General features: G+C 39.1%; 11 protein-coding genes, 1 long non-coding RNA gene and 1 pseudogene across 13 annotated transcripts in view; 9 read left to right on the top strand and 4 right to left on the bottom strand.

Moving 5' to 3' along the window:
* LOC139708621 (laminin subunit alpha-like) overlaps nucleotides 1-57,068 on the bottom strand; it is a 129,059-nt gene extending 71,991 nt beyond the window's left edge. The window contains 23 exon segments of the mRNA XM_071620562.1: nucleotides 449-534; nucleotides 2,375-2,486; nucleotides 3,384-3,544; nucleotides 4,198-4,366; nucleotides 4,622-4,716; nucleotides 5,305-5,456; nucleotides 6,646-6,778; nucleotides 7,355-7,511; nucleotides 8,106-8,205; nucleotides 8,868-8,973; nucleotides 20,441-20,461; nucleotides 22,148-22,300; nucleotides 23,044-23,255; nucleotides 23,725-23,859; nucleotides 24,989-25,126; nucleotides 26,055-26,192; nucleotides 27,082-27,219; nucleotides 27,932-28,066; nucleotides 28,670-28,879; nucleotides 31,690-31,897; nucleotides 32,837-32,998; nucleotides 34,340-34,573; nucleotides 56,589-57,068. Coding sequence (XP_071476663.1) covers nucleotides 449-534; nucleotides 2,375-2,486; nucleotides 3,384-3,544; nucleotides 4,198-4,366; nucleotides 4,622-4,716; nucleotides 5,305-5,456; nucleotides 6,646-6,778; nucleotides 7,355-7,511; nucleotides 8,106-8,205; nucleotides 8,868-8,973; nucleotides 20,441-20,461; nucleotides 22,148-22,300; nucleotides 23,044-23,255; nucleotides 23,725-23,859; nucleotides 24,989-25,126; nucleotides 26,055-26,192; nucleotides 27,082-27,219; nucleotides 27,932-28,066; nucleotides 28,670-28,879; nucleotides 31,690-31,897; nucleotides 32,837-32,998; nucleotides 34,340-34,573; nucleotides 56,589-56,987 — 3,554 coding nt within the window. The 5' untranslated portion in view covers nucleotides 56,988-57,068.
* Nucleotides 43,884-47,247, top strand: LOC139708622 (uncharacterized). Its single transcript, XM_071620563.1, has 3 exons — nucleotides 43,884-43,941; nucleotides 45,466-46,033; nucleotides 46,736-47,247. Exons 2-3 carry the CDS (start codon nucleotides 45,514-45,516, stop codon nucleotides 47,245-47,247), a joined length of 1,032 nt encoding a protein of 343 aa, XP_071476664.1. The 5' UTR covers nucleotides 43,884-43,941; nucleotides 45,466-45,513.
* A 6,173-nt stretch (nucleotides 57,069-63,241) lies between the features above and the next one.
* LOC139708618 (uncharacterized) lies at nucleotides 63,242-68,510 on the top strand. The gene is made up of 2 exons (XM_071620560.1): nucleotides 63,242-63,571; nucleotides 67,939-68,510. Exons 1-2 carry the CDS (start codon nucleotides 63,392-63,394, stop codon nucleotides 68,170-68,172), a joined length of 414 nt encoding a protein of 137 aa, XP_071476661.1. The 5' UTR covers nucleotides 63,242-63,391; the 3' UTR covers nucleotides 68,173-68,510.
* A 9,963-nt stretch (nucleotides 68,511-78,473) lies between these two features.
* Nucleotides 78,474-85,922, top strand: LOC139708620 (uncharacterized). 2 transcript variants are annotated; one of them, XR_011709375.1, is made up of 4 exons: nucleotides 78,474-79,103; nucleotides 80,614-81,001; nucleotides 83,736-83,873; nucleotides 84,460-85,922. It is a non-coding gene; the product is annotated as an uncharacterized lncRNA (long non-coding RNA). The 2 variants fall into 2 exon arrangements; XR_011709376.1 differs by having other exon boundaries at nucleotides 78,474-79,152.
* Nucleotides 85,923-88,368: 2,446 nt separating this feature from the next.
* On the top strand, nucleotides 88,369-103,924 carry LOC139708628 (BBSome complex member BBS1-like). The gene is made up of 13 exons (XM_071620568.1): nucleotides 88,369-88,372; nucleotides 90,037-90,161; nucleotides 91,537-91,625; nucleotides 92,013-92,088; nucleotides 92,772-92,903; nucleotides 93,890-93,996; nucleotides 94,468-94,588; nucleotides 95,648-95,806; nucleotides 96,455-96,683; nucleotides 97,408-97,541; nucleotides 98,666-98,800; nucleotides 102,326-102,412; nucleotides 103,082-103,924. Exons 1-13 carry the CDS (start codon nucleotides 88,369-88,371, stop codon nucleotides 103,166-103,168), a joined length of 1,485 nt encoding a protein of 494 aa, XP_071476669.1. The 3' UTR covers nucleotides 103,169-103,924.
* A 12,423-nt stretch (nucleotides 103,925-116,347) lies between these two features.
* LOC139708617 (uncharacterized) lies at nucleotides 116,348-126,958 on the top strand. Its single transcript, XM_071620559.1, has 4 exons — nucleotides 116,348-116,656; nucleotides 122,050-122,474; nucleotides 124,136-124,194; nucleotides 124,583-126,958. The coding sequence occupies exons 2-4, from the start codon at nucleotides 122,066-122,068 to the stop codon at nucleotides 125,684-125,686; spliced, it is 1,572 nt and encodes a 523-aa protein (XP_071476660.1). The 5' UTR covers nucleotides 116,348-116,656; nucleotides 122,050-122,065; the 3' UTR covers nucleotides 125,687-126,958.
* Nucleotides 126,959-139,969: 13,011 nt separating this feature from the next.
* LOC139708627 (probable methyltransferase TARBP1) lies at nucleotides 139,970-173,770 on the top strand (annotated as a pseudogene).
* A 4,399-nt stretch (nucleotides 173,771-178,169) lies between these two features.
* LOC139708616 (ubiquinone biosynthesis monooxygenase COQ6, mitochondrial-like) lies at nucleotides 178,170-186,913 on the bottom strand. The gene is made up of 9 exons (XM_071620558.1): nucleotides 186,705-186,913; nucleotides 185,851-185,988; nucleotides 184,824-185,040; nucleotides 183,310-183,520; nucleotides 182,680-182,742; nucleotides 181,729-181,836; nucleotides 180,916-181,118; nucleotides 179,614-179,729; nucleotides 178,170-178,667 (listed from the first exon to the last, which is right to left on the bottom strand). Exons 1-9 carry the CDS (start codon nucleotides 186,832-186,834, stop codon nucleotides 178,471-178,473), a joined length of 1,383 nt encoding a protein of 460 aa, XP_071476659.1. The 5' UTR covers nucleotides 186,835-186,913; the 3' UTR covers nucleotides 178,170-178,470.
* A 344-nt stretch (nucleotides 186,914-187,257) lies between these two features.
* Nucleotides 187,258-211,810, top strand: LOC139708626 (histone acetyltransferase KAT5-like). The gene is made up of 11 exons (XM_071620566.1): nucleotides 187,258-187,290; nucleotides 187,382-187,442; nucleotides 201,617-201,685; nucleotides 202,861-203,078; nucleotides 203,723-203,797; nucleotides 205,117-205,359; nucleotides 205,811-205,900; nucleotides 207,559-207,699; nucleotides 208,555-208,648; nucleotides 209,697-209,859; nucleotides 211,462-211,810. Exons 1-11 carry the CDS (start codon nucleotides 187,258-187,260, stop codon nucleotides 211,676-211,678), a joined length of 1,404 nt encoding a protein of 467 aa, XP_071476667.1. The 3' UTR covers nucleotides 211,679-211,810.
* On the bottom strand, nucleotides 190,471-195,918 carry LOC139708619 (uncharacterized). The gene has a single exon (XM_071620561.1). The coding sequence runs from the start codon at nucleotides 195,823-195,825 to the stop codon at nucleotides 190,471-190,473; it is 5,355 nt and encodes a 1,784-aa protein (XP_071476662.1). The 5' UTR covers nucleotides 195,826-195,918.
* Nucleotides 211,811-223,108: 11,298 nt separating the features above from the next.
* LOC139708615 (arginine kinase-like) lies at nucleotides 223,109-240,088 on the top strand. The gene is made up of 9 exons (XM_071620556.1): nucleotides 223,109-223,185; nucleotides 231,048-231,309; nucleotides 232,191-232,295; nucleotides 233,372-233,539; nucleotides 234,732-234,903; nucleotides 235,725-235,848; nucleotides 236,763-236,952; nucleotides 238,163-238,331; nucleotides 239,266-240,088. Exons 2-9 carry the CDS (start codon nucleotides 231,132-231,134, stop codon nucleotides 239,414-239,416), a joined length of 1,257 nt encoding a protein of 418 aa, XP_071476657.1. The 5' UTR covers nucleotides 223,109-223,185; nucleotides 231,048-231,131; the 3' UTR covers nucleotides 239,417-240,088.
* Nucleotides 240,089-248,968: 8,880 nt separating this feature from the next.
* On the bottom strand, nucleotides 248,969-253,817 carry LOC139708625 (sterile alpha motif domain-containing protein 9-like). The gene is made up of 2 exons (XM_071620565.1): nucleotides 249,642-253,817; nucleotides 248,969-249,130 (listed from the first exon to the last, which is right to left on the bottom strand). The coding sequence occupies exons 1-2, from the start codon at nucleotides 253,815-253,817 to the stop codon at nucleotides 248,969-248,971; spliced, it is 4,338 nt and encodes a 1,445-aa protein (XP_071476666.1).
* Nucleotides 253,818-270,767: 16,950 nt separating this feature from the next.
* LOC139708624 (sphingosine-1-phosphate phosphatase 2-like) lies at nucleotides 270,768-275,017 on the top strand. Its single transcript, XM_071620564.1, has 4 exons — nucleotides 270,768-271,262; nucleotides 272,841-272,987; nucleotides 273,382-273,471; nucleotides 274,247-275,017. Exons 1-4 carry the CDS (start codon nucleotides 270,768-270,770, stop codon nucleotides 274,784-274,786), a joined length of 1,272 nt encoding a protein of 423 aa, XP_071476665.1. The 3' UTR covers nucleotides 274,787-275,017.
* Nucleotides 275,018-288,358: the final 13,341 nt, after the last annotated feature.

Raw genomic sequence — 288,358 nt, 5'->3', positions numbered from 1 at the left:
ATCAATTCCTTCTTCTCTCTGTCTAAATACTTTTTTCTTGAGCTGTGGGAGGATTTCTCACTGCAATTTGACCATCTTACTTTGGTGGAGCTGATGCACTCCTAACGTCATACACCATCATCCCATCAGACTTGATATTTCTACGAAAAGTAAATGGACGACATTTCCAGAGCTGCCAACTTTTATAAAAGCCTTTTAGTACTTTGATGGCTGAAAATCAGTAATTTGCACCTATTTTTGAGTGAAAATCAGTAATCCTTAACAGTGTAATAGAATATATCACAGACAATGATTTCTAAAATCAGTCATTTGCTTGCAACCTTCAGTATTCTTCTCCAATTTCAGTAGAAATTACTGAAAATCAGTACTGTAGTTGGCAGCTCTGCATTACGTGTACAAGGGTATGGAATACAATGTCAGCATGCCTCAGTACACAGGGATCACTTACTTTCCATCTGCCGAGCGCACGCACTGCAGGGTCGGTGTCACAAAGTCGTAAGAGAATGAGCCCACTGGGATAGCAATGACCTTGCTCTGGAGAGACCAAGAGCAGTATAAAGAGAGAGAGAGAGGGGAGAAAACACAAAATAGATATATGACTGTTAGCTTTTAACAGCAGGTCACGACAACCAAAGACAGTGGAACTGAAGATTGGGAAAGCAAGATATATGGTTGTACGTACACTGTATGTCAAATTCTTGGCAAAGTGTCTACACGTACCAGCAAAGTTCCTTTTCACAAGTATCTTGTGTGTCGATACATTCCAGGTGGTTGAAATGGGCAGGCCACTGCTTTGGACAGGTGAATGTTAGCAGGCTTGACTGTTTTGTTTTGTTTTTTCTTTTTCCTGCATAATGAAGGGACACTTGACTTACTGCCTTCAGAAGGCAAGGGGGATAATATTACCCATAACATATGTCAGAAACAAGTTGAGAAAATGTGTGCTCTTCAATGAAAAAAAAAAATTCTCTCAAAATTTTCTTTGCTTTTAATTATCCTCCTCATCCAATAATGATGGCACATGGATTGAAACAAAACTTTAAAGGGATCGTATAGTTTCGGTTGAGACCTCATTTCAGGTTTCTAACAGTTTTTTGGTGAGATAATGAGAAACCTCTTATGAAATATGAAAGAGCATGTAATTCCATGAGGAATTCAACGTTTATTTGATGAAAATTGGTTTTGAAATGGCTGAGATATCCAAAACAGAGCAATTCTAATAAAGTGTGGGACCCACCTTTTATTACGATCGCTTTGTTTTACTTTGTTTTTGGATGTTTCAGTCATTCCAAACCCGATTTTCATCAAATGAACTTTGAATTCCTCTTAAAATGATATGCTCTGTACTATTTCATAAGTGTTTTCTTGGTATCTGGCAAAAAGTTAAAAGCCCAATTCTCATCTCCACCAATACTGTACCGTCCCTATTTTCCCAACTTTTGAATGAACTATCTGATTTCTTCAAACTCCACTGTTATCTTCTGATACGTCTGAAATCCCTTAACCCTAACTTATCTGGGCTATTTAGCAAGCTTGAATTCCGGGGGGGGTGGGGGGGTGGGGCATTATGGCCTCCCCTTCAGATCCCGGCCGTTGATCGCGCGATCACCGCAAAATTTTGCATAAACATAAAGCCGGATGTAATCTACAAGACTGTTAAGTTAAATTTTCAAAAAAATTTGCATATTCTATTTTAAATTAATTAATTATGCAAATATATGCAAAAAACCTCATTTTTGTCTGTAATTGGCTTATAAAAGCTTATGGAATGCTAATTTTTGGTGTAAATATTCCTAGTGACATTCTGAACATTTGTGCATAAAAAATAATTCAGTATCAAAATTAATTTCTTATGTTTTTATTGTTTTATCATTTTTTTTTAACGTATTTCTTTGTTTTTTCGAACTGTTGTTTTTGTTGTTTTTTTCAACAGAATTTGTCATACACATCTTTAAAAGCATAATTACACTATAATAAATTTATTTCAGCCATTAAAATTAAAAATATGAATCTTTATATGAATTAATTGAATAAACACAATTTGTATTGACTTTGTACACAAATTCACGTTTTTGAGCAATTTTGGGGTTGACGAAAATTTTTTGAAGGGGCGTGGCTTCAGAACGGTATGCCCAGGCGCGACAAATTTGGTCTCAAAAGCTGCGCGAGACTTGAAAGTAATAAATCAGCGAGTGGCGCGGTAAAAAAAATTTGCACAACAGAAAGGTCGCAGAATTCTTCGAGGGGGGGACCATTATGCCCCCCAAGGTAAGTTAGGGTTAATCCAGGTAGTACTGTATGTTTTGCATAAAAGTATCTTCTTAAAAGAAATCAGTCAAACCGAGTTTTGGTAAGAGAAAAGGGGCATACATACGATGGCTAGCATGTATTGTCCATCGAGTTTGGTCAGCTGTGCATACGGGAGGACCTCCTGGATGTTGAAGACCTTCACGCGACCATTGTCATCGAGGGCAACGGATCGGCACCTGGAAAGAAGGCATACCAACACACGTTACTGGAACCCCGATAGACCCTTGAAAAGATATATGAAAAAGAGCTGAGGTGAATGACTAAACTATACATAAGAACAAAAACAGGAGAGGGGAAGAAAGTGAGCTGGAAAGAAAGACAGAAAGACATATAAACAGACCCAAGAGAAGGTGAGGGTGATGGTGGCAAGTTGAGAGACTTGTTAATAGACAGCCATATCGTATTCATGCTTTCCCAGACATTCCTTATAGACCCTGACAACCAATACACCTTGACTGACTAGGGGGCAGATACGTCATTGATTGCCCATGATGTGTCTCTGCATTCAATTTAATTTGTCACTTTCTTTATCTGATGTACATCTCGTACAGTGGAAGGGAGGAATGTTACGGTGGAACCCTTTGGAAAATATGTGTGTCATGATTTTTTTTTACCCATTCTTTTTTTTTCAATTCTTTTTTCACATATTTTTATTAAGACTTGAAAAAAAGGAGTTCCATGGCCCCTGCTGCTTGCTGACTACTTTAAATCACGTGGGCAAAGGGGTTAGCACTATTCATTCCTTTCTCCGGTGTGGCGTGGACCATTCCACTGGGTTTTATACCCTAATCTTTCGGAGAAGGTGCAAAGTTCAAATTTTCATATGCATGAGTTGTGACTGTCCCTCTCAGCACACGGGACCTCCACTTTCTGTGCTACTAGGAGGACAATTTTTTTTTTCTTCTGACTGCCCGGGACTGCATGTTTACACACATAACACTGCTCAGCTAAAATCACTGGGTCTTGGATCTAAGCCATTCTTTTGCAAGACAAACGGCGCTATGGACAAAGCAGCCCCACTGAACTTTAGAGCATATAGTGGAGAATTACAATGACCGGATTTCTGAACTGACATGTATGAGCAGTCGTTCCAGGTGAGATAGCCTCGCTGGGTGTCCTGAGCTCCGAAGATGTCGAGGAGAGCCGACTGCTGGCCAGGTCCACCACCGTAGTACTCAAAGATGACAATGTAGCGACCCGCCTCCGTGATGGGCAGATAAATGCCGTAGACGTTCTGTGTGTAAGTATGCGTGTAAGAATGCAAAGGTCATTATTCTGGACATAGTGTAACCAATTGTAATAATTGTATGCACAAATATTTGCGAAATTCCGTATCCATCTTCCCTGGAAGTTCACCAGGCACTCCAGTATTCAGCGAAGTCTAATAATAAGAACATATTGTAAACCAAAAGAAGTGCACATCACAGAAAAATGCTAGAAACCAATTTGTAGGGGTAGATCACAAATGTTCCTTTATCACATAATTCATACGATGTGTTTTTAAATATGATATGGAACTTTACATGGATTACATATTTAGTCTAGCATGAGCAAAAGTTCAGTCCCCCAAATCAAGTGTACTTTTGGAACAATAAGCAGACCAATTGTTTGATGGATGAACACTCCGAGGAGCATTACATCATATGATACACTTGATAAACTCAGGAGTAGGACCATGGATTCACACCATGGAAGACCTTTGCAATATCGTGCATTAAAAAACATAAGAAAAACCAGTATTGAGACTTCAGTAATGCACAAATATTTGCAGAAATACTACAGCAACTTTTGAAATACTTGCTGACATTTGCTACATTCCAGTTAGTCTGTATGTTCCTCAAGGCAATAAAAAAGCCATCTAAGCAACTAAACTTGATTTTTACTCACATCACCCTGATCAACGAGTGCCATGCTGTCTACGTCGAGTTCGTCCATGATGAATTCATCGCCAAACCGCTGGACTGGGTAGCGCGCACCGTTGGCGTCGATGACTTCGCCGTCCACCCCTGGAGCAACAAAGAACTGGTCGACGTTGGGGAAGACGTAGTAGTTACACCTGTGGAGGTATACAAAGCAGAGACATATCATAACTTTTTATGGAAATCATTGGGGCTAAATGGCCATGAGAGGGGGCAATTGCTGTTAAAAGCACTGATTAGGGTCGCTGGGGTTTATAGCTTCTGAAAAGGATTGTCGGAGGCTTTTCTTGGCACGAACTACTGTTGTTGGGGTTTATAGCTCTGACATTTTTATCATTCGGTGAAGGGCAGGTCCCCAATGGAGTTTTAAAGCAACTGGTTTGACCTCTCACCTTTCCTGGGGGATACCCACGATGCACGGCTCGGAGATGTCCTCCTGGAGGATGGTAGCCTCGTAGAAGTCTGATGGGAGAAGGACGATGTAATCCTGGGGGAGGGAGGAAGGGTGCATAAGATGGCTCTCAACATACTGACATCAAAGTTTTATATCACAGATACCAACATTTCCACTTCAACATCAAAGGGGGGGGGGGTTCATCAAGCGTTCTGTCAGATTTTTTTTTTCCTCACAAACTGTTTTAAGCTACTGAAACTCTTGCATCTGATTGGCTAAAGGGAAATTTGTCAGAAAAAAAAAATGCCTGAAAAAAAGCTTGATGAAATGCCTCCCTGGAGATTTCAAAGAGGTGGGGGGGGGGGGGGTTATTGAGTGTTACATGCATATCAGCAGGGGGGAAAATGATTCCCAATTTGGAGAGACTATTCTCTTGCTAGGACACAACAAGATATTTAAACGTTTTAGAAAGTTTCCTGTAGAATAAGGGAGATTATTTGGCGGCTGTGATAAATGATTGTTGCTCTTATCCAATCGTTATTTTACAAGATTTCAATCTCATCAATGTCGGGGATATTCCAAATGCAGAATCAAGGAGGCCTAGCAGCCATGCTAATACAATCAATGTCTAAATTGGCAAAAGAAAAACTTTCAAGAGAACAATGAGCAGCTGAAACTTACAATCAGGATGCCCTCTGGGGCTTCAATGGTGACAACGTAGGGGCCCGGGTTGAGAACGAAGGGCTTGATGACACCGCTGCCCTCTACTGTCACATACTGGGGAGTGTTGCTGTTGATGAAGATAATCCCGCTGCTCTGCTCAGAAACGGAGCCTGCGTGAAGTGTGAATTGGGAGAACAAATTTGAAGTTACATAATAGTGCATTTTTATAGAATGCCAGAGTTTCATTTTTTCACTTAATAATTTTGCTCAAGAGCAAGAACTATCAAGCAAGAAATATTCATAGCGTGAAATTTTCGTGAATAGGAGCAGACGGCCTTTTACGGGGCATGAAATATTCGCAAATTGCAACTGGCATCTAATGCATCATGGTGTAGACAAGAACGAACTTTCGTGTGCAGTATAATATGACGGCTGACATGGTCATGGCTTTAAACATCAATACATTAAAGTCGGGGGGGGGGGGGGGAGGTTTCCTATGAAATTTAACCTGTTCTTTACGGGAACCTGGTATACCTAATTCCCGTGGGAGCAACTTATATACGGGAACCTGGTATACTAGGTTCCCAAGATGAAGACAAAAGTGCCTGCTTTCGTGGCCTAAATTCATGTTTCTTTTTGTTAAAACGCCCAGAAAAATGGGTTTGATAAAAAGATAAGAGATTATTCTATCAGCATTTGTTCTCTTTCTGTTGAAAAATGCATATATCACAGTATCACTTACTACTTTTCCGATTTAGTGTGCACTTGTTCTGCTATAAAACTCATATGAACATAAACATAGTGATCAAAGATGAGCTCAGTAGATTTCTGTGTTCGCTGACCCCAGTCATCCCATTCAAGCGCATGGCTTTTGTAGAACAAAAGAGTCTGTGAGCCCATGAGCACACGCTCTATTCATACCTCGCACCCGATCAATATTTTCACTGTTTGATGGCACATGCAGTTGACCATGGAAAGGGAATACATGTACCGCTTGACTGCTTTCGCACAGGTGGATTACCAACTTGTCCGTTCTCTGTCCACTGGCAAAAAGAATCTTGTTTGGGGGCATTAAAGGCACTCAGAGAATTGCTGAAGGAACAGGTTAAGTGCAACCTTCTCTGCACTTATTGCACACCTTCTTTTAATACAAAAAGCTTTTCCACATTTTGTGTATCTTCCCCGCAGCATAAGGACTCACAAATAGTCCTGCCTGACATGTAAATGATATCTATGACCTAAATGATTTCTAGAGCAGTCATTTCTGTCTTTTTTTCAGGTGAGTTTTCAGACAAGTGCAGTGTATTCAGGCAGACGTCCTTTTGCAACAGACAGTAGCGTGGAGGAATGCACACTCACCCTGCTGGCTGGTGTCTGATGGACTGATGGTCAGTCTCCCACGGGTGGGGCCTGTCCCAGTGGGGTAGAAGTAGCGCAGGATGATGCGATAGATGCTGGGCGTCTCCACGGTGACAGGGATAAGGATTACAGGCTACAGGATAAAGTGCATAGAGACTTCTTTCACAATGTGATACGGGCTACACAGAATGGTATAACAGTAGAATATACAGTATGAATAGCTCTGAATCATTAATGATGACAATAAACTGTGATAGAAATTTTGAAAGAATTATATTTTCTGTATTTTTCCCCTACATTCACTGTAATTGACAATATAATGTCATCATTTCTTCATAATGCAGAGAAACAAACTTTACAAACAAAATTCGAAAAGTCATAAAAACAAAATCACTAGTGAAACTAAATCATTCTACCAATTTCAAGTTCTTTTGGAATGTTTCTCTGTATGACATTTATATTTAGCTATGTCATAATTTAAAAATATTCCATTTTCAGATGCATCTCTCTACTTGCTTCTACTTGAAATATGACATCAAGAACAAGAAGTGGAATGATCTTCTTTATTCTTTTTTTTAGATCAAACGCATCTTGAGCACCAGTAGATATCACAGGAAACTGACCGTGAATACCGTCACCAGCCTAAGACTGTCACAAGCCTAAAACAGTGGAGTACACAGAGAAAATCACGACACAAACGTATTCGTACCTGAATGGTGGACATGGTGGCATAACCCAGGTAGGAGAAACCGGGGAAGACATTCGGGTCGTAGCCGAAGCGGGCTCGACGGCCGTTGGGGGAGTAGCCATCCTCGGCCTCGAACTTCATCATGTGCAGGTCGGGCACAAAGTGGTTCGCCTCGGGCCTGAGAGGGCGGTATTGAGGGTTTTGTTTTGTGCATGTGTTTTCAAATACAGTCATAAATGTGCATGGACGTCAAACTTTGGAGGAAAAATGAATACGCCTCTACCACACACGACTCTATTGAACATTAGGAGGGTAAACATTCATTTTTGGTGCTGCTATTTTGCTTTGAATAATATACATGGACCTTCTAAAGCTATTTTCAATGTGCACACTGGGTAGATAAAGTCCCTAAATGCTGCACTGTTTTCACTCAGATTGTTAAACATTAAACAAGTATACTGGTATTCCAGCAAGAAAGTAATGACTGCAATATGGCACACATCACATGCATTGGTTTTAAAAATCTGACGTTTAACTTCATGTTTAACTCACTAACCAGTACGTAAACTCCAAAATCTTCTGCAACAGCTTTAAACATTGCCAAAATACAACAACAACACAGTGGATTGCAAAATTTGAAATACGCGATTACTACTTCTGATCTCAAGATTAGTATGCTAACTCTTCCATCCGTTCCAACAAGAGCTGTTCTGGAATGGACGCATGTTGTACTCTGCTTGTCTTGATACGGCGGGTCAAGGGTCTAACTCACATGTTGCAGGTGATACCGGTCACTCTTGGCCGGCACACACACTGACCGGTCACCTTGTTGCAGGCAGCGTGGACGGAGCCTCCGACATCACAACCACAGTCTGCAAGAAAAAGTGGAATGAAAAGTAATGATTCACAAGAACTTTGGTGCACTTAAATAACTTCTGTCAAAAATGGAAACACTTGTTCCCTGCCCACAAACTAGACTTCTAATGCTACATATGTACTTGTATCAAAGGTAACTTGATTTTGCACAATAAACAATACATTTTCTGTGTAAGATGGACATCACATCATTTAGAAATGAACTCCTTACTAAAAACAATGTGTGTGTGTCATCAAGTAGCATTAGTGAGTGAACAATCTTAGCGATCATTTCATGTTTGTGTGTATATGTTTCTTTGTGAATATGCCATTGAACACATTTTGAATAAGAATACTCAAAGGGGGTGTGTGTGTGTGTGTGTGTGTGTGTGTGTGTGTGTGTGTGTGTCATATGATGCAAAATTTTAAGTTGTCCAGGAATACTTATTTAGACTACTGTCCCAATATTATAGGAATGGAAATGAATATTTGCATACCTGCTTCACTTGCTTACACAAATAACTATTGTTACTTTCTAATAATTTTGTATTCTTTTAGATATGGAAAATTTGAAATGAAATGAATAATATACACCAGTGGGAAAAATGTTTTGCACATGAGTGTGGGTGATTCTATCTTTTATTCTTCTTTATTCATTTTGAATCATTTTGGCTGTTACCTTGGCAACCAAGCGGATTGCTGGCATCCAGCTGGTAAGTCCCATCTCGGCATTCGTCGCAGGTCCTCCCCGTCACTTGGCCCTTGCAGAAACACTGGCCGCTTTTCTGCAAATGCACAGCACATTCACAGCATTACCAACAATTACCAACATAAATGCGCATGTCTAACACATTCAGATATACACAATGGTGTGAGTAGATCGTTATGACTCTGGATATGAAGACATGCCATGACCTATTCAATGAAGGATGCTGGCCAAATAACACGATGCATTTGTGCACAGAAGAGGAGGGTCAATTATGTCTTTAATAAATAAATGCTTTGTATTCTTGACAATCTGCTCCAAAATAGATAGCAGAGCAAGAAGAACGAAAAAAAGTGACATAATTACATGTATGCAAATATTATCTCATGCTGCAACGTTCACAAAATTTGGCAGTAAATTAACAGGCCAAATGCTATATATATATATATACATCATTCTATATGCAATATGTTTCACAGTCATATTTCCCCAAATGGGACTTGTAAGACAGTTTTGTGCATGGTTGACTTAGTGACTAAAAACCACATTAACAGAATTAAAAAAAAAGTGTTATTACTTTTGGAGACAAATATTAATGATTTTCCACCTCAGCAACAATGTACAAATTTGTACCACGCACTTAGGTAACGGAAGGTTCTTGTAATCCTTTTAGCTACAACACATAGTTTCTACTTTTCAAAGTATATTAAAGTCACCTCACAAAATTTACAAAACAAAAACACTGCATAATATTCTGTGTCACTGTTTGCTACTATTATTCTTACACCCATTTAATCAAACTAATTTTCAATCTTTTTATGATGTCTTAGAGTGTTATGACCACAGTAAACTTATCTCAGCAGCAGCATTGCCCAAATACTTCACAATATTTCATTTCTTGGTCTTTAAGTTGGCTTCCTTTTTTATTTTGACCTATCAAAAAAGAGTAATTATAAATTCTGGTTGCACCACAGAGTACTTTTACCTAGTGTGATATGGACAAAATTTTGTTCAAATCTGATCTTACCTCCAACGAATTGACCTTATACAGTTCAATCAAAATCTACATCACATTTATTTCACTACGAATATATACATATCCAACTACTAGGAATTAGGGATTGAGTTAGGAAAATTTCAGTTTGAAAATTTCATGTCATTCCATCAGTAGAAATTCTTAGGTAGAATTCAGCTCGCAATAGAATGCTGTATCTATTCTATTAATGCTACGTTATTAGAAATTAACAAGACAGCTTAGAAAAATTTAGTCGGATTTTTAATACGGCTTCTGAATTCTATACTTGGAGGTTGTTACAACTCATCTCAAATCTACGAATATCAACATGAGTCAATCAAAATTATTGGAACTACTCGTGAAATTATGTAACAGTTAATAGCATGCTGCTACTGACTTGGGTTACAATGAAGTTCAATCAATCACGCTATTAAACTTCAGGGATAGAAACTAGCATGTTGAAAGGTAGAAATATTTATTAGTGACTTGGTTACCTGGGGGAGAAATCTTACAATATTGTACACCATTTTCTTCTTGGTGTATTTGAAAAATTTTGTAATACATGTATGTATTAAAAAAAAACAAGCAAAAATAAAAACAAGAGCAGTGCTGAACTAGAAATTGTGCATCTCTTTGATATCTTCATCAGAAAAAAAAAATTCTGATGATCAAAAAATGATACCACTTTTGATATTTGACTGCAAATAATAAAGAAGGTAAATGATACTTCTTGAAGACAGAACCTTTGTAATGTGTACCCTGGTATACACAATTTTGTCAGTTCTATCAACTAATGTAAATACTGGTTGCTTTACATCAGTAAGTGGATTGAGAAGTAAGAAAAGTGACATCTATAGAGTATTAGAACCAGAATTACTACTTATACAGATCCATATTAAGACTGTAAATTTCAAAATACTCTATTCCATAGTACATTTGAGAGAGGAGTTCTGTATAAAAGAAATTATATGACAGGAGTTATGATCTGTCAGAAGGTGCAGAAGAGTACATATTCTGTGTCATTGTCATAATTACTAGTATAATTCAGTTTAAAAAGATTCATACTTTGTTATTAAAGATGTTAACAACATTCTCTATAAGAAAGAAAAAGCAGTGTCATTCTCAGGGAGAAATGGTACGATCTAATTCTGACTCTCACGACCCATTTCACACTTGAATTATATGGCCCATCTCAGCGGGGTTATCCATTATTGGTGCTTAATTAAAGTTGAGTGTGAAGTATACATCTGTAGTATAACGTTCCCATGGATGGAGTGTGACCGAATGGGCTACGTAGGGCTTTCTATGTAGATGTGCCACAGTGGTAACCTTTTGTGGACGTGATCAAGATAGGGAATGCACCATGTGCAGACACAGCACCACTCGCGCTGTCTCTGGGATTTGTGCAAGATTATCTCACCTCCCACTTTGCACAAGTGTGAACAGGGTTTTATTTTACCTCTCAAAAGAGAATATTCTCACAAAATGTTGCAAGAAATTATGATTTTTTGGGGCAATGTCATCCATTCTAAAATATCTCATTCCAACCGTGCAATGAAGTACTAAGTTTAATGGTACCGTGGGGTTTGTGTGGTAAAATGTTATAATCTCTTAAGGCTGTATGTTGCTCTCAGATCAGGAAAACAACATTTTTTACAGGTAAAAAAAAACCACAAATAATAATAATTGTATGATATACATTTGGGGGATAATAACTTCACAGCCATGAATATAAAAGATGATTATGCCCTTCATGTACCTGAAGTAACAATTATAAACATGACATACATACATGTATGCATATACATTAATAACACTCCTCCAATTATGATACAGAGGAGTGATAAATAAAACAACCCATCACCAATGTTGCAGTAATGCATGAATAGCATGCCATGGGCACTGCTTAATGCTGCATGTCTGTGCAAATCATATGACCAATACACATGTACTTATGAGCAAAACGAAACCAAAAAGGTACCTATTTCAGTCTTTAAATGCAATGGTATTAATATGTAGCTGAATGCTTTATATTCATGCTTAACATACAATCCCACACCATGTACAAGTTGCCCATAATAAAATGGCTGAAACAACAAGAACAAAACAGTAGAGGTTTCGTCATCATTGGCCATAGAATGAGCACGAACACTAACCCATTTTTTCTTCTGGTCCGACCTGTCTGTTGGACCAGTCGGTACCCAGTTTTTCCAATTATTACTGGTTCATTCCTGAAAAAGCTACTGGTCCAATGGTGACATTTACTGGACCGCCAGACCAGTGCCAGTGTGTAGCATTGGAATAGGGAAAGTGTGGAGTTTCATGTTTGAACAAAACATTGTTACTACTGTAGGAGTAACCACAATTATATGCACACTGTTGGGGGGGGGGGGGGGGGCGATGTCATCACCTTACAATATCTCCAATTGATTTGACAAAAAATATACCATTTTAATTAAACACCCAGTAGTGTGGGAACGGAAGGTTGGTTCGACTGAATCAATGCTTATTCGCTGCCCACCAGGGTACATTCGAAAACCACTATTAAATAGTGCAGGCCTAGCTGGTAGAACAGAATTGCCCGTTGGTGAATGTTGTATGTGCTATGCTATATTATGCTTGTCAGAAACCTTCGACTCCCGTCAAAATTCTACTGCGGTGTGTGTGCTCATGTACAGGTCAACAATAAAGCCACATACACACGACTCATTACAGGGATTCACAAATACGGTCAGGCCAGCGGTTCCAATTACATGGCACAACCCCACACTGCTGGGTCTTTAAAAAACATAGCAATTGATATATGTAATAGCAACTGTACAATCCCAGTCCTCCCCCCCCCCCCCCATCCTTTTAAAGTTGTTGCAAGACTAACAATAATTCAAATCTGACGGATATAAATGTACTGTATAAGCTGTTATTTTCGTGAGGGTTTTATTTTCGTGAATTTCGCGAATCTCAGTTGGACCGCGAATCTAACAACAAGCAAAAATGACACCATACGCTAAGGTAGTAGTGTGGTTATGTAGGCCTCTATGTCAATTCACGAAAACAACATCTTGCGAAAATGTCTGCGACCTCCTCACTTGCGAAAATATCTGTACGCGAAAATAACAGCGTATACAGTAACTTGTTCTTATTGATTTCAAAATGAAACCTCTGTCATTTCCCAAAATTCATCAATTCCTCAATTTCATACGAGCCACTTTCAGCATGGTGTGAAATTGTGCTTCAATTTAAATACACTGTATACCATTTATGACAGATGACTATGCCAAAATTGCCACATAGCCAAGTTGTCACGACAGTTTGCAAATTTGCCCATAAAATTGTGATTCAAGGGAAAAGGGTACAATCACAAGACAGCAAAGCTTATCAGACTACATGTATGTGAAAAGACGACAGAAATGCATTGTTTGCTTGTCAGATTTCTTGGTAAAAGCCCAGGGGCTTGGGCACTAAACTGAAGATATCTACTCAACATGAAAGTACATGGGTTTTGCAGCAACAATTTCATGAACACAGAGCTTTTTTGGTATTCAACCTTCCCTGCTTTTGGAAGGTTAAATATCTTGGGGTGGGTGTGCTTTTGTGGGTTGTTGTTTTTTTTCTACCACTTGTCACAACTTTGCTCAAACTACTGCCTCTAAACTAAGAGAATTTCACACAATATGCTTATTTTGTCTCTGAAGCCAGTCACATCTGGTTTTAGACCAGCTTGATCCGATACCACCTGATAGTTCCGAACATGGGCTCAGCAGAGAAGAAATAGTCACATCACTACAATTTTGCCTCATTTCATTTCCATAGCTCAAATCATCTTCCTGTCCAATTCGGACCAAGAAAAAAAAAATCAAATCTATATAGGAAATCCCAAATGCTGCAGTTTTCAAGTACACATACTTGAATATTGAGATATGTTTTCTTCAAAAGTTGCCACTTCAGGCTACAGTGAGCCACAAAAATTTTCATAGACCCAGACAATAATATGCAAGCAAATTTAAGTCCATATAACCAATCACACTGATTATTTACATACAAGAGTACCAATGCCCCAAAATGATCAGAAATCAGCATTTTGCAACAAAATAATGCAATATGAAAACATATATGTCTGGATGACAATATTTTTGTCATTTCGGGCAAAGGAGTATGCAGGGCTTATGCACAGATGCACAGAAGGGTTGTGGCAGCTGCCCAAAATGAACAAATAAACAAAAAAAAAGCAAAAAAAAAAAGAAGAATGAGTGACTTCATTCACAGAGAGCGAGTGGGGAAAAACTGAATGCTCTGATTACTGGCCATGAATGTACAACAAAATTCCAATCAAGAAATTATACATGGCATCCAAAAGTAGCCTTCAGCAGAGGAATGTTACCTGCAAATCAAATATGCAAGGTGACAATTATTTGGGATGATTGAGAGGTCTGACTCATGCTGAAACAATTGACTGGGCTGGTTCAATTTTTGTTTTCATATTTTGAACAACTATGTCACGTTTCAATTTACATTTAGATTTGCTAAAGCACTTAACCTCAAAAATGTGTTTGCTTTTTAACAGAGTATTTATTTCATGCAAATATCTAGTACTTGATCAACTGAATGCAAAACTAGACAGTTCACTCATACGTACTCAAATTAAGCTTTTATCAAACACCTATTTTTTTTTTTTTAATCTTTGATTTCAACAGGAAAACATTGCATAGACTGACAGCCCATAATCATTAAAATGAAACAAAACTAAAACACAATTTGCAAACCATTTTGGTCGATTCTTACAGGTCTGTCACATGGGAAACTCATTCTTGCAGAGAAGTAAGGGGTAGAGAGAGTGGTAAAGGGTACACCAGAAATATCAACCATCTTTTCAAACATATTTGTGGGGCGGGGTCACGTACAATGCAAAGACAGCGACAACCACGGTACAGAACATATGACAGGTACGCGATAGCCATCTAGAAGAAAACCAAATCATTTTCATATTTTTTTAAAGGGGTCTTGGGGAGAGCTATCGTCTTTTTAATTTGTGTTTTTGCTGCTTGTGTGTGCAGGTGTTTGTGCTGTGCTGACGTGTCACAAACATGCCAAGAGGAGAAAATGCGCACACTCCCATCTTCTACGAGGGGTTTTGCAGAGGAGATTCTTGTGCACTTCACTGAATTAAGATTTTGCAAGACAAGAAGTGATACATATACAGGACAGGATACAAGCCTTGAGCAGGCATTCGTTGCAAGGTGCATTTGCTGGAAAAAGGAAAGGAACCCTAGTGCATAGGTATGGTTTTCAGGTTCTTTTATTTATTTATTTTTTTTTTTTTTTGTGGGAAGGTTTTCTTAAGTCTTCAAAATACATCATACCTCTAATAATTTGTTTTTGTATTACACTGTCATCAGGCAGAATGAAATCTCTCAATGCCATCCAAACAGAGATGGTATTGCAGAGGGGGCACTTCTAAACCTAAAATTGAGGACATTGCATCAAAATTCCCTGATTTTGTCACTATGGCTTTTCTCATTGAAACTCCTTGGATCTCAGTGGCTGATGTGCTGCAGACTAGGACCAATAAAATTTATCCCGTGTGTGGGTTTATGCTAATTTGCTTCACCATTCCACAGTCAACTCACTGGCTTGCAATAACTCATCTTATCCCTAAAATAATGTTTCTGGAAGAAGATTCTGTATCTTTTTATTGCATTTTCTTTTGTGTGTGTGTGTGAAATAATGAGAAAACCTCTTATGAAATACAAAAGAGTTATACAATTCTAAACGGAATTCAAAGTTAATTTCAAAAAATTGGTTTTGAAATGGCTGACATACCTGAAAACAAAGTGGTCTTAATTAAAGGTGGGAGCAACCTTTTTTAGGACCACATTTTGCCCTTTTTATATATCTTCAGCCATTTCAAAATTAATTCACATCAAATAAATTTTGCACTATTCTTGTATGCTCATTAATATTTCGTAAATGATTTATAATTATGTCACAAAAAAAGTAAAATCTAAATCCCTCATCTCAACCAAGAATATACCATCCCTCTAATGGCACAAGATTTTGTACTCCAATCAAATGTGTCCCTCCCTGACCCTCCATCAACACAGGGTTACCACACAATGGTAATCCCATTATAAAGTACACAAGCAGTAGCAAGCTCCTTTCATATTTGGTCTGACCGTGTACCAGTGAAGCAAATCTGGCACTGTTACACCACCTCCCTCGGTTGGGTGCATGCTGTTTGCTTGCAGAGTAAAGGCATGAATTGCTTTACCACAAGAAATAGAAGGGACATTTGTAAATTCATAAAAAGCTTCATGAATTAATGTCAGTTGGGTCCATTCCCACAATGCACTGCAGCTGATTGCCAGAATATTTATCATTATAAAACAGCCATGTCCAACTTAAATAAACTTCAAAATTACAAAATGTAATTGCAACATTAGGCATTTTCACATCAGCGCGATGTTTCGAAATAGCATGCTATTTTCTGACTTGGGAAATTAACCCAATCACGAAATAGCATGCTATTTGATAATGTGAATACAAATTAGCACAATGATTTTATCGCTCTGATCAAGAAAATTTCTTGAGTCCAACTCGGGAAATTTCCGAAAAAGCGGGATAATTTGCGAACTAGCGGGCTATTTGATAATGTGAAATCGCCTCAAGAAATTAGCGCAATGCATCCCATCATGCCTAGCGTGTTTTTTTGAAAGCACGCTCTCTACTGGTATACCCGACACTGCTTGCGTACGCTCAGCTGTCGAATTAGCTCAAAAAAATTTCGGGCTAATTCTCTTCGGGCTGATGTGAATAGGAAATGAAATAGCGCGCTAATTTGCGATCGCGAAAAAATATCTCGAGCTTGGATTTTTATCGGGCTGATGTGAAAGCGCCTGTTTTCAGCAACTATACAGGGTCCCGAAAGATAATCATTGCAAACACTCATAGGAACGAATCATAAAAGATTAAACTTGAGATGAACGCAACTTCTTTTTCTCTCTTTTTTTTTTCAGTTGGGGGGGGGGGAGAGAAAGAGTGGTGCAATGATAGTGTGGTAGTAAGGAGGAGTAAAAGACACAGCAAACTTGCAACAATCATTTTTTTTTTTCATCTCTTTGAAGGATGCTTGAGATATCATAATTTCTTAGCACTCACTATTATGCCACCTAAGTTTACAGTTAGCCCAGCTAGCCCATTTTGATATATACATGTATATACACCAGTGCTATGCTATTTTTCTTTTTTGTTTGTTTCTGTGAAACTGCAATTGATATAGAGTAAAATTGACAACCACATAGTGGTCAGTATATTGATAAAACTGACTAAACAAACAAACAAACAAACAAACAAACAAACAAACATAATACCATTTTCCAATATGTCTACATTCAAGACTGCATGATGTGCACCTGCTTGTGCCAAGATATTAGTTTAATATCAAATTTGACTTTACATTAATGTCGCCATGAAGTTTGTATATAAATCTGTGAATATTTCATTTTAGCAGCAAAAGTCACAAAGACCCAGCACAGCACCAATCACACAAACTATACCTATAAATGTATGAATAACTAGTTGGCCCAGGATAATTATTACAGTGATCTTATCAAGTACAGGTATACCATCTTGAGAATACATTGCGTATCAATGCTTGTACACATTAATTTCATATATACAGGTAATTTGGGGAATATATATTTATGTCAATCATATACGTGTAGTAGGGGGATGTGTTTCCATATTTAATATCCATATTCAATGCTTTTATTATATGGAATACATATTTTCCATGATATGTGTTTATACTGTGAGGAGATTAAATGTTACTTTTGTACTTTTCAACAATTTGAAGGGGGGGGGGGGTTAAACATCAACAATCAAAACTTTAATATCACACCAACATGGGTGAATATTTACACCAGTAGATGTGTGATTGGGAATTGAATACTGAGGGTAAAGTTTAAATTGGTTTTGAATACATAATACAAATTGATGGGGAAAATGATCAACAGATTAAATATGTTCCATAGTGTTTGCTCTAATCAGGATAAAATACCATAAAAGGGTTAGGTACATAACTCTCCACAACCCGTCAGTCTTTCTGGAAAAACTTTTCACTGCAAATTAGGATAAATACTGGAAGGTTTCTGCACTCGCTTAAAAGAGGGTTCACGCTCAGTTCTATGACGGGTCCGAAAGGGGATGATTGAGGGGGTGGGGATAACTTGGTTGGGAAGGATGGGGGGGATGGGGGGGGGGGGAACTGTGGTGAGGGTGGAATAAGGATGATGGGTGAGGGGGCTGCTGGGAAGAGATTTGGAGAGCAGGGTTTAATGAGAATGGGGTGGAGCTGAGATATCAATCAATTTTTTAGTGGGAGTTGAAATACGATACAAAAAAAAAGGGACAATGGCTGGCTATTTCAGGTTTGAGTAATTACTCATAATGTAAGATTTTGCATCACTTTTACTCAGTGTACATCCAGCATAATTTTGTGTTAGAGTTGAATGTACATGTCAATTTACATGTATGCATTAACCTGTGTCTCATAAATACTCATTATTATAATCATTATTATCATCTATTTATTTTTTTGGTGCTGCAGAGGTATTCATAATTGTTAAAGAAATAATTGTAGCAGTTTGTTTGATCTTTGTTTGATTGATATTTAATATTCTGCGGTACCAATGTGGTTTGGAGGAATAAAACTATGTTTGAAAAGGAAAGAATGGAAAGGGGAGGGTTGCAAGGAAGAGGTGGGGCACACATCAACTCTTCAGATAGAAGGTACTGGCTTTTATTTTACAGGAGATACAGGAAATGGAACACAAGTCTGTCACCAAATTTGGGAAAAAGAGGAGGGACTAAGTACTGCAAATTGTAATTCATGTGATAATTCATTGGTGTTTTGCTCTTAAATGAATACTTTCTTTAGCATGTTGTGAAGACTGGGAAAAAAATGACCACAATTAATTAAACAAATAGTGAATTAAGTTTACCAGTCTACATCAATATTACCACTTGTGGAGTATTATCACAGTATTAAACTCATGTGACATCCCAGGCTATAGTGATCTCCTGCTCACCAATGTGTGATCTTACATCAATGATTACATTTTGTACTGAGAGGTTGATACCATTGTGATTTGTCAAACAGCAAACAGCAAGACATTGACAGTGTTGGACTAACCATTTCCCCCCTGGTATTTCTAAGGCTGCTCTCTACTACTTCTTCATGAGTTAAGATAATCTAAAACAACTTTTCAATAACAGAGGAGCTATTGATGAATGAAGTGATTTGAGTATTACACCTCACTCATTTTCTCTTTTGCCCAGTGACCAAAATTATGAGGGTTATTTTTCCCCCAGATGTTCCAATTTATTATACAAACTGTACTTTAAATGCAAATAAGTTGAAAGATGTGCTTAAAGTTATCCCAATTGACAAATACAAGATGTGACTCCAAGGACGTTATTTATCTCTTAAACCAGTGTGATGAACAAGTCACAAAAAAACTGACAGAATAAGGCATTCTCTGGCTTTGATCATTTGCTCCACCATGTGAATGACAAATGTATTGCCTTTTAGTGAAAAAAAAATGGAGAACATTTGCTAAACAGTTGAAAGTTAAAACAGTTTAACTTACCCATAGTTTCATTGTGTTGTGTAAGCAAAAGATAATGTGGCCACATTTCTGTACACCATCGATACCAACACACTTAGGAGGAAAAAAAACAGTCACTGATTTTTTTTTCAGAAAGTAAACTGGATTTTCGCAGGGGGGGGGGGGGGAGCACTGTTTCACTGCTTTGAGTTGAAATGAGTGTGGAACTTAATTACAAGACTTGCACTGCCTAATACAAAATGTTGTATCTAGGATCCATTTTAGTATTATTTTAATAGAAACTACCAAAGTTTCATTAGATATTCCCTTTTACAGGTGTAAATATCATGATATGAAATATTCAATGTACAAGGTGTATCACCATAAAGAACAAAATCTTTTGTTTTGGATTAACATACTGTAAGAACACTGTATCTATAAACATTTTATGTAACAGTTATTAAAACAGTCCTGAATTTTTGCCACTTTCATTACCATCAGATAGTCATTAATAAATCTGTTTCTGGCCCAGTTCTTATTTCTGACCTCTTTTTCACAACACGAAACATAATGCATGGGGACACAGCGTGTTAATACTGTGGTGCAAAGTGAAGACAATGTGAATTGTGTACACGCAGCGCTGCGTACACACACAGCGTCACGGAGCATGTAACTGCTAAACAGAGCTTGCACAAGGAGAGTGAAAGATTAAAGGTGTAGCAATTGTGGGTTGTATGCCACTTGGGGGGGGGGGGGGAACCGCCTAGGAGAATGACACCACTTGAAGATAAAAACTGGGGTTACGATACAAGATACAAGAACGCTATAAGAGTGTGGAGAGAGAGGTAGGTATATATCAAAGAGGTCGTGGGGGTCAGAGGTCGAGATTCAGGGGGGGGGCAAAGTTCAAGGTTCAACGTTTGCATTACCTTGTGCCACGGAGCGTGGGCCTGAAATCGTGAGACAAAGTTGGTTAGCAGAGAACGACCGACAGTTAGTGACACCATAAAGGAAAAAAAAATGTATGTAACATATATACATGTAATACAAAGTCAGTAAAAAAAAAAAAGTAAAGACATAGAGAGGTGGCACATAATTGAACATGGATAACGAAAATGTGACGTTGAGAACGGGAAACCATAGGACCGACAAGCTGTTGCCAGTCAAATCCAAACTTCAGTGAACTTGACTGTACACAGTGATCAAACAAGGGGAGATACTGTCATGGCCTATATGTGCTAGGGGAAAATAAAAGAAGGCAGAATGATATGATATATGACAAGATTCACCAGTAGACTTAATACTTTCATATTCTGTCACCAGAGGAAACATAGGCATATCAAAAATGATAAGGAAAAGGAGAGATGTCTGACATAGTATCAGTTTCATATTGACTTGATAATAATAGAAAACATCAAAAAAGTACCGAAAAAAATAATTCCATATCAATATATTTTGACAACTCAAAATGCGGCAGCCTATTTTCAGATGATTTAATCAAATTAATCTATATTAAGATTTAACTACTGGGTGTCTTCAATAAACAGGTAGGAATGAAGTACATACACGTTGCATATAAGATACCTACAATAGGTAACTAGAAACAACAGTGTGCTTTATATATGTAAATACATGCATCTATATCATTTCCATCCAAAAACTTGCATACATTTTTTTTGACAATGGGAGGGAAAAGTTTATGAGGGGAAATTTGCAATTAGTTTTAAAGTAATCTATTCTGCAAAACTGATAGCACTGGAAAAGATATTTTAGTGTGTATGCAACACCAAGGCAAACTGAATCTGGATCTATCGGATGTGGAACCACTTACAGAATGACATAGAAAACTATAAACAATAGCTTTCAGAGGGTTATGTGCATAGAATCGGCATTCCCTATATATGCGATACAGTAAAGCACCCAAGAAACAAGAAAGTAGACACATAATAATGTATTCAGATAAAATACATCCAGTGTGGAGCAAAGAAGTTTACAAATACCTTAAAAACATACAGTTTGTGAAATATATATCTTCCTGAACAGGGAGAAAAACCAAGAAAGTGCAACCTTTAGACATACACTGTAATACATTTTCACCACATGCACTTCAGATTAAAGGGAAAGGTCAGCAAATAAACATTTGACAGAAATAAGGAGAGATTTCATATATTCTTTAATACTATAGTACATTAACATGAGTCTTTCAATACAGACCCCCAATAATCAGATAGGATAAAATCTGTTCTGATGCAAGAACAAAGGTAAAGTTTTGCTTGGTTAGCTCTCTTTTATTAGCTATTTTCTCTAGAGTTTTAATTACCTCCGCAAATTTGGTGCTACAAGACAAATATGCTGAACCCTGTAAAATCTTTATTTCCAGCTTTCCAAACTGGTCGCATGGTTTGGAGGAGATGAAATTTAGTTGTCCGAAGTGAACGATTCAGTGAGAGGGCTATATCAGAAATATTAAACGTGCCCATTTAACCAACCACTTCATTTATTTGGAGGCTTTCTGCTAACCAGTAAGCTCGTCTTCACCTTTGTCTGATAAGAGTGTGATCAAACAGCTGACAATTGAATAGAATGGTCCACCGAGATCTATGTGAAGGGCCGACGCCCCTCCTCCCCTCACTTACCGTGTCGCAGATCGCCATGCCGCCGACAGTTCCCGCGACGTTGCAGCCGCACTCCTCACAGCCGTACGGGTTGCTGATCTCCAGGTTCCAGTAGAGCGGTTTGCAGGTGTCGCAGGTGCGCCCCATCACGTTGTCCTTACACAGGCAGGCACCCTGGGGAGGGGAGACGGTATGGGATGGGGGGGTAGAAAACATTTGAAGTTAGCTGCATGAATGATCTGGGATGTGTAGTCACGTTTTCTTAGATTTTACAGTGAATAACAACAGTATTTTATGCCGCAATTCGTACTGTGAATGCAAATACATCATGAGACACATCGTGAAATACTGTGGTATTTCATGCCATGAAAATAGCTTCCTTCACAATACATAGTTTGTTGGAACTTTAACCCATCACTTCTTCAGGAAACCACTGAATTTACTCTCAATCTTTAACAATGTGTAATAGCAGGGATGTCAAGCTTTGTAAACAACGTTGCATACATGTAATTCTGAGGGCTGAAAAGGCATTATTTTGCAGAGAGAAAAAAAAATGTAACCTTTACATTTCTAATGATCGACGAGTATACATTGTAGTAATACAATTTTGGGAGAAAATTACTCTCCATAAAACCTGCAGTGCTTTTGGCAGCAAAAAAACAAAAACAAAAAACAAAAACAAAACGGCAAAAAGTAGAAGAAAAAAAAAACAGTGCAAAGAACTACAAACAAACACAAAAAAAGAGTTACAGTTGGCCTCTCTGTAATGGGTTTCTGTCAATTGCAGTCCTCTGTATTTTGTTAACTTAAAGTTACTTTTCCACAGATAACAGAAATGATTCCATTGTGCACATAAGGTTGTAATAAGGCTGCAATAATATGTTCTCCACTTGCACATAAAAGAGAAAAATGCTTACTCCAGTTGCCGAACCACACCCCCCAAGGGGTTCTCCCGGGACGTCAATGACACCGGCGGGATCACAGTTGCACTCCTCGCAATTCGGGTAGTTGTAGAAGCCACTGCCGCACTGCTCGCACATCCGCCCCTCGAAGTTGGGGCGGCAGCTGCACTGGCCGCTGAGCTGGTCACACAGGATGTTGTAGGAGCCGTAGCGGTCACAGCCACAGGCTGGAAGCACATGATGTGGGGGGGGGGGGGGTAGGGAAGTAAGGGATTAGAACAATCGACAGTAGTCACTGGGCAAGCGCTTCGATGTAACAAACTGAAAAGTGCTATTTAACTTACTGCTGTTAGATGGAGTACGAATCTTCATATTATTTCAAGTGACAACTAGTCCATTCAAAGAGCTTGCACAGCAGAAGTCACATCAGCTGGTTTCTATAGTCACTTCTCGTACCCTTAAAACTTTGCATACAATCTACTCTTCTCATAGATGATAAATGCATGACTATTCTTTCATTTTTCTTCTTCCCTCTATCTCTTTTCCATCCTTCTCTCTCTCTCTCTCACAAACACAACTGATGCAAAATTCCTCACAATCAGATGCCAATGGACTTGCCTGTGGAAGAAAAAAAAAATGATGACTGTACATTTGAGCAATGAAATTGATAGCACACATTCTGTGAGTGTGTGTTACCTTCACAGGTTGGATATCTGTAGAAACCGGCAGCGCACTGGTCACACCTGAGTCCGGCAAAGTTGGGGAGGCATGGACACTGACCGTCATCACCACACTGCGGGTCTGCGGAGCCTGCACTGTCACAGTCGCAGACTGCAAAGGGGAAGAGGTCAGGGGTCAAATGAAAAGTGTGTCAGTGAGAGTCACATGATCAACATGTGTGAATATGAGTCAGCAAGTAATGTGTCGTTTGGGTACAAATAAGAACATGCTCTGTCATTCCAGTACATGGGGATATAACTTCTTGCAGTGAGCGTGGTGAAGCGTCTGAAAGGCCGGTTAACAATGGTAAAATATCTATCTTCTACATTCCACAGCTTTTCAATGCTTAACAGCAGGGCCAGGTTTGAAAGAAACAATTGCCAATGATGGCTCGATGGTAACAAAGACAGATTTCTTGGTGTTGGGATGAACAGCTTTTTTCTCTTCTCACTGAAATACTACAGGGATCACTTACCATGGTCTACTGAGCAAAACAAAAAACTCTTCACATAATTAGCATTACTATCAAAACCGTAATCAACATGATCATTTACGTTATAACAACAATTATAATCATAACCACTACAATCTTAATATCCATCATCACCATCATCACCACAATCATCATCATCACCAACATCATAACCACCACCATCATCATGATCACAATCATCGTTTTCATCATCACCATCAACATCATCATCATCATCACCATCATTATCATCACCCTTCAGCATCACCATCACTATAATCATCATCATCACCAACATCTTCATCGCCACTATCATCACCCCAACCACTGCATCACCATCATCATTTAACCATAATTGTCATCACCAAAATATTAACAAGCATCAATATGTACTATCACCACCATCACCCATCATCATCATCTTCCTCAATGTCACCCTCACCAAAGTCTTCACTAGCATCATCATCATTATCACCATCACCACCACCACCACCACCACCATCATCATCATCATCATCAACATCATCATCATTACCATCACCATCACCATCACCATCACCATCACCATCACCATCACCATCACCATCACCATCACCATCACCATCACCATCACCATCACCATCACCATCACCATCACCATCACCATCACCATCACCATCACCATCACCATCACCATCATCATCATCATCACCATCACCTTCATCTTGATCATCATCATCCTCAAAGTCGTCATCAACAACAACAATAATTTTTGTTTTTATTTCTCACATGAGCATGTTGGGTAGTTGTAGTATCCTGGCGCACATCGGTCGCAACGCTCCCCGGAAAAGTTCTCCCGACAGAGACATTCTCCGGAGGTCTTGTTGCATCTCTCTTCCACGGTGCCAAGGATGCTACAACTGCAGTCTGGTGGAGGAATGAGATGGATGTGATGAGGAAAGGATGGTACAACATGGGGTGAAAACTAGATGGTGATTTTGATAATTGGAACCTTAAATAATTTATCACTAGGATCAGTCTTGAAGAGAATTTCACACACACACACACACACACACACACACACACACAATCTGATCTTACTTGTGCACTTCAGTAAGAGTATAAAATCAAGTCAAGGATTGGCAGGAGAGAGCCTGTAACAAAGAAGTACCAATAAGGCAACCACTTCTTTAAACTCTTTTGTGTGAGTATGTATTGGCACAGATAACCTTATGGCATTTTATGTACTGTTTAAAAGAGTTAAGGGTTAAAAGGCATGCGAAAACAGGTCCATGTTTATGGAAGTCGCAAGTGGTTATGGTGTAAGCACATGTGATATGAAAATCCACGGTATCAAAAATATCCAATTCATGGATATATCTAACATGTGATTCATTTATTTGTATGTCGTTTAGTTTTTTTAATTATCAACGTTCATACACTGTTATTATATGTAAAGCACTTCAAAACATTTTGTAAAAGGTGGTATATAAATTTTTCTCATAATCATCATCCTTATCAATTTCTTGTGTCTGTTATAACATCCATTAAGCTCAGCATATCAAGGTGGGTGACAAATCTATGAAGTAGGCAGGTTAACACTTGTAGAAGATTTACAAGGACATGCACAAGTGTTTGTGGATGTAGTATTTTCTACACGATCTACCGTGGATGAGCAATCACCAAGACATCATGTAGATAAAAATTGTCAAGTTTTATCTACGTCACAAACAAATCTGCCAGGCCGGTTAACATCAATCCATCAAACATCCTGATGTAACAATCAACCCCGGAGGTACGGCGATTCATGTTTCCACGGTGACTAGAGTTTTTTTTCTATTCTCAACTGACTTACCCCTGCATGTTGGGAAGTCGTAGAAGCCATCCGCACACTCGTCGCACGAGCGGCCGTTGTAGACATCGCGGCAGGAGCACTGTCCGCTTTCGGAGTCGCAAACAATGTCGTAGGATCCGATGTAGTTACAGTCGCACTCTGTAGATGAAGAAGAGAGTTTGTTCAGTGGTGGCCGTCCTTGTCATTACATCTACACTGCACCATACATAGCTTACATTTTTTTTAAGCATTGCACGGAGACACTAGTTTGATTTCATTTAAGAAATGAGATCAATACCCAAATTTCGAGTCTCATCGTCTGGACTGAAAAGTGAAGACTCTTTCATTAATTTCACCATTTATATGGATAACTTTTCACACTGCCTGTAAAAATTTGCGCAATTAAACTTTTGATTGCTATCGATACCACTCATCCATTACAAGGAAACATTTGACGAGAAATCAAATCTACACCTTACATATACCTTCAATTATTAGATACACAAGATTTGTATCTTTAATTCTTCTCCAATAAATAATATATTAATATAATGTAATATATCAATTCATAAAGCGCAGAACTTATGTGAATATGCTGTTCTTCGCTACATAATTCAGATGCAGGCCCAGATAGGTAGAAGTGCTGCAACAAGTGCAGTAACACTTCCTAGCTGTGGAAATATTTGAGCTTTATACCTGAACTCTGCATATGCCAGTACAAAACATATCTTTAGCACTTCTGAGAGAAAGGGAAAACTTCGTGGCACAGTCATATCATCGCTGGGGCGACAAGACCTCGTATCTACAAAATGTCAAATGTTCAGGAGAGCCAAAAAACATGGCGGCCAAAGCACTATAACAAATGGAATAGCCTTTCCTTTGACATGCCGCGGTGGCTTCATTTTTGGAGTTAGACAGTTAGGATTTGGACAGGATATCACTGAACCCATTATTTGACTATTAATCCAAAAGAGTTATTTTCACCAAAATTGCAGATACAAGGTCTTGTCACCCCAGCGACGATATGCGGATCGTAACGTTCACTCACGTTTGCACTCTGGGAAGCCGTAGAAGCTGCTGGCGCAGAGATTGCAGTTGCGCCCAATGAAATTCGGCTTGCAAGGGCACTGACCTCCGTTGACCTGGCACACTTTGTTCTCCGTGCCGTTGACGTTGCAGTCACAGGCTAAGAAGAAGAGAGGAGGCAGATATAAATTACATGGTCCCCTGTGAAAACACACATTCATCAGGGAAATGGAGACGGGTAGATTTCAAACCAACATTACATATTATGTATAAAGTGTTTTGATTTGTCTTATGTGGTTGCTAAAGAAGCAATGAATATTTGTATGCAAGCAGTCATGTGACCCATAGGTTTATTTCATTGGAAATCATAACCTAGAATCTTTTTTTATGAGCCATATACAATGTATAATGGGAAATATCATAATTATCATCATTAATTGCCCTTACAAAGTCCAGGCAAATGAGGATAAAGTACCTAAGGGCACAACCACCACACCCAGGGGACTTGAACCACAGACCTAATATTGAAAATCACACAACAGCTCCTAACAATGTAAGGCAAGGGGATGAAAAGAGATCATGTCACACAGCCTTCAAGGAGAATACATCTAAAATCAGAAGAGATTATCCTAGGTACAACTGTAAATACGACCATATCATTGTCATAATCGTCATTGCTGTTATTCAGTGTGTATACTGTTTTTATTAAAACGGCAGAAACTTCTAAAGCATTGGGTTTGTTTGTTTGTTTGTTTGTTTGTTTTTCTCTTTTTTTTTGGTCAATCTGTTAAGCCACTGCAAATACGCTCTTTACATCACTTTACATTATTTGACAAGAATGTTCAAGAGAAAATGTAGGATTTGGTACTTACGGATGCAGTTGGGGTAACCGTAGTAGCCCTCGTTGCACTCGGTGCAGTCCGGCCCCGCATACTCTGGCCTACACTCACACTGGCCGGTGTACGGGGCGCAGTTCCCAGTGGACAGGACGGGGTCACAGTTGCAGGCTGCAACAGGAAAAACATCACAAGAAACAAGAAATGATTAACTGTTGTTGTTCGTAATCTTAGTAATTTCCCAAAAGTCTTGTACTATGTGGAAGAAATGATAATATCAACAATAAACACATTAACAAAACTAATGACAATGATGATGAAAACAACTACACTAGTGACAACAGTACCAACAATAACAATCTAAAAAAATATTATGATAGACAAAATGGTAATATTAATGAAATCATGACATTTGCATTCTACATGACTTTGCATATACAGTAATCCACTGCAACAATATCAGGACAATAATAAGCATCAAAAAACAGGAAGATTTAAAAAAAATTGTGCTTTTTTCGACGGGCAAAACTAATTCCCAATCAGAGAGGATGGTCTCTTCTCAAGACATGAAGAGACAACTAACATCTTCGCGAGCCTTTCCGCACAGCTCTGGCTGTGATTGACAAGTTCCATACTGAAACCAAACTTGATAAAACGAATACTTCGGGTTCTCGGTTTCTTCTGCCTGAGATCTGTTAAAAAAAGATGTGACATCATAATCAAGACGCAATGAGAGCGAGGGGGGGGGGGGGGGAGGGAGTGAGACGAACTTACGCTGGCAGATGGCGAAATCAGACAATTCCCTGCCCTCCTGTCGGTAGTAGCCGGGCCGGCAGAGGTGGCAGTTGACCCCCATGGTGTTGTGCTGGCAGTTCTGGCAGACTCCGCCGCCTTCCATGTTGCCGCTGACGTCCATGGACTCCATGCGCTCGGCGACGCCGGCATCGTACACGCACTCGTTGGAGTGGCCGAAGCAGTTACAAGCTGTTGGGGGCGAAGTGCAATGAATTGTATTTAGGTTGAACAAACATCATCTAAATGTGCATGTTTTACTACTTGCTGAACTTAAGCCCATCTTCCTTACTGAGGCAAGACATGTATGCAATCTATGTGTCTTCACCAGCTGGCTAAGCCCTGGCAGCACATGAGTCAAGTGATAACCGGCCTAATTGAGTCGTTTCATACACATTACAAACTGTGAGACCATCATATTCAAGCATCACACAGATAAAAGAGATGATCGATTGCACTACAAATATCATTCCAGAAAGAGAACATGTCAGAATGTTCAGCCCACAGGAAAACATAACAACTGGGCCCCGTTTTATCAAAAGATATAAACAATTATAAATTTCCTTACCACACAGGCTGCCATAGACTTATGATAGAAATCAACTATATATAATCAATTATAACTCTTTCATTAAACAGGGCCCTGGTCAGCACTAATAAATTACAATACTCTGTTTCTGGCATTCATCTCTGTCACCTTTTAAGAGTGGCCCCTGCACTCCACTTAGCACTCATGTTCATTTCAAGTCCACCAATACCACTGTCCCATATCTAGGGATACTTTGTACATGTGTAGTTTGTCTATATATATAATTATGCATTTCATCGGAATCCTTAAAAGGGTTAAGTATCAAAATTGTAATCTGTACAATTTCACATATTTTCAGTATTTGAATCCTCAACAGAAAATCTAATTGTAGTGCACCAAAGAAGCCTACAAATTTTGGACAAAAGAAAAAAAAGTGACAAGAATTACCAGTTGCAGTATGATTAAGAGGGCAAGCGGTCAAACCAGTGCCCTGCTTGACCACTTGGGTCAGGCCAAGCACCTTTCAAGGATGCATTCTTTTGTTTCACCTCCATTGTTATCACTGATAAGCCCTCATTTCAAGGCCTGCTTGACCAGTTGACCAGGGAGTCATTAAAAAGAATTGTAAAGACCTGCAGTGAGGTGAATCTGCTCCCACAATGGGTATTTATCAGTCTGTTGGAGACATATGGGGGCAAAAACTCAGGAGTTGACTAGTACAAGACATAGGACCTTATCTAGCAAATTGTTTAATCTCCTCTTTATGTTGAGGCAAGAGGGTGTCTTGAAAGGGAAAGAAGAAAAGACAGGGGTTACATCACACTAATCCCAATGAAAATGGCATGAAGAAAGCTTTTACACGTGTATGCAGCTTTGACTCTGAGAGCTTCTTATAAGAGAGTCCACAAATCCAACACATTTCCACTCTGATCACAAATACAGAGGCCTCCTTTAGACCTAATTAATCCCTTCATTGAATTTGTGCAGTGTGGCTTTAAGGCCCAACTCTGCAAGTTTTGCTGGGTTTTTTTTCCTTGCTGTAGACAAAAAGGACTGAAGTCTGAGGACTAACCAACCATTTCATTCTGATTGATTCGAGCCTTCAGTGCAGAAAAGTCATACTTTTAACCCGTTGAGAACGGACCAATTTTGTTACAACACGCATTTCCCATAGACACCTGCCCGAGTATACTCGGGACTCGTCCTCAATGGGTTAATACCTAAACTGCAGATATTGTGAAATTTAGACAGACACATCAAATCCTTGTGTAAGAGCCTCTCTCATTAGTTTGTTCCAACATTTCCATAGCTAGCACAGCACAATGGCAGATTCATTTGCAAGTGTCAAAAAGAATCTTAACTAAGACTACCAACTAAGAGAAATTCACACTCCTTTATATAGATTTGTACAACTAGGTACACACAAGGTAATTTAACAAGACTTCGGCAAAAAGATCGGCATGTGCCAGTGTGACTGCTCTTAACAGTATTTGGTCATTCATTACAGAGGATGGGGACACAGGGTTTTGACTTTGAAGTAGCAGTACGATCTAAATCTGAATTTTTGGAACAAACGTATAGTTCTACAAGTTGTCTGGGAGGAGAAAGAAGAAGAAGAGGAAAAGTAAGAGATGGGAGAGGAAGGCAAAAGGGGGATAAGGAAGAAAAGAAATATGATGGTGACAATATGAGGAGGGAAATGAGAATGAGAAGAGAAAAGGAGGACAAATGGAAGAAAGGAAAAGGAGGGAGAGGAGAAAAGGAAAGAAAGATGAAAAAGAGAATGTAAAAACGCAAAAGGAAGTAGAAGCAAAGGAGGAGGAGTAAAACAGGAAAGGTAGAAGAGGAAGACATGGAAGCAGTAAGAGGAGAGGGGGAGGAAGGGGAGGAAAGGAAAAAAGGATGTTGATGGCAAGGAAGAGGCAGAAGAGATGGAAAGAAGAGTAACAGGAGGAAGAAAAAGTGGAGGAGGAAAAAGAGGAGGTAGAAATGAAATAGAAGAAAAATACAAAGGAAGAAGAGAATGACACTCCAGGGGAAGGAAGAGGAGAAAAGGATGAAGAAGAAGAAGAAGAAGAAGAAGAAGAAGAAGAAGAAGACGAAGAAGAAGATGATGAAGAAAAAGAAGGAGAAGAAAAGTATGAGGAGGAAGAAAAAAAGAAAAGAAAAGAAGAAAAAGAAGGTAAACATGAAGAAAATGAAGGATTAAGAGAAGAACAAACAGAAGAAAAGGAAGAAGAAGAAAGAAAACAGATGAAGGTAAGGAAAAGAAGCAGGAAAACAGCAAATGAGGAGGAATATGTGGACGATCTGGAGAAGAACAAGGTAAAGGAAGAAAAGCAGACAGCAAAGATAAACCAAAGACAGAGGAAGAGGAGGAGGAAACAGAAGAGAGAGCAATTGAGGATGAAGTGAAGGATGAAGAGGAGGAGGAGGAAGAGGAAAGAGGGAATGTAGAGGCTCGGAGACTCACGTTCACACTCAAAAGGGTTGCTGTAGGTTGATGGTCGCCACGCCTTCTGCACGAACCCGGGACAGCACTCGTTGCACTCCGCCCCACAGGTGTTGTGCAGGCAGCGGCACACCAGTTTTTCTTCGACGTCCGGCAGGTCGCACAGGGTGGCGTGGCCGTTACACGCACAGCGCCCTCCTATGGTGATGTCCTTGATGCTGTAGAAGTACTGCAGGTGGGAAACACATGTTTGGAGTTGGGAAAAAAATTTCCGTCAGCTTGAAAAAATTGAGCTTTTTGTTCCTTTTTTTATTCCTGCAAGCATGCCCACATGCAGAGAGCTTGCCAACAGGGTCTACAACTGTCTACAATCATGCTGTTCAGTTTGTGTATTGCTACTGCTAATGCTATCAACACACACACACACTCACTTCTGACTACATAGCGAGCTAACGCGAATTTGGTGCCAAGTGAAAATTAAGACCAGGTTGACATGTGAACAGAGCCACAAAAAGAAAACATACAAATTTGTTGTGTCCTATACTAACAATGAACTGTTGATGAGTTTGATCAGACTGACAATGCATGAAAGAAATAACTTTTACCTAAAGCTGGATTTGAATGAAATTCTTTTAAGGAGTTCATGAACAAATTATGTATGTCATTTATCTCTATAATAACTAAAAAAGGTACTAGAGATAATAGATTGCATGACTGCAAAGTTTAAAATATAGTTTATGATACTAATCTACAAAGTTACACTAGTATCAAATTTCACAACCTCTGATTACATAAGAGGTTTTGTTTGCATGGAGTGTGTCTGCTGCCATCTTGTGACTAAAATCTCTACTGTTCGCAATGCCTTTCTGATTATTTCAATTGTGTTATCATTCAGGTCTTTTGGTTTTGAAATTGGGTACTAAGTTCTGCCTTTAATACACCATGCTCTTTATCGACACTTAATGCTCCAATATTTTGCTGATGTCTACCATTTTATTTTTTTTTTTTGGGGGGGGGGTCGTGTCATTTTCAAAGATAGGCCTTCAGAATTCTAGTCAGAGATTTCAAACTCAATATTGAAACCACCTGACTTGTCAAATAAGTGTTTTGTTTTGTTTTGTTTTTTGCTTTTTTTTGGAGGGGGGGGGGAAGGGGGGTCTTCACGTACCCTTCGGGTGATGGTGGGGTCCTGACGGGCCACAGCCATGAGATGCCCCAGCAGGGTGTTGGTCTGTTGGAGGCGGATGCGGATGTTGGTAGCCTTGATCCAGTCCTGGAGTGTAGAGGAGTGCGGGGCACCTGGTCGGTTGTTCACCAGGGACACCACAATCTAACGGCAGAATTCGACAAAAAAAAAATTTGATCAAGTCAGAAGTACAAATGTACATGCCTTTGTGTTCGAGATAATGCTGAAACCTCATTGCAGTTTTTCTCCACTACAAACATAAAAGAGAAATATATTGCACTTTAAAAATCTCTCAGCACTCGACATCAAATAGATTCATTTTATTTCATTGAAACAGAAACAACCACCACACATCTAACTAATCAATGAAGTAAGAAATTTACATTTGGGTCTTAAAAAGTAAAGCTTACCATAAACTGAATTTCAGTATTTTTTACAAGGAAAAAAAAAAGAGATTCCCAGTACATCGATTTTATCAACACAACCACCTGACATCTAATAGACCACAATAATGTAAGAAACATTCATGTCAAATGTCACCATCTTATTTCAAGTGTTGAATGAATTTTATAGGCCAATCTACCAACTTTGACAAGAGTAGGAATTTCACTGCAGTGCAAGGTGTTAAATGGTCTCCTGAATGGCATATCCAATTCAAAATAATAAAAAAAACAGAAGTATTTGTGAAATTTGCATAATATGCCAATTGGTACCTCTCACAATTCAAAATTCTATCTAAATTGAGCATCCAACTACTCAATTTGAGATACTTAGTATATGATTAATCTGAACTAAACAGTTTGAACAATCTACAAAAATGTAAAAGCTCAAAATCATATTTTCTAGATCATTAAACACAATGGACGCATATTCAAGTTGGTCACATGGACACAATTTGCATAAATGCAAATATGTTGTTAGCACACTAAAAAAGAGACAATGATTCCACTTAAATATGCTTTTTTTTCTTGATTTCCAATGTAAGCATGCAAGGATTCCAGATTCAAAGTAGTCAATCATATTGCTTTCTAAATGCTAAAGTTGACTGCCTTAGTAATATTGATGGCATAACTTATTATGAGCTTCCCAGAAAATATGACTGCGCACAAAGTCTGAATGTTGCCGTATGCATTTGACTGGTCTCATACAAGTACTGTACGAGCTGAAATTTTCGTGTACAGATATTTTCGCGAATTCCTACATAGAGGACATTTTCGTGTGTTGTTAATTTCGCGGTTGCGAGGGTCTAACTGAACTTAGCTATTCGCGCGTTGTAATTTTCACGTGTTGTTATTTTCGCGGTTCAAAGGCGATTCGCGAAATTCGCGAAAATAAAACCACCGCGAAAATTTAAGCTCGTACAGTATATCCCACAGTTGCATATCCGTACGTGGTATGAATATATGACAATTTGATGTGTCTAATAGTACCCATGTTGTTTTGGTCCGGGTAAAAAAACAAACAAAACAAAACAAAACACCTCACCTCGCCATCTTCAAGAGGAACAATATCGGAATATTCGGTCGTGCAGATGACGTCGTCATCATGGGTGATGTCCTCCGTCAGCTCCGTGCCGAACTTCCTGCAGTCCGCCGGCGTCTCGGCAAAGTACTGCCAGGGTTCATAGGTCTTGCCGTAGTCACGTGACCGCTCCAGGATCCACATGCCGGGGCGCGGCGAGTTGGCAAACTTGATGAGGATGTAGGCGACTTGGTAAAGCTGCAGAGGAGAAATGACATTGGAAATATTCAATGAAACATTTCAAGAATATGATCATTTATGTGAACATGTACTGGAAAGTCCTCCTGAATTGTATTTGGGAAGAGTGATAACACTCATCAGCTTCAACAAAGACATTTTATGGTTTATTTTCATTCTTTTGTGTCTGTTAAAATTCTCTCTTTTTTGGGCGGGGGGGGGGGGGGGCGGGGGGGGGGGGGGGGGGGGGGGTGTCAAGAAGCACCACGATACCTTTTCTCAGTGAAAATCTAGCAATATGTTTGCCACATACATTTCCTGTTGAACAAGATTTTGATGTCCCTAGATGTGAATTTTTCATATATTAGGCCTACTCATCACCTCTAAAAGGGCAATTCTGGGCCAGTCAGAAGCAACAGCATGAAAAGAAAAAGTAACATTCTGTAAGCAAAAGAGAGATCCTTTACAATCAAACTTGCATTAAAATCAGGGTAGGTATGAAATGGTGAAGTTTTACTAATTGTTGTCAAACAGTTTTCCAAATGAGTGACATGGTGATGATATCATCTCATAATATTTGATTAAAGGGGATTGTCACAAATGTATCACTAGTAGTTATGTACATGTATGATGTACTGCATGCATGGTTGTTTTAATGTGTATGTACACAGGTTGACCAGATTAATGGAGAACATTCTATGTGGTATAGATATAGTACATACAGGATGACCAGATCAGAGGAGAATTTTCTAGGTGGTATACAATGTAGCTATACAGTACATGCATGTAACAGGAAATACATTATAGCTCACTCAATCTAGAATGATTTCACCCATTCCAGAAAGTTCTGGGAAGTGCTTACATGTTTGGCTGAGTGAGGCACTGTCCCTGTAGCCCAATGTGATTGGTAGTTATTCTTGGCAGTGATGTTTTGTACATAGTTAGGCAGTGAGTCATCCAGGTTTCCTGGAACTTAGACTGGCTAGTAGGTTGGAGAGAGTTATAGAATGTGCTAGAAGGGGGTGAATGGATAGTATATAAGCCAGAGAAATTCTGCAGTAGGCAGAGTACCCAACACCTCTGCTCTGAGAGTTACGTCACTTCTGGCTCTGAAGTGACTTGTTATAGTCAGTCCTGTGTTACCTGCTGACCTGTTATGTTTGTGGAGATAAGGCCTGGGAGACATTTTGCCTGCGGAGAATTTCTTCATTGGAGATAGACTCCATGTTTTTATGTCAATGGACATTGCTACAGCAAAGCTGTGACGGGCTGGATTCCTAGCTGGACAATATAAAGTGAATCATCCTTCAACGCATCGACTGGACGTGGTCGTTGGATTCTGCACATTTCGCTGTGAACATTATACCGTGGACCTATCACATGGACATATACCTGGATTAAGACCAAGGATTATCGCAACCTGCGTTTGGATTTACGTCGAAGGAATCATTCATCGGTGCATCGCGGATTATTCATTTGTGCATCGAACATCGTATTTGGACATTTCCAGGGATATTGCGTGTAATGCCTATGTAAGTAATTCCATTACTGACTTATATTTGTTTCTCGTGATCATTATTGTACTGATGTGACGCCGATTACCAGTCTGTACCCACAATATCACTGTTAATAAACCGCCTGAACATCAGTTGATTGTTTCTTTTGTGCGATCATTCTCAGAGTGATTTTGGTCGTAACAAAATTGGGGGCTTGTGTTCGGGAAGTGAATTTAAGCCAAAACTTAGAATTTGGAATGTTCCGGAAGCCAGAATATTGGTACAGACATAATACCAGTTGAGTTGGTCGTTAATTGTATATGTGTGTATTACATTGTGACAATGTCAATCAGTACAATGGATGTTCAGGCATTTGTTCAGAGGACAGATTTGTCCGTCAAAGATTTGCAAAGGTTGCGCAAATGTGATTTGACTGCTATCGCACAGCATGTAAATGTAGATGTTCCTCAAGGTGCAAGAAAGGCAGTCCTTGCTAATGAGCCTGTTTTGGCAGCTCCTGACTTCGCAAAGCCATTCAAGGTGGCAATAGATGCTAGCGATGTAGGAGTGGGAGCGGTTTTGCTCCAAGAAGATGAAGAAGGCACTGAACGACCAGTTAGCTACTTCTCAAAAAAATTGAACGCATACCAGAAGAAGTACTCCACAATTGAGAAGGAGGCTCTCAGTCTCATCCTTGCCCTCCAGCAATACGAAGTGTACTTGACAAATAGCAAAGGGGAGATCACAGTCTATACTGACCACAACCCCTTGGTCTTTTTAGACCGGTTCAAAATGAAGAACAACAGGTTGTTCAGATGGAGCATGATGACGCAGCCATATGCACTCAAAATCAAACATGTGGCAGGCAAAAACAATGTAATTGCCGACGCTCTGTCAAGAGTGTAACATGAAGGGAGTATCAAAGGTGAAAAGTTTTCACCGCATATCATTTTCAGTGTATGTGTTTAGCATATTCATTAATGTGTGCAAAACAGTTCGATATGATTGTATAAGCTCTGAGAATCCAAGCAATATCATTGTAAATGGTATCCATGAAAAGAGATTATGGAATGAATACAGCTATCCAAAAGACATGTGATAGTATGTGATTATTGTAGCTTGACTTGGATTTTACCTCACATTCACTATAAATAATAATGAGAAATTGTGAAGGTAAAAGAAACCCTTGCTACGGCAAGGCTTTCTTTTTCCCATGGGGGATGGTGTCACAAATGTATCACTAGTAGTTATGTACATGTATGATGTACTGCATGCATGGTTGTTTTAATGTGTATGTACACAGGTTGACCAGATTAATGGAGAACATTCTATGTGGTATAGATATAGTACATACAGGATGACCAGATCAGAGGAGAATTTTCTAGGTGGTATACAATGTAGCTATACAGTACATGCATGTAACAGGAAATACATTATAGCTCACTCAATCTAGAATGATTTCACCCATTCCAGAAAGTTCTGGGAAGTGCTTACATGTTTGGCTGAGTGAGGCACTGTCCCTGTAGCCCAATGTGATTGGTAGTTATTCTTGGCAGTGATGTTTTGTACATAGTTAGGCAGTGAGTCATCCAGGTTTCCTGGAACTTAGACTGGCTAGTAGGTTGGAGAGAGTTATAGAATGTGCTAGAAGGGGGTGAATGGATAGTATATAAGCCAGAGAAATTCTGCAGTAGGCAGAGTACCCAACACCTCTGCTCTGAGAGTTACGTCACTTCTGGCTCTGAAGTGACTTGTTATAGTCAGTCCTGTGTTACCTGCTGACCTGTTATGTTTGTGGAGATAAGGCCTGGGAGACATTTTGCCTGCGGAGAATTTCTTCATTGGAGATAGACTCCATGTTTTTATGTCAATGGACATTGCTACAGCAAAGCTGTGACGGGCTGGATTCCTAGCTGGACAATATAAAGTGAATCATCCTTCAACGCATCGACTGGACGTGGTCGTTGGATTCTGCACATTTCGCTGTGAACATTATACCGTGGACCTATCACATGGACATATACCTGGATTAAGACCAAGGATTATCGCAACCTGCGTTTGGATTTACGTCGAAGGAATCATTCATCGGTGCATCGCGGATTATTCATTTGTGCATCGAACATCGTATTTGGACATTTCCAGGGATATTGCGTGTAATGCCTATGTAAGTAATTCCATTACTGACTTATATTTGTTTCTCGTGATCATTATTGTACTGATGTGACGCCGATTACCAGTCTGTACCCACAATATCACTGTTAATAAACCGCCTGAACATCAGTTGATTGTTTCTTTTGTGCGATCATTCTCAGAGTGATTTTGGTCGTAACAGGATGGCTAGTAACCGATCAGTGGGAATCAGTGGGAATGCTGAGGGATGATTGCTCCAATCCTTGTCGGATTCATTTAAGAGTACATTATATATCTACTGTTGTGTGAAAATTATTTGCTTCAGAACGGTCTCATATTCAAGTAATGTGCAGTTTAATGCCCCGTCACTGACCAGGCACGCTAACCTGGAAACATTAAACTGCACATTACTTGAATATGAGACCATTCTGAAGCAAATAATTTTCACACAACAATTGATATATAATGTACTCTTAAATGAATCCCACAAGGATTAGAACAATCATCCTCCAGCATTCCCACTGATTCCCACTGATCAGTTACTAGCCTTCCCCTTTAAAGGGATCGTACAGTTCTGGTTGAGACCTAATTTCTGGTTTCTAACATTTTTAGGTGAGATAATGAGAAATCTCATATGAAATATGAAAGAGCATGGAATTTTATGAGGAATTCAACGTTTATTTGATAAAAATTGGTTTTGAAATGGCTGAGATATCCAAAAAAGAACGATTCTAGTAAAGTGTGGGACCCACACTTTGTAACGATCGCTATGTTTTACTTTGTTTTTGGATGTTTCAGTTATTCCAAACCTGATTTTCATCAAATAAACTTTGAATTCCTCTTAAAATGGCAGGCTCTGTACAATATCATAAGTTTTTTCTTGGTATCTTGCAAAATTTTAAAAGCCTAATTCTCTGCTTGACCAAAACAGTACTATCCCTTTAACTGTGTAAAAAAAACCCCAAAAAAACCTGATGAAAATTAATTTTTCCTGCCATAAAAATGTAAAATATAGGCCTAATGTAATTTCTGGATGAATACCTGCAAAATAATGATCCCTCAGATACATTAGGATCTGGCCTAGAATGGCCCCTTTTATACAAACTTCATTTGCACCTGCACTTAAAAAAGTACAATTGACAAATCCTGGTCAAAAGTATAGAAACCAGGTTGAAAAGCCAAGTTCTCACACACACACACCCTCGTTTCTCTCCACACACCCTTGGTTCTCACCTCCCTGTTCTCACCATGGACCTTAGGTCCATGTTCTCACCAACCTTTTTTCAAATACCCAACTCAAAGTGACCCCGGCTGACCTCCAAGTTGGTATGCTGGGGCAGGAATGGTATTGTATCAGAGCTGAGGAATGTTGGGGCCAGACAAGGGAGGCATTCATAGTCTGCCTTTCCCAGGCACAATGCAACCTCAGTCTGAAGACCGGAGTTCTGATAGGTTTGCTGGAATGGATAAATCCAGCTCATTAGCTAGGAGATATCTTGCTCGTTCATATAATATATTACCAGTCAAGCTTCCAAACTGGATTTCACCTTATAAAAGTGTGTTCTTACACATTCATTGAATTACAAAACAGTCAAGTTCAGGTCAAAGGGTATAAGATCTACAAGACTATTCAACAATCTTGCTCTGCAAGTGCAAGAGGCTGCCCTACTGCACTGGTATGATTCTGACAGCTACCCCAACAAACTGCAGTTTCTATAACTCTGGCCATATGCCATCCATATGAAGTTACCCCTAATGGCAACTATTCTTGACAACATGTTTGGTAATAGTTTCTGCTGAGGTGGGGATTCAGGTTTTAAAGGGACTGTACAGTGCTGGTTGAGGTAGGGATTCATGTTTTGAACATTCCTAAGTGAGATAATCAAAAGCCTCTAATGAAATATGAAAGAGCATGTAATTTTAAGAAGGATTCAATGTTTATTTGATGAAAATTGGTTTTCAAATGGCTGAGATATCAAAAAAAGTGCTAATAATAAAAGGCGACATGCCACAACTTTATTAGGATCTCTTTGTTTCACCTTGTTTTTGGAAATCTCGGCCATTTCAAAACCGTCATAGAGTAGTTTCTGAATATCTTGCAAAATGTTAAAAAGCTAAATCTACACCTCGACCAGAACTGTACACACCCTTTAACTCTTTGCAAAATAATTGGAAATCACTTTATGTGAAAGAGCATACAATTCTAAGAGGAATTCAAAGTTTATTTGATGAAATTGTGGTCCAAATAAAAGGTGGACCCACAAAAGAAATCATTGGATTGCAACAGAAATCATTGTAACAGCAAAGAAACACTCTAAATCACAAATGACTGGAATTTAAACATCAGTTCCTCAGAGATGCCAAGTTCAAAAAACTCTTATGAGTGAGATTTTTATGACTCGGCATCTCAGCGCTCGCGCGCATGCGCACGCGAACGAGGAGGGTGTCCCCCTCCCATGGTAGGGAGCTTTTTTAAATTATTAGCTCTTAATGAAGCGATCTGATGCATACTTAAGTGACTATCTTTTACTAATTTTGAAAGGCAAAAGGGAAATATACCTTCAATTGCAACTATCACTTTAATCCTTTGAGCTATGCTCCTTATTTTTGGCCCAAATTGCAGACTTTACCAGATGCGTGAGAAAAATGGGTGACATGCGTGAGATCGTGAGACAGACCCTAAATGCTTGAGTCTCACGCAGAATGCGTGAGACTTAGTAGCTCTGGTTCCTTTACATTAGTGCCCGTGGTGGCCCAAGATCGCTAAAAATAGATGGTGGGCCAGCAAATTTCCAAAATGGTCCTCTTTTGGTAGCCCAATCACAGAGGTAAGATTCAAATGGATTGCTATATTTCCTTTTTAATTTGGGCCTATTCAACCTTTTTCGGGGGTCACAAAAATTCAAAAATTTAAAGATCTATTCAAAGATCAGAGAAAAAAGTTTGTGTCAATTCCCAACAATGACAACAGCAAGGTTTGTATAGACTGCGACACAAAGACACTTAAAGGGAATGTACAGTACTGGTTGAGGTGGAGATTCATGTTTTGAACACTCCTCCTAAGTGAGATAATGAGAAACCTCTTATGAAATATGAAAGAGCATGTATTTTAAGAAGGATTCAACGTTTATTTGATGAAAATTGGTTTTCAAATGGCCGAGATATCCAAAAAGGTGATAATAATAAAAGGCGACAGGCCACGCCTTTTATTAGGATCTCTTTATTTCACCTTGTTTTTGGATATCTCAGCCATTTCAAAACCGATTTTCATCAAATAAACTTTTGATACCCCTTAGAATTGCATGCTCTTTGACATCTCACAGAGTGGTTTCTGAATTTCTTGCAAAACGTTAAAAGCTAAATCCTCACCTCGACAAGAACTGTAAACACCCTTTAAGACATTGCTAATTAATGTAGGCCAAAAATGGTGTTCTGCACATAGGGGAGACAGTCATTTCCAGTTTCCACTGTCAAACCGGGGGGGGGGGGGGGGGGGGGGGGGGGGGGGGGGGGGGGGCTACATTGACTTAGCGTTTGCATCTCACTAGTATATTTCTGACAGTTCCCTTCAAACACATTCATACACATACAATATGTAATATTATCAAGGCAAGCCATGCTACAAACTAGAGTCAGGACTGCCAAGAATTTTCTTGTTTTTCTAAAGATGAAATATACGCCAACATATCATCCCTACAGGCTACATAGTCCATGGGCCAAGACCCGAAAAATGGGTTGTTAGTACCATCTGAGGTGGCACAACCTTTTTGGTGTCATTTTGTTTGTCGGGCATAGATATGCTTATCAAGCTATGATAGCATTTCCAAATGAGTAGCTTAGTCATAATAAATGAATTTTTAACCAATTTGGTCTCGTATTTATATCCCTATACTTCTGAATCGAAACTAAACCGCTATACAAAGAAGAGCACTGCCTTCTGTATGTCCACAGGTGTTCTGTTGTAAACGCGGTGCGCTTAGTCTTTATTCAAGGCAGCGAAGGGAATATCCAAAGAGTTATGATGTCCACAGCTGTCACGCGGTGCGCTTAGTTCTTTATCTAGACCAATGTACCGTTATCATATCTAAAGTTCCTCATAAAAGGGATTATCTATACTGTTTTTATACTACCCTATCAACAAATACATCCGTTTTAAACAAAAATCACTCTGTTCATTTACAATATCATTCATTATAATGTATCGGAGTGTACTGGTACATTGTTTTTGCATTATCTTATATTGTTGGAGGGAAATAACGCGACATTGGCGTGGTATCAGCGTTTTCACCGTAGTGTTTTCACCGGAAAATGATAAATGATTTAAAAATACGGTAAAATTCACTAGGAATTGCTTTTGTTGTTGTTGTTGTTTTTAGATAAAAGGATATACACTGTATCATACGCTTTGGATATTCCCTTCGCTGTCTAGAATAAAGACTAAGCGCTGTGGACATCATAACCTTTGGATATTCCCTTCGCTGCCTTGAATAAAGAATAAGCGCACCGCGTTTACAACAGAACACCTGTGAACATACCATAGAGCTGCATTTTACAGCTCTGTGGAACATACAGAAGGCAGTGCTCTTCTTTGTATGGCGGTTAGTTTCGATTCAGAAGTATAGGGATATAACAACGAGACCAAATTGGTTAAAAATTCATTTACTATGACTAAGCTACTCATTTGGGAATGCTATCATAGCTTGATAAGCATATCTATGCCCGACAAACAAACTGACACCAAAAAGGTTTTGCCACCTCAGATGGTACCAATATCTGGCCTGGCCCATGGACTAACAAGCTTTTAATAAGGAAGCCCCACTGCAGGTAAGAAAGTGGTCTTGTGAGCGTGTGTTTGCATCAAGTACAGAGTATTTTAAAAAGAAATTCATAAACACAAATATTCACACTCAAACCACTAAAACTGTTGCCATGAGTATCATAATATGTGGGTCTGTGAGTGCAAACACATTGTGAAGAGAGAGTGAGAGAGAGAGAGAGAGAGAGAGAGGGGCAGGTGACAATGTATTTCATGTACCAAATGACAATCTTGATTTCTATGGAGTGCCAACATTTAAAAGAGTGGAAAGTCTTAACTCCATAGGCCTATAGCAAAAAAATAAATAAATAAATGAAAAAAAAAAATCTCGCTACATCAAATGAGTTGTGCGATATGCCCGTAAAAAAAAATAAGAAGGAAAATCAAGGAAAACAATGCAATGTTTTCACAAAATTGAAAACTTGTTTTATGGGTGTTTGTTCAACAAGGGCTTCTCTTTTTCAAAGCATAACAAAGACAATTTTACATACTTCAGTAGTAGGTTTGTACTTTTTTCATGACTTGGCAATATTTCTTCAGTGTTCATAATTACCTACAGTAAACTATGAAAATATGAAAGTCTTGAAGAATGAATGCATCACGCACACTAGTATTTGCAGCATACATTGTAGCTCTGTGATTTCCATTTCGCCACCCACATACTGGCAATGCTAACCTACAGTACACTGTATGTGTACACACACATACACACAACAGGCACAAAGGGGATCTACCCAACAAGCTCACACACAACACACACACACAACACACAATGGATACACAACACACACACACACACACAGAGTGCAGTTTGTCGCTCATTCATATCACAAGTGTTTAGGATGATCCTACGTGTGCTGCACACTTTGTATGCAGCACTTAGGACTGATTCAGTTGCATCCTACACCACTCTCCCAGACTAGAGCGCAAATCTGACCCAAACATAGGTAAGTTTTTCTCCCAAAATACACATTATCCTGTCATTTCTATATACTGGTCTCTTCAGTACTGTGTTTAAGAAAATCTTCTAAGCTTTGTAGTCTTGTTCATTGAGGATTTAACCCAATATATTGGGTGATAAAATAGGCTGACTTGCAGCAAGATACGGCAAAATATAGTACAGAGCACAAGTAGTTAGGACAACCTATAGATCTTGTGCACACTGCGTGCAGTGTTTGTTAGCATGGTCGATCTCAATGTGTGCACAGGTGATGTACATGGGTGCCTGTGTGTGTGTGTGTGTATAAAGGTTCATTCATTTAATGCACACACTGCAGACTTGCAGAGTGGACCATACGAGATTGCCATTTGTATTTGAAGCTAGAAGGAAATCATTTATCCTTACTTGAAATGTGCTTGATTTAATTGCCTGCACTAGGCCTACAATTAAATATTTCTCCCTTGCATGTCTTGACTGTTACAATGTAAGCATAACAACACAATTATATACAAGTACAAAATGATGACACAATTATGTCATCTTATTTGCATATCATGTGACTGACCAACATCAATGTATAAAAACAAGTGAAAATATAAACTTTGTTGTTAACTTTCTTTTATATCTCTACAAATGATTATAAAACTTTCAGATTTGATATTAATGTTTATTGTATTAAATAGAATTATGTTTCCCCAAACATGTATGTTTGGATTCAGCAATGGCATAGAGTTCAAAGACAAAAAATGATAAAAGCAAATTTTCATGTCATCACCTCACAATTTTCCTCTAATCATACAAAAATAAAAATTCAAAAATGATGAAAATTGAATTCTTCTGCTCTGAAAAATGTATTTAAAATATACTGTTATTCCCACCTGAGTAACTTCAAATAACTTTGAAATAATGATCAATCAGAGATATTAGGATTTGAAAAACCAAAACACTAGAAACATCAAGATTTTATGAACAAACTAGGCTATCGATGGCATTTGTAAGGCTATGACAGCATTACCCCACTACAGGGGGCTACAACAGACATCAATGCTTAGAAAGCAACAAAATTTTGTTATTAAAAAAGTAAACAATTTGGTTCCTAAAATTATTACATGTACATGTATACTTTATTTGATCATTCTGATGAAATATTAATACAATGAAAGTACAATTGTACTATATAAGTAAACTTCAAGTCCCACAGACTTTGTTATAATGAGAGTCATCTCTATCGGCATTATGGCTGTTCAAGAAATCTTTTGTGACAGAGAGAGAACTTCAACATTTCACAGCTTTTCATAATTTTTATCACTTTGGATCAAATTTCCAGTGTTATACTTGTAAAATTTTACACTTTCTTTTCAGACTAACTACCAACTGATCTGGCATAATCTGAAATAAACTAACTGACTACACTAAATGTTAGAAACTTTTCAAAAAAAATTCCCACTTGAGCAACATATTTATGATTTTGCAATAAATATCACTGAGTGTTCAACTCTTCTTTGTGCATTCACTAAATTCTACTCCACAGCTCCATCCCAGAGACTTCTACACAAAGTTTGTACCAGTACTTCAAACTATGGGAAAGAAGGGGGTGAAGGCAATGCAAAGGAGGAAGCCAAATTATTCCCTGGAAGAGATGAAATTCCTCATTGGCAAGTACAAGGAGCACCGGCGCGAGCTCGACAGCTCCAAACACCTCACGCAGACCAACAGGGAGGAGATCTGGCGCGACATCTACGATGGGTACCGAGAGGCCCTGCCCGAGCGCAGCAAAACCCGCACCTTTCTCGACGTCAAGCGGAAGATGATCAAGCTGCGCAGCGAGGCGCAGGTGATGTTCAAGCGCGAGAGGATGCGGGCGCGGGGCCAGGACATCAGCAGGTTGTCGATGCGGGCGAAACGCATGGTGATGTCCAGAGCTCACAAGATGATGCTGAAGGTCGTCAAGGGCTACGCTATACAGCCCTTCGACGAGGAGGAGGACGACATTAAGAAAGAGGAATACAATCCCCCCTACATCGAATATGACGACGACGGGTTTGTGCCGTGTGATGATGCCGATGACAACAGTTACCAGGAGGCGGATGATGAAGAAGGTATCAAAATGAGAAACCTACTTGCAGTATACCTTCCTAAAGTCACTATTTGATATTTCTTACCATTCCCCAGGCACACCTTTTTAACAGTTAATGCACCCAAATATCAATAAATGTACATCAAATTATAGTCCAGTGTTCATATGGCTCTTGGAGACAAAAGTACAACTTAAACTCCCATAATGTTTGTATAATAAAACATTGTACAGTCTCCACATGAGAACAAGGAAAGTACAATGTGACTCTGAGTCTGTATCTTGTGTCTCACCACTTGATGATACTACACTTCTTGCATGAACGTCACCAGCACAAATATTTGATTATTGTTCAAAACTCCAGCAACAATGCAACAATGCAAATCATGGATTCTATCATCAAATTTTGGCTGAGTAAGCCACTATAAATGTGTTACAATTTGTAGCTCTATCAAATTTGAATTGATGCACTATGCTTCATCTCTCTTCTGATGAGGCTACCTAGAAAGATTAAGCGTTTTGTCATTAGTTCCGACATTGTTCTGTTTTACATATATTCAGGAAAGTACCACTTGCCAATCACATTGACTTGCATGCTTCTTACTTGTGCTCCACTTCCCTCTTTCGGACATGTAAAAAACAAAGATTGATTCAATAACCTAAAAGCTTCTTTGCAGTTATCACCACCTGACGTTTTATTATGGTGCCATTTTCATTCTTACTGCAGATGAAGACATTGATGGTGAAAACGATGATGATGACAATGATGATGATGATGATGATGAAGACGAGGAGCACGCTGAGAGGATAATGAGGCGACTTCTCTTCCCGAATGATGTCCTGGACAGTGACAACCACATCTTTGGAAGAAAAGCAAGCACTGCTGTGGATACCAGGGAAAGGTCGACCACACCCAAGCGGAGGAAGGGGAACGAGGAGCGATCTGCAACGATACAGAGCATCCTGGATCTCCAGAGGGAAAAGATGATGATTGAGCGGGACAACCTCCTCTTGGTCCAGCGCAAGCTTGCCCTGGAGGTCAAACTGTTGGAGAAACGCCTCCTAGATGCCGGTGGTAGGCTCGATTCATCTGGAAGCGGACTCGGAGGATGCATAAACACTGGTGGTATCAACAGCCATGGAATTCCACACATGGATGGCCTTCCATCAGACAATATTTTATATTCACATACACCCGATATTAAGGTGTCAATCAAAGACCTGCATGCTACGAATTAACAGACAATTGCCACAAAGACATTTGAACTGTGATAAAACACCAAAACATCGAAAGAGTTGAAAGACTAAGAGCAAACATTCTTTTTAACAAACTACATTGTAATGTTGTCTATTTGTATGACTTTAACAAACTAATGTTGTCTGTTTGTATGATCAAGTTTTGTTAATAGACAGTCCAGAAGCATTTCATGTAATATTTAAAGATGTTTTAACTGTAGATGATTTAGGCCTACAATGATAAACTGCAGATGTGCTTCTTTTCTCTCTCTCTCTCTCTCTCTCAAAAAACAACAACAAAATGAAGGAACTCATGCACTGTACATCGAGGGAGGTATAATACTAAACCTGAAATTTATCTCAGAATTGGCTCATTAATACACAAAGAACATCCAAATTTTGTTTTATTTTGTAATGTACTTCAAGTTTTTATGTAAACAGTGTATTGGCTATTTATAGACAAGGTGTGACAAATGATGTCATCACCCACCCCAAAATTTTTCCTCAATTCAATCTCATAGAAGAGTTGGGACAGCAGTTAACCCATTGTAAACTACAATGTACATAACATTGTACTATCAGTAGTCTTGGGTGTACTCGGGTGCCCAGGTGTCTACCCAACAATATGGGAAATGATATGATATAGCAAAATCAGCGTAATCCTCAACGAGTTAACAGCAAGAAACTGTGGCATTGGTGAATTATAGCAACCAAAAACCAGTTCCTCTTTTATGTTACAAATGCACTTGGTAAGCCAATATTAGAAAATTGTGAGGTGGCAACATTGTTGCCTGATCCTACTTGTATTTGCCTATAAATGTGGGTGCAATCATGGTTGCAACAGACTATCTGGGTACATGTTGGCAAAATAAACAAGGTCTTCTGTATGTAGACAAATAGTAAAAAGTCATTGTACGATAGTTTTGATAAACTACCTGATATTAACAAACACCATTTTGTCAAATTGAACTGTAGTTTGTTTGTTTTTTTCAATTACTGTATACGCTATATATTTCGCGGGGGTTTTATTTTCGCGAATTTCGCAGGTCGGGAGCTATTCGCGAAATTAACAACACGCGAAAATATTACCTTCCAAAATGAATCCCTTGCCTTGATGATACGAACATTTCAGTACTAGTATACCATGTCACGGCTTACCGAACAGACCATACTGGCTAAGCTTGTTTACGCACATCCACGTCTACTTACGAATACTGTAGAGAGCCAATCCATTATCGCAAGGGGACCACTCGTCAGAAATCTAGGGATACCACTCGTCAGAAATCTAGCGCGATGGACTTAACCACTTCAAAAATGTTGAATTCTAACTTACTAGTTCGCAGAGTTTGACAAGTCTTTTTCATGCAGTGTATAACTAGTATCATTCTTATTTGCTAGTAAGTTGAAAATTCACACTTTCTTTGCCTTTTCATATTTTCTCTGGTCCCCCAATCGCGAATTTAACCACTCGCGAAAATGTGTGACAGCGGCAATTCGCGAAAATTTATGTACACGAAAATTATAGCGTATACAGTATGTTTCTGTTAATTTTGGCTACTGATGCAAGAAAATATCTGATATCATAAAAACAATTTCAAAAATCCAAAGATGTTTTTGGTTCCTAGACTATCTCATTCTCACATCATAGGTTTTTAAATCAAACAAATCTATTAAACAAATTTCCCTACTACTATGATGGCCCAGACTAGCCACAAACAGGTTACCCTTGAGTACACAGGAAGTCTGTCCGCCAATACGGGACCCATACAGACCCTGACTCTCTGTACATTGTACGAGATGTATGACATGATTACCTGCTGTCATAAAAACCTGCACTTTTTGTATGACGAGTTCAAAATCTGTTTCAGTGAGGCTAACCACAGGCTTAACATTAGTCTATCAGATACAGACCCTTAATGAGTGACACCTACATGTAGGACACCTGACCTATACCCTGTAGTCTGAATGCCAAGTTTTTCACGCTGTGGTTCATTGCATAAAAGAAAGTACTAGTACAAAGCAGTTTCTGGTAGGCCTAACTGGTTAAACTACTGTATGAATTATCAGTGCCAAGAGACTTTCTGAACTTGCTTGAATTGTATCTTGAAAGCTGTCTTTATTGATGACTAAGTAGTCACAATTTTACGTTCAACAAACTCACAATCAACCCATTTCACACCATCACAAATGACACTACTACACCTTTCCTATCTTCCTAGCTCTACAAAAAATAAAATTAAACAAAACAAAAGAATACACAGAAGTATAAGCTGACGACAGCACATAGCTAGTACAGTGTGGTCAATGAGCCCAACTGCCCAACTCCCCAACCCCCACTCCCCCCCCCCAAAAAAAAAAAATGTATTTGATAAGCATAAAATGATAATTCTATCCATGACTGTATAATGAATGCACAATGCACTTTTGACTGTTCAAATCTCCAGAGGCATGACACACACAAACACACACACACACACACACACACACACACAAGCACATCAAATCTCACTTTCTGCAGGAGGGGTACTAAGCCCACTTCCTGCCTTTCCCCCAGAGAAGAGAAAACATAGCCTGGATTCAAAGACTAGCGGTCTTTTTGTTGGCGTGACAAAGGGTTTGTTACCAAAGATGAATCATTGGATATAACCTGCTTCTCTTGGGTTTGAGCTCACAGAGCAGGTGTTACAAAAGTTTCAATCTCAGTACACAATACAATGACAAAGGTGGGTGAGGGAGCATTATGGATGCTCTCTTTAGGTGGAAGCAATGTCTGTACAGACTACAGGTCAAAAGGCAGGAAACTGTTGTACACAAGCAAGGAGTGAGGCTACTTTGTATCCTCTGTTTATGTTGAAGTGTGCTACTGTGTAGGCCTATGTCACTTCTTGTTCAAGCTGAAATGAAATTAAGGGCAAAGTCGCACAGCCAGAAAAGTTCATGCTTCATCAGAACTGGGTGATAATTAAGAAAATCTTAAAAATCTTATTTTTATCAAACAATAATAAAGAAACAGGTACAAAAAATATAATTGATCTCCTGCAAAACTAAATAGATTAGATGATATCAGTGCCGCCCTTCTCTCAAATAAATTTATACGGAAAATGTAAAAATCATGTTGTTGATCAAAGATTTTGTGACTGATGCACCCCCACATAACACACACACAAAAAAAACCCACACAAACAACCTTCTTTTTGAAAGCTATTATAATGCAACAATTTTATGTGAAAGATACAAAGTCTATTCTTTTCATTTAATTTCAACATATAGAAAATACAGTTAAGATTTGTATGCAGGTAATGTGTAAGGCGATGACATCTCTCATTAGCCTCATCTTATTTGCAATCATGTATGGTTGTATTTTATCAATGTTCTGTGAAAACTTCAAATCTAAACCTTTCATTCGATCTGCCTGATTTTGACAAAACTTCTTCTCTTCTGTTTGATTTTTACTAAAGTTATGAAAGTAAGTTGAAAATACAGTGCAGGTACTAGAAAAAATATAGGCTTATAGATTTTGTGGCTTCATGTCAACATTGTTATAAAATGCCAGGGAGGTGGTACATCCTACCTCCCTGGTTATGAATAGAGGCCTACACTACATTTTCAGTTTTCAGTGCCTTATGTTTCTTTAATTCTTTTTCTTGAAATTAAAATCTTTGTTGATATTCATATGTTTGTATTTGTCATGAACTTTTCAAAACACAGCCAAGACAAAGAGAACTTGATCAGTGGAAAACCTGTCAAGCTGACACAAGTCAAAAAATTGGCTAAGTCTAAAATAAAAGTCTACCCTGGATGGTAAAAATGAGTTAGTTCTCTCTTGTGCAAGTTGAAATTCACATCAGGGCCTCCGTGTCCATGTATAATCCATAGTACGTCAAATGATTTCCTCCATCCCTTATGATTCAACATTGGCAAGCTGACTGTGTAGTATTGCCCACCTAATCATTTTTTTTTTCTCTCTCTCTACCAAATTGTACAATTTTGCTGCTGTTTGCTCTGTCCTAGTACAGTCAGTCCGCAGCGCGAGCGAAAACGCACGTATTTATTCAAGTCGTATGCACGGCTGAGGGGTGCTTGCATACGTAATGAGCAGATACATGGTCATGAATAAATCCGTGTAGAACGAATATTTCTTGTCAGTTTTCGACACTTTTAATATCGATTGAAAGAGAAAACATTAGCAAATATGCTCATGATCAAAGTAAAACGGAAAAGAAGAATATAGAATATCAAAATCTCTCTCGAATTCGGTATTGTATTCAAAAATATTCCTTCACGTTTGACGCCAAAAAAATACCCTGAAATCTTTCATGCCCCTCTAAAATATGGTGAAGACTATGTTCGCTAAAGTATATAGTATCACAATAAGGGCAAGTTTTTTCATCTTCATTTCAATACGGGTCAGGAACTAGCAAAATTCAGAGACATGTCTAGCGTCGAGTTTAAAAAGAGTATCCTCGCGTTCGCACCGGAATTCCGGGTCTGTGATTGGTCGAAATCTGCCGCAAGACGCGGCGTGTCGCATTGCGTAGTATCCATTGGCTGCTGACTCAATGCTGTGAGTTCAAAAACTATGTATCAGATAAAAGTGTCATTGATATGAGTAATAGCTGAATAGTGTACAATTAAGTTGGAGGTGATTTTAAAATGAAAGCCTATATTAGTTTCATGAAATCCATGTTTTTTTTAAATGTTAGGTTCCAGATTGTGATCGAATTTTCACTCTCTGTACAAAACTTGAACTTTACACAGAAACCAATGATGTGTATGTGAGTGTGCACTTACAATGACCCTGAACAATGGACCTGGCTACCACCTGTCCCGAGCTCTGCTGCAAGGCACATGAATGCTTTATCAATTATTCATGTGGATTGCCCTGAGCACTGCTAGTCTGAATTCTTGACACAGGGTGAAATGCATGCACATGAAAGAAGTAAGCACATGTTTCCATGTGCTTGCACACACCACATTTCAGAATGAACAAAGACTAGCTGCGATAGTGGAATTCCTCATGAAGCATTCCAATCCTGGTCATGTCCACGACCATTGTCTGGGTATCAACAACACACTCCACGCGTGTTCATTCACTACCCCACTTCTGGTAAGAAAACATAATTTGCCTTGTTTTCAACAGGAAAATTCACAACCTTAAAAATGGTGCCCCTCTTCGTTTTTTAATTGATCATACTCGCTCAAGTTTCACGATTGTGAAATCGAAGAAATTACGGAGATCTATTTTCAATACCAGTCAGGAACTAGCAAAACATCAAACTATGATCTAAAAGCTTCTTGAACACTTGCAAAATAATCGTTTACTTTGATGCTAAAATTGACTACTATATTGAGATCAAAAATAGGGTAATTAGGTATTAGATTAATGAGCATAATCAGCTCTATAACCTACCCAACCATCCTGGGTCAAACAATGCACTGCGAAAGCTACGAAAGCTGTTTTTGCGACCTCTGCAAAAACTCTCCCAAAGTATCGCGAAATCTCGTCAGTCTCAAGGGCACAAACTGCGCAAACGTGATTCTGAATAAAATTGTCGTTCGTGCCTCATTATCGCACGCGCTGCGGACTGACTGAGTACATTTGGCATTTCCTCTTGTTTTGGATGATTGTCTCATTCCCTCAGCCCTTTCTCTCATATTCATTTCCTTTTTTATCTTAATTTCAGTAGCAAGTCTGACTTCGCTGTCATTGAACAAACCACAGGAAAAACAAAACATATTGTGAACACTGTTGGGGGAGTCAAAGCACTATCAAAATAAAAGCCAACCGCTATTGCCAGGTATCGGTGAAAGAATTTGGTTTCTATTGTTTTGGTCTGGCCTTCTTCCTTCCTTGCCGACGCGACAAGTGTAGTGTCTGTCTGTCATTCGCGTTGGTACGTGGGACTGAGATTCCACAGGAAACCAACGATGAGAAATCTGGCCATTAGTCTCTTCTGTACTGCAAAACCCCTTCCTATTTGTGAATATCCAAATTACCTTTAGTGTTGTTATGTCACAGACAACAATACTAACACCCTTTATAGGGAAAAGTGCAGACTATAAAAACAACATCTCAATATTCAACAAAAAATAAATTGTACATTGTAGTCCTATTGGTTCCAAAGTTATAACATTTCTTTGTGTATTTCACTCTTTTTGCCATTCTGATGTATCAAAATAAAATCCTGATGTATGTGCATAACAAAGCAATTTCTTTGCCTGAAGGATTTCAAGAGTTTGTCAAAACAAGAATCTCTTTGGCATAACTGACAGAGTTTAACAACAGTTTTAAACTCTATTCCAAACATCTAGATGTTGTTTTCTGTCATGTAGGAAAGACAATACTTACGTGTAGTTATTAACGATAATGTGGTATAAAATGAGTCATTTTCTCTATTTGCTATCTACTGAAGGAAACCCAACAACTTTGAGCCATTCATTTTTCTTTGTTTTTTTCTTTCTTCATCGGAGTTTCCACACATGGGGGGGGGGGGGGGGGGGGTGTTCCCAAACTATATGAGTTTACCCCACAACCCTGTTTTGTAAGAGGAATCTGGCCTCTTTATTGACCACTCACTCTGTCTATCTCCACTGGGTAGGATTAAAAGGGGGTCTCCTCTTTACAAACCCACCAGGGGGAGAAATCCCAAGACAATGAAAATGCATTGGAGCCTATATCCAACTTGTTTTGCTTGGAATGCTGTGAACAAAGGGTCAGGGCAGTGGGAGATCCACTTCCAGAGGTTCTGTAAAAGAGGATTTTTTTTTTTTTTTTCTGGCAAATTTACATGTGAAGTGGACGGATGGTCACTGATGTAAGGTGAAAATGGGGCAGTCCTGACAAGAATAGTGGAATCCAACAATTCTGCTGTGCTGCAGCCTGCATGGTAATAACCCAAAGCTGCCAACACTCATGCGGTACCAGAAGAAGGAAGATTCCAAGAATAATAGGGGGATACCATTTTACTTGTGTGTGACATACAACTGTATGCATACAGCTATCTCAATACTTCCAAATTCAGGTAGACATACATGTACATGTAAATTTGTATTCTCTTGTCAGAACATGAAGAAATCTTTTTCTTCTTTTTTTTTCCCAGGAAGCCTCCCATAGAACCAGGAAGACTTGTCTGCTTTGCTCTGGTTAAGAAAGCATAAATATTTATACAATGTTGTTTGTTTGTTTGTTTGTTTGTTTGTTTGTGTTTTTTTTTGGGGGGGGGGGAGGCTAATGATGGGGATTACTTGGTGGTATTACAAAGTGGAACACATTTATAAGCAGCTCAATATGGCATTCCAAGATGATTGGAAACTTTTATTTCATTTACATTCAGTTGCCAATGAGGCAGTTTACAACATGTACAAACTACACTGTCTCTCGCAGGTGATGTTCATTATTCTGAAGATTTGTTACCATTTATAAAATGCTGTTTGTTATTCCAAAGGTTCGTTAAATATTCCAAAACACACTAATTCCCAATACCTAGAGGTTGGCAAATCTGAATATGAAAAAGGGTTTGCTATTTAAAATCCAAGCATTGTGGCATTAGTCTGAAATGTTTGTTATTCCAAAGTTTCATAATTCCAAGAATGTAATAAGGATTTATCCCCAAGGTTCAGAACCTTCAGAATATCAAATGAACCATATTTCATTTCAAGATTAACAAACCTTAGGAATAACAAACCTGACACACTTTTTAGATTAACAGACCTTTGGAATATTAAACGAACCTTCAGAATAATGAACCATTGGAATACTGACCTGTAACCATATCTCTCACACCCAGCATACCACTCATTGTTTTGTTTTCGAGAGAATGAAGTGTTTGTCTCACATCATATTCATATCATTACACTGTACTCCATGGCCATCCGCATGCTGTCACCATCATCGTCATCATCGTCATTTTATCACCTCCACGTCCACATCATCAACTACTGACATTTATAAAAGGTTGAAATAAATAGTACTTCAAATTCTTCTCCATCAAGTAATACAGCATCAGCAAGGCACATTAATATCCCCCACAACTGTACCTCCCTGCCTGCCCCCCCCCCCCCCATTTGTGTGAGGGTATGTTTCGTTCAAGCGGCCTCATTTTTTCTCTCTTTATTTTTTTTGTGTTCAAGAATGCCTGTCCTTTGGCTCTGAAGCCAGTCCGGGAAACCCGCTCATGAGCAAAATAATCACTTTGTAGGTAGGCCTATGACGAGTTCACTTTCTTCGTCAATTCCGCCCACGATTCCGCCGTTTGGGCGCTTTTTCTGGAATCATCCCGCGACGCGACGTACGTCGCATCACATCACGCATCCAGCACATACCAGACTGGTATGTGCTGGATGCGTGGTGTGATGCGACGTACGTCGCGTCGCGGGATGATTCCAGAGAAAGCGCCCAAACGGTAAGCGGGCGGCGGAATCGTGGGCGGAATTGACGAAGAAAGTGAACTCGTCATACCTACAAAGTGATTATTTTGCTAACAAACTGGAGTATGTCATCTACCCACCTACTCTATCAGTGTGGAATAGTAATTTGGAATATATGGACAAGATCAGGTTAGTACTGATTTAATTTTTCTCGTTACGAATTTGTGTAAAAAGATGTCAGACTTCAGCTTCACGAGGCTGATTCGTGCGCGGAGAGGTGAGAGCCGCAGAAAAAAGCATCAAAAATATTTAGTCGGATCAGGCCGCTAGGTGCGGCAGTCTTGCATTGTGCGAACGCGCTGGCGCCCGTGTTTTGATGGGCGCTCTGCATCGGTTGATTAAAACTCGATTTTTGAAAAAAAAAAACAGACAGGATTTTTTCTTCTTTTCATCATGGATAGTGGACATGTGTGTGTAACAAAAAATCACCGTGCAAAGTTGCGACAATTTATACGTCAGATGTGAGATGAATAAGAAGTGAATGGGGGGCCTCATGAGGCGTTCCCCGGGGGGCCTCATGAGGCGGGGGGAGGTCCTCATGAGGAGGGACCATCCTCGTACGCGGGGGCGGTCCTCATGAGCGGGTTTCCCGGACTGAAGCTATTGAAAGTAATTTACCGGTACAGTGATGTTGTCATGGTCGATGTTTTCTGTCTTACATCATCAACAAAGTTCCTATATTAAGTATTTATACACCATAATTTCCCTCGAATCGTGGTTGAAAGGATGCGAAAATAAATTGAGACTATTTCAAGACACAAGTAAACTTTTAAGATTGAAATGGACTGGAATGCAAATGCTCGAATTAAAATAGTTAGCTTCCACGCCCTAGTACTCGGGGTCTTCTCTTGGTACTCAATCTGTGTCATGTACTAATGAGGGTAATTTTGCCTCGCTTCTTGTAATCTCAGCCTCACCTGGCCCAAATTGATGGTGACATTGACTTCGTTGAAGTTCATGCCGCGGGACAGTGGAGGACTCTGCCACCATTTTTCCGTTCCGTCGATAGCGTACTCGATAGGGTGTGCCTTCGCCGGATCGTTGGGGTCACAGTTGTCACAGTACTGGCCCTGAATGATGACAGCTTCTCCAGGTCGGTAGATGTCGGCCGTGTTACCAGTCAGTTTGCAGTAGAGTTCGCCTTGCTCTCCGGGGGTTGAAAAGCCCTCGCCGCAAGTAGCCGTCGATTCGATTTTTCGACCACGGGCAATGTTAAAGTATGGAGGATTCAATACAAATGTCTCGTTTTCATGGCCTGTCGCGGAAACGCAGCATAAAGCCGCGAAAAGGAGCGTCAAAGACAGCTCCAGCGCCATTTTCGCGTCCTCCTCCTCACGTCAGTCGTAACTTTTATGATGCTAGCCTAGCCGCGCAAAAGCGGATCGTATCGGGGAACGAACGGGGGCGGCTCAGCTAGCAGCTATCTAGGGCCGGTGTGTGTACGTGTGTGCAGTGTTCAGTCACTTCGGTAAACTTTCGAATAAAATACAAGGAAACAACAACAACAAAGCAAAACAAAGTCGGCTTCGCGATTGGCTGTAGTCACACGCTGGGCAGGGCAGTGTGTGCCCACATCTACCCACACACACACACACACACACTATAACACACAAATTGTGACACACACAACGGTCCAGTGTACTAGCTACTACGGTACTAGGTGTTCACTGCAGAGATTTGTTTAGTACACCTGTACCTCAACACACACCCACACGCCCATCCGTGCCCTTGGCAAAACCAGGGCAGTGATGCCTCACCTCCCTGGCAAAAAATGCATGAAAAGTAAACTCTATACAGTACAAAACACACAATATACACCATGGAGCTACTATGCTAACTAGCCTCATGCTACCATGGAGCAATAGCTCCAAGCTAGTACAATGTACTCCGTATACCAAAAGGATTCCTTCAGGAACTGTTATCTATGAATATTATGTAATCAAATGCATTATATAATATCATACCTGTATTTAATACATAGATGATTGTGCTGTAGGTTATATTTTTCTATGTCTGGCTTCATAATCTTCAACCCCTTAAAGTGCACGACGGTCTACTGACTGCTAATAGGTCCTATAATCTAATACAAGTATGGGAGAAATGCAAATGAAAATAGAAACTAACGCTAAAATTCAAGAGGTGACAAATCTATCTTAAGTTACACTAAAATAGATTTATCTAAGCTGCAGGATGCATAATTATTATGGTCATACTTTTCAACATTTTTTTTCATTCTATATATGAAAAAAATAATTCTTTATGTTTGTGAGAAAAATGCAGTGAATTATATTGCTGGATAATCAGCCAAAAAAAAAACCAATGCAGAAATGAAATTAAACTTAAAATCAAGTAATGATTAAACAAATCAATATACATAAATATACAAATTAGCCGATAGATAACACATGTCTTGATAACTCTATAATGAATTAATCAATAGAAACATGAATAAATGAAAAAAAAACAAAATTAGAGATATCTCATTCATTTTAGAAAAGAAAATAGAATCTGAAGTTTTCATGTTTGTAGGAAAGAACGCGGAAATAAAACCATGAGCCTCGAAAAATACATGAATAATTCAACAAATCAATGAATAGCAAATAGATGAATGGATGAAAGATTAAGTAACTTGAATAAAAATAAATAAAATTATAAGAAGGTAGATAAATTCAGAAATAAAATGAGAGAAGTCTTATTTCTTTTTCTTTTTTAAAAAATAAGAAAACAAGGAGAAATATTGAAAGTTCTCTGCTGGAAATTTTGCAAAAACGTGAGACTTATAGATCTTGCTTGTACTGAGATAGAGGTGTGCAATCAGACTTGTGCTATGGATAGCCGGAGAAATTTCTAACATTGGGCTTTGAAATCAAGGTAAATGTAATCAGAGCATCAGATAGTCATATAGATGCATGTATACTTTTCACAATGCGAAGTGTATGTTTGAATATTAAGAAAAAAAAATCTTCGATATGATAATTATTACAGTGAATTTCTGCTTTCTGATTGAAAGTTTTCAGACTTATCAAGTCTCACAATCATGCGGATTGAGACTTCAAGCCTCAGGGATATTTCACACCCTCACACGCCTGACTTTCACGCCTTAAAAAGCAGACGAAAAACGAAAGCAAAAATCAATGCAATCAAAGAAAAAAAAACACAAAAAACATGGGTTCCCAAACATCAAAAAAAGGTCACATTTTGAGTCAATAATAAAATGGCCAAACCATTATATTTTTCGCATGCACGAGATGATTACACATAAATATTATGAATGAAAAAGCTCCTCGTTTATCGTGACATGGGGGAACCCCTCCCCCTCCCTCAACAAAAACAAAAACAAAAACAAAATGCTTTAAAGTGTTATTGATAAAGGAAGTGATTATCACGTCACCACCTTTCAAAAATCATTTGAGTCTGAAGACGAGAATGATAAAAATAGAAGTTTACACCAGGTAATATGATAATATTCAACAAAATGTTTTTCATTGCTAGGTTTATTTCAGCACAATAGTACATCGTTGATGTGAAAGATATAAAATGATATAAATTCCTCGTGATTTATGTGAAAGCATGGATCTTCCTAGTTTGCTTTTTTTTTCTTTTTTTTTTTTTTACTTTGACGGCTTCTGATACAGTAAAAATGTCAAACTTATCTTATATCCGGTATCACTACAGTTTCGAAAATACGTTTTGCTTGATTTTACGCGAAAGGTGGCCCTTCTCCGGGCGTGGGCCTTCCCGATTTTACTCTTTCATGGAGCGGAAGCATGAATAATATTCGCACAATTTTATGAAAGAGGATCGTGAAGATATTGTAGAAGTTGTGCTGTATACAACTACTGAGGGCGCCCTAACTAATTTGTGCGCGCAGCAGCTGCAGCAATGCGTTGCTTCCTTCAGATTCGTAATCTGGAATAGGGGACGGTGATATATAGTATTGGTCCGAAAGAATAATCGTTATTCCCATGCACCTCGTCCGACAAAGGGTTTGGGTATGAGAACAGATACTGGTCTCCAATTCGGCAGAAAAAACCTGCGAAAATCCCGGCAAAGGGAGCTCAGAAGTCTTGGCAATTTTGAAGGAGCATGCCGAGGAGGAGGATGAGGAGGAGCAGGAGGAGGAGGAGGAGGAAGAGGAGAAGGAAAAGGAGGAGGCCAGGAGAAGGAGAAGGAGAAGGATGAAGAGGAGAAGAAGGAGGAAGAGGAGGAGATGAAGATGGAAAAGGACGAAGAAGAGGAAGAGGAGGAGGACTCCTGAGGAGGAGGAGGAGGAGGAGGAGGAGGAGGAGGAGGAGGAGGAGGAGGAGGATCGAGGAGGAGGTATAGGGGGAGGAGGTATAATAGGGGGAGGAGGATCGAGAACAAGGAGGAGACTGACTGGGAGGAAACGGAGAGAAAATGAGCTTACCAAGGAGAATGATAAGGATGAGAAAGAGCTTGGAGGAGGGGTGGAAGGAGAAAGCAGGAGTGTTATGTCAGTAGGAGAGGGGGGTGAGGAGGAGGACGAGAATTATTGAGGAGAGAACAACGATCTCGCAGAAGAGGTAATAATATTATAGGAAGGTCCAACATTCTACAATATAATTTATCTACAGCGGCACTTCTTTATGACGAGCTCGGTTGTAACACAAGTCTTGTTAAAATAAAATGAGGTAAAAATTCTTGTCCCCCAAATAATTACCTTTATGTTCAATCTGGTATACATAACTGTTCAGACGACATAGCAAAAATTTGTACTGAAACAATGAAATAAAGCTATTGGTCCCTGGCCAGGACTTGACGAGAGTTGCCTATATAATACATTGATCCATAAGAACTGGCGCCATTCCATAAGCATGTGTAGAGTTTGTTTGCAAAAACCGATAAGTCCATATTTGCCAAATGGAGATATTTGCGATTAAAGGTCAAGAAAAATAAAAAGAATAATAAGAAAATGTTTGCTTCTCGTGACCATAACTTCAAAAATGTACCTTTATATGTAGTGACCAATATATAATTTAAAAGGTATTATTTTGTACTTTATGACAGAGACCGTACTTCAAAATCTTCAAAAATGGACTTATCGTTTTTTTTTTTTTGCGAACAAACTCTTCATGTTTTTACGTATGGCAGTTAAATTTTAACACAATTATGTTTGTCCATGAACACTTTCATGTCTGTTTGTTGAAATTCCTCTTTTTGTTTTCTTGCTTATATTGGGTCAGTCAGCGGAGATATAACGATGATTACGAAATAACAGACAGCTAGAGTGTCGATATAGGGAAAAGAACACAATTGGATCAGCAACCATGATCTTCTTATAATACTCAACTGATTGTTAGACTTCATAATACCAGTCAGAGTGCTAGTAGAATTTATTAATTGATACATTTTTAATTTAACGAAAAGATTACTCTGTGTACATATTATAGTGGGGAAAAAAATCTTTTCTCTTTGGCTGCGTTAAGTAGAAAAATCCAATATGATATCAGAAACGTACATGCAGCCCTTTTTTTCCTGCCAACATACCAGTGAGTACTGATATGGTCAAATACCAAATTAATGTATATGCTATGTGGCAGAACATTACTATAAGCATACAATAATTGGAAGAGTCACGTTTCGTGCCAAAACATTTTTTTTCAATGATATACAAGATTATTGTTTGTCTGATTGTTTCAGTTCCTCGTGTCTTGGGGTAACACTTGTGACAAACGAAGCACGAGCGTGTCTGTTGTAATGTGTAAAGAAAAACAAAGCAACCAAACACCCTGGGAAAAAGGCTGAACCACTGTTCAAACACAGAGATTTGTTTCGTTTTCCAGGAGGTGACTTCACTTCCACTGGTTTCATGGACTGCTGCACGCAATGATGATGATGATGATGATGATGATCATCATCATCATCATCATCATCATCATTATTATCATGATTATTATTATTACTATTTGTGTCACAGCAGCGTTCAATAGAGAGTTTCAATTTATCATTATTTTCAAAGCAGAAGGGTCTCATGCTCATTTTATCGTATAACTGTAGTATTTAGGGGTGGATCCAGGAATTCCATAAAGGGGAGGCACCTCGAAAGGGGGGCGCACCCCCCCTTTATTCTTTTTATTTCTTTTGTTTTAAAAAAATACAGAGGGAGCACGCGCCCGGTGCGCCCCCTCTGGATTCCGCCACTGGTATTAAATTTCTAACCAATCAATCAATGATAAAATTATCACGAGATCACAGTTCTGCCCTACTTTGGCAAAAGGGAGCAAGTGACATTTTTATGGATACTGACTTTTTTATTGATTTGGAATATTTGAGGCATGCTCTATTTAACTGAAAAATCCAAAAGTTACAATTTTGGCCCATTTCAGGTGGCAAAAGGAAGCAAGTGCACAAAATTGCCTGAAAAAAATTGGGAAAAGGAAGCAAGTTACAACCTCATGATATGATTGTCACTTGCTTCCCTTTGCCAAATCATTTATATTTACACACAATCTAAAATACTTTGGCAAAAGGGAGCAAGTAACATCCTTATGATATGATTGTCACTTGCTTCCTTTTGTCTGTTTTTTTTTGTTTGCTACAAATCTATAATACTTTGGCAAAAGGAAGCTAGTAACATTCTCATGAAGATTGTCACTTGCTTCCTTTTGCCAGATTTTTCATGTTTGCTAAAAATCTGAAATACTTTGGCAAAAGGAAGCAAGTTACAACCTCATATATGATTGTCACTTGCTTCCTTTTGCTAAATTACCTATATTTGCACACAATCTAAAATACTTCGGCAAAAGGAAGCAAGTGACATCCTTATGATATCGGATTGTCACTTGCTTCCTTTTGCCAATTTTGATATGCTTGCTACAAATCTATAATACTTTGGCAAAAGGAAGCAAGTAACGTACTCATGATATGATTGTGACATGCTTCCTTTTGCCAGATTTTTCATGTTTGCTACAAATCTATAATATTTTGGCAAAAGGAAGCAAGTTACATAATAATGAGTTTCTATGGGAATATCAAAATTCTTCGAATTGTCATAAATGCATCACCATATGACTTGCACCAATACCGACATTATTTCTCATCACAAATTTCCATGTTGAAGGGCCTACCCAAAAACATATTTTCTTCATTTGTAGCATTTGTACTCGATGTCACTTGCTTCCTTTTTGCCAAAGTAGCAGAGTTGTGTCTGGAGTGTGTTTCAAGTTTATGAGGGAGACTAGTTTTGAGACTACAGGTATCCGGTAGCTGAGGAAGACAACAGCGCTGGCTCGAAAGTAGTCTATCCAAAGGATGCGGATATTATTGGTGTGTTTACATTGATATTTACCTATCATACAAAAAATTTAATAATGTCTTCATGTCAACATAATGCATTGATTCGACAATATGAATATCAATACACTTATGATAGGAATGAAAATAACAGCACTATACATATGCAATGAATCAACCCGGGAATACTAATGTAAGAATTACATAAAACGACTGACGTGATTCTAACTTGTGCGTCATTTCATACGTATACGTGTGCAGTAGATCGGCCATTCATGTTTTGCTGAAATAGACGATCTGGAAACAACATGTTCCGACAATAGCTAGCTGACACTGGACAGCTCGACAGCCACATACTCAACTGGCAGATATTGTTTAGTTAAACAGCCGGTGTCCTTGAAAAGTCTTAAAAACTCCTAAATGACAACAACATTCTGCATTTCCAGGTGACGTCTGACCAATAGACATGGATGTCCAGAACATGGTACCACCACACATCACCATTCCGGTTTTAGCTGTGATTGTTCTCGTCTGTCTTGTGTTCATGTTTGGTTTTCGTATGACGAGTCCTCAGCCACCGAGCTTTGATTTCGACGATGATCCCAGCGATAAAAAATCCAGGCGCAGCAGAAAACGCGTGAACACGGTATGGATTCAACTTTGATGTCACTGGGGCATAGAGACGTAGGGTCCTAATTAATTAGAATGTCTCCTTGTGTAGTGTAATAAATCGTAAAAGATTTAAGAGGAGAGCTCACAAGTCTAGTTCAGTAGCTAACGCTTTAAAAGGTAAATTAGGTCACAGACACAGTCACACACAGGTGCCTAGCACGTTAGTCTATAAACGTTATTGTCTGACAGTGCTTTTACACAGGCTACGTTCTACGCTAAAAAAGGAATTTTATTTCTTAAATAAACTTACAAATTACGGTGTAAATTCCTTCCGAGTCTGCTAAGCTAGGACTAGGAGGGGGCAATCGACAATCTACATGGCGTAGGCTAGGTAGCTAGTAGGTACGGAGTTTGGAAGCCATAATTTATGGATAAGATCACAAGTTTGGCTGATTGGGACCTCAGCGGGCAAAATGACTCTAGAATCTGATTGATAGTTTGGGTAACACAGAATTATATTCTCACATTTTTTCACTGTCAGCTTCTCTCTGATCGATGTCAATTACAAATCTCTACGATGCAACTGTGATGTGGGGATGTGGCCACGAATAATACTAGTATTGCAGTAGGCGTAAGTGTTGCAGAGACGGAGTGCATAGTGCATGCAGTCGTAACGAATACTTAGGTCTATTGTAGTAGAATTAGAAAGCGTCTAGTGTCTAGAGGGATCTAGAGTCTGCCAGTTTGAGATTTGCTTGCTACTCATCACATGTGTACACGTGTGCGTTTACTGAAAACGGCAAATATTTCGCGAGGTTTTTATTTTCGTGAATTTCGCGAGTCGGGTGCTATTAGCAAAATTAATTTAAAGACACGCGAAAATATTGACTCTGATCATGCTATGAATGTGACACACGCGTATACAAAACTGTACATTTCTCCGTTAGGTACAGAACTCCAAGATCGCGAATTTAACCACTTGCGAAATCGTTGGGAAGTTCTGATTCGTGAAAATTTAGACTCGCTAAATATATGGCGTACACAGTACCTGGCGGAGGCATACGTTCTGCTATAGTTAGCCAGCAAATGTGGCGAACTGGCAGGGTATGCTGGCTTCTGCTACTGTAACACTTCTGTGGTTCTGTTTAGTGTTATGAATATGACTTATGGGCCCTGGTGCTAGAAACTTGACATGAGATCAAACGCAACTTCACATTAAACGCAAGTGTCGGCAGCTTCCGGCAGCAACTTAGTATTCGATCAAAATCAAATGCAAAGCTGCATTTGATATTTGTGTATGAAATCAAATGCAATTCCTTTCTGCAGCAGATTTGCATTTAAATGCAAAGTTGTGTACGATTTAGAGGACTTGCATCTGGTTTTTGAAGTTCTCGCAACCGGACCCAAAAGCGTCACACGCCAGCTTTCCATCAGAGTAGCTGGCTACAACGTGTATTTTCAGCAGATGATGTGCGTATGCTAGGCGTACGGGCATTCATTTCGGGGAGTAGCGAGTAGCGAATTGGTAACTAACAGTGTGATTTCTGTTGGCATCTGGCAATATTTATGGCAATAATTTCATTATTGATGGCCAAACCTTTTTTTTTTTTTCGTAGTGGCATCATCGAGAAGCAGAAACATGTCAGAATACATTTCTGTAACCTGAAATATCAAATAAGGTCAACACAGTGCATAGCTCCTCAACCCGTGGATTGCCAAGTCTAGACAAGATCTACGTATGTACAGTAGATCCAGGGAGGTGGTAGATCTAGAAATCTGTCATTTACTAGACTTTTCATTACACAGCACATAGACAGATAAATCTGCCTCTTGTTCGGTCACCACTTCAAAACTATAATCATGGTGATGTCATACCCTCACAATTTGTGATGTATTTTAGTTATGACATTTGGGGGAGAATGTTATTTTTAGCTAATACAAGTAAAAGCACGTTCCCATACCAATCAGAGTTAACATTTCTTCTGTTTTATTTTGGGTGGTTTTATATTTTTACATGGCAGAAATATGAGATTTTTGTCATTACTGTGTACAAAATGAAAAAGAAATTGTGAGCATGATGTCGTCAACTTGCTGATTTGAAATTCATAAGCACTGGTCAAGAAATATTTTCCCAAAAAAATTGAAATTTCAAAATGTCCTGTCTTCTTATTTCTCATGTGATTTTTGTCATTTTTGTATAGTTCTGTTGGGAATATTTTTTACTTTCTTTTGAAGTTTATTTATTTTTGAGATGGATTTCCTGTATAATTAAGGGTAAAGAGGTAGCAACTGCCAATCATTGACCAAAGATATGATTTTGATAATTAATACAAAGTTCATCTACGAACCTACAAGTATGAGAGAGCTGTGAAGAAATGACATATTTGTCACCTCCATCTAGCGTTCAGTCAGTGAACATATCTGAAACTTTAAAATACCATTACTTTCTTAGTCTGTGGTGTGATCATGATAAAACATCTGCCATTCTGGGTGCATTTGATATTTGCTCGAAATTTTTAGAAAGAAGAAGTCATTTTGACCATGATGTGGAATTGCACTTTGCCTGGCCACTGGCAGTTACAAATGTAGTTGTCAGGGCAGGTAGCGAGACAAACTTTCCTCCTGAATTTAAAGGGCTTTCATTGAAGCAGCTCCATATAATCGAGGCATTGAACTGTGTCGATCAAAAATTGAAACCAGTGCATATATGGTAGATGATACACACATTTGTGAAATGAACTGAAATGTAGCAGGGAACATTTTTTTTTGTCTTTTAAAAATTTTTTTTTTTACTCTAAGAGAGATATGTGCATGATGAGAAACTCAGAATTCATGAATTCACATCCTCAAGAGACCTCAGTACCAAATACATGGAAGCAGGCAAAATCCACTTTATGTATTTTAAATTATCGAAACTAGCTTCAGCTTCAATTTCAATTGTATTCAACGTAATTATGAATGCACGCCTAGTTCTGCAGTTCATGAGTAACACGTACTTCTCCCCACTTAATTTGGTCCCAATGCACATATTATGTACTTGTAATCTGTTACTGTTCAGACATGCTGGTATTGAGATCAAGAGATGCCTGCATGGCCCAGACAGGACTTTCACCTCTCGGCTGTGGAATATACTATACCAAGTGTACATTACAATTTTAGTAGTTGGAAATTTGCATTTGTGTGTGTGTGTGTTGTTGTTTTTTAATACAAGAAAAACATTTTGGATAGTAGCTGTAATACATGTAGGTGAATTATGAATGTGCCCAGATAATTTGAGTTGGTACTAAAATGAGTTTCATCCCACTTACTGTATAGTGAAGTCATGTGCTGTCTTTCCTTAGTGATGTCTATAGTCTCAAATATGCAACATTCAAATGTTGTATAATAATGATAAATACTGATAATAATGAATACAGCATTTTTGTAATGTGCCATTTATCTGTTGACCTACGTTGTATTCTGAGGTGCAGAGGGACTAACATTACAGCGAGTTTGGTATACAGTTCTTCATTTCAAAGTGAAGAGGAGTTCTAAGGAAAACATAGAAATATTGCACATTTAACAAATATTTAGCCAACACAAGATGCAAAGGTGTGATTATTGCAGGGCCGCAAATTGTTTTTAAACCCAGTCTTTCTACTGGTCCAGCCTGTCCCTGTTGGACCAGTACTTTTTGCGACAATAGATACCCAGTTTTTCCATTTTATTTTACTGGTCCAAGCCTGAAAATTTCTTTGTAACAATTTTTTTTTCCCTTACTGGTTATGTCAAAGTAGTAAACTTGGCAATTCCTGAAAAGTTACTAGTCTGACAGTGATTTTTACTGGTCTGGAATCTTAGGACTGGTGGCAGTGTTAAGCGTTGATTATATTAAAATTTCTATGGATATTGACCGATTCGGGTTCGTTGAGGGCAGCAGACATTTCATGGCACTGGGCGCAGCCATAGTGGGTGTCTCAGCTGACCCCCCCCCCTGCTCTCCCCCACCCCGGGCAACATGTTTATCACGCACTTGTAACAAAGGTTCGCGCACTAAGCAAGCATTCGCGCACTCAGTACGAGACGCCCATTGGCTAAAGCAGTTTTTCATTCTGCGCGCGTGCTAATGTAGGGAGAGGGGTGGGGAGTGGGAAGGGTGGGTCGGCTGAGACACCCACTATGGCTGCGCTCAGTGCCAAAAATACACATAGCGCGTCACAGAATCGGTAGCTCTAGACATTAATTCTGTGCATGCATTGTTCAATACAGTAGGTAATCTACGTTTAGTTGTTCCTTGGTAAAAGATGAACATTGTATTCACAATCTGTTTAAAGATTGAGGTACAATGTGTTTGTAGTTCAAAAGTGAAGGTACAAATCTTCAAATGCAGAGATCTCTTCAATCACTTGTTGCTGTCCTCAGAAACCGGAGAAGACCAGCACCAACGGTACGGTGCCCACGCCCAAGGAGACTCGAGATAAAAGTGCACCATCCACAAAGCATGCACCCAGCACCGGCAATGCGAATACCTCACCCAGGAAAGCCAAGCCCGCTGCACCGAAGAGCGCGCCAAGTGCCCCTGCCAAGCCCAAGAAAGTCGTTGATGCTGGAAACAAGGAGAATGAGGACCCAGAGGGTGGTAAGATCCACAGTTAGCACTTGAGACCTTTTACCTCTCAATACAGAGAGAGCTCTAGAAAAAAGGGGGAAAGGAAACACATGCATTTTATAGGGCATGCAGCAAAAAGAGGAACTCATCAGTGAAAGTTTGATGGAAATCAGACAACCCATTCAAAAGAACAATGCATTTTTAAAGTTTTGGTGCAGCCATCACTGGATGAGAAGACTAACTACCGTTCTTATGTCATAACAATATAAAGAAAATTATGTAAAGAGGACTCCGCAAATTTTGATTTTTGTTTTGAAAAGTATACATTCCTTTGACTTGTTACTGACATGTTATGGGCAATATTATTCCATCTGCTTTCTGAAAAGATAAGTCACATGCTCTTTCATTAAATGCTAGAAAAGTTGAAATGTGTTTAATTTTCTCAATATTTTCTTTCATGTCAGTATCCATACTCGATGCCACAATATATTCATACAATCTTTTCATCCAGCGATTACGGCACAAAAAAACAAAAAACAAAAAACACCTTTTGAATGGATTGTCAATTTTCCTCAAACTTTCATTGATGTGATCTACTAATTTTAGTGCATTCACACAATCCACATAGGATTCTGAGTTTCATTCTTTAAAGACATATGAACCCTTTAAAGATCACGAAGGATTTAAGACCTGCTTTGTGTATCAAATTTTCATGAGTACCCAGCAAGTGTTTTTCGTCATTATATCTTTTTTATAAAAGCAAGAAAGAAAACAGGTAAAGTATTGGACAAGTGTTTTAGTCTACATTTTTGCTGACATGTCTCTCAGTAGCACATCTTGAAAAAGAAAAATGTAATCCATAATACTCATTTTGAGATGTCCTTCTGTGTTCAAGCAAAATGGTCTTGCAATGACAAAAATGTCTTTTCTTTGGATGGGATACATGTAATTTGGAATGCAATGATATAATATGTGAATTAGACCATGGAAATCCCCATCAGAACTATATGCCAAATGCAGTTTTATATCAGACTGATTGATGTACACATAACTTTGCATCAAGTTCTTGCAGGTGTGCCTTTGTCTCGCCTCATTTGATTTGGAAGAGGAAATGTGGAAAGATTGGAATTGTTGCTTCACAAATGGATGAAGTCACAAAATTTGATTTCAGGTAGTTACTGTTAACTGAAGCTAGTGAACTTGTTGTGGTGTTCAGTGGGTTAAAGAACTTGGTAATTCTTTCAAAGAGTTTGCACATTGCAAGTCAATGTAGTATTCAAGCCCCACAATAGTTCCTTTTAAGACTTTTCCAACAGAGCATGGTATGTTTGTGGGGGTGGGGAGGGGGTAGCTTGAGTGGCTTTTGCCAGTATAGGCGATTGCATTGCCTCGATGCTACAGTGTGAGAGGAGTCTAAAGGAATTAAACATCACTTGCTTTCCTGCATACGGCTCATTAGACCTGAAGCCAAGCTATTATTGGTTTCCAGAGAGAAAATCATTCCGCCTTCCCTCGTCGTTTCCCTGATCATCCAGGGTCTAGTTATGTGCCAAGCCTTCCATTTCCATGAATCCGACCTTCACTGTGAGGTAAAGACTGTCAAAGCAGACACATGAAGCACAAAGACATTAATTGATCGTCTTCATCCTTAGAAGCCGGCAACAGGTTCTCTTGCCGATAGAAACGGAAGATGCTGATGCAATGGCGCTAATTCACGACGCGAGATTGGGACAATAGAAGAGTTACTTTTAAAGAAATCTCATACTCCATCTTTCTTTGTCTATTGGCCTGGGAACTGATGAAGGTTACCATGGTAATAAAAAAAAGGATGAGAAAGAAAGGGGGTGGATCAACAGCTTTGAGACCAGCCAAGAGCAATTTTGTCTTTCTATCAGCATTGGTTTGTCTCCCTGTGGCTGAACAGATCCTTAAATGAGTCTGCTGCTCGTTGCTATGGCTACAAAGGGAAATATAAAGAGACAAGAAGAGAAAAGAAATATGACGGAAATGTAGTTTATGGTGGTGGGGGGGGGGGTAGGGAAGAAACGGTAAAGATTCTTCATAAAATGAGGATGAGGATGAGATGGAAAGTCTTGAAAGTTTTTATTGATCGAGAGAGGTAGTCATTCGTGGGAAGATGCATTGATTCTGTTTCTGGCACAGAAATGGGCTTGGCCGAGCCTGGCATGCTTGGTCGGGTGATTGATACAACTGTGCATCACAACATAAATTGTAATTCTTGGAAACAAACAAACGAGAGCACTTTGCTGATTAACAGGAAATCCAATGTTCTCATTTGTAGGAAGTGGAGAGACATTTACTATAGAAAGAAACTAAAATAGAATCAATAGACAACTTTCTATCTCATGCCGTTGACAAAATGGGTTGTTAAAGCCTTTGTATGAGATTGGCTGTTATAAAACCAAAGGATATGTGTTGTACAGACCTGTACATTTCACATTGTGGCATTGGGCCCAGTGATAAAACAAAAGGAGTGCTTGTTTAGATACCATAGATATGATCATTCATTTGTTACACTAATGCAGTTAAATATAACGTTGCTGATGTGGCAAGACCTCTTACAATCTCAATTATTTCTTAGTGTCAAAGATACCAATTCAGTTTCAAGGCAGAACAATTATTAATGTCATACACTTATATGTTGGAACAATGTTTCTGCATTATTTGTCATCAACATTGATGTTATGCTACAAAACTTCTTTTGCTTTTTTTCTGACCTGAAAATGTATGAGGTCCCACCACCCCAGGAACAGTTGAGAGGCCTGGATGGTCCTTATGAACAAGTTTTATTGTATCGCAGTTAAAATGGACAAGCAAATTTTATATTTTTGTACAGCGACGTATCGGTGCAACAACAACTTAATGCATGCCAGTAAAGAGGAGAAAAATAAGAGCAAAAGCAAGAAAGAGGAATGTTCAAATGCCATCAATTGTGATACGCACACAATAAAAGCCAGGGTAAAGTGCTGTCTTGTGAGAATTGCCTTTAAAGTGTACACAGTAGAAAACTCAGGGGACGATGTTGCAGAAGGAAGTTCTGTGCATGTAAATGTCAGCAGGTTGTATGTGCATTACCGCAGGTTTGGGGTCACTGTTAAAGTCAGGTGTCAACTTTCAAAGTCACCGTCTAGATCAATCCATTCAAATAAGAAACAACTGTATGCACTGCTAAGGATGGGGATCATGATTTTTTTTTTCACTCACTGTAAACTCACAAAAGCTAGCCCAAGATGTATAATTCACTTTGATTTCTCAAGTCATCTTTCCTTCTTATGTGCTTCAAGAATGATGCAAATTGTTCTTGGCTACCAGTGATACAATGTACACTCTGCTTTGTTTTGGATGCAATACGTGCACAGATATTTAATTGGGAGCATGCTCAGGGTTTAGAATTAGTGCATGTCCTTTAGCATGACTTTCAATTGAACACATAAATCCTACGGTCATGACAATACATTTATCATTAATACACACTTTGGTCATGCCTTCATGAAATGTGAAAATCAGACCTTTCCTTCCAATCTTGAAGTATTATTACAAGAAGACTCCACGAGATGGTCATTCAAGGAAAACTGTATTTAATAGAAAGATTAATTTAGAACTGTGAGACATGTCAGAGCTTGTTACCTAATGTCATTCCGTGATATTCATATTGTCAATAAAAAGACCAGGAGGTAGCCAAAATATTGCCACCCCCCCCCCCCCCCCCCCCCCCCCCCCCCGTCTCTCTCTCGCTCATTGAAAGACCCCTCCAGATGATTTTCAGACTTTTGAATTTGTATACATCTATAATGAAAATGGTTGATATGCTGGTTGTAGAGTTTCATAAATTATAGTGATTGGGATGAGGAATGTTTGCCAATTCATAACAAATCACAGTGAACAAGGATGATAACATAATGGCTTCACGTAACTGCATTATTGGGTGCTCAAGGAAGCAGAACAAAAAAAGAAAGTATGCATAAATTCTATACAGGCAAAGTTGTTTAAAGCAAGAAGTAGCATTGTAATATGAAATTTTGTTGCAACTTTTAGCTACTGAAATATGAGCCTCTTTGTATGTCATCATCCTTGTTCAGTGTATTAAATGTTTTGGGTTCATCAGAGTATTGGTTTATCCGCTCAAGGACCACAGTAAATTCCACAAATCTATGCCTCAGCGATTTATGTACCGTACGTTACTACATTATACAAGTAATGTGAAATCATAAGAATTGATTTAACTGCCCTTTAATGCTACCGGTGTAGTGGTATTTTAAAAATATCAGGAAGATTTGCTATTCCTGCTCTTAGGAAAATAGACGATTACCAATCAGTGGGAGATTTAGAGTGAATAAGCTTTGAACGTTAGTGGGTGGAAAGCTATGATCTCTGAAGGATATCAATACAAATGTACCAAGACTTTAATAGCGACCGTTGAACTCCACATGTATGCCATGGTTGGGATGACTTCAGGAAAGGGAATGGATGAAGTCAGACAGGCAGAACATGAATTCTTATGAAAAATTTGACTAGAAATGTTTGGTGTTTCAAATACTTGAAAATATTCAAGTTTCTTGTGTTCTTTGTGGAAAGAGTGATTGACATTTGTCACCTCCAAAGGTGTCATCTTCTGACAACTTTGCCATTGGATTGATATAAAGTGTGCTTAAAAAGAGTAATTTAAGTACCACATTTGTCTTGTCACTGGTCAGTAATTAGTCACATTCAGTTTTCACTCGGAGTTCTAGTCATTAACTGATGATTACACCCACCAGAGCTGTAGTTTGATTTTGTGCATTGATGTAGATGTTAAACTGTTTTCTGTTTTCTTTTGGTAATTCCAGTTGATATAAAAAAAAAGTATCTGAGATTTTTGTGAGGGAAAAATGGGAATCGTGTCTGGGGATGATGTCGCTGCCTCATTTCATTTGCTTAAATGCAGATTGTGACCAATATTACCATTTCTAGAAAAGAAAAAATAGAATACAATTCACTTTTAAGGTCAGCTAAACTTTCATCATCTTGTACTGTCAGGCTTTGGTTTTATCTCCTGCAAGTCAAAAGAATTCAAAGAGGGTGTTATTGAGTAAATTGCAGTGTATGAGTGACAATAACAAATTGAATATTGCAAAAGTCAAATGCATATTGAGCATATGAGCACATGTTTACATTTTTATAAAATGCAATGGGTTTTAAATGCTCTGCAAGATTCCTCCTCCCCTCCCCCTTTCTGTACCCTCGAATGACTTGAGGATGTAAAGGATGCTGCCACCTTTGGAGTAGTCAGGCCGGGTAGCGTGGGATGAACGTCGTCGAAAGAGAAAGTGAAATGGAGATTGTGGATTAGAAAGGAGATAGAATAGCAGGAGGGAATGACTCACCTCCGCAAATATTTTGGACCCCCCCCCCCCCAAATCCTACGCCCAGTTCAGTTCATCCCGTACGAATGCATTCTGCAATGTAGCTTGGCATGATAACTCTTTGTCAGGCTGAAAGGATAGTTATGTTCAGGAGGCCTGTTTTAGTAATCATGATGTTTTCAAATTCATGGATACAGTGTACTCCTCCCCCTCTCCCATTATTCCCCCAGGAGGAACAAGTCACAAGCTATTCATGTGTTCATCTGTCCCTACTGTCAAAAGTTGATTTCAGTCCAGTTTGCATGCATTTAGATGTTGATATGTCAGGCAAAGTTTCAATCTTCATGCATCAGGTTCACTTCCTGGTTGAGTGGAACTGCCTCTGCTACAGTACAACTTGTACATTGGAGGTAGTGCATGAAATAGACCAGTTCTGTATTACATATGGGTATTCAGATTTTATGCATGCTTTGTTCTAAAAAGTTGCCCTTAACAACAGCAAAACTTGCCGAAGGTTTGCCCGACCTAGCAACAACTAAGCGAATTCTTCCCTTTAGAAGGAGCTTACTGGGAGGGAGCAGGTTTAATGAAATGCTTTGTGACTTGGCTGTTGGAAAAAAAAATCATACATTGTGATTGATACAGAAACAGTCTATTTTATAACTTGGTCTGTTTATGAAGAGAACATTTTGTAGTAAGGTTTGTTGTAAGCATTGTGTAGTACAGAAGCAGAATCCAGAGTAGATAAATGATAAGGCAGCCTTGTACATGTAGTTTGGGTGATAATGGGGTCTTTGATTGTTGGCTGTTTAATCTTTTGTATGGATTATATAGCAAGTCTTTTTAGAGACTCCAACTCTCCCGTTTTCGACAGGAGATCTCCCGCCGAAAACCCATTTTTGCAAAATCTCCCGTTCTCCCGCTTATGATTTAATTTCTCGCGCCTTGGCTCTGTGTCTCCCGTTGGAAAGGCTTTCTTACTTATTGCTATCGTATGTTGAAAAAAATAAGCCTTAAAAGCACCAGAGAGCATCTAGAACCCTGGGAATTTCACGCTTCGCACACATCAACTTGGAATCTCCCATTTGCTAGGGGTTTCAGGCGGGAGAATCTCCAGATCAGAAGGTGCTTTTGGTTGGAGTCTCTGTCTTTTTCGTTTTCTTGAAGTTTAAAGTTTTTCCCCTGCCCCCACTCCCCACATCTTTTACGAAGTATACCACTACAAAACTGTTCCTGGCATTGAATTCACCATGTGAACTTCACCATGTGAACTTCACCATGTGAACATGCTGTTGTTCTTCCTTTGAATCGTTGTACATAGTCTTTATTCAGGACTTGACATAAATGTCCAAGTGGACTAGGACCAAAAGTATTGATGTTGGGCCACCAAATTTCCAAAAAGGCTATCTTTTGGTGGCCCAATTTGGCAGCTGAAATTCAAAATAAACTTTTATATTTCCTCTTATTTTGGACCACTGCATTTCTTTTTCGGGCCGCCAGAATTTCTCATTCCAAAATTTTAGTGGCCTCCTCCAGAGAAAAAAGGTTAGTATTGTCCCTGTCTATTGCTTGCAGTGGACCACACTGTGTTCTATGGTAATTTCATATATCCATGTACAACTGCATATGTCACAGTGCCGCAGAATGCAGCCTCTATAGGCTAAGAGACTGCATGTATAAAAAAGAAAGAAAAAAGTAATGATTAACAGACTGCATGTATTAAAAAAAGAAAGAAATGATTTGATATCAGTTGCATATCTATGGGATGTTGAGATCTGTTCGTGATCATATGGCATCAGTGGTAGAACTACTTTTGGTTCTTATCACAGTTCTCGAAAGTCATGTTAATGGCATATGGCTTAAAGGGATGCCTCCCCAAAAAACATGAATTTAGGGAATGCATGAATATGAGCAAAAACCTCAGTGAAAGGGATTCATTCCATATGCCACGTGCTCTGATTGTGTAGTCAGATAGTAGGCCTATACTTCAATTTTATAATATGTGAAGTTAAAATCGATCAAGCTGTTGATTTCAGTTGTCAAACTTCTCTGAATCAACTTTCAAGGATCAAGAAGCAAAAAATAAATGAATAAATAAATGAATAGATAAATAGATAAATAAATAAATAAATAAATATATATGTGAGTACTTACGCCATACATGGCATTTCAGGGGTCGCACTTAGCTTTTTTTTTAACTAGCCAGGCGGACTACTTAGAATCAATTTTGACACTGAAGCAATATTTTGGCTAGCCAGACGGACTAGTAACTTCAGAATTTTATGATTTTTAGCTAGTCCGACATGATTTCAGGTGGCCAATGGCCAGCGGACCATCGCTAATTTCGAACCCTGCATTTAAATCTTTAGTTGCCTGGACACAAATGCCACTGAATCGAATAGGGTGCTCTAAACTTTAGACCTTATTTTTACTGCGACAAAAATGTTGAGCCTCCGTGAACCATTTCAAAAACCCTTTCAAAATCAGATCGCTTGTCTGTTTACACTGCTCTGACTGCCCACTCAGATTTTGCCCTAGCAGGCCTTAGATTAACTGGCTTAGTTCTCACAATAACCAGGTTCCCCTCTGATAAACGGTATGATTTTGCTACCATGTTTGCTCAAGTAACAGGTACCAAGTTATTTTAACAGACCTGGAAAATGTGATGAGCGCAGAAACGTGCACATTGTGCAATGTTTATCGGCTGTCATTTGTTTCCTCTAGAGGGTGATGACCTGCACTGATTACTGTATACGCCAAATATTTTGCGAGGTTTTTATTTTCGCGAATTTCACGAGTCAGGTGCTATTCGCCAAAATTAAAGACATGTGAAGATATTGACTCTGATCCCAATGTGAATGTGACGTACGCGTGTACTCTTCTCCGTTCAGTACAGGACTCCACGATCGCGAATTTAACCACTCGCGAGATCGTCGGGAATTCACGATTTGCGAAAATTTAGACTTGCGAAATATATGGCGTATACAGTATCTACTGGGTTACCTCCCCCCCCCCCCAAAGAAAAAGGAAAAATAATTAAAAAAACAAAAAACAAAAAACAGTCTCTTCTCGAAACATGTAACATGTACTGCAGCCAAGCCTGTACTGGGAACAGGAGTCTCTGAAACCACTCCTTGTACATTGAGGTTGGATTGGATATTTGCCTGTTGAAGACAAGTCCCGAGTACCGGGGTATACTTGGGCAGGTGTCTATAGGAAATGCGTGTTGTAGCAAAATCAGCCCATCTTCAACGGGATAAGATTGCCTTTGCCGTATTCTGTCTGTTTCTACTGCAAGCTATCAAAAGGCTACTTGAGCCGTAGCGAGGAGGCTACAGAAACCGACTTTTGCTTCTAAGAGTACAAATGGCGTATGTGAGAAGCAGATTAGGGATTGAACAGAGGACAGGGCACTCTGAACAGGAATTCAAACTTCTCATTTATCTGTCACCATTATACGAAGAATAGGAAATTTGCTTACACTGCAAAGGAGGGAGATAAATACTTTTTGGCATGGTAGAATGGTGGTATTCACATGTGACACCTCCTTGACAGGAAACATTGTATGGATCCTGTCATTGCAAGAGTCCATGAGAAGATCCCCCCCCCCCCCCAACCAGCGGATGGTTAAAAGGGATCGTATAGTTTTGGTTATTAGTTGGGGATTCAGGTTTGAACTTTTAGCGAGATAATTATAAACCACTTTAATATATGAAAAATTAAATAGCATACAATTCTGTGAGGAGTTCAAAGTTTATTTGATGAAAATTTGGTTTGAAATTGCTGAGATATCCAAAAACAAGCATTTATAACAAAGTGATCTTGATAAAAGGTTGGTCCCACGTTTTATTAGGACCATTTTGTTTTTGGATGTCCCAGCCATTTCATAACCGATTTTTATCAAATAAACTTTAATTCCTCTCAGAATGTTAATATTTCATCTATGCAACACTTTAGTGGGTTCTGATTATCTGGCAACAAGTTAAAATCTGAATCCCCATCTCAACCAAAACTATACCATCCCTTTAAAGTGCAAAGTTCTGTGTTCACTTTCAGGTTGACATTGGGAAGTGGAGTCGAATCAGTTATACAGGATTGCAGCAGTTGCAACAATATTGTACATAAAAAAAAGAGACATTTGTGGATTTATGAATGTATTCATAACCTTGTGTGTTCGTGTAAAGTGATGCCTTGCACAAATCTCATTCTGCGCAAAGTTGATGATGTGAGGACTTCAGGATTGCCTCACAAATTTCCCATAGATCTGTGCACAAATTTCCACTAGATTCGTGATTTAAAAATTGCCGTCTCATGAATAATAGACTTGGTAGGAGTACAGTGTATACTGTGAGCAATGATGGCTCTTTTTACCGTGTACATGGGGAGTTGCACAGTTTAATGGAGTAAACATACACTATAGTTTCACATCAGTGCAGGTGCTGGAGTCAAATAGTCAATTAGAGTAATTGGCTTGAGTTAATTGTTTCCTTGGTAAAAGTAAGTATACAGTTTGGTTTAGCATATGATACTTGTAGCCTAAAGGGGGAGGTGATTGTAGTTTCTGATTAATTCTTCAGTGGGTTGAGCTGTTCCTCATAACTCAGTGTAATCAGGATTTAACGACTTTGACTTAATCTAACAAGCTACCCCACCATCATTTCCACTTATCACATTGAGAACAAGATTTCTTTACCAGTAAATTGCACTTCGCGCATTCTGTGTTTTGTCATATGACCTGATGAAGATGATATTTATTTGAATAAAATAAATGTACACTGTAGATCACACTTGAGGTCAAAAGTCATTGGAGGTCACTTATGTTCAGACGACAAACCCTAACCTCGAGGTTAAAGCTCTTGCCCCCTAACTACGACGTGTGTCCACACAACAAATCTTAACCTCGAGGTTACGAAATCTCGAGATCAAATTCCTGCCCCTTTGAGTGCATTAATTTTTGTGTCCACACAGTGCTTAAAGGGACTGGGGATGAGTGTTGGAACCCAAAATGCAAAAGTGCTATTTCATGAAGTGAAACAGGCAAAAACAAGGACCAATGTCTATGAAAGGACTAAGCAATGAAAAAGAATCGATGAAAAATACGGCATTATGAAGATATCTATGATTTTTTGAAGAGCGTTACATGTAACGCTTGTCAAAATCACGGGGGGTCGGCTTAGAGGCTCTCCGTTCAAGTGTTGTTTTTGCCTCCCTCTTTTGTCCGATTTTGGCACAGCGTTAATGTATTGCCTTCTCCTCGGCGAAAAGCAAGCCCAAGATATCGCCCCTATTGCGAGGCGAAACCCGGGTGCCTGTTCACTGGCTAGCGAGCGTTATCGGTGCATTTCCCGGGATCCGCCCGGCAGCTTGTAGCTGGCACGGGTCCGCTTGAACTCTGATCTGCTGGCTGCGTATAAATACCATCCACACTATTCGAAACAATGGAGCCGCAGGTGGAGAGCGAGAGATCTGTCTCCAAGAAGAGGAAGACCATGAAAACCAGTGACAGAGTATGGAGATGGTGACAGAAAAATAAAATGTAGAGTCCCAATTCCCCTCAAGACACTAGAAGATAAGGGGCTGAACGACAGAGATGTCATTTCACTTCGGCTGGATCGGTAATAAATTTGTGAAACTCGGAAGACCTCATAGTCATACTAGTTCAGTGTGAGTAGGACCTATAACAACTGTTACAGTGTTTAGTGTTGTTAGTGTAACATTAATTGATAGAGATGTCACTTAGAGGATCTACACACACTATTGGCCTACTATTTAGTAATACTGATAGTAGGCCTAGATTAGTAATTTTGTTAGGTGTCCTATGCCACACCCTAACATTTTTCTATTAACCAGTTAAACTAAAAGATATACTTGTAGGCCTATCAGAGTTTGCCTGAGATTTTTAATACTCACATATGTGGAGAAAGGCTACATGCAGATTCACAAAAAGGTGTATTCAGAATGCGATTGAGGTATGGTAGGTATCTTAGACCTATGTATTTTGAGACCCATAATTTAATGACATGAAAGTAGAATAGGGCAACATAATCCAGTAGATATACGGTAAAATAGGAATTCGCGTATTATCTACATGCAAAACACTTTATTAGCGTGCCATTTCTTAATGTGAACAGCGATTTATGTGTAATTAATAGAGAAGCACATTTCAAAAAGGAGAAATGTTGAGCCAAATTTGGGATGTCATTCATAGGCAAAAAAATTTCCAGTTATGGTAACTACACTTGTATACACAGCCCAGTCGCTGTACGTACGTAGCGACAGGATTCGCACAGTGTACTTACAGCGTGTGGTCGGGCTACAGCTATAATGGCAGAGAAAAAAGGCCTCGGACTAGGAGTGGTAGACGCTGTAAGTACGGTACGCTGTGCGAATCCTGTCGCTATGTACCCGTACCTTGTACCTACGTACAGCAACTGGGCTGTGTATAGTTACCATAAGTTAACATGGAAATTTTTTTGCCTATGAATGACATCCCAAATTTGGCTCAACATTTCTCCTTTTTGAAATGTGCTTCTCTATTACACATAAATCGCTGTTCACAGTAAGAAATGGCACGCTATTTGTGTTTTGCATGTAAATACGCGAATTCCTATTTTACCGTATTCTGGATTATGTTGCCCTATTCTACCTTCATGTCAAATTATGGGTCTCAAAATGTCGAAATAAGAAAGTTACGACACTCATCAGAACTGACGTTTGTTACAAATTGGCGATAGGCGAGAAATCCAATTTTACGAAACGACACTGAATGAATGAAAGTGTCAGCGAATCTGGTAACTCTCGGTTTTTACAAAATACTTTGTGGAGACTCAACTGTGTACCGTATATGTTGTCATCACAGCTATGATCGGACCAAAAACGTGAATTCACATGTTTGGTAAGGTACCAGTACCTTGTTATTGTCTCCGGTACACATGGCATTGCAAAAATGTTGATTGAAGTGTATCTATTGTGCGTACATACATAAGTGGCTAATGGCGTATATGCATTGTAGCGCAGTTCACTCAGTCTCTATAGTGTAGTGGTTAATGGTGTATGCTTTGTAGCACAGTAGGTGCTAATTGTTGAGAAAGGTCTGTCAGATATTATTGTGGGTATCTTTTGTAGAGCAACAGCCAGCATCGCATTCAAGGACCATCCTGACTAGGCAGCTCAGTGAAGCCAGTGACAGCCCCTCTGGTCAGTTGAGACCAGCCCTCCCAGCTACCCAGCTTGATGAAGCCAGTGAAATTCCCTCTCGTCAGTTTTGACCAGCTACCCAGCTCGGTGAAGCCAGTGACATCCCCTCTCATCAATTGAGACCAGCCCTCCTAGCTAACCAGCTTGATGAAGCCAGTGACATTCCCTCTCGTCAGTTTCGACCAGCTAGCGTATACCCGGCTTGGTGAAGCCAGTGATGTCCCCCCTCATCAGTCAAGACCAGCCCTCCCAGCTTGATGAAGCCAGTGACATCCCCTCTTGCCCATTGAGACCAGCCCTTCCGTTGGTACAAAAGGTTTGTACAAACTAACTTTAATTACCTGGGTACCTGGTACTTTTTTAATACACCTAGATCCAACAACTGTTTTGAACCTGCAAATGAAAGTTAATGTTGATATTTAGTACACAAAACATCAATAAATTGAATAGATAACTCTGTGTTCTCAAACGATGCTGTTCTTATTCTTGCTGTAATTTAACTTATAACATTTTTTTTTAAACCCAAAGCTGTGGTAGTGGTTAATAAGATTATAGTTGTCTTGATCATTACTTTTAGGGTTACAAGTTACATAGTTTGTACATTGCAGCCACATATAGGCCTACTATATGATTGTATGTGGAATTATACAGACCCCCAAATCCCTTGCATGTGGCTGGATTGAAAGACATCATAGGCCCGATATGAGGTTGTATACACAACATATAAATAAATAGGGCCTACTTTGTAGATGGGTAATTCCATGAAGTTGGGGCAGTGTCCATGTATGTAGCATCGTGATATTGACAAAATACATGTCAGCATAACTCAATATCAATTATGCTATACATTTATTGTTTGTAGGCTTTACATTTGCATTGAGGCCACACATTTTCCTGGAAATTTTGTGCCATTCAGACTCAATTTTAATGAAGTTATTAAACAATATGTAACACTGTGTCCTGGAGCATCGTGACGTGTCCACGTAGCATCGTGATATTTTAAAATTTGGTCCAAAGAGACAAATTATGGCAATGAGCTTGACCAAAATTTGATGCAATATGCATATTTACAAGGTATGAATAAGATAGCTAAATATCTCAAATTTCCTGTACACAGTTTCAATTTTAAAAGAAAATTACAAAATGTATCACGATGCTATGCGGTGTCCTTTTTTGTGTAAAACTGTGGAAAGGAGAGTTAAGATATTTAGCTATCTGACTAATCTAGTAATTATGCATATTATATCAAATTTGGGTCAAGCTAATTTCCTTAATTTGTCTTTTAGGACCAAATGTTTACTATCACGATGCTACATGGACACGTCACGATGCTACAGGACACCATTACATATCGTTTTAATAATTTCATCAAAATTGAGTCGGAATGGCACAAAATTTCCAGGAAAATGTATGGTCTCAATACAACTGCAAAGCCTATAAACAATACATGTATAGCATAATTAGTATTGAGTTATGCTAAAATGTCACACTTCGTGCCCCAACTTCACAGAATTACCCAGATGCACAATGAGAGGCTGAGGTCATCCCGACGTCATGTGCAGTGTCAACTCATCAAAAATTTGGCTAGGGTCTCTGTAGGTCTTATTTTCCTTTTTATGCCTCCGCCACGAAGTGGTGCCGGAGGCATTATGTTTTCGGGTTGTCCGTCCGTCCGTCCGTCCTTCCGTCCGTCCGTCCGTCCTTCCGTCCTTCCGTCCGTCCGTCCGTCTTTCCGTCCGTCCGTAATGAATTTTGTGGACAAGGTAACTATCAAAACCTGTTGAGGTATCCTAATGAAACTTGGCATGTATGTGTATTAGGGGGTGAAGTTGTGCCTATCAACTTTTGGGTGCACGTGCTCAAGGTCAAAGGTCAAAAGGTCAAGGTCAAATACATAAAATTTCACTATTTCCACCATATCTATGCAATGCCAGAAGATATTTTCTTGAAACTTAGTGTATACATGTATTACCCAATTTAGATTCTCTGGTGAAAGTTTGGGTCATGAGGTCAAAGGTCAAAGGTCAAAAGGTCGAGTAAAAGTATTAAAACTTCTTTTTTTTCTCTCTGTAAATTGGAAAATTGTTCAAGGTATCTTCATGGAACATAGTATATACATGTACTGACTGGCAGTGATTATCTAGAGAATGTAGGGTTCATGGGGTCAAAGGTCAGGGGTCAAAGGTCAAGTGCAGCACATCAAAATTTTACTATTTCCCTCATGTTCATGCAATGCCAGCAGGATTATTATTTTTTTTTACACTTGGTGTATGCGTGTGTAACCTAATAGAAATTCTCTGGAGAGTTTTTTTTTTCTTTTTCTTTTTTTTTTTGCCTCAAAGGTCAAAATGTCAAAGATCAAGTGAAAGTGCTGAACTAACTTTTCCTCCATATCTCAGAAGTGGCTCAGTTTATTGTGAAACTTACTGCATATTTATGCATGTTCTACCTGAAAGTGATTACTAGTATCTTATGAATTTTAGGGTCAAAGGCCAGATGAACATGGTAACAATTTACTATCCAGTACAGAAATTGCACTTTTTCTCCATACCGGTACCATGAAAATTACTCAATGCATAAATGTATGAATGGGTCAAAGTCAAGTTAAAGTCCTTAAATCCCCAAATACATGCTCTCCTATTCATCCAATTAAACCAAGGTCAAGGAAGGTGAACATTCAACACATTTGTGACAAAGTTGTCATTTCAATATTTTGCCAGTTTTGTGAAAATGTAATCACAATTGTCCACATGTACTATCTAGACCTATTAGGAAAATCATGCATTATGGCGGAGGCATACCAGTCGCCATAGCGACATTTCTAGTTGCTATTTAAGTTCTACAGTAGACAGTCTATTTCTAACATATTTCATGGAGTTTTCTCTGTTGCATGTATGTGAGCACTACAAGATAAAGCTACCTGGTAGACTCTACACTGAAATACATGGGATAGCAAGTTCTGTGACTAAATTTACTGATTGGTGAAGAACTAACGGGACTATCCTAATTGTAAGTCCGTGTTAATGCCTTTCATTGTGTCTGATATACAGATGAACTCCAGTCCAGATGCCCCTGTGAAATGGAAAAAGGACAAGTTCATGAATGCCGTTGCCTTCTCCAATTAGTTGTGGAGGAAAATGCTACTCTGAGGAAAGGACTTGGGTCAAATTGAAGTGGATCAAAACCTGGTGAGAGTGCTGACAGATATTGATTTTATCAGAGCCTGGGCAGATGTAAGGAGATAACAGGTTACTGTAAAAGTGGATATTTTAGCGCGACTAATTTTTTGCGGTCGGCGGGGTAAGAAGAGCTTCGCATGTTTATAGTTCCGCGGAATCAAGACATCAACTACTTGAACAAATGGCGAGCAAAAATATTCGCATGCTTTTATTTTCGCGCTAGTTTCGGCTTACGCGAAATGCGTGAAAATTTCAACCAACACCGCAAGAAATTTCCACTTTTACAGTAGATGATGAAGACGTCCCTTTGGCATGCATATTAGGGAATTTTTATGTAAATATCATAAATAAAATGAGCTATTTTCATTGGACTTTCAGCATATAACATAATTGCTTTCATCAGTACTAAACTTGTCATTGCTTGAATGATAGTCTTTAAAGAGAATATTTACTATGTGTATTACTGAATAGTTAATTGAGTCTATATGAGTAGTAAAATAATTTTTCATTGTAAATGTGTAGTAGTTACTTTATTACCAACATTCAGTCATTAGATGAGAGATCAATAGAATGTGCTTGTTGGCCTCTATTGCAGTGGAACAGCTAGCATCACATCCAAGTGCCATCACAGATATCCAGGTTGTTGAAGCCAGTGACACCCCCTCTCGCCAAATAAGACTGCCTCTTCTAGGCTACGCAGCTCGGTGAGACCTGTGACATCCATCTCGCCAGTGGAAACCAGCCCTCTCTGCCACCAAGCTCAGTGAATCCAGTGACATCCCCTCTCATCAATCAGAACCAGCCCTCCCAACTACTTAGCTCCATGAAGCCAGTGACATCCCCTCTCATGTTCTTCTTTGTGGCTGGCAAATGTTTGAAAACTGAACTTGGATGACTTCAATATCATAATTATGTTGAGTGCATCCAAGTGATGGCAATGATAATAGCTCTGACACCAGTTCTTCCTGTAGGCCTACTGTCAATTTATGCCTTCATTGTGTATTATAGCAAAAGACATGTTAGTAATGAAAAAGCTGCACCTTTGTACCAGGATTGTTGGGGATTCTGATAAATGCGCATTGAACATGAATAACATCAATTCCAATCATAGACTACATTCATGTGATGGCAGTGATAACTGATATGACACTACATTTATATCTCTGAACTCTCTATTTCTGTCTTTCCTGTGAGGTAACAACAAACATGTTAGTACTCAAATGTGTGAATCAGAATGAAACAGTGAATTGATTGCCTGGAAAATTTGTTCTTGCCCCATGTAGCAAGTAGGGAAAATAAATCCTGTAAACTCCTAAACTGCATGTGCGTTAAACTGTTACTGGAAACTGAAAGGGCTGCAATATCCAGGCACAAAGTGTTTTGTCCTTTTTTAGCTCACCTGAGCCGAAGGCTCAAGTGAGCTATTGCGATCGCTCTTCGTCCGGCGTCCGTCGTGCGTCTTCCGTCGTCCGTCGTGCGTAAACTTTTTACATTTTCATCTTCTTCTCGAGAACCCCATGACCGATTTTCACCAAACTTGGCAGGTAGCATCCCTAGGGGGATAGGATCTCAATTTGTTCAAATGGGCACCATGGCCCACCTGGGGGGCCCCAGGGGGGCCCAAACACCCTAAAATTAAGGAATCTTTAAAAATCTTCTTCTCTAGAACCAGAAGTGATAGGGCTTAATTGATACTATGAGTAAGTACATTGATGACTGTAGTTTCAAGTTTGTTCATGGGGGAATCAGGGGTGCCCCCCTTGGGACCCAGGGGAGGGGGGTGGGGAGGAGTCCTAATGGGGCCTAAATTGTACATTTTCATCTTCACTTTGAGATCGCCATATCTGATTTTCACCAAACTTGGTAGGTAGCATCCCTAGGGGGATAGGATCTCAATTTGTTCAAATGGGCACCATTGCCCACCTGGGGGTCCCTAGGGGGCCAAACCCCCTAAAATTAAGGAACCTTTAAAAATCTTCTCTAGAACCAGAAATGATAGGGCTAAGATGATACTATGAGTTAGTACATTGATGACTGTAGTTTCAAGTTTTTTTCATGGGGTTGGCGGATTCATTCCCCCCCCCCCCCCCCCCCCCCACGCCCTTAGGACCCAGGAGAGGGCTGGGGAGAAGTCCAACACTTGTAATGGAGCCTGAATTGTACATGTTCATCTTCTTCTTGAAAACCTCAAGATGAATTTTGACCAAACTTAGCAGGTAGCATCCCTAGGGGGATAGAATCTCAATTCCTTCAAATGGGCACCATGTCCCTCTTGGGGGCCCCCTAGGGGGCCCACCCCCCCCCCCCCCCCCCCCCCCCCCCACATTGAGGAATATTTAAAATCTTCTGCTCTAGAACCAGAAATGATAAAGCAAAGTTAATACCATGAGTTTGAACATTGATGACTTTAGTTCCAAGTTTGTTAATTGCAGATTCAGATCCAGGACTGCCTGCCCCCTCCCCCCCGAGTTGAGGGGGGGGGGGAGGGATCCATATGCAGACCTAAAGTTTCCAATGTTCTCAGGTAAGAGTGTGCAAGAATGCATGGAAGGTGAAATTGCGATACTCAGGTGAGCGCGTGACCCGCGGGTCTCTTGTTTTTCATTTGGTCTTTTTTCCCCCTGTGTTTCCCAGGTGTTTCAGAGGTGAAAAACTACAATTACTCCGTTACGATAAAATATTGCATCAGTGTTTTAAAGTGAACTTAAGCAGGGCTGTCATGCACAACAGTGTACATCACTGAAGGGCCTTTCACACATTTCATTATTGCTCTAACTATTATTATTATTACTACTACTACTATTGTTGTTGTTGCTAATTTTTTATTACTATCATCATCTTCATAATGATTATTATCCTCATCATTTATGTGATCACTGATATCATGCCATGTGTTACATTCAAGTGGCACAGCAGGTCCTACACAGTAGCATTGTCCATCAGCATTTTGGAAGACACTTTTTCAGCACAAAATTTTGTGATAACTCTATCAAATCACATTATTATGAGGACAATATTTTTGTGGTAAATGGAGTTTGTGCCCTTGTAATATTCATTGCATCTATATTTTGTGGCCAAAAAAAAAAAAAGTATGAATTTTGATAAACAAATGTGTTGGAAGTGCTTCAAACAAGATGTTCAGTTTTCATTCACATAGATATAAAAATACATTGTAATATACATTTTGGTAGGTCCCTACATGATGTTCTGATATAATTGTATATGCTCAAACCCTAAACCAATTGTGGTTTGACAATGCAATATGTAGAAGGTCTCCACACTGAAATGGTATAGTGTTCTTTGTACTTGAAGTCATTAACCCTGTGACATTGATTCTTGGACTTTCACTTCAATATTTTTTCCCTGCAAATGTACAAGTTATTTGAAAGTGGTTGCATTTGTAAGGTTCTTTTAATTTACATGTTATAGTATTATTATCATAATTGTTCAATATGATAGGAGTATAATGTGTAGATGCCCAAATTGACTAATGACAGAATGCTGAGCAGTTTCTTTTTTCTTTTTTTTTCTGCAAATGATTACCTTACCTGTGTCAATTGGCAATCTTTGCTTTACAATTATTTCTATTATGACATTTTATATTTAAAAGATATAGGCCTACATGCAAGTAGCCAGCACACATTTGTTATCTCTACATTGTATATCACATCACATTACTGTGAGAGCAGTTTCTAAATACATGTAGCACATTTGCAATTAGAACCTGTGCTCATGATGCAACACCAAATGCAAATATACATGCAAAGATAAAAGAAAATGTAAGGTCAGTGTACCCTGGTACACACAACTTCTAATGTAGGTCCCATGTACACATGCAATTTATATGTGCACATGAAATTTGTATTTATGCATGGTAGTATAACGTAAGTGTAGGGATTTATTTTGAACCTTTTATTATAAGTATATCCCCCCTTCTTTTATTACAGGTACCACCCCTCTACACATAAATACGTCAACCCACACATACAGTAGTACCGGTATTCACATCCACATGCATCCACACACCCCACCTACAATTGTATCACAGACACACCACATATCACATGACATTTTCCACTCTTTCACTTCTCACCCATTGTTCCCTGTAATACTGAAATCATGCCTAAATCACCCAAGCCTGCACATCATTTACATATTATTATGAATATTTAGTTTTAACCTTTGTTTCTTTATTTGCATGTTTTGTTATGTTGATTTTGTGTATGCATATTTATGTAACAACCCACATTTACATGTAAACCCATGCCAAATTATGTGAAGAATAAACTGGCTACAAGTTAGTTAGCCAGGGGACTCCTTCCAAGTAACACATGTGTGCTGCCCTAGTTTGCTTTTAGTGTGATGAGTGCTAGAGAGCTAAGTGAACCCTAGCCCTACATAAGTAATGTGTTAGATTTAAATTCACTGAAATATCACAACAAGATATTACCTGTGTATACAGGCCTAGCTAATTGTTAAGCGTCAATTTACCAATGAGAAAAAAATGTGTTCTGATGATAAAAACCCAATCAGGGTTCTAGATAAAACTGAGTGAATGTTGTTGACCTATGTGGAAATAATTGACTTGAACAGATTATTCCTTGTGTCTTGATTTTCTCCTTGTATAGGTGAACAAGACATTGCATCATGCATGGTTGCATTGTACATACGATAAATAAGAAAATGTATAAGATAGCCTCAGAAATTGTTGGATTGGTTATTAGACTATTACAGGTGTCACATTATTCAGTCTAGAAGACTGAAAATGATCTGATTCCCAACATTTTTGTGTGTATCTGTGAAATAATTCCAATTAACCCTATTTATACAGAAAATAGGTAAGGCCTAAGCCATACCAATGACCAACTTTCTAACCTAGTATGTGCATGTGTCAATTGTGAAGAAAATCATCCACAATAAATGTTACAACTATTAAAGTCACATGAAATTACAAATACATGACAAGTTGTACCGGTAATAAAAATGAACTATTAGTTAGTTCCAATGCAAGTTTAGATATAACATTGTACCGGATACTTCGAATTCTCTGGCCTACTCGGTACTTGTGTTTCAAATCTTTGAAGAAAAAAAAAATGGGTTTGCCATGAAGATTGCATTGAATTGCATGTACATGTAATAACACAACCCGTTTGTGTTTCATGTAATAATTACATGAATTGTAAATTATTGTAAATTGAGATTTCGTTGATTTTTTTTTTTCTACGTAGCCCGACCAGACGCCGTGCGAAGCACGGCAGTTACTGCGTACATGGTACCGACCTAGCGCTGGGCCGGCTGTGTCCGTCCTTACCCGGAAAAGTTTCTATATGTACGTACACGCACAGCCCAGTCGCTGTACATATAGGCCCGCCCGGCGTCTGGTCGGGCTACGTATTACTTTACCGCATTCACCTATCCCGCTTTCGGTACTTCTCAACGAAGAATCTTGTAATAAATGGAGTTTGATGGCTTTTAGGATACGTAGCCTACCGAGTCTTCTGACGATAGAACTAGCTCTCATAATATCTTGGAAGAAGGACATGTGAATCTGAAAAGGAGGAGTCCTTTGATTTTAGGTTAGCGCTCTCATCAAATGAAAACACGCAAGATCGTACAGCAGCTCGAGCTTAGAAGCACTAGCACTGGACACTGTGTATGATGATGCGAGTTATGGCAAGTGAAGTGCGGCCAGCGCTCGCCGCGCCCATAGCACAGCCAGCCGTAGAGCTAGCCACAATTGCTCTACGTATAACTACTAGTAGTTCCGCAGCTCACTCGGCATGTTGGCTTGATTTCGCTGTAAGTTGGCTTGATGTTCGCAGTCAACAAGCAGTATTCCGCAATTCAAATACGTATCGCCATCGTATCGAAGGGTCTTTTTCCAGAAAAGTATGTTTTGTTTTTCGCTTTTTAAAACATTTGAGAAGATTCCGATTTCCAAGATATTTTCACACATGTTAAGTTACATATCTACCTTTCATTTTATACCCAAAGCACCTTCTCTTTCGCATGTTTTGCACAACCGAACACTCATCCCCAGTCCCTTTAATATGAAGCCACATGAAGCTGTTTTGATACTAGTAATTAATTGAGTTTGCCTATCTTCTCTCTTGCTCACTGCCCCCCCCCCCCCCCCTCTCTCTCTCTCTCCCTCCCAACCTTCACACCAAAGCTATTGGAGTTGCCTCTGGTCCTTACCTGTACGTCTACAAAAACCTGAGGCCTTACTTCAAATTCACACTGCCGCCTCTGGATGTTAACCCTGTGGAGCAGGATCTCTGGAACCAGGCAAGAGACGTAAGTGATGGATACGGCTCTAGTCCTTGATGAAATGAACTTACAGACTGACGTAATCATGGTGTGCATATATATTTGAAATCGAATGGTCAGAATTATGCCTTGTTGTATATGATAAGTGTGTGTGTGTGACAGTATGCTTTCACACCTTTATTTTGAATGTAGGACTGCACTGATTCTGGCCTGGGATTTTCTTTTTCTTTGGTGGATTGGTCCTTGTTGTTTACTTGTACCATATATCCATGTATTTCAATCCTACTACTAGTAAATCTAGTTAACAGCACGACTACTCAAACTCTCGTGATTATAAAAGTGTTAGGCATATCTCCTTGCTTTTTCATTGTGATGGAGGTTACTTCATGCGACTTTTTCCTCGAAAAAGAAGTTTATTCCATTGATCTCCAACCTTGCTACTTATACATTTTGTTGTTGTTGTTTGTTTGTTTGTTTTCTTGCTGTTTATACATCTTTTAAAAATTTAATTCAAGTCATTGCTGCATTGATATGTAATCAAACTGTGATAAAAAACATAATATCAGCAAAGGATAGTTGAATGTGACTGTGTGGCTATCAACTGTTTGTATGTTGCATCCAGCTTATTTCATGGGTCTTGAAATGGATCTTGCATGCACTACATCAATTTTTTACACAGAGAAATGTCAAATCAAATTCTGACTTTTGTTTGAAGTGGATGAAACATGTGAGTGAGCAATTAAAGGCATAATTTACCATTTGCAGATGAAACAAAAACCCATCATTACAATTGTAGTGCTTTAAAATAGTTCTAAAATGTGAGTTAGTGATAGAAACAACCACTGTAAAAATTTGATTCCGTATAATCAATGTTAAGTATTGCTAAATACACAAAATATGAACAATAGTTATAATAAGAATGCTTCTAGATTTAACCATCTACAGTTACGGTTTACTGAGAAAAATACTGATATCACCGTATATTTTAGGCTTTATTGCTAACATTTTATATAGTAGGATGTTTTGTGATACAACAGACCTACACATATGCATCAAATGTGATATCTTGAACATTTTTAAAATCACTGCTCCCAAAGGTAAACTGGCCCTTTAAGCACTGCGAATTCAGGAACCCGCAAGTTTGTTTTTGAGCCGCTCAGCCCCCAAAAATATCAATTTCTACAGTACCGGTACTCTGTATCTTGATACTTAAAGTACCTGTGTAGATTGCAGTGTTCAGGGCCAGAGATGAATGGGAAATGTTTTATAGCTTTCCCTGACATCATAATTGGTTTTGTATGCGTTGGCAGTAAAAGAGAAAGCTGTCCTTTAAAGAAAAATGGCTGGAACATGGACAGAACAGCCTCATTGCCCAAATATGCGACCTTCTGTTCATTTGCAGGACAAAATTGACGTCACTGTTCTCCGTGAGATGCTTGACAGCATACGAAGAGAAGGGAACGAGGGCGCTCTCACAGTTAGGTCACTTAGGTAAGTTGCATTCCTTATCTCTCTTCAAACAGTTTGACAAAGAGGATAGAGAGAATTGTCCAACTCTGCACAGGGTGATCAGCTTACAGATAATCTCAAAGCAATCCTCTGTTTTAAAAAAAAAAAAGAAGAAGAAAAGAAAAAAAAAATATGCATATACAATCCACAGGTTAAGTTAATCCATCTTGGATTATTCATGCTCTTCCATGAAGAAAAACGTTCTACAATTCTAACTTCTCCAGTTGTCCAAACCTTGTTTTTAAAAAAGAAAAGAAAAGAATAGTCATTATGTCTTCCTGATATGCAACACAAATGGTTTGAAATTATCTTAAGTATCTTGCAAACATCGAGAGGGTAGAACTAAATCTGTTTTGGGGTATTCTACAGGTTTCTCATGCTACAGGACAGAGAACAGATGGAGGCCTTTGCGAATTTACACAAAGTTGGTCAGCTGAAGAGACAGGTACGTAAATGGCGATGGTTAACCATAATTGTACAAATATGATAATTCCAAGTATTCACAAGAACAGTGTCAAAATATTTCAATGAAATTCAAAGAAGGACAGTTTCAATGAATTAGTAGTGGTTTTTTTTGTGTGTGTGTGTGTGTGTGATACACTTTCGATGTTTACCATCATTGTCACCACTAGATAAAGTGATGTTTTTAGTTTCTTTATATACATTCAGTCAAATTATTGGTCATCACTTCAAATATAGCCAACAGCCCACAATTTAGTGCATTACCTCAATAAAGAAACAAACCCCAATTCATCGTGTACGTATCATGCTAACGGATGTTTACACAATTTGGATTGTCATATAAATATGTATGCCCATACAAATGATAAGACTAGATCCCAGAAGGATATTCCCCCCTCACCCACGTACACACATAAATTACTGTTTGGCACCAGACATGAAATATGCCCACCAAAGAAGATATGTACGAATATGCACAATTCCACACACAAAATACACTAGTGATTTGTGAATGGCCCTTCAGCCCAGAAACAATGTTCACTGTCAATTAGCAACCTTACTGCAGACTTTATTGCCATTCAAATGCAGTCAATTCTCCTGTAAGTCATATGGGCATTTTGGATATTTGATGTAAATATTGAGATATCCCCTCTGCCCCACCCCCAGACTGTCATCACCTGCCTGGATACGTTGAAGAAGAGCACTGCCGATGATGATGCCATAAGCTGTCTGGTCGTTGGCACAGAGAGTCGGGAGATTTACATCTTGGACCCGGAAGCTTTTACAATCCTCTGCAAGGTCAGTGGAGTTATGGCTAGAAATTCCTCTAGCCTCCCTTTAGTTTCTCACTTGATGAATAAGTTCTATTGCCAAGCAATGACTTTACGTGTACAATGGTATGTTCTTATTCCAATTTCATGAGCATTGATTTGTTATGAATGAAGTGAGAATGGATGTTTATGAAATGAAATGATTTTCTTTTATCTTGACACGAATGTTGTAGTCACATTTACAACATGTATCTTTGGAAATTGATATGATGGTCTAGTCTTCTTGTCCGCCTTTCACCTTGTTAAATGTGCCTCATATGTGTCTGTACCTCATAATGTGTCTTGTACCTCATATGCATCTGTCTGTACTGCAACAAGGAATTTTTCTTTTTAAACAAAATACCTATAAGTCTGAGGCCTCTTCAAGCCCTCATCTAAGGTTGACTCTAGGGTTGATAAAGACCCAAAACTAGTCATTAAGCCTGTTAAGAACAAGTCCAGAGTATACTCGGGCAGATGTCTATGGGAAATGCATGTTATAGCAAAATCAGCCCGTCCCCAATGGGTAAAGCAGTCAGTGTGTATTCAATGCTTTGTATCTAAATCTTGTTTTGACATGCCTTTATAAGGTCTGCATTAGAATCCTTTTTTGCCCACATTGCTATCATTGACTTTAAAATGTATTACCAGGTACTTGAACAACATTTTGCAAATCTTTGTGTGCAAGTTGGTATTGTGAATGACAGAAATAAAAATTTTAGGCTAAAATTGCCCCTAATCATGGCTATCTGCCTTTACTCGCCATCACAAAGCTGAAAGCCTTTGTATCTTGGCATCATTGTAAGCAAATTTTGCTATAAATCTATTGTGTAGCTTTGTCGGCAATCAGTATGGGCCTCTGTTTGTGGAATGAGGTGGTGATTTACTAAGGCAAAATCTACATCCCTGCATGTTTTGAATGTTTTGAATTACCTTTAAAAGCATTTTTGTTTTCTCATACCATACCAATCTCAGATGAATGTTCCGAGTGTCCCGGTGTTTCTCAGCGTGTCTGGTCTGTATGACGTTGAGTTCCGGGTGGTCATGTCATGCAGAAACGGCAATGTGTATACCCTGAAGAGGTACCGTTACCCTTTAAATTTCTTCTTCATTGCACCACTAGGTAAAGACCTAAAATTAGGCATGAAATGTCAATCAAAATTTTAATTTGATGTTCTGTATGCTGTAGACTTCTGATATATATAAAGAAAGTGTAAATTGCTTATCATTTATACAAATTTACATCTGTTTCTTTTTTCTAATATGTCACAAAGTAATGTTGCTGTCATCTCTTTGAAATAAACAGTCGTAATGTCTTGTAAAGATATATTAGGACAATCAAAGCATCCCTCGCATGCAAAAATTATGTGTAACATTATTTCAGTTTGTAATACATTTGTATGCTGCTGTAAGGTTTGAATTGACTCTGTCTATGTGTTCTCAGCCTCATAAAAACATAGAATTGCCTTCTCCTGAGCAAGCTAAAAATGACTTTGCAAGGAAAATAGTAATTTGATCTCTCTGCCCACCTCCCCAAATCTGTTGTTTTGCAGGGGAATGAAGATGGCCAAATTTTGTTTCGAGCTCAACTCCCAGCCAGTGGGCCTGGAGCGGGTGGGCAAGAACGTCATTGTTGGTTGTATGGACCAGACCTTACAGTGCTACACCACCAAGGTAAATAGTAATGGCCACTCCCTGCCCCCCCCCCCCCCCCCCCCCCCCAAAAAAAAAAAAAAAAAAAAACCAAACAAACAAAAACGAACAAACAAACAAACAAAAAAAGCAACAACAACAAACAAACAATCCAAAAATAACCCCCCAACAAACGAACAATCAGACCAAAAACGGAAACAAACTCAAAGTGACATGGTTGCCTACTAAACACATAAAGCCGTGTTTCTTGCAAAATAACCAGTTCTAGTCAGCAACTCTTATGAGGTAATAGCCCAATGCCATAGATATCAGTGGCTGCACCTTCTGTGTCAGTGTTTTATGAATGCCAAGTTGCTAGTTGCAACAATCTACTTTACACTTATCCTCAACAACTTCATCATCACCCACAATGACAATTTTTTTTTCACAAAGTGAACTGAGGCAAGAAGTTACACTTTATCATAATCATCTATTTCACCAGAGAAAGTGAGAATGCAAACTGTGGTACAGAGAGGCAGAGTACAGAACAATCGCAAATAGAACAGGCATCTATAACAAAGAGCAGGGGTGACATGTTTGCAAGGATTCAAGTTTTGAGTGATTTAGCATAATGCATTGCAATGCAAACAGCTGCCTGCCCTCAGCACCGTCTCAGCAGTCAAACTAAGTGTAAGTTTTGAAAGTTCTCAGGACTTACAGTTGATGTGAAAAATGTTAAGACGCCTTTGATGCCTGACGGCACTATGCACAATCCCCACCAAGTGTTACACAAAGTATATAGTGATACCACATGTTGCCACGGGTTAGTCTATAATGATTTTGCGTTAGCAGGTGATGAGAGCCAGAAGTGCCCTGAATGCACATATACCATAAAATGATACTAACAGGAGTTTTGGTAGCCCCCCATGAAAGTACATATTATGTGCAGATTATACACATAGATTAAAAAGCTGTAGAACTTATAGTAAAAGGGAAGCAAAGCAAACACCTGGACCAAGGGGCTTGGATGGTTGTAATGTCCGAGATTCCTAGGTGTAAAGCCTTGCCTAATGTCCTACCACGTTTCCTGACCCCCAACAGGGCAAAAAGTTGTGGACAGTGTACCTGCCAGCGGCCATCACCACCATGGACCTGATGGATCACCGGCAGAAGGGCTTCAAGGCTGTCATGGTGGCCCTCAGGAACGGGGAGGTGCACATCTATCGGGACAAGTTCCTCATCAACTCCATCAAGACAGAGGTGAGGCCAGGGAGACTTTGAGAAGGACAAAGTATCCCCGCGGCTACTTAGTAGGAAGTTAAAAGTTAGCGTAGTTGTGCTCAGCATGTGTAAACCACTAAGTGGCAACCCGGCTACAGTATTCCTCAGGGATTTTAATGAGTGCAGATGAAGAGCAAGTTTGATTCCAGCAACTGGGATAAGATATGTTGCAAGGTGCTTTGAGCACCCCTGCACAAAAGATAGGTTTGTTTTTTTTTTTTAATGATGAAGACATTTCTTTGTGAAGCAAGTTGATTTGAGGTTTATTTTTCAACACTCTCTTCTTCCAATATCAAAATGAGAAATTTATTGCTCATGAGTGGGGAAAAAAAATCAATTCAATCAAATATCCAATGATAGCTGATTAGTCCATCGTGATGGATGTATTTGTAAAAGTAATTGATAGCAAAAGCTTTGATGCAGTAGGGACTTTGGACTGCTAGTTAATCTGCTACATAGAGACTCGGTGGTCTTTTTCGTAGATTTGGCAGACAGGCACCCAACTGTATGAGTCTCGCTTATAATGCAAATGTGCTTCCATCCGACATTCTGGTTGGTACAAATCTGACCATGTCATTTGACTTTGTGGCTCTGGCTCTGGCCTTCATGCCCCTCCGACTCCCACAGGACATCATCACCGGGCTGAAGTTTGGTCGCTTTGGCCGGGAGGACAGCACTCTTGTCATGAGCACCAAGCGAGGGGGGCTGATTATCAAGATCCTCAAGCGCAACGCCCTGTTCGAGGACAAGGACGTCCTGAGGGGACCGCCCGCGTCTCAGCAGCAGAAGCTGAACGTCCCTAAAAAGACGAAGGTGTTTGTGGATCAAACCATGAGGGAGAGGGAGCATGGCATTTGTGAGTCCATGAGTCAATCGCAGTACTGTAAAACCAGAAATTTTTGTGTACATGAAACTTTTGTGAATGTCACAAGGAGCCAAGATTCGTGAAAGGTTTTGTCTACACAATGCACTGAATGCCAGTGGCAGTTCACGAAAGTTTCATGCCACGAAAAAAGCCGTCTGCTCCATTTCACAAAAGTTTTGTGCTGAAATGTTTGTGGTTTTACTGTATCAAACCTTCATTCAAAACTCAAGCATGCTTCTATCGAGAGTGGTTGTGGTATTCTGTCTACTATTTTGTATGATTTGTTTGTGTTATGTTCAGTTTCTCTACACACCATGTCTTCTCCATGGACACCATAGTTGCATGGTGAAGGTTGGGGTGGCAGGGTGCTAGATTCAGTTAGAACTTGGTGTCAAGAACAAATTTGTTGCACTCATAGATGTTTGCAGGTAGATTTCTGCTGGGGATGGAGATACTCCACTGTTCCCTATGTTCCCAAGTACTTGATTTCATATTCCTTGTCTAAACTTTACCGACATTTTTCTTTTTATCATCTCAGACAAACTTTGTCACCTGTTTGTTTCTCTCTAAAATTGCATTTGGGTGTAGGACTATCCCCTGACTGCATATGATCATGGTTTTGTCTTTCAAAAGGGAAGTTATTTAGATAGTAATGCCTCAGGAGTCCCCATTGTATTAATTAGAAACACTTGTCAATCAAATTCTTCCCCATCAGCCATGCACCGCATGTTTCAGCATGATCTGTACCGGCTGCGGCTGACCACAGCGAGAGCCTTCGTGAAGGCCATGGATTCTAGCAGCACGCCGGTGTCCACCAACCCCAACGAACCCATCAAGCTGTCTGCACAGGTGATGCTCATTTTGTGACTTAAAAATGTCAAAGTTGATGTGTTTCACTACAGACATATTTGCTGGAGCAACATCAAGTGGGTCATTGGCCACAATATGGTTGAAATTTTGTGCTTGTGTGCTATTTCTTTCTTGTGCTCTGTTGTATCAGGAATATATTCTACTCTTAGTATAAACCCATATGAGTTACCTGCAGAAATGTGGAAGGAAATGCCATCGTACAAATTTCTTACATTTGTCCTGATCGTGTGGCCAAAACAACAACAACAACAACAACAAATGTTACAAGATGAAAACAACAGCATCAATATTCATGTTTGATGCTGTTATTGGTGTTGGCATTACCTCCCAATAACTGCATTAAAGGACAAGTCCACCTTCATATACATAAGGATTGAGAGAATGCAGCAATATTAGTAGAACACATCTGTGAAAGTTTGAGGAAAATCGGACAATCTATTCAAAAGTTATGAATTTTTGAAGTATCTGCCCAATCACTGCTGGATGAGAAGACTACTACGGTGTATGATGTCACATGCATACAACGATATAGGGAAAATAAAAAGAGAATTTCACAAAACTTTACTTTTTTAATAAAGTTCACATTCCTTCGACTTGTTACTGATGTATGTTAAGGGTAATATTATTCCCCCTGCCTTCTGAAAGAGAGAAGTCGAGTGCTCTTTTGTTATGCAAGAAAAAATGGAAATATGCTGAATTTCCTTTACTCTTTCTTTATATTGTTGTACACATGTGACATCACAAGCTATAGTGGTCTTTTCATTCAGCCATGACTGAGCAGAAACTTCAAAAATTCATAACTTTTGAACGGATTTTCTGGTTTTCCCCAAACTTTCGCTGATGTGTTCTACTAATATTCCTGCATTCACTCAACCCACATGTCTATGAAGGTGAACTTGTCCTTTAAATTGAGCTCCAATAGCAACAGCCAAATGAACACAGGTGATACTGATCATTGCTATCAATCTCAAACACCCGGTGTTATCTTAAATTACACCACCACATAGTCAAGTGACCGATATCTTTTTGTCCCTCGCTGACACAGCCCATTCAGCAACAATTTCTTTTTTGTTTTTATCTTTATAATCTCTCATGTTTTCCAGATTCAGGGCATTGGTCCCACTTTTAAGCTGACCGTCCAGCTGCAGAATACGTCCATCAACAAGCCATCCATGAAGCTCCTAATCAGCTTCTTGTATGACGAGAAACTCTACTCTCTGCAGAAGACCATGATTCCTGTAAGTGCTGCCATCATGACGATGAGTACTGTAAACTTCTTCAAACTCTGCTGAGATGTTCTCCAGTTGTATATGCTCCGAAGGATGGTCTGAAGATACTTCACCCTTTCTGTGCCCAGGGGTTTGTTCCATGAAAGTCCTATGAAAAGACTTATTGCTCATAAGACACACTTATTAGAGACTTCATGAAATAGATTTTTCTTCTCTTTGTAAGTCTCTCATAGCTACGTATGTAGCACACACACAAAAAAAAGCTGCCGAAAACTGCTTATCCAATGGTGGCGAGCCAATGGAGTAAAATGGAGTCGAAAGGGGCCTGAGCTTTTGATCCTAGCTGAATCTTCGTCACAGGCAAAATGACAAACAGGCAGGGAAAGCAATCACATATAAGGACTACACACAACATGAACAGTCATGGGAGGGCTTGGGACACAGAACAAAGAAAACAAAAGGGAAGGGTTGGAGGTCATGGGCAAGGAGCCCAACAGGTAAATGGATGGGGATTAAAGCAGGAGGGTGTACAGACAAAAAGGCAGAGGAGGGTCAGTGATAATCCCAAGGACCCATGGGGGCAACCTGCGAAGGATAAGGATGAATAGGAGGCAACATCAAACCTGTTTGGCTCCTTGGCCATGGCTTCCAACCCTTCCCTTTTGTTTTCTTTGTTCTGTGTCCCTAGCCCTCCCATGACTGTTCTTGTTGTGTGCAGTCCCCATATGTGATTGCCTTCCCTGCCTGTTTGTCATTTTGCCTCTGACAAAGATTCTGCTAAGATCGAAAGCTCAGGACCATTATGACTCCATAGCTACGTATGAGCGACTCTGGCCATTCTGAGATTTATGTAAAGACTTTTAAGTGATGACTTGAAGGAATGGACCCTGGGCTTCATAGGCATCCAGTATACAAATAATGACTGCTATGAGGGGCACAGTTAAAATTATGGGCCCAAGGTGATGTGAAAACAGTAACTATGCCTGAAGCGAAGCTGAGGGCATGGTTATGGTTTTCACATCACCGAGGGCCTGCATAATTTTAACTGTGCCCCGAATATCAAGCAGTCATTATTTGTTTTATATACCGAAAATATAGATTCTGAAATATAGATACCAAAAATATAGATTCTAGTCTCTTTAACAGCACTCGTAATCAATGCTGATCGACAGCGCGGCGGTCGTATCATTGGTGCGTACATATGAGTGATCATCTATGTGTACAGTGTATGGCGTTCCGACTTTCTCCAAACCTATTTACAGGGCACAGTGACCGCTAGTGTCTTTTATAAAATGGGTTCAAGAATGTAGCCAATTGGAAGCGCTGAAATGAGTCACGTGTGCGTGCATTATTTTCTTCAGGTAAGCACTAAGAAGAGTCTCTCTTCCACCTCCCTGGCCTGACGTACGTCACAATGTTTTACACTAGCAGTGCGCACTCAATCAGTTGTTACAAGTGCGTCACGCGCTACTATACGCGCTGTCAATCCTGTAAACAACTTCTAGTTCGGGCCGCGGGCTGCCACAACAGCCGGCGGCCTTTCTTGTGCATAACAGTACGTGGCGTACGTATACTCTTATACGTACGTACAGTACTTATAGTGTGCGGGATTTCCGAGTGCGACGTGCGTAAATGTTTGGGACGAACATCTTCGGACATCTTGACTTTTGAGCGAGTGCTACATGTAGCTGACTGGTATTGACCCACAAAGGTACGTGAATAATGCTGTTAGTTTTCGACCCATTTTATAAAACTAATGATGCACAGGATTATTTCGTGGCGTTAGTGAAGGTGCGGCTCACTCTCGAGTATTGACAACGGTTGCAAACATGCACTCGGCTGCGCCTCGTGCATGTCGCACCATTGTCAATACTCTCGAGCGCGCCGCACCTTCACTAACACACTCTATCCTGTGCATCATTAGTATATTACAGCACGCTGATCGAATGTGCGGCGGTCGTATCATTGGTGCATGCATATGAGCGATCTATGTGTAAGGGGTCGCGACTGTCTCCAAACCTCTTTACAGGGCACAGTTGATTTACTGTGCCCCGGTGCCGGGCACAGTAAATCAAAAATGGGGCACAGCTATTTTCATGACTCCGCTTTTAACAAATCAGATGAGAGGATTCCAGGCCTCGAATTAACCGACGGCCACCGACGGCCATGGCCGTCGGTGCCCCTCTCGTTGGCCGCAATGCCTTTTTTTCCTTGATCAAAGTTACAGCCAAAAAAAATGTGCCCTTTTTCTTGTGGCCGTGGTGCCCTTTTAGAATGAAAGTTATTATTTATGACGTATAATATGCCCTTTCTCAAAGTCTACACTTTAATAAGCTTGAACAACTTTCCTGATCTCAAATATCATACCTTCAGTTCACTCGCGTCCCAATATATCTGATTCAAACTCAAAGTATCTTTCCGAGATACGAGACGATGTGTACATACATGTACGCCGGACCGGCTTTTACCGTCCCGACTGCCTCCGCAGGGCAGCGGCCATAGAGTTACTAGCTAGGCAGCGGCGAGCCGGAGCAAGTGGTCGCAAGCCGTGCTAAAAAATGCCAGGCCTGTCGGACGCCTGCGAGCATTGCCATCTCTCTCGCGCGCTCTGCATTCATGCCCGCATGCTCAAAGCAAAATGGCGCTGGAAGTGCTCCAAAGCGAGCGCGGCGTATGCGTTGAGAACGTACTGTATTACAGAACCTACATCGTATTGCGTATGGCCTACTGCCTAACGTCGTCTGCTGCGGAGAGATCTGATGCGTGCGTGCGCTGCTGGAGTGTAGCAGCACGGTCGATAGCATACAGCTCTATGGGGCATTCACATCACGTATAAACACCCAACATGCCCTTTCAAATGTGGCCTTGGTGCCCCTCTGACTGACCTAAGTGCCCTTTAATGGCTAGGCTTTTGGAAAAAGTGCCCTTTTCTAAATGGCCTTGCCCCTCCAAAATCCTATTTCAAGGCCTGGGATTCTATATATGAGATGATCCATCCAAGCTGGACCTTGTTGTACAGTTACCAAGCCCACTGTCATGTAGCAAATGTGCCTCAGTCCAACAGGAAGGCCACAGGGACACAGCAGAGATTAGAGGGATTAGGCAATCTCTGTTCATTGACAATTAGTTTCTGGACATCTGTGCCAATCGGCAAAGAAACCACAGTAAGGGTATAGCAGCTCAAGCTGTGATCAAACTGGCAACTCTATGGAAAAGACTTACAGCAAAAGCAAACGTAATAGTGTTAAACTGCAAGTGCAAGTATATTGATTATACTGTGACGTATGTTTTCATATCATTTACAATTTACGTTTTCTCCTTATATTCGAGTACATGGATCAGTATATCTAAATAGTGAATATTTGTTGCTACTGGTCAGTGAGACATTTATAGCATTGATGAAATATATGCATATCATGACGGTTCATTTGAGAAGCAATGCGACATGCAGAGAGATGGATATCTGTACACTTGTGCCTCTCATGATTTTGTTTTTGTTTGATTGTGTTTGTTTCTTCATCTGGTTTTCTTCAGGTTCCGATGCTAGTCCCTGGGTTGAATTACTCTTTTGAGACACTAGTCGAGTGCCTGAGTGATAAAGGAATAGCAGATGTTATAAAGGTAAGGGAAGTCACTTATGAGACTTGGAATGAAGGGTAAAAAACCCTTACTCATCCCATTTCTCCCCCTCCCCCTTTCAGTCCTTCATCGAACTTTATGCATAGAATTCATGTGTCTATCATTAAATCTGATAATACCGCTGGCAACATCTTTGACCAAAATGCCATTGACATTTTGAGATATCAGTTCCGAGAGGGTTCACATGCATGTTGTTGTTGCTGGTGGTTTTTTTTTTATTGCCTCTGCACTGAGAGTACCAAAGGCATTCTGTTTTTGAATTACCTCTCCAAATGTTTTAAGTTGTTTACACAGTGACTGGAAACATGTGTATCACCTCCTAATCAAACTTGACGTGAAGATGTCAGAAGGAAAGTCTTGTGAGTGCTAGATTGTATCACTAATTACCATCAGTGTATACTGTAAAACATGATATATTCGCGGCATGAATTTTTCGCGAATTGGAGCCGACGACCTTTTTTGCGGCATGAAATTTTCGCGAACTGGAACTGGTATTCAATGCATATAGTGTAGAAAAGAACTTTCGCGTGCATTTTAATTTCGCGAATCTTCGCACTCGCGAAATTAAAATGCACGCGAACATTTCTCATTTTACAGTACTCAACATGACCATTGCCTGATGCTGTGCTATGCACATTTTGTATTTGATAGGTATTTGTGCTAAAGGAAGGTCGAAGCGTACCCGTCATCACAGCCGTCATCAACATGCCCGTCAGCGAAACTATGGTGGTCGTATGAGGCAAGCTTCTCCAACTCCTACTAACTGTATGTGAAGCATCACAGAGGGAGACAGGTTGAGAGTCTCTGTATGTGACGTCCACGAGTACTTGACCCGTTGATTTTTCTACAGGACGCATTCCCCATAGATGCCTGCCCAAGTATACTCGCGACTAGTCTTCAATGGGTGAACAGGGTCAATACATGTTACCTTCACCTGGTTAGATGTGGAATTTTGCATCATTTCCTCAGTTTCTGTGATGGATCATTTTTTTTTTTTAATCCATCCCCCATATATTTCTGCCCTAGAAATACTGTAAAATCTGTTATTTCTGCAAATTTCGCGAATCTCTCTTGGACCACGCATTTATCAACATGCGAAAATGTCGCTCATGTGCTGATGTGATAGTGCACTTATGACAGCTTCCATGTCAATTCACAAAAAACAACATCTCGCAAAAATGTCCATGACCCCCTCATTTGCAAAAATATCAGTACGCGAAGATAACTGCTGATAGAGTAATACCTTTTGACCAGTTACCCTTTTGCTCATTAATTTTTGAGAAATCCACAATTACTGCCAATCTCCAGTTTATTTTGGGGTATATTTGATGAGCATTGAAACATGGGGTTGTTACGAATTGAAAGCATTTTTGGATAGATATGATGGCTCTCTGGTCAAAGGTCATGCTCAGATTCTAATGTTGCATCACTATGTGCAATACCTTTAAAAAATGATGCAACATGATTTCATTAAATTTGCTCTGTTGATGTCATATCATGGGACTGCTGACTGATGGTATCTTCATGGCTAAATATGATAGTCACCTTGGCGGAGTTATATAATAGTAAGGACAATGTTGTACTGTTTATTAATACCTGTTGGTCAGCATAATCATTCCAAATGTTGAGACAAGTTTGCTGGTTAGCTTGTTGATTTAAAATAACTGGCTATCCTCCTTCACGGGATTATATAAGAGTACAGCCTGTCCCAATTTTATGTTTCTTTTAAAGCCCACAAGCCAGCAGTGAAGAAGCCTTTATTAGCAGCCCAAGCACAAAATGCAATTGTGTTCTGAAAGTGCCGACGGCGTTACATCTTTGGGTCGTCCGTCCCTTCATCCCACCCAGATCTTGTTATCGTGATTTGTGAAAACCCATTTTCTGGATTTCCTTGGTATCTGGCCCAGGTATGCTGGGTGAATTGTAGATGTGCTGATACGATTTTGGGTAAAATTGTTCAAAGACAAAGATATCTGCTATGTAAGTGCTTGAAGTAAATGTGAATATTCAGGATCACTTTCCAGCACTCCCTGGTTTACCCCTTCCAGTGTTCTGAGTAAACTGCAATTATCAAGTCTTTTAATCTTGTTTTGAAATTACATTCCCTCTCACTGTTAATGTTAAGGAATGTCCCAATAGCCGGTGGGATCCCCATATAGTCATGTCTGTAATGCTGTGTCATGAAAGTGGGTGGAGTTCCTATATGTCAAAACATGCAGTTCAAATTGTACTTCACCGTGCAGTGTTTGGTTGTTATTTTTTCATTAGTAGAAAAATTATATGAGTGCCATCAAACAAACGGTGGTAAATTGGTACTAGTGGTTTACACCAGAATAGACTGTCGACACTTGTTTGTTTTTCATTATTTTTACAGGATGCCATTTGATAATATGTAGATCATACAAGCAGCTTAGAAATGACACATAATGTCAATCTTCTTCATATTGTTGACACATGCCCAAATACAAATGAATGAAAGGCTTACAGATAACAGTAACATAAAGATAGACGGCTCACATTATGCTTCAACTAGATTGGTTTTGTGTGTATGGGAGCTAATGAAAAGAGGAAAGGAAAGAAAAGCAGATATCTTAATTTACAGTAATGTAGAATTTTATGTCCTATTTGATGATTTGAACGATATTGAAGGGAATCCCTAATCATATTTACCACAATCCTCACCCCAAAACTTTATCTCTAGATTGTTTTGTGAATGCAGTAGATGCAACTATTCAAGAAATGCTGATAACCAAAAATCAGTGTTTACCAACCGACGTTTTATTTCCTCATTCTATCTACACATCCTCTCTTTACAGGTAGAATATGCTAAGCTTAAAAAGAAAATAGAACAAAGAAAGAAAAAAAATTGTGGGACCAAGGATAAACATTAACATGGCCTTATAGTATTTCAGTGATGTTTTCATGCATGGTGTTACAGCCACAGGGAAAAAGCAATGAGAGAAAGTCAAAGACAGAAATACCTTTTTTTGCTAACTGCAAGCGCCAGATTTTGTTTTCGCATAATTTGATGGACATACCGGTAATCGTGACGCCACCAGCTGTGTCATATTTTCATACAGTTACGCAACAGAGATACTAGACATGAATGCTCTTGGAAAGTAATTGACCTTTACTCCCAAGTCTCCTCTCAAGTGGAGGGTTAATGTAGTCCCACCTCCTGCTCCCTGTGTATCCCTGTCTGGAGGGTGACTAACTGAAATCAAAGGTCAGTGCTGGAAATGAACTTTTGCGTGAGTGCTTTGTTTACAGCACTCATCGTTTGTCCTCTTTGTCTGGTACTCCATACGTCAGCTCTTTTAAGGTACGAGTTATTTGTGAATGATTAACATCATGCCAAGTGCGCTGCCTCCCATAATGCTGTACAAATGATAAGCACCAGTGATTGTGCATGGCAGGATTGCTACGCAAAGTGAGAGCCAAATACAGATCAACCGTGTGTAAATGCTCGATGAGCCTCCTTGTTCTTATGTTGATGTTCACGAGAGTAATTAATAGCATGGGCAACACACTGTCCAATTAGCAGAAATAAAGAAAGTGTCTACCTGATGCAAAGTAAACATTGGAACATGCATTATGTGATGATGACTGCCAATTCTGTGTCTGCAGAGTTGCATTTGACCAGATAAAGTAACTGGACTGGCAGATGGCAAGGATGCTAAAAATGTTGCAACATTTGGTGGCTAACTATTTAAACTGTAATCCAGGTCATTATATACCCGGTAGTCATTTTAGGGTTGCAGGGAGGGTAGCAGGGTGAGAGACAGTTTCATTTATAAAAAAAAAAAAAAATGAAGAGAATTCAACAGCCTTATATGAAGAGGTGTGTGCAAAATATTAGCAATGCACACCCCTCCCTCCCCCCAAAAGGACACCTACATACTGAAGTTATTACAATCAACAAAAATCAGACTGGTCTTTATGTCGTGCAGGTTTTGAGCTGCAGGAGTTGTAAACAACTTCATGGTGACTAGAAGATGTTTTGCAGAACACAGCCCAGTTTGTTCAAACTCAAATGCATGTTTAAACACATTTTCCACTTCACCGTGTTCTTGTATATTGCTAGCTTGGTAATTTATCGTCAAGCTCACTTTGATATCTTATTAGACAGTGTGATATCTCATCAGATGACACACATGTCTAATTTGTTATTGACTGACAAGGTGATGTCTGCAACTCGTTCAGCATCTCGTATGTTGCTTTCATTTGTCGTAATTTTTTTACAGCATACTGCATCATGCTGTAAATTTTCATACAAATGTATACCTGCATTTACAAATGTTAAAATGTCCTTTTTAACTTGTACATCGTACTGGCGGGCATGTAGTTGAAATCATCATTTCAAAACCATGTCTAGTGGTTACATGACATACCCAGGATACTTAAATTTTGCATTTATGATGGCCTGAAAAGCCAAGCAATTGTTTCACCTTGATTGTTTGTTATATCAAGCACTCTCTGAACTAACATCCATTTTTTTTTTTTTTTTTTTTTTTTTTTTTACTGATAGGTAACACAAAAATGTGACCAGTGTATTTAGGGGGGAAATATATATATACATGTATGACTTATCATTCGCTGTTATGTTTGCAGTGTTGCTGCTTAGGGCAGTGAGGCTGATACCACTGCATGTGCAGACTGACACATGAAGATGTCTGATTTCTGCAGAAATAATGATTTCCTTGGTTGCCGAAGGAGTTTTAAAAAGTGATTTCTTTAAAGGTCCTGTTTACCTTTGGGAACAGTGATTTCAAAAAAAATCAAGATATGACATTTAATGCATATGTGTAGGTCTGTTGTACGACAAAATATCCTATCATATAAAGTTTTCACTATAAAGCCTAACATATAAGGAGATATATGTATTTTTCTCATTAAACCGTAACTGTAGACGGTTTAGTCTGGAAACATTTTCATTATAACTATTGTTCACATTTCGTATATTCAACAATACTTAACATCGATTTTACAGATTCAGATTTTTACAGTGGTTGTTTCTATCCATAACTCAGATTTTAAAACTATTTTAAAGCACTAATGCTGGGTTTTTGTTTCATCTGCAAATGGTAAATTATGCCTTTAAGAATGGAAGGACATCCGAATGAATGTTGCACAATGCTGTTCAGCCGTATTGGTACACGTTGTATACAGAAATAAGAGCGCTCTTTATTGAAATAATGATGAATTGGCATATTTAGGATGTTTTCTTGCACAATACATGCAACTGAGCTGCCAGGCCTTATCAAATATTTGTTGCTGATGTACATACAAACTTGGGATTTGAGTAAATATAAGGTGTGAGATGAACACTTTTGTAAAGACATCATGAAGATGGATATATGATACATTGTATTAAGTGTTTTATGAATAGAATGATTATGTGTATATATGTGATCAATAAATTGACATGAAAAGCACTTGTGTTGACTTATGTATATGATTCCTTGGATCTTTGAGAGTGGCAAATGGACTTGTAACCTGTTTATACAGTGGGTGGGTGTCGAAAAAGCAGCCTCTTTCATGCTTATAGTGCTTGGCCTGGTATTGCGCCAGTAGGCCCCACTGCTTCTATGCCCATGGTCACCGAGTTCCCCTCCGATACACCCGCGGGCTTTTGAATTTTTTTACATAACTATAAAACATGATTGAGCACCAAAGTGTGCAATCCGTGGGACATTTATCACTTGGTCACAACGGTTGTGTAGGTTGGCTGGTGATTGATAACATCGGAATCTGCAAAAAAACGGCTTTTTAAAACCGGGTAGCATTAATTATACTGCAGTCGAGGCTCTTCGAGGCTGCTATTGCAGGCTCTGAAACCACCCCCTATAGGGGGTTTCAGAACCTGACCTGATCGGATCTCCTTTTCTGAATTCTGTTTGTTTATAATGAGCTGAAAGGCTGCTCGAGGCTGCTATAGGAGGCTTCAGAACCCCCCTTTTGCTAAGTATGAAAAGGGTAACAGGAGGAACATTCTCCGATAAAGTGTGCAAAACTGCGATTTTTCGTGTCGCCAGCATGTTTATACAGTTTAAATCAATATTTTGTCCCTCAGAAATTAATTTTTTTGCTTAAATTCATCTGAGAGGTCGGACCTGTAAAATGAATATCAATAAAGCTATTGGGATATCCGGGATAATATTAGAAATACGATCCGAAGTTTGATGTAACCCTAAAAACCCCATGTCGCCAGGACAGGAAGTATTCATATAACAAGTTCTTACTTGTTAACATATCATTCAGATCAAATCTTTTGCACCTCATTACATTGCCCCTCGAGTGCCTGAATGAAAAATAATATTACATAACAATATGATGTTTTGATATTTTTCTAAGAAATGATTTATATCGTGTCGCCAAATCACAGTCAGATACGTTACCTTTTTTTTTCAGACTCTTGAGAGAAGATCAAAGAAATGCCACATGGCAGTGTAATTTCATGTGTTAAACAAAGTCAACCTAACGCATATATGGAACCATGATTTATTCATTAAATCTCTTGTTACAAAAAATATACTGATCCGAAGCCGCGGAAGCCTCATGTTACGATAAGCTGACATCAGATACGTTACTTAAACTTTGCTTCATTCAGAAAAAAGTATGCTGTAAATAAAAACGAATCTCAGATACTTTTGAATACTTAAGGTAATGATTAATCACACAACAGAAATTGTTTGAGAAAATGAGTATTTTAGTAGATAACACTTGTAGTATGAGAACGGTAACGGCACGTCAGATACGTTACCATAAAAAATGTCAGATACGTTACCAATAAAATGTATCGTGCAGCAAGGTTATCCGCGCCACGCTTTTGCGCGCGGATTTAACCGGTTTACAACGGGCTCTCTTATTATGACTTGCTAAAAGGATAGTTCTAAGAGGAATTAGGAGTTTATTTGAAGAAAATCGGTTTTGAAGTGGCCGATATGTCCAATACTCAAGTAAAAGAATAAGTTTCTAACAAAATGTGGTGGCTCATCTCCTTTTATTTGGATATCTTTCTTGTACTTTATTTTGGACATCTCAGTCACTTCGGGGCCGTTTTCATGAAGTAAATACTTAATTCTTCATAGAGTTATATGCTGCAAAGTATTTCGTGTAAGTGGATTTCGATTATCTTGCAAAAGGTTAAAGGGATTGTATAGTTTTGGTTGAGACCAAATTTCAGGTTTCTAACATTTTTGGTGAGAAAATGAAAAACCTCTTATGAAATATGAAAGAGCATCTAATTCTATGAGGAATTCAACATTTATTTGATGAAAATTGGTTTTGAAATGGCTGAGATATCTAAAAAGGGTGATTCTAATAAAGTGTGGGACCCACACTTTATTACGATCGCTTTGTTTTACTTTGTTTTTGGATGTTTCAGTCATTCCAAACCCAATTTTCATTAAATAAACTTTGAATTGCTCTTAAAATGGTATGCTCTGTACTATTAGTGTTTTCTTGATATCTCGCAAAAAGTTAAAAGCCCAATTCTCATCTCCACCAATATTGTAACATCCCTTTAAAACCTATACTCATCTAAACCAGAAATGTACTATCACTTATTGTGGCATTTACAAAAAGTGCCGTCAGACATGTTACAAATTCATTTTCTTTCTGCTTTGTTGTGTTTGAGTGTGTGCCTGTGTGCGTGTTTTGTTCCACAATAAGATAGAAAGACTTTAGAGGCTGAGTTTTGGTACCCACCTTTTTTTCAACTTCACAGCAAACGCAACTACATGAACGGTCTACCTTTCGTTATTACCTTTCATTATAATGTTGCATCTTATTTACATAAAATGGGGTTAGTATTATGGTTAAAGTCAAGATCACTCCCTTCGTTGCAGGTTCATGTTCTGAAAATTTCGATAGGATTTGATGTTTAACAATTTCTAACGTTTTGCATCAGGTTTTTTAATTATATGTTTGAGTGATCGGGGTTTGATGTAAATTGGTAGTTTATTATGTCAATAAACATAAATACTTTGTCAGATACGTTACCATCGCTTATTGGTTCTTCAGACCTAATTTATTACAGACAGGAACAAAGGAAATTGAATTTATATTTATCACTTGCTTATATCTTTTCCAATTTCATTCTTACCGTCTTCCGTGTATCATAATAACAAAATTTCGGAACTACATCAGAAAAGAAGCATTGTGGAATTGTGCCTGCTTGACTCTCGTATTTCACGTACATCTCAAAGTTTTATTGCAGAATAATCTAATCTTCTATCGATGACGATAATATTTTTATGCCTCCGCCACGAAGTGGTGCCGGAGGCATTATGTTTTCGGGTTGTCCGTCCGTCCGTCCTTCCGTCCGTCCTTCCGTCCGTCCGTAATGAATTTTGTGGACAGGGTAACTATCAAAACCTTTTGAGGTATCCTAATGAAACTTGGCATGTATGTGTATTAGGGGGTGAAGTTGTGCCTATCAACTTTTGGGTACACATGCTCAAGGTCAAAGGTCAAAAGGTCAAGGTCAAATACATAAAATCTTACTATTTCCACCATATCAACGCAATGCCTGAAGATATTTTCTTGAAACTTAGTGTATACATGTATTATCCAATTAAGATTCTCTGGGGAAAGTTTGGGTCATAAGGTCAAAGGTCAAAGGTCAAAAGGTCAAGTGAAAATATTAAAACTTTACCTTTTTTCTCTGTACCTTGGAAATTGTTCAAGATATCTTCATGGAACATAGTATATATACATGTACTGACTGGCAGTGATTATCTAGAGAATTTAGGGTTCATGGGGTCAAAGGTCAGGGGTCAAAGGTCAATGGCAACACTTCAAAATTTTACTATTTCCCTCATGTTTACGCAATGCCAGCGGGATTATTTTTTTTACACTTGGTGTATGCATGTGTAACCTAATAGAGATTCTCTGGAAAGTTTTTTTTTTCTTTTGTTTTTGCCTCAAAGGTCAAAAGGTCAAAGACCAAGTGAAAGTGCTGAACTAATTTTTTCCTCCATATCTCGGAAGTGGCTCAAGTTCTCTTGAAACGTACTACATATCTATGCATGTTCTGCCTGACAGTGATTATCTTATGAATTTTAGGGTCAAAGGCCTGATGAAAATGGTAACAATCTACTATTCAATACAGAAATTGCACTTTTTCTCCATACCTTGAAAATTGCTCAATGCATAAACATATGAATGGGTCAAAGTCAAGTTAAAGTCCTTAAATCCCAAATACAGCATACATGCTCTCCTATTCATCCAATTAAACCTAGGTCAAGGAAGGTGAACATTCAACACATTTGTGACAAACTTGTCATATTAATATTTTGCCAATTTTGTGAAAATGTAATCACACATTGTCCACGTGTACTATCTAGACCTATTAGGAGAATCATGCATTGATGGCGGAGGCATACCAGTCGCCATAGCGACATTTCTAGTTTACGTTTAGAAGTGCGGTGTTTTAACGAAAATAATCATATTGTGATGTTCTTGCAAGTTAAAATGAATATATATTGGCATGATTGGTGTCGGGTTTAAAATTGTATAGTAACGGAACGTCTAATGCGTCAGATACATTACCACACACCGTTCTTCTTTCGATCCGAAATGTATTTAATCTGGCAGAGATGTTACCTGGCATTTGCTATTTATGAGAAGTATAATACTTGTTCATAAAGTTGCATACATAATCAATGATATTATTGTTGTAATTCAAATGCAGGTAAAAAGTTAGATTTATAGGGCAACATATTTCAAGCCGAAATATGTACATGTTCTTGATTTTTATTTAGCCTTCATTTTATAAATTACGATCATTCTTATTACAGATTAGATCAAAGCTGACTCTAAAATGTTTCCACGATGCTTGTAGATGTTTAAGCTTGTAGTTTTACATCATCATTGCCATTTTTAAGCACGAAATAAGCAGACAATCAACAGTTTTGTAAGAGGCTACCTCTGGTAACGTATCTGGTATTTGGTTTTAATATGCAAAAAAAGGACTCTACGTTTGGAAATGTTTCTAGGAAAAGTATGGGCTCTCAAAAATAACCCATTGATTGTTTTGTATTCCTAATGGATTGAAGTTTCTGAAATGATGAAAAATAAATGAAATCTCTGATGTTGAATTTTTGTCATTTCTACAACGGTAATTGCACGCTTTATCGGAGAATGGCCCAGGAGATGAAAGGCAGTGGAAGAGAGGTGTAAGTGTAAGGTGTAAATGTAAGTGTTGCATGTGTGTGTTTATTATGTGTGTTGAGGAAAACACAGGCTGTGTAATTATGTGTCTCTGGCATGTGCTTTGTTACTTGTCATAGAAACAGGTATTTGTGAATAGAAATTGAGTTGAGTGGGTCTGAATAAATGGTGTATCTAAAATTTTGGTGTAGGGATGAAGTACCAAATACCCTGGCGATCAGTTAAAGTTAAATCTTAGTTTCCAAACACCTGCAGAAACTGTCAACTTTTGCAAAAAGAAAACAACAACAACAAAGCTGGAAATGTCGCTACGGCGACTGGTATGCCTCCGCCATAATGCATGATTCTCCTAATAGGTCTGTAGTACATGTGGACAATGTGTGATTACATTTTCACAAAATTGGCAAAATATTGAAATGACATGTTTGTCACAAATGTGTTGAATGTTCACCTTCCTTGACCTATGTTTAATTGGATGAATGGGAGAGCATGTACATCATGTATTTGGGGATTTTAGGACTTTTACTTGACTTTGACCCTTTCATACGTTTATGAGTACTTTTCAAGGTATTATGAAGAAAAAGTGCCATTTCTGTATTGAATAGTAAATTGTTCCATTTTCTTCTGGCCTTTGACCCTTGCACTTTGACCCTAAAATTCAGAAGAGAATCACTGTCAGGCAGAACATGCGTAAACATGTATACAATGTACTAAGTTTCAAGATAACTTGAGCCACTTCGAGATATGGAGGAAGAAGTAAATTTCAGCACTTTCACTTGATCTTTGACCTTTTGACCTTTGACCTTTTGGCAAAAAAAAAAAAAACTTCCCAGAGAATGTCTATTGGGTTATACATGCATGCAACAAGTTGAAAAAATTAACCCTGCAGACAATTGCACATAATAAGGGGGATACTCTGTAAAACGAGGAATGTTCGCGTACATGTTAATTTCGCGAATTTCGCGAGCGGCAAGATTCGCGAAATTTAAATGCACGCAAAAGTTCATGTCTACACTATGTGCATTGAATGACAGTGGCAGTTCGCGAAAATTTCATGCCGCAAAAGAGGCCGTCGGCTCCAATTCGCGAAAAATTCATGCCGCGAATATATCATGTTTTACAGCAGTAAAATTCTGAGGTTTGCCCTTGACCTTTGACCACTGACCTTTGGCCCTATGAACCCAAAATTCCCTAGATAATCACTGCCACTCGGTACATGCATATACTATTTTCCATGGAGATACCTTGAACCATTTCCAAGATATGGAGAAAAAAGTGAAATTTTAACTTTACTTGACTTTTGACCTTTGACCTTTGACCTCATGACCCCAAACTTTCAACAGAGAATCTTAATTGGACCTATACATTGTATACACTACGTTTCAAGAAAATATCCTCAGGTATTGCGTAGATATGGGGGAAATAGTGAAATTTTGAGCATTTGACCTTGACCCTTTGACCTTGAGCATGTGCACCCAAACGTTGATAGGCACAACTTCACCCCCTAATACACGTACATGACAAGTTCCATTAGAATACCTCAAAAGGTTTTTTAGTTACGCTGTCCACAAAATTCATTTCGGGCGGACGGAAGGACGGACGGAGTTGGACGGACAACCCTAAAACATAATGCCTCCGGCACCTCTTCGTGGCGGAGGCATAAAAAACAAAATGGACAGATATGAAATACTAGTAAGGACTGCATGAAATAATGGTGTGATAACATAATTTCAGTTTGGTAACAATGAAAATATGAAATACTAGCCAAAAAGGTACACATGTAGGCCTACATGTCCAATCGCGGTTACTAGGTAATGTTAAAGATACTAGATTTCTATGAAAAGTACAATGTATCGACAAAAGCTATGTTGAAAGCTGTTTTCTTGTTCGATGCCGCACACTATACGTCGTCACAGTCTTGCCAATTTCCAGTCGTACGACTGGGTCTTAACGCCAGTCGTAGAGATTTGACATGTTGAATTTCTACGACCGGTCGTGGGCTTTCAGCCATTCACAATACAGCAAAAGTGCAAGCGCATGCAGTAAAATCTATCGCAGACAGAACAGTCGTAAGCTTCCTCGTAAGGTCAGGTCGGATAGTGTGCGTTGGCAGGTCGTACGACTGGCGGGAGTCGGGATCGAGTCGTGTAGTGTGCGGCGGGCTTAAACTTGAGCATGCGTTGCAGGTTTTCCTGAATGTACTCACAGATTTTTTTTTTTTTTAATACATACCCTGGTACATATAGACACTCGGGAAGTCATGCGTGTGTGCACATGCAGAGTAGGCACATGCTGCAAGGGTGGGCAGGAACAAGTGAAGAAACATGAGAAACATTTGTAACACTTCCTACTTCGGATCCTAGTATTCGCCACACTTCCTAGTATTCGCCACAGTGAGTTGACCAGACGAAGGCAGGATTATAGACCAACATGTCACATACAACTCAGTTTCTATAACACCTTTGCTACAGTACTATGGTGTTGCAATGTAATATAAGATTTTTTCCACATGTTGAAGGAAATTTTGGCACATCAAGGTGAATTGTCCTACCCCCTCTCAAATACTAGTAACCTAGAATGTATCACATCTTCGGAATTTAATTTCAATTTGCATTGTTGTTTTGGGTTTTACCTTGACAATGACAAAAAATCTACTGTATCTCAGATATCCCGTTGATCTTATTATAGATGGACTACCGCCCTTATGCAATCTAGACACAAGCACACACTAAATAGGTCGTGATTATACGGCATGCAGTGTCGTGCTATTTTTTCCCGAGGAGTCGATATCTCCACGCCCTCGTCGGAGAAATGGCACAACATGTTGAAGTGTACACGCTCCTTTTCATGCCGCACTACTCGCTGTCACGTTGATCAACATGTTGTTGCACTGGGGCCGGCGAAGACTGTTGTTTTCCTCGTAGTCGCCGAGGAAGACTGTTCAAACCAGTTGCTATAAAAACAATATTGAAACATTCGTCGTGACAAAGATGCTTCAAAAAGCAATTGAACTACGATACAAAACAGCTAAAGTCCAAAAACTGTTCAGGTTTCCTCCAGCTACAGCCGAATTGAACATGTGAGTGATGAGTGAGACTACTTATAAGAATTAACGCCGAGAAAATAGAATTCATTTCTCTTGGATACTGGCTGAAGACATAGACTAAACTCACGTGTATATAAACACGATCCACGTGCCAGCATATCGGGGCGCATTGTCATCGCCCTGCAAAATCGTGCTGTACGCTCAAAGAATGTGTCTCTGCACGAGGTCGGTAACTGGACGTACATGTAGGAACCTACACATCCTTATTCACACGCGTGCAGGGCTGCCCAAGGAAACCCAATACGAATGCATATGCATGATAAACGGTCATACTATGGTAGATTTAATTTTAAGCATACTCGTGTTTGGTGCCGCTTTTCGAGAGGACCTGTTTCGTAATTCATGCATTTGCCACATTGTTCAGGACGGATACGATTTCTGGTGAACTGTGTGTGAGCCATTGAAATTTATTGCCGTACTGCCGCTCGCTCTGCTGTGCTGTGGTGCTTGGTTGCCTTGGACAAGAGACAAGAGCCTCTCACGTTAGATCAGGAAAGCTCGTACGGAGAAGCAGGCCCCGTTTTTCATCACCTCCAGCATAATTTCTGCTGACTATAGAACGGTGCAGCAGTGATCTGATTTTTATGCTCAAAACCCTACGACTAGGACATAGAAAGTCTACAGATACAAGTCTACAACCACGACAACGGAATAACCAGTGCAGTGTGCAACCGTTTTTACTACCGACTGACACCCACTCGGTGACAGTGCAGTGATTGAGAGACGAAGTAGCCTACTTTGTCGCATGCGGCTCCTGGCTTTGCCTTTTGTGGTCGGCCGTGATGGGTTAATCAGCTGTTAATTGACTGCCTGGAAATCAGTAGTCTAAATACACTACATTTTGCCTGTTTAACAACCAACTTATGCAGCGACATTGACCATGGTGGATAGTCAGGATAAATAACGCATGTGGTCGTGGATCCTATTCCTGCAGGCGATGGCAGGTAAGACTAATGTTAGTCGGTATAAACTGTTACTAGTTCAAAAGTTAGAATCTACTAGAGTCTACTGTTGGTTCAAGTGTTCTAGTAGTAAATTTAAATTGAATTGTTTTACTTTCTAGTCTGCTTGTAGTAACGTTAACCAGTTGAGTTAGATCTTTTGTTAATGTTACTTCGATCTAGTAACCATACTGTCGACTTGGTTGTGACACTGAAAGTGAGAGATGTCTTGGTGCTTAAAGATCTTAGAAATATCCTGTATAGACTACTAGATTGGCCCAGTGATGTGTTCGGAGCATTCGGTCGTGTTTAGTGGCTTTTCTATCATTACGTACTGAGTAGCTATTCTAGACGTCTGATATATATAAATAAATTCAGTAAACCCTGGCCTGGCCTGGCCAATCGAGGAGCCTGGCTGGCCGCTTTTTATGCATGCAGTGCAGCTAGCTAGCCTAGCTGGCCAGTAGTCTGCAGCTGCTATACATGCTGCAAGTATGCCTAGCGCGTCCGATCATTGCAAGTCAGGCGACCTCGCACTCGCGGAATTGTCACGTTACGGTACACGAGACACGGCGCCTTGGCTCCACAGTCTCGTCGATTTCGCGGAGGTTCGCTGGCGCATTTCTGCTCGCGCGTGTGTCGTCGCGTGCTTTAAATTGTTTGTGGCTTCTCTCATTACCTCGACATACAATATAGATTACATCTGGAAGAAGGGAAGATAGATAATGTGTTTCTCATCCAGCGGAATCGACGTCACGCGCTTGTATCCCGTCTACTGCAGTAGAATGAATTTCTTTATAGAATACTGAAATGGTATACAATATTCGAATAATTTGTCTGCACCTTTTGGCTTTACCTCCAACATGATTGGTAAAGTGTACAACGAACACTGTATAGTTGTAGGTATAGAAACACATGGCACAGTGACAAAATTGATTGATCACCAGCATTTCCATCAGCTTTTAATCAGTTCCCATGGCAACCATGCACCATGTGGTGATTTAAATTTAGGCTTAAATTGATTTTACTGCCATTCAAATGTTTAGAAGTTTTCTGTTTTGTTTTGTTTTGTTTTGTTTTTAGCTCTTTCTACAAACCACTAGTTCAGTTCACTTGATGTACTTTGATACAAATTGTGAAATTTTTACTGGGACATTGGTTTGTTTCAATGTTTGTCTTTGTCATTGCTCTGCCAAAATCTGTCCTGCATCCAGGTACTACACTGCGTACAATTTTATGCCACATGAGGTTTAGATGGGATAACCTGTACAGATAGCTTTTTTTGAGAGAGAGAGGGAGCTTTGTCAGGGAATTACAGTGAAACTACAAATTAAAGGGATGGTACAGTTTTGGTTTACACTGTAGGTGGGGGCTTCAGGTTGTCAATGTTATATTCAATGATTATATTCTTTGAGGTACAGGTAATTAAAAACCTCATAAAACATGAAAGAGCATATAATTCTAAGAGCAATTCAAAGTTTATTTGATGAAATTTGGCTTTGAAGTGGCTGAAATATCCAAAAAGCAATCCTGACAAAAGATGAGACCAACCTTTTATGAGGACCACTTTGTTTTACTTTGTTTTGGATATCTCGGCCATTTCAAAACAGATTTTCATCAACTAAACTTTGAATTCCTCATAGAAGTGTATGCTCTTTAACATGACATTGAGTGGTTTCTAAGTATCTCGCAAAAAGTTAGAAGCTGAATCCTCGCCTCAACCATGAAAAATAAGAATCTTTCCTTGGTTTGTTTGGTTGTTGTTTTTATGATTCAACAAAAACAGACCTACATTGTACCATGTCTCGCACCTACAGCATGTATGGCGTGTGATTCTCACCCCCCCCCCCCCCCCCCTCCATATCAACCCATCTCACACTCGGTTGCCCAGTAATCATTTTCTCATGCCTCCTCCTCCCCCCCCCCCCCCCCCCCCAAAAAAAAAAAATAATAATAATAATAATAAAATGAAATAAAATAAAATAAAATAAAAAATATATAAAAATGAAGTAAATAAAAGTAAAAATAAAAATAAAATGAATAAATAAATAAATTGATTAATTAATTAATAAATAGATAAAAAAGAAGGAAAGAAATGCTGCAGTTACAGACAAACGTTGGCTGAGAAGCCTGCTGGGTGAGTTAGGTAAACTTACAATGTAGTCTTCTTCTTTTTGTTGACTAGAGTATACCAGGTACACATGACTGTGGCCTGTAGGGATTTGTTTTTTTATTTCATTTCTGAATAGATAATCCAAAGAGGTCTCTACAAGTCTACTAAGTCGTGTCAGTCATCTACATCTACTAAGTCATGTTAGTCAGTCATTCTAGACCCATTCACCATATAGACCAAGATTTGGGCAAAAAAAATGTTCAAATGATGTCTTGGAGGACCATCTTTCATAACAAATAGATGAGAATTACAGTATGCAAGTAATACACGAAAGTGTGCACCAAATTGTACAATTTCTATTTTCAAGATAAAAAAGCTCAATACAGTGGTGGGGGCATCCGCTCCACCCTGCCCCTTCATTCTTCTGCTTAAAATCACAATTTCTCACTCCCAGCCAGTTGAAAAACTTGGTATCTCTACAAAAATAAAATAAATGAATAAAAATATACAGGTGTAGCTCACCAAATACTAAGGAAGTACAATGTAACTTTATACTCTTAATATGAATTAATGTGACCTAAATGATACACTGCACTGTGCATACTTTGGTACCCGGTACCCACTATTGATTGGCTTACCTGTTTGTGTAGATCTACTTTTAAATTTAGTTTATAAACCAAAATGTTCACAGATATGAGCAGTGAATGTAACACCCAAGCCAGGTTGGCAAGAAGATACCATTGTACAGTACTTCCATACACCAACAGGGGTTTCGCTGGGTAGACAGCAGAGTAGACAATCCAAGATACATGTACAATATTTTGCACAATGACTTGTGTGCACTGAATTATCACAAATGATGCCTCCAAGATATGAAAGCTTTTTTTCTTTTTCCAAATCATGTGTTGCCAAACAAATTGATAAGATAATTGTGAAGTGTTGGTGCAGATATTCAACTTGTGAACAGACATGCCTTGATCCAAAACAAGAAAAACAACTTTGTGTCTGAGAGGGTCAAAGACCAATCCTTTGTCAGTCAAGTGGCCATGAGCGGTTTATGGCACATGATAGTACATGTGTAGTGATTGCATTGAAAAGAGGAAACCATTTCAGTTGACTCTGTGCAGCAGTTGATGTGCGGTACATGTAGGGGTTTTTTATTTCTTCTTTTTTGTCAGTTTGTTTTTTCTAGTTTCTTTGCTTCATATAGGATACTGGTGTTGCCTCATGGTACTGTAAAGGTTGATAGTTTCGTGCGTGTAATTTTTCACGCTCAGCTGGGTAAGATGAATTTCACTTGTTTTGAATTCTGTGGAATCAAGACATCAACTACAACTGGTTGTACTGGAACATATGGCAAGCAAAATCATTCATGTGCTTTTATTTTTCGCGCTGGTTTCTCGTTGCGCGAAATGCACGAAAATTTCAACACTGAAAAATTCCATTTTCACAGTATTTCTCTTTGCACATTGAAAATGGCTGATTTGAAATCTACAGATACAGTGTAGGCCTAAGTAACTAGTAATTTTCAAGTGACTTAGGCTCCTACAATTTTGTAATGCCAGTGGCTTGCTGAAATTACTGTATTGTATTTTGGAACTAGAAAGTGTAGTGTCACTGCCATCTCATTATCAGGTGCAGATCCAGGGGTGGTATTCTGAGGTCGTAATTAAGTCTGTAATTAACTTCGTGATTAAGTCGTGAAGTTAATAGGCCCTTAATCATGGGCAAAATCGGTATTCTGAGGACGTAATTAAAGTATGATTAAGTCCCCTGTAATTATCTTAGGTCCCTCCCATCTAATTGTTATTCCATCCAATCAGACGAGTTGTTAGAAGCCAAAATGATGATTACACGCGCAAATATGCCCTCAATGCGCGCTCCTGCACGCCCCTGTAATTACAGCCCAAGAGCTCCGTGCGCACACTCCGATATTTGATTACAACCCCTCACCTACGCACGCGAAGGTCTCAACCTCTTTGCTCAAATAAAATGACAAAATTCTTCGAAGATCGGCTAGTGGTATTTCTTTTTTTCTCTGAATTCTACGGATACCATGATAACAAGATTCAACTGCTCCTCGGTTACCGAAGACGGTAGGCATCGTTGTGGTAGAGAAAACACGATGTAACGCGTGATATCGGAGTAGTTAATGACACTCTTTGGTATCATTAAGTTTTCCATTAACTTTCATACTTAATCACACCCTCAGAATACCGATTCGTAATTAACTCTGTGATTAAGTCCTCTCAGAGGTGCACGCGCATTGATACGCGCAAACGCGTAGGTCCTTCCCGCCAAAACGCTTGTTGCTATGGTAGTTAATATACCCCCTACTTAATCATGCTCTCAGAATACCAATTCGGTAATTAAGTGCTAATCAGACACTTAATTAGCTCTCAGAATACGGCCCCTGGAATCCCATAAGGGGGGGGGGGGGGCACACGCACTCCCCCCTCCATTTTTTTTCCCATTTATTTCTTTTGTTTTAACAAAAAAATAAAGGGGGGCGCCCAGTGCGCTACCCCCTGGCTCCGCCACTGATTAGGATATTTGTATGGAAATTTTTTTTTTTAAGCAGATTGAATCTAAGTTTAAATTGGAGTGAGTGTCTATCAATTCTTTCATTTCTTTGTAAAAGCTGTAGACATACTTCATGTGAATTGATAAATCTTCTAATGTGATGAAAAACTTGAAAGTCCATGTATAGTGTACTGTAGAACCAGAATTTTTTACACACATTTTTATTTCGTGAATTTCGCAAGAGCCAAGATTCACAAAATTCAAATGAACCTGAAAGTTCTTGTCTACACTACATGTACAAGTTGTACAGTATGCTTCGGATGACAGTGTGACAATGTGAGGACTCAGGGTTTAATCTTATCTCAGATTTGTTTTACTCTGCCCGAAACCCACTTTTCAGACTTTTTGGCAATTCAAATTCAAATTCATTGAGATGTCCACAGTTTGAATGCACTTCGGACTTTTTTTTTTCGTATAATAGGTTTCAGGTATTTTCATATTGTGTTGTGTTTTTTTTTGCCAGTACTCTCACACCCCAGAGTATTGCTAACATACACACATTTGTGAAATTGAATTTATCCAAATAATTTATCAAATTTTTATCATATAAATCAAGTTTGCTTCTGCAATATGACTTTTTGAACACAAATTTTTGCTTCTGAACAAGGCTTACATGTTGTACGTTCCGTGGAATATAAACTTGGGACCATTTGGCACTTTACACTTCTAAAATGCCAATGTGCATTTTGTTTTCTCTCAGATGTGTAGATGATGAAATGGCATCTCGCACACCACAGCCATCATCAAGTCAACCACCACCTATTGAAGATTTTGAAGCCGTAAGCTGGGATGAACTGCCCCATGACAATTCAGACAAGATGCGAGAGAACGCAACACCAGACGCTGGGGAGAGGACTCTGATGGAGAGAGGGGGCCATCCTCGCACCCAGACCACGCCCAGATATGAGACAGAACCCTCCAGTACTCTTTTCGACCCTTTCCCTGGTGCCTTGTCAGAGCCGGAGGGTCAGGGTGAAGACCTGCTGTTGGCAGGACAATCCACCTCTGGGGCTAGCCCATCTGATATACTGATAGCAGAAGATGGGATGAATCCAATGCCAGCCGCGAGTCCCTCCTGTGATTCGTCACTCGGTGACTCTAGGTCACCTGATGTCCTCTGGAGAGGTGAGTTGATGTAGCAATAACAAAGGGTCTGTGGCACAGTTATTGTTTGGGTGAAAGAATGCCCTCGTATGTACATGTACAGTGGACTCCTGTTATAACGAAGACCTCGGGACCGGCAGTTTTCTTTCGTAATATCGAAATTTTGTTGCGACCGAATAAACAATAAGAATACAAAGAGTGGATAATGTTGCGGCCAGAATTTTTACTTCATTGTAACCGGAATTTTGTTATAACCGTGTTTGTTATAACGGGAGTGCACTGTAATCTAAATCGCCAAAAATCAAGATGAGCATAAAGCACCAAATAAAGTGAGCTGTGTTTCAGGCTGAAATTCTATCTGTTTTAACTTCACTGACACTCTTTCTGTTTACTTTAAGTTTCCCATGAATGCTCGCGATTGGTTTCAGCTATTCATGTTTAAAAACTAACCTGTTATTTTTGCGATCAAAATATGCAGTAGTTTGATATCTTAAGCTCAAAAGTCACTGCATTAAAGGTGTAGGCATGCGTAGTTCTTCTCTGATAGATTTTCCCAGTTTTGTTGGCAGTTTACATTTGTGTTCATCCTTGTGTTGCTATTTTCGAAATTGATACTGTGATCACCTTTCTATCCCATGCTAACAAAAGATATTTTCTTCTTTTTAGCAGAGCTGAGTGAAATGCAAGTAGATGAAGACCTTTTTGAAGACGGATGTGGCGCGCGGAAGAAAGAGCCAGCTCAATCAATGAATAACAACCCACTTTTTGTCTCCAAATAGGAGACTTGATCTTGCCTCAAGAAACATGTGGAGGCAACAATTGCACGGTGGAAGCACAGTGCAGATTTACTTAGGGGATAGCAGGGGTGACCAATGTAGTACAATTTTGGGTGCACAAGGGTGAATGCAGGAGAATATAAACTGTAGTGTGGTGTCAATAGTAGGCTGCCAGCTTTCTCCATAACAAAACTGGTCTGTTATTTAGTTTGTGGTTTTTTTAGTTGAATTATTGAATACACTATGTATGTGCAGAGAATGTGGCTCACACTATGCTCAGAAAGTACTAAGTCAGGCAGATTACTATCCTATACAGTTTTAAGTTGTAATGTTTAGATGGCAATTCCTTGCCCATTAGTTATATTGTTTATTGAGGGACCTTCACTATTTCTCTGTTCTTAATGTATGCTTGCATTAGTTCAAAGTCTAGAATTAAAGTAAATTGATTGGAGGATTTTTTATGTTTTCTGCTTAATCTGAAAAGGATATTGTGAAGAAAGGTGAGAGGTTGTAGCAAATCTCAAGAAAGCTTGCAAAGCTCTGTAGTAACCTGTATTTTACAAGAAAGAGACCTCCAAACAGACAGCAATGATGATTTTTTTTTTTTTTTTTTTTTTTTTTTTTGACTGGCAGCAATCCACATGTGTCATGCTGCAGCGTCTATATTGTATGATGTGACATTGTTTTGTCATCAATGTTGGCATACTTTGGCATACAATACTTTGCCTGCAAAAATCTCATGTGATGAGGAAATATTATGCTATTCTACAGATATTTGTGTGCTCCTTTTTCAGTATCTGCACATCAGTAGTTGCTTTCTTTGAACTATATGTACATTTACGACGCATATCATAGTGAGTCCCATCATGTTGATGATTAAATTTGTTTGTATTTCCAAATTTACAGATAGCTGCGTCTCAGATATGTCTGAAACATCCTCATCTGGTTCTGCTAATTGCTCTACAGTAAGTGAGAAAGAGATTTTAGGGTGGTCTGTTCAGAAGACCATTCATTCATACTTAACTGATTGTTGACTGGTGATAATTTCTAGTCACAGTATGAATAAGTGTGAATAAGTGCTTTCTTTTAAATAATGTGCCGTCTACTCACAATTGCTATAGTACAGTGGAATTCTTAAACTCGCTTTGTTCATCGAAGTCTTGCCACTAATTTCCAAATTCATTACCGTATTCAAGATGCGAATTATGCATTCCACAGAGCTTGAACTCTATACTCAAGTATTACAACCCTTAGTAGAATCTACGATAAATCTATTGCTGTGAATTTCTTCGCCATTTCAGATTACAAGGTACCCCATTTTCTTATCCAATTGCTTGTACTTTTCATTTCCAGACATCACCAAAGGATGAATCCAATGGAAGTGCGTTGACTGGGCATAGTTCCAGTGGGATGAACAGTGATCAGGAGAAGCAGAAAAAGATCACCCAGGCAACCTTTGACAAAGTGCTAGTGGATGCCAACCAGAGGAGACAAATACGAAACAAGGCCAGGAACACTGGCACTGACTCCGGCTCCGACTCAAGTTCTGGAAACATGGATATGAGAACGGTAATAAGCACTTCCGCCAATGCCATGAAGCTCGAGTCTACGTCGGATTCCTCCGGCATTGGGGCTAACTACCCATCTTCGGTCCAGTGCGACCTCGAGTTGCCGGGCCCATCGCGCCCCCAATTGCTGCAGAGTGGGGTGACCAACAGCAGTACTGGAGTCTCCACCATGTATAACAGCCAGGGGAACAAGGTGTCAGACGAGAGTAAACAGGAAAGCATGTCTAGCGGTAGCAGTGGGAACCGCAAGAGGCATATTCCTTGGTCAATAGCAAGACACTACTACCAGACCAAGCGAGCAGCCATGTCACCCGAAACCCAAAATGCAGCAGACGAAACCAACTCCGAATTCAGTTCAGTCGCACTGAAGCGCCCAGCACAAACAGATCGCAAGCGAAAGCGATTCCATCGCACTTTTACCGCCTTGCGTCAGTGTGGCCTGCTGGATCTTACGATGCAAACGGCCTCCCTCATGGAACAAAACACAAAGCTGCAGAAGCAGCTGAGTGACTTGCATCGCCAAGCACATGTAATGTACCATACTGTTACCCACTTCTCCAAAATCCAGCCCAATGCATTTGGCACTCCTGAGGCAAAGAAAGTTATGGACGGCCTTAAGGCAATGGTGGACAAGAATCCTGCAAATATGGTTGACATGTCATCCTTCGAGTCCACGTCAAGGACATCACCTGCCATTGACAGTGGCGCATTTACTCTCAGCAACTTGCCCCTGTCATTTGTGGAGGGTTCGACATCATCGACATTCATGAACCCTGGTCCTGTGGGATCCCAAGAGACCAGCACCCAAAGAACTAGTGCTGAGAATGCCATGCAGTCATCTGGAGTCTCAGTCTCTGCAAATTCCAGCACATCAAGTCCCAAGCAGTGACTCTGCTTCCAGTGTTCCCATTTTTAGTCCTGAATGTCATTTTCCCATAGGTACCTCCAGCCTAAAGCTATCTAGTATTGGGGTGAGTTAGTTGCTCACATTTGTCTATTACTAGTGCTGTGGTCCAACTGTTATCATCCAAGAATTGCTGTTGCCTTATCCTTGTGTATGTTTTAGCCTGTTTTGCAGTAGCGTATTTCAAAGGCCCTCGCACCTGTGTTAGTGCTGACAATTACAAGCGAAGTGAGCAGGAGCCAAATGCCTCATGCAAAAGCCTTCTGAGATCGGCAAATGTGATTATTATTCATGAGATGGCAGGAAGCTTAATTTGCACACAACACCTACTGAACAATTTAATCATTGAATACTGCAGTTCTGCAATTCAGCTAATGGAATTGTTAGATTTTCCAATTGGTTGTCATAAGCTTCTTGGAATAGAGCTTCACTGATTGGTTGTGGTCTTTACTACTGAATGCTGGTAGCAAACTAAAATATTCAAAGGCATAAGTTCAGAAATGCTGATGGTTCTCAAAACGTCCTTTCACTGATGGCGTGATGCTGTCTTACATGAGACCTACTGCTCACTTCTCTTGCAGATACTACGGTGAAAGTGCCTTTGACAAAGGCTAGTGTTGCGCAGGACAAAGAGTATGCCAAGGAACACTCTGTTTTGAAGTTTTTGTGTCAGTGTGGAATTGTGATGTGTCATATTTATCTTTCTCATGTGTGTACATTCATTGACGATAACCCTATTCCAGGAGATGACAGCAGTGACAAACCTGAAATATGCCAAGATGGCCAATGCTAAGAAGGCACAAAAGTGTTTGTGCAATAGGAATCTGACCCACGTATGTATAACATCTTGTTTCTACAAGATGCTACCTTTTTTTTTTTTAATCCTGAGGCAGTCAGTCAAATCAAAAGTTGCTTGTTCTCGTGTCAAGATATTAATGTAAGATGGTTCTAGCATCAGTACAGCAAATGTGACGTACTAAATTGTATTCAGTGTGATAACTGTTTGTTGTTGTGTGTTATTATCATTTTTTTATTAATTTCCAGGATTCATTTAGAATGTGCACTTAAATCAAAAGAGGAATTGAACGAAGACAAATACCAAAATCAGTGATCTTCTGATCTTTGTCGGAGGTTCTTCAGAACGAGTAATCGAAGATGAAATTTATTTATTGTTTCTTTCAAGCTTGAGAAAGAAAGTAATACTGGAAAAAAAAGGTATGTAGAACATAAATCTTCTCCCACTGACAATAATGTAAATTGCGGACTGTACTCCTTTGAAAAGATATTTCTTCCTGCTGTACTAAATGTAGGCGTCACGATGTTTTGAATGGTAGTACAAACCATTTTTGTATGGAATAAAAGTATTCAGCATGCTATTGTGCTATTAAAAAGATGTAAGGAATCCCGATGCAACAAAATTCCCCCCTGAAAGTGCTTGCTATTCATATTGAATGTCATTTTTTAATGTGAAGTATAAGTCTGCTTTCATGGGTTCCTCTGTAATGCAGTACAAATACTTTTCCCATTTGGCCTTGTAATTCAGTGGCACAGGTTGAAAGAATGTTATATTGACAGAATTGCCACATTTGTTCATATCTTATACTTTGACTCGGGAAAAAGATGTGTGAAGGTGATTTTTCTTTCCTTCAGAATTCGACACTGAGTAATAACTTGAATGCATTGACTAATGAGGTACCACTCCTCATACATTGCACCAAAACATTATATGGTGTATGCTTCTGTACATTTTCTATCATCATAGGATAACCTGATATGTGGGCAGGTGCTGTTCAACAATATTTCATTGAGAACATGAAATTCAAACATACATCGTACATGTACCTCTCAAATTTTTGAAAGTGTCAGAACCTGTTGACATGAAAAGAATTTCATTCGGGAAGAAAAAGTGAATTGGCTTCTTGTAGTGTCATTATTTCGAGTTGCAAATGGTACTGACATATATTTTTGCTGTGGATCAGAAATAATCGTGTGAAACAACCATATTCTTTCAGTCAACTGCAGATGATATCTCTCCCGCCCCCTTGAATATTTCCAGAACTGTTAAATTGTATATGTATTATGTTTTACAGAGTTGGCAATTCTTTACATCTACTTCATCACAGAAAAAGAAAAAGAAAAAGATGCTGCAATCAGGACTCGTTTAGATTATAAAGTTTAATGGATGATTTTGGACATGTAATATGAAATTGTACCAGCACCTGTAATGTGATGAGGTTTATCTTTGCATTATGTATCCATACCCTCACTGTAGTCAAGTAGCAAATATGGATATTCCTACAAGATCAAGACAAAATCATAGGTTTAAAAGAGTGCAAATGTGTGATGTCTATTCAGAATGAGTGACAAATTTACTGGTTATCATTTCTTTTCTGCAAAGGAAATATTACTTCAGAATGACAAGGTTTTACTGGTTTGTGCTTCCAGTGTCTATCAAGGTTTTGTGCACTAAACAGATTGTCATACCAATTCTTTTTTCACATGATGGTGTTGTGTTTTGTTTGAAGGTTATGTGTTATCGTGTCAATGTCATAATGTTTACATTATGTTTCAGGGGAGGTGAGTGCACTTCCGTTGAGCACGACCAATGTACACCATGGACGAAGAAAGACGTGTTTACTGTGTTTCCTGTAAGATATTTTCTTTTACATTCATTCAATCCATTGATTGCTGTTGTTTTCATTGCCAGTGTGATGAGTTGTACCACTTTTACTTTCCACCTTCATGCGTCTACTCAACACGCACAAAACATGCACATACTGTGCTGGTATGTGAAAAGAGATAAGAGCAAAGTTAATGAATAGAGCTGTTATTTGCAAACCAGCATTTGCACACTCTCTATCCATTTCCTAATGGTTATTGTCATCTGAAAAGCAGCTGTTAAGTTTGCAAGTCAAACTGCCTTCAAGTCCTTGAAATGGGAAACTTTGTGACCCATGTCCCCATGTCTTGTAAAGCCAAAGGAAATACAAAAATTGGTATCCCAAAGGGACGAATTGATGTGAGTATTGCATAGCATTACATAACAATTTGTACTTGTCAGAGCCCTTGTTTGCCAATGATAAATTAAGCTATTCCAGCAATCTTATGCACTTCCAAGTTTGCCAGTAGCCCAAAATGACGGTTTTCAAGAAGATGTGTTAATTTCAAAGCCACACAGAGCATAATTTACTGTTCAAGGGTACCCATGATGCTTTGCAGTCAAGTGATCTGCTACATGTACCCACATGTATACATTTACAATTGTTGTGTATTTGTGTAAGAAGACAGTTCTTTTTCCCATCTGTGTTTTCCTTTTTCATTGACAAATGTACTTTTTTTTGGTACAGTTTTCTATGCATCGATGTACATTTGGCTGGCAGTTGTCGTACTGTGGCACTGTGAAGTGTGTTTGAACGGAATGTGCCCTTTTTAACGAAAGTTATCATCAGATCAAAGAGAACAACATCACTTCAGATAACTCTTATCAGTGTTAGTCATGTGTATAGATTTCAATAGCTCCTAGAAATGATTGGCAGGTCATCGCTATTGTTATCAAAGAAATGATTGAGGAAGAGCAAGAAATGACAATATTTTCAAATACTGTATGATTCGAATGTGTTTTTGTTTGTTAACCTTAAGTATTGTGTAGGCAGTTAAAAACACGTCTCACAGTATAAATAGAAGTATTTGATGTACAATTGTTGTTACCTGCTTGAAAACTGATGCCAGATAGCTGGTTAATGTTAAAGCCACAATTGTGCACTTGTAAATAATTAAAGTAAATATCTAAATTAAAACATTTCCTATGAAAATGCAAAATCCTTGTGTGAATACCTCATTTGTTTTTGCGAGCTCATCCTGAAATCTGTCAACAAAGGAGATACTGCATGAAGATGTTTGATGTGGATCATATGGGAAAATAATTCATGCATATCATATGTGAACATGAGTTGACATGTCAATACATTACATGTACTTACCATATATATATATGAGTATACATATACAATGTATATATATTTATATATGTACAACAGTATGTATGTATATATACATATATATATATATATATATATAATGTATTGCAGAGCGCAAGACAGATGGTATAGATATATTTATGTATATATATATATATATATATATATGTACATATATATATATATAATACACTGTACATATATATACAAGTATATATATATATATATATATGTATATATACATATATATTGTACATTGAGTGTGTGCGAATGAATAAACAAAAAGATCTACGATTTGTAGTTTCAACTAATGTCTTCAGGTCACATTCAAAGCTATTGCAATACACACAAATTTGTCGAACAAGGATTTTATAAGTTCTATTTTTCCAAAGAGTGTGAAATTTCTCCCTTTCCATAAAATCTCAGAATTGTATTCTATGCACTTTTATGTCCAATTTAAGTATTTTGTATCTTTTTGTTTGTTGTTATCGTAAATGCCAAGATATTTCACCGGGTCTGTTGACCACGTCGAATCATTTAAATTTTTAGTTTGGTAAGGTATTGATATTGCATTAGCTTTACATACAAATTATCATATATATATATATATATATATATACAATGTATATTTATTATATATATATTTTTCTAAATATATATGCTGTATATATATACAGGGCGTATCAAAAAAAAGTTACACTTTTGAAAAAATTGTTTAAATTACATTTCAAAATATTTGGAAGATTTTTCCATATTTATGGATACCCAGTAGTCTCATCTATCAAGTGCAATCAACAAAACAAATTTTTTTTCACGCTTGGCTGAACACTGATGCTCTTTGTCCAGAGTGTGAAAAATGGCTTGTGCCAAATTGAAAGAAGATGGAAAATTCAGCCAGCAGTCCAAATAAGTGTTGTCATTCAAACAAATTGCTCTTTTGCTCACAGTTTTGATTATGTTATGATAGTTTAGGAATTTTCTGGAGATTTTCTGTCACGTTTGAAATGATTCCATTGTATTGTGGAAGGTTGATTAAAAACATCAAGATCTTTTAAGCACAGTTATCACAAATCACGCACACACATATCGAACCCACATGACAGTCACTCAGTCAAGAAGAAAAGTACAAAATTAATGCATCCTCAGATCAGTTTCAATCAATACAATCAATCCAATCAATCAATCCAATCAATCAATCAATCAATCATTCAATCAATCAATTAATCATTCATTTAATCAATCAATCAGTCAGCCAGTCACAATTGTATGCATGTTTAAAGTGACAGATCGACATAGGGAAATTATGCATCCTCAGATCATTCAATCAATACAATCAATCAATCAATCAATCAATCAATCAATCAATAATTCATTCAATCAATTATTCAATCAATCAATCAATCAATCAATCAGTCAGTCACAATTGTATATGCATGTTTAAAGTGACAGATCGATATAGGGAATAATTAATTATCACACCCCCCCCCCCCCCCCCGGTGGCTTAAAGGCTCGGTTTTCTGTTTTGTTCAGGTTTAGGGTACTGTATTTTGTTCATTCCAAAATGGCCACTGCTCACTGCTCTCTTCCCTTGTTGTTTGGTACTGATGTGTCCGTGTATTGTGAAAACTGTGCTTTGAAGTAATTACATACTCCAATTCTCACCAATTAATTTACAAATGAAATCATTTAGATTACGATAAAGCTGACCAAAAAAAAAATCTAAGACTATCATTATGTAATCAAAGCTTTAAGCAAAATAGCAATTTGTTTGAATGAGAACTCTTTCAATTTGGCGCAAGTCATTTTTCACACTCTGGACAAAGAGCGTCAGTGTTCAGCCAAGCGTGAACAAAAATTAGTTTTGTTGATTGCACTTGATAGATGAGACTATTGGGCATCCATAAATATGAAGAAATCTTCCAAATATTTTGAAATGTAATTTAGACAATTTTTTCAAAAGTGTAACGTGGTTTGTTTGTTTTTTTTTTATACGCCCTGTATATATACATACATACATCATACATATTATAATTCAATGAATTCCGGGCCTGCCATACAAAGTGCAACCAAACTTCCTTACAGCGTCAAGAGCAATGTTATAAGATTCAACAATATTAACAAAACGATATGACATCGACATCTGGGGCCACACAATTGGGATACATGTATCTTAATTTTAAGATTTTCCGAATTTTCATCAACAGTGTTCGGTAGTTTGACACCATATATGTTTGTTTTGTTTTACCTTACTTGTCGAAACATCTGCTACACCGTGTACTAATTGAGATGATAAGGCCGATAGAGGGCAGCTTTGTATCACACCTTTTTATACAATTGTTTGATTTTTAAGTCTTTGGTAACCCAACCATGATTTATCGTATACTGCCTGTCGCATTACCATACAGCAGTTAATTCCATTTTATGAAAGATTAACTTACAATGGAGCCACGAAAATATATGATTTTACATTGTCAAGCTCTTTCTCGAAATCTTATAGAAGGCCCTTTTCTCCCTTATAAATAAAATCTGTACACATTGTTTCTGGGTCACTGAAAGTTCATTTTGACAAAAGCTTCCTTTAGGACTATCGATCAAAATATGTCGAATATCATCTTAAAACATTTGTGAAATTTAACTTATAAACCATAACTTCCTGTGTTTTTATTGTTTGACATAGATAGTAATGCAGTATTCTTCTATCTTTCATGTAAATTTGCGTCATCTTCAGACAATATCGAAGTCAACGTTTTGTATGAGTGTATCTCACATAATGATGTATTTCTTTTGAGTGAATGTCATTCCGAATAGTATTCGTTTTGATTTGCTGACATTTAATAATCCTCCCAGATGTTTAAGATGATCCGATTGTAGATTGCTTGTTGTTCCAAAAACGAAGAAATCATGGGGGGATCCGTCATTTGCACATGCTGGACCTTATACCTGTGGAATCAGTTGCCTCAAGCTATCCGTTACATTTCGAATGATGACTCCTTTAAAGTTGCCCTTAAGACTAAATTGTTCGTAACCGTTTTCCAGTCGAATTGTATAATACGATTTTTTTTTCATCATCCTTATTGTGTCATTCATTTTCATGTGCATGTTTGTGTAATGATTTTTGTACTACTTTGCCTCTGCGCCTTGAGCACGTTAGTTATGTGGAATTGGCGCATTATAAGTGCCCTGTATTATTATTATCATTATTAAGTAAAGAATCGTTAAATTAACAAATGTCTTTTCTTCGTAGAGTTTCAGAGCATGTAAGTTTAAACGAAGTGCATTTTTGGTCACACGTCAAAATTGGTCATAATGACAGTCAAATAAACATAATGAACATACCTTTTTCAGCATTAGCCAATAATACAATCGACAGTAATAACCAGAGATGTTTGTCTCCGAGTTAACTGCTTAGTATTCGGGTATTTTTCTTCGTTGTTATTTTTGTTTTGTTTTGCTGTATATAATTTCAGTTTTCGAACCAAACATTAAAATCTACATGATTATGGCGCAGTTTATAGGTAACGATTATCGGATATAGGCATAATAAACGCAACAGAAACCTGCTTTAGTAAATAAAGACCCCATCTTCTTCTTTGTGTTTTTTTTTTCAACCAAGTGAATATCACTGACGAAATGCTATTTTTCATAAACTTGATGTAGTTGGTGCATGCATATTGACTACAAAAAAAAAAAAAAAAACTAATTTCACAATATAACATACGAATACTAGTGACACTCCACCTTCATTGGCACGAGACATTATTTTACTTCAGTGTATTTAGGTTTAACCGCAGTTAGGACTTCTTTTGAACGATTCGTAAACCATGTTTAAATAAAATCAGTTTAGGTGTCGCGCTTCCCGTAAGGGAATTTCTATTCATTAATTTATTTCGTGTCATACTTCTGAAACTTTAACCACTAACAAAATTGGTCACAATTAATCACATATTCCACTCACATTCATTGATATATAAAAATGGAGGAAAGTATACGTGCTACGCATGTTGATCGATTCGTTTTGTCAGGAGCGGTCACGTATAAACAATATCTATTATTTCTTTTCACTTTTTAGGATCCGTATGTTTCCTTTCCGCTTTCGTTTCGGTGGATATTTTGTGTTTTTGTCTTTGCTTTTGTTTATTTGTCTATAATGGGTGGTGCTGGTGCTTCTTATGGAAGAAAGGTAGCTGAAGATCATCCTTGCGTCACTCTCGGCAAAGACTGATTTGTCTGTGCACTCTCCCTCTGCAGGATCGATTTATAGAGTTGTTTTGATCCTTATTATTTGCGAGCGTGTGTGTCCGCAGATATTGGGTCATTTGTGCTTGTTTGCGCGGCAATTGAAGTGCTCGTGGTGAATGATAAATTCCCATCAGCTGGGCCATCATTATCTTTTCTATTATCAATATCATTATTGTTGTCATTATTTTCATTTCTATTATTATTATCGTTATTATTATTATTATTATTATTATTATTATCATTATTATCATTATCATCATTACATATGCTTTGATACGTCTGATACGTCTGATAACATTTGGTTGACTCTCACTTTCACTTTGTTGTCTCCTCTTGGTATACACCTTAGTAGGGCTTGCTGCTTCTCAGCCCCCCCCCCCCCCCCATGCTGTTGCTATTTCACTCTTTTCCTTTCTTTATCCCTCTCTTGTTCCCTATCTTGTTTGATGTTGCCTCCCTATTCATCCTTAAATCCTTCACAGGTTGCCCCCGTGGTCCTCGGGATCATTACTGACCCTCCTCTGCCTTTTGTTTGTCCACCCTCCCGCTCTAATCCCCCTCCCTTTACCTGTTGGGCTACTTGCCCATGACCCCCTACCCTCCCCTTTTGTTTTCTTTGTTCTGTGTCCTTAGCCAGTCCCTACTGTTCTTGTTGTGTGAAGTCCTTATATTATGTGATTGCCTTCTCTGCCTGTCTGGCATTTTGTCTCTGATGAAGATTCTGTTCGGATCGAAAGCTCAGGCCCCTTTTGACTCCATTCTATTCAAGACTCGTAATATTGCTGAGTTTGATGCATATTAACTTTGAACGTGATGGCTTCACAACGTTTGCTTCTCTCATTGGGACTTCTGGAAAGTAAATGATTTTTGTGTCATTCCAAGATGTCAATGGCTATTGTGAATGATTATCACCGTTAAGAAACGAGGTTTTTGAGAACGTCAACACAGCAACAACGACAACAAAGGGGGAGAGAATTTGCGAGAGAAAGAATAATGCGAGGATCTCTTTTTTTTTTCAGATGTATATTAGTGGGGCAGATATGTGAAAAAGATGCTCACAACCGGCGGAAAGTATGAAATTTTACATATAGGGGTATTTTGAGGCGCTGATTTAAAAAATTGCCGGATTCAAGAGATCTGGCCACGGGGTCGGCCGCCATTTTGAATTCCATTATGGCCGCCGTCAAAGATCCCTATCTTCAGTTCTGAATGACATTAGCCATTGGAATTTGATACATAAAAGCATGGTGATATGATGACTTCAATAACGGACTTATTTGATATGTCTGACAAGCTGCACGGCAGCCAATTTGAATTTTACATTGTGACGTAAGTGAAAGGTGCATTATGCTTCCTTTTTGCTGCACTTTTTGACATGCCCGTGAATGTTAGTAGTGATGTTTGTCTTTGTAGCCACATTGGAATTCAAAATAGCAGGCATTGCGTTTGTCAGACATATCACATCAGTTAATATTTTAACTCAGTATGTTTAAATACTTGTTTACACCTAATTTCAGCGTCACTCACCACTTAGAAATCGAGATAGGGATTTTGAATATTTCGTCGAGGCGGCCATATTGGAATTCAAAATGGCGGCCATTCGATGTTTGTCAGACACTCCAAATCAATCTGTCATCAAAGTCAATGTGTCAAAACGCTCATGTGTACCAGATTTTGGTGCAACAGGTCATTCAGAACTGAAGATAGGAATCTTTGAATTTGTCTTGTGATGGCGGCCATATTGGAATTCAAAATGGCGGCCGACCCCGTGGTCAGATCTCTTGGATCCGGCAATATTTGAAATCAGCGCCCCAAAATATCCCTATATGCAAAATTTCAACTTTCCGCCGGATGTGAGCATTTCGAGCAATTTTTGCTTCGGGCTGATATTGTGGCCAGAAAATGGACATACATGTATTTTGGCCATGCTACCAGACATCACTGCCTTCAAAAAACAATCACCCAGGGAATGGTTGAGGGAAAACGTAAAAGAGGAAGACCTGCAGCAAGCTGGCTTGATGACATCAAACAGGTGACTGATGGAGCAAGCATTACAGGGCTCACACCTGTAAATAAAATGGAATGTCCCAGACCCCTTCACAAATTCGTACCTAAGCTACCAAAATAAATGAAGAAAAATTAATTAAAAATCAATGATGCAGTTTGGCAAAAAAACTGAATAGCTGATGAGTATGAATTCCTCTACAAACTGCACTTTGGTTGGAAGATGAAAGCTTTTCTGATGGAATCTGAGGGGACTATATTTCATTGGCTGCATGTATAGAAAAAAAAAGGTGATTTTTTGAGTGAAAAGAACTCGTAGTCTGGCTTTGCGGACCCTTGGACAGAATTTGAGCCGAAGAACCCACCCTGGAAATTTGATGGATGAAAAGGTATATCTCACTTATCCAGGTTAGTGAAGATGAAACACTTCATTTCTCCCAGCTATTTTACAGAATTTTTTGAAATTTGAATTTTAACATACGTCTCTATGGGGAATTATTTACCCATGTGAGCCCTGCAGAGGCTACTAGAGCTGCCGCTGACCGCAGACGATGGCGTTCTCTCATCCGAGCCACACCTGCATAAAAATTTGTATGCTCCGTGATTAGAGAGAGAGAGAGAGAGAGAGAAACCACCGTTGACAGATTTGTGTCAATACACTCGCACTTCCCCGGGGAAGTCGGCGCTTGTAGCGCATGTAACAACACGTGCACGCACCTACATTATACAGATGTATGGAATAGATAAGGGGGAAAATACATGTAAATTTGAGTTGTTTTTACCTGACGAAAGTGTGGCATAAACAACAGATCAGTGGTTTAGCGATGTGAGTCTAAAAATAGGAAAGGCATAACAGTCACATATTCAGACACGTTTAATGATTTAAAAAAGAAAGAGACAAAACATTTGCATTTTTCATATCTCTAAGCCATATATAGGCCTCATTGTGCTTTTTGTTTTGTTTTTGTTTTTGTTTTTGTTTTTGAAAAAATACCGAAAATCAAAACAGTCACACGAAATAAGGAACAGAAGTACCAAATTAGGCACAATTACAATTATTTCAATTTTCATAAAACAAAAAGTAGTGGGACAAAATAAAGAAACCACTAGACCTATATTATAGGCCTATATGATAAGTTATGGTCCAAAAATCGTGCTGAGAGAAGGGAAGGAGACAGGGAGAGAGAAAGGAGGAAATGTGCGAACAAAATCTGCAGAATCATGACATTAATAGAGAGAAAGTCATTACAAAGAGTATGGATACATTGGTGCTGTTGATTGTAAATTTTCAGCGATGGGACATGAACAGGGACCTTTTCAACAACAAAAAAATGCAGCAAAATGCATAGCCATCTTGCAGAATGCTGAAATCGATCCTGTGGCTATTTGACGTAACTGTATACTACTCGGGACTCCATCAAAAGTATACGCTCTAGTTGAAGACTATGATATTGATATAAATATGTAGGTCGGTCGTAATTTCTGCAATAATGATTAAGATTCACAAATCAAGTGGATTGGCAAGGGTTCAATCGTTATTTGTTGCCGTATCCTCGTGTACACGCAGCTGATGCGCGTCATTTTATTTTCTGTCCGAATGCACCAAATTAGCTGACATATTTTATTATATATATATTGAACATTGATCGAGCTCATTATACAAGCCCGTGTTTTCCGCAAAATATCGCCGGAGGCATACTTTGCTCAAATTTATAAAAAAAAGAAGAAGCTAGGTACATTGAACTTGACGCATTTCTTTTGTGTGTGGGTGTGTATGTTCAATTTCAACCAAAAACAAAAAACAAAAAACAAAAACCCAACAACAACACGAAAGCAGTTGATGGATCAAACGAAAACTGATTCCGCAGTTAGTGTACACAGACGGTTCGAGATGAAAATTATGTTTAAAATCGTTTTATTTGATTGTGATCAAGTTTTATCAGAAAAAAAAATGGTAAGGAATCAATCCATGATTTTCCGTTGTGCAGTTATATGAATATTATGTAGGCATGCATGTATATATATATATATATATATATATATATATATATATATATATATATATATATATATATATATTAATCCAACTTTGGAGACTTAGATTTCTACTAGGACTTATATTTTGTCGTTTTTTACAAAGTTTGTACGTAATGGTAGTGAGGAAAGGAGAATTCTTCTTTCCATTGGTAGGCCTACTTAATCGTGTTGACAAAAGTTGTCATGCATGACTGCCATGAGCACATTAACTTTAACGTGCCAGTTGCATTTTATCGAAGTTGGATTGTTATTACGAAGGAACACTGAATGTCTTACTGAATTGGATGAGATCTGTCGATGAGAGTGATCAACTTAACAAACCAGCCTGCATGACTGCAGGCATGCATGTGTTTAGGGTTTCCTTTTACCTTTTATGGTTCATAACCTTCGCTATGACCTCCTGTCTGATATCATGGACCTACACGTCATGCTAACACAAAAGGCCAACCCACACAGGCATCTTTCTCTCTGTTCATGATTCAAGACACTGTCCCTGCGAGTTATGTCTTGAATATGAACAAAAAAAATTGGACTATGTGAAGAAGAAGAGTTCTCCTTCCCTCACATCAGGGAGGTGAGAGGTCTCACCTCCCTGCTCACATCCAACAAAAGCCTATACTTGCATCGTATGTCACAACTCCCTCCACTTTTTTTTTCTTCTCTTCCTTCCTCACCTCCTTTTTTTTCTCATCTCAGCCCATCATTTTGCAATACACTGTACAGTATATCATTTTCACTCATCTGCATTTTTTTTTTTTTTTTGGGGGGGGGGGGGGGGGGGGGCTTGTTTAACAAGCTCTGCTTTTCAAGGTCCCACCAGGCCAGGGAGGTGATCTGGTAATATCAAGGAGGTTCGAGAAATGGAGTCACATGATCCCATGCTCGAAGCCGCCGCTCAAAAACATTTGAAGCATGTGTAAACTGGATCTGCCGCTCAGATGCGAAGACAACTGACTCGTGTCTCATTGCATAATCACCAGCCACTTTCCAATGAAGATATATGTCTTTGTGATGGTAATTACTTTTCGCTATCCCTACTTATAGAAATTGCTCAATATATTGCTGAAATAGATAACTCGACTGTACGTGTCTGACATACTAATTTATAAAGAACTATTGGCCTACTTGAAGATGATACCATATTAGTTTCATTTGGCGGAAATAATTAGAAAATTGATAAAACCGGCTTTCCATGAGGGCAAAATTTCAAACACTTTCACAAAATACAGCTCAGATTTACACTTTTGCACATATTTTCGAACGGAATTGACTTTTGCTTTATATGCTTTATCATTAGGTGAAATTTCATTGCATTTGTATAAACGAGCAGCATATACCCGATATTATGTTATTAGCATTAAAAATGAATCTTCAGATTGCTCAGAAAGATGGCGGCTTCAAGCATCGATCATCAAAGGCACAAATGCACCTGTGGAATTCTTTTGTCCATCCATAGAAAACTGGCAGCTGATTGAATAATTGCAGTCAGTTGTAACTCCATCTCTCGAACCTCCTTGGTAATACCATGGAGCTACCATTTGGTAGCTCCATGGTAATACCACCTCCTGGTACCACATAACATGTCCCCATGAGGGGTTTGTGTTTATTCATGAAAATACATTGACAATTATGAAATATAAGTAGGGTTCCTATTCATACACGTAGTAGCCCCCTAGAGTTGGATTACATTTTGTTTTGTTTTGTTTTTGTTTTTGTTTTTGTTTTGTTTTGTTTTTTTGCTCCCCCCCCCCCCCCCCCCCCTTGCTTGTTTGTTTGGTCCCCCACCGGGTTCGCCCACCCTCCTGATTACGGTACACGTGTTTTGTGCAGTGGTTCCGTTCCAGTGGTGTGTTCTGGTGTCGATCTGAGCCGGCGGGCGAATGCAGAACGCGAAGAATCAAGACACGCAGAATGCAGTCGACCAATCCAGCAAGTAAAGCGGTAATACAGTCCACGCGTTCAACGTGTGTGAAAGTGGATGGATTTGGGCCGCTGACTGGGGACCCCAGGTGCTATCATTCATTTGATGCTGTGAAGGTGAAAGTATTCTCATAAGACACAGTTCGTTACATACTCGAAAGAATATCTAGATCTATGATTTATCCAAACCACGTGTTTCTAGTGATGTAACTGCTTTGTCAATCCCAAACTTTTAAGGCAGTCATTAGTGTAGTCCCATAAGTTGAAAAATATGTTTGTAATGATGTGATGTAGAACTTTCATACTAGAAAGGGGGTATGGAGAGAAAATTTGCGCAGTCACTAGGGTCATTGTAGGTAATGTGGGTATAGACATCGGCCCTAGACATCTACTGTGAATTTCCGATGAATTTAAGCGGGTAGACTTCAGGCTGGGGAAAGAGTTCCATATGCACCCCCATACTGCATGCACCTGGGGCGCGGGGTCCGCAAATAATTTACTCTAGTCTAGCAGTGCAGTAGCATACACAGAGTCGCAGATCAATGACGTTGTCATTACCCTACCCTAACCCTCAAGCAAGGCTTAACCCTAACCCTGGGGTGCTCCTTCACATAGTTATACTGTGGTAAAGATGTGCCATGGCTTTTCTCCAGACAAGGCTTAGAAAAATGAGATGCACTAGAGTAACTGCGTCAGTAAGCGGCCGTGCAGCCGTTCGCGGCAGGTACAACATACACAGTAATATACAGCTAAACACAGCATTGCACTGTTACATGCACACTACACATATACTAACAATCAACAAAAACCAACCGATAAAATGGGCACGATCTCTGACGAAAGTGAAAATTTCTCACCTAAATGACAACATATCGCATCCAAAATGAAATTTTCGGTACTTCTTAACATAACAATTAAGAAATAATGGTCCAAGAAACTTGATTTTTTGTCGTTTTCCCGATGCTCATGGATTTTGAAAACATATCCTCACATAAAATAGAACTTTCGCGAGCCGACGTGGGCCGCCATTTGTTCGGAAAGTGGATGTTGCCATCGAAAAAATTCAGAAAAACACGAGAAAGACATCAACAACACCGCCATAATTGTGATCTTGTTTGCGGCTAATGCATGTGCGCCTGCTATTTTCACGTGCTTTCGCAATGGGAATTTGCGCTTACGCAATGTTCGCGAGACATGTGAAGGCGTTCAGCTAAAGATCGCGGAGCACGCGCGTTTTGCATAGGGATTGTACATCGTGCCGCAAGCAGAAATACTATGTCGCATTATCGCCCTTATCGGCGAAAATTGTGCCGGGTTTTGCCCAGGTAAATCATGAAAACTGCGTTGGTCTATGATAAATTTCTTTCATGAAAACAATTGCGTTAATGAATAATCTTGTCTATGATATATGAAATGGTTGAAAATAATTTGCCTGATTTGTTTACAAGTTGGAAAAACCCTTAACAATGCTTAAACTGCCGCAAACGGGATATTTTACTCTAGACCTAGTCTAGCTTGCTTGGCACTGATCAGTGGTGCCAGATGGCGAGATGCATGGTACAGTTTGGAGGCTGGGCTAGCAGTCCGGAAGTCTTGGGTTCGAATCCCGATGGAATCCCATGTTCTTTGCTCATTTTTCCACTAATAAATTATAATCATCATGGTCAGTTTGCCTCTGTTTGCATTTATTACAATATATATGTAGCAGTAAGAAATATATATACCAATGTGGGAGAACAGATATCCTGTGATCAGTGTGGACACACTGTATAGTGATAGGAGAGCTACCTGTACCAGGCAGCTTGGGCACTTATCAAGCGTTGTCAGCTAGCTTCATCACCTCCATCTCTAAAGTTCATGTTGGTCTCAGTATTTACATTTATGGTCATGTCTGTGAGATTTTGAATTATGTAATTCAGTGGTTTAGCTTTTATTTAGTCTGAAACCCTTATTTGTCCTTACTTTGGCAAACAGTAATTCATGGCCTAGGGTCTGCTCATAGTCATAGTCATATCATTTGTTACGACGACTTCGAAAACAAGACCGATTTTTGATCTCGCAGTTTTTAAATGCAGGCAAATATTTGACTCAGTTGCAGGCAACAAAACTGTGAAACCTCATTGATCAAATTGGCAATTACCAGTGAAGGAGACGACTGAGGATAAGAAATGTACACTGTTAAATTAAGAAAATTGGATGGTAGATAAGTGCTGATGTGAAATAAGCAAGCACCAAGATTCTCTTTTGATAAATCAGTTTTTACATCTGAGTGACAACCAATCAAGAGCCATCATTCAGTTGTCTGTATGAAATGGAAAGTATGGGAACTATGTCACAATTCTTTAAGTAATGGAACGAAGCAGTTTGTGTCATATGTGAACATGATTTATTGTTTGTATGCGTGCTAAACCCTTTTTTATTTCATCAGATATGTCTGGTACAATTAGATATTTGACAATAAGCTTCTCTTCTCTCTCTTCAATAAACCAGGCCTGCAGCAGTATGGCAGCCAATTTCTTTGATCTGTTGGGGATGCCCCCCGATGCCCAACTTGGGGTGATCGTCAGGGGTGCTGTTGCCAAGGCTACCCACATTGTCCAGTCTGGGTCTCACCAGGATGCAGCTGAGCTGATCGGCTTCTGCTCTCACATGTTCCAAAGGAATCCAGAGCTCGTCGAGACAGGGGAGGTTCTAGACTTTGTCAAGCTCTTGTGTTTTCCAGTGACTCGAGCCTGGGTGAGGGACAGTGGCCGTGGCAATAAGGATGCTGGTGAAGGGCATGTTTTCCAAGCAGTTTGTGAGTTTTTAGCTATGTGTGTGGCTTCTCCATTTAGACTACATCAGCCGGAAGTAGGTGACGTTGTGATGACAAAGTGCAGAGAGAGTCTCTTGCACTATAGGTATGTAATTTTCTTCTCTGTTTCATTCGATACATGTATGTCCTTGCAAGTCAAATATTCATAGATATTTGGGGGAAATTCTTAGAGTGTAGGGAACATTCTTGGAGGACAGAGATATATGCTTTCAAGTCTTCAACAAGTAACTTTGACATAAAGCATGTAGATTAATACTATTAGAATGGACATTTTTGTGCTAATGATATTAAGCATGGGACCAATCTTGTTGATTTTTTTTAAAGTAACATAAAAGTAAAATTTGTTATTGGCTTTTGTGGACAAGATGTTGGCACATATTTCATGCTAAAGTATTACACATAATTAGTGTATGAATTTTACAAAAGCTTAATGCTAAATTCATTATATAATTTGGCTATTGAACATCTGTATGTCTCTGTTGATAGTGGGGTAGTGACTGATTTTCACACTTGTGCAATGTTATAACACAGTGGTCACTAGTAGGGTTGTACGTGTTACGCGTGCCCCGTGCAATGACATATTGGGATCCTTTCATTTCAGGGGAGAGCATCATGGTGGGAGTCACTCAAACCACGAGGAAGAGGATACTGGGCATAACATTTGTGATATGAGCATATCATCGACCCTGACTGTCCTCAGCAGGGTTGCAGAGCAGTTTGAGGGGGACAAAGGTCGAATGTGCGACAAGGACGCAGATTCGTGGAGGGACCTTTCAGACCTAATGCTGGACATGCTGGATGTAGCTGAACCATCTATGTGTGTGCAGCTGGCCCAGCTCGCAAACTCGTCCCTCAGCACGAGAGCAGGGAAAAGAACCAAAGAGGAAATGCGAGACTTAACGTGGAAGCAAGTTTTGAAGATGCATTTGCGAGCCAGAGATTACTCTGAGGAAATGAATGAAAACGTTTTCCTCCTCCTGTGCGCCCTGTCCGATGAATTTCTGCCATGCGCCAAGAATGGAAAACATGGCAAAAGCAGTGATTCGGATGCTGACAAGAACGTGCACACGTCAGACGCAAGACTCCTGAGGGACGCGACGTTTTGGGAACTGGTCCAAGTTGGGCTGGTCCACTCCAATCCCCTAACTCGCAAGCGTGCTGCGTACCTCTTGAAGCGAACTGTTGATGTGGCAGCGACTTGGAAAGCCCTCATTCCCACGGAGTGTGAGTCTGAACCCTCCCACCAACCCCTCTTTAGCTGGAATCCTTCCTCCAAAGACAAGCTCCTGAGACTCTGGCTGGAGTTTTTTCTGATATATGAAACACTTGATGAAGTGCAGGTATGGAACTTCACTCAACTTGGAAATTATACGCAGTTATTTTTTACCTAAATCATATTTTGATTGTTGCATACATATGTTTGATAAGATGTATTGTGTCATATTGCAGTTATCTCATGTTTTATGTGACCTGCCTGAGAAACAAATTGAATATGAATTCTCACAATTATTTCAATGAAGAAGAAAAGTTATGTTACCTCTTGTTGATAAAGATGTGATGGGAGATGTCCTTCTTCATGATAAACATCTCATTATATAGCCAAAGAAAAAAACGGAAGTGTTCATACAGTCGAGCCACTCATCTATTTTTTATGCTATGTACATGACACTTGCAAAGTGATCTGATTGCGTACAAAATAATCAGCACTCTATTCACATTTCATGTATGCTGATATGGATTATAAAATCTGTAAATCTTCAATTGAAATTCCTGTCATTACAATGCATCCCGTGGTACATGATTGTGTGTGCTTTGTGTGTGCGCACTCATAAAAACTTCTTCAAATGGGTATCAATGTCAGTATGTTGAATGAATTAAGTGAGCCTCTATATACAATGGCTGGTGCATCCTATTATTTTACAGGCCCTTAGCCAGGCCATCAAAGATTGTGGCAATATTAGACAAACATACCCTATGATTGTTGCCATAATTTTCGTAGATCCATGTTGTGACGCCGGTACTACCACGGATTGCCAACATAGCCAGAGCCACTTATGTCTCAAACATCAAAGGTATTGTGTCTGCAAATTCATCGTCCCCTTTGGAATATTTCTGATTCACTCAAAATACAAGAAATAATGATATACAAGTAGTATCTATTGAAATTTGTTGGTCTTCACAAAGTTAAGACGCTGATGATGGGATTTCTTTATGTGGCCATCAGATACTTCTAATGTAAGGCTGGTCAATCTGCATATTTTTTTCTCATGTCATAATTTACAAAGGTTGGCTGTACCATAGGTTAAAGTGTTGCTGTAAAGCCAGTTCTTTTCTTGGGCATTTTAATTTTGCGAATGCCACAAGAACCAATATTGCCAAAATTAAAATGCACAGGGAAGTTCTTGTCTACACTATAGTGCATTTGATGCCGATGGCAATTTGCAAAAATTTTGTACCATGAAAAAGGCCATGGGCTCCAATTTGTAAAAAATCTATGCCATGAACATTTCTTGCTTTCCAGTATTCCATGCTGTGTTCATGTTGCCAGTTTCTGAATCATCAAACCAAAACTAAATTTATATGGGTATTCCCAAAGTAAACCGGTACATTTCAGGGATGTTGGGTTATTTTCCGTTTCCACTGTTCATTACAAATACAATATGATCTTTCAAAACACTTTCATGAGATATAACTTTGCCCCAAAATTACTTCAAACTAGCAATCTATTAGACGTTTGTTAATATGAAATTTTGGGGCAAACGTCTGTAAAGCTGGACTGAAGTCTATGTTTTAACATGCAATAAGAAGGTCAAATAATAAAAGTTCATTGAAAATTTGTCGTTTTCAACTGAATGGCCTGATATTGACTAGAAAGGATAATAGCAGCCCTTAAGCTCTTTTTACACTATGTTTTATACCATTTCTAGACTTAGTGGTCAACATATGTTACTTGAACTGACCAAACTGTCACATTTTTGTCAGTTCCGACATCCCTTGAAAAGTACCCTTTTACTGTGGAAATACTGATATGTATTTTCATGTTTTCTTTTACTCAGAACACAATGCTGGGTGTACATTGCACTCCAGCTGGTTGTGCATTCTCTACCAGCGTTGCTTTGTCCATCAGAGCAAAACGGTGACAAGGCTTGGTGTTGCCAACTTCCTGGGCCTGGACCTTGAGCAAAGTTCCCTGCTTCGTCAAGATGGGGTCAAGGTAAAACTGATACCTCATCTGTAGTCTGACTAACTTTGGTACAGATTTTGATGCTGTTTGGTCGCATGTTTAGAGGGAAAGAAAAAAATATTTTCCATATACCTGCAGAAACTATAAATATTTGCTCTGAAATGGTCAGACATGCATAAGTAATGTGTGAAATGATACTGTAATAACACAATTTGAATTGGGTGATGACAAAAATGTGAAATATTAGTGAAAAAGGTGTGCAATAATGCAATCTCAGAGCATATCTGATCGTGGTTGGTGCTTAGTGTTTCATGATCAATTACTTATCAAACCATAGCAGTATCCATCAATTTTCTGTGCGAGAGTGAATTGCATGCAGCTTGTTGGGAAATACAATTGTATGGGCCCAATTGATCATCATGTGAACGTTCTACCTACCCACTACTGGGGGGTGTTTCATCAACGTTTGTCAGCGCTGACAACTGTCAGCACCGACAATTTCAGCAAAATCCTTGGTTTTGATTGGATGAGATGCTCTGGTCACTGATTGTTACTATGGTGATTGTCAGCGATGACAACTTTTAGTGCAGACAAACGTTGATGAAACACCTCCCTGAAGGGGGAGAGTGCTTCAGGAATACAAATCTTGTACACTGAATGAAACTGTTGTACCACTTTTGATGTCAAAATATTCCAGAACAGCTCATTATCCTGGCAAACCGTGTTAGCTAGGCAAGTTTCTCATGGTAGACCCTTTCGATGTATTGCAAGTAAATTCCAAGTGATGTAAGATTAATTTTGAGCCCTCCTAAGAACTATGTTTTACCTCTAATGCCAAATGAGCATTGTTGGTTTATCCCTGAGTGAACGACTTCTAATAAGAATGAGGAAAAGTACACGACTAATGGCATTTTTTAAAGGTTGACTTTTTTTAATGTCGACAGTGAAGTGTAAGATGCACAGGGTAGATTTTTAAGAATGTCAGATGGGGACTTTGAGAGAGTCTCCTTACTCTTGAGATTTTGTGTGGGAGGATGAAGGATGGTAAGTTGACTGAAGCAAAGGCTGCATTGATATCTGGCCGTGTCAAGGGAGTGTGTGTAGGAATAGTGTCTTAATAGTGTCATTGTCGGTGTTACAGTGTTGAGGTGTATGTTGATGTAGAAGAACTCGGTGTTCACAGATGTCTAACTCCATGTCCTGTGGTGTTACTCATATTATGTCTGTTAGCTTTCTCAGTGTGCCTTGAATGTTTGGTAATGTCTCAATTCTCTCTTTTTCTCTAATCATTAACCCATTGAAGATGAGTCCCGAATATTCTTGGGCAGGTGTCTATGGGAAATTTGTGTGCAGCAAAATCAACCTGTCCTCAATGGGACAATTTTTAAATTTTTTTGTTGAAATATTACTCTTCCTGTCTCAATAAGCATATCAAAGTGACTCTCACCTGAGTTTATAAAAGTACACGTTGCAAACTGCAGTAAAAAAAAAAAAATTATCAATCAGGACATGGCTGCGGTTTGCTGTAAACACCATCTTGACACTAGTTTGTGGTTCTTGTTCCTCCCCTCCTGGTAGTTCATTCTGGGCCCCCTGCTGAATGCCCTACACGAGGAGTACCTCTACACCAAGGCCCCGGAGGACACCCAAGGAGAACATCCTCCCATTGGCTTGGCCCTGACCAAGTTCATGTCGGCCTGCGTCTCCCAGCTGCCATTGGAGACCCATACAGGTGAGCCAAATCAAGGCCCAAGAGGCCAGCTTTGTGAGAAAATTATTGCAGTGTTTTTAATTGGCAATAACTGCTGTTGCCATGGCAACGACTTGGACACTCTTCACAACCAAGTGTTTGTTTCCCGGCTTCTGTTGATATTCTTTCAACAGCAGTTATTGGAACTTGTAGTTATGCCACTTATAACGAAACGGACCCAACTTCCATAATTTGAAAAAGAAAACTGTATGTTGACATGTGTCTTGCAGTAATCATGTGTATCATAAACTTTGTGCTATTTAATATGCTTCTGTGCCATTGGTCTCAAGTATTCAGTTTTGTGTTTATGTATCACTCAGTAATAGGTTGTTATTATTATGTTTAATTATTTTTTTTTTCAACTCTGAGTACTTGCTGCTTATGTATCTCACAAGGTGACTAAAAAGTCTTGTTATCATTATTGCTCTGGTAAGTTGTATGTAGATTTGAAAGTCGTTCCAGACAAATTTGTAAGAGTAGCAGAAAGTGCATTGCCATGGTAACAGTGCACCTTGCAGATATCCTTTCTTTTCTGGTTTTTTAAACAATTCAGAAAAAAAAAAAAATCGCACACACACTGACTGTGGTGTAAAGCTGCGCAAGACATGTTTTTCAAGAGTAACGGATGGTATGTTTCCATGGTAAGGGTAATGGCATTTTATTTTATTGTTTATCATTTTTGCCACTGTACCAGTTCAGAAGTTGTCACATGGGGGTACTAATTACCTTCTGTGATAGTCTAGTTTGAGGCTTACTGTCATCATGTAAGGCTGGACAATCCACAAACACACCCACGCAAATAATTGCCAGAAACAGACAAAAGAAAAGTGCAAGAAAGGGTTATTTTTGTTTAAACATGTTTACACCCTCATTGATGGTACCATAAGTGTCTTTAGCGACACCAAGGACGTTCAAGGGATTGGAATCACAACTGTCCTTATTCCACTTGAACCCATGGTCATTGCCGTCACTCAAAATATTTGAAGTATGTTCCAAACTGGATCTGCCTCATAAATAGGAAAATAATTGACTCGTGTCTCATTACATAATGACCAGACATTCTCTAAGGAAGATATGTCTTTCCGATGGTGATTACTTTTTCCCATCCGGACTCATGGAAGATGAGCAATGCATACATAACCGTAAAGACACAGGGGTGTGAAAATAGGAATTGCGCAAAGATTGACGATATAAAAATCAACACTACTTGACTAGGCATGTCCGGGCCCTAATCAGACGTATTGATTTTTAAAGAACTATGCCCGAAAATTATACCATAAAGTGCCAATTGTCAGAATTAAGCAGAAAAGTGATAACATGAACCTTAATGGAGGTTACAGATTCAAGCACTTTCACAACATTTAGGTCTGATCTACGACACTTTTGTAAATATTTCTGGATGGGATTGACTTTTGTTTTATATATTTTATCATAAGGAGAAATTTCCTTTCATATAATGTATAAACAAGCAAAATATACCTGATATCATATGAGAGTTCAAGATGAATCTTCCGATTGCTCAGAAAGATGGTGGCTTGAAACATCGAACACCAAAAACCACATGTGCCCCTGTGGAAATCTTTTATTCATCCATAGCACACTTACAGACTCTGTTTGAATAATTATAGCCTCTTGGAGCTCCAGCTCTTCAACCTCCCTGGTGACACTATTGAGTACGGATGGATCAACAATATGAGCTTACTGTATGCATGTTGCAACTGATGTAGAATACATGTATGAAATGAACGCAAGACAAGGAGCAGACTAGTACAGATTATGAAACAGTATTCCTTCACTGAAGGTGTGACTTCTAATTGCTTCTTTCGTCTTTTAGTTTGTGCCAAGATATCTTACTCTATTGTGTACTAGTATTTCTTTTCTATTGCTGCTATGATAAAACTTGTTTGAAAATAAAGCCTTCAGAAGGCAAGGGTTGTTTAAAGAGGAGGCAAGTTGATAAAAGCACAATGGTGATGGGTGATTAAAAAAATAGTAATTTTTATTTAGATATGATAATTCTTTTTTTCAAGGGTGGAGCACTTTCATTTGGAATTTGTGACTGAATAACTAATTGAACGAGTATTCAAATGCCTGGGTGTTTCCATTTCATTGTGACCACACCTGTTCAAGATATATGTATCTCACTCTATTGTGCCTTTCTTTTCTATTTCTCTTATAAAACCTGTTTGAAAATAAAGTCTTCAGAACACAAAGTTTCTTGAAAGAGGAGGAAAGTTAAAAAAAGAACAGTGGTGATAGTTGATTTAAAAAAACAGTAATGCATTATTTTATGATTATTCTTTTTTTCAAGGGTGGAGCACATTGATGTGGAATTCGAGACTGAATAACAAATTGAACAAGTATTCAAATGCCAGGGTGTTTCCATTTTATGGCGACCACATCTTTCCAAGAATTCTTCTCTCTCATGCTGATTTACCATCTGAACAAACTGATGATGTCTTCTTGATGAAAAAGGAAAAAAAATGCCTCCAAGCAAAAGCGAGGGTAGTGCTGTGACTAGATAAAGTCAAAATACAAAACAGGAGGAGGAAATGAGAATTGAGAGTTACGAAATAAGTGAGCTGAATAAAAGGTGTTTGTCTGCTGATGTGAAAAAAATACGAGTTCACCGCAGTTTGGCTCAGCCCTCTCCCCATACACTCACATGTCATGCCATGTGCTCGACGGATAGTAGGCTGAACACGTTGCACCACCCCTTGGAGAGCGTGGAGATGTGTGTACACAGTCTCTGGTCATGTGACCAGAGGGAAAGGAGTTGGGGATGACTGCTGACGGGATTTGTTTGTTTCCCGAGCACCACTCCATAACCAAGCACCACCCCACCCCCTTACCCTGCTTTCCCTGCTCTCCTATCATACTATAAATGAAAGCCATGCATATTATGCTGTGTATAAAGGACTCCTCGCAGACAATGTCATACTTCTTGAATGCTTGGTGGCCTTGTCATCTGTAGTAAATGAAAGATCAATTGATTTATGAGAATCAAAGTACCTAAACACTGCAAAGGCACAAAGTATAGATACCCACAGACTAATCTGGAAGTGAAAAATATTCAGTTGCTTTTTTTTAAAGCTGTACTCTGGACTTTGTGCCTTCTGGAGAAAAAACTCTGCAATTAAGGCATTTAATGTGCAAGAGATGGTATTGAATGCACTTTGAAATTTTATTGCCTGTTGAAAGTCTTCTCTTCTCAGGCAGTGTTTATTTTTGGCCTTTTATGAGAACGTTGACAAGATATATCAGTGCCATGGTGACAATGTACTTTTGTACTATTCATGCACATTGCGATAACAGTGTCTCAATGGGCATTGCCATAGCTGACATTTGTAACATTGCCAATATTTGGTTGTTGAGTAAAGAGAAATAATGATTTAAATGAAGACTATTATTATTGTCACTGATATTCTTGTTATAATACTGATAATCATAGTAATGATAATAACAATAGTAGTAGTAGTAAAGTAGTAGTAGTAGTAGTAGTAGTAGTAGTAGTAGTAGTAGTAGTAGTAGTAGTAAAGTAGTAGGAGTAGTAGTAGTAGTAGTAGTAGTAATAATAGTAGTAGTAATAATGATGATAATAATAGTAATAATAATAATAGTAATAATAATAATAATAACTATAACGTGTTGTAGCAGTAGTAGTAGTAGTAGTAGTAGTAGTAGTAATAATGATGATAATAATAATAATAATAATAATAATAATAACTATAACGTGTTGTAGCAGTAGTAGTAGTAGTAGTAGTAGTAGTAGTAGTAAACCAACATTATCATTGCAGGTAGATTTTTTTTCTTTTATATTATTGAATGTCATGTCATCATTATTTCACTTGGCAAATATGTAATATGTGTAACATATGAGATGTCAAGGATAAAGACTGTGAGACCTGTGTCAGTTTACTTTATACTAGTTGAATTTTATTTTTCAATTTTTGTCACCTGTCTAGGTTTCTTGGTTGATCTGCTGACGCTAATCTGTGAGCAGTCCTGGGGTCCAGTCACGATCTTGTTCATTGCCGAAGCCCTCGCCAACATTCCACAGTGCCCTGTCTGGGGAAAGACTTCACTCTTCATGTTGAAGTAAGAATAATTATTACATTATCATCACTGTTATTGTCATGATTATGGATTTTTGTTGTCTTCATTATGCCTCTGCCTGCAGGTTCCCTCATATCTGTATGCAATGCTTGCAGGATTTTTCTTGAAACTTAATAAATACATGTATTACCTAATGGAGGTTCTCTTGGAAATTTCCTGCCAGAAGGTCAAAGGTCAAAAGGTCAAAGGTCAGGCTAAAATGCAAAAATATTTCTATTTCATGCTGAAATTACACTTCTTCTTCATACCTTGAAAATTACTCAATGCACAAACATATAAAAGAGTCAAAAGTCAAGTAAAAATCCTCAAATCCCCAAATACATGCACCTGCACTCTTAAACAATATAGCAATCCTAGTTCAAGGAAAGTGAACATTTTACACATTTGTGACAAACCTGTCATCTCAGTATTTTGCCATGTATGTGAAATCGTCATCAGACATTGTGAAGACATTGTGCAGAAGAACCATGCATTATGGCGGAGGCATACCAGTCGCCATAGCGACATTTCTAGTTGTGTTTATGAAATTTAGTTTGGCAACTGTTCCTCGATACTCGTGAAAGGATGATGTACACATTGCTTGGAAGTTTGGAAACCTTTTACACTGAATGGGTGAAATATTAAGTGTGTTTTCCATGATATCTGGTGGAAATTCTGGAAGGAATTACCGGTATCACACACTTCTCCATTAGAGGTTAACTCACAAGTAGATGAAATTTTATTTTATTTACAAAGAGTGAGTAATTCGTGTTATAAGGGCTATTGCTCTTACAGGACTGAAAATTGCTGAAAATTTGAAAGTTGGGCTTGAGGCCCTTTTTTTTTTTTTTTTTTTTTTTACTTGTTAGCTGATGAAACCTGGAAGTGACATAAATATAAACTGCCCCCCCCCCTTTTTAAAAACGTGGTGCCGGCCATGGTATACTGTAGTACATCAGTTTAATGCCTGTAGTATAAACTTGCATTTAAATGTGTGTAATCGGCTGAGTAATGGTGCCGTAATATTGCATGTAGGATGTTATCTTATGCTATGCATCTTTGCAGGTTTATTTCCATGTTACCATATTTCACCTTATATCCCTGTTCTGATATAAAAAAAGGTCTGTATAGGGTCTGTATAGGTAGAAGTCCCCCCCCCCCCCCCCCCCCGCATTAAAGCTTTTGATTTTGTAAACAAAAAATGTTACAATTACAACCTTCATCTCACAAATTTTTGTGCAATTTTACAGCTCTATTTAGACTGACATAGGTTGAATTGCTCTCGCCTGTACCATCTCTCTCTCTCTCTCTCTCTCTTGCACACAATTTCTCATACAGTCCCACATTATACCTTCATGCTGGTTCTCTTCACAAAAAGCCTTTGGCCCTTTGTATTGATAAAAATATTCTGCAGTCTGCGCAAAAACAAGCATAAGGTTCCCCTGAACTTCTCTCTTTGAGAGGGCTTTCTTGATTGGTTGATGGAGCTCAATCTTTTTTCTCTGTATGTATTATATTTCAGTACACTTTCAGCCAATAACAAATGAGTTCAAAGACTGGTAGCCCCCTAGCCTTTTATTTAAAGTAATCTGTCAATCAATATAGGGCCAATTTAAACTGGTCAACACTCTTTGCCACTGAATTCTAGAGTATATCTTCTCCACAAAATATTAAAGACAAACTTACTAGACTTCTTCTTCTTCTTCTTATCCTATGACATATGCACAGTTAGAGTTGTAAGTCCAGGCTGCCAAGCCAGGAAAGGGTGTCGTCTGTTGTGGCTTTAATTCCCTCAAGGCCACTTGGACAGCATCTGAAGGGGAGCAGTCTTGCACCACATGCAGCACAATTTGGTCAGGAAAGCCACAGTCACAAGCTGGACCAGCTATTAACCCGTTGAAGATAGATTGATTTCACTATAACATGCATTTCCCATAGACACCTGCCCAAGTATTCTCAGGACTCATCTTCAACGGGTTAACTTCCACTGATGGAGGTAGTGCACTGTCCTGGCATAGGTTGTGCGAATACTTACTTACAACACTGTTGAAAAGAGTTTTGAGTTTGACAAAGCTCAGAGACTAACAATTTGTACACACTCACAGACATGCTCAAAAAAGGGGGGAAAAAAGAAATTGGTTTCTAAACTGTCTTATGGAGGTTCAGGATAAATGTCTTAGAAATAGCACCAGAGTAATCTACCCAGTTTGTGGCAGGGTGCCTATTTCTGGCAGGGACACTTTCATTCATCAATAAAATAGCTAATGAGTTACTCACAAGTGATATGGGAAGACACCTGATTGGGCCTTTTTACCAATGAATGAAATGGCCTCTGCCGCAAATAGGCACCCTGTACAAAGCCTGCCGCAAACAGTGTTGTTTACTGTAATGGATCATTGTCCCCCTGCAGAAACAAGCTATCTACAGGACTCCTGACGTGTCCCACAGGATATCGCAGCTCCATCCAGTGCTTCTTCCTCAGGGCTGCCATGCATTTGTTAGACTGGAGCGATGTCTCACTCAGCGAGGTGTCCGGTCTTCTCGCATCATGCAGTGCAACAGATGTTCTGAAGAGAGGGTCACCACTCTGGAAGGAGGCAAGTACAGCAACATTGAGGCTTTCTGTGACTGTTGTTGTGTTTTGTTTGTTTCCTTGAGAATATGTCAAGTCTGCTATCTACCATCAATTTCCAAAGCTCTATGATTTATTGTTTCATTGAATGATTCAAGTTCCAATCTCGTTGCAGAAATTTCTGTCCCGTCTGTCCCCCATGTATTGTTTGAATTTTTTCTGTAGACACTTGGATTAAAAACTTTACCTTAAAAATTCAAGCTTTCATATGTATTTTTTTTTTTGACACAGAAAATAGTTGGATACTTTAAAGCTCAATATTCTAATGTGTGTTTTTGTGTTATTTGTCCATTTGTTTTCATGGATCAATTGATGTATGCAGGTTGAGTGTATTCTTTCTTTGCTCTTGTTTCATATTTACCTGCATCTGTGTTGCTCTTTCACACCCAAGATTTGCGATGCTCTGAATGAAAGCTTCAGTTCAGAGGGAGGTCCTGAGCCTGCTTCATCCCTGTGGCAGCAAACGCTCCAGGAGGTCAAAGATCACCTTCACGTCGACCCTACTGCCAATTTCTCAGAGGCAGGCGACCTGCCAGATATTCAGAAGGCACAGAGGGTGGCTGTGATTGTTCTTCTTGTGATGGACGCTCAACATTCTGATCTCCAGAAGAAGTAGGTGCAACAGTCATGGCGACAATGATGTTGATGTTGTTGATGATGATGATGTTGATGTTGTTGTTGATGATGATGATGATGATGATGATGATTGTGATGATGATGAACAAGAAAGCAGTTGTGATCCAGATCATCATTGATGATGGAAAATATAACTAGAAAAGCACTCTGAGAGCACAGACCTCTGCCAAGCAGCTCATTACCACCCATTTGCACATACGCTGAAAATTAAAATTGACTCTATTACCCTATGATAAAGCAACGCTGCACACTGGCACTGGTCTGATGGTCCAGGACCAGTAAAAATCACTGTTTTCCAGGAATATGGACCAGTAAAAAATGGAAAAACTGGGTAGGGCCTACCTACTGGTCCGACAGACAGGTCGGTCAGTAGAAAAAATGGGTTAGTGTGTCGCCCTGGATAAAGAATCCTTTCTAGTGTCTCAACTCTCTGCCTCAGCTTCCTGCTGTGCCTTGAGGGTTTTGTTGAATTTGTTGGCCCACTTTGCCAATTGTAAAGCATCCTTTAAAGATTGACCAAAAAAAAGAAAAAGAATCCAAGGTCTGATCGGTGATTCAGATCACTACCAAAATTTAATCATGTGTTCCTTCTTTTCCCTTAATTCCTAAATATCATCTTAATCCATTCACAACTTTCCAAGTTATTCTGCAGACAGACAAGGCAGTGCCAGCAAAAAATAACCTCCTTGACAGAGGTAATAATGATGACTTGAAAGTTAAATGATTGTGATGAAGGAGATAGTGATGATAACACCACTAATAATGCTGATACTCATGGCATTTTCTTGAAGTTCCATCTTAAATTTGGTTGTAATTATAAGTTATCTAGACACACCAGAGTGTTTCACATTGTGACAATCTCACATTGGTGCTGTAGTGCTCAGGAATAGGTAAGTAGACAGTTTAACTGTTTACGTTTTTTATGTCTGTAACATGTATGCAAAAAAGCAAACCAGTGGGTGTGCAGTCAAGCAAGTGAAGTGCTGCAAGGCTTGAAGAGACTTCAGGACATCTTTATTATTACTATGTCTTGTCGTGATTTTGTACATGATTGCATTGATAATGTATCATATGGAAGAACAAGCAGTCATGTTGTTCGATTCAGCCATTGTTGTCTACATGTGATGATTTTGTTTTTGTTGTTGTTGAAGAAGTTGTGATTATAAAATTCACAACTGGTTCTTAACTTTACAACACATTCTAGAACATTACAGATCCTGTTTCTCCTTCTAATCACCCAATTTTTGTAAATTTTGTTCTGATTTTGTGCACATTGTGTTAATCAACGAATTCGACCAGTCCTGTTTGTTACTCCTCCCAATATCAGATATGCAATGAAATCTGGAGGTTCCAATTAAACGCTGACAGAATGAAAATGTCTGAAGCAAAATTTCCCAGGTCATGATGGGTTAAGCTTGAAACATAATTCTCATATGCCTGCAGAACTGTCAATTTTTGCTCTTTTATGTGAGATATATGTGAAAATACCTTGCAATAGCACAATTTTGGTTAGGTAACAACTAAATTGCAAAATATTACCCAAGAGGGTTTGCTGGAAGTACTACAATCTCAGATCATTTCAGATCGTGGTTGCTACGTAATTTTTTTATGATTGATTATCGATAATCGACAGGGCCACAGCAGTATCCACTGATCTTCTGCACTAGAGTGAATCGCATGCAGCTTGTTGGGAAATATGATTGCAAGGGCATGATTGATAAGCAATTTTTTTACCTACATACTACTGAATGGGGAGGGCGCCTCAGGAAGAAAAGTTGTGTGCTATGATTGAAATTTGAACACCTTTGATCTCAAATTACTGCAAATCCTTGATACCCTGGCAAATCACATCAGCCAGACAAGTATGCAGAAGTCGCTTTCAGTGCATTTCAAGTGAATTCCAAGTGGTGGAAGATTAATTTTGGGCCCATCTGAAAGCCATGTTATGGGCTTTAAGTTGGATGCTACATCCTTTCATCCTGCCCTTCAGCTCCCTCCCAGCGTCAGACCTCCTCCACCCACTCCTAGAGGTGTTGAGTCGGGCTGGGAGCCACGTCTACCAGCCCTCCCTCAAATCAGACAAGGCCCTCCAGCTGCTGCTGATGCTCCTCCGAGAATCCAACATGGCTTCCTGGGACCATGGAGGTCACCCAGGTGAGATCATTTGGGATTTTGCTCCGTTGTTACCGTTGGCAACCAGTTTGTATGCACAGTCAGTGGCAGACGTTCCTGAAAGGACGATCTTAAAAAAGAAGAAAAAAAAAGAGTGGTACCTGAATTTAACTTTTGCCTTTTGATAAGGTAGAAATAAAGTTGTAAGAGGTCATTGTTCAATGAACTTTCATTTTCTTGCTATTTCTTACCTCTGATGGTATTTACCATGTATGTTATGGACCTTAACTGTTCGCATTATTTAGTGTTATGTGGGAAGGATGCAGGCACCAAACTTCCCACTCAAACTAGGGACACTTTCTGAACCCTTTCAAGTGTTCTCGAAGTTTGTGCAATCTGAACGCTCGCAATTGCAACTGCACAAAGTTTGCTATATGACTAGTCCACCAACTGTTTATGGGTGGTGCCTCTGAAGCACGCATTCATTGGGATTAACATTTGTGAATTGTTTACATAACAATCATTAGTTGTCAGTTGGTGTGCACTTTCTTCTTTGTTGCGCATGCGCGCTAGTGACCAAAAAGTCAAGAAGTTTAATATCGAGAACTGAAACTTTGAGAAGTTTGGCCACAATTGTGAATGGAAGAGCAAACTTCACAAAGTACTCTTTAAGTTAAACTTCGAAAAGTTTTGCGAGTGTGACCACTGCTAATTTTCCCCTCTTTTTGGTTCAGATCTACTGTCATGCCTTACTTCAATGCTGAGCTCTACTCTTGGTGAAATTTTCCAGTATCTCCTCAGGCGGCTGCTGGCAAACCAGGAATCTCAGGTGTGTTTGATAACGAATAATGATTCGGATCATATGATCAGATTGGCAACCTTGTGTTGATGATTGGCATCAATGGCAATTAAACCGCGGCATAAAGTTGTGTGTGATTATGTTACTGAATGCTGGATGGTAGTTGTGTCCCTATGTGCAAAGCATGGGTGAAAGGGATATTAAGGCAGGATTACTTTAAAGTGGAGTAAATCTCCGAAATTGCAAAACTTGTAGATTAATAATATATTACGACATATTACATGAGTCAGTTCATATTCATTTAAAATTTCACATTTGCATATGAAGTGAATAGTTTTGGCATATATATGAAAAGAAATCTTAACTGCAGATGGAGAGGACGCACAATGTACATTTTACTGCTTTATAACGAAGGGTGCTTAATTTACAAAATGGCCTCATACTGGCAAAGCAGATTTTTTTTGTTTTGGTGCTTGTGCCTCTTTACATTAACTCATTTCCTATGAGATTCTGATGCCACCAAAGAGTTTGCACAGCACCCACATGTTTCTTGTAGGCAGTGGGCTCAGGGTAAGGTCCCTTTCTTTCCATAGGTTTAAAAGCCACTAAAAATGTCTCCGGTCCAAGAGATTTTTCTCTTTCACCATGGTTTGGAAACTACAATACTTGATTCAAAGGAGTGCGATGTCGGCAGAGTTGCCCTGTATGGTTCCTTCCTCGATTCCCTGCTCTCCTTTGCCACACGACTTGGCCGCGACGGTCAAGGGGGCGTGTCGCTGACCGCGGCTCTGACAGAGGGCAAGCGACTCTTCATTGATGGTGTCCAACTCCTTGTGGGGGTGACGATAGCCCTAAGGTCAGTTGTGGTAGACTCAAATCTTTGTTGGAGATTATTATTTTGTGTGTTTGTGTTAACCACAGATAGCATCATGTGTCAGGCATTGTTGTTAGGGCAAAAATATATCTTTGTCAGTATCACTGTAGGAGATGAAAGTTCCATATTATGATAAGCCAGTTGAAATGATGTGTAAACCTGTGTCTGTCTTTGTTTACTCTGATTTCAATAAGAAACATAACTGTGACCATTACATATTGTGAGACGAGTATTAGAGAAAAGATAACAAAGAACAATATGAACAGAAACAAATAACTCATCTGATGCAATGCGAAACCCACTCTTTCCTGTATATGTGTTCTCTCATGCTTTTTATTTTCTCTAGTGGTAAATAATGGACACAATGCTGGGAATATGAGGGGTGAATATTTGGTGCATCATTGTCATTCATGCAGGGTTCTGCCCATGGTGGTCAGTTCAGGGACCACATCTTGACCACCCTCCTTGCCTGGCTCCTGCGATTGGACGATTTCATTCCGACCCCTTCGCTTCCCCCACCATCGGACATCTAGATGCACTCCTTGGCATCAAGTCTTCAGTGAATGCACACAAGGACGCGGCCAGAGTGAGCAAAGGTAGTATACCATGACATTTGACAATATTTGCTCGTGAAACTTTATAAGCTATGACCTTTGCCCTGACAAATCTAGAAAACAGTTGCCGGGAAAGAGAGAAAAATGTTCTGAAGTTCAAAATTGTATCAACCATTATTAAGATACACTTTGGAGGTGTGAACAGTGGCCAAAAGCAAATGACATCATGTTCCAAACTGTATATTGCTTCAATACACTGTGAGCCAGAGAACTTATTCTGTTAATGCATCGGCAACAAAAACAGTCTGTGCCGCTGTATGATAATTCATATCTTGTAACACCCATCATACAAAAGGGGAAACATGAAAGACACATGATTCAAGAGTGAGCAAAAAAAGGGAAAGGCTTCTCACTGTCATTCAAAATTTATCAAATGTGGTGCATGACCTCAAGCAGCTTTCAGATGAGGTGTAAGTGAAATTGCTGGGATGTTGAGATGCCAATGAGTCGGTCATCAGCAGGACGTTTTGTTTCCTCTCTATTCTGCGTCTGCCTTGCCAGGGCTTGGGTCAACTGTGTCTGACCATGGCCGCATCCAGTCCGGTCTCATCCAGACCAAGTGGGAAGGCCTCCTGACCCTGGTCCAGCGGAGTGGTCCCCATGCAGACTGCGGCCGCCTGGACTTGGAGTCGCTGGAGCGCGTCTTCTCCGGCTACCTGATGGACATTGGTCTGGTGTCCAGTGTTCAGGCCGTGCCTCTGCTCAAGTGTGCCACTCTCCTCATTGACAAAGTAATGGAAACCGGTTAGACAGTGTCAAAAAAATACAGTAGAATGAAATTCACTAAGCGTAAAATAAATCTGCGTAATCATTGCCTATCGGGCATGAACAAGGTGCTTGTATTCCATGGTAGCACAATGGGGATATCACAGAGAAGTATTGGGTAGATTATACCAGCTACAATTGTAGCAGCTGTGAATGAGAGTTCAGTTTATTAATAAAGAATGCTATCCATTACTTTATTCAGCTATCTTTTTTAAAGGGAAAGGACTTGATCACATCTTTGTTTCATGTTTGTTTGGTTTTTTTCTGATCTTTGAAACTCAAGAAAACACAAGAATACAGGAAGCAAAGAAACAAACCACAGTGCATGACAGATAAAGATATATATATATATATATATTTTATATATATAGATATATAAGTGTAAAAGAATTATAGCCTGAAACACTCTGAGCAATGGCTGTGGATATTTTTTTATTTTTTATTTTATTTTATTTTTATTATTATTATTATTATTATTATTTTTTTTTTTGGGGGGAGCTCATATCTATGTTATGGCAGTCTGTAGCGTGCTGTGGTTTATGAGGTAAGCTTTGATTCTACAAAAGAAACTTGGTAATTCAGTGTCTGAAATATATGAAATATGAAGGATGTTCGATGTCATAGATTTTAAAGAAAAGATATCAACTTTGATATATGCAACTCTAAAGTAATTATCATCTCTTCTAAATTTGTCACTGTAAGGTAGCAGAGAGGAACGTTCCATCGTGCCTCGAGGGGGTAAATGCAGCCTGGACCACTGTGCTGGATGGATGGACAGCAAATGTGACGTTCTGGTGTGTGTACGAGGCGTTTGTCGCATTGACGTATCAGCCAGCACTGCTTCAGCATGGAGAGGGGTCAGAAGTTCATGCCACCCTCCAGAAGGTGAGATACCTTTGTCAGCTTAAGCCATTGAGGATGGGCTGATTTTGCTACAACAGACATTTCCCATAGACACATGCCCGAGTATAGTCGGGACTCGTCCTCAATGGGTTAAAGCCATGCTGACACTTAGACAAATTTGGCTTCCACACTGCCCTGCATTATGGCTTGTCATTGCATGCTATACAGTATGTCCCTAAAAAAAATTACAATCAGATTTCACATTGTGATTAAACTGTCAAAATGCTACTTGAGGGTCTTAAGAAATAACATCTTAGCTCTATTTTGCAGGAAACCCCATTCAATTTGGTTAAGTGGTCACAGAGAAATGTGGATTGTTGTAAAGCATGTCATGAGTCTGTTTCTTCCAAGTTTAGCACTTGGATGCTCTTGTGTGTGAACACAATAGACAGAACTTGGAGGGAAGAGATTCCCGACATGCTCTACAAAATTCCTCATTTCTCTTTGACCACGGAAGCAAATCGAATGGTTTTTTCTGTAAGATGTGGGCAATGAGTTATAGTTTCATACCCTGAATTTGTATTTGGATTGATTAAATATTTTTAAAGTTATCATTGCGGAGGGTCCCGTTGTAATTTTTTTGGGGACATAGGGTATAGGGGCGTATAGTCCCTTTTAGTCAGGTCGAATTTACAAATAGTTCACAAAATGCATTATCTGTAGGACATGCATTGACATGTCATGTTACTGTCACACTTACGCATTAGGATTTTGGTATTCATTGTAATGACATACTTGCAGTAGTCACTTTTTCCCCCTTTTTGGCCACGACACTTGTTTCGACTGGTGTCATGCACAAACCCAGATCCGTACAAGTGTCAGGGTGGCTTTACACTCTCAATTTTCCTATGTCATGATATGTTTGTCTGTTGTTGGGAAATTACGAGGAGTACCAGTGACGGAACGTATGTGTGGATAAATGTTAAACGACAAGTGTGTGATTGTGGCCTGAATTGGGTATCATTAGGAATGCATAGGTGCCAGACCTCTCTTCTAACATATCCGATGCAAGTTTATGTACTCCAGCTGTGCCAGACAAATAAAAAGCGTGCTTTGCAGCTTTGCCCAACATAGCAACAAATCTTGCCTGCAAACTGCATTTCAAGCATAAAAAAGAGTCAAGTACATGTACATGTGGATAGAAAATATGGTACTAGGCCATCTCTGGGTAAAGAAGATATTCGTAGATTAGAATACATAAAGAAACTGGCGTACTTTTATTGTGAGGTACATTTATATAGAATGGATAACCTATAACTGAAATTGGAAATGTTCTTGTCCACAGTTTACTTCCAAGATCATGAATCAAGGTCAGACCAGGTTAGGTATGGTCAACGTTCTCATCTCACACCTCGCTGGCATGCTGTCCAAGCACTTCTTCCAACGTCCACCCAAGGACCGTCACTACGATGCCATGACCGTCGTGAGGAACATTTCCGACATTCTGCAGGAGGCAGTGCGTTTGGTCCGACCATTTTGAAATCTGTCCGGTCAGTATGATTGAAAATTTGTTGTTGAACCTTGTTGGTGAAGAGTTGTGGCCAAAGTAGCATGTAATTTTAAGTCCATTTGCTGGAGGGGGGGGGGGGGGGGGGGGGGGGGGGGGGGACTCCCAAGACCTTACAGCCCCACAAACAAGAGAGAGAGAGAAATAAAAAATGTTGCCATCTATAAGCTATATGCAAGCTGGATTGAAATGATCTCTGCTTTATAGGTCAGTCATTTACATTCTACATGTAGACTTGTTAAGCGGATTAAAAACTCCGAAGTCTCGCATTACCACAGTTGTTTTGCAGTGTTTAGAGATGGGAAGGAGCTGTATACAAGACTTTTGATTTGAGGCTAAAATTGTGGTCAATGGATGACCATACAAATGTATTTACATTGAAATCCCAAAATGTGGTGTGGTGAATTTCACATTCCATCACCAGGGCAAGCCCTGTGTTGTCATGCATTTTTGGATCGCAACCTTCTGTTTTGCTGCATATATGTTTAAAAAATGAAATTGTCTTAATGGAAAGATATTATGCATGTGTCCCATCAATAAGACCCTTCCAGCACGCCATCTTGTCTGTTATGTTGTAGCATAGTACCTGTGGGAATTACTTTGCATACTACTCTTAAAGCCCTCCATCATGGACAGTGTTCTGTTTGTTTTCTTTTGTTTTTGTTTGTTTGTTTGTTTTTTTCAACAGGAAAATGTAGGTGCCATATTGCAATACCAGGGATGTTTTTTCTTTTGATAATTTTCCCTCTTCCCCCTCATTTTCTGATTGTGCAGTTTGATGGAAGATGTTTCTGCATACCTGGTGCAGCATGAGGGGTTGTTGACAGTCCGGCGCATTCTCAAGAGTGGCAGGTATAAAGACCAATTCTTACATTCTGACAGAATAATTGATAATATTGTGACAGAAGACTTCTGAAGTGCATATCTAGAAATATTACGGAAAATATAAGCTGTATCATAATACAAGAGATACTCATCAGCTGTTAAAGAAGATGATGGTGTGGCTCAGTTGATTGCAGTTCTACGTATTGTGTAGAGTTTGTGGGCGTGAAACCCAGTGAGGCCAGCTGAGCCAGTGTTGCTCATTTCATCTCTTGTGTAGAGCAGAGCTTGACCAGCTGGTGGTTTTGTGCTTACATCCCAGAAACAGATGATACCAAGCCCTCCTGGTTCAGCTCAAGTGACAAGTATTAACCAGCAAACACTTTTGGTATGCAGAAATGGTAGATCAAATTAAATCAATGAAATCAATTGTGTCAAATGGGCACATTGTACCATAGGAAAAAAAACAGCTAACCAGTAAGCAGTTGCAAAGACACACTAGACATTGACTTTTATGGGTGCCCTACTCTTACATCTTTCTCCTCAGTAATGCAACCGACCCTCGTCATCCGAGAGTGGCTGCGATCAACATCTTGATTCAAATTGGCAACAGTGACCTCCAGGGGAAGGAGACATTTTTTGAGGACTTCCTGACAAGTCTGCTTGACAAGGTATGTTTGTTTAACCCATTGTAGACTAGTCCCAAATATACCTGGGCAGTTGTTTACGGGGAATGCATGTTATAGCAAAATCAGCCCGTCCTCAACAGGTTAAACTTTGACATGAACTTCCTGTTTTCTGTTATCAAGAAATTTTTTAACCACATTGTCAGTATTTGTCTTCATTCTGACATGTGAGGCACAGATTATTGTATCAGTTGATGATTTTGTATACATTCTCAAAAACGGTTTGGGAAACAAACTTGGTTGTACAATTTTTTTGTGTTGTTTTCAAAGATATATTGGTATTTTCTTTCCTTTGTTCTTCATACAAGTCTTTCTTTCTTTTTTTCCCCCAATCTTTTATTATTTGTGTATTTACTTACTTGTTTAAAGGCTTTGGGCCTAGGAAAGTTAAATCCCATGCTTCCAAGGTATCAAATATTGTTCTGGACTTTACTTATTTTATATTCTGGCAAGCATATAATTGATGTTTTGTATTTCTCACAGCCTTTGTGAATATACAAGATACCAAACATAAGATGTATCCACCAAATCCATGAACCCTTACAGCTAAATTCAAACGTTTCCCATAATTTACACCCAGGATGAGGAAATAACTCCAGTAAGACGCAGTTACATCATCAACTCTATGGTCCATCGACTCAAACTGCGGATTTGGCAAGTGGCTGTGGTGATCGTGCAATTCCTTTCTGAGGTAGCCTTTTCTTTTGTCTTCTTCAACACAACTTGATACCATGAAATACATCCATTCAGCCATACATCTGTTCATGCAACAATATAAATGTATTTGCATACATTACTCCACACATACTGACATACACACTCACAGACAAATGCACACATGCATTTTAACATACATTGATAAATACTTGATAGCTTGTCAAGCATCAAGATGACATGCGTGCTGTAGCACTGCTGTGTTGTAAGAAGATTGGTGGTCATCGCTATCCAGACATTAAACAGGGAGTTAAAGGAGGTGTTTTAAACAGAAATGGACTTCTGTTGAAGGAAAAACATAGTTCTCAGAAGGGTTCAAAATTCATCTGTAATTACCACTTGGAATTTGCGTGGAATACATCGAAAGGGTCTACCAAGAAACTTGTCTGGCTGATGAAATTTGCCTGTATAGTGCATTGTTTCGGAGTATTTTTAGATGAAAAGTGTAAAAAAGTTGATGTACCGAACTTTTATTCCTGAATTTTGACAGTTTCTGCAGTCATATGGACAGTATGTTTTCCCTTGAAATATCCATTAGGGGCAGATCCAGGAATTCTGTAAAGGGTAGGTGCCTTTACAAAATTAAAGGGGGGGGGGGGCGCATGCCTCCTCCCCATTTTTGTCTTTTTATTTCTTTTGTTTTAGCAAAAATTAAAGAGGGGGATCCGCCACTGTTCATATATGTATAAGACCTCGTATCTACAAAATGTCAAATGTTCAGGAGAGCCAAAAAACATGGCAGCCAGAGCACTATATCAAATGGGATAGCCTTTCCTTCGACATGCCATCGTGACTTCATTTCTGGGGTAAGACAGCTAGGATTTGGACAGGACATAACTTCAATGATTATCCGACCATTACTCTAAACAAGTAATTTTCAACAAAATTTCAGATACAAGGTCTTGTCACCCCAGCGACGATATGTTTATATGCATGATATTGAGTTCACATGGGCAAACTAGGAAGCAGTTTATAGGAGCTGTGTAAATTCTCTCGAGCTGGTCATGTACATGAATAAGAGCTTGAAAGAGGTCCAGTCTGACAGAAGAGGGCTCCCTATTTGTAAGCTTTGTTTTGTTTCACACATCGCCTCACGTCAGACATCAGCTCCAGGAATCCTGGGTAAAGTACTGAGGGCACTGAGGGCCGAGAACCAGACCTCCACCAGGCATCTCATGGAGCTGTTTGTGGTGCGACTGCTTCACTTACACCCACACCTCGTGGACCAGTTCTGGACCTATGCTGCTGAGGTACCTTTGCTCGTCTCACCCTGCTACTCTTTCTACATTTCCCTCGCTGCCTGTCTGTCTGTCTGTCTGTCTGTCTGTCTGTCTGTCTGTCTGTCTGTCTGTCTGTCTGTCTTTCTGTCTCTTTCTTTTCTCATATTTTTCCATCTCTCTGGTCTAATTGATCTCCACTGTTATTCGTAGTCCCCAATAAGACATAAATGACAAGGGAATTGTTAGAAATGGAGGCATGGGACAATCATTTGTAAGTTCATTATGTCACTGTCATAGACTAGCTTTAGCTTACTGGCATTGGTACTGCCCAGTGATAAGTAGAAAAGAGGTTCAGATCCCAGACTGGTTCGTTCTTGTCACTGGGTCCAGTTGTATTGCAAATCAATCAATTTTGGTCCCATTTCATAAAAGATGTTGGGATAGCAACTCTTGCCGGACTAGTAAATTCCCATAGCAACAGCCAGTCAGGAAGCAGAATTCATGTCAGCACCATGACACTTGACATTGCAGAAAGAGTTCCTATCATAACAACTTTTTAAGAATTGGGACCCAGATACTGCATAGAACTACAGCAAAATATGTGTTTATGATTACATACCTGCTCTCTAAAAATGTTGCCATCATTTACCCATCATCTTTTCTACAGTGAAGATCTCACAGCCCATAGAGATCATCAGTCAGATTTTGTGTTTATTGTTGTTTTTATATTTGTTGTTTCTTTTTTGTGTGTGTATGTGTATATGTGTGACCTGTCAGGTTGCAAACTCTGAGGAGGTCAGTTTCTCACCACTGCTGATGATCATCGCACATCTTGGAACTGTGCATCCCAAGGAGCAACAGGTGAGACCGTGGTTTTACTGAAGGTATATTCACCACATTCTGGCATGTTTCTCTCCCCCAATTCCATGACATTTGCTCTTGTGACAATTGCTCCCATTAAATATCTGCATGCTATAAAGCCAACATAAGTTCTACCCACAAACATAACCCCAACCCTAATCCTAACCCTCAAATCAAACTGAACCCAAAACCCTATCACAGACCTAACCCTAAGTCCTTTGAGAAAATAAGACCAGAGCAGTTGTCGCAGGTGCAAATGTTGTGTCACCCTCTTGCCCAGGCATCCCCATATGCCTGTCTGCCAAAGTCTGTCTGCTCACAGAAAGTTTGTTGGCACCAACTTTAAAACACACTGATACTGTAAGAGTGTATATAGCGAGTCCCATGTATACACACTACTTTTTGTGTCGCAACATGGAACAAGCACAAATTGTGGTAGTATAAGTTAGGCTCGAAACTGAGAAAGCTGTAAATGTGGCAGTTGCCAACAAGTTGCTAAGAAACCATAAGACATCATCTACAAAAAGTGAAATGCTATTAACAGCTCAAGTTAATTTTGCAATATAAAGAGAGAAAAAAAAAATAAGCAGAAAGGTTGAAGTTTCAGCTAAAGAAAGGTTCTGTGTTTCTTAATTATTATAATGTTCTGATGGACGATTTTTTGGATACTTCCACTTTTCTGTTTGTTTGGTTTTGATATAGTTACTAAAGTCAAATGAGGCACGGAGTGGTGTTGGGGGGGGGGGGGCTGGTGATGACTGAATTTCTCACAGTAATCCTTCTCAATTCTCTCCTTCATTTTGCTGAATTCGCCCGTGCAGGAAGCCTTCTACATGCGGGCCATCCCGACTGTTCTGCCCTGGACCTTTGTGCCAGCCATGGCCCTCCGCACCCAGGCCCAGGTCTCCCTCTGCAAGATGTGGAGGGACTGCCAGGAGGTGGGGCTCCAGACCGTGATTGACAGGTTTCCGGGCGTGGCCGTCTGCATGGACTTCACCAAGAACAGCAAGTAAGAGAGAGAGGAATCTCTGGCGGTGACTCCTTTGATCCGAGATCCGAGATCCGAGAATTTTGGGGGAATTTATGAAGGATTTTTGATATTTTGGCAGGTAGGGTCAATGAACTTGGGAGTTCAGGCCGCGCGTATTTGAAGTTTGCATATGGCACCAAAGTGCGTACTCTAGTTTCTAGCGAGGTGAGGCGTGCAGCGCATTTGGAAGTTTGTGATGTGACAAAAGGCTGCTATATTGGGAAATCAAGTGACTTTCAGCACGCATGCTATATACGTCTGGCTGGAAATCACTGATATCTCTATGGCAGAACGAGATCAGTGGTGGAAATGAACTGCATGCTTGGCGGAGGTCTGCGCTCTCTGAGTGCTTTTCTAGTTCTCAATAAACCATAACTGTAGAGGGTTTATTCTAGAAACAATTATATTATAACTCTTGCTCACATTTTGTATATTTAACAATACTTAACACTGGTTATACAGATTTAAATTTTTGCTTTGGTTGTTTCCATCCCTAACTCACATTTTAGAACTGCTTTGAAGCACTAGATCTGGGTTTTTGTTACATCTGCAAATGCTAAATAATGCCTTTAAGAGCTCCCAAAGGCTCCAGAAATTACCCAACAAAGCTCGCACACATGCAAGAAACCATGTACTATGACATTGAAGGGCAATGCTAGAAGCAGCTCTACGATGGTTGCATTGGAAACCCTCACTCGTTAATACTTGATTAAGCCTTGGAATGTGAGATGAACCATACTGTTGAAGAAAATTCAGCCATGAAGCTGTTGACAATTTGATAAACTGTTCTACAAAGGAGAAAGAAAAGAAAGCCAAGTCATCATCCTGCATGCCAGGCAAACAGGATTTGAGAGATGAGATAATTTTAAAGGAGACCTCCGAATAATTTTCAGACTTTTACATTTGAACAAGTATGAATTAGTTATACAGAGTACAGAGTTTCAGAATTTATAGTGATTGGGATGAGGAATAAGAACGTTTTCAAAATTTGTGACAAATTGCAGTGAACAAGGATGATGACATGGCAGCCTCACCATAAGAATGCATGAGTTGGGGCTCAAGGAAGTAGAACAGAAGGAAAAGGCATGCATAGATTGTACACAGGTGAACTTGTTAAGCAAGCGGTACTGTAATGGAATTACACGGCTACATTTCTGAAATTTCTGCAAGGCTACTCTGTCATCAACACTGTTCAGTGTAATTTGTTTAAGATTTTTCAGAGTATTGGTTTTTCTGCTCAAGGACCACAATAAATTCCACAAATTTCTACATGGAGCTGTCAATTTATGTACTACATGATGCGAAATTATGAAAATCGTATGGAATACCACTTAGATATGTCACGTCCTCCCGCATCCAACAGTGCCTTGGAGCAGCTGAGGAAGAGGATGGATGGTAGCTTCTTCCTCAAGTTCTTCCATCCCGTCCTGGACCTCAGCGTGGAGACCATCTTCCACACCATGCCCTACCTCACCCTCGTCACCGACGACGAGCTCGTCCGGCCAGAACTGTTCCTGGTGTCCGATGCATCGCCGTGGAAACGGGATGATGCCTGTGCAGGGATGCCCCTTTTCAATGGCCGAGACACCCTCAGGACCTGCAAACTGAAGGAGAAGAAGAAACTCACATCAGGTAAATTTCACTCTTGTTAAAACCGGTTTTGTCCTTGTGATACATGTGAATTGTATCTTCCCCCTACTGTTTTCATCATATTACAACATTACAACCAGTCTTTATGTTTCCAGTGTTTTCTTTTTTTCTTTTCTTTTTTGTACATCATCTGTTATTCTGTATGAACAAAGTAAGAAATACAACATCACAACTGTGGAAAAAAAAAAAATTAGATTTCTTTATTGTGTGACTTTATTTGCATGCAGCCAGCATTTGCATGCCATTTGCATAAAGGCAGTTAGGAAATTACTCTTAGAGGCCAAGTCTTATGCTTATTGCGTGAAACAAAGTGAACAAAAAAATAATGCGTGCCATGTAATATGCACCATGATGCGGGAATGAATTAAAATGTCAAGTTGTACACAGAGTGTCAAATCTGAAAAACCTCCATGATTCTGCAGGATGCTCCATGAAAACTGAAGTCTTTTCATGTTCCGAAAAGAGAATATAAAATCCTCCCCGTATGGGGAATCATTTCTGCTGAAGGCAACGCACATATCTCCCTGATTGCTCTTCGAAACCTTGCTGAGTTAGATGTGTGAGTGTTGGCATCCCAGGGGTGTGTGAAAGATTAACCCATTGAGGACGGACTGATTTTGCTACAACACGCATTTCCCATAGACACCTGCCTGAGTATACTCGGGACTCATCCTCAGCGGGTTAACGGAAGTGTTTGATCTCTCCTCCAGTAAAAGACGCTGAGATCAGGGAAGTCTCGTGGCTGGAGGACGGCTCAGCCGACGTCCAGAAGAAGATCACTCCCTGGAAGGAGGCCCCCGTACCCGGCCTGGAACCCTCCGCAGGTCAGAGGTCAACCAGGGGTCATCTGGTGGTTGTGGCATCGCTCGTGGACAGGATACCAAATCTTGGAGGCGAGGAGTTAAAATGGAGAAAGAAGACACAGACACCCAGTGTGACACTCAGACTCAGACATTCACACTTTGGGGCTCACAAGAACAGACAAACAGTCAGATTGATTCATACAAACACACACTCATCTACCTACCAGTCTTTGATTCTTGTCCTTTGTGTCATGCCTGGTAAATATGCAGGCACAACTGTTTGTGGGTGTCAGGATGAAATTTCCATGTGTTGGTCTACATGTTTCTGTCATCTTCATATGTCATAGGGTAATATTGCAGGTAATGTTTGGAAAGACCGGAGACGGCCATTTGAGGTGTCTATTAGCTTTGACAGTGGCTCAAAATATAAAATGCATTTAAATGTAAAAAACGAAACAAAACAAAACAAAAACAAAACTTCATGAGAGAGGTATCTCATTGTTGACTTAAAAAAACAAACAAACCAAAAACATATAAGTGACATACTTCCAATGTAGTTTCTGATCACTGCATTTTCTGAGCGGGTAAGATGTAAAATTACTTATGATGGGTAAATGCGGCTGTCCTTACATATGTGCAGATTCACTTTATTACCCAGACACGCCAGTTAATTTCTAAAACATGGCTCGACACTAACTTTTTTGTTTGGTGGCCCAATGGGGCCACCAAAATCCTAAATTTCTAATTTTTGGTGGCCCGAAAGAAAAATTTGGTTTCCCGAAAAAAAAAAACGATAAAAAACATTAAAAGTCCTTTTTTTTAATGAGTCAAATATTTAAGATTCATGATAGTAAGAATTAGAAGTTGGAAATATCTACTCATAAATAAACTTCAACAAACTTGCAACACTCACTCTCAGGCATTCATTCAGTCCTTTTCATCCATCCTTTGAACAAATTTAACTGCTAATTTCCGGCGCAAAAGGTTACGAATTTATTGACATACTTTTCAAAAAATTTTGGTGGCCCGAGGCGGGCCACCAAATTTGCCCTTTTTTTGAAATTTGGTGGCCCGACTTTCATATTTGGTGGCCCCGGGCTAACGGGCCACCGTTAGTGTCGAGCCCTGTCTAAAATCTTAACCATTGCCCACGATACAGTGGTGGCAGCAGCCTTAATGCAGGATGCAGACTAAGTAATGTACAAGTAAGCCTTAAGTTTAATGTAATCTTAGATTTACATACGAGGAATGATAGAAAGATATGACTATTAAAATAGTCACCAATATTGCCCTGCCCTTCACAGGTCTGTGCAGGACATGTGAGATCTTTGGAGCATCGTGTCTGGTGCTGGGAAACCTCTTGCTCAAAGACCACCAGGATTTCCTCAGTCTCAGTGTGTCAGCCGAGAGGTGGCTGCCAATCAGAGAGGTACTGTATATGCTGCATATTTACTAACATGATTGTTTTTGTGTGTGAACAGGGACTTCCCAACCGTATTGCGAGTAGTTGAATTTGTGATTGTGGAGTACAGCAATGAACAGAGAAATTTATATCATTCACCCATTTTTAGGAAGCAAAATAAGCTATCCGTAATGGAAAACAGAAATGCTATATAATTGCTGGTGCCAAGAGGTATTCCAAAAATTATTCAAGATCATTCGAATGAAGCAGACATTCACAGTTTGTACTGATAACAACGTACTGGTACTCACATAGACACATGCACAGTCATGTTCATGTGCTCTGGATGTGTTGTGTTTGCAGTGTTGTGTAAACATTATTGGGATCAGAGTTCAAAGTTTTTGTTGTTAGAAATGGCAAATAGCACCAGACTCTTCAAATTCATGAAAATAAGAACCTTGTTAACCCATTCCGTACGGGAACCTGGTTGCCTACGTATTAAGTCTATGGGCATTTCAGAATTCAGTATGGAATGGTTAAACATATGCTGTATAGGGTAAAGTGACACAGAGAGCCCTCCATAGTTCATCACTGGTCTGAGCACAGAGCATTATGGTCTTGACTCAGTCATTCTATTATGTTCTGTGAGAATGATGCAAACAGGAGAAGAGTGGCTTAAGTAAAATGTGAGTCATTTTAGCTGAACTGCGCCAGCAAGAAATTCATTGTGGGAACGGGAAGACAACAGGCAAATCGATCATCAAGATTCGCAGATGACCAACTAAAATGAGTTCATTATGGTGTGCCTGGCTTGGGAGACTAGGTTCAGACGCAACAGGGAAGAGTCTTTATCGAAATCTTTATCAGATATTGCATTAGCTCTGTAATGATGGTGCAGCATTCTTACAGTGATATCAGGACCATGAATGTGATGACACAGGTCAAGAAATTAGGTTGGGGTGTAGCCATGTAGATGTATTTGCAGGGTCTTGTGAATTAAATAGGACTACAATCTATAGGAGACTTTGTTGCTAAATTCTTGTGAAAATTTCACACTAGTCTGACAAGATGGAAATATTTCCATTAGATTTCTCTTCATTGCCCACTAGTGCTTGGAAATATCTTGCAGTCAAATCTTTTGATATACTTCCCAGTCCATCTCTGTAACCGTGAATTGTGTATCTATTCATCATAATTGACCAATCTGCATTTGGTGACAGGTCAAGCCAGGTGACCTCAAGGATTACATGCTGGAGATGAAGAAACATGGCTATGCTCTGGTGGGTGTGGAGCAGACAGCAAACAGCCAGGCACTGACAGACTTCAAGTTTCCAAAACGCACCATGCTCCTTTTAGGGTAAGTCCAGGCTGAAGTTCTTTTTGAAGATTGCTTTAGAGGATGCTTAAAGAAGCTGAATTTACAAAGGCATTCTAGATTTGGCATCTGTGAGTCTGTGCTGATTATCATCACTGAGAATGTTTCATTTTATGTGCTCATTTTCTTTTATGTTTGTCATATCAATATCAGAGTGAAATCCAGTGTTTTTTGCTTCAGTATTTTTCAGTAAATCTCTAGTGAATGTGTCAAACAAAATTGAGCTTACAGCAACAAGTCAATTTCTTTGTAACATTCCAGGAACTAATTTAATTTTGACTCTGACAATGTTTTCATGTACCTGCAAGCAACACACTGTATCTCATTCCGCACATAAACCAATGTCTTTAGCCACATTAAGGTAGCCTACTTTGTGTAGGTACATGAGCTATTCACTGTAACCACGAAGTGTGATCGCCTCCCACTCCATTCTATGATTATCTCGTATCTGTTCGGTGACCATTGCACTGTTTTCAGGAAGGAGAGAGAAGGCATCCCCGTCGATCTGATCCAGTTCCTGGACGTCTGCGTGGAGATCCCCCAGATGGGATTCATCCGGTCACTGAACGTCCACGTTAGTGGGGCCCTGATGATATGGGAGTACACCAGACAGAATCTCCTCAACCAGCTGGACTCAAGCTGACACAACTGAGCCGTCCCGCTTTATGCACCATCCAAATCGTTCATCCTTTTTAAGTAATCACAGAACTCTCTATAAACCTTGTCCACGTGCTATTTGCAAGTTATGCAAAAATTTATCAGTGTATACACGATTGCCAACATTTATTGTTATATTTATTTTCATGATTTTATCATTCTCTATCACATTTATCTCATATTGATATTATTGTATCGTTTTATTGTTAAAGAAAAATTCCGGTTCAGTTATATGTTAGTCTGATAAGAACATAAAATCTAACGAGTACAACAGTAAAAATTTAAGCAAAATCGGATAAAAAGTAGGGAAGTTATAAAATTGTGCAGTTTCGCTCATTTCTGCAGAACAGTTCTTGTACAGTTGATATGAATATGCAAATGAGTGAGCTGATGATATTTTCACCTCACAATTTCCATTGATCATGTAAAAAAAAATGATGAAAATTCAATATTTCTGTCATTAATATGTGATATATTATGTTATTCCTGGTTGAATAACTTCAGAATAATGATCTGTAAGATATACAATGTGTCAGGATTTGAGACTGGAGTGTATTTTCATTGGAATGAAAAACTGGAAATGTTGAAATTTTATGTACAAACTATATGACAAGTTGTGAGGGGATGACATCATCGCTTCACTATTTGCATATTCATATTGACTGTTAAAGAATTGTTTAATGAAAAATTATCAAAACTTATTTTTCATCTGATACTGATCAAATCGTAATTATTTTGCTAAGAAAATTGTACTCCTTTTCAGACTAACTTGCAGCTGCATTGGAATTCCCCTTTAAGCCGTTGAGGATGAGTCCCAAGTAACATTGTTTACTCGGGCAAGTGTCTATGGGAAATGCGTGTTGTAGCAACATCAGTCTGTCCTCAACGGGTTAACAGTATTCTATTGGCACTATGATATACAGAGACATGGAATGGCAAGGACAAACAATGAGAATTTGGGAAAACTACAATAATCATGTTGTTCTGCTCTTAAGAGGGTAAAATATTTCTTTTCTGAGTCATGCCCTCAAAGTTGGTCTTTTTAATGGCTCTGTTTTTGCACGTTTCCTTACTTAATTTGACAAATAGTCACACCCACTTCTCCCTAGTGCTCAGGGTGCCAGGTCTCTGACCAAATAACTATTGCCATTAGGATCCTGCATACGAGCGATTACATTTTGCCATCTTCCCATCTTGTATTGATCCCCTGCGTGCAGCTGGGCCCCATTTCATAAAAGGTTGATATAATAACAACTCTTGCTGGAACAGCAATTGTCATGGTAACGACAAGAATCCAGCTTCCTGATTGGCTGTTGCTATGGGAAATTGCCATTCCAGCAATAGTTGCCATCCTAACATCTTTTATGAAATGGGGCCCAGATGTGCTGTATGTAAACTTGGAGGAGAACTTCAGGCCAAAATTCACAAAGGTAGTTCATATCAAATTCATGGTTTGAATTTAATCCATGGGCTAAAATAAGTGCAAAATAGGCATACCTCTCACTTGTGAGTTTCAGCACAAAATCACTATTGGATGTCTGTCTGCACATGCGAGCTGTCATATGCATTTATGCAGAAGAAACCTGCATAAACCATGAACTACTTTTGTGAATGGTGGCCACAAAGTCTTGAAGGCTTTATCTTGATTAACATTCTGCAAACTACATATTATCATTGTGATGTTCACACCATCTCCATCAGTTCAAAATGAATTTTTCACACACACACACACACACGCACACACACACACACACACACTCACACACACACACACACACACACACACACGTACACACACACACAATTAAAACACACTGCTGCTTCATGATGCAGTCATTAGAAAACTGGGTACATGTGGTGACTTGGAAGTTTGTTATATGCAAAGTATATTGAGTGTCCAGTGAGTTTTTTTGGGTTTTTTTCATAGCAACTGCATTATTACAATTTCTTTTAACTTGGTGGAGCAAACTACTTGAGTACTGTGTTTAAAGCAGTTCTGTAGAATTTAGTAAATGTACTGACCTCAGGATATCTATGTGACATTTATTGTTTGGAGTGCCTGATGAGCCATCACTGTTACGTCGGAAAATAGTTTCCATATGATCTAATTTATTTTTGTTACCTACGATTGCCTAGAGGTAAAGGAAAAGAAGTGTTTCTGATGGTTTGCCTTGAGGTAAAGCTACATGTATAAGATGCATTTGTAACAGTGCATAGTGGTCGGACTAAGTGTTTTGGTAACCACAGTTTCTGTGGTAAGTTGGCAGGTATTGTTGCTTCTTTACTGCCATTGAAAGACAAAACAGATGAATCTCCTATCATTTCTGAGGGTTTCCTATGAAAGTGGAAACACCACTTCAATACACTGGTGTAATCAAGACATTAGGAAAGGTTGTTGGCATAGCTAATCATAACATTCATTCTGTAAATGCATTAATCTATTTACATTACAAGACATGTGCCTTTCTGTGTCGTATGTGTCTGGAGGTCGTATCCTCCTACATTCTTATACGTGTGTTCATCAACAACTCAAGCTAGTTGATTATGCAGCTCTGTGTGAGCAATTGTATTGTGTGTTTCATGTTAACATTCTCTCCTGTCAACGAATTTTCCCCTGTCCAATGTATGTCTACTCGTGCAAGGTTTAATGTATTTTCAATGATCTTCCATTGTTGGTCTATTTAGGGTAAAATCTAATTTACGGCACAGTCATGAGCATAGGAGCTTGTGATCATGTGGTGAGAAGTCATTGCACATACAGTGGATTCCTGTTATAACAAAGTCCTCGGGACCGGCACTTTTCTTTCGTTATATTGACATTTCTGAATAAATGAACAATAAACAAGATAGAGCGGATAATGTTGCAGCCTGAATTTTTACTTCATTGTAACCGGACTTTCATTGTAACTGTGTATGTTATAACGGGATTGCACTGTAATGTGGAAAACAAAATACACAGTATGACGAGATATAATGTTTATCAAACTCAACTGAACAGAAAATAGTATTGATTGTGGGGAAAATTCTCACTTTTACACCATGAATGTCTACTAGAAAGGAACTGAATTTCACGATTCAATGTCATTGGTGTAATGGATTTTTGTAAAATCATATTCAGTTTCACTATAATTGTGATAGATCAAAGAAATATCGTGAAAAATGTTTTACTGACACTCATGACTTCAGATAGCAATGTACATATATGTTGCAAGTCTGTTTCTGTGGACAGTAATATGGTAATGTACATAGGTAATGTGAGCTCACATTCCATGAAGTGATATGAGACATCTTGATGAACAATATGAAATCTATCTTATATTAAATAATAAATATACATAAATGTGCAGCGATCTTGTTGATTTTGTCCTTGGCGCTGGAAGTTGTGTCATTTTGGCATGTAGAAAATGCCACATCCCCATGCAGTACACATCTCTTTTCAAACAAACACAGCACACCACTCACAAGTACGTACTATGCAAAACATTGACATTCAAAGTCGCACGCTTGGTATCATAAGACTGACAAGAATCTTTTCTTCAACATTTGTAATTGCTTCGCAAAATGACCACAGATAATTACAATGTACAACCATCTTGACTTAAGTGAACACTTATCTCCATCCAGCACATGGCTTTGTAAAAATGAGGTCAGGGAAACTTTATCATATCACCTGAGATCAGTGCTGACTGAGAATGAAATCCTTTGAACAATTTCACCGTCATGCCTTCTAATCTATGTGCTGCCTGTTCCTATGACACCACAACAGTCATTACAAATCTCACAAGCTTACACTTTTATTGAAGCTTTGCTTGATGATGCTGCAGAGCCATAGCAGAGTTTCGGTATGTTGTAAATCAGGATATCCTCTGCGATTTGATTGGACAGGCTTTTCCTATCCTGCATCCCTGAAGAAAGGCTACAGCTAGAAACATAAAATGCATCTCAGATATGATTCGGCACACCATACACCGGGGTACCATTGTAATCCAGGGTATGGCATTGTGCAGTGTCATCTCATGTCCATCATCATACAGTTGTGTATGTTGTCATGGTGACTATTTTCTCATCATCAGCACCGGCATAAATCTGCGCGGTGATAACGATTCAAATGCTGATTTTCCTTCCATATCAACTTTTAAACAGTGAAGATTTCAACAGAGCATGTAAATGAGAGAAAAAAAGTTATTATTTGCATGTATTTATTGTTGCATAATCACAAACAAAAAAACATTTTTAATGCAAAATAGTACTAAAAATTATTTTTACACATTTTAGTAACCCAGGGTTCAACGCTGACAAAAAATAATTCAACAAAATGCCGAATTCTCATTTGGTACCCCAGAGTACCAAATGTTGCATCATATATTATAGTGGAGCTCCTTGTCAAATTTATCATTCATGATGTGCTCAAATTCAAAGAGATGCAACTTCAGTCTGGAATACACAATACTTTGGGAACCCTTTGGGGCAGAGGCACTCTAACGCACATTCCCATGGACAGAATGAAAATCCATGTATCGTGGAAAACATCTTGATGCTATTCACTCCTCCTTCTTGCACACACTTCTCGATCATCCTTTCAGAATGTAGGACTTTGCTGTGGCAATCAGCACTCTATATAAAGGGTATTAAGTAGTCCAAACAAGAGGATTATTTGTCAGAGACAAGACCTGGATGATGCAGACACTACGTTGCCGCGGAAGCAATGATGCGATCCTTGAGAGGTCCCAGTGCATTAGTGGCCTGCAGGCCGAGGCTGCGGACTAGCACGGCGGCAGGATTGTTGGTGGAGTAGAGTCTCTTCAGTGCGTCGATGGTTCCCATGACGGGCACCACGTGGCGCTGGCGCTGGGATTCGTAGTCTATCAGGTGAGTTGTCGACCCTGGATATTATTCACAAAGAGCCAAACATTAACTTTTTTGGTTGTTTCGGACTAGATAATGCTTATAATGTCTTTGCATCTGAGATTTGTCATTTGAGCAGTATAACCGCCAGGACATATTGCTTGAGGAGTATGATCCAGGGACAAAATGCTTTTTATGGAAAATTCAGATGGTTGAATGGGAGAAAGTCCATTTCATCTTGTGAGGACAATTGGTACTGTCTATTTGAAAGGGAAAATATACACAACTTGCTGAGCTTTGGGTGTGCTTCAATGCTGCAGTATATGCCCTAAAAGTAATTAATAAAGAAACAGATTAGCTAAAACATAAAAAATCACAAAGACTCCACTACTGATGCATAATATCGTAGTGGCTTAAGCCCTACAATAGTTATTAACCCGTTTAGGACGGACTGATTTTGCTACAACACGCATTTCCCATAGACACCTGCCCGAGTATACTCGGGACTCGTCCTCAACGGGTTAAATTACATTTGAAAGATGTTTCCTGGATTTAATTCTCAGTGGTTGATTACACAGTTCCCACACACTCCTTGATTATGTGGAAAATGAAATGAGAGCTTAATTACACATCTTCACCAAACATGCATGTACGCTACAAAGTGTGAATAGTATCTGTTATCCAAAATACTTTAACAATGTGTTCCCTCGACCAGACTTGTGCTATAAATACCCCCATTATCATTATCACAATTGTTATCATTATTATTGAAGTGCCACTTTGGTCAGGTCTTACTTGCACATTTTAGAATGTTGCCTCTTACAAGTCCATGAAAGAAGAAAGAATGAAATATGTCAAGGCTTTTCATAAATCAGAATGTTCATCACGTAATGCTACATTTGTCTCATTAAGAAAATTCACAATGTGCAAGTAACTACAAAACAGATTGACTGCTAGGAGAAAAACTATGTGGCAGATGCTCACCTAAATCCTTCCCCTGTGCAGCAGCCTCGGACAAGACCTCCGCAAGTGTGGTCACGTCCCCAAAGCCAAGGTTAATACCCTGACCAGCCAGGGGATGTACCCGATGTGCCGCATCACTGAGGAGAAAAATAGGATGGGGATGGGGATTATTTCTGTTTACACTGTTACAACATGGTGGCAGCTGATTCCACATGTTGCAACACCTTCGAGGTTTCTGTGTTATTTCATATTTTAGGTTTTGTTATGCTTTTCTACATGTTTGTTCATTTGTTGTTGTTTTTCTGGAAGGGGGTGGTCCATAGATCATTTGATCACTTTAGCTGAATATGATCAATGATGTAGCAGACTGTAATCTGAAACAACATCATCACATAAACCTTTACCCCGTCGAGGACGAGTCCCGAGTATACTTGGGCAGGGGCCTTATGGGAAATTTGTGTTGTAGCAAAGTCAGTCTGTCCTGAACGGGTTAATACCACACAACTTGCAAGCTTACAGCTGAGGGCAAAGTTCTAATGACATCTACAATAAAGAGAGTCTACAAAGCATTTTCTGTGCCTTGTCACCACTCTGACAGCCAGGTGGGTCCAATGCATGCAGCTCATGCAATTACATGTACTAATTCATTGAAATTCCCACATCTGTAGGCTTTCATTTGCTATACAGTGCACTCCCGTTATAACGAACACGGTTATAATGAAATTCCGGTTACAACGAAGTTAAATTTAGGGCCACAACATTGTAAACTCTATGTATTTTTATTGTTTATTCATTCGGTTATGACGAAATTTCGATATAACGAAAGAAAATTGCCGGTCCTGAGGACTTCGTTATAACGGGAGTCTACTGTATCCCTACAAGGTGTACCCTATCTCACCATCTTGAATAATGGTTTTCCTCTGAACTGCTTTGGCTCTTAATCTAAGTCCATCAAACTTACTTTTGCATCCACCTACTGTCATAGCCTAATACAAGTAGGCCATGTGCTTTGACAGCTCTAAACACCACCTAAATGGCTGAATAAGAATACTGTATAAGCCATACATGTATATATAGCTAGTCTTCTTTTTCATTTTTTTAATAAAGACTTCCAACCATTTCACCAGTGGTTAAATTTGTGACCAATGAGTACAATACTGAACGGAGAAATGTATGTGTGCATGTCAAATTCATATTGGGATCAAGGCTAATATTTTCATGCGTTATTATATTTGCAGAGAGGACTTGACTTACAAAAATAAAATGCTCATGAAATATGTGGCATATACAGTATATAGAAACAAATATATGGAGGCAGCCTACCCAATGAGAGCAACTCTGCTGTCCACATATTGAGGGGCATGGCAGAGCCCCAGAGGGAAGGAGGCTCTGCTGCTGGGATCCACGCCAGAGATGCTGGGGGGCAGCTGGCGGATGGATGAGCCCTCCGGCTTGACGGCCGACAGGAATCCTCCAAAGAGCTGGGTAGCGGCATCCACAGTTGGGTGGTGGTGACTGTCATCCCACTGAGATGGGCAGGATGATAACACAGAAGAGACAACATCAAAGAGCATAAGATGAAGATGGCCACCAAAAAAAAAAAACAACGAAATAAAAACAAACAAACAAACAAATAAATAGATAAAGAATACTCAGAGTGAATTGAGGAAAGACTGAAAAAACATAACATAGGAATACTCATCAATGTGAAACATTTTGCACTGCAGAAATGTTGTGCTCCGCTGAGCTATTGTAAAAATAATAAGTTAATATTTTGGGAAATATCAAATTATGAACAAAGTATAATCTCATCACAATCAAGAAGTTATAATCACAAAATGCAGTCCGACCTCTTTCATCCAGCTTCCCTTTATATGAATCTCTCTATTATCCCGACGTGATTTTGCCATGATTTTTTTTTTTTTAAATCTAATAATTTGGGGAGAAGAGGGATTTCACACTGAAACAAAATTCCTGCACAAACTCGTATGAATTACATAATGTAGTTCCCAAAATAATTAACATACATTCACATCAAAACATAATGCCTTCAGTGACACTTCGTGGTGGAGGCATAAAAGAAAGTAAGGTGTGTGAAATAGTGTAAAGTTGTTACTAAAAGCTTAGAGCACTTACAAAAGCATTATTGACTGCTTCCACAAAATCTTGCTCCTCCATGTTGACGAGGTCTTTGGAGTGGTCGGGACTTGTGGACCAGACAAGAGAACTCATGTCATCACTCAACTGCACGTAGTAAAACAAAAACAAAAATAAGATGAAATACCAACATGTTTAGGATGAAAATACATCAGGAGGAACAATCTGTCAATGACCGAGACAACTTCACCATATATGAACACATGCAAATGCACTCTAGTCAGAACCTTCTAACATGGACCAGTCCACCTTTTTGGTCTTTAACTGCCATGTTGTGGACTCAAGAACATGAAATTATGTCAGAGACTTTATATAATAATTGTACCGCACTTAATTTTGAGTGTTCACACAGTGGACAGCCTCTCTTCCTAATAAATGTTCAACCTTTTTTTCAAGATATATTCATGCATCCGTTAATCCACGGTTGGGTGTACTGAACACATTCTGTAACTGCGCATATCACTGGTTTGTATGTGTCTTCCTTAAAGGAGTGTATTCCTGATATGATATGTGTTTCCAGACATGTGCAAATGCCCCGTCCATTCACCCCCACTCACAGAGTACCATCAAACAAAATCCAGTTTATCAGATGCAATGGCCACAGGCAATTAACATCTTATATCATATCATTTGAATACACCAAGACATATAATTAATGGATGTTAGCAGTTAATGAACAAAGAAACATACTGGCATTGGTGTGTTCATGGCAGAATAAATGAATTCTTGGTGCTTCTTCAACAGAGATCAAAAAATGTAAACGTATGTATTCATCAGCAACACTTGTTTCACAGCATGTAGATAATGTATGGCTATAGCTTGCCTCAACAAATGGTCACAAACAGGGTTCACATTCAAGCTGGTAAAAAGTCTCATTTCACACTTTGCAACCAAATTTTTGCTGGCTTTCAACCATTTTCTCAAACTCACCGGAAGAAGTGCTATTGGCCCTGATGGTAGAAAACGTTGCCAAGCAACAATGTTTTCTGTTGGCTGTAAGTAAATGGAAATGGTCAAAGAGGCAAGAGGGTAGAACATTAGAGTATGATTGCATGACTACCTCAAACACTCAAGAGAGCAACAGAATACATTATGTACAGCAATCACAATATCTTTCCTTCTCAATAGTTTGAACATTACGTTATCATCATACGTTCACACTTCTTACTTATTTTATGTCAACAAGGTATAATTTGTCATGAATAAGGCACATGGTCTAAGAAGCCAACACAGGTTGAACACGGATATGATTCATAATATGAAACCAAAACCAAACCAGAAATTAATGTATTTTGTGTCATTATTTCAGTCAAATACCATGGTATTTTACCATGCTTTGAATATTTGCATCAGCAAAGCAAAGATAATGACATCTTAATGCATTTCTAAAGGGACCAACAGCTTATGTATGTCACACCCAGGTGAAATTGCACAAGGCTCCAGAGTGAATAAAGGTGCTGGTTTTCAAGAAGACATGTGTACATTCATTTCTTGTTTTGAGCCTTGGTGGGGCAGGGGGCGGAGGGCACTGGAGGGTGAACGGGAGGGGATGTGTCTTACCTCTGCCAAGTTTAGAGTGGCGACCACAGCCCACTGGTCATAGTTCCAAGCCAGCTGCTTCAGGCCAGTCATCCTTCTCACCGATGACCTGGCACCGTCAGCTCCCACCACCAGCCGGGTCTTGATGACACTCTCCTCGCCTTCCAGATGCACCTGGGCCCAGCTCTCCTCCTCGAATTGCCCCTGAGGAGGGATCTGGATCGAGCTCAGTCTACGGAGACAAGCAATCAGTCAAGTGTTTCCATCTTCAGAGGCAGAAGAGTCACTTGTATTTTTCAAAGTGATCAAAACAATTATGGGATTACTGTAATACCAAGCCATGCTGGCATATTGCCAATGGTAGGTCATTCTAGGAGAATAGCGTTACAGGGCTGCCAACCTTGAGTGAGAGTTTGGTGTGAGACACTGCGAGAGAGCAAGCGGAGTGACCTCGGATCCTGGCTAGCACCTGGCTGCCTGCTGTGTGGCTGTACGTACGTATGTACGTACGTACATGTACTACGTACACAGTCAGTGTATGTAAAGCGATGTAAAGCACACGTCATAGCCGGCCATACATGTACTGTAATTTGCCAAAAGTACAAGCTACGCTCACGTGGTATAGGTAGAAACCAATCATAATCCAATAGCTCGTCTGCACGCGAACCGAAAACGATTACCCTGGTATTGTTGGTTAAGCTTTACACCCGCGCGGGAAAATCTCGAAATTTTGGGCTTGGGCATATCGATATTAGGAATATCAGAGAATTTAGAGATACACATATATTTATTTTTGTAGTCATGTACAGTCCATTTTGGGGGTTTAGCGTGAGATTTCGTTTATCAGAGTGAGACGGTCAAAATTGGTTGAATTGCGTGAGTCTCACGCTCAATGCGTGAGAGTTGGCAGCCCTGGTGCTAACACTCACAAGGCTACCCTGGGTAATTTAGTCCATATTATCAATGTATCGTTAACAATCCCAATTTACTGCTGCAACAATCAGACGCTGTGATTGGGCTGAATTTTGCAGATGGCTTGTGCAAAATAATCAGACACACAAATGAAAAATTAAGTATTTTACTTTCATAACATTAGTTTTAAACCCTACTATGAGCTCACTATGATAGCAGTGAAAGAGCAAGTAAATACCCTGTAAATGCCACATTGCATGAAACCACTTAAAACAGTCAAAACCACTTTGTAAAATTTCCATGGAAAACTGCCACATCGATAATAGATGTGTTCTGCACATATACAAAATATTGTATGCAACTGCACTGTATGCAGAGTTGTTGCACCAAATGCCCTGAAAAAGTTTGATCTGTTAAGGTCACCAAACTTGACAATACCACCACAAAAAAAAAAAAAAAAAAAAAAAAAAAAAATTGCAGCAAGTGCTTGTAGTGTGTGATTCTGGAAAATTAATAATAATAAAAAAAATAAGTCCTACAGCCACAAGGATGGATTACCTCACATTCAGTCAAAATGATGATGATACTTTCTTTTCTTACATGACTATCATGTAAATGAGTACCTCTTTTCATACTGCACTTCAACATTGCTCTTCACTCCATCCAGCTGACTCAAGAGGGCAGCATTCGTGACATCATTCTCCACGATGTAGGCCATATCTTCTGACAGGTCAGGGGACTGGTTGAAGGCAATGAGTGCATCTGAGCAGGCATCCCACACCTGCATACGGCGGAAAGGCTTCACTCTCACTTTCACCATGTGCTGCCATGCTCCTATGTCTAACAGTAGAATTATTATTGAGAGAAAGTTTAATACTGGTAGTTGTTCAATAGCATTCAAGACAAGAAAAGGGATGATACAGTGAACTAACAAAGCAAATGCACTGGGGAAAAATCAAACATACTTACATGTATGATTCCCAAATTCCCTCTTCATGAATTTCATTCTTTTTTATCATTTGTTTAGGGCATACACATGTATGGTACCAATCATCCTCCTGATAATTCACCTCTTTGGATTTGTCAATGAAAAAAAGCAAGGAAGACTTTATCTGAATATATCAAGTATTTTACAAAAAGGAAAAAAAAAGAAGAAAAGTATTTGGATGGAATACCTTGTCAAAGAACCATTCATAATAATTTCTGAAATATCATCTGGTAAGTTTGGCTATATCACAGCACCTGACACACTTGGTTTAATAGTAAAGTTAATGTTTCATCGCAAACAACATTACAAAAGTACCTGTTTTGTCCATTGAACAAAAATATTATAAAAAAGAGGAACTTACATGTATACTGTATATTACAAGTATTACCCTTCTATACCGTGTGTCATATCTTCTTTCAATTATTGTCACATTTGCTTTGTTTGACACCAGTTCAGATATTATCACATAGTGTCAAATGGAGCAAAATGGTAAACACACACATACACACACACACACACACACACACACACAAAGGAAAAAAAAACAAACAGCCCTACAAGTGTATTATGGGATATTATCTGCCAGAAAGAAAAATAATAATGAGGACAATAAAATAATTAAAATAAACAAATAGATAAGATTTGAAAACATGACTTTTTACCTGTCAAAAGTTTGACCGAGTTGTGGTTGAGGGAACACACTCTGTTGCTGTACTTTTCAGGCAGCTCACTAAGCATCTTGGGTGGCTTGCCCTGCTCTAGGAGCAGAATGCGATGGTCAGCCAACCTTGGGTCTTGACCTGCAGTGATTCACACAGGTGAAACAATCAAAAGAAGTTTTCTTTCTTATTCATACAAAGAATATCGCATTGAAGACTTCAAGAGTTATTTTGACACATAAGCATTGTTTTTAGTGTAGTTTAAATAAAAGATTTTCCTTTCCAAAGATCTATTATGGCATGCGATTAAATGTTACACTTTACAGTTCACAAGGTTAACAAACAATTGCGAATACAACTACAATTTTGTACAAGTCTGGATGCTCATACTCGTGGAAGGGGGTGTGCACTTCCAGCAAAGTTTTTAATTTAGGTAACTTGCCATCTAAAGCAAGTGAAATTATCTTACCCTGTGGCCCTGCTGAGTGCGAAAAGTTAGGTTACATGAAAAATTCCACTTTTACACTCGGGTCTAGAGACAGTATCAATGACCATATCCTTATATGAATAATCCATCCATCTATGAGGGGTCAATAAAAACCATTCCTTTCCAAAAGACAATTCTATTGACACACTCTGTAAAGAACAGTTCAAAACAATGAAATGAAACTATCTTGTCTTGGATTCTTAGAGTAGACTCTACTACGTCTAGATTGATCAATTACTGGTCGAGCTCTTGTCCATGACATTATCACACAATTAAATATCATTAAAGTTGTACAACTTGTGAAGTTTTGAAGTTGTTTTATACGTTAGACCTCTTATCTTACAGCTGATTATGATATCAGTTTAGTTACCCAAAGCGCACGCCATCGCCTGTCCAGCCATTCCCCCGCCAACGATCACCACATCGTAGAGATCATCCTCAGATGTCGTCTGCCAGCTGCCGACCATCGGCCTCTTCCTCTTGGCAGCATGGCTACTCATTTCTCTTCCTCGACAACCATGGCGAGGTTGACCACCTGGGATAGCTGCACATGATGAAACAACTCTGACAGACTTTCTGATCCCCGGGTTTACGGTACTTCTTCTACAAGGTGTCGGACTATTACAGGACAACCAAGTGCAATTCCTTCTTCGCAGCTGATGAAGACCAACACAGGCATTGCTGATGTCTCTGCCTCGTTGTTGGACTTGTAGCACCAGTTTCTGCATATAATGTATCATCTTGAACCACCACTGGCACTGATTCGATCTGGACCATTTAGACTGAGGCGTGGAAGCTCGCTTTTGGTAGTTTGTTTAGTAAATTTAGCTTTAATACCAGCTGAGTGCCCCTCCAGGTTGATCTCAGCTAGCTCCCACGGTGGAGCATGAATGAACTCGACGTCTTACAAACAAACAAACAAAATGGCGGATCATATCGACGTTTCGTTAAAAACGGTGAGTTTTTGCTTTTCATTGAAATTCAAGAAAACTGACATGACTGAAATATATAAAATATGAAACTTTATGTTGATTTTTATCATTTCAGGAGGACTTGGTTGTTGAAGGATGTCGGATGCCCGTGCGGATGACGCAATCAGATGATTGGCGTAAGTAGGATACAAATACAGTGTCCCATTAACTGGATTTTGTGTTAGTAAATTCTTTTATCAGCCTATCATCACAGTGCACTGCACTGCTTAACTTTAACTGCGACCAGTCATAACTGTCGACTGTGTACAAGGAGCGCCCCGCTCCGGGGTTAGGTGCACTGCCAACAAACAACACAGAGATAGTATTCTCTTGCTTTGCCAGGTCAGGTGTCATGGAATACTGCCATGAATTGTCATGAACTGTTGCAATTAAGCAAATAGCGTCAATAGAGTTCGAATTCGAGAGGCCAAATTTGCATGGGTTGAAGACCGAAGTAAATCTAAATGTTTCCTTCATCAGGACCTGAGCTGAAGGAAACATTTACTTCAACCCATGCAATTGGCCCCTCAAATTCGAACTCTATTGACACTATTTGTTTGTGACTTTTGGTTTTTCACAAGTGTCTAATACTTTCACTTTGGCTATCAACCACAACTCAGTTCGGGAAACCCACTCACAAGGGGGGCCCCTCCTTATAAGTAACCCGTCCCCCTTATAAGTAACCCCGTCCCCCTTATAAGTAACCCCCGGGGCACCCCTTATAAGGAGTCTCCACGCTTTTTTGCAATGCAACGCGAAAATGAAAGGACTGCGGCAATTCGCTTGATTATGTCCATAAAGCATCACAAGTTCCCTAGTTACTCACGAAATTTGAGCAAAATCGGTTCGAGACATCATATCTAAAATCATGGATTTAAATGCGATGTCAAACGACCCATGCGAATGCTGAAATGCGAGCGATTACTGGCGTGAGTGTCGCCAGGCGCGGCGGCGCGGCAATGCTTGAGTGCAGACGTGGCGACTGAGTACGGAGACTTTCGTTCATTCAGGTGGAAAGCCACCTGAATGAACGAAAGTCTTCGAAAGTCTCTCTTTTTTTAAAAAAATTCAACCACAATGCCATCCGCAAAATTCAGCTGCCTGCTAGTGCTATTTCTACATAGATATCTAGATGTAATACATATGTACAGTAGGCCTGCTGTAGTTATGGGTAGGAGAGTTGATCGCATCACTGGACGCTTTTTTTTTTCATGGGTCTGAATTCCGTATGTAGCTGGTAGATGGTCACATCCACCTCAACTGCACTGCATTTCTCCAATCATTCAAAGCAGACACCAATATGTTGACACCAAGTCGACCACGCAGAGTAGTTCACATCAGCAAACTAGTACACGCCTGCAATTGGTATCAAGCAGCAACAAGCTGCTAGTGGCAAAACCCCAAGCCGACTGGCTAGAGAGCGAGCGTTTCAACGACATTGGGCTTGTTGAAACTATCGAGAAATACAGCTGGATGCACGACAAGAAGTCATCTCCAACGACATGTGACTGTAAGCAGTAAAAATACAACGCCCTCTACGTGTGAAATTGTGAAATGCGCCCAGGCTCTCGCTTCTGACGTCACACGTCTCTTACATCCCGGCCCCTTATATGTGAACCTACATGAACATATACCCAATCTATTATTCCTAATGCCTTTCAAACACACATCATACATTATGTGCCTTTAAATCTGACCAGCTATTAACACATATAATACTCTTCGAACTTGACACCTTTCGTAACAAATCACGTCTGCACAAATGCGTCAATCTTATGAAATGAGCATGAGCTTTTCCTTCAACACCTGATGCGTCTAACAATGAAGATAACATCCAAAATATCAAGCTGCATCAAACGATGCATTTCTATACATTCCTGTAAATGCTAGTCGTGTATAACATACAACAGATCACAAAATATAAACAAAGGAACTATTCTCTGAGAGGAAACCTCTTTCCGTCTGTCACACCAAACTGGAATAATCACTTGTATTCCCTACCTTGTACTCATACAGTTGTACACACTGCGATTAATACAGATTCAAAGTCATACACTAAATTGGATGCTACACGTACAGTATATTCCTTTCCCTATATCTGACCAACAATATGCTCTGGAAATAACTTCCCTGTTGTAAGATAATATGACCCCTTGTGAATCAATGGTACTATATACTTGTACATTATGCACAATGCTCCATATACTGAGTAATGCAAAACAATCAAAGTATGCACTTTGAATACCACTACATGTTGTAATCACCACAGTAGTCTTAAATCAGACCTCAAAATATCTTGTTGTAGTCTTAAATCAGACCCCACAAGGTCTTATACTACCAGAGTTATTACAATGCTAGTAGTCTTGCTCCAAAACCTCATTATTACCGAAACTTAGTCTTGACTTCAGACTCACATCTGACGATGCTAGTCTTTGCTGTCCAGACCCTATATATACCTAATCTCAAATTCAGACCCTGAATCACCCACATTTTAAACTGAAGTGCTAGTCTTAATTTCAGACCTTACACGTTCCAGCTCCACATATGATCCAAATAATCAAAGGGGGAAGGTATATCTTTACTCTCTCTCCTTTGCTATGATTCATATATACACAAATAATGAGTCATAAAGTGTCTAGATTAAATAAAGTTGTTTTCCCCAACTCAAATGCTACAAGTCATCCCTCCACTCTAACTTAAAGGAAGACATCATACAGGATATATATTTACTCATGAAATAACAATAACTTGCAACTTAACAACAAACATAATGCGAACGTTCTCAAATGTTCTCCAGAGCTGTTCAGAGTTTGTTGCTTCACGCATCGGTTAATACCAATGTCCAACATTTCAGTCCAGCGTTCTCTCTACCTCTGGAAACTGTTCGCTTGCAAGCTCTGTCCACGATGTCAATCAAACTGTGACTTTGAGGAAATCCCACTTGAAGATTAAAGGCACTGAGGCGGCGCTTGGCTCGCACCTCTTTGTACTATTTCGCATGGAAATTCAATCTCACTAAGTACATCGCTATCATTCGCGCTGTAATGACACACTTGACATCTTGCAGATGATCCAAATCACCATGTACCACTGAGCATTGAGGCGGCGCTTGGCTCGCACCTAAGATACTCATACGGCACGTAGTAAGAAAATAACCAAAACTTCCTACACCGACTTTTCCACACACTCCAGAAGACACAACTTGCTTATAGGTCGCGTCATCACTCCACCTGATGTCTTCACGTTTGCAGACCGCACCAGGCCATCTCCACCGACGTGGGTTTCCGTTACTCGTCCCATAGGCCACTTGTTCCTCGGTGTGACCTCCACAACCAGAACGATGTCACCTACTGCAATGTTTCTGGATGCACTGGTCCACTTCTGTCTCAGCTGTAAAGTCGGCAGATACTCCCTGATCCATCTCCGCCAGAAGAGGTCTGCCATATACTGCACCTGCTTCCAACGTTTGCGGCAGTACATGTCCTTCTCGTCAAACACACCAAGAGGCAGTGTGTTGTTAGGTCTCAGCAACAAGAGGTGGTTAGGTGTCAAGGCCTCAGGATCCGCTTTATCTGTAGATACCACAGTCAGTGGTCTACCATTGATGATAGACTCAACTTTGCACATCAGTGTAGCTAGGCTGTCATCGTACAGGCTCTGCTGCTTTAGCAAGGCATTCATTACCTTACGAATTGTCCGGATCTGGCGTTCCCAACATCCTCCCATGTGTGATGCCGATGGTGGGTTAAACTTCCACTCAATTTCCCTCTGCAGGAGAAACTGATGGATGCATCGCTGATTCCACTGCTGGATCCCTTCACGCAGCTCCCTGTCTGCGCCGACAAAGTTGGTACCGTTATCAGACCAGATCACTTCTGGCCTACCTCTGCGTGCGATGAACCTCTCCAGGCCATTGATGAAAGCGTCTGTCTCCAAGGAGTGAAGCACTTCAATATGCACTGCCCGCACAGCTAGGCAGGTGAAAACGCACCCATATCTCTTCAACTGGTTTCTGCCCTGCTTGACATAAAACGGTCCAAAACAGTCCACTCCTACGAAGTTGAAGGGCGGCTTGCTGGGCGTGACTCTTTCACTCGGTAGATTACCCATCTTCTGGACACCGGGCTGGGCTCTTTGCCTTTTGCATGTCACGCAATCTCGCAAGACTTCTCTAACTGCTGCCCGTGCACCCAAGATCCAACACCGCTCTCTGAGCAGTGACATCATGTGTTCCCTTCCTGAGTGACCACATCGCTCATGGTAGTGACGAATCAGCAGCTTCACAACATTGTGCTTCCTTGGGAGGATGACTGGATGTTTCAGCCTCGTTGCAACAGTACTCCCTTGCAGCCGTCCACCTACACGTAACAGTCCACACTCTGTCACTTCAGGGTCCAAGCGGGCCAGACGGCTGGACTTGATGACCTTTGACCTACCATCTGTCTCATTCACCAAACACCTGTACTCCTCACGGAAGCACTTCCTTTGAATGAAACGAAAGATGGCTTTCTCTGCTCCATCCATCTCCTTCACTGAGAGTGGCTTACTCATGTCAGCTGGGTCAAAGGCGACGTTGTGACCTGCTTTCTGTCGTAGAAAGCTTCCAACTCTCCTCAAATACGCCACAGCTTTCTTCACTCTTGTCCATGAAGAGTATCTACTGAGTAACTCATCAATCGTTGTTGCTGACTCAGCTTGGGTAGCAAAGACTGCCTCGCTCTTCACTTCTGGGTCGTTTTCACCATCATAGTTCCCGGTCACTTGGTGAATTGGCCATTCACCCTTTGGTTTCCACAGGAATTCGGGTCCCTGAATCCACCTGTCAGACAGTCCATCTGGTTTCAACCCACGAGAGACATCATCAGCTGGGTTGAGATCTGTACTAACATGTCTCCACTGTCTTGGTTGTGAACCATCGTGTATCGTAGCTATCCTGTTTGCCACGAACGTACGAAACCGTTTGTCCACATTGCAAATGTAATGCAATACGATAGTGCTGTCAGTCCAAAAGATTGATTCAGACAGCGGTAACTCCAACTCCCTTCTGATCATTGCATCTATGGTGACTGCAAGAGTTGCTGCCATCAGCTCCAGCCTGGGAATTGTCATCTTCTTCATGGGAGCCAACCTTGATCTCGCCATGACAATGTTGCAGCGGACGTTTCCTCTGCTATCAGCTGTGCGGAGATACGACACAACGCCATACCCCCTTTCAGAGGCATCGCTGAAGTGATGAAGTTCATAGGCAGTCACTCCTTCCAGTTCTGCTGGATTAAGACACCTGCTGACTTTCACCTTACTCATTTCAGGCAGACATTCCTTCCATTTCAGCCATCTTTCACGATGCTCGGCTGGTATTGGGTCGTCGAATCCCAACTTCAAGGCAGTCAGTTCCTGAAGAAGCATCTTCGCATTCATCACAAATGGAGCTGCAAATCCATAAGGATCATAGATGGAGGCAATTTCGCTCAGAATCCCTCTTCTCGTCAATGGTTTGCAACGTGGGGTTATCTGATACATGAAACAGTCATGCTCCGTATCCCACGTAACTCCAAGAGCTCTCTCCACAGGTAGGGCGTCATGGTCCAAATCTAAGCCAATAACAGTCTTGGCTCTCTGCTCTACTGACACTGCCTGGATTACACCTGGGCGGTTGCTGATCCATTTCATAAGTCTGAATCCTCCTTTTTCTAAGAGGCGAGTCAGCTCATTTACTAGTTGTATTGCCTCTTCCTCAGTCTTGCTTGACACCAGGCAATCATCCACATAGAAATTCTGCTTGACAGACCGTACTGCAGCTACAGAAAATTCCTCCTTGAACTCCTCAGCTGTGTGTCTCAAGGCATAGCTGCAACAACTCGGGCTCCATGTTCCTCCGAAGAGATGAACGCACATCCGGTACGTCCTGGGACTCTCACTCAAGTTTCCTTCTGGCCACCAAAGAAACCTGAGCATGTCTCGTTCATCTGGTGGTACTCTCACTTGATGAAACATCTCCTTTATGTCTCCCATCACAGCTACTGGTTCTTGCCGGAACCTCAGCAACACACCCAAAAGGTTATTGGTCATATCTGGGCCTTGATGCACTACATCATTCAGTGCCTTCCCTTGACACTTCGAGGCACAGTCAAACACAATTCTCAGTTTGTCAGGCTTGTTGGGGTTGAGTACTCCATGATGGGGCAAGTACCAAACAGGTCCTCTTGCGTTGGCGTCTTCATATCGCACCTCTTCTGCATAGCCTTTCTCCAATAAGGCAGCTACTTCACAGCTATACTTCTGGTGCAGCTGTACATTACTCTGTAGTTTCTTTCGCAGAGACTCCAGTCGGCAGAGGGCGACATGTCGGTTGTCAGGTAACTTAACTGGTTCCTCCTTGAAGGGAATGGGGAGCTCATAGTGCCCATGACTCATGGAAACGGTGTCATTCCATACCTTCAGTACCCTTTTGTCATTGACTGACATGGCCTTCTCATTACTGCACAGGCTTTCGGTAGATTCCAAAGTCCAAAACCTCTTTACTTGTTCTTCAAGAGCTGTGTTGGAAATGAAATGTGCGCACACATCTCCCTTCTCTCCTGTCTTCAAGGGACCTTGAAGTGCCCATCCAAGGGCCGTCTTCGTGGCATACGGCTCCCCAGGTCCACCAGAGCGCACCTCTAACGGCATCACCGCCTCCGGAACATCTTGACCGATGAGGAGCTCAACATTGACAGGATGCACACAAGGAAAATCCAAATCAGAGAGGTGTCTGTATGAATCGATATCCTCAGCTCTTGCGACGTTTGCTGTGCTGATGTTCAGAGACTTCCTTGTATAGACGGTCGGCAAGTCAACGGCATGCGACATGTCTGGATTCTGTACCACCAGACTGGTTACCATGGTCTCCACTTGGCTGCGTGCTTTCTCGAGAGTAGACATCGCCAGCACCTGTCTTTTGCCTGTAACCCCCAGCTGCATCACAAGGTCTTCTGTACAGAAGGTGCTGGTCGAACCACTGTCCAACAAGGCATACGTCTGTACAGTCACTGTTCCTCCTTTGGCCTGAACGCTAACCGGAACAATAGGCAACACAACCTTTTGGCTGCCGGCCCCTGTGGCATGACCGGTTGCGACAGAATACCCATTCTGCGCCTCGACAGGTTCACCTTCTGAGCTCCCAACTCCTTGTTGAGAAGGCTCTGGTTGCGCACGCGTAGGAGATGCTGGGACATGAAGAAGCGTGGCATGCTTCCTCCCACATCCGTCGATCTGGCATGTTCTCTTCAACTGACAATTTCCCACCATATGCCCTGGTTTGAGACAGTTGAAGCAAAGCCGCTCCTTTCTCGCTACGCCCAATCGTTCCTTTGGAGTCAGTCCTTGAAACTGCTGGCATTCAAGCAACTGATGCCTGCCACTGCATCGCACACACAGTGCCTCTTTCGATGTGCTGCTCACAGCAAATGATGCCTTTGGCCTGGAGCTCCTTTGTGACTTTACTGTCGTACCCTGGCGTGGGCTCTTCTCCTCAGGAAGATTCCCTCTGCTATAGACAGGATCGTTCTGCTCCACTGCCATAGCCCTTACAAACTCAAGTAAATCGTCGAATCTTGGCACTCTATCCTGACTCCGAATAGCAGCCACTCTCGTCAGCCATCTCCCTCTGATAAAACTCGGAAGTCTTCCGACGATCGCAAGAAGCACACTCTGGGGCGAGAGCTCACTCTCGAACCCCATCGCCTTCATAGACATAGAGCAGACCGTCATATCGTCGGCTAATTCGGTCAAGGCCTTTCCATCATGCGGGGAGATCCTTCCGCCTTCCGTTATTCTCTTCATCCATGCATCAGCAATGGAAACGGAGTTGCCGAACCTCTGCTTCAATAGCTGCTTGGCCTTCTGGTATCCTTGCTCAGGTGGCATGATAACACACGCTTGAAGCAGCTTCCTTGGCTCACCGATGCAATAATGAAGAAGGCGTGTCAATTTCTCCGTGTCGTCTACGTTAACACGATCGACGCTGACTTCGAAACCTTTCCAAAATTCCCAATACCTCAAAGGGTTTCCATCAAACTTCATAAGCTGCACTTGTGGGAGCCGAAGGGTATCAACCAGCTGCTGTTGACCTTGTTGCAGCATCTGAATAGCAGGCAAACTTGTTACTCCACCAACTGGGTAAGGCAATGTGTCATCGCCTCTTCCTTTCGCATCTGGAGACTCAACAGGCGTACTCGACGCTTCAGCCTGCTGGTATATGTCCTCCTCCGCCTTTGCGATGCGAAGTTCCGTTCTCAACTTCAGTTGACTCTTTCGCTGCTTCAACTGGAGTTCCTGCAACTCCAGCAACTGCTGCTCCTCCAGGGCAGCTGCTTCTGCCTCCAACGCAGCTCTCTTGGCCATGGCTTTCAGTCGTGACGAAGTGGAGCTCGCCTTGCTGCCACACTGACTCACCGAGTCCTCTGGACGCACGTCATCAGGCTGGACACCACCACCTGACGGTTGCGGGCTCCTCTCCTCACCACCATCCATGTCGTTCATCTTGGATGACTTCAACTCCAAGCTGTCGTTGAACTGTGTGTAGCTGGTAGATGGTCACATCCACCTCAACTGCACTGCATTTCTCCAATCATTCAAAGCAGACACCAATATGTTGACACCAAGTCGACCACGCAGAGTAGTTCACATCAGCAAACTAGTACACGCCTGCAATTGGTATCAAGCAGCAACAAGCTGCTAGTGGCAAAACCCCAAGCCGACTGGCTAGAGAGCGAGCGTTTCAACGACATTGGGCTTGTTGAAACTATCGAGAAATACAGCTGGATGCACGACAAGAAGTCATCTCCAACGACATGTGACTGTAAGCAGTAAAAATACAACGCCCTCTACGTGTGAAATTGTGAAATGCGCCCAGGCTCTCGCTTCTGACGTCACACGTCTCTTACACCGTACTTAGAGGACAAAATTTCGGCCAAAAATAGCACCAGTTATTCACATAGTCCTGAAAATTATGAATTTGGTAAGCCAAAATTATGAAAATTATTCACTCCAATTTCTGGAAAATAGACTTCAAATATACCGCTCTCCAAAACGTTGTCTTTAAGCACGGTGTAAAATCGCATCATAATTCCGAACATGAATTTCGTATTAAATGGAATAATTGATGTCTTTCGCACCTAGGCCTAATCCTTGCACCATCAAATCACAATTCATACCCACAAATCACCGTACTCTTACCGAGCAGACAACAAAGAAAAAGAACCGGCAAATGAGGCTCAAATTTCGTATTTTACGGTAAAATGTCTAACTTTAACGTTTCAAACAGTTCACGCGGTAAAACTTTGTGAATAATCGACAACTTCTTCTAAATTTAATGTAAAATATTCAAAATTCTTTGTGTTTTTATATTTTTATGTCGCGTTTTTTGCGATTTTAGTCTACACGATGCTCTGTGGGGCTAATCTATGATGTCTCATGCATATGTGACCCGCTACAACAAAATGATCCTAAAGTCCGGCGAGGTCGATTATTTGAAAATTGCATGATATAATCCCCTAATCTTTCTGCTTAAAATTGATATATAACACATATTATAAAAATAATCGGCTGCGGAGATATCGATGTTTAAAAGAGAGCATGTCGAGACGTCTGGGAAATTGCTGTTTCGAGAAAAGCGCCCTAAAAGTCTTCCTTTCGACGCAATCGCGATCAAGGGACACGCAAGTCAGTTTTTACCTCTGGACAATAGAAGGTAAGCCCTAGCAACCCCCGAAGAGTTTAATCAAGCACATCAGCGCCGGCGGTCTCCTCACCAACCAATCAGTGACCAGGATGTGAGAAGCGGCTGAGCATAGCGCACCCCGCCCGCACGCACCAGTCGACTGGGCAGTGTGCGAGCTTCACGCTTCGGTTAGCAGCAAGCAGCAAACTGACCAATGAGATCACTCTGGTCGTTGTTAGGGGCGGAACCTATCTGTGGCGCTCAATCCAAATTTTCGAACCCTTCAGCTTCGTTGAAACGCCAAAAAACATGGCTCAGAAAAACGCTATTTTTTGGTCTTTCCTTTGATCATTTTGCTTCAATATTTCGACAGATGATAGAAGACATGTTAGACTCCAATAATATATCAAAATCAGAAAATCGTAAGTTTTGACCAGTTTTAATGCTCTGACTTGAAACACGATTTTCACGGCTTCGACCGTGCGCGACTTTAGGACCTTTTTGTTGTAGCGGGTCACATATTGACTGTCATTAGTACTCAAAAACATGCGTGTCTTGAATTACGATGTTGTCCAGTAATACAGGTACCATACCTGTAGTATACTGGGCCTAGTGGATAAACTCGGTCACTTGAGGGGCAATTCCGCGGTTAGTAACGTTACATTTGAACAAATTTAGATATTTGTTTTTACTACTAAATTACCATTTATTCATTTCAAGCCAAAATTATGTCAAAAACATGTTCATCCTTCCCAGGTCTATGATATAGAAAAGAATGAGTACAATCCAATAAATATTAGAATTGCTATGGCAACTTAAAGGGCTGGTTAGTAACGTTACGAAAAAAGGACATGAGAAAAAAATCAATGTCTTGTAACAAAAAGTGTGCAAAAATTCAAGTTACTTCAAACAAAGTGTTGCATTAATTTCAATTATTGCATCATGACAAATGTTCACACAATGTTTTTTAGCAGTTCGACCAATAATTTCTTAGCTAGACCCCCAAAAGCATGGTTAGTAACGTTACGGTTAGTAACGTTACATTTGTCCGGAGTAATTCCGCAGGTCATTTCACCCTTTTGTAATTGACAAAATGTCACATGACTTCTGGAGTATTTAAATGTATTTATCTTTTACCCTTTACCAAAACTTTGAGGAAAAAATTTCAAAGGAACCCACTGTCATTTGCATTTAAGTGAATTTCAGCATCCCCAGTCCCACATGTACATTTTAAATGATGGTTTTAGATCTCGCGAAATCAATCAATACGAAAGATAAAATCTACTGAATTTGAAAGACCTTAATGATTGTTGAACATCCATGGCATTAGTTGATACCTAGATTAAAGAGTAAGATAAAGAGGCACATTTCTTTCATCCATGTCATGTCCACCTAACTGCGGAATTGCCCTGAGGGTGTTAGTGGCCGAGTATACCTGCTAGGCTGAGTTTGCCCATAAATACAGTATTTTTATGAGGTTTTTTATTTTTGTGAATTTCATGAATCAGGTGGTATTTGCGAAATCATAAAGACAGGCGAAAATATTGACTCTGATCGCGCTATGAGTGTGACGTATACACTGTATGCGTATACATTTCTCTGTTCGGTACAGGGGTACAGGACTCCATGATCATGAATTTAACCACTTGCAAAATCGTTGGGAAGTTCCGATTCGCAAAAATTTAGACTCATTAGATATATGGTGTATACAGTATAGTGGTTCCCAAAGTGCACTAGAAATGGCAAATTCACTTAGAAATGCTTGTTATTTATGTTTAATGAAAGTGTAGCTTATTTCCAATTATTAAAAGTGAACCAAGTCAGTTATATCAGGAAGTGTTGATACCAACAGCAACTTTCACTGCACTCGAGCTCATGACAACTCACTCTTTTGCGAGCCTCCAGTAGTTCACATAAATTAGTGATTGCATCATACAGTATGCTCCAGGCACAATTTGAGTCTGAAGTTAGCCATCTATAACTATGAGATATGATACGCAGGGAATAATTTTCCAACTCAAATTTGATTAGCAATTTCAGCTGATGAACAATATTTTAAATGTTATCCTGTACACTTCTATGGAAGAAATCTGCTACACAAAAGTTAGTTTGTGTAGCAGTGTTGTAAAAATGCATAGCAGATTGCGATGCGATACCAGGAAAATTATTCCCTGGATACGTTTTGTACTTATCGAGTAACTGAGGTAGATCTTTGGTCTACAATGATTATTCCAAGTCGAAAGTCAGTTGAGAAATGTCTGTATGTATATACATTGTGTAGATGGAGCTGGAGGAGGGGGGGGGATGTCTTCCACTTTCTGTTTTTTACCTTGATTTACCTTGATGTTGGGCATAAAGTGTACTGGACTTATTTGCCCCTCTGCATCCTCTTGAGTCTTGCTGCAAATATTATTTGCACTACTATTTGCATGTGTAGGGCAGGAGCATCATGGGAATTTGGTATCCGGGTCATAACAGTTGAATTTATGTTTCCATGACTTTTCAAGATTTGATTTGAAGGTATTGATACTGCTGCTATTGATGACTTCTGGTGGTAGGCTGTTCCAAAGATTAACCACTCGGTGTGAGAAATTCCTTTGCCTTACATTTGAGTTTGCATCAGGATTTCTGAGCTTGAGTGTGTGACTTCTTGTCCTGGACTGTGTATATTGCTGGAAGAAACCTGAGCTATGCAAATCGTTCAGGCCGTTCAGGATCTTAAACGTCTGGATCATATCTGCTCTACGTCTTGTATATATGACAATGTTGGGAGACCCAGTTTCATTAGTCGTTCTGTGTAGCTCAGGTTTCTCAGACCAGGTAATAGCTTTGTTGCTCTTCGCTGTACATTCTCCAGTTTGACAATGTCCTTCTTTTAAGGTATGGGAGCCAAACACTACTACAATATTCCAGGGATGGTCAAATGATTGATTTGTATAATTGTACTAAGCCTCTTCCATCCATGTTAGAAACAGATCTCCTGATTAATCCCAGCAGTCTATTTGCCTCGGCGCATACTCTGTTGACATGGTTAGAGAATTGCAGACTGCTGTCGAATAGTACTCCAAGGTCATTCTCATGAGTTACTGTCAAAAGTTCTGATGTGTCATCAGGGTTTAGATAATAATTCAATCCAGGGTTTCTCTTTCCAATACACATTACTTTACATTTCTTTTGGTTGAAAGATAACTGCCAGTCTTTGGCCCACGATGTGAGTTTATAATACAAATCCTCCTGTAGATTGTTATTATCAGTCTCTTCGTGTCGTGAGGCATACAGTTTGGTGTCATCAGCAAATAATCTAACCGTGAAATTTGTAGATGATAATCTCAGGTAAGTCGTTGATGTCTGTGTATGTCTGTGTTCATGTGCACAGTCTAACTCCCAGTTAAAGGGAAGCAGTCCTGAGATTTTCTCTGTACTGATAATTAAGAAGAGTAAAAAATATAACCTTTCACCAATTTATACGCGTGGACATCAAAAATTGTCTCCGTACGCGATTTTTAAAAAATAATTCCTGCAAGCGATCGTGTAAGAGCCTGCCAAAAGGTGCAACGTCATTGATGCCCTACTCTCAAGTTGACAGCCGTGCCTCAGAAAATCAATTTAAGTGTTCAAAATGATCATATCTGATTTTTTCATAAAATGTGACAATATGTGGTTTTATTATTTCAAACAAAATATTTCAAGCTTATTTATATATACAATTAATATAAAAATAAATAGTAAACATGTATTTATAAATAACTAGGGAGCGTACGCATGACGAGCAGAACACCGCTGGAAAGAGTTGTGCATCGATGACGTATGACTCTCCGCCAAGACTTGCTCAGTAGCATACAGCTGTATTCACCATGCAGAGTCACACTTTTTCAACCAAAATGTACCAGCTTATTTGGTGATTTGAAAGTTTGTTTTTGGTGAAAGTAGTTCATTGGAGGTACCAACAACAACATATTTTTTAAATTTCGTGAGGACTGCGTCCCTTTAAGAAGTACCGGTATGTCATATGACATTTGGCTAACCTCAGTTTCAGATTGTGCTGGCAGCATACACCGCAACTGCAAATGATTAGAGGCTTTCGAAAAGTGAGTTGTATTGAGCAACAACATGGAAGTCAGTGATTGGAAGTGTGCTGTGACGTATTTCCTGCAAGTTTAGTGGAATTTGGAAGTATGGAATTTGAGATATCGACACGAACATGAAAGTTGTACATTAGCCCCCCAATTCTCACTATCAGAAAGGATAAGAATTTGTATGTACATCTTTTGTTGCTACAAGGAAAGTGTACTTCAAATTATACTGTATATATGCCATACATTTCACAAGTCTAAATTTTTGCGAATCGGGTCTTACCGACAATTTCGCGAATGGTTAAATTCGTGATCGTGGAGTCATTTACTGAACGGAAAAATGTTTACCCATACCTCACATTCATATCGGCATTAGAGTCAATATTCTCGCGAATAGCAGCTGACTCGCGAAATTCGCAAAAATAAAAACCTCACAAAATATTCGTCATATACAGTAATGTCAGCCAACTCATACATTGGATTGAGTAAATTGCAACTGTTTTGATGGTCATTGGATTCTCTGTTTTTCTCACTGCAGCTCTTGGTGAAGTCATAAGTCGAAAGGAGAGTGATGATGGATTCATGTTTTATATCCACTACATCGACTGTGAGTACCTGTAATTTCTGTATTGTTATAGCCAATTTTTTTTTTTTTTTTTTGGTAAAAGGAGATGCTTTTTTAGGTTGTCTAGTGTTATCGCAAATTTTTGCACATGTTGAAGGTAAACTTACATACATGTAATTCCCATATAATTGCAGAAAAATTGATTTTTGCTCTAAACTGGAGACCTACTTTAATGCATAAGAAATGTGTGATATAACACTGATAAACATGATCCCAGTTGGGTAACGACTACAATGCAAAATATTACCCCAAAAGGTACACCATAAGAATTGAAATCTTAGAGCATACCCAATCATGGTTGCTACGTGATGTTTTATAATCAAGTACATCGATTATAGACATGTACATCAGGCCATAGCAGTATCCATCGCATGAGAGTGAATTGCATAAACTTGCTAACTGCATGCAATTCAATATTAGTGCTGCCATATGATTTGATATGCACATACTAGTAATGTTCTGCCTACCCACCACTGTACAGGGAGGGTGCTTCAGGAATACAAGTTGGATGCATTCATGTACAAATAAAAATTATTTTATACAGTTGATCTCAAAATACTCCAAAACAGGTCATTATCCTACCAAATTGTGTCACCAGAAAAATTTTCTGGTAAACCCTTTCGACACATTGCGAGGAAATTCCAAATGGTGGAGGAGGAATTTTGAGCCCTTTTAAGAACTATTTTCTGCCTTTAAGGTTGATGTTAAAGGCAAGATGTATTTCGAAAGAGAGAGAGAGAGAGAGAGATAGAGAGAAAAATCTTGAGTGCATACAAAAAGTGCCAGTCTTAAAATCTGTGGAAGGTGTGCTACATTACAAATGGTTCCCCCCCCCCCAAAAAAAAAAAAAAAACACACACAAGACACAGCAACAACTGTGCAGTAGTGCTTTAATCTAACCATTAATGCAAAGAATTGACAAATGCTGATCAAATATGTGATGAAAAATTTAGTAGAAACGGTGTTACTGTGCCATTTAATGTTGGAGTACGCATGAATTTTGGTCTATAATGTCAGTTTGTTTTGCTATTGTCAGGAAGGCACTTTGATTATTAGCACCTTACAGTACATCCTTTACAGTGTGTGCATGAGATTATACATACCATAGATGCCTTGATTGAATCGGAGTTGTTTTTTTTTTTGATCCATGAAAATAGACAACAAGCGTCTGGATGAGTGGGTCAGTCTGGATAGACTTAACCTGGAGAAACTCCAGATGCCCCACAAGGAGGCCAAGACACCACAGAAGGAGGTGCCCACCCCAAACTGCAGCTCCCGAGCCTCTACCCCGGAGCGGGAGATACCAGCTCTGGCGACACCTACACCACCCATATCTGGATCCCTGACTCCGGTCCCGACTCCTGCCATGCTGCAGGTGGGTCAGCTCTGTAGCTTGTGTTCACTTGACCCATCAGCATATCTTGTAGGGCGTGTATCAATAGATGTATGCTATATATTTAACTTGTATCCAGCAGCTTATGCATCACAGTTTTCAATGTAGGGTGCGTTTCTAGTAGTACTGGCACAACCAGTTACACTCTGTGTGATTTTACAATATTGTATGTGGCAGTGAGACGAGGAAAGAAGAAGCACAAATGTATTTGAATCTATGACATTGCTCTTGAAATCAAGTCTCATCATTACTTTCTGAGGAGTTTTATCTAGAGTTCAATTTTAGGTTGTAGGTAGACACTCACTGAACTAGACGTTATTAGGTTGTTGTAAAACTAGACATTTTCTGTGTGCATTTTAATTTTATGAATTTTCGCGACAGCCAGGATTCATGAAATTAAAATGCACACGAAAGTTCTTTTGTACATTATATGCATTGAATGCCAGTGGCGATTTGTGAAAATTTCATGCTGCTAGAAGGTAGTCGGCTCCATTTATTGAAAAAATTTCTTACTTTACAGTATATATTTCTCGCAATGTATGAAAGCATACCACATGGAAACCAGGGGTAATGGTATGCATTTAAATCTGGATGTTGTGTAATTTTCTCCTCTGTATCTGTTACAGGTCAATGGCAACGTCCCTAAAAACAAAGGCAATCCTGTGGGAAGAAAACGGAAATTACCCTTCCTGGAATCAGAGGTATGTATGAAATCGATCATGAAGAAGACGCCTTCATTTTAATTGAGCTGTGAGGAATTTTATAGCAAATACATGGTATGATAACCTCAGATATTGTCATATGATATTAGTCCAGATGGTGTCTCTCGCAGTACAAGAAAACGTGAGGAAAGTGTAGAAATATATCCTAATTTCTGCCAAACCCTGAGCAGTCAGTTTTCAGCTTGTCATGTGCTTTTGTGGCACCGGTCACCAATTGATAAAATGAATGACCATCATTTCATTAGTGAACTTCTTGCAAGATGTCCATGGAGTAATATAGAAGATTACCATGTGACATTGTAATGATCATCATGTCCTGGAGATCACAAGTTTTGTTCATACTTTACACTAGTCGTATGCTTTTTTGTTTCTTTTTCTTTTTCTATCTTTTTTTGTTTTAATTTGATTCACTCGATATTTGAGACTGTGGAATAGCGGTAGATAATCTTTCAAGTTACCATTCAGTCAGCCTTGATTTCAAAGAAAAGGTGCAAGTAGTCAATTCCTTGAGTGTGTCTCACGCATTCATATGATGCATCATCTCAATGTTTTTTATTTGTGTTTGTTAACACTACTATGTAGAATTGAGTATATGAATATAAGAACGACCCAAGTCCATGGAAGACCATTTCGAGTAAACTAAAAAAAAACTTCATATCTTTTTTGTTTGTCCAATAATATTCTATTTAACTGTGATGGGAAGGCAACATTGTATATACAAATTAGAACATATATCATTATGACAATTAACATTAACATTAATTGTGGAGACGCCATTTTGTGTGATGGACTTGGGTCGTTCTTTGATTCATATACATGAAATTCTGCTATAGAGATGAGAGAAGGAGGAGAGAGGGCGCTATAATATGAATGTAAGAATGACCTAAGTCCTTCATTCTTACATTCATATAAGATTTAGCTCATTTATTTCAGGCACTTCCGGGGGTAATTAGGATTTGTCATTTATACACAAGATGAGTCCATGTATAAGCTACAATTTCCCATGTCAAATTGAATTTGGCCAAAAATTGGACTTGGGTCGTTCTTATATTCATATACTCAATTGTACTTGTGCACTCTACTAATTCAAGGGGTTACTGCTGTGCAATATACTAGTACAATACAAATACCACTTCACTTAGTGCCTGTAAAAGAAAAAAGAAAAAAGAGGGAAACAGAAATTGAATAAAAGTTGTTTTAGTTTCCTGATGTATGTATACTGAGCTGCTTTATTTGCCAATGCAATTTGTTATGTTTCTGGTCAACACGAACTTCATTTTTCTGCATCCATTTGAAAGGATTCTCTAGACAGTCTCAGTGTGAACGCACCCAGGCAAACAGGGAGTATGGTAGCAGACAAGAATCATGATGACATCATCACCAGGATAAAGAACATTGAGATGATTGTCCTAGGGCGCCACTGCATACGACCATGGTACTTCTCCCCATATCCCATTGAGCTGACGGGGAAACCCAAGATATACCTGTGCGAGTTCTGCTTGAAGTATGTCCGGAGCATCAAGTGCCTAGAAAGGCATAAGGTCAGATTTTGTGTGTGTGTGTGTGTGTGTTTTTTTTTTCCCTTTGTCAAATTAGCAAATATTGAGTCTTTCAAAGAAATATGCCAGTAGTAAATACAAATTGAACCAAACATTTCTGATCTGATGTTCATGTATGTAGGTTATCAGTATCTTCGTGTGTTACAGATGGCTTTTAAGAAAAGAAGAGTGAATGTAAGGCAGAATGATCACTAGTTGATTAGTTCCATGTAATTGTATAGCAAAGCTTATTTCATGCACACTGTATGATAGAGTATTTCCCTGCAGCAAGGGAATTTTGATCAGTGACAAAAGTCAACAATCTGTTTCATGTAAGCTGTATCCCATAATCGCACTTATTCTTTGAACTTTCAGTCGCTGCCATTGGCTTGTTCTTGCCAAGTTTTGGGGCACATTTGGATGAGAACACTCCTTTTGTTGTTATATTTTGCAGGCAAAGTGTAAGCTGAGGCATCCACCTGGCAATGAGATCTACAGGAAAAACCACATCTCCTTTTTTGAGATCGATGGAAGGAAAAACAAGGTGCTCATTCATTTCACCCATGCATTCATTCACTGGTTCATCAATTCATTGATCCAATCATCCATTCGTCCATTCACTCACTCATTTATTCCATTCATTTCTGGTTTCACTCAAATGTTTGCTCATCAAGTCATTTACCAATCTTGACAGGGTAATAAAGTCATTTGCATTGAAATTCCCACTCAGGATTTCATTGGGCTTAATCATAATTCGGTTTACTAGATTTCATAAGAGTTAGCATGTCTTCACAAATCTGATTACATTTCATAACAAGTTTTAAGATACAGCACTTCCCGTGTACACTGATTCACAGATATTTAATCAAATATTTGTAACTGAATAGTAATACTCTCAGAATTATGGAATAATATATTTGAATTGATAAATGACAGAAACATAGCTTGAACATTGGTTTCTCAAATTATACATTTTCAAACTATTACTAGTATTTCTGTTGAATAGATATTTCAACAAATAAAAACGGCAATAATAAGTGATACATTCAACATGTGGGATTTCATTTGTCAGCCATTAATAGACAAAACTGCATTAACTTGCTGAACACTATGCATTTTGAACAGTGGATGTTAGTGTTCAGGATACAATTATTCAAATGACAAATTTCATTAGCAAAAACAGTGTCAGTTACTGATAATATTTTTGTGTTCATTAAGTGTTGCCAACTGTCCAAGACTTGAGCGTTCAATGAATTCTTCTCTAAACCATCTTTAATAAAAAAGGGAATGTTAACCCCAAACTGATCATAATGGATGGTTGTTTTTTGTTCATGTGATAAGAATATATCATACTGGCTTCCTATTTATATAGTATTTTGTGAGGGTGGTCATCTCCTTAACCCTATATTAACTGGGGGGGGGGGGGTCAAATTGACCCCCCCTCGACATTTCACGCCACGATTTCGTGACGCGCAAAGATTTTGCCGCATCGCTTCATGACTTTTTTCATTGAAGTCTTTGGCATATTTTGAGACCAAATTTGGGATGTCCGGGTACTCTGTTCTCAAGTTATGTAACGTTTTGCATATACATGTCAACCCAAAAACAGCTTAAATTCATGATATCATGTTCAAATCCAATGCAAATTGTGTTTTTTTGTTAAATTGATATGAATTAGATTATTTCAACTTTTAATCATAGAAATTAATCAATTCTAATGTGAATAATCTTGAAAAAGTCCCTGAAACAAATTTTGGCCAAAAAACAGTAGGAAACAAAAGGTCAAAAAAACAATAAAATGCATAAGAAATTAACAAAACAATAAAAAACAAAAGAAATTGATTTTGATTGTGCTGTTTTTTACCAGAAAATTGTTTGATGTGTCTTGAGGAATTCTGACACAAAACTTTAACAATCCTTCAGCCTTTTTAATGGAGTTACAGGTGGACCTATGATTTCATGCATAAATTTGCATAATGAATTTACTAAAAATAGAAAGTCAATATTTTTCTATTATATGACCATGTAATCTTGTAGATGACATCCGGCTCTATGTTCAGGCAAAATTTTGCGGCGATCGCGCGATCGGCGGCCAAGATCTGAAGGGGGGGTCAAATTGACCCTCCCAGTAAAAACTTGGTCTCAAATAGCCCAGTTAAAATAGGGTTAAGTCAACTTTTCTTGTCTTCTTCACCTGACCAGTCCTACTCCCAGAATCTATGTCTACTGGCCAAGCTCTTTCTGGACCACAAAACGCTGTATTATGACACAGACCCCTTCCTCTTCTACGTCATGACAGAGTTTGACAGCAGGGGCTATCACATTGTTGGCTACTTCTCAAAGGTATGTCTTCTTCCTCTCTTCATTGGACTTGGAATTGTTGGAATATTTTAGAGTTAGTCGTAGCTGTGCCTTAAGATTTCGTCTGTGGTTGAACCGAACTGAACCGCTGGCTTTTGATCTACTCTGAACCTGTACAAATACTGTATGTTTGTGTCTTTTTGTCCAAATATGAAAGGGAACATGTGCTCTTTGTAGTTGATCCTGTGTGCTGAAAATACTGCACCAGTTGGATGATTGCCTTTGCAAAGTGCCGGTATGTTACTTTGCTTGCAAAATATTTTCTGATGGCATTAAAACTGTTTATAATTATGTGGACAAATGAAAATGCCAAAAAATGGAATGACTGTGCTTACTAAAGCAGAAAACATGCAATATGATGCGACTTGGCTGTAAAATGAGAAATTTGATATGGTATTCAAAGTTTCAACTTGTGATATTGTAACCATCTCAAGTCTGAATATCAATGTCCACTAATGGTTTTGAATGTGAAATTTTTCACTGTTATTTTTTTATTCATGAGGAATTTCTTAGCAGTAGTGTGAATGGTTTAAGTGTATTTGAATGTCTAATCTTCCGCACACTTAAATGCCTCTTAACTTCAAAGTCAATTTTTCCTCAAAGAATGTCTGTCTCCTGATCGGCTTTAATGTATTACTTTTAAAATGAATTTGAAAATTGTTGTGGATTAAGATAGGTGATGGTTCCACATTACACTTTGCTATACTGGTCGAAAAAATAATGTATTGTGCTGCTCCTAAGTCTTGTATGGGACACAAATTAGTGTGTGCTGCATTGATGAAAATGGAATGAAAACAAATTTTGTTTCATTTGATGCATTGATCGTTGTTTCTCCAGGAGAAGGAATCAACAGAAGACTACAATGTTGCCTGCATCCTCACACTCCCTCCATTCCAGAGGAAAGGTTTTGGCAAACTTCTCATAGAATTCAGTGAGTACACCAGAGACCAGTGCGCTTTGGAAGTACACTTTCATAGTGCACCTGTTTGCCACTGAATTTGACAGCTACATCAGCCATATTTGGATGTAAATGAGCACTTAAATTTAATTTCTCATTTCATTTTGATAGGAGTGCATAACTTTGAGAGCATGACAAGATTCTTCTGAACATCTTGTTGTGACTATTCTTAGTTCTTCCACCTTTGAGCTGTCATTGGAGAATTGTGAACATATACAGTTCATGGGTACGATTTTCTCTATTGATGCATTGTGCTCTTTGTTATGAAAATGTTATCGCTAACTTCTCTTTGCTTTCATGCTCTTTTACTTTTACAATGTTTCGAATGTCACAAGAACCAGATATGTTTCCATTGGTCAAAATAAAAGACATGGCTGGCATTCTTACATATTTACCCTTGGGATCAAGGACCAGCACTATACGTTTTATTGTTCATAAGGCAGTAAAACTTTGTATTAAGTATAAATAAAGCTAATTGGACCTACTTGAAGGAAGATTAACACAGAATCAATATTACAGAATTAAAATGGTAATGAATCATTGATGTATGCTCCCAAATTTAAAGATAATTCTGCTTTGACTTTCATGGCAGAGCAAAACAAGCTGATGTTTGATTACTCTTGGTAGCTCCTTTAGTGCTAGCACTGCTCCTCTGGAGTGTCATGGCATGATTATTACTGCAGCACTTTTAAGTACCTATTGTTCTTCTTTAATATTCACCCTAGTCAAAAAGCACTGCGTCAGTTCAAAAACCTTGTCCAAAGATGTTTACATTGGAGACAATTCAAACTCCGGATTTCTCGTCCAGAGCTTTATTCAGAATACCACTGTGCTCCCATCATGATTGTAGCACTTCCACATGTCCATTTTTACACCTGGGTCAAGAGAAACTATAAGGGTTAAAAATGTTTGTATCTGTGGAGGCTGTGAACCGAGGATATCTCAGAGCAAGTCCATGGCTACTTCCACTACACCAAAGTGTTGTCACACTGTATATGTCATTTCTTCCCGTTTCTCTCAGGCTATGTACTTTCCCAGTTTGAGGGCAAAACGGGTTCCCCTGAGAAGCCCTTGTCTGACCTGGGCCTTCTCTCGTACAGGAGCTACTGGTCTCAGGCTATCCTAGAGTGCATTCTCAAGCTACCAAAGCCTCCTGATGGTGAAAGGGCACAAATCACCATCAAGTATGTTCAAGCGCCGTCAGTTCATTTCCAGTTTCTCTGTTGGGTCATAAAATACATTGATACCTTGTTGCATTTATTCAGAAAGTGTGCATTTGATGAGGTTTTTGTTTTTGTTTTAGTTTAAGTGTTGTTCTTTTTTTACTTTTTAGATCATAATTGGACATGTATACTGCCATCACAGCAAAAAAGAAGAAAAAAAATGTTTGGGATGTCACTTACCACTTCCAAATGTGGTAATGTACAAATTTAAGCCTATGAAATAGGGTATTCTTTCATATAGCATGAGGTTATGTATTTGCTGATTTGATATCAGTAGTTACCAGATGGTTTGTAATAATCAGTTTATATTGTGAAGATACAGTTGAACCTCTCTTATCCAGCCTCCCTTTATCCGGATCTCTCTATCATACGGACGCAATCTCACCGTGATTTTTTTAAAAATAATTACAGGAGGAAAGGGGGATTCCCAACTCCTTTAGAACTCCTACACAAACACACATGAATTACATAATACTTCCAACATGATTAACATACATTACATCAAATTTCCTTCCGAATTGCCTACCTTCAGACATTTCAACATCCCCAAACATCCCCAAATCATCCCAAGAACATGGACATATTGTGCGCTCGAGTCCTCTCATATCGCATTGCCACATATAGGTCCATACACAGCCGTCGATATGACTAGATAGACATGCATTGTTTCGAGTCATTGGCTGAGCAACGAATGATATTGAACACTCAAAAATTGTTCACACACAGTACACACACAAAGAGAGAGAGGGAGACCACCTAACAATGGCGACCTACAGTCGACTTTGCCGAGCCGTGATGATCAAATTTTGAAGCGTAGTTTCATCGACTCGTACTGTTTATTTTCAAGATCTTATACTTGATACATTTCTTAATAATTATTTAGGTAAATCATCCCAAGAATTTATAAAAGAAAATGATTTCATTCTTGCAAACACGAACCTCTATTTTGGGGTCTGTTACTGAGTGTAACAATGAAAAGGTTGCTGCATACATATTACTACATGTGGTACTACAATGGGCTACATCAGTACATGTGTATGTATATGTACATGTATAAAAAGCATTGAGTTTCCCGTATCCGGCCAAATCCCTTATCCGGATGAGCCCCGGTCCCGACTTGTCCGGATACGAGAGGTTCAACTGTATGTCAAATGATGCAAGTGGAATTTTGAAAGTGGTGTATTTTGAAGAATGATGAAGAAACGTGGCTATTTTGTTGTGGGAGAGTCCATCAAATGCTGTGAGGAATATTCAAAGTAAACCAGAGGGAACGGAAAAGGTTAGACTTATGTCAGGAGTCAATGCAGTGCAATAGGATAAAGACCATAATTTTCTCAGGGTCAGTGGACAGGACTGGTGTAGTGGAGTGAGTGTGAACACATTAAGCAAGATGGAGAAAGAGTGGGCTCAGGAGTGGGAATTGGTGAATCAAACAGTTTGATCATTTGACAGTGAAAAGACATGGTTTCGTGTTTGGTGATGGTGTGATGATTACAGGTATGGCAAATCCCTTAAACCCATTGTCACGTCTCTCTTCCCTCATCCGTCTCCCCCCTTTTCCAGCGACATCTGCGAGTCAACAAGCATCCGCAAGGAGGATGTGATCTACACGCTGTGCAACCTGAACCTCATCAACTACTACAAGGGCCAGTACGTCATCACGCTGGCCAAGGACGTGGTGGACGCCCACCAGAAGGCCATGAGCAAGCGCAAGATCCGCATCGACCCCAAGTGTCTGCACTGGACGCCCAAGGACTGGTCCAAGAGGGGCAAGTGGTGACCCTCCCTTACCTGGACTACCAGCTAGATGTTTGTTCTGAACTCGTGTCAAAGTTATGAACGTAGTGCCAAGATGACATTTCACTGGGAGGCAAAGGAGAGAATTCCACAGTGTGCGGTAGCGCTATATATGCACAGGACACAATTTGCAGTGGAGTATCCGCAGCCATGCATGTATGTGACGACTTCCTTTTGTTGATGTCACTGTGGCATTGATCAGGGTCTACAAGTAATTTCGGAATGTGTGACTGCATCACTGAGATGGAGCTACAAGAAGCATATCATATTCCTTGATGAAAAGTTGTGTGTCAGTAAGTGTGTGCGTGTGTGTAGTATGTGTGTGTGTGTGCAGTAATGACATATTGCATAGTTGCTGTGGTGAATGCATTTTGTGAGAGCATTCACATGATTTTGTTTCTAATCATAGGAAATGAAGACCCTGCTACATCAGGTGTTTCTAGGTTTATTCTGATGTTTAAAGAAATTGATTTCTGGGGCAAAATGCCAGAAAAAATTTTTTGTAGCCTCTTCTTACTTTACTGTGAATGAAAACCTTCAAATATCTTTTTCTTTAAACTAGCAGTTCCCCTTGACCAAAGTCATTCCAAAAAGACAAGGAAAGACATAGAAACAAGAAAAAGAAATCAAGATCTTAATGTACTTGAGCAGTACACTTAAAATAGTGTTGATTACAACATTTGATGACTAGAGATATGACAACAATTATGTTGTAGAAATCAATTCATTGTTACTTGAATAATTGGCCATAGTTTTAAAAGTGTGATGCATATAAGTCTGAAAAATTCGGAACGAAAAAAAAAAAACATGCTTGTTTTTAATGTGTCGTGGGTAGGTGCAGTTTAATTGTACTTTACTGGCAAAGTTGCCTAAAATTTGTTTTCTACAGACATTCTACACATCATGAAATGCCACTTCGAGGAGTGCATCCTCTCTTATTAATAGTTGCAAAGTAATCTGGCAGACATTGCTGCAACGTGAATACAGCCAAAGTAGATATCATGATCACACGGTACAAAACTGCAATCAAAAGCTTAAAGATGTAGCTGCCAGAAATATCTGTGAAGTTTAAATGCACTCAGTCATGGAGATATTAAATTAATGAGTCAATTCAAAACACAGTAACATACCACATGCAGGACAAAAAGTGTCAAAGCACACTCAGACTTTGCAATTGAGATAAAAGATGATCAAAGTATCAAATTTGCATTTATTTGATATCAATCCTATTTCTTTTCATCATATTGCCTCCTTTTACAGTTGTCTGAGCATTAATATCTTAACTTTTATCAGTAGAGTGCTGTAATGGGGTGGGTTACCCATGTGCTGTGAGCATGTGTTGTATTTGCATGAAACGCCTCGGGTGTAACTTGGCCCATACAAGAAATGCTAACTGCAGTTTAGTGGAAGAAACAGCATATTTTGTAGCACATAGCAACAAAATGTGTGTGTAGTTGCACATTGGTAGTATTTGAGTGACTGCACATATGTAAGACAACACTGAGCATAGCCTTATTGAGTCCTTGGAATCGTACTCCCATCTGTATAGGTACATATAATGCAGAGCCTTCAAGTGAAGTAGGAAATGTAAGTTTTACTATTTTTTATAAGGAGTTAAACCTATCTAATAAACTCAGAATATGGAGTGAGAATAATTGTATCATTTCCATGTTTGTTTGTTTTTTTATTATTATTTTTCAGGGGCTAGGAATATGTCATAGATATACCAGTACAGTCGACCTCACATGAGTCTAATTTTCTGTTAGTCAAGGCTATTACTTCAGTCTAAATAGATTTAACTTAGGCAAGGTTGACTGTACTTATTTTCCATGAATCATACTGCCAAGAACCTATGATGTGTAGCCGTATACATTGACATGATTTACACATTTGCACTTTTCCTCTTGTTTTCCTTTTGAGGTCACTTATTATTTGATCGTTTATCATCTTTCACATGAATTATATGAATATTCTGTCAGGCAATCAACCCCCTGTTCATCTCTAAAGGGGACAATATTGGGTGAATAAAGGTAAAATAGGTCAAATAGAAATGCTAATGAACAAGAAATGTTACAGGGATTCCATTCTAATCAACTGTTTCCATATACAACAGATACACTGTAATAGTGATTAGTTTGTTTTTAGGATGCAGAAAGTTGCTGTCTTCATTGATTTGTAATTTGCAGTGTGGCATCAGCACAAACAAACAAACAAACGCAAACATATGAAGTCAAAACATGAAATGTGACTGTCGACTGCTTCACCAGAGCAAATAAGTACAGTTCAATACTACTTGACAAGAAACAAAACAATACAAAACAAAGCACAAAAACATAGGTATATTTGTTTTAGCGATTCATATCGCTAGTTGCTTTGACTCGAAGAAGCTATTGAGAGTGCTGTTCAAGGAGGTTGAGGATCCCCTTTTTTTTTACTCTTTTTTTTTTTTTGAGTTTCATTTGTGGAACAAAGACTGTGTGGAATGTGTATAAGCAGATTTGATTGCAACATTCATACAAACTTTATTTATGATATGATGTGCATCATTTTGGCAAAGTGCATACAACAATTCCCATATCACAAGGTGAGAAATTTCACTCAATGGCCTTGTTTGAATAAACGGAGATGCAACAAGAAAAGTAAAATAAGAGCCAATCTCCAATCATTAAGATAACAGATTTCTCCTTTGTATAACCATGAATAACTCCAACCTATGAAATGAATGCACACAGTACGTCAACAACTATTCATCAGTGAGGTAATTATGGTCTGAAAAAGACCCAAATATGCTGTGAATATGATGTTGGATATTGTGCATATTGTAAGTGGATGTACAAAACTTCTACTGATGTGGATATGTTTTCTAATTAATACAACACTTTGTCTTCTCCATTTTTGTGTATCTTCAATTTATTGTTCTGAAGACTACTGAATAATGAGATATGAGGGTGTGTTTAGTCTAAAATATGATGTGTGTGTGTGTGTTTGTGTGTGCAACTGCTGTAAAATATTTGCATGTACATGGGTTGGTTGTAGCATGGAGATGTGTAGTTGCATGGTTGTAATGTAATTTCACAAAGAAATCTTGTTATAGGGAAATTCCATCCTGATGATAAATTACGTTGCTTTGTGTGAAAACCGAAAAATAGGGCAGTAGATTAGTGAAAATTTGGTTTAAAAAAATCAAAAACACAAAAATGTACTGAACTGTTAAAGTTTTCAGACTAGAACAAATTGGCACCTCTGTGTGACGTAGGTGTTGAGCAGCTTCCCCCTCGGTTTATACACAAAAATTCACCAATTTTCATCCATCTCAAAATACTTTTTGAGACATTTTGTAGATAGCAAATTCAGCAGTAAAGCATGCGATTTCATTGGATATGATATACATGTACATGTAGTTGAAAACGTTAAGGAGACACAAATTGGCTCCCTTAGATCACGTGTCTCCTTAATAAAGTAGCTATGATTGTATAATGTCTTCCTAAAGCTGGATCCATAGTTATATATATTAGGACTATTAGTAGAAAATTGAGCAAAGAAATTGGGATTCCATCGAGATTCGGACCCGAGACCATCGGATGCTAGCCCGCGGTGCTCTACCGACTGAGCTATAGAAAGCCCTAGTTCGGTGTCCGTCCCAGAAACCCTAAATTCTCAATGCTCGGATGGTCAGAAGCTATAGGGCCTAGCAGTGTGTTTGTGTGTAACACACATGTACACACTTGAACCTGGCATAAACCCGAAGGATAATACAACTTGGGGATAAATGCGAGGGATCACCGATGTGATGCAGCTTTTTGAGCATGTAACAAACGCAAACAGAAAAACTAACCATAATGAATATTATTTATTAGTGGAAAATTGAGCAAAGAAAATGGGATTGACCATCGGGATTCGAACCGAGACCTCCGGATGCTAGCCCGGTGCTCTACCAACTGAGCTATAGAAAGCCCTAGTTCAGTGTCCGTCCCAGAAACCCTAAATTCTCAATGCTCGAATGGTCAGATGGAATATTAGGACTATGTGACGATATATTCAATATGTATTTTGTGAACAAGAAGTGTTTTGTGAACAATGGCTTATCACAAGATATAATTGAAGCATTTGTTTCTGACATAAGTATCTTGGTTACAGTCATGACCATGACGTACACAATAACGACAACATATTCTTTCAGCAATGAAGACCCAGCTGGTGATTTTCTAGGTTGTTTGGTGAAGGAATCGATATAATAACAATGTCAAACGGAGAATTCTGTCTTTGGGGGAAGGGTAAACACATGATTTATCATACTTGATCTTTATTGGGGATGACATATTCAATTGAGTGTTCAGAAAAGGCATTGAACACACTGTACCATTGACATATCAATGTGGAAGAAAAAATACAAGGAGTAGGATCTATCATTCAGTCCCGCAGCGTGCTTATGTCACAAATACACTCAGCAAAAAGATCAAGTGAACACTTTTTCCAGTGCATATTTTTCAGAGGAGATTTTGATATATCATATGAAAGGTCGTTTAATTGACTATCGACCTGGTAGGTTTATACAAAGGGAAATTTTTACGCGTGAGTTAATGCATTCGTTTTTGTCTTCCAAGACACAGAATTAAAATTTGTAGAATTTGACATTTAGTCCTTCATTTGCAAATGCCCTTCAAGATAGGAATGATAACAAACGACCAATTTAACACAATGAGAGATACGAATGAATAGCAAAAATATATTTTCGTTCCCTTGTACACGTATATCTCTTTACATCCTCAAACAATAACAAAGTGGAAAACTAAAGGGGGGAAATAACAATTTCTGTCAACTCAATTCAAATGACATATAGATTAAGCAGCAAAGGTGGTAAAGTGGACAGATTTCTTTTTTATTTTATTCTTTTGATTTAACATTTTAAGAATTCATGAGACAAATTCAAGAACCAGCTATTATTTTCAATGTGCTTAATTCAAAATAACATTTCAAATTTCTACCCTTTTTGTTGATATTGCCTCTTCTGTAATGTCATTTCAATTTGTGTTTGACAGAAAAATCTTCATTTTCTCCGTTATTTTGTTTTTTGCCTTTTTCATCTTTATGGGCTACAAAGATATAGAGATCAATGGGTAATTTTTCTAAACTAATTTGTGTTTCTTATTGCGTTTGATTTGTCTGTTGTTCTCATTGTTATGTGGAAGAGCACGTACACGTGAATGAAAACTTGTCCATTTTTGCAAGGTTTATTTTTGTGCCTTGGAAGAGAAAAACGAATGTGTTAACTCATGCGCAAAGTTTCCATCTTCATTAACTTAACAGGTTGATAGCCGAAATTGCCTTTAACATGGAGCCAATTAAATTGCCTTTAACATGGTACATAAAACATCAATGTTTAGCCTAATATTCTATGAGAAATATGAGCTTGAAAAAATGTTTACTTTACTACACGAAATTGAATGCTTACATCTGAATTTGAACTTATGACCACTGATTTGGGTCCCTGAAAACGGATTTTAAAGCGTTAAACATTTTTTTTAACCATTAAAAAACAAAAACAAAACAAAAACAAAAACAAAAACGTTCGACCAAAGTCACTGCACCGCTTCAATCATATAGGAATTTGAATGCACATAAGATGAAAATGAATGACAAATTTTATGAAATTTGCCGGGGAAACCTATAATATTGTCAAATCATACAGCGAATACTTGTGTTAGTATAGTTGATACAGCAACGTATAAACCTCATCTTACAGTCCTTTCATATGAAATAAATCACGTAACAGAGGCAGTTCCGATACAATTCGATAGTCGAACGTGTTGATTTGAAGGGGGGGGGGGGACCCACAAAAACAAAAAAGCAAACAGTACTAGCCAATCCACATTCTATAGTCTATCTTTAATTTAGCACAATTTACCAAAAAGTTCTCAATAGCGATTGAGCACATCACGCCGAGAGTGTTTCACATAAAAACAAGCTATCGCAAGGTGTGTGATAGCATAAAGTTTTTTAAGTTATATTTTTACGTTTCTATGTTATCTTTATCCGATAACGAAAATCATGACTTTCCCCTCTCCCCCACCTCACTCACTCACCCATTTCCTCCCTCTCTCCCTCTCACTCTTACGACACGCTTAATACTCACAAGTAGAGACGCACACTTATCACTCTCATTATCTTATACCTCTCTTTTCTTTTTATATTCCTCAATCTGTGTATCTACAAGCTCATCTATCTATCTCTCCGTCTGTATAATATCTATTAATCCATTTGTCTGATATTTCCCCCTTGTATTTCTGTATTTGATGAGATATCAAAATTGCACAAGCTCGAAGGTCGGTAAACCGACCTCCCCCCCCAAAAAAAAAAAAAAAAAAAAAAAAAAAAACGGTCATATGTAGGCTTACTCCTCCGAGATGGAAGCTGGAAGCGCGTCCGAGGTACGCCGCACACCTATCAGCCACATCACTCCAGCACCCCGTGAGACGCTCTGGAAAAGTGGTTGTCATGGTAAAGTAAATAAACAAAATCATAAACATTTTGGGGGGCTGTCGTATCAGAACTGTGAGATCCATGGCAGCAGTCCCGAAGCACTATGTGCTTCCTCTTGATGCAGACTACACTGATATATTTCTTTTTTTTTCTTTACATAAAGTCTGCAATTATAGTTCCGCTTATTGTAGGGATTTTCGTGGAAACCAGTGATATCGGATATTTTCTTTCTGTAGAACCCTTATATTCAAAATAACTATTATACATAATGATGATTACTGTGGTAGCACATAATATACTGCAAAGGATAATGGCTTTCGTTACAACGAAGAGATAGATAAGTGACTGACAGAAACTGATATAATAATAAAGTGGTGGCAGGCTAATGAAATTGTCATGCCTCGAAAGGGAGAAAAATAATGTTGGTACTTTGTATTGTGTGACGTGTTTTTTTCCTTCTTCTTTATTTCATTAATGACGAGAACATATTTCGCACCAAGAAAAGAATTATAAAATGAGTTGACGACTATGCTGCTAATAGATTCGGATTTGGAGAAACAGTGGTGCAAATTGAGCTTTTATCGAGACCTTGCGACAATTCACCTACCTGCATGGCTCCCCAAATACTTTGTATAGTCATGCCTTGGCTTGTGCAATGGAGGAACCTTTGTGAGATATTTCATTTGCAACTGGAAACATCTTGATCTTAGTTGTTCTGAGAAACCATACCCCCCCCCCCCCACCCGAACAGGTTGTAAAAAAAAAAAAAGATAGACTCTGTTAAACAACACGCAAAACTAAAAATCTCGTTATCTACAGGATGGGACTTCACTCATCATTAGAGGACCTGTAATCTTTTTCTTTCTGTTATTCCGCTTCTTTAAACTCTACACCACTTTTATTTATATTAGTGCTATAAATATTATAGAGCCAGTTGTGTTTGCGCATAATTTGGGGTTGACGTTATGCAGATAAACCGTACTCTCTCAATTCTATTACCCAATTTCCACTTTTCACAAGGGAAATCGAGATAAATTTATGGTCATCACTCTGCGTGATATAGCGATGTTGCGATTTATTGAGAGTTAAACGGAAATTTAAGAATGCATAAAGAGTGGACTAGATTGAATTTTGCAGACTCCCAAAGCAGAGGGTATGTGGAAAACAGAGACAAGTGGAGAGGGCTCTTGGCATCATCTTCATATGCGCCAAAACAACATCTGCATAGGTGAAGGGATGATTGTGGTGTGTGTGTATAAGTTCTTGAGTGTACAAGTTAATTAAGTGTGTACATAGAAAATTAGAAGAACACATGAGTGAAGTTTACTCGGGTAAGATTCGAACCTACAACCTCCTGATCTCCGGACAGGCGTCTTATCCACTAGACCACCGAGCCTTGTCATGTCTACTGCTGTTAAACACTGATCAATTCGGTGCTTATATTTACGTCGATGTAGGGCAATTTGTACATCAGTTGCAATAAAAACAACTCGGCGGAAGATATTCATGAATTTGAACATCAGTGGAGTTTATTTTGTAATGAAAAATTTACACGCCATCGATTGTTACTATCAAACTAGTCATTATGTTGAGGGTGTTATCGTTATTTCCTCCACATACTGAAGGAAGTTGATGAGACAGTGCTTTTATGCCAGGAAGCCTTAACCCTAAAGGGGCCGGGCTTTTTTGGCTATGCTCAGACGGGGGGGGGGGGGGGGGGGGGGGGGGGATGGGGGATGGATTCCTCCGCCGGCCCCCCCCCCCCCCCCCCGAGATCTCGGCCATCGGTGGTGCGATCGCGATGAACTTTTGCATGCGTGAGACCCGCGTCATAATCTACAAGATTGTGTCATATAAGATTTTTTGAAATAATCAATTTCTAATTTTAATTAATTAATTATGCAAATTAAGCTCAAGATGATATTTTAGCCTAATTAAAAGCAATGAGAGTCTAATTTTTGATTTGCAAATCTGTTTTAGCATATTCAACAATTGTACATCACAAAAACTTCCAAAACTCATTTCAATTCTTATGTATTTTATTGTTTTCAGAATTTCTTATGTATTTCTTTGTTTTTCAACTTTTGTTTTTTCTTTGTTTTTTCATTGGAAATTGTCACTGACCACTTTTCTACCATAATTAGCACAAAATTAATCAATGAAAGTGATTAATTGTAAAAATAATCAGGGTTTTATGACTTTCATGACAGAGCACTGTTTTCCATAGGAAATGTACACAAAATCATGAAATTGTGCCCGTTTTGGGGCGACATTCCGTTACAAAAATGGGCGTGGCTTCGCAAAAGTATGCGCGGACGTTGCAAATTTGGTCTCAAAAGTTGCGCGAGACTTGAATGAAGAAAGTCAAGAAGTCTCGCGACGAGGCCTTCTCGCATTACAGAATTATAGCGCGAAACGTCGAGGGGGGGGGGGCGGATTCCGCCCCCCCCCCGCCCTTTTAGGGTTAAACGAAAATGATGTGAGGAAATATTTTCTACTCTTTTCTTTTCATGTTGTTCCCTTATTGTGACATCACGATTCGTTATAACCCTCTTTTCCAGCGATGATGATGGTACATTGATTAAAAACTTTTCCTAATGTATTCTTCACATATTTACCTCTACATTGAGTCCACAAAATTCATTTGGGGTATTATTTGCTAACAGTAACACCGTATGTGGTTATACTTTTTTTAACGTATACCGTTGAGATCTGCATGTATAGAGTGGCATGGGAGAGTAAATGTACGTGTATTCATACGTATGCTTAGATGGATGTGCGAGCGAACATGATTGTAAATATTATCTGTATATGTTTGTTTAAGCATGTTATGAATGTTCCTCGTAACATGAATTGTTATGTCACTTTGCGAACCAAGGCAAGCTCACAGCCCCTAGTTACATAGCTAACGCGTATAAGGGAAGGATATGCCTTCGGACGATCGACCTGTATAGGTTACCAGTTTGCGGAAATGAAATAATCAAGTGCTTGAAATGAAAATAATATCAAAAACACGTATTATGTAAACGTTGATAAATGTGGAAAGGGCATTCCATTACTCAGTGGTACTGTCTGATTATTCTTGTACTTTGTACATTGACATGCCAAACATCATTCGTCACTCTGTGTTTCTGTGTCCCAGGTAACGTTGAATCTGATCACATAGACGAAGGGTTGTTTGTGCAAATTCGACACAATGTCATGTCTATATATTAGACATGAAAAGGGGCTTTAATGACGAACATCACTTGAGTCTTTGCGATCGAGAAAACGTGTGACTGCACCAACAAAAAAGACTACTGTTCACCATCAATAGGGTCCTATACACAGCGGTCCTGAATGCGAGGCTGTAGTGAGGCCGGCTGATCCATTCCGGCGTACCCTTGCTATGGTGATGACCCTATGACCCGAGATCAATGCCCTTCGCTCCGGAGACATGTGACGTTCATGAGGCGAATAGGGCTACAGGTGGCCGTATTAGCTGTCTATTATAATCCAGTCCATGGTTCACTGAGCCGGGATTTATCATACCTGGTGCGATGGAGACAACACCATTTTTTGTCTAACACTCATCATGGTCGACTGCTTCTGGAGCACTGAAAAGTTGAAATACTCATCATCGTGTTAATATTGTCGTAACACTGTATTTAACGCGTTCCTTATGCATGATTTCAATTCATTGAATGATGGCGAAATTCTGTATATTTTCATTATTCCCATCAGGGATTTTGGCCTCATTTCGGTTTACGTTGAATACGTCGTTCACCTGTATTTATTATCATGATTATGTATATATATATATATATATATATATATATATATATATATATTATATATATATATATATCTATATCTATATATATATATATATATATATATATATATATATATATATATATATATATTTGCCTTAAGCAAGGCACTTTAGTATCCTCACAGTCCTTCGGTAGGTCCGCCAGGCTGCTTCCTTAGCGGCTAGGTAAACTGAAACAAACCAAATTAAATGAAATGAAATCAAATGAAATCAAATTAAATCAAATAAAATCACATCACATCACATCAAATCAGAAATCGTGTAGAAATCATGTTATATATGTTTTCCATGTTGGGTAGATGATTCTTTTCAGAAAGAAATAAGTGGACGGAAATGAGGAAGAATTGGAAAAGAAAACAATAAATTTGATAATGATAAAATTGAAATTGATAATTAAATATGATGACACTTGACTCTAGATGATAAATTTGATATAAGCCTATGTATAGGAGCACAATAAAGACACAGAAAATCACCAACGAGCTCTATCCATATAACATCAAATCACTCTGTCCGATAATAAGGCTAAATGGAGGTGGATAGGTTGATAAATGCCCGAGATTAATATGTCGACTTTGCGAATGCTCGATATTTACACAAAGTGAATATTATGAAATGGGAGGATGGGAATTGAGAAAGATTTTCATAAGAGATGCCAGGCTGTATAGGGCTCTGGATAATCAAGGCATGAAAACAGATTATAGATAACTAGATCAGACTGAAACAACGTATTATTATTTCATCAATCAATACCATTTTCTGAAAATTTCAAGATTGTGATTGAGTTTCTCTCTTTTCCCCGTTTCCTCGTGTATAGCCTTCTAGAACGCGAGCTATAGGACACATCTTTACTTGGCGGGATTTGAGAGAAGTCATCTCCTCTCGCATCTGCATGATGTACGCACAAATGTGTTTAGCAGACGACCTAGCACAAGAACGCGACCGTGCGAAATAATGGTCGTGCAAGTACAGTTGTACTGAATATCGATCACCTCTTGAGCTCCCCGCCCTACACAATGCGTACCCAGCGCCAGCGCCATCCCGATTGCATTATACAGATGCGTAGCATTTTTCTATCTCTTCTAGCCGAACGTACGCATTATCCAGTCAGTCCATCGGATACGGGAGTCGCTAGTGTAGTGCACATGACGCGCTGTATATCTTCAGGTCTCATTACATACTAGCAAATTAAAAGGGTGAGTACTTTTATATTTCGAGTAATTTTGTTTGAGAGTGGTGTTACTTCATGACTATCTAGACAGTGAGAGTTACAACCGGGGTCATTTTTAACAGGTAGGGTGCTGGAAAGGTAAACCCTGGCTGCTTGTAATAATATCAAGGACTCTCGCATTTGTAGCTCCCGTCGTATCAAGGTACCTCATCCAAGCCTCACTGCGAACTGCATTTAATCAGTATTTCTTATGTATTTTATTTGTTAATATTTTTGCTCGGTCCAACTTTGGACTTATGCAATGTCTTTTCTTCATGAACAGATAATGATAATCATATGAACAAAGTCGGTGCAGAAGCCATGCATAATGTCTTCGTTTTTGTGTCGTTATTAGGGAACGTATATGTGACCGCCATTTATAATATCTGGTTGTGGGCTCCGAAACGTGAGCAATCCAAAAGTTGCCAATAAATTCAATGAGAGAAAGAGCGCAGGTGCCTATGGCATGTGTGAGGATTTCATTTCAAACCCAAATGAACAGCTGTGTGTTTTGAGCATTTTACTCGCCTTATTAACCTGTAGAGTATAGGCCTAAGTATAATGATGTTTTATTTAAGATACCATTAATTCTGAATTGATATATTGGCATGTTGTTTCAACAATTTTACGTCATTTGTAATACTGAATGCAAATATTAGATGACAGAATTAGTCGATGAAGGTATTTGCATTCTTAATTAACAGTGAACCAACTGGGAAACCGGGGTTTAGTGACTGTGACCGAGCAGCATTTTGACATTGATGATGCTTGCCATATTAGTAAAAAACACCGCGACAACAATACATTATAAACATGCGGTTAATTAAGGTTTAGAAAAAAATACAATTAATCATGATGCATTATAGAGGGCGGCAAAGGGGAGATTTATGATAGGTCATGATTTCCCAAAATACTTTAGAATGTCACATATTCCCTTTTTACTAGTTGGTAGATATGCAATTCTGGCAACAGTTCCGGTAGAGTAGCTCTTTTGTCACAGTCTATTAACCTGGTCGTTATCTCTAAACAAATATTAGACGCATATCACGCTAGCGTAAACATATCCAGATGATCGCATTCTGTAAAATGTCTTGTTTTATAAATGACAACGCAGTGGAAATGTGAGCGAATTTATGATCTGTGTTAGGGCGTTTAACATAATATATCAGGTGATTTCCCTCTTAGAGTTGAACTACGAGTTGTTACACACCATCGTCGAAAAGCGTGGTGGCTGTTTCGAGACCGCCCCTTTGTACGCTCTAAAGCTAGTTGCCATGGACGCGTGCGAACACACTGGCGACATTTTGTAAACTCCGCCGTTGACCCCACTCGCAGAGTTTCCTGGCTTCCTATATGTTCCGCTTAGTAAATCAAGTGACCCAGTTTTCTTACTCGTGCCCTTCCATAAACATAGGTCACTGCTCACTGAGCAAAATATGAGTTACTGTCATAATTTTACCCGGGAATTATACATACGCATACGTAGAAGACCCGAACAACATGATGTGCAATTCGCTACTATGTCACTCAAGTCCATTATGTGCCATGTTCGTCGTGATTTCAAAGCGGCACCTTCCGCTGAGCAAAGAATTGTTTACGGCTGTTATTGTGCTAGTTGCCCCCAGTTAGCTTTGTTCGCTACAATCGCCTTCCTTCATTCAGACTCTCCGGTTGTCACAATGCCGCCTGTTGCCATGTACCTGAAATCAATAGGGTTACTAAGGCCATCGTGTAGTGCTCGGGGACACGGACTTTATTCTCCCGCCTATGCATTTGATTCGTCCTAGTATTTGTGTTTGTTCGGGGAGGTCTGTCTAACACAACAAACGGTCTTTTAGCAACCTTTCCAAGCAATATGCAACGAGTAAAACATATGCCTAGATGCTACAAATTTTGGCACATCGTTTGTACCTATACATATAAGCGTATTCCATCCATCATCAATCGACAGTTTCAATAATCTTCTTGAAACTCATCTATTTCGAGAAAGTTTTCCGTAGTCATGTTTTAGCACATTTCTGCATACTTCCAGATACATTTTATGAACGACGATAGATTTATGTAATCATTATGTAATTATCAGCCCTTTCAACTTTAGATCTTTATTATATTGCAAGATGTTCAGTTAAGGTTTAATACAATGGCATGTTGTTTGTTTATTAATCTATTTGCTTTCTTTTATTTTGATTATATCATATTGTTATTGCGCAGTTGAGTATATTATTACTCAGAAACTTATAGAAACTGCGCAATATGAATTCACAAGTATTATTGTTATTATTATTATCATTAATGTTGCTATTTTTATTGTATTTCATAATTATTTTTATTATCTCTATTGGTCCTTGTTTTTAGTGGAAAGAAGCAATGCCTGCGAACCCTGAGCAGTATAGCATCGCTCGAAATATATATATATATATATATATATATATATATATATATATATATATATAATGCATATGTTAATTTAAGATTAAGCATTATTGATAATGACGAAAATAAATGTTAACGTTATTGCGTCATTCTAGAACCTTGGACGGCGCAAAATACTGACATATCGATATAAAGTGCAATACAGTCATGTGGTTATGGTTTGCTGTATATCATACTCACGTATTGCCCTTTTTTTAGAATGAGTTGACAGCTAACAAATACGATGTCTTGTCTGTCCAAGTAGCACATGTAAAGACCTTTGATCGCATTTGCAATTATTGGTTTCTACTGTTTACATTGTGTCTTGCTGGATATTGTCTCATTGTGTTGGCAGCGAAAATTCTTCTGCCAATTCTTCAGGATGATTACTGCTATTGCATATATTATGTATAGATGAAAAATTGGACATCAGTTTATTCTGGCACTATATATGGTGTGTTTTTTTTTTTCATCAATGTCAACGAAATCTCCATCATTTCTAAAGGGAGCGTATAGTTTTGGTTGAGACTTAGCTTCAGGTTTTTATCACATTTGGGTGAGATAGTGAGTAACCTCTTATAAGATATGACAGAGCATGTAATTCCACGCGGATTTCAACGTTTATTTGATGAAAATTGATTTTGAAATGACTGAGATATCCAAAACAGAGTGATCCTAATAAATTGTGGGACCCATATTTTTTTACGATCGTTTTGTTTTACTTTGTTTTTGAACGTTTCAGCATTTTCCAAACCCGATTTTCATCAAATAAACTTTGAATTCCTCTTAAAATGGTATGCTCTGTACTTCTTCATCTCCACCAATACTGTACCATCCCTTTAAACATAAATTCTCCATTAGTCTCCATAAGTATTGTGGATCGTCTGTTATCTGCATTAAGGATCATAATGATGAGTAGAAATGTACGTGGCTTACGTGAGCAGTACATCTTAATGAAATATATAGCTTGTGTGAGTATAATGTGTCTGTATGTGTGTGTGTGTGTGTGTGTGTGTGTGTGTGTGTTTGTGTGTGTGAGTGGTTTCTCGACGTCTAGCTCGAAATAGAATCGTAGTACAATCTGGAATTCCGTGCGTGCCTTAGGCATGGAAGATAGATTGATGGTAATACTTGTACATCGTGTTCACACTTCAGATTATAAGTTATCCCTCTCGATCTCATGGTTTTGTGTGTTGGGCATGTTTGGGTTGTCTCGTTGGGCGTGAACATGTTTTCGAATCTTCTTCGGTGATATTTAGATAAATCTTAACAATTTTGAATGTTTGTACGAAAAAAAATGTAACATATTGTGAATTAAAATGTTACTGAGATAGATAAAAAGTTATAGACACCAATATTTATAACATCTTTTAATGAAAATCTCCGATGATGATGTTTCTTCATGCATACAATTTGTCACCCAATATTCGTTTTGTGACTTATTCTATCTATATTGATTTTCCTAATCATACGTTGACATCTTTGATACCCACCAGTAGCTACTTGGTCATTACTTTTTATAACCCTGCATAAAAAAGCCCCACAAAATGATCCCATTCGACTGATTTTTATCTACGTAGTATGCTTAAAACAATATTTGGGTTAACAAAGCCGATTGTGCGATTTTGCTGTTTTAAAGACAAAGTTGACCTTTTCCTGAAACTAAACTTCGAATTCAAAAGCATGAAATTTAGTATTAGCAAGTGAAGGTCTATATTCAACAATTTACGTCATTTTTGTTGTTACTATATAGCTGTTTGTTTTTTCTTTCTCCATTCCTTGAGTGTATGTGAAAGTGCTCACGAAAACCTAAGACAGAAAGTTTTATAACGATCAGGAATATAGTTTTTATAATATGACATAATCATCACAAGATTATTGTTATGAGTGTTCCAGTGATGCACTAAAAAAATCTTGAATAAACCCTGAACTTCAAAGTCCCTCTTTTTCCGAAAAGGCATTCTTACATTTTTATGTCTCCATCATTAAATACGCGTAGTAAGGAGCACCCAATTCTGATGAGTTATTAGTATTATTTTCACGGCTGTGATAGAATCTCCCATTTTAGAATCTACTCTTTACACAAACAAATCATATCTGTGGAAATCTGTTGGTTTTGTGATGCGAGTTGACATTTTCTTTTTCGTTGAAAAACTCTGTCACCTATACTTGTCACATGTACTTGTGATTCATGTACAGTAGTATGCTACGTTCTGGAATTTTCAGCTGTTAAAGCCGCAGAACTCTTGCGGTTTCAAACGATTTTATCTTGATGACGTCACAAAACTCGAATTTGGTTACACGACAGAATAAAATTTTCAGTTAAAGGGCAATTCAACACCACTTTCAAATTGATTTCAAATAACATGATAAAATCAAACACACAAAATGATAGAAGTTATTTCCTATTTGAATCCGATATATTATTAGAAAGTGTTTTAATCTTAAAGACAATTCAATTAGAGACCGGCATCGCTCTACTACGATCATGGGTTCGTGCATTGATGATAATGTTGAAATCTTGTCTTCACGTCATGATGAACAGTGATGAAGTTTAACGACAACTTCGTTTCCCCTTTGGTCTACGTACCCACATACACACACACACACACATACACACACACACACACACACACACACACACACACTTTGCAAGCATCCATCTCCCCCCCCCACATTTTTATACATGCCAAGGGAGGTATATGAAATGATGCTTGAAATGTTGAATTTTATTTCAAGCATGAAATGTTCAATGTGATGATACTGAAAAGATAGAAGAAACGTCAGTGATATGTTTTTGAACAGGGTTCTATGTTTGCTCATCAAGAGAATAATAATGGTAATCGTCCTCCAGAACTTATTCCTTCATCATGTAAGACGACAACATCTGAGACTACTGAATATATTACTGACGTAATCAAAGCCGAAGAAGATTTGTTTTTATCATTTCTTATCATTTCTATGATTGGTTGTATCATCATCCAGATAAGGAATAGAAAGTATATAACATGGTGATAGCAGTACTGTTCATCCGAAAGATGCTATGATAGGCCACATACATAATATAGATGTAGCAGTGACAGTTATAGAACAATAATATTATGACAACCGTTATCATAAGTTGTTTTATTCGTGAGGTCAAAATTCGTACTTTCCTGAATACGTAGTATTGCAAAATTCCTCTTCGTGATGTAAGCTATGACTGCGCAAACATCGAACGTAGATTTGTACAAAATCGTCTGACCACAGCCACGAATAGTTTCCCTTATATTTTTAGGCTTCGGTAATTCTTTGATATCCCCTATGGAACCAGCTGCTATCATTGACTACAGTCGAATGCCGCGCCATCGATTTTTGCTTTGGTACTTTTAAAGTAAATGAACCGATAATGCGTATTAATTACGGTATGCAAGAACAACCATTCCGAACTCGTGGAAGTAATGCTGTTGAAAATTGATCGTCGTCATGGATACCTCGATAGTATATTCTACTGACAGGGAAGAGAGTTTCCATTTATAATACCTATAGGCATGCATGTGTATGGTGCTATTAAAAGGGCTTTGAATTCATTATGCGTGTAGTGAGCTACACATGCATGGTTAATACGTCCATAAACTTGTCAAAGCTTGCTTTCAACTTACCGTGCAATATATATTTTTTCACCAACGCATCATTTACCCGCTTGAATTCCTGTAAATTCGTCGTAGTATGCTTCGAAAGAAAGAGTGCAGTGCTCATCCATTGCACTGCATTAATTTTGTTCAGCAAGCTTTTCGTAAAGATCTACTCCGAAGATGTTAGAGAACATTTCAGCTGTAATAAAAAGAATTCCATATCTCATTGTAACGAGCAAAAATAACCTGACGATTTCCTGTAACCCATCGTAATGTTCACGAAGTCAGCACGTATAGCCTATTTCCTGCACAAATTATGTTTCTGTTACTGTTTCTCAATCACTTTAAAGTAGATTTGAAAATTGGAATAAGCAAAAAAAACGTATGTTATGGGAGAAAAGCTCTCAACCTGTCATTAAACTTCATTTTATAATGGACATGCCGTTACAGGAGACTTCTTAATGATTTTCAGACTTTGGCAATTGAACGCCTACTGTATATGGTTAAACTGGGTAAACAAAGTATGTGTAATGTTTGGAATGAGGAATAAGAATGTTCTCAAAAATTGATAACAAATCAAAATGAACGAGGATGATGACATAGCAGCTACACACTTGACAAGAATGCATGAGTGGGTGCTCAAGGAAAGAGAACAAAAGAAGAAAGCATGCATAATTTTACCCAGGTGGACTTGTTGAGTAAATGGCAATGTCATGGAACTACATTGCTTACATTTTTGGAATATGTGAGCCTTCTATGATTGTGATCATCCTTGTTCAGCGTATTGTGTTTTTTGAGTTTTTAGAGTATTGATTCATCTGCTCAGGGCCACAATAGATTCCACAAATCTATATACGTGGTACTATCGATATGCTACGTGATGTTAAACATTATAAATCGTCTGGAATGTCTCTTTAAATTCGATTTATAGTGACCATCAATCCTCGAATGACGTTCGAGGCAAGCAGTGTGAGACGCAATAGGAGCTGAAGGAGAACAGCATTGCCTGATACGTCTCGCACGTGACCTTGATTTCGCGAGTAATGGCGCCTCGTGCGTAACAGGATAGACCCCAAAGACATTTCAGTCTTGCGCGTTGCGAGATTGATGGCGGTTACATCTAGGCATTTTGGCAGTAGAATAAAAAAGAAAGGAAAAAATAACAACGGAAAGGTGGCGTACATTCGATCCATGTTCTGATTACACCTTGTCTTGAATTTCACGTATACTGCAAGCTGTGGTGATTAGTTTAAACATGGGTGTTGTGCAAGCACTGTCACATTATACATGTATGTGTTTGTGGAAGTGGGGGAAAAGAAATAAAAATGGCCCATATCTATTCCATTGCTTCTTGCAGTTTTGGGGGAGCTGCAACTTTCGAAGGTGTTCTTTTATCCGACTCACAAAGTTTATTTCGTACTGTCCAATAATGACTTCTAATGGCGCCTCACCTTCTTCGTACAAACCCTTACCACTTTACCGTGATTTAATGGTTGTGTGTGCAAAAGTCTGCGAAGAAGGGGGAAATGAATGTACACGAACTATAAGAATCAGTGGTACGACGGAGAGGGGGAAAAATAGATACAATATGAAAGTTTGAAATTGAATTATGATGTTTGATATTGATTGTATATGTCTTCATCTGTGTGATACTGTCTTCTTAAAGCAAAAAAAAAAAAAGAATAAAAAAGACAGGTAAATTAACGTTGTGTTCAGTTTTACAAAAATGCTTTGATACTAAAAGTACCGGTACCTTTCGAATTTAAACTTTTGTGTGACTTCAATCACAGTAACCATGTCCCCTTCTGACTCTTACCAGCAGGAAAAGCTGACGACTGCTTCACTAAGCCATCTTGAAAGCTCATAGACCAGAGACATCAAATTCGATAAACCAAAGGAAAGAAACATGGCGAACTTAAAGCAGTTAGAGTACGACGCCAGTGAGGACTACCCGAACTTTGCCGGTCACCACAGCCTTCTGGCCAAGTACTGTACGCAAGACGTGTACAAGAAGCTGCGTGACGTGCAGACATCGTCTGGTTTCACCATCGACAGGGCCATCCAGAACGGCGTGGACAACCCAGGTTAGCCGCCTATAAGCAGCCAGTCCAAGAGCGCTTGATCTTTCTTTGAAGTACCGTAAATAAAAGACTGAATTTTGCTCCGAATTGTAATGCATCCCATGCATATACATGCAAGAACGGGTTAACGTGGGCTCAAAATTCATGGCATGCATAATGACCAATAACAATACCTTTCAGTATAAAGTGACGAAAACTTTGACGAGACTCCACTTCGTGATAAATTTTGAAGTTTCAGATAACATTTTGTGATAGTCCAGTGCGACAAATATTTTTATTGACGTGTAAAAGAAGATATGCGAGTTCAAAGCTAATACTTATTTTCAGTCCGTCTCTGCTTTCAACAGCATCATTCTACGATCTACCCTCATCTTTGATTCAGTGCCGTCATTAAGACACAATACGCGTTACCCAGGAGTTAATCCCTGTCAAAACTCGGGTTTGTTTGTTTTCATTAATCTGCCCAAAAGAGCATTGTTTTGGTCGGTGTAATGAAAGCTTAGCAGAAAATTTGGAATTTTTTGTATTTCTGTTTTTATTGAAAACTATAACATTTGCCATGAAGCAAAGTACATAATTATCACACCTGTGAAAGTATAATGCTCAAATTGTATTGTGTTGTTTTGGTTGTGTGTTCATTTATGCTCCATTGAGAAAATTTGGAATTGATGAAGACATTCCTCCTGTTCCCATTTCATTATGATACGATATAAAAATAAACGATAGCTTGTGAACCCGTGAAATGTTGAATCCGTTTGAGAAGTTTTCATGTAAACACGCTGCAAAAAAAAATAATGATAATGATAAATAAAATAAAACTTGACATTTTGCTATGCGGATCTGAAGAGTCGATTTAATCACGAGCATTCCTTTCCTCTACACAGATTTTCACGTCGGAATTCTCGCCGGCGACGAAGAATGCTACACAGTCTTCGCTGACCTCTTCGACAAAGTTATCGACGAATACCACAATGGCTTCAAGACAACAGGTGAGTCCGCCAGTAATTGCATGCGGGAAATTAGCCTAGGTGGAATCAAACTTGTCCCATACATACAGGGCAGCCCATCAAAAGGAAATGGCCAATCGAAGTCTGAAAATGTGTATGGTTTCGTTCAATGTTGGATAAGATTTTAAGGTTAGATCGCCCAATTGGAGACAACATAAACGGGTCAATGAATTTAGAAGCTAACAAAAAATTGTATTGTGATTTTTAGTTTGAAAATTTCCAGTGAATTCGACGGAGTCGTATGATTCTTCTGACCCCTGTTAATGTTTGGCCCCCGATATGTTGTGTGACCTTGTACCCTTAGGGGGAATGCGCAATGACTTATTGCGTTTTGCGTTTTCTCCTTTTGCCGCCCAAGGGCCTATTTGGTACATTTGTACCACTGAAATATTTCTGGAAATACATCCCACAGCATTAGAAGTCTCAAATGGATATGAAGGCAGTCAACAAGATCTAAAGAATATAAATGATACTTTATCGTTTAAAGATACTGTTTACCATTGGTAGCAGTGATTTTAAAAATGTTCAAGATATCACATTTGATGCATATGTGTAGGTCAGTTGTATCACAAAACATCTTACCATGTAAAAATGTTGTATTAAAGCCTAAAATATAAGGAGATATCACTTTTTTTTCTCAATAAACCATAACTGTAGACGGTTTAGTTTAGAAACATTTTTATGACAACTGTTGTTCACATTCTGTATATTTAACAATACTTAACATTAATTATATACTGATTCAAATTTTGACATTAATTGTTTCCACCCTTAACTCACATTTTAGAACTATTTTGAAGCACTAAAGATGTGTTTTTGTTTCATCTGCAAATGGTAAATTATGCCTTTAATAGCCTTATACTGTTAAAGTGCAACGAAATGCATTTGGTAAGGAAATAGCTTATCAATTTGATACAATACATAGTGTCCGCCTGAAGTAACTTCAGTCAGGCCTGTAAAAAAGTTTCAAGTATCAGCTGCAATCTACGAATGCGCATTATTGTATGAGTAGTGTATATAACTTTTTTTTAAACATTCAAATGATCTTTCCAACACAGACAATCACAAGACAGATTTGGACCCATCGAAGATTACGGGCGGACCTCTCGACGATAACTATGTTGTCAGCTCTCGCATCAGGACCGGACGCAACATCAAGGGCTTCGCCCTGTCACCACATATTGCTCGCAGTGAGAGACGACAAGTTGAAAAGCTTGTCTCTGAAGGTAAGCATACATCCAGGGCATACGTCAAAGATACAACAATAAAATATGAAGATGGATGGATAGATAAGTGATTTGAGAAGGGGAGAAGACGGGCAGAAAGAGTTTGTGCACGAAAGAGAGAGAGAGAGAGAGAAAGAGAGAAAGAGAAAGAGGTAAAGGGGCACGAACTTGAAAGCCGGAAAAAGGTAAACCTATATAATTCATTCATTCATTCATTTATTTTAATTTCATTCCCACACGGGCACTTGCTTCACCCTCAGGCTGTTCTTCCACAAGTCCGTACATCTTGAAAACAGTTACATAACATGATAATGAACATACAGGAACACATACATGCTGATCATACGAGTTAAAAGAATGAAATATAAATTGCAGATGACCATGAAAAATACACTATGTGAATTGATTGTTCTATTTACTGGTACTAAGACTTCTGACTGGAACAATGTTTTGGGCTTCGTAGAATGTTATGTGTGTGCGTGTTTTCTTTTTTCTTTTGTTGATTTGTGTTTAGAACTCTGACACACTTCATAAAGGTGACGGATTTGTATTGTCGCTTTTATTTTTGATAAACTTCCCCCCTCCTCCCCCCCCCCCCCCCCCATATGGATGCAAGACATGAGTTGAAGCTAGTAATGGAAGTTTTACCTGTTTTCCATACTGTTTGAGCAGTCAAGTAATTGTGGGCATAGTGAAATGTCACAACGTCGATTATAGATCCTTGCGATACTTCCCTCGTGTATGTGCCTGGATTCGTAAATGAAGATCAACATCTGGAGCTGATACCCGTCTAGTAGAGTTCGATTTGGGCCAGAACCAACTGTTTTTATGTCATTACCATCATTTTCACATCCCCCTCACAATAACACTAATTTGCAAATGGATGCAAAATAATGAGGAACAGTCTTTCTCATGTTTTTTTTTCGAATTATGTTGATGAAAATGAAAGGAATGTTCGAGTAATGTATAAAACTGCCGTTTTTCAGTAGCCCCATACACGTGCTAATGTCATCAATCTATATTGCCTTTATTTGTGGTTGTGACCGTAGATGATTTTGAATATTTCCTCTATTTTTCGTCATTAACGCAGCGCGATTTTAATTGTCATTCCTTTGTATTGAAATTCATATACGATATATCATCAATACCATCGTCACCACCATGAATATCATCCCGAACTTTATCATCGCAGCTCTGTGCTCACTGTCGGGAGAGTTCGAGGGAAAGTATTACTCCCTACTGTCGATGAGTCCCGAGGACCAGCAACAGCTAATCGATGACCACTTCCTCTTCGAGAAACCCATCTCCCGCCACTTCCTCAGCGGAGGTATGGCAAGGGACTTCCCCGATGGGCGTGGCATTTGGTACGTATTACCCCCGGAGGCGTGAAAATTAATACCGTATGATTCGCTTATTCCTGTCCGTACTTTTTTATAATATGCTGCCTGGCACCAGCGGTGCAGTTTAGAAATCATCAGCTTTGTTCATGTTCATGCAAAATTTCTCTGTCTTTAAGCTAATGTCCTTTTCATCTAGCCTGAGCAAATGGCTCAAGTGAGTTTATGTTGCATGCGATAGCAAAGTCTGGCGTCAGTCGTTTCTAAACATTGCTTCAGTCATGTGTCATGTGTCTGTGTTTTAGACTTGGTATTATTGTATGTACTGACGTATGTTTCATCCAGATATGGGGGATGGGGGTCGAGAATAGTATCTTGAAGGTGGAAATGTCATGTCCCGTTAAAGCCAATTATATATACAGTGAGAAACCTTGGTAACAACAGGCGAAACTGTATTGGTATAGTGGATTTAGTCATTCTAAGCAATTAATTCACAAAATATGTAACATAATATTATCTCCACAAGGTAACATAACTTCAGATCGCAGAAACGTGAAGTTACGCTGATATCTTGTGACCATGCAGTTTATGATGGTCCAGAAAAATGATTTATCAAAGTTTTGTCTTCGACATGCAGTAATAGGAAGATTTTAAGAGGAAGATAACAAATAGAAATGATGACAGTTTCCTACGTTTTTTATTTTTGAAGGTTATAATTTCACGTGATGCACATTTATTTGAAATACTAACAATGCGCCAGGGACAACGCGTCTTTCATTAGAAATATGGACTGGTTCAAATTCATCATGCCCCCCCCCCCCCCCCCCCCACCATCTTATCCTCGTTAGGCACAATACGAACAAGACTTTCTTGGTGTGGATCAACGAGGAGGACCAGACCCGTATCATCTCCATGCAGAAGGGTGGCGACATGAAGGCGGTCTTCGAACGCTTCTGCTCAGGTCTCACACAGGTATGACGCCTAATCTTATCTACCCAGGGTAGTCTCTTTAATGATCATTACTGCCACTCTATCGGAAGTACCTGCCATTCTAATTACCCCAACGGTACCAGGTGTCCATTATAAACCAGTCTCAGCGAGGGGCATTGTGGAAAAGCGTACAATGCATCCGGGGGTACCCCAACGGTACCTCGACCCGTTTATATACGCCTGTGTAACGAGGGGCATTGTGGATGAAACGTGTTTGTCCATGGATAAAAGCACAGAATGGGATCCAAACCCATGACTTTTTGCTGAAAATCCATGGTCGTCCTGTCCACTGCACCACGATATCCCCACATTACCAAAGTACCGCATTATGATTGAATTAACAAGAGTATCCAAATATACGAATGATATTAAGTTTGTGTATGTGTTTCAAAAGAAACATGATTAAAGAGAATAAAAAGACAAAACAACAAACGATAGCGCCACGTATAGAGAAAAAGATAACGCTAAGGCTTTTTCTTTCTTTATATTCAGTGTGGTCAACTTAATGACATTGCAAAATGTAGAATATCGAAACTTTCCTTTCAGTGATAATGTGCTTGTAAAAAGCTTGCACCAATTAAGATTTTACAATACAGTTGGAAAAAAAAAAAGGTTGAAAGTTTGCCAAACCCCAGTGTAACATAATCTCTGCAGGAAGCACAATACATTCTTGTACATTAATAATTCAACAAACCAGTAAGAGATTTTTTTTTCTAATTCTTACAAAGTCGGAAAAAGGAATCATCTCGAGAGGTTTGACTTATTTGATGAAATGTGAAAAAATAGGGCATTACAACATCGTCTTGTCGTCAGATTCCGATGTATCGTGATGAATTCCCCGAACGCTCATTTTTTTTTTTTTTGACCCATGCGTTGTTGTCCGGTCATTATGTCAGGTTGAAGATAAGATCAAGGAACAAGGCAAGGAGTTCATGTGGAACGAGCACTTGGGATTCATCCTGACCTGCCCTACCAACCTGGGAACAGGGGTGCGTTGCAGCGTGCACGTGAGGATTCCAAAGCTGTCGAAGGACCCGCGCTGCAAGGCAATCTGCACCGCTCTGCGTCTTCAGATGCGCGGCACAAGTATGTATCGTTGATTATTATGTCGAATGAAATTAAATTCAAACAGTAGAGCTATCTAAGGTAGATGTATCACGTAATAAAAATTGGGAACCAACTTTTATTAGGACCGCTTTGTTTCTGAATATCTCAGCCATTTCAAAACCAAATTTCATCAAATAAACTTGAATCCCCCTTGAAGTTATGAATATGCGTTCTTTCATAATTCATATCATTAGTGGTTTCTAATATCTCACCAAAAAAAAAAATCTGAAGCGCTCTCTCAACCAAAACTATACCATCCCTTTAACGCAAAATAAGTGCAATTCCACAACACCGGGTTTACGTTAACTTTGATGGACAGAATGAATAGTTGGCACAGAATGCTAGCAGTTTCTCAAAAAAAGAAAATTAAACTAATGATAAGAAAGTCATTGGGTTTTAGAGTTTCCCATGCCTGTCTTTGAAGAGCTTGCTTCCTAAAGGCGCTAAATCCATCATTTTTCAATTGACATAGCGCCTTTTGGAAGCGAGCTCTTCATTTGTGGTTGCAGGCCTCCGCACAGAGTATAGAAGAGGCAATGATGTTATCACCTTATACTATTAATCCACTGTTCTGTATACAACTATATATTTACAAGTCATGATTGTGGTCCTATGCGACTACAGTCTCTTTCTCCTGTAAGTCCATGCTGCCTGGTATTTTCGAGACTCGGTAATTTAATGCAACGACAAAGATTATTCATTATTATCAATATCATAATATGTCAAGAAAGGGAATTCACTAAAAATTCAGATAATGTAATTGGGTAACTTTTGCGGTGGCGACGTAATCACCAGCTCTCCAATTTGCACATGATGAATAGAGAGTAAAATAAACTTTAACAATTCAAATGTTTGAATTTTGAATTTACACTTCTGAATAGTTTCTAAATTTCGAAATGAAAAGATATAATCATGTAGAAGCAGAAATGTATGAAAATATCATAAGAATGAATGATTTATTATGTGAAGTATCATAATAATAATAATATCACTATAATCGTCTGAAGCAGTTGGGTATAAAATCTAGAGGCTTACTAACAATGCAACATAAATACGGTCTGTTCGAGATCGACATTATTTTGTCGCCCTTATCCGAGAAAGCGGGCAATAATAGAAGGTGAGTAATCTACTGTGCAAATTATGTTGTGAGGATCTGGTAAAGTTTCGGCTCTTCTCTCTCTCTCGCCAGGTGGGGAATTCACCGAGGGCGTCGGCGGCGTGTACGACATCTCAAACCTGGATCGTCTCGGGACATCCGAAGTCGAGCAGGTGCAGTGCGTGATCGACGGCGTATCTACCATCATCGAAATGGAGAAGAGGTTGGAGAAGGATGAGGACATTGAGGACCTTATGCCTGGGTAAAACTTCAAATGGAAGTTAACATGCCGAAATTTGTGTTTAATTATTCTACAAGTTTTGTATTTATTATTATTTTTTTCCTTGCTTGTCTGATGAAAAAAAAAACAACACCTGAAACCCAAAACACAGAAGAGATAATATTCATAATGATTATTATACAACATTATTGACTCGTCGTACGTAACTTGACTGCTGCATGAGATATCGATGCTACGTCAAAGAGATTGCTGTGACTATATAGATAAGTGACTTTTCAGCAGCTATCTTGAAAGCTCTGATTTTGCGGAACACTAACTTTTTACTCTATTTCGTGATAAAAGATACGTGGCTAAATGAGTTACGATGAGTTGATTTGTATTTTTCTTCAACAGTACAATCATAACAAGGAATTTTTTCGATAACAACATTTTGGAGAAAAACAGGCAAGAAATGCTTTGTGATGGATGGCATGATTAGTCGGTCGTTTTCGTATTTTTGAGCATGGAGTTGGATAATACAAATTTATTCTGGAGATAGTGGGATACAGAAAGTGACATGACTTTTAACGAAGCATGTAGACTTGCAGACCGAAACATATTTGAGGACCAACCTGATTTCCCTGTCCCGATCTTGGGGAGGGGAATATCAGTAAGATGCCATGAATATGTTTAGGAGAGTGACAGCCCACCCAACGAGACATATCGTCTGCATTATACGATTCCTTGTGTGTGTTCTTTTCTTTTCATAAGAATCAATGTTGCGGTTCTTGCACTCGTAGTCTTGTCAAAGAATATTGTGACCTGATCGAGGTTGCATTAGGTTGTATGTTTATTTCTTTGTTTTTTATATATAGCTGTATAAAATTTTATTTCATTTATGTTATATTTACACTGATAGCTTAACATACATTTCACACTTTAAAAAACTATTTTTGTTTTATCCCATGGTCTACAGAAATGCTGCCGCAATTCAGGCCGAGCAGCAGAAGGCCGAGCAGGAGACAAAGTCCGCACAAGCCGCCGAGGCATCGGGCGACAAACCCAAACCAGCGGCCGAAGAGGCCAAGCCCAAGGCCAAGAAATCCTCGACGTGTTCATTGCTGTAAACATTAGACCCCCACGAAATTCTGAATCTCACTCAATAATTTGCACCAGATAATTAGGAAAAGAAAAGTGACAAAACGAGGTAAATGTTAATGACGAGGTATTAATTTCATGTGCAGGAAAGTACCTCAAGACTTTGACAAAAGAGAATATTTTCGTTTGTTGGCCGTTTTATAAACAAAACGATAATCATATACAAAGTGGTAGCATAATGGGCCGTACTTGACTCTGTTAACAATATGTAGATTCTGGCATTTGCAGTGAGGTAAATTCACATTGAAATATAGAAATGCATACAAAAGAAATTCGGAAACTTATTTGCTGGTTATTTTTTATTTGCATGTACAATATGAGACAGTCATACTTGTGATGATTAGATATATATTTATGCCGAATATCAATTGATCTGCGATTGTGTACAAACTATTACTAACTTTGACTGACAGCGTGAACGATGCCCAAAATAAATTGTTATGGTTTCTTTACAGGATAAGTAGATTGTTTTCAAGGATTGCCAGATCAGTGTGTGTAATGGAGAATGCAAACAACTTTCTCGCGTTATGTTTACTGGAACCTTTTGTTAAATGTGGATTATCTGTCGGTTCACCCTATCCATTGCATTGTATTTCATGTAGTCAAAACGACAGTGTATTCTAGATAAAACGCAAAGTGATGGTTAAAGCAAACGTCTTGTTAGGAAAACACTAAATGTCATCTCTGATTTCAAAGTGTAACAATTAATGTGTTCGTATTACGATAAAAGTGATCGTGTAATGCAATGGTCATACTGTGAATATTCATCCTATAAACGGCTTGGGAGGTTGTCATGATAAGTTGTAATATGACGATGAAACGCTAACAAAACATAAACTGCTTTACTGTGTGTGTGTATATTTCTCTACCTGGGTTCTTGTATTCCTTGAGTAATAAGATTTGGGTATCCGTCCAAACAGGTGTGTATAGATATATTTTCTTGTAAATACAATATTATGTATGACTAGCATTATCATATAGTTTTGTTTGATCTTCCGTCAGAGCAACATGAGGTTTGCGTGGCATCTGAAAGCAGCTTTGCCTTTCAACTTTAGCATGAGTGAAGAGACTTATGTCTTTTATGACCTTTGCTCCTCATTTTTGACAAGAGGTAAACACTCCTTCAAAACATTTGCCAGCATTATGCATTCTTGTAATTGAAAACAAACAAAAAAAAAAAGGAAGAAGAAAATCATGATTTCATGGCGTGCGATGTCAATCGCGTCTGGTTACTGCAGTATTCAGTTTTCCCGTCGATTCCTAATGAGCTAAGATCGTCTGGAAATTGCAATAATTGTTATATATAGTTTGATGGCACGCCTTCATGACCGACTGTAGGTGCAGCTAAGTTTTTACAAGTACTGATTGATACGCCAGTGACTTACCCTTTGATGATAATGACACAAGGTAAAAAATTGTTTTACCTCCGATTTCATTTTCGTCATATAATTCACCCTTTCCATATTGAATCGCACGTTCACATGTTACTACTCCGTGTTGAATACACCATATTCAAGGGTAGTCAGTGTTCTTTGTTAATGCGACGGCTAGGCATTAATTCATTCAAAGGGTTTCTAAGAGTTTCTAGGGCCTATACATAACATAAAAGAGCATACCTATTACGATGTACGAGGATGATTGTCCCACCGCACTGCGACTGTACTGTAACAATCAGAGCAGCTTTTCAATAAACCTCAACACAGAATGATAGATGTGTTCGTGTTGCGCTTCATGCTTATGTCATTCCACTGATAAATGTAATACCTGAAGCTAATCATAAAAAAAAAGAAAGATAACGATTGGGCAGATATATATAGTTGTATGTATGTACATATATATATACATATATATATATATATACACGTATATATATATATATATATATGTACATATATGCATATATATATATTTATATATACATATACATATATATGTATATATAAATAATATATGCATATATATGAGGAGCTTGCTTCCAAAGGGCGCTAAATCAATTTTTCAATGGATTTAGCGCCTTTTGGTTGCAAGCTCTTCATAATATACATAATATACATATATATATATATATAGCGTGTCTGTGTATGTATGATACACACACACATAAGAGTAAAAAACAGCAAAAAAAAAAAAGATTGTGAGTTAATACTAGTACTGCGAGATTTTAACACTTGGCTATCTACAATACGTGCGTTATAATGATGAGTACACGAGATCCATCCATAAAATTGTAGCTAGATTGTGCTCCTGCAGAGGGAATGTTTGCTGTTTCAACTACACTCCAGTTCATTGTACTCTTCTACAAAACAAAAGCCGGTTGGCAACACTCTCTTCAAGCATATACACAAGCACATATTATGCATCGGACACATGAATGTATTTGCCCGTCATGGCCGATAGAGACAACAGATCTATACTCGCCCCCATTCTGCATAGCACTGTACCGTATAATTGTGACGGTCGGGACAGAAATGTAGTGACAACTATTCACACCTTGGACCTCCTTTATACTGAAGGCGCAGCGTTCTATAATGAAAGAAGATCAGTATTAAGTACTTTGCCAGGTCATTAAAATGACGAAATGCATGTAAGAGATATTCACTTTTAAAAACCAATAGTATATCCGTTTTTCTTTCATTTCAACACACCCATCATGTCCCATTATGAGTAACTTCATAGGCCTTCACACCAAAGACAATAACACTTTTTAATCCTGAGAGTCAAAGGAATTTTCTGATGATCATGTGGATGAAGTCCTCACTCTCCCTTATATGTGACATGCAAGGGCAAAGTTCAAGGGCCCTCTATTCTCGCTAGTACTTCTGTGGGACAGCCGGACGGCCGAAAAAGAAAAAGAAAATGTTTTGGAAGATCGGCAAATCAAGAAAAGGACCGAAAACAAAATGCAACATAGTACTTTAGAGATACCCTTTCTCTCTTGATATCTAGCTCTTTCAGCATAATGTAATCTCTTGTCAAATGCAAGACAAAATCGACACTACATGAAATGGTTTCCTTTATCAATTCATTTATTTCATATCCATTTCATACCCAGTGCCCAGTAACAGCAAACAATCATAACAAAACTTCAAAAAGTTGATAAGCCAACTGGCAAACACAACCAATGCCTTGGAATTGACTAATCGAACTCAGAATTTCGTACACGAGGTCTTGATCTAGGTTGGCGTTCTACTTTAGATAGCTATACACGTATTGAGATACTAAACGAAGACATCTCCGATACAAGACGAGGAAAAGTTCCCAGGTGTGGGAAATCGTGTTATTGTGGACAGATGATGAGCCTAGACGTGAAATGAAATTTGATTTAGCAGATCGGCGTTACCTGCAAGTTTATCCTTGTTTTCGAAACTCCTTCGAAGCTAAGAGAATGAGTTTAGATATCACATATTGCTATCCATATTAAGATTACAAGTACAATTGTACTATACAGATTCTAAAATGTCAGTAGCAATCACATCTTGCAAATTTTGCTTACAGTGTCAAGCAATTCGAAGTTATTGAACTAATTAGTTGTTATTATATTTTCAATAACTTCAAAGTTATTGAAGCTAGAGTTATTCATATTATGTATTACAAAATATAAGGTGTGTAAATACTCAACAACAGAGCTTGGGCATCCATTGTAACACAAAATTAATGTAAATCTATAAAAACCGGGAAAGTCTATAGGTTGCATCACTCCGAGCACAGAAGAAGAGAATATCATGACATACATTCGAATGTTGCTTTGACAGTAACTGTTATAGAAATATTCACATCACGCATTCTAAAAGAAATAATGTTAGACGAAAACGACTGACTCCACATCTGTAATAAGATATCATAAGCTTCCGATACACAAGTACTGATAGTACCAGGGTGGTGTTAGAAAAGGAGAGACAACTCCTGCTCTCCTTTGAAGTCATGCGCGGCACCGCCGAGAAGTTATGCGCATAACTACATGTGGAAATTGACAAAAGAGAGCATCAATAATCGGGACTAGCGCTCTCACATCTAGAAATACTTGCCCCTACTGCATTTCGCTGTCTCTCTTTCAATGTGATGGCAACAATGAATTTGTGTACCTTGAATTGGAGCAGCGAATCAAAATGCAGTGTAAAACTGACAATTTTAACAGCAAATAGTTTAAAAGCACGCTGGTGCACGCTTTAGCGGAGTACTTTATTTGAAAGATCAAAATATCCCATATTAAAGGATAGAAAACTAACATGCGGAAATGTGCTCATTATAGAAAAATATTAGGTTTTCAAGATGGCCTAATTTTCATTTCATTTCAATTTGCGCATTACGAAGAAACTAGAAATACATGTTTACAATATTGAATTCTTTCCTAAACTACTCTTAATCAATTCGAGTATTTCATTTAAAATTTCACGGGGAAATAAAGCTTGTATAATTCAACGAAAGGTGAAATGCGTTCTTCGTCTCCGAACTTCGCCTTGCAACTAGAGCGGTGCAGAGCATGACTTCAAAGCGTATAGTGGAATGCTCGACATCCCATTGTAACGCTTTGAACAAAAGCATGTGTTTGCATTAATTACGAAGAGTTGTCTCTCCTTTTCTAACACCTCCCTGATAGTACTATTGATATCCTGATAAAAACCAATAGGTAAATGCGTTTAATAAAACATATATACATAATACAATGTAAAAATCTTGAATGTGATCATATATACATGTATACACACATGTTTACGCATCATCAAAACAAAACACGATGAAATAAGCACAGTCAAGCTTGTAGCACAATATTATGTGTGGAATTAATGATAATACGCTCTTGTGATATGAACATTCCTAAGAGCTGAGTCTATACGAATTGACAGTTCCCGTGTTTACACAAGACTAAATGGAACAGCCACGAAGTAAACTCTTTTATTCAATGGTGCTTTCAGAACAACGTTAAATAGACTCAATTTGTCTCACGTAGTCACGAAACTGGTACATCTGTACATGATGGAGAGAAAAATTATCAGAACAAACAACTTTACTCTCCCTTTTCATATCGCATTACATACTCCACATTACACTGTTGTGTGGCGACTGATTTGTTATTTCTATAAACATGATTCAACATACACATACATAATAAGTTTAATAACTGGACAATATACCAATCATTTTCAACTTTTGCTTCATATATCACTAAATTTGGGATATAAATAAGCATAAGTGAGCTAAAGTTCCTCATTGAAATGCAACTGTCTACTAATTAAATAGTCTGACAAATTTTTCGCTTTTTGATAAAAAGAAATAATTTTTGGTAAAGAGTTCAGCAGCATTTATCATTTGGGCGATATGTTTCACAGTAGATTTATTTAAAGCTCCATTTACACAAGTGTATACTCTAATTGATTTTCTTTGCTTCCTGTCACCATGTTTACGATAGAACAGAAGGTATTCATTGTAATTCAGAAGTAGGGAGAGCTAGCACTGCCGAGACCCAACGACAGTATCGGCAGGCGTTTGACTTTACATAGATACTGCCAGAGGCTGAATAAAGACTAGTTGTGATAGTGGAATTTCTCATGAATAAATAATGAAGCATTCAAACCCTAACCATTGTTTAGGACCATTGTCAGGGTGTTAACCACACACTCCATACACACCCATTAAGCAATAGCAATGTGTATCCACACACCTTTCCTTGATTCGAGAGAAGAATGTCACATGCAAATCAAGACACACAGTTATCGAAAGTATAATTGATGTTGTCAAACACACACACATATACCCCCCCCCCCCCAAAAAAAAAAAATTAAAAAATAGATAAATAACCGGTACGTGACTTAAACGCCTTCGAACAGCCTAACTTTCGATAAAATTACATTATAATGTAATAACAAAACTGTACATAACTCCGATCGTAGATTAAGAATACAAAAGTCAATACAGAAATGAATTGAATCAAGTTTCGCACACAAATGAATATGATGATACAATACAATTATAATAGCAAGTTATATAGTGTATCTTGTGATTGAATAACAAGGCAAATAAGATCATCATAATGTAGGATCCTACAACATAAATGGATCAGTGCTCAGCGTGAATTTCAGAATACGAATAAAACATTTCATTCTTTAGTCAGTGATGAGACACCTTGCACCTAGAATGGAATTAACATTCTTTCGAGATTTAAGAAAATACAGAAAGTAAAAGTAGTTGTTTGAAAGCAATAATATCAACTGTGAATACTTCTTGAAATATTTCTAATCACATAATTGTACATTACATCTAAAGTTCATATCAATAAATATCATCGAAGACAGTCACACAAGGCTTACTCGATAAAAGCAAGTGTAAATACACCTCATTAATTCTATATACAAAACAAAACAGTAGGAAGTCCGCGCGCATCAATATCTGTAATAACAAATTTCCTAGAAAATCGATGTATTTCTGCATATTTTATAATAGTGTAGCTTCTGGTAATCACACATAATGATATGCGCTGACAATAGCTTCGATGATATAAGTAACGAAACTGATCATATATGCAACATAGCATTCCAAGAGATTATCGGCAATGTGCTCTTATTGATTAAAAGTCCCTGAAACTAATGCGCTTCTTTCCTTTCTTGAAATAGAATAATACTTTACAACTACTACTTTATATTACAATTATGTCATATGCAGACTGTACACGATCATACCACCTTGAGGAAATAACAAATCTATACAGCGACTCTAAAGCTGCAGGAAAAATGGCAGTATTTGAAGTTGTCGACGTCTGGAATTCAGCTCATGTCACCATGTCCTTAGTTACGAGAAAATTCATTAAATTACGAAAAAAAAAACGACTGGGGTGAAAATCCATGTTGACATCATATTGCCGAAAGGATCTTCGACACAAACACGAAACAATTTTGTGAAAGCCGAGACTAATGAACGCAAACACAAAGGATGAGGATTCCGCAGAAAGAGGGTTGATGATAAACTTGCCTGGACCTCAACCGAAAAATAGTGCAAATAATGAAAGATTGCCGCAGTCTTCGACGTATAATAGCAGATATACCATGATTTCAAATATGTAAAATTCTTTTCAGATCAGATAAAAGGCCCCGAAATAAGTTGTTGACCACAAGGCCATGGGCTGTCTGGTTATGACGTAATCGAGCCTTTGAATCTCTTTTAAAATGCTTTTTGAAACATTTGTCAATTTCATGCATTATGGACAAAGATTCATTACATGACAAGTTCACAATATTTTCAAAAATCAAAATGAAAACAAATTAATTCAGCCCCTCTTTAAAAAAAAATACGAGCTGCAATCGGTGTTTCTAAACACTTATGGATATGAGATTATGTACATAACACCTTTTTTCTTGTTTTGCCAGTGGCATGATTTCATCAACTGAACATTATTCTCTTCTCACTGATGTTTGAATATCTAATGGATTATCTGCTGAGATAAGAAATATAGCACACAATAATATCTTGCACACAGAGAAGTATGAATAATCTTATATCTGTGACATTGAATGTTATGCATTTAGCATTTTCATTTCCTTTCCACGTGTCATAAACACACTACATATAGAACGCATCACAACTGTCCCTTAACACAATTAAGGTATCGAAATGAAGCATACCTAGAAAGATATGAAGACTGTATAAATGCATATCCTACTTCGCGTAAACTTTAGTTAACAAAATTTAATCCAACGATGCACAGCCACATGAGGGCGATATTTGGTAATGAGGAATAAGGAGCCATCGTGGCTCAGTAAGACCACGCACTCTTAATCACGATGTCTCTGGTTCAAGTGCCGTGACTGTACTGCAGTGGTTGTGCCCATAGGCAAGACATTGTTTCCTCATCCCGTGGTTGCATGTAGACATTGATCGCTTCCTAAGGAACTACCAATAACAATTCAATTCAATTCAATTCAATTCAATTCAATTCAGTTCAAAAGACGGAGAGAGAACAGATACACTATGCATTTTATATAGCTATTCACACATACTGATAAACACCGCATTGGTAGACAAAAAAAAAAATACACAAACTTTTATCTTATTGTCATGCAGAATAGCGGCCAAATTTTGGCTATGGAAGTCTGAACGAGGATGGATGAAATAGGCCTACATTAAATTGCCAATAATCTCTGGCGTCAACGAAAATCTTTAATTATAACATTATATTGCAAGATATTATATCAAAGGGGATGGCTAGTAACCGATCAGTGGGAATCAGTGGGAATGCTGAGGGATGATTGTTCCAATCCTTGTGGGATTCATTTAAGAGTACATTATATATCTACTGTTGTGTGAAAATTATTTGCTTCAGAACGGTCTCATTAGTAATGTGCAGATTAATGCCCCGTCACTGACCAGGCACGCTAATCTGGAAACATTAAACTACACATTACTTGAATATGAGACCATTCTGAAGCAAATAATTTTCACACAAGAATATATATATAATGAACTCTTAAATGAATCCCACAAGGATTGGAACAATCATCCTCCAGCATTCCCACTGATTCCCAGTGATCAGTTACTAGCCATCCCCTTTAAAGTGCAATTATAAAGGATATACATCAAGCTGTTTCTATCGTTTACACTGGTACACGAGAAAACAGTGACGAACAGAGAGGAGAGTGAGAAGATAAGAAACTTTCCGACTCGAAAATAAAAACACAACAGAAGAAAAATCGGCCAAATATCACTTGTGGACTCTATTATGAACGAGAAGTTTTCACATCTGTCAATATAAAATGAAGACATTCCGACATTAAGTTAGCATTGCAGGTTGATGTAGGTCACTAGAAATCTACATTAGGTATTCAACTACCTATATTTCAGAATCACACACACAAACACACACACACACACACACACAAATACTGCTGCTTTCTGTTTACATGGAAGTTTTAAGTAGATACACTGTACCACATTATTTCCCTTGACGGTATTTTACCCCTGTTCCGAGAAGGAACACTTGTCCTAACATTTTAGTCGAACAATGTTGAGATATGAACCGTTTTGTGTTTTATGAAGACGCTAATATGAAGTTCTTTGATTAAGCAATGTTATTGTTTAATTTCCCAGTCTTCTGCATGGTTAATTGCCCCTCAGACTGCAAAGTCGACTTCTCTCTAATTTGTGTTAGTCCGATAATTAGCTTCTTGCCATATATCTGGTAGAAAGCGTGAAATAAAGTATGTCAAATTACACAGTATTGAACCACTGAAGACGAATCCTGAGTATACTCGGGCAGGTGTCAATGGGAAATGTGTTTTACAGTAAAATAAAGTCGTTTTCAACGCGTTAAGATTATAAAGAATGTGATCATACCAGAATTAGACAAATTACGAGGAAATTGATTTTCAGGAACTCTGTCAAGTTGTCGCTCTTCTGAACTCTATGACTATACACAATATAAGAGCCATATCTACTCTTTGCTATTGTTAGCTCCAAATCAAGGATAGCAAAGCTGAATGACAGATCACAGAACGATAGTAATGATACCTCACTGCGAAACTGGCCTCCGAAGGTTATGTATAAGAAGCGGCCGTAGACCCTCTTGCTTTTCCTCTTCTCCAGACAACTAGCATGAAACCATCGTCATCACTACTCTGCTCCGTCTTCTGTTGGATTTTGTTCTTGATCTGCTCGAGCTCTTTTTCCAGGGTAACCTTTGACTGCACCAATGCCCTCTAAGAAAGGGAAGTAGCATTGAGAAACAGAAGTAGTCTTTAACCCGCGTAAAGAAATACAATTTAGTTAATATGTGTATGAAGTTTGATAGCTTAAAGATGGAAACCAGCTGTTTTCCACAAAATACAAGAAATTCTAAATTTGTTGTATCGTCTGCATCATACTTAAATCGGGAATAAGGTTCGTCGCAAATGCATACTTTGATACACTCGATGATGTAAATTCACACACACACACACACACACACACACAAAATGGCACGAATCAATTCCTCAGCAGACCTCTTCAAAACCAAGTGGCTTAAACCAAAAACTGTTGTTGGTTATGTGAACCAATGATGGCTCGGCTGAAATTTTCAAGTCAATTGGAACGTGAATGATTTTTGCGCTTACCGAGAGATCTAAAACCGCTATGACGGCACAGCCTTTACGGTTAACCTGCCCACTTTACTTTAATAACTGGTGTTCCACCACCAAAACTCGTTTTAAGTGCACAAATTTTACGATTTACCTCTTCAGCTGTGAGTTGCTGTCTGTTCCTCCTCTTCCGAGTCTTGTAATCGATGTCTTGTAATTTTTCGGCGATCTCCTCTTCCTTTTCATAGAGGTTGTACAAGTTGCCAAGGAGGTATCCTGGATAGGCCTCACGGATGGGTGCTTCTCTCACTTGACTGGGAGCAAATTCCTTTCTCTTTTCAGTGACGTCGTAAGCCACCGGGCCGGCAAAGTTAAACCCAAGAAAGAAAGTCACTTTCTCCTGGCTTGGCTGGATTGGTCGAGGTCGTGATATTCTGATGTAAATGCGCTCGTTCGATGGTGTCCTAAATACTAGTCTCTCAGCGTCTTGGATTGTTCCTTCAAGCCGGATGAGCTTTTCCACAACTTCTTTCCGTGACCAAAATCTGTACCTTTCTTCCTCCAGGGTAGAATTAGTTGCATGGAACATGAATATGTGCACGAATCTGTCAAAACCCTCTCCTTTTGCAAGAAGGAAGTGTGTCAAGGGCCTCCGTTTAACGAGTTGGTGACGTGGGAGGGAACGATCATTACGGTCGTTTCGCTTTGTTGAAGTTTGACCTGTCATTTTGTTCCATTTTTCCCGTAGATTAATGACTGCTTTCTCTGTCGATATCCCTCCATTTCTGCCTTGGGTGGTATGGCCACTATCCTTCGGCCAAGCCAGCAGCAACGCAAAAAGGGCGCCATACAAGCTGCGATCGAAATCATTCAGGTCTGCAATCATCTGTGAGACCGTATCGAAGTCTGTGTGTTTTTTTCCAAGGGACGCCAGGGCAAAGTGAACACACACCAATAGCTTCAGGTCGAAGACATTCTTTGGTCTATTCTGATGTAGTAGTTGCAGAACGGTGGTTAACTGCATCTCATCATCATTCTGAGCAAGTTTGAAAATCGAATTAAATGTGTCTGCTTTCATTGATCTCACTTGTGTTCTGCGCCACTTATTCATAGATTCTTGATCATTCTTCACTGAGATGGGAGGGTCATCATCATTGCTCATACAGAAAAACCATACAAGGTCATCGTAAAGCTGTGGGAACTTATGGTTCTTGACATGCAACTCATTTCCTACATCTTGCTTTGCTACAGACCCATTCTTACTGCATGTCAGTAGATCATTGATGCTTTCAAACGAGATACTGGCCCTCTTTGCGAGCTCCTGCAACTGTTCTCTGCAAGCAATCCATCTGGCATTTAGCATGGGAATCTCTTCATTTGTCAATAGATAGCGTCTGATCACGTCCCTTCCATCTTCTGCACAAAATGATCGATCTCTCTGCTCCAAAATCCGTAGAAAGCGAAATATGACTTGCAGCTCACCAGTGTATCCAGAAAAGATGGAAAAAGTTTCCTCTGTCTTGCTGTACTGCTGACATTTTTGGAAAGCAGCCATTCCTTCCTGAAGGAGGCTTAGAAGTTTATCAGCCTCTTGCTCATTTAGCGGAGTATCAGCGTTTTTGAGGAAGGTAGCCATTTCTTGGCTAATTATTAAACCGAGTGTATGCAAGAAAAACGAGTTGGTTTCTTGAAAGCCTATCGCCGTTTTAGCAAAATATTTTGCTTTGTCAAATTTTTTGTCCGCAAGGTGCAAGCGAGCAAGTTGTTGGGCGATGATTCCACTCTGAAATTTCTCTAATGCTCCTTCCAGCAATCGGAAAGCCTTTGGCTTATCTTCTCCGAGGAGATAGGTGATCAAAGGAGAAAACCGGCTTTGCTCTTTCGAATCAAATTCTGACATCTTGCGACGGACAAGAAGTTCGCGGGTTTTCAGGACCATGTACGTGTTCATGTAGGCCTTCGAATCGAGAATGCCTGACTCGTGAATGAATTCGGAGATAACGTCTCCGATTTTCTCATTTTTGCACTCGACAAGTTGTTTGACAAGTTCTTCAGCAAGGGATGGGCTGACTAGCTTGATCACCTTTGTGAGCCCTTGTTTTGTATGAATTTTCGTACATAAGAGAAGAATCCGCATCGCGTTTGAAAGCAGATTTTCCCATGGAACATGCTTAACTAGACGCCTTGATCCTCGACCTTCCACTGGTGTGTGTGCAATCATAAACTCATCACAGCAAGAGACTGGCATCCCGAAATTTTCCATGAACATACTGATGACTGAAATGTACATGAGCAATTGAGCTTCGGTTCCTGATATGTCTGCCAAGATACTGGACACGATTCTCCTAATGTAATCTGGGTTACATTCTTCCTTCATTACCATAAAACCAATCAACTTCTCTGGTTTTTCACTGTATTTTTCTTCGTATTCGTTGAACGTTTTTTCAAACCATTTGCGCTCTCTGTTTGATAGTTTGTGTTTCAAAACTACTGAGTTTGCACCATTGCAGCTTGCCATTGCCTCTGGATCTGGAGTTCTCTTGCAGTGAAGGATAATGCACGTCAAACTGTCTTCATTTTTGTACACATCTTTGAGTTGTGCAATAAAGTCAATAACATCATTGTCATCCATATCATCGAGGAGAATAAGAACAGGGGGGATGTCCTCGACAGCACTGTAGCCAAAACGACGTACCTCTACAATTTCATTAACTGTTGGTTGTATGGCTCTCCTGACAGTTACACAACGAATTTGACGATGGTAATGCCACATAACTTGTCTTGCCGCGGTACTAGCTCCAGAGCCTGGTTGATGAAAAACAGTAAATGTCACTAACGGACCTGAGGCATTTTTCCTGTTCTCTAGTTTTGTTTCTACTTTACTCTGTAGTAGTTTGCTGGCATCACGTTGAAGAACATGATTGTATCCTCGTTCCCTTCCTTCTGAATCTGTTAGAAAGAAGTTCCACCATGAGACAGCATTGCCATGGAAGAAGTTATGCTCCTCTGATTTAACCAAATCCTGAAATTCAGGACTGTTTTCATCCATTGCAGGGTTCTCACATTCGTTTAGCAGAAGAACTTCGATGTTCTGCCATTTGGAACGCTCTTTGTCTGGGAGGATACATGCCTGCTCCTTGGACTTGGGAAGTAAAGCTGGATCAAGAGCTGTTTTTCCTAAAAGTTTCCTCATGTTGCCATCAATCCGACGCCAATCTGCAACAATGTAGCTACGCTTGTCAAGCTGCTCTCTTGGTAACCACTTCTTGACTTCTTGGGCCCATTGTTCATAGAGTTTAACATCATTTACGAGAAACGTAAATGAACCCTTGCCCTGCATGGACGACTGTAACTTCTTAAAAATGTCGCTCATGATCTGGATGTTCGTGTCAGACAGGAGGAGGAAGATGATCACAGCCCTGTTTCTGGGTATTGCAGATGTTGTGAAGAAGTCCACAGCACGATCTACATCTGCGCTATATTTCTCATTCCATTCAGAAGTCAAGCTTGGGGTTGCGATATCGTCAAGATCTTCTCTTCCGTTAGTAAATATCCAGGCTGGGACATCATTGAATTCGACTTCTTCTAAGGATAATTCCTTCTTAAATGTCGACGGTAAGAGCAACTTTAGCTCTTTCTCCTCCTGAACCATAGCACACAGTCCATGCTTTAGTGACATGGAGTCACAATCAAACACGACATTCCAATTCACCAACGAGGTGAAACCAAACCTCTCATAAAGTGATTTAAGGTTATGATCGTCAGAGCTAGAGAAATTAGGCTTGTTTACAACAAGGAGAGGGTGAAACGCGATATCAAGAGTTCCTGATTCATCTCCTGTCAGAAGATAGCGAACGCGCTCCTCTTCTGCCGATAGTTCTTCCTTAGATGGTGTGTTTTGTTCGGAAGCAGACGTCTGAGGAGAGCTGACATCAGTTTTTCCATCAAGTCTCGACAGTCCACTTTGGGGCTGGCTCATTTCACCTACTTTGGGCCTCGAAGACGAAGAAGTTGCTTCATGCCGACTGCGATCAAAGTTTACCTCGGCTAAAGCGGCACATTCTTCTCTAGGACTTTTTGGTGTCTTGCTGTCTTCGTCTCCTGACTCGTTTGAAGACGAATCTGACGAAGACACTCCAAGGAACTTTTCCCGAGCGTATTTGATCTTTCGCCAGATTCCTGTCGGCAAGTTGAAGTCTTTCTTGATATGTTTTTCTTTATACTCTGAAAGTAGAGCCCCATCTACTCCCTCTAGCTGAAATCTAGCAGCCACCTCCCCAGGAATGCCTGCCTTATGTACAAGCCAGTCCGCCACGTCGTTTGGTGTCATGGCATGCAAACTGCGACCCTCCTTTTCCTTTATATCTACATAATGGGCAAAACAAACAAACAAACAAACAAACAAAACGATGAAAACATCGAGAATTCCATGTCTGACTTAAATTTGTAAGTCAAATTCTAATTCTCTATACATGGCATGGGTGATATTTTCTTAATCAAAGATGTAATAAACCGTCATCTTGAATCTCCAAAGGTATTACAGTAATAAATAAAGAAATAAACAATGTACAATTGATTATCTGCTGGCTGGTAATGAAGATATGCACGGTTAGGTAGTGAGAGCATGCAGTGTATAATTATTTACTAAACGAGATTAAAGGAATAAACAAAAAATGATTTGGATTCGCCGCTACCAATATTCAAATTCTTACAGCAAATATATGTTCTTCTTTTAGTAGTTGGCATTCTATAGCTTTACAAATGTTTTTGTCAATGCAGAGGCCGCGGTACCGAGGGATCGAGCCCCCCCCCCCCCCCCCACACACACACACAAATCCGCGGCGCCTGCAATGTATTCATCAGCAAGTGTAATCGAATATCTTAGTATAAACGGATAAGGGCAATTAATATCTTTCCCTGAACAGGAAGAAAAAAAAAATCTCCCACAGAAAACCTTGCAATGAAAATTATTTGTATCCTCAATGATAAAACAATAAACAAAGAAAAACAAAGCAAACCACTTAGCATTCCCTTTCCCATGACGCTCTACTTTTTGTACATTTACATCATTTCAGAGAATCTGATGTACTGTATGTATCATAATTCCTTTTTTAAAACAATATTAAAGAAATATATAGCGTGAAACCACTTTCGGCCCCCCCCCCCCCTCCCATTTTTTTTTTAACCCAAGAAGTGGCACCAGAAAAAAAAAAAATGGTATGTATTAAGGTTTCGCCAATTGCAATTTGTACCAGAGCGATTTCTTTTCCTTTTTTTGTGTGTGTCAGCCGATTAAGCCTTGAAGTGGGAGCGCGAACAAGGTTTTTTCCTTGTTAGCTGCTATATAATCCGGTTGTTAGCTGATGAAACTCGGAAGTTGCACCGGCAATATAAACTGCCCTCCCTCCTTTTTTAAAATCGTGGCGCCGTGATAAGAATTGCTCAGATTCACAATATAAGCAAATGCTTGTTCACACTCGTTTTATCCCCCCCCCCCCAAAAAAAAAATAAAATAAAAAATAAAAAATGAAGAATTCCATTCAACAGAGCAAATCTGAGATTGAAGGTACATGTATCTTAATTCATTTATGCAGAAGCTCCATCTTACATCTATCACACACACACACACACACACACACACACACACATTACGCTGCTTCTCAGAGGTGTAACTGATTCAGTTACAGTTAGACGGGAATTTTTCTTCCTGTTTTAAATGGCTTCAATGCATATGAGAGTAAAATCAAACGCATAATTTCAATCACATCTGGCGTAAACTTGTAATATGATGAGACTTGATAGAAGAGTGAACTAAACCGCAATCAACTGTGCAAATTACTGGTAAATGAGATGATAATATCACATCAGTGTATGTATAGTTATAGTAAACGAGATAATTATATCACATCAGTGTATGCGTAGTTATGTCTCGAAATACCTTGTACAAAAACAAGTTCCAATAAATCAGGATCAAGTTTATAGACATCATTTCAACGATGTTAAACGGCTTAATAGTTGTAATTTGTTTTACGACGTCCACGGAAGACATTTAATTACCTGTTGTCTGTTTGGTGTTAGGTAATGCTGAAGATTCCTGCAGGTGAGTCCCGACTCTCAACTTTACACCAGCGGCTGCCTCGAGTTCAGGTGTAACCAGAAGATCCGTGAGAGCCGTCGAGAGTGTTCCGTCCGAACACGCTCGCGTAAATCTGTCATAATTTGCTCTCGTCTTCGTCAGAACAAAGAAATGAATGGAGCTAAATCTTGTTCTACGCAAGAAAGCCCCTTGCTTCTTGAAAAGAGACAAAAGTTTGTGACACAAGTCCATGTTTTTCTGCCATTGCTGTGGATTGTGGAAGCTAGCGATGATTTCCTGAACATGCCGTGTTATGTCTCTGTCGACGTCATCAGGGCCACTATGCTGGAAGTCAGCACTTACTTGTATATGTGTTTCCCTTTCTGCATAGAGAGGAATTCAAAAAGATATTCACTATAAACTTAGCAAAGAAACATAGGTTTGTGAACTTCTGGTAGATGCAACAATCTTACCATGCAGCTGTCCTACGGAAAACATGGCAAACTTGTGATAAGCTTATTGGAATTGGAATAGGAATTGCGGAAAATTTTGAGCATCATTCTGAATCATAAATTCCCACATGACAATGGTGCTTAAGGTACGCTCTTTCGTGCAGTTAATCGATTCGTGCTGGACAAATTTAATGTCAAATCATTCAATGCACGTACATCATTGCCCTTGTCTTCAGAAACCATAGTTTGAGACAATGTGAATTCGATTGCAATGTGTAATGAGAAACTAGTAACAAATAGACTATATGCATCAATGACAAAACAAATAAAGAGATAAACAAATCAACAGTGAGGGCAAACCACTTTACTATAATGACGAAGTCAGTACATATCTCACCATGGTTACTTCCATCCTCCCCCGTGGCTTCTGACCTGCTATATGATTTCGTATCAGAGATGTTGTATACGTCTCCAACCTGAAAGGTTTCAACTTCTTTAACGTGAAAGTGGATCTCTTTTCCATCTCCTTTGATTAATGCACTTATACCATCTGCTGCAATTGTAGATTGAAAAAATGACGTAATTAATGACATCTTACGCTTCTCTTTTTGACAGCGCAATGTGAGATAGAGATGTTGTGAATAAAAGCAGTTCATGTATAAAGAAAAAGGCAACGGATAATATACTATGGAGAGATATATCATCGAACGGAAAAAGCCAGACATGAAAACATTAATTGAGTATAGTATGTGTTGTTGAGTGTTATTTTCTGAAATATGGCCAAGGCATAAACTGTCTTAGAACTGCTGAACGAAACGTACAGCTTTTATTACTTTGATACGTTTGGATATCATATTAGGAATAAAACTATAGAGTTTAATTATGTTCTCTCTAAACTGTTACTATGTTTCAAGGCCATTTGTCGATCATTACGTTAACTTTGGGCATAATTGCAAATTATATATTATGCTTAGTGATAAAACAGGAGTATGGTATCAACATGTCATTCAGCAGGTCTCAAAACTGATTGTAAATGGCCTTTGCAAGATGCATCAACGATTTGTTCGGGATTTAAAACTTACTGGTGCTGGGTAAGAATGTTCCCGTCTAATAATATGTCACCCGTTGCTCCCGATATTATTGTCATCCTCATTTTATTATCATAGCGTACGGCATATTTGGTTCCCGAAAGCTCTGGGCTATGAAAGTTCTTTGTATAATCTTTTAAAAATTACTGTTTGTTTACCAATTTCGATTTATCAGTTGAAAAAAAAAAATTTAAGCTCTCATCCCTCGCATTTTTCCATTGCACATTTTACTAGTTTTGTTGTGGTGTTCCCCCCCCCCCCCATGAGAATCGTTATCAAAAATGCAGCTCCACACCACATAATACCCAAGTTGACTTTGATGAATAGAGCAAAATAAAATAGACAAGCTGGTAGAAATTTCATCGAAATAGGCATAGTGTGAGGTAAATTGTGGTTTTGTCTTTACTGTATTGTTGAAATAATCAGATCACAAGACAGAGACGGACAATCATAACATGCATTTGGGATGGAGATGAGATGAATGAAGTTCCCTGGAGATTAAAAGCACAGAATCATTGAAATACCCAACAAAATTTAATCTCCTGTATCCGTTTTCATTTTTCTCCACTTTCAACATTGAATTGCGTCACTTTGAAATAGATTTTTTTCCCCGTTGTAACTTAAACCCCCCCCCCCCAATAACAACTTTGCCTTCACTAGATTGAAAGCTTGATAGGTATTTACATCGAAGGCCGTTTTGTGACATAGACCAAGATGTTAACCTATTTGGGACCCGCTTGAAGCTTTAGAGAGGATCACATGACATTTCAATGTATCTAAGATGTTTGTAACATGAACAGGATGAGCGATGTCTGAACTATACATGATATGCCAATTATTACTACGTTGCTTGCCCGCACAAAGGCCGCTATCGGCAAATTTGGTATATAAATTAACTTGTTATATTGTAGTTTCCGAAAGATTCCCAATGCTAAAAAGACGCAACGCTTTCAGAACAAAGGTAATTTTCTCATAATATGGGGGGGGGGGAGGGGTGTACCGAACGTGATTCGTGGAACATAGTTGTCCTTATACTTATTGACGAAATCAAATCATAATCGCCTGTATAGTCATGTGACCCTCTCTGAAGCTTGACGCGGGTCCCTAAACAATGTCAGCTCTTATATTTTCGTTGTTCATTTACAAGTTACAAGTGGAAGCATATTTCGTTTTTTTCTATACCTTTAAAATGCCGATAATGATAGACACTCATAGACACACACACATACACACACACACATGAGGCGCGTCTGCCTCACGATCACGCGGCCCGGGTTCGAACCCGAGTCTGGACTGAGCAATGTTGTGTGTAAACATACCGTCCCCTCTAGCAAGAGGCAAAACACTCTGTCCCTCGGATAGGACATAAAATGGAGGTCCCGTGTATGAGAGAGTCACAGCTCATGCACGTAAAAGATCCCGCTTCATTCATTCATCGAAAAGAGCAGGGTGTCTAACCCGGTGAAGTGGTCCCACCCCACATCCAACTGGACCCCATGGAAGACCAGCTTAGTGTAGCTGAATATGGGCTATCCAGCCATCTTCACAGATGGAAAATGAACAACAACAACAACAACTAGAACCGGAATTTGTCAACACTGACAAATTAGGTGATCCGATCTATTCGAAAATCAATGATTTGAGTCCTGATCCCAATAGGCATGACCATACCGGTTTCATTTGTGTCGAGGAGACATTGGCCGTGTGATGTTTGGATTCTCATTTAGAAAAGGAAGTCAGACTTGCCATCTTTGGTACCGAATTCCGTATACACTAACGAAGATATAGAATGAAGTATATTTGACCTTTGACCCCACTTTGCACACCCAAGATGGCATCTGAGCAAAAAGTGGTTATTTAGTGAAGTGATTATTGTAACATGCCCTTTGCGTTTGCAAAATATGGGAAAGACAGGACATGTATTCACCAAGATACAGGATGAACAATTTGTGACCTTTGACCTTAATTTACCTACCCAAGATGGTGTCCGATCAAGTAGTTGTTATTTTATGAAATAATTTACGTGACATGAACTAAAAATGTGCAAAATATGGGGGTGATAAAGGCTGTTTTTCTTGAGTTATTGCAAAGAAATTTTCAGAAAAAAAGAAATATCATAAAACATCGAAAATAAGCTTTAATTTCAACCAAGTTTTTTTGACATGATGCCGACGTCGTATGAAGAAACAAATTACACATTACGATAGCCCAAAGTCTCAGCTACAACATTTTAAAATCTGGGAGAAATTCACTGAAGGGTAAGTGAGCTAGTGCTCGATAAAGGCAACCATGTCAATTTTCACATCTAGAAAAATTCCCTCCCATAGAGATAACACGTCATAACGAAGATAGAGAAAAAAAGTACATATGACCTTTGACCCCACTTTGCACAGACAAGATGGCATCTGAGCAAAAAGTGATTATTTTGTTAAATGATTCTTGTAACATGGTCTTTGCGTGTGCAAAATATGGGAAAGATAGGACATGTATTCACCAAGATACAAGATAAAACATTTATGACCTTTGATCCTAATTTACATACCCAAGATGGTGTCCGATCAAGTAGTTGTTATTTTATGAAATAATGTACGTGAAATGAACTACACATGTGCAATATATTGGGCTGATATGGCTTGTTTTTCTTGAGTTATTGCAAAGAAAGTTGCAAAAAGAAAGGAATATCTCAATACATCGAAGATAAGCTTTAATTTCAACCAAATTTTTGGACGTGATCCCGACATCAAATGAAAAATGGAGGGCACATTTATGATAGCCCAAAGTCTCAGCTACAACATATTAAAATCTGGGAGAAATTCACCAGAGCATAACGGAGCTAGTGCTCGATAAAGATAGTCATGTCAATTTTCATTTCCAGAAAAACTGCACTCCCATAGAGATAACACGTAAACTGGTCAAATTTGACAAGGTTACATTCAATCCATTTTTACGAGGTGATGCCGTCATCCAATTAAAATTGTGTTAATATATTTATGGAAGACCATTTCATAAGCTACAACATGCTAACATTTGGGTGAAAATCGGCAAAGGATAAATGAGATACGCTTGAGTGAACTTGCAATTTGATGACGTCATTTTGAAAATTTATTTTTTTTACTTTATTAAGAAATTTGATATCTTTTAATCATTTTTTCAGTATCGCCAACCCATGAAATGACATGTACAACTCATCAGCTTTCAGAATATGTAAAGAAAATGGGGGGTCACCGTCCATCCTGACGAGTAAAATCGGATTTAAAATTGGCAGTTTTTTGGCATTGTTGCACTGTGTATCCCCATTGACGCACGCGCGGAATTTCAACTTTGACGGGCCCGTATGACGTCATATTGAGTCGGATTGACCTGAAACTTGGTAGAAATATTCTTTGACATTTCAGGCATCCGATAAGTGTAAAAAAACGGGAAATTTCTATTGCATATGAGCTGTGCGTGCGTATATGTGCGTACGCGTACGCGTCCGTCCAATTTTTTCAATTTTTCCCAAAATGCTCCAAATGGTCTGAAACGTGTGCAAAAAAAAAAATTGAGGTCGATTTAAGCATACAAATATTTCAACGCGCGCGTACGCGCGCGATTTAAGAGAAAATATGAATTTTGAGAATATGAGTAGAATGCGCATAACTTGAAATATATGTGACGTAAATTTCATTGAAAAATTCCATTCCATTGATGAGATATGATTGAGAATGTGTTTTCATATAATGACGTCATAGTGACGTCACGGTCGACTGATCACTATGAATTTATTAGACCCGTCGTCTTTGGGACATGATACATATATGGTATAAGTTTGAAATTGATAGGAAGAATACTTTCTGAGCTAATCGATACACAAAATTTGTCCAGAAATAAAGAAAGAAGAAGAAGAAGAAGAAGAAAGAATCCGTACAGATACAGAAGGTGATCCGAGAGGATACTCGGATCACCTAACAACAACCACAACGCACACACACACACACACACACACACACACAAGTACACACAAAACTGTTCGTGTACTGCTACACCTTGATCCGAAATCCGAGTGTTGTCTGGCAAAATGAATGTCAGTTTTAAAACTGACGTTTTGTTTGCTCATCTTATGGTAAGTGAGAGTCATCCTTGTAGGGCCTACAGTATAGAGTTCATCAGAGAGTGCGGTTCTACATAGAATCGTCGTACAAGGTGTGTGTTAGTTTTGTAAATAGCTTTCGTGTGCATCTACAGACGAATACAAGTCATACAGAGATGTTAATATTCCGTCTATAATGATTGCACGCACTAAAATCTGCCGATCATTTTTACATGTATTTAAGAATCATTTTACAATTGCCGTATTACCCAGCTGTACTTGCGGAGAGTCCAAAGGTGGCCGAGCTGCCTCGTGTTCCTCTTTGGTCGAGTGTTGGTCAGAATGAGTCGTTCCCGAGCCACCCGATGTTTTTCGACGTCGATGCTTGTTTTTTTTACCCATCTTAGGGAAATGACATTAACAAAGTGATGTTATCAATTAAAATGATGTTATCAATTGTTATTCAATTTACTGATCTCACCAAAAAAAAAAAAAAACCCGGCACTTTCATGTGTGATTATTGTACATGTGTGATTATTGTACTGCGAAGTTACACGCTTATGATGACCGAAAATACACTGTGAAATACCTCTCTGGGGTGGCATATATCGAACACACACTATTAAAATTTCGGTGAAAACAGACATACGAAACTGCTTCACACGAATGATTTCGTGCTTTGGTATACAAATGATGCACAGGATAGAGTGCGTTACTGAGTGGAGGCCATAGAGATGTATACCACGGTACTAATATATATCTCTATGGTGGAGGCGTATAGCGCACTCGAGGGTATTTACAATTGTGAAACATGCACTCGGTGAGGCGAAGCCGAGTGCATGTTGCACTACATTGTAAATACCCGAGAGTGAGCTGCATCTCCACTAACGCCACGAAATAATTCTGTGCATCATTTGTTTTATAAAATGGGTCGAAAATTCGAAAACTAACAGCATTTTTCAGCGTTTTTCACGTACCTTTGTGGGTCATGACGTCCGAAGATGTTCGTCCCAAACATTTACGCTCGTCGCACTCGGAAATCCCGCACATATAAGTATGATGGGGGGTTGGGTTTCCGGACACTTAAGTTCCCGCGTGAAAACTTACTTATTTTACATAGAATATGCACCCTTTACCTTAAAGACTTGATATAGACTCCATAGGCCTACTAGACAACATACTTTTAAAACGGCGTGAGAATTAACCTGCTATTTATCGTTGGATTTGCCCTATTCAAAGTGACTCCATGTACGCGTCCGGTCCCACAATGCTTGGTCTACTGTACTGTACGTATAAGAGTATACGTACGCCACACATTATTATGCACAAGGGAAGAAAGGCCGGCCGGCCGGCCGGCAGCCCGAACTAGAAGTTGTTTACAGGATTGACAGCGCTTATGCATGCAATTCAAAGGAGCCGCCGCGCGCACAGACGATCGGCAATATACAAATGATGCACAGGATAGAGTGCGTTAGTGTAGGCGTATAGTGCACTCGAGGGTATTTACAATTGTGAAACATGCACTACATTGTAAATACCCGCGAGAGTGAGCTACGCCTCCACTAACGCCACGAAATAATCCTGTGCATCATTTGTTTTATAAAATGGGTCGAAAATTCGAAAACTAACAGCATTTGTCAGCGTTTTTCACGTACCTTTGTGGGTCAAGACGTCCGAGGATGTTCGTCCCAAACATTTACGCACGTCGCACTCGGAAATCCCGCACATGTAAGTACTGTATGTATAAGCGTATACGTACGCCACATGATTGTTGTGCACAAGAAAGGCCGGCTGGCAGCCCGAACGAGAAGTTGTTTACAGGATTGACAGCGCGTATGGTAGCGCGCGACGCACTTGTAACAACTGATTAAGTGCGCACTGCTATGTAAACATTGTGACGTCAGTGACTTTACGCTTTTTTGCAAGGCCGTGCATGATAGTAAAAATTAATGCACGCACACGTGACTCATTTCAGCTCTTCCAATTGGCTACATTCTTCAACCCATTTTATATAGGATTTAACACGCAGTGCAATGGGACTAGAATAACCAAAGCACCCGTGACTCATTTCAGCGCTTCCTATTGGCTACATTCTTGAACCCATTTTATAATGAGCATTATCCATTCGTGGATGTTCACAGGGCAGTACTGCATGTCGATACCAAGGCAAGACATCTTATGCGCTACGGAAAAACTTGTGGTACAGCTGAAATAAGGTTCGTTAAACCGAAAATGTAAAGACGGTGCGTATACCAACAAATCTTCAGAATTACGAAATTACGATTCTTTTTCTTTCATTCATGGGTTAACGAACCTTTGGAATAACAAACTTTATATCATTTTCGGATTTACGAGCTCTCGGTATAGCCAATTATTACTGAAATGTAGGGGAGACCGGGTCTAGTTGTTACACGGGCAAGTTGTTACACTGTCATTTTCTCTATCATCATCAAAAGAGGGGCGTTACAAGTAATATCAAATCAAAAAGCATAGCCAACGATCCCTGCATGCGAAATCTGGCGTTGCCTGGACGTCACATGTAGAAGGTAGGTCAAAAAAACACTTTTTTACCTCTCCGAGTAAAATTTTGAAAAATTCGATTTTTCTTTATTACACCAAATCCATTCTTCTCCAGTAAGTGATGAGTATGTGGTTGAAAGAAGCGTGTTTTGGCTGTCTTTTGGTGAAAGTAGCAACACGTGATGTTTGATTGTTTATTGGCCACACGTGTGAAAAGTTTTTGAAAACGCACTGGGTCAAGTTGTTACAACAACTTGACCCGTCTGGAGAATCGAGTGGTGTAACAACTTACCCCAATGCACTTTCAATTGAATTTATGGTTATACACACACACACACACAGACACACACACACAAACACACACACACACACACATACACACACACACACACACACACACACACACACACCCAACACATTCATACACCCCAGCATAGGCTAACATGCACACCCAGACAGGTTAATATTAAGAATTACCTAACACGTCAGATCTGCATTACCCGATTTGAGTTGACTTTCTACGGTGTAACAAAGTACCCCATGTGCTGTAACAACTTACCCCAACATCGCGGAAAGTTGTTACAAAATCTTGTGTTTATTGATTACGTAATATCTTGTTTATATTATCTGGACTTCCAAAGTTTGTACTGTTTTTAATCAAAGGAGGAAATAAGGTATCCTCAAAGCAAAAATGAAGCCGATTCGTCTATTCGTTTTTTGTACAGACCTAAAAATGTGAAAATTGTAACAACTAGACCCGGTCTCCCCTACATGCTTGTGTGACATAAATATGATCACTTAGAATTTAACACGTCGAACACTTATTGACCTCTACGTATAATGCTTGCTTGTGTTGGAACATTTCCAATGTCTCAATGATCCATGAATACTTCGGAGCAAGTTCTCTGACAGTGACTTGCAGTTTCTGATTTTAGTAACGACAGTAACTACACTTAAGGGCTTTTTACACTTGTAAAATTTTGCTTAGCCCCGGACCAACGGTGGGGCTAAGGGGGGGGGGGGGGGGCTTAGCCCCACCGTTGGTACGGGACTATCCTTAGCCCACTTTCTGTTTACACTCGTTTTTGCCAAAGTGGGCTAGCCCCACCGATAGTACGGTACTATCTGGCCCTGCAAAATAGCAGGGGTTAGCACCGCAATTGCGGTGCCAAGCAAGTGAGTGTAAACAGAACGAAAAAATAATCCTGGGCTAAGCGACGGAGACGAAGTCCGACCCTCACTGACCAATCAGAAACGAGGTAATCAAAGTGCTGCCGGTGCGTGCGTGTACGTGTACAGTACACAGCGTAATTATGAATATTCATGTGGTTTGGAAAGTCCGGGGCTAAGAAATACGAGTGTAAAAAGGTCAGTTTTCTCCTTAGCCCCGGACAAGAGATAGTACGGGACTAATTGGCGAGTGTAAAAAGCTGAAAAAAATGGTACGGGACTAACGATAGTCCTGGGTCAGAGAAAGTCCGGGGTTAAGAAACACAAGTGTAAAAAGCCCTTTACTCACAGTGACTAAGTTTCAGTAACTAAACGTTCTTATGAAAAAGAAGTAGGCCTTTAATATTCTTTGTTATGATCTTTTTTTGTGTGTGTGGAATATTACTATGTGACATAACGACAAACCTCTCTTCCTCAACACCATACTATTATAGAGCTGATCAAAATTTAAAAGAGCAATATGAGCCAAAATAATGTAAGTCATTTTGACCACGCCATCTATTTTGGCATTGATTGCAGGAGATTTCTAGGGGTTCACCTATGAAATGTTGTTTCTTATGATACGAACCCCCCCCCCCAAAAAAAAAAAAAAAAATCACAGGGGGACTTTTAATATAGTAATGTGACAACAAGTTAACATAATACATTTGTGTATACATATAAACAAAGAAAGGGAAAACTGACCAGAAACAAATGATGAATAGTGAAAACTTTGAGCAAAGAAAATGGGTTTCCATCGGGATTCGAACCCGAAACCTCCGGATTGCTAGACCGCTGCTCTACCGACTGAGATACAGAAAGCCCGAGTTCGGTGTTTGCCCCCACTACAACCCTTGATTTTCCTTACTCGTGTGGTCAGAAGCTATAGTGTGTGTATGTGTATCCAAAAGTTGATTTACATCCTTTGGGTTTATGTGTGTGCGTGGCACACATACACACACTACAGCTTCTGACCACAGGAGCAAAGAGAATCAAGAGTTATGGGACCAGAACCGATCTAGGGCTTTCTGTAGCTCAGTCGGTAGAGCACCGGTCTAGCAATCCGGAGGTCTCGGATTCGAATCCCGTTGGAAACCCATTTTCTTTGCTCAAAGTTTCCAATATATATATATATATATATATATATATATATATATATATATAATATATATATATACATATATATCCGTTGGGTATATATCTGTCGGGAATATATGGTTTGTTGAGGGTCGAAAAGTGCTCAATGCTGTAAAGCAGAGCATATTAGGCATCTTTATATATGTATGTATAATAGGCTCTATAATTCGACATATATATATAGGCCTATATACATATACATGTATATATATATATATATATATATATATATATATATATATATATAATAGGCTCTATAATTCGACATATACATACATATACATGATTCTGGAATTGGGCATTAGTTATTCGGCATTAAAACGATAAATTCAACAGAAGTAAATGTTACCTCTGACAGTTTACCCCCGACACATATTTTGTCCCAGGTGTGATGATATACGTATTTTTTCTTTAAATTTACTTCAATAATACAATACAATGTTATGACATGCACATTGTCTACATTATTATGATTTGTGGCATCGCAAAACTTACTGCAGTTACTACTCTGAATGAAATAAATCATTGGGTCGATTGCTGCCAGATTGCTTAAAAACCTTACCTCTCTCTATACCATGGCATAATGGCATGATCGAGCGAACTGCGTTTAAATAGCTCGACCAATCTTTACACTAAACAACAGAAGACTCACATATAATGACTTTACTTTCAGAATGATCATGATTCATGATTTTTTAATACTCGAACGCAGTAATGATTTTATAACATTGGCACAATGACAGGCTCTTAAAGAGAATATAACTATTATAGGTCCTTATGTCTTGGGAACGATACGACATTGACATGCAGGGACACTTTAGAATCTACTGTAATCGCTATGACATCCATTACCAGTACTTATTGACAAGATGACACTTTCATTCCGACTTTCACGTGACTTTCCAGCACTTTCCAGCACAACTTTCCAGCACAACGCTCAGCAAAGAATGAATAGTACGTTCTTTGTTGTAGGTGTCAAAAATAAAAAATCAACACTGGTTGAAGACCAGCAATATTTAGCCCCTATTATCCCCTGTGAAAATGATGCTTAGTTTAACTTTGTAACATTACGTATCTTTATCGTCTTGTGAGCACAGGATACAGAAATTAATACCCTTTATGAAATGTCAAAAGTCGTTCAGATGAAGACAAGCACTTACCTTGGTGTTGAGAGTTCAGTTGCACAGTAGCGAATTCCCCAAACATGGCCGCTCTAAAATGAGAGACTGTCGTTTTCGCTCCAGTGTGAGCACGTAGGCCTGCTCTTATTAAGGGACGAAGTACACAATTATGTTGAAACGCCTGCTCGAGTGCTAGTACATGGTGTCTAATGAAATAAATATAGGCCAGTACATACATCACTTTTCTCTTCAGTTGTACTTTAAATTGTCCTTGTTGCTATGGTCTTGTTTTGCGGGTTTTTTTTTTCTCGGTCATAACTTTCGGAAAATTAGTGTGCATTGTGACTGAGCGGATTCAAAATACTTAGTGCCCCAATACGAGACAAAATTTTCTGGATAGATTATTTTGGAGACAATTCACTGCCAAAGAACATGCTTTAATTGGTTTCTACATTGTCAATGATAGCAAAATAAAATGGATGTGCGTTATTTTATCCAGTAACTTGAACCCCCACTATGAAGCTCATTCGCCAAGGATCTATTTAAGTTGTTAACCTCGAGCAACGTATGCAGCAGCAAAGAGACAGAAATATAAAATTGGTGTGTCTGAAAAAAAAATTGGCGGAAGGGTGTGCACTGTGTAGAAAGCGTGTTGGATTCCTACAAATCCCTTTGCAACTATCACTCCACAATGTGGACTTTAGGGCCTGTCATTAAATTTTGTTTTCCAAAAGCATGTACCTGCAGTCCTGCACTATTTGTTTTGTGAACTCTGAGTAGTATTCCCATATGGTATGTTGGCGAAAAAAACCCCACGATATTTCGTGGCCTGCTTGTCACATTCTTTCTGCACATTAATTTTGTTTATTTGCTTGTGCGTGTGTGTTTGTGTTTGTGTGTGTATGTGTTTATGTTTGTGTAGGAGGTGTACATCGTTTTCATTTGACATGAGATCGGAAAAGAAAGCCCAGAAAAATGTATACAGGAGGACCATGTCTATAATCCGTTCGTAAAGATATTGACCTTAAAGGGTGTGTACAGTTCTGGTCGAGGTGAGGATTTAGCTTTTAGTAATGTTTTCTTATTATTTTACAAGAACTCTGCTTAGTGGGCAGTATGGGAGGGGGTTTCACTCAATATTTTTTTTTCATTTAAAATCAACAAAACTTATACTTTTTTTTTATTTTCAACTCACTTCATTTACACTTCGAATTTATTGTTTGAAAACAGATTGATTTTAGGAAGTCAAGTGGATAGGACAACAGATGTTATCTGCTTATAACTCCTGTAGGGCCTGCCGGAGTACAAGGTTACGCTGTTCCCGTCAACTGATGGGCTGAAGGCCCTCCCATCGACGCCATCGAAGTGTTTGGTCTTTCTCCATCATGCGTGTGCCTCTTTTGCTGTCATTACACTTTCTGTTTGCTTTTATATAAAAATTATTTTCATTATGTTTTTACTACCTCTTTTCATGGATGTGTATCTCGCTACCGCACCTTCTTGCCTTTCAAGTATGCCCTCGCCCCCCCCCCCCCCCCCCCCCATTATAAAAACTGTGGTATATGGGCTGGTCCTTTGTTTTTTGTTCCACTGCCCGGTTTCCATTGCTCCCACGAAATATTGGCAAGCTAACCCATAGGCCAAGCATAAATCTACCCACAAACATAACCCTAATCCTAATCTTCATTTAAAACCAAATCTTCTTTTGCTGTCATTACACGTTCTGTTTCCTTTTATATATAGAAATTATTTCCATTATTTTTTTTTGCTACCCCTTTTCACGAATGTGCATCTCTCTTTCCAGTATGCCCTCACCCACACACACTATAACAGTTGTGGTCATGGGCTGCTCCTTTAACCCTTATCCTATTTAATCCTCATTCAAAACTAACCCCCAACACAACCCTAACCTTAACCCTATAAGGCCTATGGAGAAATTAAGACTGTATAGCGATTATCGCAGAGCAAAGAAATGTCGTGTCAACATCGCAGAGGGAGAAGTCCAGCGCCCTCTACATAATTTTATGTCTTCCTCCCTATAACTGCCTGTCCACCTTTGCTGTCATGTAATTTCCGCTTTTTTCGATGATGTCTTTGCCAACTAGGCTAAAACTTTCATTTAATTTCCTTTCATTTATTTCATTTCCATTTCCAACAATGCAAAACATTTACATACACAAAATAAACCAACATCAATACAAAGTATAGTAACGAAGAAAAATACGTGAAATTAACAATACTACGCATCACAAATGAAATAGAATTAAAGTTAAAGTTGCAGGAAATGGAGGAGACGTGCTGAAAAGCCAAGCTTGTATTCTGCAGTCTTCTCATGGACAACATAATCAGAGAACACCAAGAAAGTGAGTTGCTTGGATATGAAAAAAAAAACAACAACGTACACACACACATACAAAGGCCTGCTTATACAAACAATCTTACAAACAGACTGGGACAAACACAAGTAAGCTCTCTTGTTAAAGAGAAAGGGGGGGAGAGAAAACCAACAGAGTGAAGGAAAAGAAGGAATTATCTTGGAAGGAGAAACAGAAAGAGACCTGAGAACAGGAAAAGACAGGGAAAAGGCGAGAAGAAAGAGGAGTTGAAGGATATCAGCACACGAGCGGCACAAGATGGATCACCGAGATAAATATGAAAAAGAAAAGAGGTTAAAAAAAAGACTTCATAACTTTAGGTCGATAAGACCTTATACTGGCGACTTCGAGCCCCCACACGCAACCGTTTTATACGGATGAGCCGGTTGACAAGCCCAGTTGAGTGGTTGCGTCCCAGCGTAATCTAAAGCTACTTTTCCACACGACGCAGGGAGAGGAGAACGTCCAGCGCAAGCGTCGGCTCACACGTCCGCGCGTCAAAATCTAAAGCTTTATGACCGATTCTGTGACGCGCTATGTGTATTTTTGGCATGGGCGCAGCCGTAGTGGGTGTATCAGCCGACCCCCCCCCCCCTCCGCACTCCTCCACCCCTCTCCCTACAACGCGCGCAGAATGAAAAACTGCTTTAGCCAATGGGCGTCTCGTACTGAGTGCGCGAATGCTTGCTAGTGCGCGAACCTTTGTTACAAGTGCGTGATAAACATGTTGCCCGGGGTGCGTGTTTTTTTTAGACGGCACAGATTGGGGAAACTAAAAATCTATCGGGGACCTAGCCCGACCAGACACTGTTACGCGACGTACCATGTACAGCGACTGGGCTGTGTATAGTTATCGGGGACCCTATCCCTAAACCTAACCCTAATCCTAATCCTAACCCTAACCATCAAACCCTAACCCTAACCCTAACCCTAACCCTAACCCCAACCCTAACCCTAACCCTAACCCTAACCCCAACCCTAACCCTAACCCTAACCCTAACCATAACCAAAAACCCTAACCCAACGTTTTTCCCATAGGTTTAACACGCGCCATGCCCCAATCTGTGCCGTCTTAAAAAAAAAAAACGCGCCCGGGGGTGGGGGAGAGCAGGGGGGTCGGCTGATACACCCACTATGGCTGCGGTCAATACTCTTTGCATGCATGATGCGCATGCGCATGCAGCTGCAGGTCATCTCACTCTTTATATACGCTTTAATTGAGCACAAGTAATCATGGGGTGGTGGGATGGAAGTAGGTGGCTTGGAAGTAGGTGGGTCTACAATGCCGAAACGGTTGCAAATATTCAGCTGTATTTTGGCCTAGAATGTGTCCATGAAAACGATTGCATCAATGGCATTACAGCAAATTCGCAACAAAGAAATAATATTGCTAAGGGTCAAGGTATACGAGAAAACGGTTCAGACGTATCGCGACGTCAAGTTTACGGGGAAACAGTACTCAGCGCATCTTCAGAAGAACAGCATGCCCGGGGTTCCCCGCGAGAAGTACAGCTGGGGAAGCCTACAGCGTCGCTGGAAATTCCAGTGAGCTATCGTGTGCACAACAAGTTCTGGTACTACCTCTTCGCCTTTGGTGCTGCCCTTGGAGATGACATATTCTATTACACCTTCTACCCCTTTTGGTTCTTCAACTTGTCGCCATGGATTATTCGAAGAGTTGCCCTAATGTGGGGGCTGCTAATGTACATCGGGCAGTCAAGCAAAGAGGTAACAACAAAGCATTCCCATGACTGTGTTACAGTGTGTGGTGTGAACGGGGGATGAGTGAGTAGGATCTAATTTACAGCTGTATCTCAACTGGTGTAGCAGAACACTTGTAGGCACCCACTTGTAGATCTATCTATTCATTAGTTAAACAGGTTGTATTGTGCACAAGAATTTCAGTGTAGTTTTATTATTGTATGCCGCTGTGATTGAAACTACATTGTAGCTCAAAGAATGTGAATATCATCCATTGAACATATTATAGAGACCCTGTTTCGTTTTTTTTACATCACAAAGTCAAAGATCCTGGCATGGGCCATGGCCATGCAGATGCATGTATTCTGCCAAAAGCATAGATTTTGAAAACCTCTGACTGTACTAAAGCTAAAGGGGAGACAAATTGTAATTCTTTATTCAGGAATCAATGCATAAAAATGATCAGTGTCACTTCTCTCAATCAGGAAGTATTAAAAATTGAGACTTTCCACATTTGAAATATTTGAAAGATCTACATGTAGGTATTTGCTAGTGACATCACACATCACATGACAAATGCCAAAGCTGTGCAAGAGTGCTTTACAGCTGTTTCTACAGTACACAATATAACTATAAGGAAGCAGTAGACGGAAAAATCTGTTTCTTCTGTCCAGTACTTTTTAATTGTTATTATTTTTTTTTACCTTTACGGCTCTCCTCCAAATATGATGGGATTCCGTGAAGCCAGACATAATCTCCATGGAACATATCCCCAACAACAAGATATGGACTGATCTTTCAGTCAAAGGAATTACATGTGTAGAAGCTAGTGTTTAGGAATAGCTATTTAGTATGACATGTTTTGATTGGTGTACATGTACAAACTTGTACATGTGAATGTTTTCTTGCATACTTTTTGTTAACTATACACAGCCCTGTCGCTGTACACAAGTGTCATGTGCTTTGCATGGCGTCGGGTTGGGCTAGCTTCTTGTGAGATTCCTGTAAGAAAGTGATAGTTTCCACTTCCAGTCTTGGGACATCACCAGGTTACCACAGGAAACACACATGTTATCACTAACTTTCAATGACATCTAGTCATCCACAACTACTGTTAGCAAGAAAGTACTGTGAGTGTGGCATTGATTACAATGTAGCAAATGCATTACCAATATATCACACGTGGCATTATGCACATGAAATGTTTCAAGTCCACCCCATGCTCTAATCACAAGTTCCATTTCCAAGTGTCTTCATAGAACGTTGATAGTGGACACGACATAGAATAGATGCAAATTGGATGTGGTGATATCATTGTCTGCAGTATGAGCATACAACCCCATAACCCCGGCATGGGTCGCTGTACACAGTACGTATTGGGGTCGCTGCTGCGGTTAACAACCCCACATCCTCTTTAGTAGAAAATGTGTGCCAATTGAAAGGTATAGAATAATGATGTACTGTAATGAACTGCTAAATGGTGTGACATTATTATACATGTACATGTAGAATCTGTATTGAAAAATATGATGCAGAACTGCATTTACATTTGTACATGTAGATGATGAGTATTGAAGATGGAGTGTTGTTTTTTAAACCATTCAGATCATCAAGTGGCCGCGCCCATCTGCCCCTCCCGTTGCACCACTAGAGAGGCGGTATTTTCGGGAGTATGGTATGCCATCCACTCACGCCATGGTAGGAACATTGGTGCCTTTTACGATACTAGTGGTCTCATGGGACAAAGTAGAGGTAAGACCAATACAGTATTTAATATATCCAGGGCTCTGTATTGACTTTTCAAAGTTTGACTTCATTTTTAAGACGTGGAGGTGGGGGGGGGGGGGGGGTAGGAGGATAATTTTTTGCCCTTTAATAGATACGTTTTGTTTTCTCTCATACTGTAATACATGTAGTTTTGTTCTTCATATGAGAATACACTTATAACAGGAAAAGACAGTTTTGAAAAAATTAAAGTGTCTCAGTGTCTCATATCATTCACCATTCAATGCCTTTCTTGTATCATTTAAAATCATTTCATATTTGCAGTTGAAAGACTTGTGCTTACTAAATTAGTGGGGTTTTTTTTTTCAAACATAGTTTAGATCTACTGTGCTCAATCCATCCTTTTCTCCATTTTCCACAGTACTCCCCAATTGCTGGCATTCTTCTTGCTTCATCATGGACTCTTTTGGTGTGCTTGAGTCGTCTCTATAAAGGAATGCATTATATAATGGTAAGAGGAAGATAGTGGCATTGCACTACCTATCAATAAATGCCAAGTGGTATTCACCTATGGCATTCAGTTCTATCATTATAGTGACTTTATATGACGTTTGCATTTCAAGATTTGATTTTGTACAATTTCTTTGTTAGTGTACCAGGTAATTCAGTGCTCCCCTTCCCCACAAATCTTTGGTTTGCAGTTGCGGATCCAGAGGGGGGTGGGGGAGTGCACTGGGCACCTGCCCCCTCTTTATCATTTTTTGCTAAAACAAAAGAAATCATGAGAAAAAATGGGGGGGGGGGGGGTGGCGTGTGCTCCCTTTTAATTTTGTAAAGGCGCCTCCCCTTAACGGAATTCCAGGATCTGCCCCTACATTGTAACCTAGGCAAGTGTGATATTTTTTTTCTTAAATAAAAAGACGAGTTGTTCGATTTTGTTTTGTTTCTTTTTAGATACAAAATACCAGTATTTGTGGAATTGATGCAAATTAGATGTGTAAATTTTTAGATGATGGGTTAAAATTATTTCCTTCAAAATCAGACAAAATTGTTCAAATTTGTAGCATATTTTACATGTTTGTGAATTTCAAATTGCTTTTGTGCTTTGTTTTGTAAGCATTTGAAGTCAATGAGTTTCATGAATCTCATGAAATTGATTGACTTGTAAGACAAACTCTTGCTGATATATGCCTTAATATAGTTATCATAGATCACATTTTAGTTGATTTTGAAATTAGACCATGGTGTGATTCACGATATTATTGTATCTCATGATTACCTTTCAGGACATCATAGTTGGGATCATTCTCACGGCCATCCTCATGTTCATCGTCTTTCAATTTCTGGAGCAGCTGGACACCTTCCTGATAACGCATCCTGTTGCCCCTCTCGTCTCCATAGTGGCAGCCCTTTTCCTGGGCACAATCTATCCAACCCAAGATGGCTGGAGTAGCACACGGGGCGATACCATAGTTATCATGGGGGTAACCACTGGCATCTACTCCAGTATCTGGCTGGCTCACCATTTTGACATGCCTCCTCCTTACACAGAGCTGCCACCTCCTCAGATTCAATGGCCTGGTCTGTATCAGGTGGCTGCCATGATGGTTCGTGAACTCATTGGTGTGACAATGATGGGGTTGGCTCATCTCACATTTAAAACTATCATTTTAGGGCTGCTGTCTATGATCTCTGGACAGAAGATTACAGAGGAGACAAAGAAAAAAGCGTGGGTAGAAATTCCGTACAAGTACATCACATATTTTGCAATTAGTGCTACTGTATTTTTAATTTCCCCATTCATATTTAAATTTGTTGGTTTGTAAAATATTTCTTCATACTGAAAATATATTTTGGGATGGAAATGCTATCGTGAAAGTATTTTAGAAAGGGCATTCTACACTACTATTCATGCTGTTCACATGTGCTTGACCCATTTCTGTTATTTTCATTTATCACACGGATTAAGTTTATTCAGGGTACAGCAAAAACAGGTTTATGGAGAATGTACCTGGAATTGTTTTGTGTTGATTGAAAAGAACAACAAAGTTACACTTATAAAGAAGCATAACATTGGACAACTGTCTCACAGGAAGGCAACAGCTTTTGGAGAACAGAATGAATCATAAGCTCTTGAGTAAATCCTGCGGACATTGTAGATTCAGTGATGTGAGCTCATTAAGGGGTGAGATGCTGCAGAGGTATCTACAATCCTCACCCGTGGATGGCATCAATGGATGGGGTGCAGATACCTGTATGCTGATGGACCAGCCAGATGAAACTTTAATAGAGACAGCAGTGTTTTAGTGGAGCAGCTGGTCCTAGGCAATGACCACCAAACAAATACTGTAAAAGTGGATATTTTTGCGCGAGTTATTTTTCATGCTCGGCTGGGTAAGATGGAGTTTGCCTGTTTTTAATATCGCTGAATGGAACATATGGCATGCAAAAATATTTGTGTGCTTTTATTTTCACGCTAGCTTCTGGTTGCGCGAAATGCGTGAAAATTTCCACTTTTACAGTATATGATTCATGACGAGGAGGAGAAGAAGAAGAGCAGAAATAAATGAATGCTTATTACATCATGTCATTTGATTGCTACTTATTTCTCCTTGACACTGCTAGTATAAAGAGGCATTTCAGTCATTGAACAAGTAGTGTAGCAGCTGTGCATGAATTCCTATATTTTAATCAAATTCAGATTCCTTTTGTCAAACTTCAGTCTGTTTAGATTGTGGTATTGTTTTGTCGCTACTCTGTCAGTTGAATCATCTGATTAGGCCATAGCCAGTTCTGTGTAGAATCCATCCTCTGCCAATATGACGATGACTCTGTTTATTTGTACAGAGAAGTGTACAAAACAGTGTAGCAAAATTTCTGCTTTGTCTATGTTAACATCATCCTAGCTTTGGAGACCTCATAGATTTCATAACTCTCCTTTTGATAAATTTGTGTAGCTTGAATTGTGTTGGTGATGTGTAAATTGTGTTTCCACCTTCAGTTCTCAGCATCTTTTATTTTGTAGATATTGATATGCAGAACCATAGGAAGGCATGAAAACTCATGATCATTACGTATATTGCAAATATTGATGTGGTGCTGTTTTGTCAGGGTAGGAATTTCATTATCCACAGGGTGATTGGCCCGACAGCTTTTTTTGCTTCCTCATCTCTTCCATCTATTTTTCTTTTCTTTTCTTTTAAGGTTCCCAGATGTGAAAATATATTGTGCACAAAGTAGTATTGTACGTTTGATATGTACAGTGTATTTAGTCAAACCCAAGTATATCAGCTGTTCAAACGAATTAGATGTAGTCATGTATTTGTGCAAACTGGTGGCCAATGATGGATTCAGACTCGCAAGTATTCTGAACATTGTCAAAGCACTGATAGTCAAAATGGTCTGTGTAGGTTCTGCTATAGTAAATATAAAAAGCAAAACAAACCAAAAGTTGATTGACTGCAAAAGGCTCATATGTGAGATGCAGGGATGCAAGCAGAAACAAAACTAACTTGGTGTGAGTGAGTAGGAGAACAAACTGTGAGAAAAATACTTACCAGTGGACAAATGATTTAAGAGACCACGTAATACAGGGCGTTTTACACAAAATTTATCCAAAGTTGCACACAGGAAGCAGATGACCACTTGGATAGGGTTGACTGAAGGTACAAGTGTATTTATATTGTTTTCTAGTGTTTAAATACATGACATTGGTATTTTACAGAAAGTATGCATATACTTAGCCCAACCAGATGCCATATCTTGTGTACAGCGACAAAGCTGTTTATGGTTAGCATACTATGTAATGTGATCCCGATTATCAAGTACAATGTATTTTCTGGCTTTATTAGCAGGGTAATATAGTACAAATGAATGTACTGTATGTTTGATATTCATGTGAGATAATGCTGATGTCAATGTGATGGAATAATCCATTTATAATGCCTATGATAACTGCAATTACTGTAATTAGAATTAGAATACACCAATATACCCACATGCATGAGAATGTCCCATGTTTATCTGAATGCGTGATGTGGCATGGAAAGCATGCTAATTACAGGATTATATTTGGTTAGTTTTTATAAAAAATCTTGGTTTTGCAACTTGAACAGGAGGTAAAAAAGAGACCGCGGTTTTCAGCAACAGACTGAAAATTCGTAACCACAAAAAACCAACATCCAAAATATCCACTCCTGTAACTCAAATCAGTATAAATGCGTCTTTTTTATGATACATGTAATGAGCTGTTTATGCCGCCTTCTCGTTTTTCATGTTTGTCTACATTTATTTCTTTTTCAGTGCATAATGTGGTCTACATCTTCAAATGACCATGTTGAAGCTGTCATATTCAAATCATTATGTACATGATGTATGTGTAATTATAGCTAAGCTATAAGTATAGATATGTACAATTGTACATGTACTGTATGTACACCATGGGTGGATGCTATTGAAGTAATATTATACAGTAGATGCCACTTCACATACATCCTAACATGTCAAATCTTCAATCTGCTGGTACATTATGTAGTGGTAAGCCCATGAAGGCCACCCCCTCCCAAAGAAAAAGAAAAATATGCAAATCTCTTCTTACATATGTATTTCTCATCCTTTCTCAAAATTGTTTCGACTGCAGTTGATCAGGGCAGGTATCATTCTGTGTGTTATGGTACAAATTGATTGATGGCTGCATTGCTTTTTGTTTGATCGAAAGTGTAATGGCCACATGAAAGGCGCTTTTTACCTTTTTCATGGTGCTATAAATATCATTTGAGATATCAATTTTTCTTGTCACGTGTAGATCTACATTATATAAAATTATTATATTGATAGGAAGAGACAAAATGATTTACAAATTATTCATTGGTCTCAGTTGCAGAATTTACAAAATTTCTTAATTGCTTTATGTTCAGTACTGATATGTTAAGTGGCAACTCATTTTAGAACATTTAATTTCCTGTTTCTCAAATTGGCAAATCTAATCTATGTCTTCCTGATCTTGTGTATTACCATTAGAGTAGAGGTAGTACCATTCAGAGTTGGTATTTGATCTCTTGGACAAGACAGAAATTTCTGCAGCAATTTATTTCCTCTAAGACTTGATGGGGTACAGGGATCAAATCAGTACAGATAAAAAGCTTGATGTGCTGGGAAGAGTAAACCAGTCCTTGACCATATGCATGTCCACTATCTGGTCCCCTGTGGTGTAGGCCAATCCCAATAAGGGAATACTGACTGGCAACAGTGTTGCTGCTATTTATATTATCTGCATCATTTGACTGTTTGCTCAACAGATACCAGGTACAGGGTACCAAATCTTGAGTTTATCAGTGAAGAAGACAGAACTTTGTTCAGTGGTACATGTGTATTGTACAACCTATGCATTCTTCAGTATGCTACAGTCCTTCAGGACTGAAACAAATGGGTGCAATTATGAGTTCAGCTACTCGTAGCTGTTTTTTGTATGTTCAAAGTGTGTCACTAGCTGCATATATTGGTGCATATGGCTCCTGTGATGTGAATGGAATGGAACAGTCGAAAACTTCAAGGGAAGCTGAATGAAATTTATGTGTATAACATGTTCTCATTTGTTACTGCATCGGTAACAGTATACAATACTATGATGTGCGCTTTGATAGTGCAGTTGTGAAAATGTCTATGCATCCTTTTTTCCCCCTCTTTAGTGAATATATTTGAGATGCTCTGCGTTAATGCATATCTTTTGTGGGCATTTAAGCATACCTCTTGTGGGCATTCAGTGGTACATTGTCTAGTACTACCTCAATAGAGATGAATTTTGGGCAGTGCACCAATGACCATGTCCTTACTTTACACAGGAGTGGTAAGAAGGTAAATTTAGTTTGCAGTCTCAGACTGTAGTCATTGCTTGTGCAAAGCATGGGTATCACATACTAGTCTCTAGTACAGTAACGTTAATATTTGTTGTTGGTTGGTATGTATGCATATACATATATTGCCCTCACAATGATGCAATTTTCATGTATGATTTGCATTGAATGTGCCACAAGTTTTTTGTTTGTTTGTTTGTTTGTTTTAAACTATCATTCTTTTTTTCTTTTATAGGAATTTGGAACAACAGTGTAGAGTTTTACAGAGTATGGATTAGTATGTATCTGCCACAACAACTGAAGACAATGTACAGTAGAATCATGTGACCTTGTAGGTTTTAAAGCCTGTGCTATGTGGTGTGTGCACTCTCTGTTGGCAATATTAGCACTCATCAGTGCAGGGCATTGTTTTGCATCTTGCCATATTTGTGAATGAATGAGTCATAAATCTTGGGGGGGGGGGGGTAATTTAAATTGGGTCGTTAGGCCAGGAGCAGGAACGACATAGTGAAATTGGAGGAGGTACTGATGTCACGATCTTCCACTACCGTAATCTATGGATTAATCTTTTCTATAAAAATTTGCTTCCTTTCTGGGTCATGAAATCAATTAATAAATTATTTTCATCACATGAAATTATTGTAGTCTTGTAATAACCCAGTATTAATGAGCGTCTTGGGGAAAGGGTTTATGATACAAAGTTATCAACCAAAAACGTAAAGTATTTTGATATAGTCAACCTTGCTTAAGTCGATCTTGCATTGATAAGTCAAATAGTCGCATAAGTCAAAGATCTTTTCAAGTCCTCTTCTCTTTATATTCTATTGATTTTATTCCCTCATAAGTTGAGTTTTCTCTATATCGAAGTTATTTCTTCAGTCCAAATAGATTCGACTTAGGCAGGGTTGACTGTATTTGTGTACAAACCAGTGAGAGAGTAGTTGATGACTTCAGTGCCCCTTTTGTTTGGTTTGTGTGGTTGCAACAAAAATGTTTTCGTCTCATCCGAATTTTTATGAAACTTTTACCATTCTTTTTTACTCTATCCAAGTCAACACAAACATGATGCAAAATTGCACTTCAAGCCTTTCAAGATTCATTTCATAAATGTGAAATTGTTACTGTCATCAAGTTTCATAAGTATGCATAAATGTGAACTCATTAATGTCATCAAATGTCATAAGTATGAAATACAATCATAGAGATGCTATTCCCAAACCATTTGAACTTTTAAGGCGTCTTTTCTTTTCTCTTTAGACAATGGTGTCGAGGGTCACAACTGATTTTTTTGATGGTCAATCATGTTGTATTGCGATGTGATCTTCATTTGTCATGTTTTATAGAATAAAGTCCAGGAGTATTGCAACCAGTTCCTTTATATTTGTGTTCCTTTGTGTCTCATTAAGTTCTTTAAGTGTAAACAATTGATGTCAGTTCAGCAAAGTGTAATGAAAAGACATTTGTTTTTAATGCTGTGTATATCTCTCAGGCCTTTGAACTGTAAGTTTGCTGATTGCAGATTCACCCTTAGTACAATAAGGTATTGTAGCTGTGAATGGTAAGAACTGCTTTGGCAGGGTTCAGCTGATCCGTCACATACATATAAATCCCAAACTTGTACATGTATGTTATTTTCTCACAAAATCAAAAAAAAAAAAAAAATTATCTCATTAAGAATATTGCCTTAATAGGAATACTTACTAGATAAAAGTCTGTGCATTAGATCTGTAAACCTAAAACACAACATGAAGATGTCAAAGATATGTTAAGTGTCAGCATTCTTTGCCAGTTTTATTAGTCATGTGAAGATGTTTGATGTGTCCTTTTAATAATAGTGATAAATTTAACCCAAATATATGCATTTATGTTGATCAGTCAATGCAGTAATATAGTAGAACACATCAGTGAAGTTCAAGGAAAGTTTGATGATCTATTCAGAAGATACAAATGCATAATTTTTGTTAAAAGTTTTGTTACTGCTACTGTATCACTGGAAAAGAAGGCTACAACAGTTTGCGATGCCATAGTAGAGGAATGATATAAAGAAAGTATAAAGAAAATTCCATTATAAATTTTGCTGTGCTAGCATAATGAAAGGGCACTTGTCTTGCCTCCATCAGGGGGAATATTCTTAACCAAATTCTGAGGAATTTTAATCATATTTCCATTAAAGACAGATTGTAGCCGTCTTTTCCCGCAATAGTGGCTCATATGGGCTTTAATCAAACCTGTAAAATTCACAACTTTTGAATTAATTCTCCAATTTCCTCAAATTTACCCGATGTGTTGGTTCTACTACAGTATTTCTGCATTCACTGAATCCACATAATACAGTGGACTCCCATTATAACGAAGTCCTCGCTAGGGGCCGGCAGTTTTCTTTTGTTATATCGAAATTTCGTTATAACCGAACACATAAACAATAAAAATACAGAGTGGATAATGTTGCGGCCTGAATTTTGACTTTGTTGTAACCAGAATAACTGGAGTGCAGTGTACCCGTTCTATGTTTGTTGGACAGTCCCTTTGAATGTTCTCTGAAGTGTGCCTTTCTTGTCAACATTTTTCAATTAAGTAAATTTTCTGTGCTATTATTGTTATCTGATGGCATTACAGCTCATAACAGGTTTGCTTTATGAGTATGTTTCTATTTCAATAGAATAGAAATTCACAAAGCAAATTATGTTTCTCTTATTACAATACAACAGTATTATGTGTACAATGTATGTGTACACTCTAAGGGCAAAAGCAATTCCATGTTCTTCTTCCCACCCCTGCTAAAAACTTCTATCTGATCTGTGCAAAAGTTAAAGTTTTTACAAAAACCTCTTGCACAATCATGAAAATGTGCGATTTTGTTTTGTTTTAGCCATTACTTGATACAAATAAAAATTTTGATTTAATAAATAATTTTGTCTCATGTAGGCATTTCAGCATCATATTGATGGACATCCTACCCACAATACACAAATTCTAACCTGTCTTTGGTGAGTTTGTCATCTTTTGTTTGTTTGTTTGTTTTTAGGGAGTTCATTTCACATCCATACAAGGTCTTCAAGCAAATGTAAGTGATAAGATGGAGCGAGTCATTTACACATAGAAGCTTTGTAAAACACACACACACACACACACGCACACCTTTCTGGTAGGTCACGCTTATGAGGTGTCTGAAGTGTTTGGCATTCATTGTTACACAAATCGGTTAAAGCTGATGCCCCCCCCCCCCCCCCCAACCAGTTATTCAAGTATTGTTTGTTCATTTTGTATTACCAATTTTAACAGGTGTCTGAAAATATCATGTATGGTTGACTAGTGTTAGGACAATGCAATGTGATCTTTTAGTGCGGCACACTACAAATTACTGCAGAGACTCCCACTCTCCCAATTTGAGACCATTTTCTCTAAAAAATCTCCTGCTTTCCTGCTTGAGTTTAAAGTTCTCTGTCTCTCGATGCGTGTCTCCTGGTCAGATGCATTTTCTGCCGCTTAGAAATTAGCTTTCTCATACTCATCATTAGTTTTGCCATATAAATGTATCTTCAAAAGTAAGGCTAAGATAGCACAACAGAACACATATACAAGCCTAGAGCTTCAAGGGCCCTTATAAAGCTTGCCATAGCTGATGGCACAAAATATTTTGCAATCCACACAATCAGAGTCTCCAGTTTGCTGAGGGGGTCCAGGCAGGAGAATCTCCCTGACCCATCTAAGAGGTATTTGGGGTTAGAGTCTCTGTCACTATCATACTTTTGCAATGGAGATTTTGCTTGTAATGATCATTTTGCTTTCATCTTAATTTCTTATCAACAGTCTGATATTTCTCTCTTGCAATACACATATTTTTCTTTTTCACGCCAGGTTTCCAAGTGGCCAACCTGCCATTCAACAATTTGCCAAAAGCTATACTTCTCCTGAACATCCTGTCATTCTCATTCTGGTTTTATCTTTCTATTCCTAAGCATTCTCCATGGCAACAGATTACCTGCATACAGTACACCTGTATATACTCTCTTATTTCATTTAATATAATTACCGTAATTTTGTGCACATGATCAACGCATTTAAAACAAGCAAGGTCACAAGAGTGTAAAGTTGCACGCAATTTCCTCAGAGGTGATGAGGAGATTTAAAAATACATGTATTTTGAACCATTTGTGCTTCAATTTGAGATATGATCACAATGGTGTCATGGCAGATATTGACATAACTTGATGTGAGGGTTTTGGGCATTTAGTAGACAACACCTATAAAAATTACAGATTTTCACTGACTTGACATGCTATATGACTTGTGCAACAAATCTTTTGAAGGCACTCTCCCATAACATCAGAATACTTTCACTGTTCACTTCTTGTTTTCATTTACAACACTTAAATTGTGTGGCCATCATAATTGTGTTGCCCTTACATTACATCATGTTATTTGCTCTGGCAAGTGGAGTGCAATTCAAACCTATCAAAAGCATTGCTTTCTGAGAATTGTGTATCAGCTCAAGCAATGTCCACTGTAGTTGGTAAAACAGATGTAATACAATGTATGCAGTGTATGACCATTCACAATCAGTTTTCAATCAAGTCTCATGTGGTGGCAATCTCATAAATAGGTTAAGCCAACTTTTGTGTTGTGCTGATGAACTCGTAAGCATAATGGTTCTCTCAAATACCAGGCCTACAGATCTAAATCTGACAAAGTGTTACTGCCAAGGAGTAGGGTGTTCATCATAGCCAATTAGCCTACATAGCTCTTTTAACTCTGGGGGCCCAGCTAGGTTGGTAGTGTACTGATGATGACTTTTGATGTGATCTATTCCTGTGCGGTGCTTTTCTAAAACGTAATATGTTTGCAAGACTTCATGAACCATACCCACTGTAGCTACCACATACTGTATACGCTATATATTTCGCGGGGGTTTTATTTTAGCGAATTTCGCGAGTCGGGGGCTATTCGCGAAATTAACAACACGCGAAAATGTTACCTTCCACAATGAATCCCTTGCCTTGATGATACGAACATTTCAGTACTAGTATACCATGTCACGGCTTACCGAACAGACCATACTGGCTAAGCTTGTTTACGCACGTCCGGGTCTACTTACGAATACTGTAGAGAGCCAATCCATTATTGCAAGGGGACCACTCGTCAGAAATCTAGCGCGATGGACTTAACCACTTCAAAAATGTTGAATTCTAACTTACTAGTTCGCAGAGTTTGGCAAGTCTTTTTTATGCAGTGTATAACTACGCTGTAGTATCATTCTTATTTGCTAGTAAGTTGAAAATTCACACTTTCTTTGCCACTTCATATTTTCTCTGGTCCTCCAATCGCGAATTTAACCTATTCGCGAAAATTTATGTACGCGAAAATTATAGCGTATACAGTAATATTATCATGAAGCATGGGGGACTGCTCGATCAAGTTAGGGATCAGAAAGTCAAACACAGCCTCACACAGACTAAACTCCACATTATTCGAGCAAATCATTGTGACGACACATTGAAAATCTGAAAAACCAGTGTGGGAAGTAGGCAACCAGCTGGGGTGGTATTCTGAACACTGTTTTATCTCTGTTGTAACTTGTGTTGTAACTTGTGTTGTAAGTCCGTGACTTACAACACCACTAAAACAGTTGTAAATTGGTATTCTGAGAACTGTTTCAGCGGTGTTGTAAGTCGTGAAAGCCACGCCCACCCAAATAATCATATCCAATAGGAAATATTGTTAGAAGTAGCATCTAAGACATTTTAACCAATAAGATTGCTCCCTTGGGCAAATGCGCCTTGCTTAACTTTGCGCGTTTTAACAAGCGCTCATTCTCTGGCGTGCGCACAAATAGGACAATGGCATGCGCAGGTAAAGAGAGCCAGAGATAAATAAAATTAGAACAGAACCTTGATCATTAATATGCCTTCTTACAGGTTTTGACGTAGAGTTGGTGCTGTAGGGGGAATCGAAAAGCTATCTGAAATGGAGTCTTTTTATTTTTACTTTATCAAACTAGGGCATTGCAATGCCATATATGTTATCATTGTTATCATTATCATTATATATATTACTATTTATACGGGATTGTCTATTGAGGGATGAGAAATTATCACAAGTATTGTGTTTGTTAATTATTCATTGTTTGTTAACGGCACTCACAGTATTCATAAGATTAATTGACTTCTTGATATTTGGGAAAAATAGTATCGAATGTCTGATTTTTGAAATTTCTCGAAAAAAAAGCATTTTACAAATATTTTTGAAACACCCAAAGGTCTGAAAATGAATGCTTATAGGTGAAGATAGTGAAATCATGTAAAAAAAGTTTAATATTTTGAAAGATGAATAATATAGACATGCAGTACCATAAATAGAGTTAAATGACTATTACTTTTATACGTGTATAACAATTAAGTATAATTCAGAGGAAACTTTCTAAAAAAAAGATCGTTAGCATGGTAGGGGGGTATAAGAAATTCTGTATTTATGAGTATGTGTTTTACTGCTTAACACAAACTGCCGGCGGTGCTGGTAACCTTTCTGTTCATGTGTTTGTGTTTTTACCCTTGTGCATAATTGCTACGCGTATACTTCCAAGGTTATTGTTAAATTTTGTATTGTGGAATGAGTTTACATTTGGAAAACTGCTTTATCTTTTGCCATTCTGTATACATTGTTTTTATATTTGTATTTCTTTTTATTTTGAACTCGCATACCACAATATTTACTTGATAAATTATCCATCAGAAGTTAAAACGAAAGTTACAACAGAGTTAAAACACCTTCCACCCTGTTTTATCTCAGAAGCCTAAATTTGCGCGTGGTGTGAGATACAACAGAAGACAAAATAGTTTTCAGAATACCGTGTAATCTAATGGGTGCATACGTTTGCGCCCAAAGTTACGCGCGTGCGCATACCCTAAGACAATGGTATGCGCAGGCAGAGTGCGCAAGATAAAACACAAGTTACAACAGAAGTTACAATAGAAGTTACAACAGAGATAAAACAGTCTCAGAATACCACCCCTGGTAGCTCAGCATGACAATCAGTGACACTATTTCAAATGTTGTCAACAATCGTGTGTAAGCCACCTGCATTATACAATGACTTTATTTCATTGTTTGTTGAAGACAAGGGAGGGGAGACAGCTGTAAAGTGAGTGCAAACAGACTACAGGGTGCACTTGGAGATCAGTATTACATATAAAGACAGACATCACATTAGAAGAGAAACCTCAAAGTGTAGCACCGTAGTTAATTTCATGACTTTGAAATAAATGATACAGCTACACTGTGGATGAGTTTATAACCATTGCAGACCAAAAATGCATTAATTCCTGTTTCCATGTATCTCCAGTCAGCAATCTCCTTTCCAATGTTTTCCTCCTGTGCTCTTGTCATTCCACCACCTGGCCTTTCCACGGGATATCCTGGCGATAACCTTACATGCCTGTGCAGGGGCAGATCCAGGAATTCTGTAAAGGGGGGGGGGGGGGGGGGGGGCGTGACTAATATTTCTGGTGCCACTTCCGGGTTTCATTTCATTATTTTTCTTTTTATTTCTTTTGTTTTTAACGAAAAATAAAAGGGGGGCGTGTGCCGGTTGCGCCCCCCTCTGGATCCACCACTGCTGTGAGAAGACACAAGGTTTGATGCTTCAAGCTTCCTTCAAAAGCTGTCATCTTCTTGGGATGATGATAAGAGGAAGTGGTTCCTGGCACCACCTTGCCACGTGAGTCCAACATCTGCTTCAACTCTTTGGCTCCTCAGAGTCTGCTTGCTTTGCAGCCTTCTTCTTCCATTGCTGGAGGAAGTCTATTCCTAGTTCACTGCCACTGCTGTTGAAGGGGTTGATTCGTAGCAGCCGAGCAGTACCCAGACCGGCGATTACTACAGACAAAACAAAAGAGCAGTTTAAAGAACGTGTCATGAAGGTCCATAACCATGCACAAAGATGGGAAAGCATAGTTTATGGTTTGTATGATAAATATCACTTTACAATTTTCTGTCCTCATTAGCTATTCTTAAAAGACAAGGATCATAAGAAACAACACCCTTTGCTGTCATGAAACAAACTTATAGATAAAGAACATATTACACTGTCACCTTTCACAGGGCTGCCAACAATCACCCATCATAATCAGGGAGATGCTAAAGAGCAATCAGAGAGATACTTGTATATTAAGCGCATCTTAATGGTTAAAAAATGATCTCAAATCAGGAAGATTTTTGTATTCTTTTGTGCAGACATGCAGAGACATTGAGATTTTCAGGAAGCCTCCTGCAGAATAAGGGAGACTTGGCAGTTTTGCTTTTCATTTAAGTGGAAAAGGTAGATCTACCTGCTTCAGTGCTTACAGTGCCATAACCTCCATGTAATTACTAATTTTAGGGTTCTACCAGGAAAAAAAAAAACATACACCAAACTAAAGGGTCATTCGTACATCATGTGTAGCAAAGTACCCAATTATTTGGACACAAAATGGTGTAAACAACATGTAAAGACATGGAAAGTGAAAAGAGAAATGTAGTGAAGTCATTCAATAGAGAGTGAATGCAATAGTACACAGTGCACCAGTATCGCTGCTGTTTGCTTACATGTGGAAAAAATAAACGCTGGCGCTGCACCCCACAGTGTCCTGGCTTGTCTGAGTTTCTGCCGCTGGATTGCTGTATATGCCACAAAAATTGCAACTCCGTACATGCTCAGACCTGCGACGTATCTGCACTCTTCACACTCATCAACTCTGAAATTTTTAGATTCCTGCTTCTGCCGCTGCCACCACGATGAGGCGGTCTTGGCAAGATCCCCTTCATCACTGCTAGTGCTAGATGTCATTCTCTCGACAGACCTGTCACACCTGTGCAAGAGTAACCATCACATGGACATTGAATACCAACTTTAATGGACATGGTGTGGAAATTGACAGTTTAGGAGAGATCATGGTACAGGACATTCACATTCTGAAATCTATAGGGGGCCTACTGTTAAATTTACAGAAGTGTCTTGCCAATTTTGTAAGTTGATGAGAACAGGCCACTGTACAGCACAGAGAAACCATATGACATAGTATTAGTACAGGCATTCTCATACAAAGTAGTCAAACATAGTACCATACATACCCAAGATCAGACACAAAACAACGTTGGTCTTGTGGAGGCAAGTAGTAGTCTATTTGCCATATTATTTCAAAGACACAACAACATTGGAAAATCTGGCACTTGTAAGACAATTTCATGAGTAACTAAATTTCCAATTCTTAAGAACCACCACACACTAGACACAGTGACGACAGATTGAGAGACAAATTACTTTTTGTTTTGTTTTGTTTTATTAGGAGGTAAAGTTTAGGAATATCAAACTTTGGGGATATGGCAATGCTACATGATGGGGCAAATAGTATTTTGGCATGTTAAATCTAGGAGTATTAGTCAACTAGCAAATCCACAATTCAATAAAATCCCCGTAAAGTGTGTAATAAACCTCTACTACATCTCTGTATATAGTTCTATGCATGTGCTTATAAAATGTCTACTGTACACTTAACTGCGCAGCCGCCACAC

Source organism: Diadema antillarum, unplaced genomic scaffold (assembly GCF_040938485.1).
Source record: "Diadema antillarum isolate AM-2024a unplaced genomic scaffold, OU_Dant_1.0 seq00001356_RagTag, whole genome shotgun sequence".
Taxonomy (NCBI): domain Eukaryota; kingdom Metazoa; phylum Echinodermata; class Echinoidea; order Diadematoida; family Diadematidae; genus Diadema; species Diadema antillarum.
This window is presented reverse-complemented; position numbering and strand designations above follow the sequence as displayed.

Excerpts from the sequence above, each read along its gene's own strand:
- LOC139708622 (XM_071620563.1), top strand. The coding sequence starts at position 45,514 with ATGGGAAAGAAGGGGGTGAAGGCAATGCAAAGGAGGAAGCCAAATTAT. Across the intron at positions 46,034-46,735 it reads GGAGGCGGATGATGAAGAAG|ATGAAGACATTGATGGTGAA; the intron begins GTATCAAAATGA and ends TTCTTACTGCAG.
- LOC139708618 (XM_071620560.1), top strand. The coding sequence starts at position 63,392 with ATGGATGTCCAGAACATGGTACCACCACACATCACCATTCCGGTTTTA. Across the intron at positions 63,572-67,938 it reads GCAGAAAACGCGTGAACACG|AAACCGGAGAAGACCAGCAC; the intron begins GTATGGATTCAA and ends TGCTGTCCTCAG.
- LOC139708628 (XM_071620568.1), top strand. Across the intron at positions 92,904-93,889 it reads CTTTTACAATCCTCTGCAAG|ATGAATGTTCCGAGTGTCCC; the intron begins GTCAGTGGAGTT and ends TACCAATCTCAG. Across the intron at positions 96,684-97,407 it reads GGAGAGGGAGCATGGCATTT|CCATGCACCGCATGTTTCAG; the intron begins GTGAGTCCATGA and ends CTTCCCCATCAG.
- LOC139708617 (XM_071620559.1), top strand. The coding sequence starts at position 122,066 with ATGGCATCTCGCACACCACAGCCATCATCAAGTCAACCACCACCTATT. Across the intron at positions 122,475-124,135 it reads ACCTGATGTCCTCTGGAGAG|ATAGCTGCGTCTCAGATATG; the intron begins GTGAGTTGATGT and ends CCAAATTTACAG. Across the intron at positions 124,195-124,582 it reads GTTCTGCTAATTGCTCTACA|ACATCACCAAAGGATGAATC; the intron begins GTAAGTGAGAAA and ends TTTCATTTCCAG.
- LOC139708616 (XM_071620558.1), bottom strand. The coding sequence starts at position 186,834 with ATGAGTAGCCATGCTGCCAAGAGGAAGAGGCCGATGGTCGGCAGCTGG. Across the intron at positions 185,041-185,850 it reads CTCGGTCAAACTTTTGACAG|ACATAGGAGCATGGCAGCAC; the intron begins GTAAAAAGTCAT and ends TTCTACTGTTAG. Across the intron at positions 183,521-184,823 it reads GAAGTGCAGTATGAAAAGAG|ACTGAGCTCGATCCAGATCC; the intron begins GTACTCATTTAC and ends TTGTCTCCGTAG.
- LOC139708626 (XM_071620566.1), top strand. The coding sequence starts at position 187,258 with ATGGCGGATCATATCGACGTTTCGTTAAAAACG. Across the intron at positions 187,291-187,381 it reads TCGACGTTTCGTTAAAAACG|GAGGACTTGGTTGTTGAAGG; the intron begins GTGAGTTTTTGC and ends TTATCATTTCAG. Across the intron at positions 208,649-209,696 it reads CAAACTTCTCATAGAATTCA|GCTATGTACTTTCCCAGTTT; the intron begins GTGAGTACACCA and ends CGTTTCTCTCAG.
- LOC139708619 (XM_071620561.1), bottom strand. The coding sequence starts at position 195,825 with ATGAACGACATGGATGGTGGTGAGGAGAGGAGCCCGCAACCGTCAGGT.
- LOC139708615 (XM_071620556.1), top strand. The coding sequence starts at position 231,132 with ATGGCGAACTTAAAGCAGTTAGAGTACGACGCCAGTGAGGACTACCCG. Across the intron at positions 235,849-236,762 it reads TCTGCTCAGGTCTCACACAG|GTTGAAGATAAGATCAAGGA; the intron begins GTATGACGCCTA and ends TCATTATGTCAG. Across the intron at positions 238,332-239,265 it reads ATTGAGGACCTTATGCCTGG|AAATGCTGCCGCAATTCAGG; the intron begins GTAAAACTTCAA and ends CATGGTCTACAG.
- LOC139708625 (XM_071620565.1), bottom strand. The coding sequence starts at position 253,817 with ATGACACCAAACGACGTGGCGGACTGGCTTGTACATAAGGCAGGCATT. Across the intron at positions 249,131-249,641 it reads AGCAACTCACAGCTGAAGAG|AGGGCATTGGTGCAGTCAAA; the intron begins GTAAATCGTAAA and ends TCCCTTTCTTAG.
- LOC139708624 (XM_071620564.1), top strand. The coding sequence starts at position 270,768 with ATGGGGTGGTGGGATGGAAGTAGGTGGCTTGGAAGTAGGTGGGTCTAC. Across the intron at positions 271,263-272,840 it reads TCGGGCAGTCAAGCAAAGAG|ATCATCAAGTGGCCGCGCCC; the intron begins GTAACAACAAAG and ends TAAACCATTCAG. Across the intron at positions 272,988-273,381 it reads TCTCATGGGACAAAGTAGAG|TACTCCCCAATTGCTGGCAT; the intron begins GTAAGACCAATA and ends CATTTTCCACAG.